Genomic DNA, 271,509 nt, shown 5'->3' on the forward strand with positions numbered 1-271,509 from the left:
TCAGTCAGAGCCTGTCACAACAGCACTTGAACTAGGGGAAAGACTTAATAATAAAAATGTCAAAAACCTTGTGTGTATTTGAGTATAAGCACAGAAGATCTTAAAGAAGTCAAAATAAATGATTTCAGAGGTAATAATGCGTACATGTTTGGCTCCTGAAGAGATTGAAGTCTTACTGAAGATTTGGCATCTTTGTTTGTGAATCTGATAACCCTTTTGAAAAGCTGGCTTAACCCATGTCTTATGAGTCAAACCAAACTACTGTTCATAAGTAAATATCAGGTCACGGCAATTCATACAAGACCTAAAAAGTGAGCACTGGAATGCTTTTATAGTGGGGATTCAATACAGTCAACAGTGCGAAAAATCTGTAGTAATCCTGAAGGATTTCTTATCTTAATACAGTGAGTTAAGTTAATACAATACTTACGATGTACAATCATGTTGAAGCATCTTTGTGATTACCAAGAGTGGAATTAATAGCTGAGGGGGCAGAAAGTTGCCACTAATATAATCAGACTTTGCGTTACCCACAATTGCCACAACATGGCACACAACAAGTGAGGTAAATTTATCCATTTAAAGTTATAATCCTAAAAATGTGTCTGTACAAGTATAGCTACAACAATTTATAACATCAAATAGTCATCATGGCCAAAAAGAATAGCTGCTCAAAGAGGGTTTCCTGCCCCCAGTGAGACTTGTATTATCAAGACATTCTTAACGTTATCACCAGTTACTGCAGGTGTCGCTATATCCACCACAACTGAAATCTTAAGGGTTATGCCTTTAAACGAACCAGTGTTCACCTTTAATATCGCTGTTGTGCAGTTTCAGACCTGTTTTAAAACTCTTGTGGTGGTGAGCAGGGAGCAAGATACAGGTCGGACAACCCACGCTGTTTAGATTGAAAGTATCCTTAAACCGTGTTTTCTTCAGTGTGGGCACGATGCTAGAGGTCAGAACAGTAGATGAAATGCTGGAGCCCTGTGCGTCACCTGCCCCGGGGTTAGGGTTAGGGTTAGGGTTAACCCTAATTAGAGAAGCACAAAATGAAACCTAAGGGTGTTTTTATTTCTGAAAACAATCAAAGAATGCAGAAATTTGTCAAAATGATTGTATATCTATGTACTGTATACTTTCAAGCAATATTCCTTATGTAAAATGCAAATGTCAGTGATTGAAAACACAAATAGAACTGAAACTGAAAATATGTCAGCATTGATAACTCCTGATAAAATGTTGGGACAACCCAGTTGAGAATGTGGCCATTTTTTAGAAAACATAATTTTCCGAGTTCCTGTGAGATCAGACCGTTTTTCCTCCTCAGCTTCTCCTCTTGACGTCAGTCTGCAGCTGATGGGACCAGCCCCTTCTTGGCACCCTGGTGGTAGTGACTCTCCAGCTTCCCTGTGAGAGAAACGGGGTGAAAGGGAAGGGTGGGAGGGGAGAAAAGAGGAAGGGATGAATCAAAACACCATCAAAGGGACAGAGTGACCTTTCTGAGAGCTCAAGGCCCGCTGATTAGAGGCGGCCTTCGATAGACAGTGGAGAGAGAGAGAGAGAGAGACAGAGAGATGATGAGGTAAAAGGCCAATGAGAGCCTTTATTCCACGGCAAAGAGCGATCAGACCACAGCCTTTGTTGGCAGCAAAGTAAGGTGTCTTTTCATTCAATTATATAGACGTACATTCAGTATAATCCAATGGTAACAAAGACCACACATATAAAGGATGATAATATATGCTCTTAGTTACAAAAATACAGAACAATACTGAGCTACATGTAAAAACACCTTTTAATGGAATGAGTTTATTATAGTAGTAAGATGCATAGTACCGGAAACGTCTTCCCTAGTTCAGAGGTGGTATGAGGAACTTTTTAAACTAATCTGGTGCTAATGTTCACATTGAACTCAGCTAAGGTTGTTAAGTAACTGAGCAATAAAAGAAAACACAGGTATGCGGATGCTTTCTGACTTTTCTCATAAAACTCAGTGGTGAGTCTTGATAGCTGTCTTGAGCAACAAATTGATTTGCACCATGGTAAATGGCATCCCTTGTTTAAAGGGTAGTGGCAACAGCATACAGGAAATCACCATAATCAAGTTGAGATAGTACAGTATAGTGTTATTTCTGTTTTGAAAAGTGACCAAAGCTTTGGTATACAAATTCTATTTGAATTTTAAGGTTTTGCGCGAGGTGTTCAACCTGAGATTTTGTGGGACAATCTGCTAACTAACCAAATTCCTAAGTATTTATAATGTTGTACTGAATGTATTAGATTTTAATTGTGTAGATTAGAGTAGGAACATTGCAGCTCTGTGCTCTGGTGAAATGCATACATTTAGTCTTTTTGTTAAGACCATAGGAGGGCTAATACTGATTCTTGTGGGAAACCTTTATCAACCCTCTTGATTAGAAGCCATCTGCAACAACAGTCTGAACTCAAGAAACATTTGTATCAGGTGTAAACAGAATCAACAAAAGCAAAGGAAAGCAGGAAAAGTGAAAGTGCTATCAGTAGTAACTAATAAACATTTCACTATACAATCATTTCTCAGTGCACTCCCCATTGATGTATCTAAGGTTAATGTCTGTGCATGTTTCTTATTCTGCCAAGAATGTAACAGTCAAGGATTCTTTCATTAATCCCTTTGTTTTGATTACATAGCAGAGCCAGCTAACAGCACCTGCATGAACTTGCTGATTAGCAGACTACCCTTTCACTCAAGTCATAAAACAGTAGCCTCCATTGTTGTGAGAATTTCCATGGTCAGAATTTGTTGCTCACTCAGATGAGAATGTTTGCACGGATGAAAACAGCTGAGAATCTCAAAGAGGGATTTTATCAAGTGGATATTTATATAAATGCTTGTAGCTATGGTGAGTAAACAAACTCCCTGCAGCCACTGACTGAACCTGACCTCCTCATCTACTGTAACCGACACCTTACGCGCTCACTGCAGCATTCCCAATATCAATCACATTTCACATTCCTTCATTACAGCTCATTCTCCCATACTATGGTCTGCTGCTTTGTCCTTTTCTGTGCAGAACAACCTCTGCTGGGTGTTGATAACCTGTGCTGACCCCATCCTTAACTGCAAGGCAAATAATAACCCAGTGTCTCTCTGCCTAACACAAGCCTCCTGCTTGTCAAACCACCACATTAGCTGGCCGTTTTCCCCATGGCTGAGGCATGGGAAAAAATGATATAAGTGTGACAGGCAGGGGTGGCGGTTGTCACTTGTGCTTTCTTTTCATGTTGTCACGTTATGGCTGAACTCTGTGGGTAGTAGCAGCATAAACAAGGTGTTTAGGAGAAGTGCTGTTTGCTCACCATTTCCAAGCCTGTCTGAATGGCTGTCAGTGTGTGTCTTTTCTGCCAGGAGCGAGAGCTGCTTTGGCGTGGAAACACCTTTGGAATTTTTGGGTGACTGCTGCCAAAAGTTTATTCAAGATTACTTTAATGATAAATCCACCATAACAGAAATGTATCATAGGTTAAAAAAGCTTTTTTGACACATTCACCACACAAGGTCCAAGAGCAGCTCCACTCTTGCATGTATTTTAGGGGGGGAAATAAATATTACATGTTTTACACCCCAATAACTATATCATAAAATACAGAGATGGCAGCTGAACTCTGGAGGGCCAAAGTCAAAGTGGCGTTGTACCAGCAAAAGCAGACTTTTTTTCTGGGAAATGTGCTAATGCTCTAACTCCTCTAACTTGTTCCGCCCTTTCTTGCTTCCTTTAAGATGTTGTGTGACAGAGTCAATATTGTGGAAAATTGGCTCTGGCAGTTTTCCTTGTCATGACACAGTGACATTGTGTATCTGCATATGAAAACAAACTAAGTACATAAGTCAAAAGAAGCACTCACTGAATGAGCATTTAGCAGTATGCATCGTAGCATAAAATAAATTCAACTTCAAGGACACCTAAGGATGCTGAAATGAAAATTCACACTACATTGCAAACAATATATTTTGCCGGGTGTATGAAACCCATTGAAGTGACAGATCAGATTTCTTGAAATAATACACAAGTCCTGTCTTTAGAGATCTCCTAGCCAGCCGGTGGTTTGCTCAACAAAATTTAACAGGAGCAGAGAAATTTTAAGCCACAAGACTACATAAAAAAGTTTTAACCATTCACAACAAAAGGCGAAATCTTTTATGTATTTGCAATGCTTGATTTGGCTCTACGACCTCACGCAATGAGTAACACTGACATATTATCACCTTATAAAGTTGTTAAACAGTTGCCTATTCACACTTCCAGCAGACATGGGGTAACATTAGTGTTTATTCAAAGTCATCGCCACCTGGCAAATGTAAGTTCAATATTCACTCTGTTTTTGTCTCCAACTCCTGAGGGAAATAACTGGCTCTTTAGACGCTAAATGTTCCACTGTGTTCACCAGCCAGTCGCTAACTGTGTCTGTTTGCCATTAAGTGCTGGGCAGGTGGCTTACAGTTGGTTTTTAGAGGCTTTTCACTGAAAACAGCTGAATGCTGTGGCCGAAACTGTGCTATGAGAGCGGTGAGAGTGAACCAGAACAGTTGGGGCCGGAAAACCAAAATAACAAGCTGAAAAATGTAACAGAGCTGAGCTGAGGGGAAGTGCAGAGTCAGATGGTAATTCTCTGCCACTGTTAATATAATGATAGTATATATAAATATTGATTTTGAGTCATTACTTAATCACTGTAGTCTGACTGTAGTCACTGTTAGTCTGCTTCCTCAGCGTTTGTGTGTGAGTATAGTAACAGTTAATTGTCATGTCAGCTCCGTTACCATAGCAACTTTAGAGTTTTTACGCTGCCTGAATGTTGAAAACCACTTAGTATTTTTTCTTATGCAGGGAAACAATTTTAGAAGTGTCCTTTAGGCAATTTCCTAAACGCATTAAAATACACCCTTGAGTGAAACATGGAGAAATAACAAGGTTTTGTGCAGCTGGCCACGAACGACCAAGGACAACAGCAATAACAGCAACAACAACAGTAGAGTCCAGTAAGTGGGCCTTGTTGTCACGACTGTCAGAGGGAATATTCTCTGGATGTGTGAACAAGTCAGACTCATTATATTCGCCAGGAAAGTCAATCTAGCAATGTTACATATTCCATGGGTGAAGGCGACTTTTGTTAATGGCTCTGGAGCTGCTGAGCTGTCGCATTTCAGAGTAGGTGCTGTGGAGCTGAGAGAGCTGGAGGGAGCGCAAGTGAAAGTGGGGGAGGGGGGGGAGTGAGTGAAGGAGTGGGTGGAAAAAACAGAGAGACAGCAAAAATGAGACAGAAGGGATGAGGAGAAGGACGGAGAGAGGGAGGGCTGCCGGGAGAAAGGGATACAGATAGGAGGACAGCGGGAGAGGTAGAGAGAGGGAGAAATAGAAAGGCTGGCCCATCGATTGGCTGAGATAATTTCCCATTGATTGCTGCACTGTTTGGAGATTGCTGGAGAAAGGTTTATTGCCCACATGCTGCAGCTGGGGAGGAGGTCATAAAATAAGCACAGGTTGTCTGCAGAGGGCTAGTTCTCCATCATCAAGACCGTAAAACACACTCCCGAACACACACACTCTCATACATACACCACACTTGGATACTCTCCTTACATATTCACAAATATGACTGCATGCCTACTATTCCCATTACACATAATGAGAGAATACAGCTCATTGCTTATGGAAAGCGCACTCTCATAATCCCTTGAAAATCCAGGGGCAGTAGTGCAAAGAGTATTTATTAGACTGAAAAAGAGGTCCATTGACACCCTCCCTGACACCAATAACATGCAGGTCCATCCACTTCCTTGCAATAATAATCACAAGAATAATTGGCTGGTTGCTGTTTCTCTTTCTGTGAGAGTGGCTGCCCACGCACTGAAGAATAAAAAGGCTGAATTTTGTATTCTATCTTTTTATTACACACCGGTCCCAATGCACCTGGATAATAAAGCTAGAACAGCTATGCATATACACTTTAACCACATGTTGATACACTGTCTGATGACACACTTTCACATGAGGAAATTACTTCATGACTACAAACGATGACACAGAAAAGGAAAGTTAAAAGTGGAGCACCACCAACTCTGTGATTGAATGTAACACCTTCAACAGTATCTGTTACATCGATTCCCACTGGGCTCCCACAATAACCAATTCAGAGTCTATCACAAGTGCACTGCCTGGAGATAAAAAGTTTGGGGTGAAAAAAGCTATAACAATCTTAAACTAAGCAGGGAGGATTTAATGGTTTGAATTCAAACATGGTGTCAAGGAATAGATGGGAAAGCACGTATTCCACCAGTGCATTTTACTCATCTGTTATAGGAAAGCTCATATAAACTGAACTAAAGTTGGTGTTACTCATATTGTTTTCTTTTGACAACGAATCTTATGAATCAACCGAAAGGAGCGATGTGTTTGTCCGTCTCTTCATACTTTCCGATTTCCCTACACAATCAATGACACTCAGCCCCAAGCCCATTCGTTCATAACGAAGACACCTTTGAAAACTGGTCACAAATGTATAGTTTCATGTTTATACAAAGAGTCTGCAGCCATGCTAGCAACACTGTGCTACATGCTAAATGTAAACTAATCTAAACATGTTGATGTTTAGATTTGTTTAGGTTTAAAGTTTACCATGCTCATCATCTTAGTTTAGCTTTTTAATACGCTAACAATTGCTAATTGGCACCAAACACAAAGTACAGCTGAGCAGATGGGAAAGTCATTAGTTTCGCTGGTGCTAGAAGAAAAGCGAGGGGATCACTAAAGTCAGTAGGATACATCAAAATGTCATGGCACTCCATCCAATAGTTGTTGAGATATTTCAGTTCGGACAAAAGGGATGGACCAACTAACCAACCCACCCACCGGCATTGCCATCCCGAGAGCAACGCAGCTGGCGTTCCCTGTAACAGCTGGGTACTGTAGTTCTTTAATTGCTCAAACAGGAGTAAATAGTGCATTTCTTGGGGACTATTTTCAGCTGTGGATTAATATACATTGGGCACACTAGTGAGTATTTACAGAGGTTTGTGTATGTGGGACTGACTCAGAATAAACTACAATGCCTATGGTCATTGTAATGAACGCAATGTGTGGCTCATTGATGTGTTTTTAATAGTTTTGGACAACAATGGAGCTCCATGGCACAGAGGAATAATCTGCATCAGGATTTGGCTACACAGGCTGTACTCGTTAGTAGGATATATTTATTGTTCCTTTTGGTCTTTTGATGGGTACATTGGTTTGCATTGACAAAAATATTGCAAGCCTTATCCTTTAACACCTAAAAAGAATTTAGTGTACCTATGTTAACAAAGCTTCCTGCTGTCAATAGAGCTAAAATGTTTCTGAGAAATCACACGTGGCAGTTGTATTTCCCATATTTCAGTGAGCACGACTGGTCCAATGGTTTTGAAGATGAAGTGAAAGGGCTCCCAGTTCATGATAAATCTAATAGGTTTTTTAAAAAGGCTTCATTCTGACTTCAGCTCAGCAACACTGCCCTTCTATCTTCTTTTCCTTATCTGGCCTCAGCTTAGTACACCTCCAGCCGAAGTCATTCTGCACATGAAACCAAGCTGACAGCCTCGAGCACTGCGGGAAAGTGGATGTGTACAAAACCCCCGGTAGCCAGGGGAGAACAGCAAGAGAGGAGGGGAAAACCTGCCTGAATTCCCATCTTGCTGTTAGTCACACCTAATTTACATTCCCTTCCTGTGCTGCCGAGCTGGTGAATTTACAAGTGGATAGAGAAGGTGCTGTTTGGGACTTGTGTTGGCATGCTGTTTGCAAGGGGTTAGGGAGAAGCATGAACCATGCTTCCCACTGCAGAGAAAACAGTCTCTCTCCATCTCTCGGTCCAAACCTCCCTGCCTGAAGCTGTTTTTACAGACACTGAGGGGCTGTAATGGCTGAGTGATTTCTCCAACCAACAGCGCGCTGTTGAACCGGTTTAGTCACGCACATGACAGTTCATCACAACTCGCTAGAGAACCAGTGTCTGACAAGTCGGGGACAGCAAAGGTAGTGCTGGTTGTTGGGCGGATGTGGAGCAGTGAGGACATGGTGACAACTGGTTTATATCGGTGCTCCCAAAATCCTGTGCAAACTAGAACATACATTGTACCTGCTGTATCAGTTCATTATGAAATACTTTGTCTTCTTTTTTGAGAGCTTTTTGTAGTTTTCCCAGCTTTGTTTGATATAACACGTTTTAAGAATAAGTATAAAAGCACAGTAATTGAATACGTATTTCGCCTTGGACGCATGAGATTTTTGATAATTAATAGTAATTTTAAATTTCCTTCAGAGCTGGCTACAATTTGTGAGATGAATTTTATCTGTGACACACAACGTGAGGAACTTCATGCCTACCAATGAACACAGAAAAGTTAAAAGTGGAGCACCACCAGCTCTGTGATTGAATGTAACACCTTCAAGAGTATCTATTACATTGATTCCCACTGGGCTCCCACAATAACCAACTCAGAGTCTATCACAAGTACACTGCCTGGAGAGTAAAAAGAAGTTCAGCGTGAAAAAGCTTTAACAATCTTGAACTAAATGGCAGGGATTTAATAGTTTGAATTCAAACCATTCCCATCTGGGAATCGATGGGAAGGCATATATTCCACCAGAGCATTTACAGATCTGTATTTTATAATAAAGTTCATACACACTGCATAATAATTTGCCCACACCTCCCCATGAGGATTAATTGATTTAATTGATTTTTTTCTACTTAAATAGGTGAGATGGATCATTGGGTTTGTTGGCAACACTTTAAGTCCCCCTATTTATCATTCATAAGCAGTATATAATCATTACAATGTAGTGTTGTAAGCGTGTAGTTGTTTATGTATTTGTCAGCAACTACACATAAGTGGAGGTTGGTGTATAAACAGACAATGAATGAGAATATACTTAAATGCAGTTGTAATAATATAAAATTGTTATAGAGTTATAAAGTTATAATTGTTGACAAATACTTAAAATTAAAATGTCCTTCTATCTGCTCACACCTACATTATAGTGTGTTATAATTGGTGTATTAAATGTTTGTATACTTATAAATGCAAAATGGGGGACTTAAAGTGTTACCAGTTCACTTTAGGTTCACTTTAGTGTCTTTTTAACAGTTTTAGTCATCTATAGTATTAATTAGCATATCCAGGATTTTGGCATGGCAAAACAAACGGTCATTGAACTGTGGTGGCAGCAGCCTCTAGCTGTATACTGAATATTGTGTACTCAATCAGAACAAGGTTGGACTCCGAGACATCCTTCATGTCAGGAAACTGAATTTGTGTATTTCTTTAGAGCTGCCAAATTCTTAGGTGGGGTGAGAAACTGTCTGTCATTGTAAGGGGAGTTGTTGGTACAAGACTTCAATAAGCAGGACACAGAAAAATAACATTTCTTGCATTTACAGGAAGCTCAAAGGTCGCTGTATTCCCCGGTGTGTGTGTTAAGTACCAGCCGTACAACTCTGATTCAAAAACATAGTGTGGGGGTGAAGGGAGAGTCTGTGTATCGCTGCATATCTCTGTCAGTCTCACTTTTCCAGCCTCTTCTCTGAAAGCACAATGACTCCATCACCAAACTGCACAGAGGAAACTGTTGCAATTCACCATGAACTTGAACAGTGGCAAAGGCAGCAATGTGAGGAATTTGGAGAAAATAAAAAAAGTGTTTGGAGCTCTGCCCACTTTCTCTCCAACTCACACCAGGTTAGCTGCTGCAGAAAGCGAGCATTAATGTCAGATTGTCAGTTTCAGAAAGTTACAAAATTGAGTGATAAATTGAAAAGCAGTTTTTCACCGCCTTCAGAGTGTCGGAACAGCACTTTGTGTTTCACATATATTTCGGCCTTGCAGGTTATGGAGTGATGCTTATATTTGGAGGGTTAGCAGTTCAAATATCCTGACAAGCAGGGAAAATCTGAGTGGGGTGATCCTTAACAACCTCAGTGTTCAAGGGCTTCTAGGTGAGGTACACACTGCTCAATAGTAGTTAACATAAGACTTTAGTTGATCTTCTAAATGTGGATCTTTGTACATGTTTTATTGTCAAGCAGAGCTTTTAATATAAATAAACTACAATCCTATGCTGGAGAAGAGAAGGGGAGCCTGGGAAAAACGTTGTGTATATGTGTTTTATATATAATGGATACTTACAGTTGGGTTATTGAACCACAGAGCTACACAATACATAGATTGTGATTATTTTGTGGGAGAGAAGGCTGTTGGCAGTAATCAATCTAATTGTGTGAGCTTGAACTGAGGGTTAGACAATGGTGTCACACAGTATACATATTGATTACATGCTGGAGGCTATTCTGTGTGTAAAAATAAACACATCAGCCTACATTAAAACGTTTGAGGACTTGGTCGATGATCATTACTTAGGCTACTGCTGACAACGTGGTTCAAATTTTAAAACCTCCTGGCCTTAATAATTTGACAAATCACGGTTAGGTTATATTTACAGGCGACAACACAAAGTCAGCGCTGAATGTAATAGACTTCAAAATGACTCTCCTCTCAGATCTGATGTCATGGCTCCCATCTGTAGTCGCTTACTACGCATTCACACTGCAAACATACATGATAAACAACTTCCCAAAAGTCACTTTATTTCCTGTCGAGCTGAAGAACCAGGAAAGCTCCGCTGATGTGTGAACAGTTTGAAGTCTGTCAGCCAAAGACTGTTGGACATGACTGAACCATTTGGAGCGGACTGTCAACAGCCAATCATGTATCCTGGCAAATTTATTCAGTCCTCTGGAAATACAAAATAAATGTTTCACAAACTGCTTGGAGCCAGTCAGTTTAAGAAATTCATATTCATCATAACTTTTGTTTTTAAGTTCATGGGCTCTTAATGATATTTCACTGGTGTTTCTGCCCTAAGCTCCCCCGAAACACAATACTGAAGCAGTAAAAATGCATTATCTAAATGTTTAAAACTCTGTGGCTGCTGAGACTACTGCACATGGACAAAATTAGGCTTCTTCCTTTAGTCATAATAAACAAAGTTGCTCGCGAACTTAATGTGGGTTGTTGGCAAGAACACATAACTTTTGAAAGCTGAAATGGCGCTTTCATTCCTTGTTCAACTCAGACGTTTGCCGCTACAGCTTTGGGTGTCTAATGTTAGCAAGCTGACATTAAATTAGATGTTGCTGTGTAACTGATATAACCAAGTCAGTTTGCTCACTTTATGAGCTCTTCTCAACTTGCTCTTGTTCCTCTGTTTTATGACTAAATTTAAGCCTTTGCCATTATCATGTTATTGCCACTTGTGGCCACAGTAGCCGCTGTTTCATCAAAGGCTACGTAGTCAAAAGTTACATAATTGGGTACATAATTTATATATTAATCTGTAAAGTGTGCAGACACTCCTTGGGTAACGTTGATTTATAAATAAACTGAAGTTAAAGTTGAAATTGACTTTAAGGGCTAGTGAGCACTTTACTTAATTCGCTGGCACAAGATTGTAACAAGTGACTGTCTTCTTGCAGAATCATTTTCAACATTTGTTCTCATAGCTTCTTATTTCTTAGTTGATTTGATGTATTTTATATTTAACGTCGAGATGAAGCCGCATTTCGAGAGCATCTAGCTTCCTTATCGTGATGTATTTCCGAGTGAAACAGGGTAGGCAGGCGGGACGTGACGTTGGGAGGAATTTGATTTGAACACCCTAAGACACACCACATGTACCATGCTGCTGCTAGCTAGCTAACTAATGAATGTTAGCTTGAGATTGATTGATGGGTGGATGTCATGATATTATTGGTTGAAATTCAGTAGTTCAAGCACACGTCATATTTTGCTTTACAGGAAACATGATTGGATTTTGATATAAGAATCCAAAGAAATTAATCTTTGTATCTTTTAAGGCATATATTATTAAATAGGTGCACAATATGACCAGGGATGTTATCTAAAAGGGTTGAAAAGGCATATTTTTTTTTTTTTTTTCGCAACTTTTAGCAGCAAATAATGGACACAGAAAACGACAATGACAACAATTGTTATGAACAAATTATGTAATGTAGCAGAGGAGGAGATTCTGAGAATACAAATGAATGAGCAGATGGATCTTCCTTCTGGAAGCCGTGTGTCACATGTCCAGCTCCGTCATGGCACCATTGATGCCTGAGCTTTTCTTTTGAAGAGTGCTGTTAGCTAAACATCGGCAGTTTAAAAGAAACACTGGCTCTGGCTTTTCCAAGCACAATTACTGGGAAATCTGTGATGACTGAACACGAAGGGCGATCAGTCACTGGGAGCTGCCTGCACTGATGTTCCCTAACAGAGAGAGCAGGTTTCCCCTGCGGCCACCGGGCCAGAGCCTCACAGCTTATCAATCACTTCTCTTAGATGCTCTTACAATAAGCTGGTGAAAGCTGCAGTTTGTTATTGAGAGGGCTGGAGCTCAACAATGCTGATAAAGCATCATGGGAAATACTTCACAAATAGTAACACATTTCTTCTAATTATCTACAGATATTTTGCAAATAAAGCCCTGGATTTGACAATAGTTTTGGAAAAAGTCAGAACTATTTAATTCAGATTTTTCATCACTTCATGTTGCCTGGAGTAGACTTTATTGAGGCTGTATGTGGTGTGAATTAAAGCACATGTTTTTGTTATTTGTTCCTTTCAAGTAGATTTTATTTTCAGGGCCACCGGGTTCTGATTTTCATTCACAACAACACAAGAAAGACAGAGAAGTCAGCTGGAGACAACATGAGTGCTGCAGCTGAAAGGAAAATTAAATCTGTGCCCTGTCACTTCTTTTTTAAATTATAAATTTATTGTAAGAACATGGGCAGGAACTCTCTGTGTTTTATGGATCTATTTAGCATTTCCCCACAGAATTGTGTCAAAGCATTAATGTTTTCCTTTGTCCTGACAAAGATCCCAGAGAGTATAAAGACTCTGGGATGTTGCTTAAACAAATAGAATTTCTAATTCACTCCATCGTCAGACATCACAGTACACTATTCTAGCTTCACGCTCTACTCGAAATAGACACAGTTAGGATTTTATCTAAACCAGTCCTGATTCTGATTTGCTTTTAGAGTTTCCAGGACTCTAATACAGATTTAGGGCACATCGGATTTGAAAGCCCTCTGATACACAGACTGCAGAAAGCAACATTTCTGAAATATTATAATAGCTATATTTTTGTTTTCAATGTACATTTCTCCATATAGCTGTTGAAAATGTGCTTATATTAGACTGCAAATATGGTTTAGAATACAGTATTAGGAGGTAATCTTTGCAAGTGGCCATGCGTAACAACTGAACTCAGAGATGTCAGCATGAAGATAACAGCACTCTGTTTTGCATTTCCATATCCCCTCTATCACTTCACTCCATCATGTATTATCCATGACGGCTCAAAGTTCATTAGACCACACAGAATAATTCAGAAGCCATATTAGACTCTCAAAAAGCCAACTTGGAAAATAACAAGTTTATAAAAGTGACTTTCAGTTTTGTCCTGAAGAAACACTGTCCAGGTGAGTTGTTCCACCGCTGAGCAGTCAGGTGTGAATGTTTATTTCTTTAGTTTAAACATTTTGTGATGTAAGAAAGAACTAAGGCGGGTATTGATTGATATTTCATATCTAACTAAAAGACTGTGTTCAGGATTGCCAAACCATACCAAACTCACATTAGTGAGATTATCTATTGCACGTCTCAATTTCATATGAATGCTGAGCATCAACATATTATGAAATATCATTTTGGCTACAACTCATTAGATAGTAGAGAAAAAAATACACTGTCCTCATCAATCAAGCAAATGCCCAAATACGACTCTTATGACACTTATGTTTTATAATATACAAATATATTAAATATATTGTTTCATTTAGAGGACTTGTTGGAAAAAAGACATGTACTTTGTGTACTTTTCTAGATCCAAAGCACAGAAGTACAAACAAGTTAAATAGTCGCTTATCGTGTTTGTTGATGGCTTCACACAATCTTCTCTCAGCTGGTTAAATCAAACTATTGTCAGTTTGCAATGAAAATGCCGGTGATGTGAAAATGCAGTATCCCAATCAGACTTCTCACCACCCTCGAGGGAACATTCACAAGAGTGAGAATGAGGGCAGTCATCCAGAAGATGTTTTATTCCTTTCACATTCGCTTCTATCACATCTTCTTGTTAGAACAACGTGTTGTCACCTAAACCCAAATACAGGCAGCTACTCCAAACACTCTGTAACTGTATGTTGTTTAAACAGCTGTCAAAGCTCTGCAAATGAGAAAAGGAGGGTTTTCATAAAACATAATCACAAAAAGAACTGCTAATTACACCTAGATAACGATGTTAATCCAACACGGTGAAAACAGGACCGACTGTGTAGAAATACGAGGTCACAGGAAACTGGATTCACTGTTTAGGATGTTTCTGAAATTGGTTTTTGAAATGTAACTCTTGGAGATTTTTCTTTTTGTAAAAAGGTGCATTACAATTGGAGCTGAAACAATAAGTTGAATAATTGATTGGTTGATCCATTTTGATCAGTGATTAATCATTTAAGTCCATTTTTTTTAAAGCAGAAATGCCAAAAAATGCACTGGTTACAGTGTTTAAAATGAGAAAATTTGCTGGTTTTCTTTGGTTTTTCTTTCTAGGATAAATAACAAAATATCATCAGATTTTGGACTGTTTGGTTTGGAAAATTGTGATAGACCTGTGATTATTTGACATTTCATGGAGCAAACAATCACTCAGTGAATCCAGAAAACAATCCGTAGAGTAAACCATAATGAAAGTAATTGTTAGATGCATCTGTAATTGCAATTAAAACACATTATTAGTAGTATCATTGTTTAAGACTACATTTATGACATAAAATAGGAGGAAAATGAAGTCCTCATTCAAACAATCCTACTAGGATTACAATGACACGTCCTTTATGCTTGATTATGGACAAATTGGGTGTGATGTGTGTATTGTTGGCGTTTTATTCCTGCTTTGACACTACATCTCCATTTCTTACAACTGCATTTACAATTCATCCTCGAGAGACAAGAAAACCTCTTGTCAGGCTACACACACTCGGGTGCCGAGGGCTTTAAAAAGCTACTTAAATCCTCAGTAGCCACAATGTCAAAGGGACAAAATATAAAGTGTAGCCCACTTTTTTACAGCCGCAATGGGACTCTGAAAAGGTGAATACAGCCGTGTTATTAAAAAGGGTCCTTATAAAGCAGCCTTGGCCACATCTAATTAGAATGTAAATGTAGTGTGGGCTGGGGATGGATCACAGAGGATAGACATTGGCATTTAGATTATGCTGAGACTAGATTACTGATGACACTGTGTGTTGGAGAGATAGCCTTTTTGAGAGCAGCTTGGCAACTGACTAATTGTGTTTCACCACTAGCAATGTAGGCCGTTGCTGTTCTATCGCCGGTAATTAACAAGAGAGAGGGGAGAGGTACATTATTGCGTGTGCAAAATACAAACAATCCTCGACTAAAACACACACACGTAAGAGTATATGTGCTAAAATTCACACACACTCAGGCAATCTTACACCTCTTGTACCTTGTACTAGATTGAAAGAATGAAGCGCTCCTTTGCACTAAGCCTTGAAGCTGCTCAGTAGAAATCCTCTCACCTCCATACAATTCCTCATCGGGGGCATATGCCATGAACAGAGCAGCTACGACCAAACAGAAAACCAAAGACAGAGAGACACAGAGAGAGAGGGGGGGGGGGGGGGGGGCAGAGAGCAGAGAAGAACAGAGAGGGAGAGTGAGTGCAGAAAGAGGGAGAGAGCAGAATGGAATAAATTGAAGCTGATCTGGTGCTCTGCATTCTGAGGAGGCTGGATTTGCATATCTGTGCAGCGGTGCAGAGGGAGAAATGTGTCTGTGCTGACAGCAAGCTGAATATCTTAAACCTCCGCTGACACCCCTGCAGGCACTCTCTCCTCACATACACTGATACACGGTAGAAGAAACACACACACACACACACACACACACACACACACACGCACACACACACACACACACACACACTAGACTAAGGTCAGAAGATGGGAAGCTTTGTGCATTGCTTTGTTCCTGCACAGTGATGTACAGTAGTGCTTGTTGTTTAGCAGTCAGCTCAAGTACAAGACTCATCTCTGGGGAAAGGACCCAGTGAGGCAGGCCATTCTCTGCTGCCACTCAGACATAACTATTCATATGTGTATATAAATGGGTGTATATGCAAGTGCATGAGATATTAAGGAAGAAAACTGCACAAATGTGCACACATCATCCAAATGTGTACCTTATTGCATGTAATAGCTTTATTCATAAATACTGTATAAACATTACTCGACAGCTACACGCACATTTGCACATCAAACACTGGGCAATGAGCTGTTTGAAAATCAGACTCTGTTCTATTGGTGGGAGGTAAACCTAATAACCAATTCAGTGCAAAGCCAACAAGCATTTCTTGTTTTCAGAGAAATACATGGAAATAAGTGGCACAACAACAAGAGTCTGACGAAAACTAAGAATCTACTGTGTGAATATGATACCTTAAATCTCATTTAGTGCAGCAATATGCATTGGGGATTTCCCCCCCAAAAAAACCCAAAAAGCATGATTATCGAAATGCTGAATAAAGCTAAATGTTTTTTTCTTTGTTTGACATTTCTCTGTTACATTTTCATGTGTGTGCGGTAAATATATCGCCAAAGAAAGCAGTCAGTTAGCTTAGCTTAGACTAAAGACTGGAATTCGGGGGGGACAGAGTTAGCCTGGCCCATGATAACAAAATCTGTCAACCAACCAGAGTCAGGCTGTGTGATTCCCCCCTGCCAGCCTTTATGCTAAGCTAAGCTAACTGGCCTCTGTGGTATTGATCTTTTCATGTATCTTTCTGCAAAAAAGCAGACAAGCATATTTCCCCAAAAAGTCAAAATAGTCCTTCAAAAAAGCATTTTTATGCTCTGCACTCTCTGGAATCAATATACTATAATTAAGTCACCAGTGGAAACTTGGCATTCGCAGAGTTTATCTGTTAACAGCGTACAATAACGGCGGACCACTGTGAATCCAACAAAGTATGGCTTCATTTATGGACCTCCAATTTCTCTCCTGACTGATTGTGATTTATCCGACCAACTGCAGCCACAGCAACAAACAGAGAGGTTATTGAACAGAGCGAGCAACACAATAGATTCTCATTATTGATTGTGCAGCACTCTCAGAGAAATAACAGATATGTAATGCACCTTGCTAAATAATTTAGTAAACATTGATACGGGAATAGTTTTTTGGAATACGCATAAATGTACAGTACTTAGGCTGTACTATACCTACATACATAATGACTGTTTCTTTCTGCAGCGTCCTTTCATAGAATTATATGACATCTACACAAAGCTAGCATGAGGGTTTTTTACAGTGTGCTTCATGTCTTTCAAATATTTAAGATTCTCAGTGGGTGAGTAGAACAAAACCTCTGCCTCACATGTCTTAGACAAGCATGCGATGGGGGTGAATTCTTCTTTTTGACAGTCAAATCCAAAGACACTTTGCCAGACTATCTTCATGCTGTTTATCATAAAAGCCCAGAGGGGGATTTAATTTGGCAAGTTGTGTTCTTGCACTGAAAACAACAAGAATCGGGGGAACACATTTTATTTGCCTGACATTGTCTAATAGCCACCATCATTTCTGATTAATCTTACACTGCTGGAGGATTTATCTATCTGGGTGCTCCATGTGGTGCTGGTACAGCTCAATAGGGAGAAAAGAGCATGAACACTGCCAGGGTTAGTGCCTCCACTCCCACTGCACATAATTCTTACTACTTTGAATAAAAGCCTGCGCCAAATGGTGTGTGTGTGTGTGTGTGGTTGAGAGTAGCAGTTCTGGCAAACATAATAACAGCTGGGGCTTTCAAAAGTGACCAACCTTGTTTTTCATATTTTTCTACAAATGCTTTAGCACCAAGTTTGTTCTAATTTTCAGGTTCTTGCTAAGGTGCATAAGCGCCCATGGCTAACATTATGACCAGCAAATATCAGAGGAACCTCTCGGGTCTGGTTAAGTAGCTCATTAAGCTCAAGGTTAAGTTAGCTGAAGGTTATGTTTGGGTCTCTAAAGGCTGGCTGTCTGCAGAGTGAGAGGAGGAAAAATGCTGATGGGCCTGTCAAATGTCAGAATGTATCCTGTCTACTGAAGGGTGGGAAATAGTGAGGGAAGAATGTGAAGTGGGGAGAAATAGTGTATGTACTTTACTGTACTAGTGCTTTTTACTGTGTATATGTGTGTGAGTAGTGTTGGGGAGGAGGTGAGTGGAAGCATAGGAAGAAGTAACACAGTGGACAAGCTCCTTGGCATGCCAGAGGCACGATGACATTGATCCAGCAGACCTCTCTCCATCAGTCTCTCTGACAGAGGTAACTGGATTGTTCATAAAAATGGAAATTGAGCCATGTTATTCTCAGGCAGACGCTCGGCACACAGATGAATTCATCCAAAAATAAATGTACCTGCACATGGGTGTGCACGAATAAGGTGTGCAGCTTGACAAAGAAGCTTGTGCATATACATATATATATGATTCATTAATATCATGGCCACAGCGATCTCCAACAATTCAGGCAAACCTATAATGTTGTTTGAACATAAATGTACATATACAAACATTTCCTCCACCAGAGCAACCCTCTGTTGTTCAAGCAAAGAAACACTTCAAACAGATGCAGAGCAAATAAACAGAGGCAGCTGGGGGAAGGGGACACAGGGTGAAGGAAGTAAAGCCCTTTCCTGATTAACAGTTTGCGGTCACGTGCATTATGATAATACTTATAGAGGCTAACATTTCAATAGAGCATGAGTGGCTGTGGAGGTGGATGGGGTTGATAATTACCGCAAATATGCCACAACATGCAATTAGCTCTCTTATATGCATCGTTTGTTAGCTTAGCAGTGTTCTGTGTCACACGCTAATTACCCACAACCACTGTAGGCATGTGACAAATATTCGCTGCACAGACACAGAATGTGCTGACGCCCTTTCATCACTATTTCAAAAGCTGTGGCAGGCATGGGTTGCATGTTCATGTTTATTCTATCGGAAAGTTATTGCAGATGATGATAGAGTTTCATCAGAACATTGTGAATGCATTCAATGCTCTGCTACTTTATTTACTGTTTCATCAATGTGGACAAACTTACAAATCATCATCTCCAAAAATAGCTTGATACGTAATCAATTTAGCTCACCCACTGTTTGTCTTCTTCAGCAATGAAGCAGGCTTGGCTGTACAGCAGCAGATGCTATTGATTTTTTTTCCTGAAGAGTGGGGGTTGGGAAGCACTGAGGAGGTTCGGCTAATGATGGAAATTTTCAGAATGACTCCATGCTTTTACTGTGTTAATGGTGGCTTCAGTCTGATGAATAGGACACGCTGTAACCTTCAGAAAAGAAGAGGCATTGAGACAGGGCTTCAGGCAGCATCAGCAGTGATGAGCTGGATGTACAAGCAGGTTATAATTGGTGCTGGATATTCCAATCTTGTCTGTGTCTAAGCTGAGCGTGACAGGGGCACTGATATTTACTTCACAGTGCTAATAGGATGCACTGTTGACTCTGTTTGCTTTAATGTGTTAATATTGATGTAGTTTCTGACAAGAGGAGGGAATACAAGACATTAGCCCAAATTCAGTAGTGCTGCATGTGTTTTACTAAAAAAAATGCATTTTGTTTCTTTTGAAATGTCATATTTTTTTTATTAAGTGAAATACTACATTTTATACGTGTGAAATAATACCAAAAAAAAGACCCTTTAACAGCTACTGATGATATTATAAAATAAACAACAGAGACAAGATGGTGTAATTTAATATTATAACACAGCTATAGCTTTCAGAAATCTGTACCATTGACAGTAAATATACAAAGGACAAAGGATTCTTTCTAGACCAACCATTTTGCCTCAAAGCTCAACAATTAAACAGGATGAAACAGTTGCCTTAACAGACGCCAAATGCAGGACAATGAAGCCACAAATGTGTTTTGGCTAAGCGGTGCGGCTGCAATCATAAAAATGTCACTTTGTGATTTCGTTAGCTGCATCTTAATGCCTATGTGAATACAATTCAAGTTCATGTCTGACACAAAAGCATTTCTGCTAGACTGCACTGAAAATAACAGTTTGATATAATGAAGCAACACTGAAGAAACAATGAAGGGAAGATTTTAACCCACATTAGCAGTCTGGCTCTAATCCAACACTTGTATTAATGAAACATTTGGACAACTATTGGAAATCTATGGGATGAATTGGCATGAAATTTGGTACAGACATTCATGCTCCTAAGAGGATGAATGCTAATGACGTTGGTGATGCCCTGACTTCATTTAGCGCCACCAACAGGTCAAAGTTTCCACTTGTGCAACACATTCATTCATTAAATGAAAACCTCTAAAACATACAATATTTTGATGTTAATGCTAACATACATGGCATAGTTGCATGACAGTGTTACTATGTTACCATGCTACCCATTAATCCATCCATCAATGCTATTATTAGCATTCCAGCTGTGACTGACAAAGCACAGCTTGAATCCCGGTTAAACCAACGACTGAAAGAGTGTAATTACTCGGTGTTTCTTTGCAAATGCAGGCAGCACTAGACCCGAGCTACAGTACCTCTAGTTAGCACTCATCAACTGGAAGTAAATTAATTCTAAGAACATACTTACAATATCCAGAGTCGTGTATTGTGACTATGACTGCAAACCTTTTGCACTCACTCGTCCTTGTGTGTTTGGCAAACAGCTGACATTTGCTGTAGTTACAGTACACAAGGACCCACCTTCTGTCAATTACAACGTAGTCAAATGAAAATGAAAACCAAAGCAAGACTGTAATATGTGACATGGCACAAATGATTGAAGATTTACAAAGCATTAAACCCTGTGTTAGTGTTCTCCTGCATTTTGTGTTGCATACATAAAAATGGATCTGCCCTCTGTTGTAAACAATATGGCAGTATCACTGTTAAACATTTTTTGAGTCATTGCTGTTTTTCTGCAGGTTAAGAGTCCCTAATTTATATAGTGGTGTGGGCCTCACTGAAAAGAGAGAAGGGAGCTATCAGCAGGGTTTTAGCCTACAGAGCTGCATGTAAAGTGGGTCAACTGTGCTCCTGGAGAGCTTAACAAGCTGCTGGAGGAATAAGGCAGCACACTTGATAATTAGCAAGAGGAGGAAGGCATGTTTGAGGGAGAGGGGGGTGCAGGAAGAGGTGGAGTACAGATGAGAAAATGTGTGGGTGGGAGGCTGGACGAGTAACATTCAGCCAGAGGTATTTTAAAAGCAAACAATTTCAGTTTTGCTTTTTTATTTTTCTCTACAACTGTGCCGATATGCACTATATGTTTCCCCCTTGCTTATGTTGTTTCATTGCTATTTGGATTGTATTTGTTTGTGTCAATATTGTATTTTACACTTCCTGTTAGACTGTACTGTCACCATCTCTGTATTTGTTCCTTGCACAAACCTAATGTCCCTTCAGGCATCAATAATATAATGTCCACCTTCTGTGACGGTTCAGGTCTTGGCCTCAGTGTCATCTATCTAAACTGTGAAGCACAGAATGTTAAAACTCACATTTTCTCTGTGGACTCTTTTCCTTCCACTGTAGTCGCACTGTGTGGTGGATGTGGTATCGTTTCACATTTGTTTTGAAATAATTAGGCCATGAAAGTTAGGTGGAAGATTTCACAGAAGAAAAAGTGTTTCTAGCTGATTTTGACCTTTTCAGGCAGCACTGCTGTTTGATGCGAGTGCAGTCAGAGCAGCAGAGAAGGAAATGGTTTGAGAGGCAATCCTTTTCATGTTTGCTATGGTAATTCTTCTTTTATTCTCTAAACTGAGGTCTATTCCTTCATTTAAATTGGCTGGTTTTCCCCTCAGTCAAAGACTACCAATAGTAGACATACTTAAAAACTAGATCCAAGACTTTAATAAAGATGAATGATTATAATTAAAGTTTATTTCAGGTTATGCAATGATGATTGGATGCTCGCAGCAAAATTAAACCACAATAAAGCAAAAACAAACACTAATATTAAGACTGTTGTCAGGGGAGTTTTAGTGATAACCTGTCAAACCCTGCAGTAAAACATTTTCGCAAATACAATGCTTTCTCTTCCTCCTTCTAAGTCACTGACCGAAAGAAAAATGACACATAAAGGTCTAGTTTACAAACATTACATGAACTGATCTTTTTTTTCTGTTGAAAATCTCATGGTGTTGAGCTATATCTGTTCCCAGCCGCCAGTAATCAGGCTATTTCCACAGCTGAGGGAGAAAGATGCAGTCCCAACACCACTGTAAGCAGGGGGGCTCAGCTGGAGTTGATGTGTGTGCGTGTGCGTGTGTGTGTGTCTTTTGTGTCCGTGTAGATCTATGTGTCCTTTCCCAAAAGCTCAGGTGCTCTCAGGCAAAGTGTGCAGAGGGTTATGTGAGACAGAGAGAGAAAGAAAGAGTGAGATACAGACTTAAGAGCTCATACGGTGAATAGCTGCAGAGCGAGCTGAAGCATGCGGAAGAGGTCAATGCTACGTCCATCCTCACTCATATAAGCTTAAAAGACCACACTGCCTCTGTGTCTTCTGAGTCAATCCTAATGTCACATAGTCCATCTTTCCTTTAATAACCAATATGCTCAACCAATATACAATTTATTGGTTTGCTACTGATACTGCACTGCAAATTCCAACCAACCATCCAGCACATGTGTGTGAAAGAGCTGCAGCGATTGGTATATAATCAATCAGTTGATCGACAGAAAATTAATTGGCAACTATTTTGATAATTGGTTAATCGTCAAATGCCAAAATAGTGATCATTCCAGGTTCTCAGATTACATTAGTATTCCTAGTAGTCGGTTGTACAAAACAAGACATCTGAGGAAGTCACCTTGGGCTCTAGGATATTATGATGGGCATTCTTCACTGTTTTCTAATGATTTACAGACCGATAAGAGAAATAACTGTTAGTTGCAGCCTTTGTATGTAAGATGAATTTGAGGCTAACAATTAAAAGTTCAAGCACATAATGGCTGGTAAAACTGAATTTGTTGTATCTTTGTTTTATTCTGTGTGCGAGTTCAAGGTCTTTCACCATATTGGACACATCGCTCTAAAGACTGGAATAGACTGTATTCTATCTTTTAATTTTCTCATTTCTGAGTCTGTTTGCTGAGGCTCCAGTACCCAACCCCATGGGGAGCAGGCAATCTCATGTGAAAAGCCTTTTCAAGTAGTGTGCTACTCAAACACGATTTCACATTCAAATCTGTGCTGGGGAAAAAAAGGACTTTACTAAGTGGCCAGTGGCTGCTATTAAGAGCTCGATGAATGCAGTAAAAATGACACAGTCCTTAATATGTTTGAATTATCACTTTTGGTGTTGTAAGTTTCTCTCTTGCTGCTTGGCATATCAGAAATAGTGACGACAAGAACATGTTTGACAGCTGGCTAACTCTGTAAGCCTGCTTAATGAGCGTGACCTGAGGGTCAGACAGATTTTTTTCAGAGTCCGATCAGCCGTGTTGGACTGGTTGTGGTTCGAATCATGCCGAGCCAAACTGCCTTTGACCTTTGCACCAATTGTCTAATGTGTTTTTGGCAGTGTTTTGGATATAACTGAGTTGTCATGCTACTGGAAAACAAAGAAGGTAGAGCAAACACGAATACAACAACAGAATTAATGGAATCGCTTTTATAAATAAAATGCTGAATACAAAATTAATCAGCAGACCACATATGTTATGTTTTTGTACATATTCTAAACCACTCTTGAAACATTTTAATTACATCCTACAACAAATGAGACTGAAAGCCACAAAAAAATTAAATAATGATGTACTGACTGATTTTTATATAGATAAATCGTTTAATGGTCTATTAATATCCTACAGCTCAAATGTCTTGTTTTGTCCAAACAACAGTTTCAAAACTCAAAATTTTCCGATTTACTATAATGTAAGACCAACAGAATTACATGTGAGAACCTGGAACCATCAAATGTTTGGCATTTCTGCTGGAGAAATGACTTTAACAATTCATCAATTATCAAAATAGGTGTCAATTAATTTCCTCTCAATCAATTAATCAACTAATTGTTGCAGCTTGACTTCCAATTGTTTAAAAGGCCATATTGCATTAGGAGTATAGCATTGTAATGTAATGTAATTACGTAAGGTAAACAATATAAGGCAACAAATACTAAATTAATGGCCAATACACTAAAACATAAACACTGAAAATAAGTAAATAAATGATGTTGCAATACAATTTTATACACTTAGATGGATGTGAAACACATTAAATTCATAGGAAAGAAAGTCAGATTATTGGACTCATTTTCTTTTGAGGCTGCTCGAGTTCTTTTACAATTTCCTGCCTTCTACAATTCTACGAGCTTTTTCATCCCTCGTAACACTCTTGAAAATCATCCAAGAAGAATTATGTCTTGGACCATGAAAAATAAATATTCTCTTTACATAGCGTTGTGCATTCTTTGTCGTTTTATCTAGCAACCACAAATAGTAAAGCACACTCTCATAATCTACATTTCACTTCTGACAGCTTTGTGTGTTGTTTACTCAGACAGTGCATATGGCACACAAGGGTAACCTGAACACATGCACCAGGGATGGTGCACAGTGGAGCAAAACTGATGTAGATCAAGCTGTGAGAGTCCAAAAGAGGCTTAAAAGGCAACTATAATCATATGCCAGTTGAACCAATATGCTTTTTATTTTGTTATTCTTCAACAAAAGGGAAAGCTTAATCCCTCTCATCACACACAATCTGCCCACAACCCACTGGCTACCGCTAAAACAAACATATACACTCGTACCCTCTCTACCCCTTCTCCCTCCGTCTCCCCACTCCCCTACATAGATGATCAGTTCATCCAAGTCAAACAACCCATTCATTCCATCCACTTCACTCCATCTTTCCCTTTAAGCCCCGGACTACAAATAAAGCAAAAAGAACGAAAAACAGTTTGGTCGGATCAACAGAAAGAAGAAGACTTTTCAGTCTGCCAAGCGGGAGCCCCTACAGGGTGTATGACTGTTTCTTCATTCATTGATGAATATCAATTGTTGAAAATCAAAATAGACATTGCTCTGAATAAATAAAAAAAATTAAAAATAAAACACCAGGGATGGTCGACCAGCTGGGTGCAATAAGATCTTCAGAGATGATCTTTTCCGGTAGTCTTCAGTCCCTTTAATTGGACACTTGAGAATGTCCCCTCCACTTTCATGAGGAGAAATGATAATTACTGCTTTAACAAAAAAGGGCAAAATTACATGTTATGATACATATATTAGAAATTATGTTCGAAACCAGGGCAAATGGTCTATTATGTCTTAAGTCTTCCTTTATTCTAGATTCCTTTAATTGAGACCTAATTCATAATGATCCAACTGATTTTGTATGAGGATGCTAAATACAATTTCACATCTCTTCATATTTAGGTATAATAAATTAAATGCTAGATGGTAGATTTTGGTATCAAAATGATTTGGATTTCCTGAAAACTCAATAGCATCAAAGATATATGCAACAACCCTTTTGGCTCTATGTAGGACCTTTGGCAAAAAGCTTGCATAGTATGCTGATGATGTAATATTATTGAGACCAAGCTACAATACAACACAATAAAATAAAAACCAAATAGTTTGAAGTGGTAAAACTAAATTTGACATAAACATATGCATAGACAAATTGTATGGATCACAGTTTTAAAGCAACTATGTACAGACCTTTTGTGTGATTATAGCACCTTTTAAATTATTTTGAGTCTGTTTGCAGAAAAAGAGATAATCCCAGTTAAAATTGGAGTAGTCCATGTGTTACTTTCTGCCTGTTCATCTCAGTAAAAGCCTCTTTTAAAATTGTATCTTATAAAGCTTCCTCTTACAAGGTATGAATGAATATTTTAAAATCAAAGAGTTAGTGTGGTGGATAGTGCTTCTGTGATTTATTAAGTGTGCTTTTACTTTTTTCTAGTGGTTTAGCCAACCAACTAACCACCTATGTGTGACCTGGTAGGGGGGGCATACAAAAAAAATCTACCATGATTCTAAGTAGGAACAATGGTTCAAAGAATATAGTTCAGCCTATATGTATGCATGTATTTAACTTTCAAACAGACAAGGCTGGCATAACACCAACTGTATACAGAAAGGTTTGAAATCCTTCCAACTAAAAAAATACATGTGTAAAACAATAAAAGAAATACCCCTTCTACTCATCTGAGAGCTGGTATGTGCAGCATATTGCTATTGTTACATCTTTCTGGCCAGCGAGCACACACAGCCAGCTCTGTAGAGCGAGCCACTTACAGTTGCTCAATAATCCATTTACTTGCCTTTGCTATTGGCGTGACTGTAATTTCAATCACATGGACTGTAGGGAGATAAGTGGGGAGCTGGCTACTGAATGCTGCCTGATGGTGACATGGGTTGAAATCAGGTAATGGTTCCTTGCTTGTTGCCTTAATCAAGAATCATCTGGTCAACTATAGTGATGGGAAAAGGACAGCTTGAAGGTAAAGCTCACTCTTTATATTTAGAAATGTCAGGATGGAAATACAAAGCTCCTAAACTCGAATGAAAGATCAAACCTTGTACTGTACCATTGTGGCTTTTCTTTCCAATAATTCTGACTATAGATGTGGTGACAGTACAGGTTTCTTCACATTAGAAATACACTTCTACCCTCCTAAATAAAATATCAGCCAATTTTGAATTTGAGTGAGAAATCAACACCAATGTATATAATTTAGATTTATGACGAATGGTGCATTTTACAATGCCGTTCATTCCTTTTTTTTCTAACTTCTGTTTTCAACTTTTAGATCAAAAGTGGAGAGGAAATTCTGTTACCTTTCTCTGACATAAAAGGAATACAACTACCAACAATGACTTCTTCTTTTTCAAAAGCAACACTTCAGTATCAGTATAATTATGAATTAACCACTTTCAACAAATTCCATAAGGTTCTAGTTTTGATGATTTAACAGTGCTCATGAGATCTAGTAAAATTTACACATACGTGTGCAATGATGTAGCCGCTCTCCAAGAGAATTGTCCGTATGCCACTGTGAGCCATATTACCATATCACCATCTTTCCAGGCAGCTTCTTTTCCCCACAAACCATTACTTGCTGCCTCGCCTCATTAGCATTGCAAATAAGACCTAAAGCAAGAACAGTGATGGCAGCAGCAGAGGAAATAGGACAGAATTAACTAATTACGTAAGAAGCGTGGACAGAATGGAAGGAACAGAGTGTAGCAATAAGGAGGTGGGTGATGAGGAGGAGGTGGCAAGAGCATATTACAAATCTGATTATACCTTAAACTTGACATTCACAGATGACATTTCTATTGGTGCTATACCTCTCTCTTCAGGAGATTACTCACAATTTCTGTACAGTGTCCTCTTTCAAGCAGAGCTCTAGTGTTTACAGTTAAATTACACAGACCACCCACACGACAGTTTAGTTTTCTATACGATTGTGTAGGTATGTTGTCAGAAATAAGCGAAAGCTCTCAGGCATCGTTGGAGAATTTAATCTCCAGCTGGACCCTGAGACTGACACACAGTTTCTAAATTATTTCAACATAATTTAACAGTTTAAACACATTCTTATAGTTGAAATTTTGACCTTACAATTGAGAGAACCAGAATCTTTGATGGTACAATGCCATATTGTAGCTGTGTCCTCTTCTGCTGTGAAGTAATGCAAATTTTCATACAAAGTTTGCATCTTAGCCTTCATGAGGCAGAAAACCTGCGTATGCAAAAAGCCTCTCCTTGGGGTATGAAAGAACAGAAAGAACTATGAACATATGAAAGAATATATGACAAACTCCTTTATGATGCATCAATTACGAAGTTAAGGCAGTCAAACTTATTTGATGAGCATGAATCATACCAATCAACAAATCATTTGGTTAATTACCAGTACTCATATCAACACACTTTTTGACAAATTTAATGTTTTTTCAAGCTTTTCACTGAAAAACTGTCGTTCAGATGTGGCATTGCTGCCTCACGTAATGGGTCTAATCTAAACCAGTCAAGTACTTGTTCAGTTTCATTACTTAAAGCAGACTTTTGTTTAATAGCTCAGGACATTTAACGACTGTAAACGGCTCTTTCCAGACCGGTCCATTTCCAGCTACTTTTAAAACTTATGTGGTTAAACACTATCCAAGTATATGACAATAACCACACAATACAATGGACATTTCGAGCGTGTTCACTTTTATTTTCAACAACAAAAAGTTGTTAAAAGAATAGTTTTGGTAAATATACTTATTCACTTTTTTGCTGAGAGTTAGATGAAAAGATGGATATCACTCTTAAGTCTGTGCATTAACTATGGATCTAGAGCTGGGAGTCGATTAGCTTAGCTTAGCATAAAAGACTGGAAGCAGAGGGAAACAGCTAGCCTGCCTGTTTTTTCAAGAAACGAGATACAACCTGTTAATTAGTGAGCGTTAGAACTGATTTTGGAGAAAGCCTGCCTATTCCACCCTGCTTTCCCAAAATGTCAGACTATTTCTTCAAATTGTTGGGTTGATTTGTTAAAAACCCGTCTTGTCATCTCATGACTTGTGTTGTGCAAAAACAACAAAAAAAACCAAAAAACAAATAACAAATGTCAGTCTTATTTTATGTTTTTAAATTGGTGGCTATTCCAATCGAAGCACTGTGAGCTGCAATCCTGAATGAGCTATACTACAGGGGAATCATGTTGGCAGCACTGGAATGAGTGCATGTATCAGTGGCTAATGGACTCTGAAGAAACGCTGTAATGAAACGGTATCGAGAAAGAGGCCAGAAAGAAGAAAAGGTCAGGCCGTGATGTAAGTGCCACAACTTATCATCTGGTAAAGTCAAGGTCAGGACCTTGTGTGGTCCCATGGTATTTATGTTTAGCTTGTAAAGAAATGGCCACAGTGTCAGACTGATGCACTGAGTTAACTAGGTAAGACTCTGATTGCCCTTTATTCCACTGACCTTCTTCAGAAAGCTTTGAGTTAACAGTTATTGTAAATGGTTGTATTTGAATATATATTATAGCTCTCTGTGGCCGTGCATGCGTGTATTAATAAAAACAATCCCTGTTCCTTTTTTGCTCAGTAACCGAAAAAAAGAGTCCTTTAAAACAGCTTCACCAGAGATCACGAGCCAAAAAAATAGTAACAATGGTTTTAAATGCCAGAAAATATTGTTCCATTTTTTTGCGGCTGAACTTCTTGTAATTGCTTGTGACATACAATGAAACAAGGGTCATCTCTGAATCTGTCTGGAGATTATCTGGTGTGAAAGCCGGTCTGGTTTGTGTGGTGTGTCTGCCTAAATGTGGACGCCCCCCTCACAGTGGGGGCAGGCTTGACTTGGATGCTCCGGCACCGTGGCTGCAACTCTGCTCAACACTCAGTGGGGGTAACACAAGGAGCCCTATAGTGCGGTAATGCAATATTCATGGTGGGGTGTGAGCAGAGCAGTTAAACACAGCAGAGTTGTGAGAAGACCTTCCAACTCTCTATCAGGGAGCAGCTGCTGCTTAGGCTTGCTCCCCACTCCAAAGACTATCCTATTGCTTGAGCTTTGTCTCTTTCTTTCCCTGCCCTCCCTTGTTCCCTCTCTGCTCCCTCTCACTCAACCATTAATTTTTAATCACAACTTAAATGGCTGCCTTGGCTGCGGCTGTGGGGGCAGCAAGTCAAGGGCTCTTGCCTCTGGTTACAAAGTAGGAAATAAATTTGAAGAGATCAAGCTAAACATAGAGGGAGGGAGAAGGCTGACTAGGGAGAAAATGTACAGGGAGGAAAAATATCAACTTGCTGCTGCCATTACAGCTTAATTAGAATTTCAACTCTTTCATCTTGGACTTTCCATTGCGCTTGCTACAGGAAATTGAGATCAAATTAAGATAAAGAATTGGATTTTTCGAGGGTTTTTTTTTTGGAGGCCATGAGAAAGTAAGAGGGGGGGGGGGGCGTGAGTGGATTTAGATTATATATTCATAGACAGACAGTAGATCTTAAAACAATTAATCTATTCAAACAATTAATTGGCAACAATTTTGATCGATTAAAATAATGCTTTTCTTTGTCATATGTGAAACTGTATATTTTGGGGTTTTATTCTGTTAGTCTGACAAAACAAGCAATCTGAGAATGTCAACTAGGCCTTTAGGAGTATTTTTCAATATTTTGTTACATATTATACACCAACTAATTAATCAATTAAATGAGAAAATTAATTGCTAATTCAAAAAATGAGCCTAACTAAAGCCTTAACTGACATCACATTGCTCAAAGTCACCAAAATACTGGGAGTATAAAAATACAGCTTACAGTAGGAGTATATAAAAGGTTGAACCACTTATTCATGAAGGACAAGGCTGCGTGGATGTTGTCAGTGAGGTGGCAGCACTCAGGTTTTCCCCTGCATTATTTATTTTCCGTATTGGGGTGGTCTGACCCACTCTTGTAATGAGAACTAGAGTCACGGTCTGTTTGGAGTCCCGGGGCAACGCCGAGCGACCGTGTCCCAGGATCACTGCTCAACCACACAGGCCTCTACACAGCCACTGTTTGCTCAGACTTCACTTGGACTGTAAAAGTCAAGCCTTGTTGACACATCTGTGCTGTCTCTCCCCGAGGCTAATGGCTATTACATCTGTCTGCTTCTTTTCAGGGGGAGAGGAAAACTACAAGAATCAAATGCTCTTTTGAAAACAGGCAGAGTGAAAACACTGACAGCTGATGGAAAGCTGACAGCTTCCTCTGAGGGGAATTACCACTGTTGATCTTTCTCACAAGTGCAGTGAGGTTATTACATCGGTTAAGATGTGCGTTTTCAAAGAAATGTTGATGGACTTATGGTAGCAGTATGTCAGCGTTTACACTAATACAACTGTGTTTTTTACAGCTACAAACGTTGCAGAGCACATTGGATATGAAACATGTTTTATGTATATACAGTTTATTGGTTAACATTATAACAAACTGGCAACTGACTGTTTATATCCATTTTTCTATTCATCTTTTTGTTTTGACTAAAAAGTACAAACAACAGTTTCCACTATTTCATTTTGAGTAGTTTACTAAGTATTGCATAACTGAAATACTGATAAAGATAATGCTGTGGTAATTACCACAATCAAAATTTGTCCACATCACCCACTAACTTATATGTACTTTGTTGTTTCCCGATATTAGCATACAAATAAATTCTAAAATGTCTTTTCTTAAGTTCAAGGTGACGTCTTCAAATGTCACCTCAAAGATATTTCAAATTTACATCACATTAGACAAGGAAAAGAAGAAGCTGCTACCAGAGAATTCTCAGTATTTTTACTGGGAAAAATTACTAAAATGATGGATTCATTATAGGAATAGTTGCTGATTAATTTTCTGTTGATCGACTAATCGTTTCAGCTCTAATTGGTATTTGTATACATGTTGGCCAATAAGTAACAAAAATTACAGTACAGGGAAGGAATCCTTATCAAAAATGTTTGTTTGTATTATGTATTTACGTAAAGAATATATATATATGTCAGATGACTTTTTAAAACTCTCAAACATCAGTGTCAGTATTGATTAAAATAAAGTATCCGTGGAGTTAAACGAGAAACGCACTTTTCTGTTACATTTCAGACTTTGGTGTAAAATTCACTTTGCAGTTGGGTGGAAAAACACCCACTGACACTTCTTAACCACCTTAAGTGATTCATTGGCTGTGTCTAGTTTAACATCCTCACCTCCACCAGCTACTTGAACTGTGCATATAATCCACCTATTGATCCTCAATTCCTAACCTAACAAATTAACAAAATCAAGGCAGCAGGCTAACTGCATTCATGCTAACTAGCAGACCTCTCCCAATCAGTCGAACACACACACACACCCACACACAGACAGGAGTAATCTCTCACTAATCAAGGACATCGATCACATTGCGAAGCACATCTGTCTGCATCCCCCTTCTCAGCGCTGACCCAGATTGATTACTCTGACATGCTTAGGACAGAAACAAAGATGAAGGGAGAGAAAAGGTGAACAAAATAGAGAAAACAAAAGGAAAAGTGCAAATGAAAACAGAAAACTGTGGGCGCACAACATAAGGGCCCAGTCAAAAAAGAAACAGGGCCAGATGTGTTGAAATCTGTTTTTATATCACATATTTCTATTTGCACAAATGTAATCTGTGTTAGAGAAAGTTATTCATGATGCACCCAAACCAAAAAGCTGAATAGAAACAGCAAACATGAACGACACTGACATTCTAGTTGCAAAAGCACTGCAATGAACTGAAGCCAGTAAGAGCATTTTATGCACCTAGTGTGTCTCCATTCATGTACACCGACCCATACAAATAAAGAATGTGAGACAACAGAAGAAACTGTGGTGCGTTTGCTGCTTTGGGAGGAGATGAGCAGCTGAACGTTGTTCAAACCCTGGATCAGGGTGGACTGAGAATGAATGATGAGCTGTGTACCCAAGCCAGCATGTGAAAAAAGGTTTTTAGTTTTTTTCTCTCTCCTACTTTAAAAAAAAAAAAGGGGGAAGATCACTTGTACCGCGGAAATAATTTGCTTCCAAAGCCGATGGTTTCAAATCCACTGTGCTGAGTGCATGAAACAGGCATACTCTCCTTGCTACACTTTCATCCGTGTTATATTCCTCAAGACTAAATCAATTTTAACCACAGGAGTATAAACCCCTCAGGCATCATCGGGAAAACTGGGTTGTGCAACAATATAGTAACATCTATATCTCAACAAAGGTAACAGTAAGCCTCTCACACATCTACAGTATATTGAAATGCCTTCAACACACAAAGACAGATACTGGCAGTTAAAACAGGGGCTTAGTGTGTACATGACGTGTACATATAAAACTCTAACACATTCCACACATACATTTTACCAAACGATTACATCATTTTTACAGATTAAAATAATAATCACATTACATTAGTCAGTAAACGTGACACTAAAGAAAAGCACTTGCACGTCAAATGCTGATTGCTATGGGTTTTGTAATGGTGACTGATAAAGGGAACAATGCTTAGCTAAGATAAGGAAAGACAAATCTATTGCTCCAACAAAGAGCAATTTCTTTACGCAGGCTTTTCACCATTTACTGAGACAGAAAACCAAGAGGTTTCATTACCAGGGGCAGCAGATAAAACCTCTAGGTTCAAGTGCAATCAAATACTACAAAGCTCTCAGGCAAAGCATGTCTCTTTCAAGGCTAAACAATCCTATGTGACATCAATTATGTTATTGATGTTGAGTGAAAATTAATAGAATTTTTCTTAAATCTGCCTCTGAACCCAGATTTCCATCAAAATACACAACAATTGTTGTGGTCGGTACCAGGCTCCAAGTTCCAAGGCCACTTAGTCTGCAAAGTATCTTAGTTTGGATTCGTGTTCCACTGAATTAAATCCAACTTTCTTGTGAAAACCCAACAATGTACTCACAAGTCCATGAGGCAGGGAAAACTTGAACGAGGGTTTATTTGAATATTGATACCACATCACGGCAGGTGATTCTTTACATCTCAGCCCGGTCCATTACCGACTTGATATTCTATTCCTACTCACATGACGCTATTATACATACTCACTCAATATCACACGGTCGAAAACTTATTTCGAGCCATAGTTTTGCAGACTTCTCTGCATCACATTGTCCTAAAATCTTTCTAAATAACAAAACTATGCCTATATTCTAGCACTTCTTAAACTGAATAATAACATAACCTCCACCTATATTATACTATTTAAAATACTGTCTTATATGACATGAGATAACAGCAAACATTTTACCAAATACAGATATATTCTTTAGTGGCTCTTACAATGATAATTATGTGATACAGTAGTTATACCACTTATATTTTATATCTTATTCAGGGTAAGTGCAGCAAGACAAACATGAGGATATTGCACAACATGTTCAAACTATTGTATCTTGCAATGCTATGACTGCACCAAAAATGAATCACTTGCTCTTTCACCAAATGATATTGTAATCTGTTACGCTTTTGAGATATACTGATAACACTATAACCTCCATAGCAAAGGTAACAATTAAGTCCCTCCTAATAGCCATTTGTTGTGTACTTTCTGTATATAACAGTAACCAAGTGTAAGTTGTTTTCGACCAAAGCTGTCGTTAAGATGAAAGTGGAGGACTGTTCACAAGAGATAACCTTGTCTTTGATTTGACAAAGGGCTGGATTTAGTCCAAAATGGACGTGGACGCTGTTCTGTTTAAGCTAAAATTTTCAAGATTCATGTAAACGTCTCTGTGAACCTACATGTAGAAGAATGTTATGGGTAACTACAGGTCGCAAAGGCTTCCAGAGAAACCGACATGCACACCCACCAAATCTCAACAATGCGTCCTGCGCGTCAACCAAAAACTAAATCGGACGTCTTCATACACATCCAGCGCACAGTTATAGATTTTGGGCTGCAGTCGGAGGGGTCACGCAGACCCTCGCGGACATGAACAGATGATGATGGCCACATGGATGTAGAAAGTATGATTTGAGCTCAAGAAAGTGCAGCATGTGAACAAAAGGTCCCAGTTCACCTGTTCCGTTACAGTTTGTTCATTGATGACAATAAAGCAAAACACTCTCTTTGTTACTGATCGTAATTTAAATGCAAGTGAATGCAATTCAGCATGCAGGAGTGTTGTCACTGAATCTGTAAGGACAAGCAGATCTAGTATGGCAAAGTTTATTGCTTGGGGCTCCCTCTTGCTCCCATGCCTGTGTGCTCTGGTCTCTGCTCAACAGCTCAGCTCTCTCCTCTCTCTTCTCCTCTCCCCATTAACCGGCTGACAGATCAGTAATAAACACAGCCTGTCACCTTCAAGGCCTGCCTCTCATTTACTAGAGAACACATGAAACCCGCTCTCTTGTTCCCTCTCTATCTATCTATCTCTCTCTCTCCCCTTCATCCGCTGGGCTCATTGGAGCTGAAACCTGATTTTTGGCCTCCGAGGCAGCAAATTCTCCTCTGCACCGAGATAGTCCTGAAAAATGCATGAATATTAAATGAAAAATCCATGAATAAATAACCAAAAAAGGACTTCCGTCGCTCTAACCTCTTTCTGTCTCCCAGCAGTGGATGACAGAGGAAGAGTGCAGGGGAGAAAATAGAGGAGAAAAAAATCATGACCACCTCAGGAGAAAAGGTGGACATTTGTTAGGTAATTGGCTTTCTCTATTTGCAATCCCATGGTGCTGTGATTTCACACATAAAACAAAGAGGTAATCACACGGTAACAGTGCAGTTGATGGTTAGTAGAGCAAAATTCAACTACGATATTTTCACTGGGAATATATTGTGTTATTTCAATATGTGGGGCAACCTGAGGGATAAAAGCCATACATATTGCAACAGCTCAATAATGTATTCGTGGAAAATGCAAATGACATTGAAAAGAAGGGCTGGAGGTGCAACGTGTACAAGGGATATGATGTTGAATGCATAACAAACAAAAAAAGGAGAATCATTTATTTGTGATATATACTCACTAGTCCCTTGGCATGTGGCTGTTACATAGGAACAAGTAAATATAGATTATTTAGCTTCAAGCAATTCCCATAAGTGTGCTTAATATGTATTGTACTGGATATTTCAGTGGCCTGTATTTTTTTAAATGGAGCATGTGGAGACAAATCACAAGACAAGCATACAGTAGCCACTATTGAATATATTAAGTTACTGTATGTGTTGCTGTTATATTATATGTGTTACATATACTGTAAAGTGCAGTGATGAGTCAATTAATCAAAGTGAATGTGAGCGGTCGAATAGTAGTTAAAAGGTATCATCTTTAATAAATCAGACACCCCTTTTTGCTACTATCTATGGCAGCCATTAGTTTAAGCAATAGCCATTCAATGTATTTACATTCACCACTCTATGTAGCATTTTTCATTGCTAGTGGCAGAGTCCCTAATTTACCGCACTGAGTTGAAATTGTCTTCACATGCACGAGGGAAGGCCTCGCTGCTTGCTGTTGACTCTGCTAACGCTGTATCAGAGCTGTATTTAGTTACTGCTAATGCAAACCAAACATCCCCTACTGCTAAAATGCAATGTATTTGTCATCAAGGTTAGCGCTAACCGCTATCGTTAATCAAAAACACGTTGACAAAACAAGGCATGGTCTTTTTTGACAGCGGATACCTTTTAAATATTACAGGGAGTAATGGAGCTACCACAGTGACGTAAATCACTTCTATTACTGAGTCCGGCTATTGTGTGGAAATCAGGTCGTAGTTGGTCATGACAGGATTAAAAAAAGGCCAATTTTTGACAGACTTCTTTATGAAAACAATGTGAGTTTGTTTGGCTGCACTGTAAACTGATACACCAGTGGCTCTTCTGTTGTATTTCTGACAAAGTAGCTGCTCAGTGTTTGCAGTAGTATTGAACTGCACTTGCTGTTACCAGTGAAAGGAGTGAAATCTTATAGCTTTAAGGATCTATGGGCATTCAAGACGGTGAGAACGTTTCACATGCACAAACATGTAATGACACATGATAAAGTCTGATCGGACTGCACACTGACTAAGCTAACAAGACATGAGAAAGAAGGCTTAATTTTGTGGTGGTTTACTTCCAAAATAAAAGAGATAAAGGAGAGAAAAGAAATAAACAATGTCCTCCAGAGTGGTGTAATTGGCCTATAATTATGCAGCTCGTTGTTTTCTCTGAGCTTTACAATATACTACCGACAGCGTGTACATTTAAGCAATTTGTTTTTGTCAGTGACAGCCAGTCTAAAGAACTTTATGAAGCACAACCTCTTTATATTGTTTTAAAACCTCTTTCACTTTATGGATAATGCAACCCAAATAACACAGAGTTGGATGTTAAGGCTGTCCATCAGTAATGGTGAGGAAAACATTGCTATTGTTAACTGTTTGAACGGCTATTAAAACAGAGCTGAACTCTGCTGTATATCAGAATAGATAATCTGAAGAAATTATGTTGGTGCCTCAGGCTTAAGACAGGGGAACTACTTTGTTGACCTTAAGGTCTTTTGAAACGACTCCAGTCTCCAGTGATGTTAAGATTATATATGTCAATGACTTACGCTACTAGAGATAAAAATTATCTCATCATGACCTGCTGCTGGAGCTGAATTTCTCATCTTGGCAATTATATCCATGACTTCCTACCCTGTAGTTGGATCAAACCTCAGCAAAAGAGAGCTCTTTCATATCTGCTGGAGAGCCATCAGTGTGCCTGATCTTTACAGAAAAAGATAAGCCAATATTCACAAAGCATTCACTGACTTCGTATGTAATATCACAAGGGTTATACATACAGCACCTAACTGAGTGCAGCTGGGAATGACCTTTTCTTTGAAAGCCGTTAAAGGACGTTCTGTTTTGTATCTATAATGGATAACAATAACTTCTTTTCCATTGGTACTTTCTGTGAGAAATACTGTATGTGATTGCAGAGATTAATTTACTCATATGTGAGTGGATTTCTTGGCATTATGTTGGATAACCCTCTGTGAATCTTTAAAGTTCACACCACAACTGAATATCTTATCGCAATAACATTTTCAGCCATATCACCCAGCATTACTTTAAAGCCTGGAACAAAAGGCAAAAGATGAGTTTATTAAGCACGTTTTGAATACTATAGGCTGATCCTCAACTGTTGCTCTTCTTTGTCTAATTCGGTGCTTTTGTCATTTAAATATAAGAGTGCTTGTACAAGAGATTTGTACATTTTTTTCTTGCCAGTCGAGCACTCTTTAAACACGGCTTAAAGCCATTTGATTCACTCATGGAACATTACTCTGGGTATGCACTCTTCATGCTTGCAATAGGATTTTAATTCTTCGGAGGCATCGTAATAGGAAGGTCAAACATAATTCTCAGGTTACCTAATGCTTTGTTCTGCAGAACAGCAAGTAGCAGCTTCAGCCTCGTTCAGCTGCAACAGTCCCAGCATGATGCCTACCAATTGAAGTCAATCTGGACAGTGATTCAAAGTTCTGCCTTCAAACAAATACTTGGAAGAAGAAGAAGAAAAGTTAAGCCTAAATTAATTCAGACGTGTATAGAAATTTTACTTTTTTTGGTGCTAGGAACAGACATCATCTCTCACGATGTGCAGTTTAAGATGAGAAAGGGGATGGAACAGGAATGGCTTATACAAGGAACAAACTATCTACCTGACAGTGAAAACTGTCGCCATTGAATAGATTACAGTAGTACCAGGACCTTTTTCAGATCTTGTCCACACATAATGATTTTTAGTCATAAAATGAACATGTTTGGTGGCTAATTGTCAGTTCAGTCATGGATCCCTGCATGCTACAAGATAATGAACTGTCCACTGTGACCTGTCCTATTTTTGTAAGAAAGACCAACCTCTCCATAATCCATAATGAAAATCAGTTATTATGGCCTGATGAGGGTAATAACTGGCTTTTATATAATTTAATGTGTTTGTATCTTTAGTCAATGTCATGTAACTGTCATTTTGGCACTTTTACTAGAAATAGATCTGAAAAGGGTTAAACTATTCGTTAAAAATAAAAAATGTTTGGTTTGGCATTTTGTATTAGAGCCAACATACATTTCATGAAAAAAATGTCTTAGTATAGTGGTATATGATTTTTGTTTCATTTTTCTGGCCGTGTGTACATGGCCACACCATACAGAGGATGTCAGGCTGTTAAAAACATGGGGGGAAGTGAAGGATATAAGGAAGGGAAAAAGGAGATGCGGATTCATGTCGGAGAGCCAAATAGCTTTCAACACCCAGACTGACCTTCAGCTTACACAGAAGCACGCACACACACACACACACACACACACACACACACACACACGCTGATACAAATGTTCACAGGATGTGACCATAAACCATAATGGACATCCCTTATTACAGGGAGTGAGCCTTGGCTGTATGCCATTTTAAATGTCACAGACTCCTCCACAGGGTAATGACTGATCAACCTGAGTTCGCATCCAGCATAGCCAAGCATATTATCTTCAAAGCCAACTGTAAAACTGGCTGGAGAGAGAGGCATCACATTATTTGATAATTGCCAAATGCATCCAATAAAGTTCATCCGTATGCCGATGTGCTTGCTTTTTCAACCTTTCAAGCTTCCAGCTGTAATATGCAATATTACTAAACTGCCAGTAAAGCAAGGCGTTTGCTAGTCCTGCCGATCTTACAAGAAACAACACGCTAGACTGCAGCATCATGCAGCTTTCAGCTCATTTGTCAGACAAATCAAAACAATCCCCATTATTATAAAAACATAAGCAGGTGCAAATTTCCTAGTACAAAATGCAGAAGAGCCAAAGTAAAATGTGGCAGGTGAAGAAAAACAAACCGCTAGCAAGGTAACTTGGCAACAACAACAACCACCTGGCAAACAGGGATGTAAATAAACAAACACTAAAAAACAGGACTGAAATCCCAGCTAACGTTTGACAGATGTGTTACAAAAGGGACTTTTTTTCTGTGGTTTCTTCAAACTTTAGTGGTTAACACTTGACAACCTGATATTTTCTCATATCAAAGCTTGTTGCTGTTAGTTAGCCACCAGCTCATATCTATCAAGGCTCCCACTCCCACAACATGATTGTAGAATTTTCTGAATGAAAGAATCAACCTCAGCAGCCACCAAAGACACTATCTACCAGATAATTGTTTAACACACTAATGAAAAAAACAGCAATTGCCCATGTTATGTAATAGAGCATGGAGGCTGCTGAAAGGAATGGAAAAGCAGGGACCTGTACCCTTTTCTTGCTCATTCTGATGAGGCACGAGATGGTTGGCAATGTCAGTGACAAGCAGATCTTGTCAATGTAAGCTGCCGGGGGAGCAAAAAATACTTGTGCTAAGCCCCCCTGAGTAAGAAGAGCGGCAATGTCTTGACCCGTGAGATGCAGTGGGAATTGAGGTGGAAGAGGGGGCGAGAGAGCAAGAGAGTGAGATGGTGAAAAGCTAGCTGGTGACACAAGAATAAGTCACGCTGGACTGTGTAGGTCCAGTGGGTCAGGATAACCAATCCAAACACCAGGCTAACGGGTACAGCAGGGAGCATGTTGTGGTCAATGCTACGCTACATTACAAAAGCATGAAATATATGCACAGAATGAAGACATAATGCAATGGGACATGTACATTTGTCCAACATACTGTAGGTATGATAACAGACTATGCTATTCAAAGATTGGTAAATAACTTTTGGTGTATAATGAATAAACTATTTTGCATATTTGTGATATTCTGATTTATGTGATGGGACCCCAATTTCAAAAACATTTCACATGTTGTTGAATTACATATTGTCCTACATCCAGTGTATGTACAGCATTATGAAGTGGTGTATGTGTCCATTTTATGGGCATATCAATGTTCTTACATGTGAGTTTGCTACATTATGTAGGGGTTTTGTGTTGTGAATCTCAGGATATTCATTGTTAGTCAAGTCACCAGGCTGCTTTACTAAACAGTCATCAGAAAATTAGCGGTGGTAGTGTGTGTGTTTGTCTAAATATATCAAATTACACATGTGAGAGCCAGAGCTGGAACAAAGCTGGAAGTCAGTTGGACAATAAGGAAGACAGAGATCTTTCAACAGGCAATGACACGCAAGAACGCAAATGGTTCAGAATCAAGACAACCTACTTATAAATACTGCTGATATTATATCTTTATGGATGATATAAATGCAAGGTCATCAAAACAAAACCATAGAGTGAAGGCTTACCTAAGTGTTTCTCTTTTGTCTGAGACAGCATTTAATCATTTCCTAGGAAAACAAATCTGCAAAGTTCAGTGAGTTATCACAGCTGAAATGGAAAAGAAGCAGGCTGCAGGTATTGTAAAAATGAATAATAAAGTCTATTAGCGGTTAGCCATATTTATTCATCCACCAATAGAAAGTAAGCTGCTGATTCATGAAACAACAAGCTACTGTAGGTTTAAATAATGTAGGTGCAGATTTCCCTACAGCAATCTGTGCCCACAACAGCGAGCCTGTGACAATGTGTCAGCATGTTTCATAATTTTTCATCAAGTTCAGCCTTTTATTCAAGACCGCGTTAATGTCGGTGAGAATGAATAAACAATTTAAGAAAGTGAAAATGAAAGTAAAAGTACAGGAGTACATGAGCAGCCTGATTTCTGTCTTCTGAAATCAGTAATCAAATTCAACACATTTTTCCGAGACCTGCTGGCATCCTATTGAACAAGCACTTCATGTCATTTGTCACCGTTCAGGTCTGTGCTAAACCTCTGGAACCTTTTTTAACTGTTTCTCGTTTTTACTAAAATGAAGACAAGGTCATCACATCCATTTTAGTTATAAAAAAAAAAAGGCAAAGCTCCTGCTGCATTTTACCTTGAGCCTCCCAAAAAGCCTTATCCATCGATCTGGAAAAATCTGAAAGAGGCACAGCTGCATAAACAATCCTCTCAAGTCTTTAGAGGGTTTTGAAATATTAACAAAAGAGCTTGCAGGTACATCATTTTGCTGCAGCATCTATGGCAGCAGAGGGAAAATGCGTTTGAGTCCTATTATAAATCACACAATACAGCAACAACATTGCACATCCAGGCCTGGCTTGTCCCCCAGGCAACCTGACAGCAAAATCCCGTCTTTACAGATGGCTCTCAGAGAGGATCTGTTCATGTGTGTGTGGGAGAGGCTTCGTGCGTGTAATTTTGTTTTATTAATGAAATAATAATCAGAACCTGCGTCTAGCATTATCACTCTTTTAGATGTCCATTTATGTACACGTGTGAACATACAAGTGCAGGCGAGAAAGCTGATCAAGAAATTTAAAAAAGAAAACCTTAGTCGACTCAAGCTAATTTCATCCACTGCACTTTCCCTTACATGAAAGAAGTAGGACTTACAGATCTTGTGCTTCCCTTTCATGGGGAATTTCACCAGCATCTCCTGGGGGTTGGTGCAGATGAAGACGAATGGGGAAGCGGACTCCTCACAAGTATCAGGGAACTGCAGGGACGGGGAGGACGAACAAAGACAAGAACAGTTTAGCATCATGTTACACAGAACTAGCATGGCCATATTGTGCACAGAATACGTTAAAAGCTCACGATGCCACGGTATCACGGTTATGAATCATTCAGTGAGTGTCTCTGTTTGTTCACCTACATCATACGAGATGTCCTCCATGTCTGATGTAATACTACATGCCTGACAGCAGCTGATAGTTATGAGTCTCTCTGGGTCTTATGTGCTATAATTACACAACTAATGATGCAATTGCTAATGAGAGCGGTTGCACCACTTGCGAGCACTAAAGATGAGACCAAATTTATCACAACCGGCACCAAAATCCAAGACATCCAAAGACTTTTTTAGATGTTGTAGGTATACACACTGTCAAACAGATAATATTGAATCACACAAATAAAACTATTAAGACCATGTGTACCATGTGTATGTTCATCTACTAATTACACAAAGAATCGTTGACTTCCAACATATATCATACATCAAAAACATACTTCTTCTTCTACAGAAATACATCACATTAAACCACATCCATGACATACTTATGCATACCATATAACATGCCACAACACATTCCTATGAAGGCGAGGGTGTTTTACAGCACATAACTGACAGCAGCCCACAGCATACAGAGGCATAGAGACAAGAGAAGCCCTCCCTCTCTCCCTGTGTTATTGATTGGTCTCTCAGGTGAGAGTTGGGAATTGACTGACACAGTGACAAAGGAGTCATCTTTCCCATCACTGGCAGCCAACGGCTCTCAGCTCATCCAATTTCCTCCGGCGCTATCAGATAGTGCCCATGATTGCATCTAGCCGGCCAGGAAGCGGCTCTTTTCATGACAGCGTGCTTTTTCCTCTCTCTCTCTCTCTCTCTCTCTCCCCCCTGCTCTCTTATTCACAGTCTCTCTATCTCCCTCAAAGCAGCACTGAAGGTTGTGACAAATTTGAGGCTTTTAAGGGAAATCAACAGAGTCTGCAACCCATCTGTATGGTCCCTGACAAACTGGGGAGAGATGTTTATTTCAGATTACAGTCCATGACGACTTGAGTGTAACACACCGGTGAGTGATAAAATATGTAAACACTCCAAGTCGTTAGACAGTGATGAGACCCTAAAAGAGCCCCTTGATTCCTCCTTTCAAATAACAGTGATTCCAGTTAAATAAGCTCTCCCTGTCTCTCCAAGCGAGAAGATTCCCCAAACAAAACTATCTGTGATTTAGTAGGGGTTAAAACAAGGTGAAGGGTGGGAGTCCAGAAATGTAGTGTTATGGGGTAAGGCTTATTGTCATCAAATCCAATGAAAACATTAAAAGGTGCCGTGTGGAGTTTTCTTGTAAGCAAACAAAGTTTCTGTTTACATTCAGTGATAAACCACTGTGTGAAGTGTGAAGCCATTGGCAGAAATTTGCATCGCATCCGCCACATGCTCGATTTGATGCTTCTCAAAATGTGAGGATTTGCGCCGTTTCTCTGTTTTATCATTGTAAATTTTAATATGTTTGCGTTTTGGACTGTTGACCGTTGAACTGGTGAAGGGCATTGTTTACTAATTTCTGACAATTTTTGACTAAGCGGTTAATTGACTCATTGCGAAAAAAAGATTACTCAATAATGAAAATGTTCATCAGTTGCAGGCATATATAGTTTATTTCTCTCTGCCGTTACCGTAGACCTCCATTGTTGCCCAAAACTATTAACACATATATGAGGCCACAACACTGAAAACTGACATATTTGTTCATTATAATGAACGTGGGCACTGTAATCTATTTTGAGTCCATCCCACCCACACACACACACTCACACACACACACACTCACACACACACATCATTCTGGTGCCAAAAATATTCAGTAGTGCACCAAATGTCCCCAACAAGAGACCCTGCTGTTACAAGAAATTATTTAGCCTTTTTTCAATAAAATTATTTATAAATGTGTGACCCGTTTTTATAGATTTCTGTCTTAAGCAGGAACCAATGGGTTTGAGGCCTCAGACAGGGTAGGGAAGTAGATAGGTATTGAAAGAATAAACTAATACATTGTTTGTTTTCATGGGTTTTATTGACAGTAAGAAAAATATAGAATAATCTCAAACAATCAGTGTCTACCCCAATTCATAGAGCCCTTTCCAGTTCATAACAACTGAGGAACTAGTGTCCCACCATAGCAATTAACACTGATCAGATTAGAAAGAAGGAATACCTTCTTTTATCAACTAGCCAGAGGGGACATTCATTTCCACCTACAATGTAAAGATCGATCTGTTAACTGTTAAGACCATGCAGTGCTTCTCAAATGGCTTACTAAGGTTCATTTAAATGTCCATGTTAGGCATTTAGAATGGCGCTTTAATCCAGAGTGATTTAGCATTGTGCACGGTGATTACTTTTAAAGAACTATTAGTCAATGTCATTCATTGTTTGTTCATACAAAACCGGATATAATTCTATGGTTTACCAGCGATTTGATTGAAACATCACTTACAGACCCGGGTCTTGTGTGAATGGCAATGACCAGGGACAAAATGTAACAGCAGTCAACAACATGTACATTATCCTATCGCCCCTTTCAAACATGCAACCCTTTCCGTTAATCTGATGGCAATTTAACATGTCGGTCTCTTGGCTGAAAAAGCACCCCGGTCACTTTTACTTAAAATCTTACTCGGTCGGACCTGATAACATTTCCATATCACTTTCAACACGGCATAAGTCTGAATGCCTTCAGATTAACATAAAGGCTGCAGCAGCACACAAGTTTAACATGCAGAGAGAGAAATCACTGTAATAAATTTAATATCTCATCCGTCACCTCTTACGCACAAAATCAGTACAATAAACAAGGTAAGAGCCAGTTTTAAGTTGTTGAGATCAATATCTTCTCATATGAGATCAGTCTATAAAAACTATTTTCCCGACAGTGTGACTGGAGCAGAGGAGGATAAAAAGAAACCCTCTGACAAGCACAGTAATAATGAGACCAGCATTGTCCATTTTAATTCATGCCAAATGTGGAATAAATATCCAGCAAAACACTTGTGAGCTTTGTGCATGTCGGACTTAAAACATGAAACAGGTAGGAGAATGCACTCTCTAATAAATGAAATGGTTAAACTGGTGTGAAAGGATCGTTAATGTAAAAGACACCTCCAGTATGCCTACATGACAAAAAGCCATGACTTTAACAGCATGATGAAGCAATGTTATGTACTCCATGTCTGAAAAGGGCTCATGTTTGTTTATAAATGGTATGCCTGCAGCCCCGGGAGAACCACAAAAAGCACATAAAAAAAATTACACAGAACTTCAAATACCAATGGAATATTTCTGTGATCTAAGAATAATCATATATGAAGTGCTGGGAAAAGTAAATGCATCGCAACAAAGAAGAGAGATAGAAATAGTGATTAAAAGTGTGAATAAGAGATGATTCAAAAGGAAGGAAGGAACACGAGGCACTTCTTGAAAAGTGGAGCTCAGCCTCATTTGAGATCATTACACAAAATCTCACGTTGCACAAGATGGCTGTATTGTCGGAGGTGCTCAAGAAAACAAAATGGTGGTGGTCTTGCTAAATTCAGATGAAACGAGTGTAGCTGCAGCCAGAGTTAGTGTGTGTTCATGTGAAACCCCGCCAGTTGCCTGCTCTTTCATCCTCCATTAGCTAATTAGCATTTAAAGCTGTTGAATGTGCTGCTTTGCCTCACTACCTCCCCCCACCTAATTGTTTCCATTCCACGTTAATCAAAAGGGCACGAAACATTGTGGTTGTGTGACAAGGAGGTTTGCTAAAGCCCTCCATATTCATCAGGAAGGATCTAATGTAGTCAGAGTGGACCTGCTTACAAATGCAATTAAAATTGAGCTTGTTGGGAAACGCAGGTATTATTAGTATTATTAAGAAATTGTTAAGTGGAACCACTACGGGTGACAATGAACGTCACACTGAATTCAGTTAAGAGTGATTTGAGTCGTTAGTGTGCTGGTTTCTTAGTATGAAAGGTCTAGGTTACAGCCCTAGGGCATTCTGGGTAGAGGGACCAACGTGTTTGACATGGGAGAGATCTGAGGGTGTATAGTTCTTGTGACAAGTGCATTAAAATGCCTCAGTGTGAATTGAGTATCACTGGTTGGTTGCTTCAGGCCAATTTACTTGGAGTTAGAAGTCAGACAATTGGCTCATGTTCAATAAAGAAATGCATCTCCTGCATGGCTGGCGTCCAAACTGTTTTCAGAAAGTAGATACAAATACACCTCATCCTCGCCAGCTCATGATAAATCTATCATCAGTCATGTTTTAACAAAAGTGCATTTCCGCTTTCATTTTAACTGCTGATCAGTTTGTGTGCGCAAAATTCAGCCACCTAGTTAGTTCACTTTAAGGAATAGTTCCACATTTTGGGAAATACGCTTATTTGCTTTCTTGCTAAGAGTTGGATGAGAAGAATGACACCAGTCCCATGTCTGCACAGTAAATTTGAAGCTACAGCCAGCAGCCAGTTAGCTTAACTTAGCAAAAAGACTGGAAACCGCCAGCTCTAACTCCTCTAAAGCTCGTTATATCTTGTTTGTTTGATCCTTACTGAAAAAAAAAGTGTAAAAACAACACATTGTTGTTTCCGCGAGTCTCGTCCTTTGAACAGAGCTAAGCTTACCGGCTGCGGACGGTAGCTTCAAATTTACTGTACAGACATCAGAGTGGTGTCGATCTTCTCATCTAACTGTCGGCAAGAAGGTGATTTTGTGTTTCCCAAATTGTGGAACTATTCTTTCAAAATGTTGTAGCTACATGAAACATTATTCAGTAGTTAATTGTCAGCTTGTAGCCTGTAAACATATGTTACGTGTTTGTGTGCCAAAGAATGGAAAACCAGTATGTGCCCAAACAATTTAAAGTGAAGCATCTTTTTCTCTGCAGGCTACAAAATACTGCAACGCTTTGATGACACGTGCTGAAACGGGATGAATGGGAGTTAAGGAGGTAACATGCTGCAAATATGGATTCAAAACATTTTAACAAGAGCCCAGCTGAATGAAAACCTACATACAAAATACTAAACAGGAGAAAGAAGGAGATGGAAAAAAAAAAATCATACAGCTTTACAGCCTCTTCAGAGACTGCCAATTCAATAAACTGCCCACTATTTAATTTGCTGGGATCAAGCCAGAGGGGATTCAACAATAACCAACTGTAATAATATGAAATTCACAAGTTCATTGGAAAAAGTAAAAAGGGACGGCAGGGCACAGGCTGCTGGAAGGAAGCCTTTGGCTTTGATAAAATAACAGTGGCTTAGAGGGCAGGGAGAGGGCACAGTGGCCCTATTGCTCTTATGAAACATCCGTATAATAAAGTAACGTGTACTGAGGTTTCATCAGCTTTCTTTCTTCAACACATCATCTGCGTTCTATATACTGTATGATTCATTCTCAGTCCAAAATACCACGAGTTCCGACCAACATTTGCTGAAAACAACATCCATCTTAATAAAACCAACTAATACAGAGCCAGCGTTTGACAGCAGGAACACAAACCTTTGAATCCAAGCTTGTCAAGTAACAGCTCAACAAGCCAACACTGTTCCCTCTCCTCTCTCTACAATGTCTCTCTCTCTGGCTCTTTTCAGCTGCTGTCGGCAATTAAGGGCAGCAGAGACAAGTAATCTCCTTCTGGGCGACAGGACCAGACCAGAACAGGCATGTGGAGTGGTCTGTGCAGTCGAGGAGGGGGTTGGGGGACTGCGAGGCTGGCCCCAGCCTCAGCCCTAGCCAGGCCCTGCTTGGCTGCACTCAATCTCAGCCCAATAAAAAGCCCTTCATTGGCAGGGTGCAACTGAGCCAGACGGGCTGGGAGCATGTGGCTTTTAAAAATGAGGAGGGTGGAATAAGGGGGAGGGAGGCACAGAATGAAGGGAAAGAGGAGAGGGGGAGAACCAGAGAGTAAAAATGAGGATTATGATTCGGTAAGAAAGACGGATAATACGAGTATAAGGTGAGGGAGAAACACAGAGGCAGAGATTTTGATAGATAGGGAACTACACAAAGCCAACTGTGTCTTCCCAGAAAGGACACTTTTGAAATACTGCTTAGCCACTTCTGTCAAGGTTGGTTTCACCCTGGGAATAGAGAAACAGATGGGTTGTCTCTGAGCTATGGGTTACATGTGGGAGGTGAAAGGGTGTTGTTGGGAACAGTATGCAACAGCAATCGTTTGCCAATCGTTCTTTAATCTATCGTGTTCACCAAACAACACAAGCCTGTTTCTGGCATTCATTAACCCTCCAACAAATGCAGCTGCCCTCAGGAAACTGAACTGTAACTGTCTTTCAGCTTTTTGCACGCACTAAGTGTATTATTTGTTTTTCCATTGCTGCACAACACAGGATGAGAGCACACACACACACACACACACACACACACAGGCAACGCAGACATGCAAACACACATACTGTTCATGTATGTATCACGTGTTACATTGAAAACATTGTCTCCAAAGTTAATTGCAGACTACAAAACCAGAAATCATGTCTATGAATGAGTGTAAATGGAGTTTGGAAGTATTGACCCAATATATATATATATATATATATATAGATATATATATATATATATATTATGTTTGATATACATGTTTGATTTTAGTAAGAATCTTCCCTGTTTTCTGTAAGAATCTTCCCTGTTTTCTGATTTACCCCCATCTGCTGTTTGCTGTTAATGCAAACTCGTTCCTCCATCTGTTTCACATTAAAAGCCTTCCAGCGGTTGAGGAGAAATAATCTTTTCACGTCACATTTACTGTGAAACATCTGCAGGAAGTGTTTCATTAAGAACAGCTTAACATCATGAAAGACGGCAAAGTAGGAAGGAAACAGTAGTTGTGTTTCCATTCAATTGTCAAGCGAATTTTAAGCAAAGTTCGCAAAAAGAAAAGGTAATTATCCGCATTTCCATCAACTGGTTTAGAGCAAATAAACTAGGCTTGTTGCAAAGTATGGTTTTGTCAGAAGTTGGCGGTATATGCTACGCTTTACGCATGGCTGTAATCCGCCAGTAAACAGAGTAGACGAAGCAGAAGTTGTGAACGAAAAACAAAACAAGTCACCATGGCCGTCTAAGCCATCTGAAAAATGGAGAGAGATCCTCTTTGTTTCTATTGGGCAAGTTTTAATTGTTCTTTCATGTCAGCTAGTGTTGGCCATGTTTCATGCTGTTGGGAGACGAAGACAAATCAGTGAGGAACGGTTCAGCAGAAGAATAAATGTTTGCTACATCAGAACTTATTCAGAAAAGACATTAACTCTTTTTCAACAAAAACAAAAACCAACTCAAGCAAGCGTAAAAACATTTTTGAGCAATTGAAGTTTTATCAAATTTTGCCATTTCCATAAAGCTTTTCTAATGTGATTCTTCAAAACACGCGTAAGAATACGTTCATGGAAACACGACTAGTGAGTGAGAACAGCATTTATATCCAGGGAAAAAGAAAAAGAGCTAAAACAGTAAGTGCATATCGCTTGACTGTGTTGCTGTATTGACGGCAGTCATGGCATAAATAAGTTAATTGGGAAGAATTTACCAGTCCTTTTGTTCCTTCTCTTCCCTTGGTCTTAATTTATCATTTCAGTTTATTCATGAATTCAATTCAACTTGGTTACAACACCTCAAGTCAGAAATGTTCAAGGTAACTGGTGGCTGCATTAATAGATATTTAAAGAACAGCTCAGGTTGACAGGAATATTTTGTTAACTGGTTTATTCATGGTAACAAAGAGACTGAACTGCAAGGTATCAACGGATCATGTAAACAGCTTAACGCAAACAAGATCTCTACTGGAGAATGGCAATCAGCCAAATTACACCATGCACGTTAATGTAGGCAGTGGCCTCTTCTGAAGCATAATTGATTTCTGTTGCTTTCTTCAGTTGAACATTGTATTTTGTTCCTCAGCCACAAATACCCTTTCTTGTAAAACAAGGCCAAATCATCATGTATGCGTTTATCTTTATCTTTGTATTCATCTCTATTTTATTTTTTTTTTTATTAACTGGCATCTTTTTTTGCATTCATAGAAATCTGATAACCTTTGTATAATGAATGAACCTGATGAATCAATTACTTGATCTTGACTAGAGCTGAAACAATGACTCAATTAATCGATCGTCAGAAGAAAAAAAATTAATTTACTTTTGCTGAACATTCCCGTTTCGGCTTCTCAATTGTGAAGCTGAACTAGTGCTTTTCTTTGTCTTACGTGATAGTAAATCAAATATCTGTGGGTTTCAGATTGGACAATATATGAACCTTCAAAATGCACCATTTTCTGACATAACACACATTAAATGCTTAGTTAATTAATCAAAAAAACAATTGCAACAACGAACTGCAATTACCATCTGTATACACAGCTACAGGGACCATCACAAGCCCAACAAATTCTCAGACACCTTTTACTACCCTTTTAGAACTGGAAGCAAAAGGTGCAAACATATGCACCCTCAGCTTGTATGGACTTTTCCATCTAAAGCAGGCAGCTGTTGCAACTCACTTTGTCCCTTTCATTGGAGCTCAGGCACACTGAGCCGCACGGTGATGATTAAAAATTTAACATACTCCTTCACCTACAGAATCAACTGGTGTCAAGTTGGAGAGTGAACATTAATTATCTAGGAGTGTCCAACGCTGGCTCCTGAATTTTTACATTATTAATATCCTCTACACAACGAGAGACATGTCTCATTATTAGAAGCTCAGCACCGGGGCCATGATTTTCCAATTACTGCCGCCGTGTCAGTCTGCTTAACTGCAAAACATATTTTTGTCACCTTAGAAATGCTCGTTTCAGTACAGCTAAAAAGGTCAATTGACACATTCTGCACTGATGAAAAGTAAAAACACCAAGTTACTGCATATGTAAGTTTGTACTTTGACTAAAAACCTTTGTCTTTCTTAATCAAAGCATCACCTCAACGTGACAATGACATTAAACAACCGAGTGGGGAATCTTGGCAGGATTTACTGACATCAACTGTGATGCCTTGGTATACTTGTACTGTGGTGATTAGTTCAAGAACCAACTCTGCGTGTCAGCAATTGAGGCTTCATTAATGTCTTGATGTAAATGACTTCAAGCTGTCACCAGCCCACCATCCCACTATTAAAATACCCTGGAAGAATGAGGAGCGAGATGTACTCTCCTGCCTCATAAACACAACAATTCAGCTCTGCAAAGAAAAAGTATTGGTAAAGAGCAAGCCACACTTAAGCCTTTTAGCTAGCACTAGTGCTGACAGGTGTAGTGAAGTCATGTGTTTTTGCAGGGATATTCACACAGATTTCCTCACTTAGCCCAGTTCCACTTTCCCAGCCATGTTTATGACTTCACCTCCTGCAGTGGCCCTCGGGCAAGACGAAAACAAGACTGCCTCACAACAGTCAAAGCTTTTTAGACTCAACAAGCTAACTGGTGGAACTTTCCAAGGAAAAGGGTTCTCTACTCACAGTTAAGCTTCTGTTTGACGAGTGCAGGACTTACAAAATTGAAAAAATAAACAGATTTCTAATATGCAGTGGAAAATTGCATGTTGAAAACATAGCTATTTCTATAACACTGCGAAAGTGAGATTATATACTGCCATACCTTCAATAAAAAGTGGTTCAGAAGTTACAAATCCCAAATGTGAAAGAATAAGTAGATGTTACTATATTTGAGTAGAAGTATCAGACAACTGCACTGCATTTACATCAGGCAAACCCTTCTACTCAGTAGTTTCCTTTAAAACACACACACACACACACACACACACACACTCAAACACACTCAAACACAGAGCAAGAACCCCTGGAGACAATTACCATGTCTGCTTTCAAACCTTGACTTCAAAGAAAAATTCCAGGGAATCGAAGGCATTAAAACTTCTTATTTTCCACCACAATCTCCTTTTATCGGTGCCACAAATCCAGCTCTCCTTAACACAGGTGCTGTCAGCAAAAAGGCTCGTATTTTAAGTAAGGTAACAAACCACTTCACAGTGGGCATTTGATTTCATAATGTGGAAATTGAGAAGGACCGGGGAGTTTATGAACATGTCTGTCTCTTAAGGTGAATATTTGCTTTGATATTCCGACACTGGGGTACAGCCCTCCCATCTGTGTTCACTCAGCCTCTGTGGGAAATAACTGTCTCTTCCCTCCTTCTCTCGAGTCTCAAGGCTGGCAATGAGCACGGTCTGAGAAAGACGCACAGAAGGAAGGCTGTCCCTTGATTCTTATCAAAGGCAAGTTTTAGGTTTCTCTAAGCCCATGGGTTAGTACTTCAGCTTACAATAGATAAGGTGATCCTACTGATATGCTTCAAGGGAGAACACAGTGAACTGTTAAACAGAAGGTGTTGAATAAGAGCTCTTTACAAGTCCTTTTCAATTTATACTTTTACAGTTTGTGCAAGTGAGCGAAAATATTTTTTGGGTAAGACAACTTGGAGATTACATGGATACTCGGATTTTCCTTGCACTAATGCAACCCTGATTTATCTTAGGCTGAACAATGAAGGTGTTCATTGAAACAAAATAAGACAATCGACTGTTTGATTAGGCCCACCGCTCCTTAGTTACTGCTGTTATACCCGTCGAGCTTTCCGTTCTTGCATGGTACATATGCCGTTTACAATGATATGGTGGCAGATTCACCAGCTGAAATTCTTTGTCATTTTATGTCCTTACTTTCAGACAGAAAAAAAGCAGTTTCTCATTTCTAGCTCGCAGGTGTAGCTAACTAGCTAATTAGGCTAATGTTAGCTTTGTGAGTCGGTTGAAAATGCTGTCGCCGGCTGACTTTAATTTTTCCAGCTGACTCAAGAATCCTGTAAAAGGATCTTAAATATTCACTTGATGGCTACTTACATGATCAAATATTCAAAGACTGAGACTAAACCTGCATGTCTCAGGCAAAAAGTCATCCTAACCAGCTGATGATCCATGCAGAAGACTTGAAGAACATTGTTCTTGTATTGCATTATAGTCTTAGTATTATAAGTATGATGAGAGATATTGAAAGATCAGACTGTTTGCTGTCTTATATACTTGGCTTACATACTTGTTAGTATTTTCAAACAGTATGTTTTCACTTAACGTTACAAGAGTAAAGGCTTTTAGGATGAGGATTAACGATATGACGCTCGGATATGGCTGAGGTTGCTGTGTAAACTTCCACATATCTAATAAAGAGCATGACAGAGCTGCCAACATCACCCCAAACTCGGCAACTCTAGGATCCAGAGCTGGCTTCCTTTACACCTCACGCAACCATTAACCCCACAAACTAATGTAGTCTGTTAATGACTTGGCCTTGGAAGTAACTCTCAGTTATTACTGGTAGTAAGCTTTAGTAAACTTTAGTGTTTTTGGTTTTTCAAAGTCAAAAAAGGACACAACCCTCTGAACTATTCAAATGCCAAGTATCTCTCCGACTACAGCCCTCCGAAGCTTGACAGGCATGCTGTGCCTAGTTACGATTGCTAACATAAGAATGGACAATTGATTTTTTTTTTTTATTTAGGGAACGGTCCAGACATGGTCACCAATGCTGGTTATACTTTATACATAAAATATCAACAAGCATTCTTTCTCTAGTAAGACCAGTAAAAATCATTGAATAAATACTTTCTGCCCACACTTGGATTGTGGTTGTGCTGCAACTACATTCTCTCTAAATACCAACTTCTTATATTATATAAAAATTTTCTACATGAACCTTTGAGTAAAAATCTTCAAGAGATGATAGAGAGATGAATATGTGTTTAAATATTATTCTTATGTATTATCCAACTCTTTGTTGCTGAATAGCTTCTTACACTGTCGACTTGACCTTGAGGTCAGAGGAGCGGATGACTCAGTTGCTTTTGGGAAATTCCAATATTATTACAGTGACATCTGGACTCAAAGTGACTGACGACATAGCTCACAGAAAAAGCTTTTAATTCTAAATGGAAAAAAAGATGTGATCTTCCACGGCATGACCATGGATACAGCTCATCAGCGATAACATGCCTATGTTTTTTTAAACACCCAGTACAGTTTAAAAATATGCGGACTGCCAGCAATATTCAAGTAATTATGCTGAATCTTATTCTTGCTACACTGACCACCAGATATTTGAGAGGAAATAAAATGATGTTGCATGTAAATCAATACTCAACTTCACACACTGAGCCTGCAAAAGCATTTAATGGCATATTTGCCCAGTGGACCATGGCAAAAGAGCTTGTGCACTATGTGCTTCAAGCAATTTCACAAGGGCACAAGAAAGAAATAGTTGACAGTGATGGGAGTAAGACTGCAAATTCCTTAATGATGCCAATTTTTTTAATAGCTCAATAGCATAATATGTTAACTTTACATATTGCATTTAGATACATGTTTATAATTTAGGATCAATAATTTTACCACATTCAGCATGCTTTTGTAAATAAGGTCTAATTTCTCCATAGATGAGTCTTACATATATATACACACACACATATACATATACACATATATACATATATATATACACATATACATGTATATATACATATATATATATATATATATACATATATATATACATATACACACACACACACAAACACATATATATGTATATACGCACACACATATATATATATATATACATACACACATATATATGTTTCTAGTTGTTTCTTTAACTCTAAACATTAGAAAACATGTCACTTAGCATTCAAGATTTTATATATACAGAAGATACCAACAATTCTCTCACATGCTGAAACGTTTTTGCCTCTCTCACAGGAAATCACACATGAATGTCAGTCAGTTTTTTTTAATCAGCCATAATTGTGTCTACGAATTAAATGGAGCCAAGGGGAACAATAATTTTTTCTTGTTATGTAATGTGACTGATAGTGTGATTTAAAGTGCAGCAAACCAATCCTTGACTAGGCTTGAGAGTTTCATTGTGACATTCAAGGGAACTGCATATATATTTATTTTGGATTATACTCTTTATTATAGAGTGAGCTGCTTTTTAAATAATCCATTCAAAGGTAAGATAGTGTCTCCGTGGACACACCTTGCTTCAATCTAAAGTTACTACTACTACTACTCTACACAAAGAAAAAGCATATCATACCTGATGTTAATTCTGCTTGATTACAAACAGGTACCTGGTGTATATGGGGCAGACTGTAAATTCCCTGCTTCCCTCAGCAAATATCACTGGAGCCTCATTGAAAATAATGATCACACTCCTCCTGTCATTTAAATTGACAGTAGCTCATACTGAGGCACAATCCCCTGAGTTAGGGAATTAAGACATTTACAGAGTCAAAGACAACAACATTCAGCTGAACACCACATACGGCTGATGGACAAGCAATAACTCCATTTCATAGTTTTCATGGACAAAGATTCTGGACCCAAGATACAATACATGAACACAGACCTTCTTATGAATAAAACAAATTGTGGTTTATAATACACACAATAGCTGGTACTTTGAATTACAGAAGTGAAACATTACAGGAAAACCTTCTTTTGGTTGAAAATAATTGATTCCATTTGGTACTCTCTGCCTGTGTGTCATTGAATTCCAAGTCAGACCATTTTTAAAAGGCACTGGCAATCTTCAAAAAACAAACACTTGATGCCCATGACAACAGCTGGCAGCACCTAGCTGGTATCTTGGCAAAGCAGCTTGTGGACACAACATCTTAAGTTTCTCCATTCATCTGTTTTGTGAATACATTAAAGGGATCTGTTGTTGCCAGTCTCATGAATTCCTACTTTCTTCTATCCTACTGCTGCTTACATTTACAGAAAAGCATCTCAATGTAAATATTTGGCATTCTCCTATCAATTGGCACTTTATCATTTGACCATTCAAGCTGCTCTATGATCATCCAAAAGCTATCCAAAGTTTTGAGGGTTAGACAAATGTGGTTGCTGAACTTAACAGCACATACCAAGATGTAATCAATTTCCCGAGTCCAATCTTGAAAATAACCTACGTAACAGACATGTGGCGAAGCATTTACAGAATCTGTTATATGCGGGCTTTCTGTAGAAATGTTTCAAACAAGGAACCAGATAGTGAAGGGCCAACAACTGGAATGGCATGCCAGGGATCAGTATCGACCCTAATGAGCCTGATTGGCCTACCCGTTAAATATAATAAATATCAGCAGCGAACGTGCACTCAAATTACAGACTAAAGATTAAAGACACTCATTTCAAATCCATTCACAGGTTGTATTCTGTTACTCATTTCAAATTTTCTTTTCTTTTTCCGGTGATTAAATTGTGGGATTAAGTCAGACTCACTGGCTTGATGGACGATGAAGCTAATTTTTTTTTTTTAGTTTGCTGCACACAAACGGAGAAAGATTAATGGCACTGGAAGCATGGATGGCCTCCCTCACCTCCCCCTCTCTCTCCATACTTTCTTCCCCTCTGATGTCGCTAGCAGGAAGTTGCTGAGCAGACATGTCACCCAGCAGAGTACAATTGAGTTTGTAATCTCTGACCCTGCAGTGGCAGAGAGTCTCTTGCTCTCCGTCTCTCTGGTTCTCCCTGTCTAGGAGAGATACTTGTGGTTATACTGCTGCTGGGTCGGGGCTTGGCTGGATAAAGATCTCTTCTCAAATAAACACACATAAGTATGTGTGACATAAAGCAATTGCATAGGCATGCCTGGGGAACGTTGGCAAAAACACTAAAAATCAGCTCGACGTAATGAGTGAAGTAATGCCTGTCCTCACATTTGGATGGTAACAGGCATAAAGAATAATGATTAAATTGAGGGCTCTTCCAATTCCTGATAACAACATAGCAGGGAAACACGGTCGCCCACTGACTTTTGCAAAGTACTTACAGACTACGCCACACAACCTTCATTCATTTCCTCATTCCAAAACAGAAAACTGGCACAGACGCTGGCCTCATGAGGAGCCATTTTGGGGCATCAAAAACAAACACCAGATGTTGAGATGGGAGATAAATGTCAAACATATTGATTCTATGCTTCATTAAAGCTTATTGTGGGGGGTTAGAGTTTGCCTGTGGCAATGCACTAAATAGATCACAACATTAAAATCTACAGAGGTCTCATTTTTCCTGTTTTATGCAAACACCGTTTAACACAGTCGGGGCCATTATTTCAAAGAGAGCACGAGCGAGAGCCAGAAGATTGTTCCATAAACTAAAACCTAAAAGCGTCTTCCAGTTACATGTGCTGGGACCAAAAAGCTGTCTGCAGAGCCATACTGACAGAACTGCAGCAACAGCTAAACATACTTTAACCACAAAATCACAGGCTTTTAGTTTGGGTTGTAAAGATTCCAGTCCATTGACTTGATTTAATTCCTTTGATTCTCTTTACTACACTGCCTCAGTATATTTTGTATTATTTGGAGGGAATCATTTGTTTCTTCCATATAAGCTATATCCACCATTCAAATTAGCAAAAAACCACAAGAAACAACTATTATGGCTTGTGAAAAATGCATTAGCAGGGAAGCTCACTGTACTAGCTAGCTAGGAATGTATGAATGAGGTCTAAGAAATAAAAACTAATGGTTCAAAATCTAAATTCTATAATAAACAAATCAACAGAGACGAAACATCTCTAAAAACAGGTTGACGAAATGTCAAAGGAATAATTGTGGCGGAGGTACATTTCTTTCTCTTGTGAATCAGTTCTAGTCTTTGTATATGTGGTACATATTATGGTAGCATAAAGAAAGTACTTTATATTGTTCTCAGGCCTTGGGAATTTCATCCATCTAAATACTAATATGAGTATTGCAAAATACTTTAGCTAAATAACAGGAAATATATGGTGATAGCTACCCTAACTCTTGAATACATTATAGTTAAACCTGCTAAAAAAAGAAAAAAGAAATCAAGAACTGTCTCAATGACAAATTACAAAACAAGAACTGGTTAAGTGGCTGGTTAAGGTTTCTGTCATTACTATTGTTACAGTCAATAATGTAATATTATGAGTACCTTTTCTGTTTATGTTCTAGGACAAGGACTGTACTGGAGTAATGACTACATAATAACCTAATAATTTTCAGTTTTAAAAAAATCCTAATTTGAAGAGATCTGATTTATAAAACGCATTACATCATTTTCTAAAGAGAAAAAGAAGAATTTGATCCTGTTTAGCATTCAGTCTAACACTTCACACAGCTTGGTATTCAGTTACCTCGCTTTGATTCTGACTCATTTTCATCAACACTGCTGTCTTTCAGACCATCAAAGGAAGCTGTCTGCGTTGCCTTTATCATTTGTCCAAGTTCCTGTGATCAGCACACAGTGAGAGGAACAAGTCCTATTAAATGAGCAGAACAAAATGGAGAAGTAGAGATAATAAAGGGGGCTTAACTGTCAGCTCGCCCAACAGCAGAAACTGTGACATTCAATGAAGTGGTCTGAGGACAGCAGTGTAGCAGGCCATTTCAAGTCTGGCAGATGGTTCTATGTATTTTTCATGCTGTTGAAAACCTGTGACTGAGGTTTGGTTGGTTGTCATCCAGTGCCTGGGGACCCTGGGCTGAATGCATTCTACACACCACTGCAGATCACATGATGTCTGACCTCTCTGCCATGGCAAACTGCCCAGCAAGGAAAAGGGAGGAAGGGGAGGAATGTGAGTGTGTTAGTGTGTGGCTCAAGTTGTGCAGACAGAGATAGAGAGCAAGAGAGAAAGATGCATAGTTGCACGTAAGTGAGCACGTCTGTTCACTGAGCATAATCTGAATTCTCCACAAACTCATTTAACAGCCCTGACCTGTAAAACATACTGTTGGAGAGAAAGTGGGTAAAAATATGAGGAAGGAACGATGGAGGGGGGAGGAGAACAGCAGCCACTGCAAAGGATTCACGCAATGTTACAGAGAAAGAGGGGAAGAAAAAATAGCATTGCCTGACTTACCGTCCTTTGGAATGCATCCAATATATCCTGCGAGAGTGTGTGTGTGTGCGTGTGTGGCATGCTGGCAGGAAGGCTTTCAGCATATAAATATCACATTACCACACAAGGAAACGCAGGCATCTAGTCCGAGCTTCCAGCCGGCCTAACAAGCACGGGAGCTCCACTCTGGAGGTCAGAGGGAGAGCTTGCACAAATGGAATTCCACAGAAAGCAGCACTTCTTTTAACAGATAAGTGTCTAGGCTTGCAGCTATGTGATGTGGTATAAACCAATGGTTTCAGTTATCTGACATGTGCTGGTGTGCATACATCTACCGAGCTGCAGTCCATATATTATATATTCTGCTGTAACAGCGTTAAATATACACTCATAAAGCTGACAGCTACAATGAAGAACAAAATAAATGATTGTTTAATTAACTGGACATTAAGGACATAAAAGTTATTATTAGTTGATTATGTTACATACATATACTGTATGCGGGTGATTATGTTACATACATATACTGTATGCAGGTGATTGTGTTATATATATAAGCTGTATGCAGATGATACTGTTAAATACATGCAAAAAACTGTTACATACAGTATGAATGCCCAAAAAAGGCAGGAGAAGGCTCCCAACCTAACCTAAGTATTCAGAAATAATTAGAGGGACATTCTACAAAAGAAATCTTATCTTGTCTTGTCTTATTTTTTAGATTTTGAGTTTGAAATTTCAATTCTTTCTTCTTTTCAACAAATCACCTGTTTTATTGCACTGTTGTCCTTAACTTATGTCATATGAATTAGTTCTAACTGTTATTGCAGTGTTATTAAAGTCATTAGTTTTTAAGCCATAGTACCAATTTTTCACAGCAGATGTTTTGACCTGTTATAGTACGAAAAGCACAGGAGTTACTAATAACATCAACTGCTTTACTCAAGTGTCCCTGTAAGCCATGACAGGGTGACAGTGAGCCAGCATACACAATACCAGGACACTAAAACCAAATGAGCTAATTGGAACTCAGCCATCATTCATTTCATTATTTATACCTGTGCTTCTTGTCTTGTGAAAGGGCCTTATGCACATTTCTTACTTTTGTTTTCATTTTGTGAAGTAAACCTGAAATGGTGTTAATATAGCCTATGAGTAGATGATGGTGACTTAAAGATCAAAGAAAAATTAAGTTGAGAATACTGCTATAAACCATCTCATGTGTGTATCTGATAGACATAAATGCCAGGAGACCAACTATATGTCAGGCTTCAACAGACCTGAGGTTAATAAAATGTGCTCATCTGTGAAACATTAGGTACCACAGACTGCATTACTGTTCAGAAACCTATGTGAATGTTAAAACTTACTGACTGAATTACTGTTAACATTTCATCATCAGGAAATTCATAGGGTCCTTTGATTAGATAATATATGTACAGATCACACACACACACACACACACACACACACACTTTGCCATGTCATCTCATATGAATCAATACAGCACTGAACAGTCACTGGTTTTGCTCTCGGCGTGCCTGTTCAAAAGATTAGACCTCTCTGACTTGTATTCACTAAGACATGCAGCTCTGCAGCTGGTGATATGGTTTTGGAACAGAGTAATAAACTAGACCCTTATTAAGAGTGTGGATTGATCCAATCAATTTTTGCACCACAGGAGTAAGTTGATGGTGCGATTCGAGCTCTGTATGGGGTGAGATGTGCCTTTGCCTGTGCTGTGAACCAGACTCAGAATGAGTCTGTGCATGTGTAGATAAATGTTGTGCTCAAAATATAGTAATACTGTTTGACTTCATTTTATGCACAATTCTAAGATATTGCACAGCTGAGTGTCATTTGTATGTGTTAAGTAAACCATCTGCAGCATATCCACCACCCATAAACCTGCTTAGTTTGGCTGGCGTTCTCTGCTCATCCTTTTTAATTATCTCACTGTGCTTCTTCCAGCAAAAACATTCCAATTTTCAGTCTGCAACACATCTACCTTTTTCCCAACCCTCCCCCCCTGCTCTCTGCAGTAGGAAGGTCAGGCGTACATCTCCACCCATTGCTGAGTGAGCACTGGGGGGTAGGGGTGGAGAGACAGAGCACAGATCATAATGGCTGGCCAATTATCAGTAGTAAGGGGGGCTGGGGATTTGGGAGGAGTGAGAGATTATGGGGGGAATGGATCAATACACCAGTCAATTTCTAATGAGGGGAAGAATTGGTCCAAGTCAAGCAGATGGAAATCCTGCTCTGCCTGGGGTGGTCTTTCTGCACTGTCTGTTAGCAGGGTATCAGGTTATTGGTGCTGCTTTGAACAACAGTGCCCCAACAGGGGAATGACTGCTACCACACTGGATCAGTGATATTCAAATATTTACTGCATTTTTTTGTGTTCATAGTGTTTCTCTCATGCTCTTGTGATCTACCCACATTCCACTTTCCCTAAATATTTCATACATCACGAGGGGCAGATTTAGAAGAGCCTGAAGAATAATGGCTGTCTGTCCTTCACCACCCCCCTCTTTTAACCACCCACAACTGCCAGCACAGGACAGTAAATCCTACACCTCACCCACTCGCCCAGCTCAGCAGCTCAGCTGTGTGCTACTATGCACTAGCTCAACATGCACTCTTCTGCTTACATAAAAAGAAGCGAGCTTAAACTGCTATATACTAAAAAGCTAATAGTCTCGGCCTTTTCCAAAGTGGTGACTGGAATAAGCACTAACCAACTGTTCAGCACCATTATTAGGCTTTGGTGCTGTTGTTCTTCTCTGGTTGCTTCACTATTTTCTACATCTGCCTTTCTTTCTTTTTTCTGAGGGGCCTTGTGTGGGGTGGGGGTGTTATTTATGGCTGCTCTGTGCAAGTGGACACACACACACACACACACACCCTTTCACAGGATGAAAGGGCAGTCACACTGCCTGCAAACATGATTTTACAGCCCTGGGTGGAATGAGTGGTGGAGGAGAATGAGGACAGAGTACAAAAGGGGAAAGCCCTTAGATTTACGGGTCCCAGCAGTCAGAATGCAAATCATGTAGCGGCACACATTTTTCAAGTTGATTTCTTTTTACCCAAACACAGAACTCCTCACCAATAAGACAACTGTCTTTATGCAGGAAGACACATAATATGTTAAACACAAGTACATCCTAAAAAGGGGATAATTGCTTTTCCATGGCTGTTTCTTTTGTTTGTTTTGTTTTTTGGAACAGAACACGTACACTTTCCAAATGTGATCTGCTTCAGTATCTCATCAAAGATTGCATACAAGCTTGTGTGTACATGTGTATGAGGGCTTGTAGCTTTGCAGGGTTAGGGCATGTTTGTGCAAAGTTTCGCGTTTTACACATTTCCCTGCTTATACAGTTTTGCTGTAGACTATCCCATGTAAGCCATGTTGATGTTTATACACAACTGAAAAATAATGAGAAGTAACTAACGCCCAATCAAATGAGGGTGTGTATTTGTTTGTTTGAGATTTTAGTCTGATTGACATGGGAAATACTCCTCATAATTACTAAAGGCATTTGTAGTGCATCTTAACCCTATCATTAAAAAAATGTAATGCCAACAAATGAACAACAAAATGACTTAAACGATTAATTGATTATTATAATAGTTGGCAATAACTTTTCTGGCAACTGACTTATCGTTTCATCTCTAATAATAACAAGCATGTAATATTCTGTAAAAGGATGAGACCAGTAGACCTCAGACAGAGCAGTCTCTTCCAAAGCCAGAGGCAAAACAGTCAAGGCGAGTATGGCAATGTAATTAAGTTTAAATGTTTTCCATTGACAGAGAATGGGGAGTGACTCTGTATACACAATGACTTAATAGGGAGTGGGGTGTATTTTTAGTTTATACTTGGTAAAACTGCAATTAATTTAAGTAATTTGGGTGTAAAAGCTCAAGTAAACAGTTTATGAGTCCAGAAAGGCAGCACTGACCATAGTGCCAATGGAGAAGCTCCATGCTTTGCCACATCACATATTCAGAGTCAAACCAGAGTCCTCATAACGCTCCTGTTAAGGGTGGATGTCACTTTAAGTGTTCATGGAAGACACCAAATGAAAAGCATAGAAAGCAGCAGTGCACTCTATTGTTATATTAGTAATCAGAGGGTGCTCTTTGCTATTCATGTCTTCTGTAGCTATAAGACAAAATAAGCCCTTTTTGCTATGAATGTAACCTGCATAAACACGATAGGTGGATACCAGTATAGTGTGTATATCTCACCATTTTGGTGGGAGATGGCTGGTATAATGAGGGCATGGATTTTGTGTTTCAGTCGTTCATCCTGTGGTGCATACTGTCTCTAGTGGGAAATACTTTAAACTGGCAACGAGTTGCTGGTGAAAAGGTGCAGTCTGACCTCTGCTGGTAAGAGATGATATTGCAGCAATTTAACACGTCACAATATGCATCAACAACTCATTCAAATACAACACCTCTCAGTAAACGTTTCAAGAAATACAAGAGAAAGGGTACAGGAACACATACAACTGTCTAGATTTCACTTTCTCTAAGCAACCATAAATCGGTAATTTACAACGACTTAAACTCACAAGAGGGAACAATTAAATTATTATATATAAAAATATAAAAATCTTTTGTGTGTTTTTTGTCCTGTACTGAGTGGTTGTGGATGAAATAAGCCTCTGGGTGTCTATAAACTCACAATGCACTATCCAAGAGGTCTGTGTGTTTAGCTGTGTGTTAAAATGATGTTTTACTGCCTGTGGTTGCAAATACCTGAAACTGAATTGCAACTCAAACACCATTAGCCTACATGATTTGGTTTTAAGTTTCACAGCTTTTTTTGTTGGGTACTGCAAGCTGAAATTATACTTCATCATAGGGGCCAAGGGCAGAAGAACTGGAAAAGCCAAAACAAGGACGAGGGTGGGAATTATAAGGGTTCCAGCTGTCAACACACAACAACAAAAACCGCAACAGCATCAAACAGTCCACCAAATCAAGCCTTTTCTGTTGCAACTACCTGGATCACAAAGCAACCAAACACTGACACTCAACTTAAGAAAAGAAAATCCTCCAATCACTTTGCAAAGCATCACAGTGATTTATCATTTTACACTTCTTTCCATCCATCACTTTCCCTTATGCATATTTTTTATGATGACACACTTTGGTAGAAATAAAACACTGTAGTTGTCTTTCCTTGATGGTTTTTGTCATTTGCTATGGCGCCATGGCCTGAATTTCCACCCACATCTCTGATTTGCTCTACAATTCAGTTAAGTTATGGTACTATGAAATTTAGTACGCTGGTATTGAAGTCATAATTTTGGTATGGCGTAAAGTTTCACCGACCTGTTCACGGAACTGCTCCTGAGACAGGCAGTCAGTCATGTTGACGCAGCCCAACAGGCAGCCAGTGGGGTAGTCTTTGGGAAACCTGGGCTCTGCACAGAAAACGAGACCAATCAAAGATCCACCAACATGCGAAACTGCAGGCATCATATATCAGACTCTTTGGCACTTGTTTCCAAGATGTGTGCGTTTCATTTAAAGTGCTGTACTTAAAACAACTAGAAGAAAATCACTTCCAGTATTCAGTCATATATACAGTCTTATTTCCTGATTTGCTGTGTACAGTATGTGTACCTTTCTTGTAGATGTGGCGGTACATGGCTTCCACCTCAGCAATCTCCTGAGCGGTGGGCGTCTTGGCTGCGGCAGCAATCCAAAGACGACCCCGGTGGGATGTGTACCACGTTCGCCCCTCTACCCTACACACACACACACACACACACACACACACACACACACACACACACACACACACACACACACACACACACACACACACACACACACACACACACACACACAAAATGCGATGTTACTTCTGCTTTCACTGGCCTGACAGAAATCAAGTCTTTCAGAGAGATTTTGTTCACTCTTTACCTCTTGATGCCTTTGACCAGTAGTGAGGCCCAAGGTTGGTGCATGCTGAGGCACCAGCCCCCGTCAGACATCTCCTGCAGGTTTTTGTCTTGGAGCCTCAACCTGTACCGTTCCTCTCCTCCCTTGTCCTCCGCCGAACTCTGTCCATGCTCCATTTTTTTATTGTAGTTTACACGGCCTCCGACATCCACAAACTAAAAAAGTGCATTAATTGTCATTATATTAGTAGAATCTGTATGAATACCATCTGCACAAAAGAAAAAGTAATATGCAAACTCAGGCTACATGTGGGAGAAACAGCTGTAATTTACGTTAAGTATATATGTCAGAAATAACCTACCTCTGGTGCAGACTGCATTATGTTGGGGTTGACCAGTGCTCCGAGGCTCTGCCTTCCGCCTTGTCTTTCAGGATACATTGGTGATTTTGTCATAGAGTCATTGTTCATAGCCTTGAGGGTCTCATCCAACCTGCAAAGTATTGCAAACATTTCAAAAGGAGAAAGTGTTTAGCATGACTACATAACTCATATCTGACCTTTCTGCCTTGATTCAAGTGGTGTCAGACTATCTTACTTGTTGTAGTACTCGTTGAGGTTGTTTCCTTCATCAATCACTTGTCTACCAGCAAAGTCCAAAGTGATCTTCCTGTCCTTACGAGAGGCATGGCGAAGTTCTCTAAGCTCCTCTTCCTTTTTCCTCACTTTTTCTCGCTCACCGGGTGACAACCACTGATTGGAATCAGTGGCAAAGTAATCTGACTCATCATCCAGAACCTGTGTTCTCCTGACACTGGGGTTGAAGGGGACAGGGTCAGATTAAGGTTAGGTTAGGTTAGGTTAGGTTAAATAATTAAATACTATCAAATAAATAGTTATTAGTGTTATCACCAAGTTTCGTGAATACCTTCTACAGTAAGTGTGTTTTATAATACCTATTCCTGTCATATTCCAGCAGTTTGTCTTTGTGCTGGACCGCCTTCTCCAAGCCAGCCTTCATCATGGCCTCTTGGTGTGGGAGATAATCTCTTTCTCCACCGTCTGTCACCAAAATAAAAACAAATTCAAGGCATCAACACACGTCATTATTTCATAGATTTTAGTATTAAATAATTCTGACAAGTTTTGACTCTCACCTCCCATAAGTTTCTTTCTTAGTTTCTGGCTTTTGTTGGAGTCTCGTTGCAGGATCTCCTGCTCCTCTTTTGTGCAGACCTGAATCAGAAAAACAAAAACCAGTGAGTAAAGAATACTAAACTAGAAAATAAGGATTATCAATACGACAAGTAGATTGAAATTCTAAAAAAAGGAATCTAAGGACTCAAAAAACGTATGTACCAGGCTTCCACAGAACAGGCAGGGTCCCGAGCCCTCTTGCTCACACACAATGCGTCCACAGCTGATGCAGTTGTTGATGAGTTTGTGCTTTTGGGCAAGGCACTCACAGGCATGTCGACCTGGGAGTAAGACCGCCAGCTTGTCCTGTCCCTCTTTATTATAGAGATTGACAAACTTACTTTTCTTCTTTGTCGAAGGAGTACTGTTTTCTTGGGCCTGAGAATAAATTAAGAGAGGAAAGAAATAGATGAGGTAACCAAGTTAGCACAACAATAAAAATGAAATGGATCAAATTAACTTAATGTGTTGTGTCACTGCTGTACTCAAACCATGAGAATTACCTTCATGAAGTAGGTGATTAGAGAACAAATGTTTAGGCCGATGTGTACTCACCCTCATCAGATCAATGGGGGTTTTGACTGCCTCTGGTTCAGGCTCTGTTTGGCTCACAGTCATCACCTCCTGTTTGTTGCGGCCCTTGCGCTTTGACTTCTTCTGGGTATCTTTGGTCATATCTGGTGAATCTAGGAAGGGAAATTAGCAAATGACCTTAAACAAATATTGTGGATAGTGCATTTGAGAGAAATTCAGATATTTTAGTTAATTACATTTGCATTCATAAGATATTTAATCATTAGACTTTATATCTATTTAAAATGCCCAAGTACCTTGCATAGTCATTTCATAGCATGTTGTTAATGGCTGGGAGGAATTTTATGTACACTCTAAATCTAAATACATTCAACGGCAGACATCATGCATTTACCTGCCGATGAAACGGATTCCTTGAAAAGGAAAAGACTTGTGTTATCTGTGGCCTGTCTTTGAGTCTTCTTCCATCTGCAGAGAAGGTCATCTATAAACTGGCCTTTTCTCCCATCCGTGCCCTGCAGGAGGTCTCCCACGTACTCCTCAATCTCTTCAGCTTTTTCGATGGATAGAATGTATCTACACAGCAGGATGACACGATTACCATTCATCAAAATGGATGTTGCTTTTCAATTCCAAATTCTCCTTTATATCTGTGTGGCTTCTAACAGTGTTCAGTGGTCTGCTTAATTATTTCTTCATCAATAATCAGTCAATTATTTGCTAAGGGGACTGGGTTTATTGTCCTCAATACGTGTCTATGTCTTATCTAATTAAAAATGTAATTATTGTGTGACTTCTTATCACAAACTATCCATACAAGTGTGATCACAATCACCAATATTTGAAAATCATCTGTGGCCGAAATGGTGTCAATAATGTCTACATAGAATACAAAATAAGGAAACTGGGAATTATCTTAATAGTTTTTAAGTCTGCAGATCATTTAATGGAGATTACATGATGCTGACATATTGTTTCCAGGCTGTTTACTTCAAAAAATGTTTGCTACTTAGTTAAAAGTTTTTAAGTCTCCGAGCCTTATAAATAATTACAAAACGTAATCTGATCATTCATGTGACATAAACGCAAAAGACACACAAGTTACATCACTCAGGATGTGTCACCTGGAAAAGTGGGATTTAATAGAGTCTGACATATTACGGAATGAAAGCATTGGTTCACCGTTAGCTAATAAATAGCTAATACACCTGTCAAACTATCTATCTGCTGTGACAGCTGTAATACCAAACTTATTTATAGCTAGCTATATCAAAGGACAAGTAAATCTAACACACACACACACACACACACACACACACACACATATATATATATATATATATAATTGTGATTGACAACATTTTGATACGCATTGGAAAACTCAAACTGTTAAGCACGACCAAGCTAAGTTAGCATTTTTATCTCGTAGACTTGCAGGCGTTAACGTTAGCCTGTTGCTAGCGAGTCTGTCAGATTTAACAAGCATTAACATTTCTTACTGGACGATGTCTTCACAAGCCTCCAACCCAAACTTGTGGTGTAACTGGTCCACACACCACTGCAGCAACGCGTCCGACATTTTGAAAGACTTACCGCTCAAAGCTCAACCTAAAGATATTGGTGGCGTGTCAAACTAAAACTGAATAGATGTGTTTCCAGCCGGCGAAATAATAAAGGCGCACACATTTGCGTGGTAGCACAGAATCCCTTCCTGAAACAACCCGTGCTGTGGATTAAGGTTCCTACCGTTCGTCCCAACTCGTAACAACTTCAATCAATCAAACAAACAAACAAACAAACAAAAAGAGCCGTTATTTTGTCATTTCTGTCTTTAGTTAAACTCAACTGTTCATGAAACTATAGACCCTTTGATCAGTGTAGGTGTAATTGTGTGTGCCTGTTCAGTCACCAGGTGGCAGTTTTGCAATGCAGCGAAATACAGATGCCTTCAGATAGAACCTGAGATTTGAAACTGAGTATTCAGAACCTTTACGTAAGTAAAAGTACTAATACCACTCTGTAAAAAACACTGTTACAAATAAAAGTCCTGCATTGATGATGTTACTTAAGTAAAGGTATGTAATCAGGAAAATTTACTCAAAGTATCAAAAGTAAAAGTACCCAATGCAGTAAAATGGCCCTGTGACTGTTATGTTCTAGTATTATAGTATACATTACATGATTAGTTTATTATTACTCATGCATTCATATAAAAGCAGGATTTTATTGTTGTAGCTGATTGAGGTGGAGCTAATTTGTAACTATTTTGTATAGGACTGCAACTAATGATTATTTTCATTATGCTTAATCTGCTTATTATTTTCTTGATTAATCAATTGATTGTTTGTAAAATATTACAGTATAAAACATCGTGAGGAACGTTTTTATTATATTATATATTATATTATATGCACTTTTGTCACTTTAAGTACATGTTGGAAATAATACTTACATACCTTTACTTCAGCAACATTTTCAATGCATGACTTTTACTTGTAATTGAGTATTTTATTTCTGCTTTTACTTAAGCTGAAGAGTACTTCCTCCACCACTGATCTGTGTATGCAGTTTGTACTCAGCTCCATTCAGGGTACCACCAAGTCAGTTTTATTCATATTACCCAAAACCGCAAATGGCTTTACAATAAGAGAATGCTATATTACTCAGAGTACCTTGCTGTGATGATGCATCTGATTCTGCCGATGAAAAAGTATTTTACGACTTGAATAAATTCTTGATCAAGATACAAACTGTTACCAGTACAGTATGATAATGAATTTGCTATAAAAGACAAATTCTATTAAAATGTTTTGTAATGCATGTAATAAATGTTTTGTTTGTGGAATACGGGCGGGGATCTGTAAATGCATTTGTAAATCTTACATTCTTGTCTCAACACTTTCTGTAACTGGTTGCAGTGGAGTTAAAGTAGTCCAATAATCAGTAAACTAATGATAAAATCAAGCCATCAAATCAAGTATTTGTCAACTTGTTGTAATTTTTCATTCACTCTTGCAGAATTGGATGTAGGCTAACTGATGACTCATCATGCCCCACAGAGTTCTCCGGGAGCTGTATCGGAGTACTTTTGTGTTTTATCTACCCAGAGTAGTTTTTGGCTTTTGCTGGCTGGTTGTCAAAAAGCCTTCTGTATTGTGTGTGTTCTGTTTCTGTTGTCTGTTTCAATATGATGGTGCCCTGAAATGAATGAAAGGGTCGGAGTTACTGTTTGTAGTACAAATAGGAAAATGTGGATGGAGCAGCAGAATACTTATACTGGTATAAAAAACACAGCTCTGCACAGCAAGAAAACATTTTTGGTATGCTGTCCCATTTTCAAGTTGAAAAAATACGTTTATTTGTGAGACATCACAGTACAACTAATAACTAATCACCATGAAAAGCATATTTTGACCTCAGTAATTATTTGATTATCACAAGTGTTCTAACAAAAATAAGTAAGAAACAATAACTAAGAAGGTGTTTGGTTATGTTTATAGAAAGGCAATTTACAACATCACATTACAGTTTTGGATATATGAGTATTCATGTGATACAACAAATACATTTCAATACAAGATACTGGAGCTGTTATGTTTTGTATGAGGAATCAGATTTTAGTGAGGATCTTCTAATAGATGCAATGTAGTGAACGATGATGCACAGGCAGTATCACATAACAAGCCACAGTTGCATTCTTTGTAGGTTAGCAAATTACACCACTTAAACAATGCTTTGTAGTATTAGTCATTTTTAAAACAGTACAGGGGGGGGGGGGGTCACATTTATATGTTTTCCTTTAATATGCCATTAGGTTGCATAATATAAAAAGCAAAAACTGGTTATTTTCATCACCATCATGTAAAGCATACATTCAGCTATTAAGTCCTCCATTTGAATTTGCTTTAAGTATTGTTAGATACTAGATGATACATAAGTCCCATACTAGCAGACTTCACTGTATCCAAATGACCTCCCCTTGAGTTTACAAATGATGATAAGAGTGATTGATATAGGATTTTATTTTGGTTGAAGCTCTCAAGTGAAAAAGTCTTTGGAAATGGCCTCTACAAAGTTGGGAGCTGACATGAGGATCCCGATGGTGCAGAGGGTAGTGAAGAGTGAGAAAGCCATGAGACAAAGCCTGTCGATAACAGACGCAGCAAACTTCCACTCGCTGCACACTGACTCTTCCTCGTCTTGGTCACGGAAGCGTTTGGCAATGAAGCGCACCTCGTCCAGGATCTTGGCCAGCTCTGGTTCGATGCTGCCCAATGAGGAGCCGTGACCTGCGGGGAGGAGCATCTCATCCTCACCTGCTCGTCCGACCAGCCGTCCACAGAGGACCCCGGAGTCAGGCGAGGTGGCGGCTGTGGAGTACTGAATGCTCTCCAGGCCGCGGACACCAACGTAAAGCATGTTGCCGTTGGCGGATTGGGAGGCTGAGGTGCTAGCATTGAGCTCCATGCTGGTCAGGCTGGTCCGGGGAGCCTTGTTGTGACATGCTGAACGGACCCGCTCCTCACCTGGGCGCTTCATGCGCAGGAACCAGGCACACCAGTTCAGCAGGATCACACGGGTCTTTGGGATCAAACAATAATGAATAAGGCTCGTATATAGGACACATACACCAAAGGACAACAAGCCAGCCTTCATCCTTTATGTCTGATTTGTTTGGGTTACCACAAAAATTTTAACTTTACTTTTTTTACAAATCAGCTCCACACAAACTGACCAATCACAATAAAAAGCCGATTATACCATGGCCCCAGAAAAAGCCTTTTTTGACTAAACCTTTTCAGTATGTTATTATATCAGGAGACCTCACCGTGCAAGAAAGAAAGACATTATAAAATCACTCGAATCCTCATGGTCATTTTTTGTGTGTAGATTTTTACATTTTCATCACTGGCACGCTAACTTTAGCACATTTGAACAGCATGCAGTTTTCTGGTGCTGTCCTGTGAACTACTCAGCACATTTCTGCCTGTTAAAGATACCTGGTAAACAAACAGCCTTACATAGGCAAAAATATTAATCTTGATTAACTACTGCAAGTGAAGCTAAACGGACTAATTCAAGAAAAAAAAACAAAAGCAGCAAAGTTTATCTTTATAAACGCTGCAATTTTATGGTGCGGCTAGAGGCAAGCAACTACAGTGGTGTTACTGGGATCATAGTATAAGTTACAGATACTGATGCACTATGAAACGGCACTCACCCACTTCGGCATCTTGCTTCCATCTGGGTCATGGTGGTGATATTGTAAGACCAGAACTGTAGCAATTACTGAGAGACCAACAATGACCATGGTCGTGGCAAAGTACTGAGCTGGGAAAAGAAGAAATAGAGGAGACAGTAAGAATGGATTCAGAGAGTTGTGTCACGCAGTAAAACAGACGCAGGCAACATTACAAGGAGAAAAGAAGAGGATGAAATAAAAGGTTTCAGTATGAGGAAAAAGGGCAAACTCACAGTCCAAGAGAGCAAAACTCCCTTATTGCCTGAAGCACACTACTCACTTTAAGAGTCTCAGAGAAATGCAAAAAAGCTACTTCTTCATTTTACTCCATTGTCTCCATTGGTTGGTGAAGAAAAAAACAAATATTGGATGGCTGCTTAAACGTAGTTACACTGTGATGTAAGAGAACCCCTGATGAAAAATTACAAAATTTCACCCGTGTCTTCCCCACTGATAGTACTTGACACCCATAGCGGCCGCGTTTAACTTTAGCCTGGCTTACCTATTAAAGGCACCGAGTCTGAAGTGGCGGGCATAATCTCTGCAACTAGCAGCATGAAGACAGTCAGGGAGAGCAGGACTGTGATGCCTGGGAAGGAGACCAAATCTCAGTTAGCACTTCACAACAAAACTATTAAGTGCAATAATAAGCATTCAAGTCACACAGTTATGACAGGACCCCATGCTTCTTTGATGTTTGATGTTGAAAGTCTGCATAAATCGGATGTTACATGACAAAAAGATGCAGTCACACGCACACTTTTCCATCCGCCCAGAAACTATCTTGTAATAATATGCAAAAGATTAAGTGGGCTTTTCCCTTTTAGTATTATGAATATACATTCAATACATTCCATTCAAGTGTTTCCAGTTGCATTGTACTCAGTTCTATTCTGTTGTTCACAGATATTCTGGTGTGGCACTGTGGCCACATTGCAGAGCTGTCGAAGCTTATAATGTGCCACAGTCAATCACTACATCACCTGAGAAGGTGCAAGCAGTGAACAGAGGAAGACAGACAGTTCCTGTGAGCAGAAATTACAGCCGTATCAACCAAGGAGTTTTCACTAATGAGCCGACATCGCTAAGCCACTGGCTCTTGCTGTCTCACTAAAAGACTGAACTTCTGTGCAGGATTAAGAGCTACAGGCATGCTGATATACATTCGACGCCTCTGAAAAACACTTGACAGCTGCCTTCACGTTGTCATGACTGCTGCTGCTTTTGTTTCTAATATCTATGGAACGAGGAGGAGCATGCGAATACTTTCAAATGACTATGCGTGGTATATATATATATGTATATATATATACATATATATATATATGATCTCAAATATCATATCTAATACTGTTAAAACTAATTAATATTAATACTTTTAAAGAGAATGATATCAAACGTTTTTGTGAATGCAACCATAACTACATGCATAGCTAGATGCCACATGAGAAAATATGTTTTTGCTTTGTGATTTGGATGAAGCAACCCTTTAAACAAATCAATAAAGTTCTATGAAACATGAACACAGTATTTCTGATGTAAACAACCCTTTGCAGCACTGATATAAGAATAAAGATTGAGATTTTGTGCATTTTACAAATCATAATTCTCACGACAGCCTTATCTTACTGAAATTAAATCTGGGAGTAAATGCTAAGAAAACGCATTTCTCAATGGGTGTTCACCATTCTTAAGGAATGATGTCAACAAGTGGCTGGGTTGATATACTGACTTCATATACAGTCGATCTACACACACACACGCACACACACACTCACACACACGCACACACACACACGCACACACTTATTGTAGGTTGCTTGTCTGGCCCTGCTTCATTGCAGAAGAGAAAATGAAGTAGTGCCCTCACTATTGTTTCCAATCAACGCAACGCAGTGCTCTTTCATTTTGGGCAACATTGTTGAAATCCTAAACATGTCATTAATTGCAGTACAGAGTTTCCGGCTGAATTATTCTGTGATTCTTTTAAAATTGAAATGACATAGCCTTTTCATTAATTATTGTTTTTATACACATTGAGTGACCAGAAAACCAACTTGGTGGCAAATTTGACTGCAGTTTGTGATGTTGTTGTATTGCATTGCATTATATTCTAAGGTTTTTCTCATATTCTTTAATATATATATATGTATTTATATATATATACAGTATATAAAGGAGGTAGAAAAATTGCTCCATCAACCCTTGGATAAATGAATTCAGAGGACCCATGGCACAAACTTCCACCAAGGCTCCAATAAATTATTCGATTTGATGGATGTGGATCTGCATCGCTACCTGCATAACCCCGAAACTTTACATAGAGTTGAGTCAACTAAAGTAACTAAAATACAACTCTCAACAAAAACTTAACATTTGAAAAAGGTAGTATTTATTGCAGGGCTTTTGTATCGCTCTACATTACATTGTTTTACATTTACATTTATTTTGGTAACTTATATTATAAATTAATTATTCAAGAAAGAATAGTTTTACTTCTGGAACCAAACATTGGCCACTCGATGTCAATATTACATTCAGGCACAAGTTGTTCCCTTGCAATAGCTGTGGTTAGCAGGAAAAGACAGGCAAGTGATTGGACAGTAGACAATAAAACAACAAGTTTTAAAAAAGTATAACTGGAAGTATGGCAGAGACTGCCTTTGGTCTAATTTTCTACAGAAAAATAAAAATATCACTGTAAGATGTTGTTCAGTACAGGAAAACCTCCTTCAGCATACATAGGATCAATCTCCATGATCAACAAAACACTGAGAGGACTATTTTGTGTCCATCGATCCATATACGTTCAGATTTATATGTACAGTATTTTTTAAGGTTGTCAAGTCATCTCACATTTTTAATCATTGCGAGCCAAAGTAGAGATGAATTTTTTCTGTTGGCCCACCTCTGTGCCCCTTGGCGGCTGTTAGGGAGCTTTCAAATTTGTAGTCCATATGCATCAGAAAATCCATCTATACATGTTTTACTTGCTCTATAAGAAGAGTTTGGCTGACTGTCTTTCTGCATCCCAGTGACCTACAGCTCCCTCTCAACATTAATCAATACTAACTTACACATAACTCACACGCACACACCATACTCCCTGTCGCTACCATTGCACTGGTAGATAACGTGTTTAGGTAATATGATTTCTACGTGTTAAGCTTATTTGATATATTCGCTCTACACACCGGAGTTGCTCAGACTTTATATGCTGCCCCGTATCAAGTCTTCAAATCTGACCCATTAAATAGTGTCTGGATGTTGACACCTCTTGTTGATGAGTGAGGTGAGGTAGCGAGGTAGCAGATTTTCAGACTTCTTACAGTTCTTTCTCACATCTTTCCAATTAATGTGTTTACCGGCTCACTTTGATGTGCCCCCTACCATGCTGACTTGACTGTGATCAATAATAACAAGTGAGTGCTGATCAAAAACATATCACAGTTTAAAGAATACAGATGGAAACTAATGAGATCATAATCAAATGAAATCTTTCACAGCACCCAAGTGGTTGAAGCACAGAGCCAAACTCACATTTTTCATCATCTACAATAAATTTATATCCTAGCCCATTTGTCTCCTGGGTAATGAGTCATTCTGTGAAAAACAATGGTTTCATCATTAATCCACTTCCTCTGCGGACAAAGCAATCTGATAATCAGCGCTGAGTGACTGATTTAACTGTCAGTGGGCCGAGAAAACTGTTTAATCTTATCTCAGTTGTCACAGTTGACTTGAATGTTTGAGCCCATTTCATGCATAAATTATACAGTCTGGGTGGGGGGTGGCAGTATAGGTGTGTGTGTGTGTGTATGTGTAGTGTATATGGAAGTGAGGGAAGTGGGGGCGTTAATTTATGCAGTTTGTACCTTCCTCAAATCATTAGAGTCCTGCGTTGCAGCTGGATTCCTTCATTAACCAAACAGTGCTTTAGATCCAGATGTGTGAGTTTATGTGTGTGTGTGTGTGTGTGTGTGTGTGTGTGTGTGTTTGTACATGTGTGCATTCCTTCTGATGTTTCGAGGGCTCTGGAGTGTGAAAACGATGGTGATGATGAATAATTCTACATCTTTCATTGAGAAGGCAAAAAAACCCTTCCCTGAATTGTTGTCCACCTGGCCTCTCCGGGTCATGAACTGTCTTCAGAGGACATCTGATCATTAAACTGACCTCAGACTGGACCAGGGCCGTTTCTTGCTATATGCAGACGATACAGTTGCATAGGGCCCCGAAGCCAACACCTTATGCAAGGGCATTGTCCGGATGTAGCAAGAAACGGCCCTGTGATAGTGGAGTAGGATCTCCCTTCAGTCATGATGTGGAATCGTGAAATATTCCCCTCTGCTTCCCAGTAACCTCTCAGCTGCTAAAGTTTTATCCACTTAGTGGTTTTCTGTGTTTGCCCCAAATTAATACATTTTGCCAAAATCCTCATTCACCACGTGGTCCATTCATTTCATGCATTAATTGTCTGTCATTGTATTTAATTATTAATTGTTCATCATTGTATTCATTCCATTGATTCATGGCTGTATGTATTCATTCATTTGTATGTTAAGTTTTTTTTTGTAGTTGTGTGTTTGTACTTTAATAAATATATCATGTACAAAGAACCTGATCACGTGTTGTGTCAGAATCAGAATCAGAATCAGAATCACAAATACTTTATTGATCCCCGGGGGGAAATTATACAGTACCGGTGCTCTCATTTTAGAAATAAGAGTATGTACAAAAATAAGAAATAAAAAATAAGAAATAAAAAATATACTCATTTACAATATTTAAGTGGAGAAAAAAATACAATAACAATGTACACGTATGTACATATATATATAGATATATATAGATAGATATACATTGCACTGTTTAAATGAATAAATAATGAGGTAGTATATGGCAGGTGAAGTAGGTTCAGATTTTCAGTCTTCAGTGTCTGACACTCTGTGTATGAAGTATTACAGTCACTGTACACAAGTCAAGAACTCCGTAGCAACCTTTGAGACTGAGACTGAATACATTAATTGGCTATTTTCCCCCTTTTTTAGGGTGGTGCCCCGTATCAGAATATAGATATTGAGTATTTCTGATAGCCGAAGTTGAGGGTCATCGCTCCACTTCAGTTTGTTACCAATTTGTATTTATGTCATAGACAGATGGAGGGACAAATAACTCATGTGGAGTATAAAATGCTGTTATGTAGATCTTTCTTTTCCTTATCACAAAATGTTTTTAAAAGGCTTTTATATACTGTAGTTCACAGCACACATCAGGCATACGTCATGAGTTATATTCACTTCTTAAACTGTGTGTGTGAGAGTGTGTGTGTGTGTGTGTGTGTGTGTGTGTGTGTGTGTGTGTGTGTTCCTTACCCAGTGAGATCTTCTCACCCGAGTCAGCAGGCAGAAGGAAGACGAGCAGGGCCAGAGTGGAGATCAGGACACACGGGATAAGCAGGTTGAGGCCGTAGTAGAGGGTCCGTCTCCGCATCACCACGGTGAAGGTGACGTCGGGGTACGGCTCCTCACAGCATTCGTAGATACGCTTGTTCTCCCGTCCTGGAACCTCTGCGAGACAAAACACAACACAATCTACTCTGGCAGAAAGGACGTAGAGCAATAATAAAATTTGTCATGAATTTATGAATATCAATCTTCTGCACTTCATCGGCCGCCGGCCCCTCCTACCGACAAGATCCCACTCTCCGTTGGCGATGTAGCCGGTGATATCTGCCTCCATCATCTTTAAGTCCAGAGACCAGCCCCCGTATGTCCAGGAGCCAAACTTCAGGTCACATCTCTGGACATCAAAGGGGAACCAGCGCACATCGATGTAGCAGGTGCTCTTGAAGATCCCTGTTGTGATGAGAAACATGAAAAGACCAAGACGGATCACAGAAAGACTTGCTTTGATATGTACTGTACTTGGAGTGATATTTCGAGCTCTGATAGAGACCGTAATCAATTACTCTGGAGTAAAGGAAGCAGGGGGAGATTGAAAAGAGAAATGACAGCGCCCAACAGCTAGAGAGGCAGACAAGATATGGAGTCCGAGTGCTATCCATCCTGACAAGAGTAAAAAATCCAATATGACAATGAGATGGAAGTGGCCAGTAATCCTTCAGGAGAGGCAGGCACCGAAGTAATTTCCATCCATATTTAAGAAAGATATGAGACGTCGGCAGTAAACAAGGTCTCTCCTCTCTCTCACCGCCATGAAGATAATAAACCTCAGCAGGGACTGAATAGAGAAGGGGGGCAGACATATAGAATGACTCCCATTTATTGCAACGAACCTCAGTGGCAAAGACAAGTTATCAGGAAACTCAAGCGATTTGGAACGGCCCTCTTTGTCATATCTGCATATAGTTTTACTCATTTAATGCAGCTGTGCTGAGCTCAAGCGGCGAATGACTATTTTGCGCCAATATGGCATTCAATGAGGGTCCATTTGGAACAAAGTTGCGAGGCAATTTGCTTGTGACAGAGGCAATCAATCCAGAAGAAATTCAATGATGGAGCTATTTACGCCGGTATTGATTAACATGCTGAGGCGAAGCAGCCTTTTCGTTGTATGGGGGGGAAAAAAGGGGTGAAGAAGAGCCTGCCAGGGAGAGCAGTGATCACCAGCTGTGACAGGAAGGCCTCCTGTTTCCATGTGTACCCATGCATTATTGTGTGTGTGTGTGTGTGTGTAAACGGTTTTACAGAAAGTGTCATAGATCTTTTAAGACTGCAGAGTCAGGCAGTAGTGGGTCAGCAGGGGTTTGATCACAACTCAAAGAGTGTGATAGTGATGGATCCACGTGTTTGAAGCGTTTTACATTAGATTACAAACAGAATATAGCAACAGCTCGACATTTTGGGGAAATACATTTATTGGCTTCCTTCCTAAGAGTCAGATGAGAAGATGAATAATACCAATGAATAATACTCTTACTTATATATGTCCATTAAATATGAAGCCACAGCCAGCCGGTTAGCTTAGCTTAGGAAAAAGGGGGGAAGCAGCTAGCCTAGCTCTGTCCAAAGGTAACAAAATTTGGCTATCAGCACCTCTAAAGCTCACTAATTAACATTTAATAACTTGTTTGTCTGATCTGTACAAAAAGTGTGAAAACTCCCGGACACGTAACCCCCAGTAAAACTTGTTGTTTTTACATTCACATATTTACTTCCTATGTGCATTCTCTTTCAGACTCTGGAGGTAGAATATAAGGTTCAGTTATCTGGTTTAAAAATGATCATGTCTTCCATTTCACTTCATTTACAACAAGTCTTTACATTGCTGCTTATGTACGTATATCTGAACGTGTATAACAGGTGTTTCCCCAAAACAAGTAGCATCTTTGACTATTTAGAAATATTTGTATGTGTAAAAAATAGCAGAGAAAGGGGGCAACGATCCAACGTCTAACATTTCCAATGAATAAACACTTGTTTGGTCTGATACTGAGGTGTGAGGGCTAACTGAGATTATGACTCTTACCTGGAGGTAAGTAGGAACAGGAGCCTGAGGAGTTGACCAAAATATTGGTGCGGAAAGTAGCATCAAATCTTTCATCGGCACTGTGGACAACATGGAGCTACATCAGTGTTTACTGCTGAGTTATCTGTAACCAAAGTACAGCTTCAGTGGAAAACACTTTAATAAATTCATACACTGATGCAACCTTTGCAAGAACCGCTATTAATTATAAGGATGCAACAAAAATTTGGATGAGCCACAAACGGCGAGAGGAACAGATGCAGTGTGAAAATACAAATATTTCTCTAACTCATTATTGCAGCAGGTACACAGCGCACAAGGAGCCACAACTGACGCAACATTTCCCTGGAGATGGTTATTCAGTGGTTAGCCTCATTCTCCCCTACTACCCACAATTCACTGCCTCTAAATGAACTCCCCAGAGGTTGAGGCATGGTTGAGCTGAAGTTGAAAGAGTTGCTTGAAAAAGAAAAAGAAAAAAAAAGGTAACTTGCAGCAGTGTCTAATTCAAAGAGTCTCAAATCAAGGCTTTACTCAGTGGACAATGATAAATGAAGTACAATGCTTTCCCCCTCATTAGTTTGTGGGAGAGGAGAGTGGCTCTAATGTGATTTGTTCAGAAAATCTTTTAAAGATTGATTAATGGTGATCTTTACAGCATTTTCCATTAGGGACATAACATAAAATGCATTTTCTCCCATCTTTTTTTATACAAGTTTATTCATTTGTCTAAATGATTTATTGCACTTAAGAGCTCTTCTAGACTGCACTGCACATGTTTAAACTACAGAGCATCACTGGCCTCGAATTGTAATGTTCCAGAGCAACATCTCTGATATCCAAGTTTTGTTTTGTTGTTCCAAAAGGAAGGGGGTAGTAACAGTTTACTGTGATTGTACTTTATATTGATTGATTGTTTGTTTTGTGGAACATTTGGGTTAATATACCTCTCTCTCTTCAGGATATACAGGAAGGACAATTTTATGCTGTCATATGCCTTGTCTATTTTAAAACTAGCACACAGTGCCTATATACTGTCGAATTTGGCCCATTCGTAGGTGGGCTTTAAATTTTAATTAGGCTAATAAGTATAATCTCACAGAAGAACTAGATGTTTGTTGGGCATAATTTTCTTATCCTGAGCCTCTCTTACTGTGTACCTTGAGGTTTGATCGTACAAGTGTTCCGAGTCAGATTCAGTAAACCCTCTTTACAGCAAACACTTGTCATAAATCGCTCTTTTCAACTTGATGAATGCCACCTGCAAAATACACCCCCAAATTGTTATCTAAGGCTACCTGTTCCGCCACATCTGTGGGCAAATTTCATTCACAAAAATGTCACCCAAGAACAAAAAGAAGAACTTCACACCACAGATCTTCAAGCCCTAATGTCAGAAATCAGCAGAAAAAGAAAACATAACAAATTTGACAGTGTCAGAAGTGGAATTAGGGACCAAAGACCACAGACCAAAAAAATATATTTCAAGCAAAGCTGTCCTTAAAAATGGGAGGTGCTCAAGGGTAAAGTTTTATATAATTATTCTAATTTTCATTTTTTCCCCAATTCATTCACAAGGCATTAACTTGTTCGACAGGTCTGGACCACTCGTACATTTTGTTTATACCAAAGATAAAATTCTAAATCCAAAAAATGGTGTGAAGTGTGTTTGTAGTGGTGTGGTTCTTTCATGAGGCACAATGTCCTTCTTACTTACATATTTGTAACACAAGAGATCACACAGCCAAAACAAATGATTCCTTTATGTTTCAGAAAAGTCAGATATGTGGTGTCTAATATATCACAGTCAGTGTCATTGCAGCTATCTTGTTTTTAATTCAGGAAGACACAAACCCAAAAATCCATCATCCCTCTGAGAACCCCCCCCCCGCTTATATTGTGCAGAGGACAATGCATGCATGCTGAGTCTGACACCATGCATATCCAATTACAGTGCAGCACCCAGCAGGACTGTCCTTACAATACCTACCTGTTATACAGCAGAATGTCTGGCTTCCAAATGAGATGGTCAGGAAATCTCACATTGGTCACACCCGGATAGCTTGATGTATTCCACTGGAGGTAAGAATCAGTCCAGTGCTGTGAGACACAGAAACAAAATGTACTTTGCATATTTCACATACATACTGTATCTTTAACATACAGCCTTAAACCTGTATGAGGCTGCATCTCCAGTTTAGTAAACCTTGTTTAGGAACTCAAGCTGGAATTTAACACTAGTGTAGTGACAGTTTCTATAACAGGTAAAATAAATGTATGTGACAGCACCTGCGGGTAACATTATGCAGAGACATGCTACGAGAATTGAGTTCAATCTCTGTACCAGGTTTCAGTGGCATCTGGGAAGGAATAACATTTTCCCAAGATACACCCTTTTTTTGCTATTCAAACAGCACGAAGCGTGTAGCACTGGATAAGCTTGTGTTATGATTCTAAGGTGTCAAACTAAATGTATAAATCAGATACAGGTCGTTGGTTTCAACAACTGTTGATCAGCTGACTTTCAAACACATTACTGTAATTCTAGGTTGGACACAGAAGATAATAACCAGTCACGTCTTTCCAGATGTCAGTGCAGTGAAGAGGCATTCATAGCACCTGGATCTCAAACCAAATGGTAACGTCACCGTCATGATGTGTTCATCAAAAGGCTTTATGTTAATACAGTCTGTCAAACAAGACTAAGTGTCTACAGCCACACTAGCATCTCTGTGATGACATTAAGCAGGTATGTTTACCATGTTCACTATCTTAGTTTAGTGTGTTAGCATGCTAACATTTACAAATTAGCACTACACAGAAAGTAGCCATTAATATTGTCGGTATGTGGCCATAAAATGAAGTACTGGATAATTGATAAATTTGACCTGATGATTCTGACCACTTGAGGAAGAGTCAAGCGATCACCAAAGTTATGAAATGTCACGGCAGTCAATGCAGTAGTTGTTGAGACACTTCACTTTGAATCAGAAATGTCAACATGTTGGTGACACTAAAGGAAAAAGTCAAGAGATCACCGAAGTCAGGAGGATACACCTTCTCAGTGTCTGAATTTTGTGCCAATCCATTGTCGCAGATACCACGCTATTTTACCGAATATGTGAAGATGGTGGCGATAGAGGAAAGTCAGAGGATCACCAAAGTCATTAGAATCCCCCTCTCCTTAAGGGACCATGAATGAAATTTCATGGGAATCCATCCAGTAGAAGTGACTCGCAGTGAGCATAGCTTTAAAGCCCTGATGCCTAATACCATGGTACCTATTGTAAATAATGGGCTGAGCTCAGAAAAACCAAGGTGGCAACAAAATGGAAAGGGACAAAACACGACAAAAAATAACAAAACTCCAACATCACAGAGAACCATGAAGCTGTTTGTTATAACACACCTTGTTTCCTAGTATACTGATTATAGTTATTATTTAAAGTGAAACTGCACAATTTGTGTTGATCAAAACCAGAGTAGAAAGCTGAATCTTTCCCCATATCAGACCTCTTTGAAAAACAAGCACAAAACCCATCCAGGCCCACAGCAGATGAGTGCATATTGTGGCTTTTTTTGTGAGGATTTTTCTAATCAGATCATTTTTAATTCATTTGGTATTCAAAAAATGGCTGTGGCCAGCATTAAGAACTAAAAAGGTCAGGCGCTAATAAAGGCTGAGTAAAACACATTGAGTGAGGGTGGAATCACCTTTATAGCTCACATGGTAAATTCAGAATAAGGTGCATTTCCACAGAGTCATCCTCACCAAGAAATACTGATCTCATCCATTAATTCCAATATTTCTATCAGCTTCTACTTTGCCATTCTTTTGATCGGTGTTAAGGAAATAATTGTCATTGCTTTCTTGCTTAGAGTTAGAGAAGATTGATACCACTCTCATATCTGTCAGAAGCTGGTTAGCTTTACGTAGCATTAAGACTGGAAACAAGGGGAAACAACAAATCTGCCTACCAACACCTCTAAAGCTCACTAATTGTCACTAATTGGTTTAATTTGTACTGAAAAAGGTGGCCAAATATGAGACGGGTGTCAATCTTCTTGTCTAACATTCTGCAAGAAATTGTATTTCCCAAAATGTTGAACTATTCCATGAGGACACTTTTACTGAAACTCACTGACGGCCTCAGGAGAGGGCACCATGGAAAAAAAAAAGAAGAGCAATGGGTAAACTAAAATACTACACAGTAGTTTGTTATTGCAGTCAACCACTCAGCTGTCCTTAACAAAGCACAAACATGATGCCTAAAACCAAAGCCACTAAATTATTCATGTCATTATGCTCTAAATGCTACAATTGTCAGTGCATTTTTAATGTGTTCATTCCAAAACTATCCTGAGGCAGTTAAACATCTTATAATTACTACTCTCTGGCAAAAATGATTGAGTGTGTAATCTTACAGGACCATCTGCAATGTCTCAAAGTGACTTTCAGAGATGATCGCATCTTCAGGACATTTAAACTTTCTTCCCTGGAGTCCACACAAGTAGACAAAGCCAACATATGCTAGATCAACGCTAACAGACGGTAGATACCGAGGATGCTCTGTGCGCTATCTTGAGTTTGAGAGCTGAAGTCGATTTTTCAGGGCGCGGAGTGGGAGAGGGAGTCTGCTGCTGTGATTCCACAGGGTGATTTAAAACAGACCAAGCAGCCTTGATACAGCTTGCTGATGGTGCAGCAGCAGGGAACTCGTGTCACACAATGGACAGGCTGCGATAAAACATCTGTGTTCACACACTTCATCTCACTGCATGGACGAGAAACAGACATATTGCTCCTGTGGAAGATGAAAAGGAAATGGCCCGGTACCAGTAGGTGTGATAAGACAATAACTAATCATTTCAACACAGATGTACTACATTAGTAATTAGTTACACTTGTTATGACGTTAAAAAAATGTTAAAAGTACAGTTTAAAGCGGAAAATGAGAAAAACTCTCTTATCTGTACAGCAAATGTGAAGCTAGTTAGCTTAGCATAAAGACTGGAAACAGGGGGAAACAGCTAGCCTTGCTCTGTCCAAACGTTACAAAACCCACCTGCCAGCACTTCTAAAGCTCAAGAATTAACACGTTGTATCTTGTTTGTTTAATCATGCGTAAAATATAATTTGTGTTTTTTTGGGGGGGATTCTGTGTCTCACATCCTGGAGTCTTGTGGACGCTGTGAGGACTCCAGGAAGTCATGGCCAAGAAATAGTCCGACACATAACCCCAGAAAAACCACCGGGGTGTAACCTGTCTCATGCTCAGATAGACTCCAGCATCTTGTGACCACAAACAGGATAACTGGATATAGAAAATGGATGTGTTTATTATTAAAATAGTAGTGTATGTGTGAGCGTAACCATAATATTGTGCAGCTCTCTCGCTTTTCTATCTTTACATACATTGTAGAGGGAAAAGTCTTACCAGTTGTAGCCAAATGTTGGTTGTTAAAACCTGGTTCTTCTCATCCTGTTAGAAAAACGTGATATTTATTCATATTATTATTCAGGTATTTTGGTGTAAGTTTCATAAAGGACGAATCATGTAAATCCAAATGTGTAAATGTCCACAGCACTTTAAAAGTAATTGACTGTTAAACAGTGACAACTGTTTGCCAAGACAGTTCCTTCATCAGTTGTGCTAAAGCTTTCTGCATCAATAGCAATTTGAATTTATGACTTAAAGACATCCATACCCTGATGAAAATCATCCAAAATGTACGAATGTGCATGAAAGATAACTGGAACACTTGATCATTTAAAAAGAAATAACTGCTAGTATTGACTTTACCCATATTGGAAAAGTAAATATTCTTACACATGAGAATTGATTTTCACCTAAACAAGACTGAGTTATCGTAACACATCTTGTGCAGTGCATGTGCATGTTAGGTATGTGTGGAGAGCCGTTATGTTATTTACGTACCACATCCATGATCTGCATGAGGGTGAAGCCGAAATGAACAGTGAGAGAATCAGAGTCATTGGCGACTGGTCTCACCAGCGGGTTGTAGCCGTCCATCAGGTCCCTGTATAGTCTGCGCTGGTTTGGCCCTTGAAGAGAAACTACAGAAGAAACTTGGACAGTAAATATACTTTCATGATCACTTCAGAAAGAAATGGGCAAGACAGGCGCTGTTAGTCACATCTATTGCCAATGAATGTTCAATTTCATTGCCAAACTCCAGCACAGCCACCATCCTGCAGCATAAACTGAACTGAACTGACTGTCTGAGACTGCAAGTCAGTTCAATGTCTTATATAACTGATATAACTGAGAAAGAGCTCAGGAAATGCTTAAGCAGTGATGACCACCATTGAACAGACAACGACAGGAATGATGCTAAAACTTCACCAATAGAAAATCCAGAGAGGAGGACGTCACAGTACCAAACTTTTTATGATCAAGTGTTTATTGACTCCTTAGTGTTTATCTATGCAGTATTCATATCACAGTACTGAACTTGTTTGATCAATTAAAGAGACCTCTGGGAAAGTGCAATGTGGTGCAGAAACACCACAGTAATGAGCAGCTAGTGATCCCCAAAGATATTGCCAGAATAACAAAACTAAGAGTCTACAGCCATGCTAGCTGCTCTGTGAGGCTGTACTTACTGAAGGCACAGCGGCACTTTGAGCTGAATGCTAACGTCAGCATGCTCACATGCAGAGTGACAATGCTAACATGTTGAAATGTCATTTGTTTTGCAGGTGTTTGGTCATAAACTAAAGCACTGGGCAAATTGAAATAATGACCTGATGATGGCGCTAGAGGAAAAGCCAGATGATCAAAGTCATTCGAATTGATCCTCTATGGATCTTGAATATCTTTTCACGGCAATCCATCCAATAATTGTAAAGTTACATTTGGCTCATGAACCACAACGTTAAGCTCATGGTGGCAACAGAGGAAAAGTCAGGGGATCACCAAAGTCAGCAGACTTTATCCTCTGGGGAACATGAATGGGCAATCTATCCAATAGTTGTTGAGATACTCCAGTCTGGACCGTCAGACCAACATTTCCTAGACCCTTCCTAGAACCACGATACTAGCGTGGCTTAAAATTATTGGGCAAATCATCATTTTGATGAGGCTGCACCAGCTCTCAAAGTCAACCTTTCCTCTCTCCTTCTACCTCCCATGTCATCTAATCCCTGCAGTTTCAGACTCATAATCACACGTCTTACTATACATTATCTTGCTTTTTCCTCATTCTCTGCACTGCTCACTTTACAGGTACCCACCACCAACCAGGCTCCACATTACGCTGGGTGACTTTGAGGTAAAGTTTGTGTCTGCACTGAAACATTTCACTTTGAAAATTTTTTCCATCTCATTTAATGTTTGAATAGTATAAAAACTCTTTACTCAGAGTGGAATATTCTAACAAGTCCAGGGTGGTGAAACACATGCAGCCTGCCCAAGGCAATCATCCAAATACAATACCTGGACTTGATTCATCTCACGTTGCAATCTCAAATCAGACCTGCCCCTCATTTTAACACACTCTCGTCTCCCTTCTTGAGTTATGGAGCGTTTTTTTGGCAGCATCTATTCACTTCACTAATGGTCACAGCCCAATTATCCTAAACCACCTATGAGAAGCACATTATCTCGATGATTTTGCAGAGAGCTTGTTGTCTAGAGGCATCTTCCCATTCCTCTGCTCTCTGTCGCATCTGGTTCTTTCATAAAAAATAAATAAATAAATAAAAAAAAGACTGAAAGATTAGCTGAAAGCTGGTCTTTGTTCATGGCTGAATCCCCTGTAGATCTGCCCCTCCCCCAATCCCACCATAATCAAATTTCACTCTGAGGGTCAGCAAGATGACATCAATGTGTTATTGTCCGAAGATGTTTCTGCAGTTCATCCCTGTACATTTCTGGCCATCAGACCACACAAGGAACATTTCTGATATGTTGCCAATATGTTGCTGAAAGTGAGCCGTGAGACATAAAAAGGGAGAAGCAAAGTCTTTCTACCTCTTAATCAAATTGAACAGCCTTAATAATGCCGGAGAGACGGACAAGGGCCTTAAGTACCCCAGACATGTGCTCAGACATTCAGATGTGCATGTATGTGCACGGCCCCTAACACAACTTCTCTCCATCTGCCTCTCTATACTTCACTCTCAGGGGAAGCCTCAATTAACTAGTGCCTGTAAAGTGCAGACTGAAGAGCCTGACTCAGTGATTACCAGTAAGTGAATTGCCTCAATCAAAATATTCAAAATTCAGAGCAGATTTGAGTAAAACTGAGGAGACACAGCATGTCATGAAGGTTTCATGAACTAATTACCACTAAAAAAAAAAATCAGGGTTCATCAGGGTTCCTCACATTGTTTTATGCATTTTTTAACAAGTGTATGGATGGCTTGTGATGTGCGTCCTTCTATACAGGCAGCAGCTGCAGGGTGTGTAGTTAATACATAGGCAATGGAAATACTGTATATGTTGCAACCATAGTGTGGAAGGTACAACGAGAACTGTGTTACTCTGATTTAAATATAGAGACCTTTGTCCAGTCTTCCGTTACAATGAAGGGCTTTGAGTGATGAACTTAGGGTGACACTTCTGGTGCTTTCAAACTGTCTCTCAGCCTGTCTATCACACACACACACACACACACACACACACACGAACACATGCCCACACAAGAATTTACTTCCCCTGCTAATAATTGCTGTGCTGTGATCTTAGAGTCACTTTTACTCATTTGTCCCAGTGTAGGAAAACGATACAAATACAGATTAATGCCATGTTGCTTTCTTAAAAAACTTAATCGCGACAAAACTCACATAGCATCAGTAAAAGCTGCAGGGAGTTCACTGCTGACAGACAAATCAGTCACACACTTTGACAAAACAGGAAATGTAATGTGTAGGCCATTGTAGGCTACACGACCTTGTTTTTCAGTCATTACATCACTACTTACTGTACATGTAAAAGCATGTTAATTTCATATTAAACAGCTTTAAAGTTAGAGAAAACATACTTCCACTCATTACAATCACTCACAAGAACAAAACCTGTTTGATTTTTATGGCTGCACCGTTACATCAAATGGAAATGCAAATCTTGTCATTCACGCACATTGAGCCTTTTTCTTTGGTGGATTATACTTTAATATAGAGCTCGGTGGATTTTGACTAGACACTTGTGTGTTAACAAAGATGAGCCCACAGGGGAGTGCTGAAATGCTTGGACACTGTAAAATAACTCCCCCCAATATTACACTTTTTTATTAGTTCATATTTACAGATACTGGTGAGGTCACGGGTGATTATAACTGATATTAAAGAACGATGTTAACAAAAACTCGGTGTTTGGCACAACAGGTATGTCATTCCAGTGAGGAGGCATGCAAAGCAATCCAGAGAAGCTAAACCACACACGTGAAACGCAAAAACCGCAAGAAAGACGCTCAGATTCTGCTGTGGAGTTATTAAAGCGCATGCAGACAGCCTACCTTTCACTGTGCAGGCGGCCGCTGCCAGAAAAAACAGAAAATTCAGCAAGTCCATGTTGAACCGAGCGAGAAGTGAGAGCAGAGAGAGTCCTCAGTCTACGGCTGAATCCTGGCGGGGTGCGGGAATGATGGTGTTGTGGGTCTGTGTGTCTGTGTGTGTGTGTGTGTGGGGGGGGGGGGTAATAAATAACTCCTCCTCTTAATGAATAGCAGCTGTTTGGCAGGACAGCGATGAGATTTGTTGCAGCATCAAGACTCTGCCCATAGTAGTTTGTCTCACTGATGGACCATGAATCCACTGACAGAGGATAATAATAAATAAATAAAGTAGTAGATTCCATCTCCATATACTGTAGCTACAAATACATGTTTTGTCTTTTCCTTTTTTTGTACAATGTGAAACATATAAATGAATAACATCTCTAAATCCCTCGTATTGTCGTACATATAGTGAGTGTATATTAGTGTTTCTGATTAAATGGTCCTAAAGGATCCAACCCCAGGAAGTCACGAAGTAATTCAGTACATCAGCCTCCATATGTGCATATCTCTCCACTGCATCATCTTCCTGACTTCTCAATGTCGACTTGCCTTGTTTTTTCTAAATTACTTTAAAGAGTTTGAAAGCACAGGGAGGCTGAAAAGGTTGCACAGCATCATACTGAGCTTTTGTAAAACAAGGTGACATCTGCTGGTCACTGAACAGGATTACAACTCCAGTTTGAAAGGTAGTTCATGCAAGTTTAGAGTTTTCTTTCTCTACTGTTTATCAGTCTATTTTTCTTTTTTCAAGCACTGCACATATTTTTAATGTGTGCAGATAATCAGATTTCCTATCCCCAAAATGTGTTTGGCACAGTCAAAGTCAGGGAGACAGCTCATACTGTTTTGTGGTTAAACCTCTTGGATCTCATTTTTGACGTTGGTTCTTTTTAATTTCTATTTATATCAACAATAAACAACATGACGGAGGGAACAATTTACCCTGGGGGTGGCTGAGTGGTGCATGGGTGGGAAATCCATGCACCATCCAACCACCCCTCCAACACCTGTATAGCCAGATTAGAGACAAATCCACAACCAATCCCAGAATATGATATGATATATATGATATGGGGTAGTGCTCTGGGGTACTAATCTTAATAATCAAAATAATTTAAGAATATTCCAAGAAAAAAAAGCAGATGAATCAGATTGTCAGCGCAGTAACATCTGCTCTGCTTGGTGCTTTCTTTGATAGTGAACCTGATTAATACTTGCAAACCCAAAAGGAGATCCTATGTGCAGTACACTTAGGCAAATATATGTTTTAGACAACTAGGCTCTTATCTTATAATTTGATGCATCTTATGAAAACTCAGAGTTGATCTCATATAGGTGTCCTGAACGTGTGGCAAACTGTGTTTAGAAAGCTTTACCCTCCACAAGCATGAGCTGATATCTGGATAAACACGCTGTACCTGAAGGTAAACACCAACATAAATGTTATTTGCTCTTTAATGTGTTTGCTTTGGAAAGTGGTTGCCATTGATGGCACTTTAATTTAACGGAGCTATATATTTTGGGTCAGACAGACTGAAGAGAGTTGATTAAAAGGTTTGTAGCAGAGTTGTATGCGCTCTGCATGTCAAATGATGCGTTTCATCAGCCCATGACAAAGATGTAGGATAATTACACTGCCGATCACATTTCATGCTTTTATCAGTCTGACAGAGAGCTTAAATGTACAAACGAGTCAAAATGCTATTAGACTTTGAGCATTAGTCCATTGTGAGCTTCAGAGATGATAAGTATTAGCAGGGTGTGAGCATGTATGCCTCGCCTCGTGTGTGACATTAATATTCAACAATCTAAACTTGATTAGAGATTCTAGTCTCATCAGGAATATAAAACTTTACTTCAATATAGTTTTACTGATTCATCCATTTTTTCTAATTTTAATGGCATTTTATGGATATAAAAAATATATTTTTTTTAAACAATAATGGCTTTTGGGTACTTTAATCTCTAACATCTACAAGAATGGTTTCTACAAACACAACATGACCCATGTGTTTAGGTTTCCACTGTAGTGTCTGACGACTTTAAAAAGGTCAGAAAGGTCAAATTGTCAAGTCGTAATCCATTAGACACTGAGCTTCAGTTGGACCTCCACTCTGTCTGACTCTCTGTCATGGCGTCAATTTAAATCAAATAAAGTTGTTCATGGCAACTGGAGAAACTGTCAGGAACTGTAGTTTAATTATTTGATACAAATTTGGGTCCTCTACTCAACATACTTCTGCAAGTAGGGTTCCTAAGGAAGCACAGGAGGGTAAATCTTACAAGCCAGAATGTGTTGTTACCTGAGAACTTAAAGCAGGTAGACATTTAGCGTCCACTCTCTATGCTGAATAATTAATTGATGCATACATGTTGAAAAGCTGTTTATGCAAATGTGAGCTGAAATGGAGAGTTTAAAACAAAGACCAGCTTTTGGTCTTCTGGTAGCCCCCCAGAGACCACAGACCCTTTCATACGGTTGCTTTCAACTGAAATGCATACAACAGATGGTTGAATCATTATGGATAGCGTTCCCCATAACAGGAGGCACAGTCTCACATGGACTAATTGCAGCCTCTAATTGAGTGAAAAGTATTATGTTTCACCAAAGACAAACAAGATTCTATTCACCTCTATTGTATTAGGGTGGCAGCAAAAAAACATGACTTTTTAAAATGTACCAATTAATTCATTTATGATAATATTATTTCACCTCTGTCAGCAACCACTACCTCATTATTTATTCCTTAAATGTCACGAGTGCAATACATATATATACATACGCAACAGAGCAATACATACATATATATATATACATATACATTGTTATTGTATATATTTTTTACTTTTATTTTCACTTAAACATTGTAAATGTGTTTATTTTTATTTTCTATTTCTTCTTTTTTTTTATATCGTATTTTTGTACATACTCTTACGAAATGTATGCTACTTTTTACTCCTGAATGGGAGCACCTGTACTGTATAACCCCGCCCCCCCCCCCCCCGGGGATCAATAAAGTATTTCTGATTCTGATCTGATTAAGCCCTGAAAATGTATATAATTATCCCAGCACACTGCAAGCTCCATAACACATAACTTTGGCCAAGTAGAAAATATTTTTAATTTATGTCCTTATGTAATTTGGGTTGAAGTTGGTGAATTTGCCTTCAAATCACAGCTCAGGGTTAACTGTACCCGCCTCCGCGTCTTGCTCGTCTGCTGCAATGTAATTGGTGGATTAGACGCACGGGGCGGGAAAAAGGCGGCAACCAGGAAGTGAAGCTGAGTTTTGACAGAAAGATGTTTACTGTAGTTTAATTCCGTTAACTTTCCATCGTTTGGACCACGGAGCGGTCAGACAGCACCGTTAACTAACACGGAACCGAAAATGCAGACTGCACGAAAACGTCGAAGTAACGATTTACACACGACCACACAAACTAGGTTTGTACACTTACAAATTAGGCTAAAGTTGGTACTTTTATAGCCGCTGCTTTGTTGTCAGTGAAGGAAAGCTCGGCTCAGAAACTACAGAAATAGTGGGATATTAAGAAATGTACTTATTTGTAAGTCCTTGTTACCAGTTGCTGTTCAGTATCCGCTCTGCTGCTCATTCGCCTGCATGAGTCCAGAAACGAATATTGGAGGCGACGCGACTGCATTCAAAGTCAACGGTTGGACGCGCAAATGAAAGCGAACAGGTGCGACTTCTCTGTTCGTGGCTCAAATTGAAAATGCCTCAACTTCTAGGCGAATGGTAACCTATTCGGTGGGAGTTGTGGGTCCCTTCCTGGTTTGGAAACTAATGCCCCTCTCTGACCTCACTACGCTTGCAGGTGCACAGCTCTGCAGCAAGCTAAACACACCTCCGATAACAGGTTAAGGGCAGCAGCTGGCCTTTGAGATCATAAATGGAAGTCATTGTGAAACTGTGAAAATGGTATTGGACAACAATACTGTAGACAAGAATTAGACCAAATAAGGTGCTTCTACTAAATCATATCAAAACAGTTGTAATTAAAAGAATACCGCCAGAAAAAGCCTGAAAATGGCACCTGCAGGATGGATAAAACAAGGATGCTCTATAAAGGAAGACTACACATTGCAAGCTGCACCAGTGGTATGAAATGGTAAACACTTTGTCACTTCAAAAGTGAAAAAAACATGGAACAACAATCACTGGCTCTGGACAATGCCTTCCCTTTAATGTGGTGTGAAGTCCAAAGAGTAAGGCTGGAGAAATGCGGACCACCTAACAAGCCTCTGATTTGTACATAAGGTTTGCAATTTCATGACCCGTGTTTCCGTCCTTAAATGCTGTCTGGATATTTGAATGATAAAAGAGAGACTTTCAGGCAGACCTGGAGGTTGACAGCTCCATTAGGAGTTCATATTTGTTTTGCTGTGTTGACAAGCAGCCTATGTTCCTTTTGCATGACCTGACAGACGGAGTTGAAGGACCCACAGTGCATTCAGCCACACTCAGCCTTTTGTTGTCCCGGTACATAGGCTGAACCATAGTGACTGTGTTCAGTGTGCAACAGGAAATTGCACAGCTGCACACAATGCACACTAAATTGAATTGGTCAGCAAAACCACATCTGCTGGTGCAAACATCATCTGACTGTGATTTCACAGAGTGCAGGAAGAAAAAAAAGAATGCACAATTGTTGTTAAGGCAAACATGATTTAACCATTAACTTAAAAGTGTATGGGGGTATTTTCCCCTTCCCCCTTTACATATTTACCATAGTCTGCTAAAATATGGGCAAATACTTGACATTTTTCTTTTATTTTCATTAGATATGTACATTCCACCTGTGTATACACATTACTGTTGCTAAGCAAAGTGCTTATAAGATGTATGTGACCTAACATTTAAAGTAGTAATAAAGTGGGTAAGTAAAGAGCAGCAACCTGTGTTTTAATCTGAATTTACTGCCGCAGTAAACACCAGAGTAAACATGTCTATTAAACGCTCAACCTCTGTGCTGCCCTTTGCTTTTGTAATGTTGCTTTATTACAATGACTTAACATCCACTGTAAATGTTGTGTTGACAGCCCTCCTGGTGGTTTGAAGGAGAATGTGCAACAGCAGAAAAGGCAGCACTTCCACTTTGACCTGTGGTTCTGTCTGACTCTGCAGAACTGGGTGCTGGACTTTGGACGACCTATTGTAATGGTAAAGATGCTCAATGCACGTTTCACTTAATCTGTACCTCATGCCGTTTTAAATGATAAAATGGATAGTTACACCTAATTTCTTGGAGCAACGAACGCCAATAGTTTCTTGGTATCGCATGTATCAGATCATCCTTCCCCTGGAGTGGTTTCCCCTGAACAAGCCCAGTGCTGGAGACTATTTCCACATGGCCTACAATGTCATAACACCATTCCTAATGCTCAAGGTAAGTCCTAACCCAACAGTGTTTCACAACCAAAGTGCTTCAGTGATTGTCAAAGAGAATATTCACTATGAGACAATAAAGCCACTCTCGCCTGTTATTAAAACAAATATTTGATGAAAGTCCATACAATATATCCTCAAAAATGGCATTATGTAATCATGCAATTTCAATTTGTTTTTCTATATCAGACTGATAAAGCCCTAAAGTGATTGAACACATGCTTTCCTAAAAGCAGGCCCACCATGGTAACCACCAGAACACAACATGTAAACAGCTCACCTACTAAACAATCAACAAACAGGTATAATTGAGCCCAACAAGGACAGAAATGCTGCTAGTGGCAAAGCAAAAACATGTTTTCATATCAGTAGGATCCAAATGCTCTCCATGATATTTATATGAGAAAGATTTATATATTATATATTTGCAGCACAACCAGTTGCTCTAAGACAGGGCTTCACGCATACAGCAGGAAGCTAGATAACCGTAGATGCCAATTATGAATGACATTTACTGTTGCATAATAATTATGCTGAAAGCATTAAGTTCCTGATAGGATTCCTGAGAAATCTCATTAATCCATTCGCCTCCCCAGTCCCAGACCACCTCACATGTTGTGAATTCTGATCATGATCATGATCGTGATTATAATTTAGATTGAACATTGCACCAATCCTCGCACTTTTGGGATTTGATCATTGTTTTATCTACTATTCATATAAATTTAAATTCTGTAGTAGTAGTCGTAGTTTTGTGTTTGTATTGTATTGTATTGTTTTGTTGAGTATGACTTCTTGATTCTGCAATTAACTAATTTCCCCTTGAGGCTCAACAGTTCTGTCTCTTGTTCTGTCGGTGTTGCATATGATTGACTTGTAATTACAAACTCGTGGATGTAATCATAATGTAGCTGGATGTGCAAAGCCAGGACTAAGTGATCCCTTTGATTACCAGTCCAATTGTCCTATGTGTTAATGTATCTCTGAGCTGCCTGACTAGGTGATACAGGCCCCTTTTTGGTTTAATTCTGCCTCAGTTCACATTAGATATCAAAATTGCTTCAGTAAAAAATGTTGTGCATTGTTTTCCTGTTGTGACATACCAGCTTTTCAAGGCACATTGGTTATTGGTTCTTGCACACAACCACAAAGACTTGAGGATTGATTCCTGAATGAGCACAGAGAAATGGACAGAAAACAGGGTGAAATATCTGGAATAAAGCAAGTTACCTGCTTTTCTTAGAGGATGTGCGTTATTAAACCCAAAACAAGCTACTTGCTATGTAATTGCAGTTGAAACATATTCCTGAAAATGTAACCAAAATAATAATAATAATAATAATAAAGTAGTAATGGACTCCATTTGAGATATTTCTTAGATACAGTTGTTATCATATATACAGAATTTGTGTGTTGCTGCTCCATTCAGCTGATTGAGCGCAGTCCCCGGGCACTGCCCCGCTCGGCGGTCTACCTCTGCATCATCACTTTTGTCATGGGAGCCAGCATCCACCTGGTGGGAGACTCCATCAACCACCGGCTCATCCTGAGTGGCTACCAGCTACACTTGTCGGTCCGAGAGAACCCCATCATCAAAGACCTCAAACCTGCCTCATTGGTAAGTATCTGTTTTGTTTAAGTAGGATACAGTTTTATTTCATGATGGGCATTCTGGCAATACTGGATGAGAACATTTAGTCAGATTTCCTTTTTAATATTTTTTCTGCCGCCCATGTTTGGCTTGTGGGTGATAAAACTACTGGCACCTCCACAAATGTTACAGAATCCATCTATATATTTAGCTTATTATCACCTGTCATAACATCATTCAAGAAAAATCTGTTTGTGTTGCTCGCCATGATGCTCCAGAGACGGTTCAGTTACTTTAAAAAAAAAAAAAAAGCTTTTCAGCTTTTCTGGTCTGTCTATGACACAAACTGACAACACACGCCGCACAAACATATCGTGTTTGTTTGAACCAGCAGGATCTATCCCGCTGTGTTGGAGTGTAGCTTATTTTTCTCTCTCTATCGCATCTTTTTTTGACACCCTGATTTCTAAATGCGGCGCATCATACTTTTGACAAAGATGTGGTTGTCAACAAGATACTACAGCCGTATCTGGGGCAGGACATTTAAAGTATACATTAACTAATGTATGTTTGTGTCATGTTAAGATTTAAGCGCTGGATTAATTTGGCCCCAAGATCTGAAGGCCTTGTTGTAGCTCTACTGCTTCCTGGCCAGTGGAGCAACCATTAGTGACTCTGTTTACGTGCACAAAAGCAGAAAGCAGGTTAAGGCCAATGTTAAGTTAAGGTTAATGTTGAGATGTACTGCAATAACCCGATTACACTAAAACCAACATTTACATGTAGTTTCTTCCCTACTCCTTACCATATCTGTGGACCAGGATTGTCACATTAAAAGTGAATGTTATATAAGAAACCTGTTTAAGGACGTGATGCTGAAGCTGGAAGAGATTTTTTTTTTTTTTTTTTTTTTTTTGTTGTTTAGAGCATTTTGACTGACAGCTCAGTGAGAGTACAGGTGCTGCAGTGACAGTTTTTGTTTTTTAGAGTGCGCAGTAAGACCTGCTGTGAAAACTGACTTATTTTAGTTCAGGTCAGTTTTAGTGAGCTACAAGAAATACTCTTTTCATCCCACCACACTGCTGATGCTTTCAGAGTTGTGATTATATTGTACCAGATCAAGAAGTCAGGTTTCTCTAGCTTGGAAGATAGATTGAAAACTTCTGATTTTCATGACTTTTCAGAAATTAGGTCACTGCAGAAAGCAATTATCTATTATGTGTCTCTGAATCATTGTCAGTGTCTTTTAGTTCGAGTCTGTCAGGTCAAGTAATAATAAGCATCCGACTGTGACCCTTGTGTAGGTGTGTGTAATACGTGATGTGTTACCTAGATCACTCAAATATGATCCAAACTCTCGGTTTTCAATACATCAAAACAAACTGAACGATAAGTTAAGGGAAAGACACTATAAACTGTGTTTTACTGTCAAACACCAGAGCTGCCAACTGAGAGCATTTTGAGATCAGTTCAAGTTGTGTGAATTCAAACCACCTGTTCAATTGGTGAAATATTTGCTTGTTTTTAAGAGCAAATGTCCCTCTAAAAGGTTAGCAGGTCCACAGTGTGTGCCCTCATAATACTTTCAGATTTCATACACACACGTGGAAGAGTAATAATTACTTGCAATGTATAAGTCAAATGTCATCCATCGCACACAGAAGTTCTTTAAGGAGATTAAACGCGACACTATAAAACTGCATTAAGAGGTCCTGAGGAGTATTGATTCAAATGTAAAATGTTGAAATTAATTGATGAGCAGATTCACTTTTAATGAGGATTTATTTCAATTACAACAAGTGTTTCATTACAAACGGTACTAGAACAGTAGGTGGCAGTGTTGCATAAGGCAGAGTGGAGGACCACAGTGCCAAATAAACATAGCTGTTAATGTTGTCATGAGTGTCTAGAAATATTTCATTTATTATATATGTTTGTCCTTCCTTCACAGATTGACTCCTTTGAGCTGCTGTATTACTATGATGAACAGCTGGGACACTTAATGTGGTATGTGTTTGTGATAATCATTAGCGTTGTGTATACACAGTGCTGGGAAATGGCTGGAATGTAGCAGCTTTGCTATGAGCCAAAGTTTGTTTCACCTCTTTCTGTTTAAATTTGAATGATACATCTGAATGTAATGAGTGTTGTGTCTTTGGATGCAAGAAACCAATTAACGAGCAAAATTGTAGATTCAGAGAATTTTTTTAACACAGTGGAGCCAGTTATCAGTGTGAATCTGTGACGATTTTTCATCTCTAAATACGTCAGATTTGAGGATGTGCAGACTGAGCTGGTCTGCGGCGACACCAGCTGTGTGACGCTGAGAGTGCTGACTGGAAAGTGAATCCTACAACATGTAGGAGTTAGAGAAATTTGTCAGATTGGTGGAATGGGGTTATTCAGTATAAGCAGTATGAGGAAGAGGTATATCTCTCCCCGCCTTTCTATTTACTTGCACAGACTTTTAGTTTTATGGCACTTTAGTGGCTCAATCTCACAGAATTTCCGTTTGCATCAGATGGTACTGCTGTGTTGTGTGTGGCGACCTTGATGTGGGTGTGGTTTGAATATTGCACCTCTGGACATAACACACTGACTGAACTGCCATATATATATATATATATATATATATATATATATATATATATGCTGATACTGATTTATCTGTGATAAGCTAATATCGGCCAAAGATCAGACTCCTTTTAAAGGATGCCGATGTAAAAGCAGCAGCACTGTATGCATCAAGCCTCAGGTTTGAGTCACCTTTCATTTGCTGAGTTGATTGGTTTAAGTAACACAGTTAATGGAGCACGTAAGAGCTGGATTGCAGTGTTTTCAGCACCAGAGCGTGAGAAGAGCGAGGGGTTCTGCAGTTTCTGCAGCTGTGGATATGTGGATGTTGTTACCTCTTGACTAGTGCAATTTTTTCATCATCAGTATTATTGTTGTTATACCACATTCACTTACCAAAGATAGAATAGACAGGCTGTGTTCAGGTCATTTAGAGTTGTTTTTTAGTCTGTTTCATCCATGGTCAGCCCTGAGGGTTGGTTAAATATTTTGCCTTAGCTGTTGCTCTGCCACTTTAGTCTAGAGGTTTAGAGATCGTGCTTGTGTCGACCTCGAGCTGAGTGGAGTCGAGGATTCTCAAAGATTTTTGTTGAATGAGAGTTTTAACTGAACTACTTGTGTGGAATTATGCAGATAAAACACATGCTGTAACTCTTTACAAAGAAATACTTGAATCTGACTGGGATCAGTCCATTATACGGTTTCTGCCTCTCATTTTATTCTAGGTATATTCCTTTCTTCATTATTCTGTTCATCTACTTCACCGGCTGCTTCACCAAGGCCAAAGAACAGAAGAAGATTCCCGTCTCTGGTTGGCTGTTGCTGGGACCCAGCGCCCTCTATTTTTGGTCAGTCGCCTTGTCACACCTCTGAAAACCTTCTGTGCGTGTTCTCCATGAATACGTGACTTTATTAAAGGAAAAAAAACAACTTTATAGTCAATGCCTCAACTTTTGCAGTAACCTGAATGAGGCTGCTATGAAGGAACTGAATCTGATGATGGTCTTTAGTTACCGTCCCTGCTCATTATATATTGCCATGATTTTAACTTACTTTTGTAATCCAAAGATAGCAAATATGAAGGATATCTTTGGCATGAAAAAAATCTGACACATGTAAGCAGTGTAAACAGATAACAATGTGAATTTGAACACTGGATTAATTCATTTACATTGGCATTGACTCTGACAATCCAAGCCACATTTTAAATTCACTAGTTTTAGGGAATTTTTACATGTAAACTTCAGGTTGTCCAAACTATATTTATAAAATGAATTGTACAGCTGCATTTTTTAGACAAAACATTTCCTTCTTTTGACAGATGATTGACAGTAAACAGAGTGTAAAGTAATAAGTAACTAAGACAGTTTGACAAAACCAATTTAAATTGACGTGTTTACTGTCTGGAACAGTTTTAATGTTTTTGTAAATTGTATTTTTGTGTAACAAAACAAATAGCGCCATATGGTTTCTTTTGTAGGGATGTTATTTCCATCTTAACTTTGTGCAGAAATTCAAATTGAGGAGAGCAGCATCGATGGCTGGCACAAACCTAAACAATGTGCCTTTTGGAAAAGCAATTACTTTTTATAATTCCGATTTAACTGCAGGTGGAATAAGTGAAGTGAATATTTTCACGTCTAAAGTTTCCTGTAACATTATACAGCAGAATTGTGTGGTTATTGTAAAAGTTTCAGTTGTGTCACTGATTAAAAGTTATGGCATCTCTTGCCTTTTCTTTCATTTCTTCAAGGTACTTGGTCACTGAGGGACAAATCACTGAACTTTTCCTCCTCACGTTCCTTGCCATGGTTGCCACGGTGATACAGCAACAGCGTAAAGGCCTCAGCCCAGACAGCAATGGCCTGTTCCTGTTCTGTAGCTTCAGTGTCACTGTGCTCCTGGTGGCACTGTGGGTGGTCTATCTGTGGAACGACCCGGTGCTACGCAACAAGTACCCCGGACTCGTGTATGTGCCAGAACCCTGGTCCTACTACACCTTACACATCAAGGAGAACCACTGAATTACATCTGTCCAGGTCTGTTTGCCTCTGTGTTTGAAGAAAAAATGTTTCTGAACGCCTTGACATCAGAACTGACTGATATATATCTTTTTTTTTTTCTTCAGCAGATTTCCTCTGACAGAGATGGCAGCTGCACTCGGACCATAATGAAGTTTGTTGATGTGCAGCAACCTCAGTGTTAAACACAAGGTCCTGTTGGCCATGTATTCATAAGGGGATTTGCCTCCTCTGTCTATTTCTATATTGATAAACAGACTTTAACAGACTGTTTGGTGAAACGTTGCCTGTTTTTCCAACTTTGTACATGCAGCAGGGAATTAAGCAGGAATTAACCCGCTAAAGGCAAAAATGTGCTGTGGTCTCCTATTAAGCCCCCTCAACCCATGTTACTCAGAAACCAACCAGTAAAACTACCCTGCCCCCAGGTTTCTGTATGTCAGTTAGTTTGTGATAATGTGATTAAACATAAATCTGTTTTACGATGTGCACCATGTGAGCGTAATGTCAACAGACATTTTAAAAGGTAATAAAGTTAGATTCTGACCACTCAGACAACCTTTGGGGGCCTTTTGGGCTCCTGAGGGTTTGGGACCCTGGGACATTTGACCGCTTTGCAACTTTGGTTATCCTGCCTTGTAAAAACACACAGAGCAGCATCAACTGTTAATACAGTAGACTGTTAGACATCTGCCTCCTAACCAGCCAAGTGAATGACAAAGTTTTATAAACAAACTCAAGAAGAGAAAACAGTTCTTACCTTGCTTAAACTCACCAAAGAGTCCAATCAATCGACGCCCGAATGAGTGAGGTGAGTGTGGTCGATCTTTAAACAACTCAGAAAAAATAAAGTTTCAGGTTGTTCAATAAATTGACTGCCAGTTACATAGCACTTTTCAAGCGAGATGCAGAAACTTCAATAACAAGATACAGATAAAGGGCATCATTAGAAGAAGAACTGCTTGACAAATTAGATACAAAATAATAAAAACAAGTTTCAATTCGAGTTCTGCAAATAAAATAATACAAAGCCAAAAAATTATAAAAACAAGATAAAAGAGAATGTTAAAATAGTAACAAAGTCTGATGGTAACATGACCGAGCAGTATTATGTAAACAACAGGGTCTGTTGGTAAGTCAGAAAGGTCTTTGAGTTTATTTAAATTTAAAAACAGAACACTAAATGGAGGACTGTTTCAAAGCCATAATTTAAAAAAAAATCTCTCAGGTATTTACGGTTTCACGCTTTGACAGATTTTGCTGAAATTTAATTGTCATTCATTTAGACATGAGAGCCGTGAACACTTAGGTTTCCTGATCGCAGTACAATTAGATGGAGAGTTTACATTTACTACTGAATAATACCCAACATACTGTTCTTTATCGCATTATATCTGACAGGGTGTGTGTAAGTAATGCACAACATTACAGTGTTCACAATGAAAGGAAGTCTATTGTACCGCTTTTACATTATTCAAAAGGTCAAGGAAACGAGCAGATGAAAATGAAAATGTATTTTTTATAAAAGCAGAATGTAACTGATGGATTGTTACTTTGCTGATTTGTTGTTTTACATGTTGAGATGACGTGTTTGCCTTTAGAGTTATTGTTCTTAATGTAAAATTGTGATTGTTACTGTTTTGTATGGTATTGTTCTTTTGATTTAAAATACCGTTCAGTTCCTGGTTCCTCGCTGGTTTGGTTGTACGTATGTTCATCTTAATTAAAATGTTGAAATTCATCTTCTACGTGCTGGTTATTACTCGCATTTGTCTCTTAATTTACACTGTTATTTGACCCTGAATGTGCTTTAAAGGCACTCTCTTTACAAAGAGCCTTTAACGGTTTTATTCGTGACGACACGTATTAGTTCAAATGATTCAAAATCATTCTAATCATTTCATTGAATGACGCTGTAGTATCATATGGTGGTTGAATGGTAATAATTGGAGGGGCGGAAAGGGAAAGGACAATGCAGCACTGTGGATCTGGTATCTGTGTTTCCATAGCAACACATATTAAATTACGTAGAGGCTTACAGGTGGTGGACTTTAAACAGAGGTGGAGGGACAGGTGACGTGGGCCACAGAGAACTCCTTCCTGGAAAGACACAAAGCAACTGCAAAAATGGTAAGAGCAAGAAATTCTTTGCAGTAAGACATTATCTATACTTTTTCATGTATTTTCTTATGTAACAGCAATTTCTGTGTACTTACCTGCCAAGTGATGCCATACTGTTGTCCCATTGCAGGCCAAATTCTTCACACCAGTTCAAATCAATGGTAAGAGTACTTCACACCACCGCATGTTGTCTTCCATTTATTACTATTATTTATTGATGTTTGAAACGCACTTTATTTTCATATGTACTGTGCATTTATCTTCTAATAACCAAAACATTGTGAAGCAGAACTACAGACGTTTTAAAGTCGTTCTGGAAGCACGTAAGGATCAAAGTCTGACCTTGTTCAGTGTCATTGGTTCCTGTGAAATAATGCCAATGTATTACAAGTTAACCTGCTAATGTATGACGGATAGACGCCACTGAAAAGGTCCCTTACTAAATAATACAATAAAATGAACTGTGCTGATGTAATCCAACACTTTTCCCATTTCCCTTGCAGAGTTCAAGGAGTGCTTCTCCTTGTATGACAAGAAGCAAAAGGGCAAGATTGATGTCAAAGACCTGATCACAGTTATGCGCTGCCTGGGGACAAGCCCCACGTTCAGTGAAATAGAAAGACATCTGCAAGTTCACAAAATAGGTGAAGTATTTATATAGCATTATCACAAATAATGGGCTATGGTCTGTCCTTAGACCCCACAGTAGATCTCCTTTGTTTGTGGGTCAAGGTTGAGAGCTTGTTCAACTACACTAAAACACCCTTTTATGGTTTTATACACATGACTGTGCCATCAGGCTATTTTGGGTGGTGCTTATAGAGAACTCCAATTGTTTTGTTAAATGTACAGTTGTTTTTTCATTACATTACATGATTATTATTAGCTTATTGTAAAATCTGGAGTTCAATTATAAATAAAAGTGGCAAAAGTTCATATAATATTTTGCTAATTGATTAATTGTTTCAGTCATTTTTCAAGAATAAATGTTTAACATTTGCAGGTTCTTAAATGTGAGGATTTGCTGTTTTCGTTTGTCATTCATGATAGTTAATAAAGAGCCTTTGGGTTTTCGACCGTTGGTTTGGACAAAAGAAGCTGTCAGAAGATGTCAGTTAGGGCTCTTGGAAATTGCGCTCAGCATTTTTCACAATTTTCTCACATTTTATAGACTAAACGATTAATTGTGAAAATATTCGGCAGATTAATCTGTAATGAAAGTTGCAGCCCTATATAACAATATGACATCCTCTATCCTTTAACTCGCAATAAATGCACAAAACTACTTTAAAAAAAAATACTTTAAATGGAAAAAAGGGAGGGATACCTCTTCCAAAACACGATTCCAATATTTCTATCCACATGGCACATATTAAATATGTCATTCCTGTCAAAACTTGTCAACTCATTCATGTTTAGAAAAAACAGGTGAGCTGGACTTCTCCACGTTTCTGACAATGATGCACAGACAGATGCAACAGGAAGACCCCAAGACAGAAATCCTGGAGGCCTTGAGGATGACAGACAAGCAGAAGAAAGGATTCATCCAGGCATCTGAGCTCCGGGCAAAGCTCACCATGTTAGGAGAGAAACTCACAAACAAAGAAGGTAAAAAACATATGCTGAAAATCTGATTTTAACCTGTGATAGATATCTAGCAGCAAAAAGACTAGAGGAAGCTGCTATGGTGCTGTTTATACTGGGCTACTGCACCTTTTAAATCAATACAATCAATATAAGATTATTATACCATGTTCTAAAATCGACAGTGAGCACATGGATGTATGGTTCAGATTTACACTGCAGTCTGTAAATGTTTGGACAGTGTATTTGGCTCTGTAATATAGCCCACTGGATTTAAAATAAAGGTATTACTATTAAGCGTTTGACCTTAAACTTAAATTTGAAGGTTTTAACATCAATCAATGAGCCATGTTATATTTGCAGAACTTTTAATGCATTCCCCCTAAGTAAAAAGTGCTACGCTGTTCCGTCAATATGAACGTGAACACCCCATAATACCCTCAAACTTAAATGTCAGAGTCATTGTTTCATTCAAAATCCAGGAGAGCCAAAACAATGAATAATACATCTCTGTCCTCATATTTGATGACTGCAGTGAATCTCAAACCACCAGGGGTAAACAGGGGGGGGTAAAGAGGGGTTGGGGATTTGCAGAGGTTTGGAATTAACCTGTTTATATTAGATAAGACTGTGACTGATGTTTGTGCCCATGAAATGACAAAAATCAATACAGATATTACAGTCAAAAGAATGGCTTCTAGCCGAGCCTGCCTCTTCTGCACTGACCTGAGCTCACCTGGCTCTCTCACATTTACTACATCTTCCCATGGTGCTGTGAGCTTCACAAATACAACAATCCACTGTAACCCTGACTACACTGAGTACGGCTTTAGAGTTCAGCTCACTATCTCCTTGGGAATTACAAGCTGCTTCCTTAAATCCACCACAGTCTACCAGCTCCATTCATAGCTGTCCTATGACCCAACTGTGTATTGCAGCTTTTCTCCTGATATTTAGTGAATTTCCTGGTTGTATCTTCCTGAATACGAACTCAAAATGCTGCCAGCCAGGTGGCAAACTGTGGTGGAAAGCTGTAGATCTCGAACAGATCTCGAAACTATTCTCTAAATCTGTAATATTACAACTTATTATGTAAAGAGAATTGATATAGGATAATTCAAGAACAGCAGTCAATGTTTGTTTAGCATTTTAGTTCACTATTAGAGATTTTCTTTAATGCAGCAGTGGATTCTGTACTTCTCTGACTTGTCAACATTGATGTTTCCTTTCATACGTGATGTGATGATAGAACCAAAGCATCAAATATTTTGGAGCAGAGAGTTTGATGCAGAGACGCTGATATCCAGTTTTCACATTTCTGTGGTTGATTTTGATGCCATTTGTTTTTCAAAGCTGCAGCTCATTTATTCATACAGTACTCAAAGCAACATAAAAGATTTAATTCAAAGTACTGTCAGTGCTGAGCACATAAAGCAGTTTATATATAAATTAAGCTTCCCAGTGGGAGACTTCCATCAGGTTATTGGATTCCCGAACTACTGAAGCAGATAGTGATGCCGCTGTATGAAAAGAGCAGACAATATCGCTTTGAAGCTGTTCAGCTCTTAGCGGAGATTTTTGTTTGTTGGCTTGACTTTAAAAAGAACCACAAATTGAGATGCCAAAGCTTTAGTACAGCAGTGACGAGTGGCAATCATTCTTGTGTCAATGTAAAGGAAGCTTAAAAGATTAATATACTGATGTTTATGTAAAACCAACCTGTGGTGGAAGAGGTATTCAGACCTTTTACTTGAGTAGCAATATAACAGCGTAAAAATACTACATTACAAGTAAAAGTCCTGCAGTCAAAGTTTAAAATCAAAAGTAAAAGTACAGAATTATCAACAACAAAATGTACTTAAAGTTTCAAAAAGTAAAAGTACTTGGTAAAATGGCCCCTATGAGTATATTATTATGTATGATATTGTTTAGTTATGATGAATTAATTCACATTTTACTGTTGTAGCTGGTTGAGGTGGAACTAATTTTACCTTCTTTATAAACTTGTAGTTTAATCACACTATATAAAGTAAACTGATCATGTAAAAACTAAAAACAGCTCTCAAATACATGCAGTGAAGTAAAAAGTGCAATATTTCCATTTGAAACGTAGTGGAGTAGAAGTAGAAAGTAGCCTAAAATGCAAGCACTCAAGTAAAGTATAAGTACCTCAAAATTGTACTCAAGTACAGTATGTGAGTAAATATGCTTAGTTACATTCCACCACTGTGTTGAATATCTCGAAATAACAGCGACAATATTAATACTCGGACTCACAGTAGGTCTGTAGTGAGATTTTGCTCTCTGGTGGGTTTTTTTGAAAGAAAGTTGTTCATGTTAACAAATGACTGAATTCACCACTTAAGAAACATTCATGAGCTTTTAAACTGAGTGGAAATCCCCAATAATGAGGTGAATCATTTCAGTTGATGATAAATCCAGGAATAACAAACACACACTCACAGTCTGGCTCAGCACGGAGCTCGTCTTTGTTGCCAGCTCTACACTTTGAAGGAGTTGCTGTCAGACAGTCAAAAACTCCCACAGGCAAAGACCAGCAAGGACTCTACAACCCCAAACTGAGTTTAACTGCAGTTTACCTCGGAGTTCTGAATAATCGCGGGAGACAAATTCGTTTTCAGGCAGCGCTCTGTCGTACAAGTTCACTTATAAAGCGGTTTTCTCTGTCTTCTTTGTCTAGTGGACGAGCTCTTCAAAGAGGCAAACGTCAAGTCAAACGGGACTGTCAACTACGAGCAGTTCACCCACATGGTGACGCTGCCACCTGTCGATTACTGATGTTTGACTTTACCTACACTGAATGTGATGTTGGAGTTTGCAGAGATCACACACTGTATTTAATCTACATGATGTTGAGCCGGGCAATTCTGTATTATTGAGACTGAAAATATTCTTCATCCCCCCCCCCCCCCCGCCAACATCATCATTATTCCCTGAAGAACCTTTGTCCTCTAGCTCGTTCCATAGCTTTCCTCTATGACTGAGCACATTGTGAAGCACCGCTGTGTTACCAGTATAGGATATGGTTTGTCATGTTTTTCTCTGTACAACTTTTGTCAAGCCTGAATGTCCAGTTTCTGCATGCTTGTGAGCGCTACATATTAAACCTTTCCTTTCATGAAATAGTTTCTCGTCAACTTTCCACACATCAGTATAAATACACTTGTGTGATGAAAGCTGTGGAGTTTAAATGCACATACAATCTCTCTCTGCTGGACATTTTTATTTCAAACAACTGTTTTTAATTTGCTTTTTTTTTCACAAGTTTTATTTTATTGTATAAAGTACAGTATATAAATATCCATATGTAATAACACATCACTGATTAATAAATGAATAACACTTTCTCCAAAACAGTTTACAGTGGGATTATGTTAGGAGATTAGCCAACTGATTGCTTTGAAAAATGTGTTTAAATAGCTACTGCGACATTATGCCATTTCTGTTTGAGGAATACTGTACAATACTGTACTTAGCAACTGTAGGCAGGTAAGCATCATACTGTATGAGCCACTTGGCTTGATTTTGTGCTTGGAAACCAACATAATCATGAAATGTACAAATATGAATCTTTAAAAACAGAACAGAAACAATCAGTTCAACAAACTAAATTGGGGAAAAAAAGAAAAATGATTGTAGTTCTTATTGCAGGTAAAGGTTTGCATAATCCCTGCAGTCAAACATCAACTGTATTTCAGTGTGGGAATATGTTTATAAATGGAATGATACACATGTGATTGACCCTCCGTCACAGCCCTCCCATGATTGTTCAATCAGTCTAGCAGTTGTAATTAAACATGGCAGGTGTGTCAAGTCTTTGAAATTCGAAAGTCACTGAATGTAAGACATGTGCATGCGGAACTAATAGTTCATTATTTAGCCTCCAAAAACAAAAAGTGGAACAAAACCCATCTGTTCGTCAGCCATGAAACCTGTTGTTATGTTAAAGCGACAAATATTGTGCAGACTTTTTCCCCGGCACCTTTAAGCTTTAGCATATTCACATATGCAGAGTTAGCATGCTATTATGTTGCTTATCTCCATCTGTGACCTCAGCACTCTATACATTACTCTGTTATTCAGTCAGGTGAACAATCGTTATGTTATTTTGTACCTATTGTATTTTGTAGCAGCAGGCTTCAAAGGTATTGCCGTGTCTATTGTTTAAATCCAATATTTCCGCAGACTCTCTTCCCTTCCTCTCCTCTGTATCGTACTTTTAGTCTGTTGCACAGCCACGCCATTAGTAGGCTTAGTCTGTCAAAATACTGAATTTAAATGGCGGCTTCTTTCTGGGCGGACAGAAGACATCTGTGGGACCACAAAAATATCTTTAAAGACACCCCGCTGCTGGATAACAGATGAAAAGATAACGCTTTGACTCCTTTTGACTTTGACTGCTCTAAGGTTTGTGACTCACAAAGGAGCCGAGTGCTGAGGTCTCAGTTAGGGCTAGTATGTAGCCATCAAATGCATACCTAAGACCCTTTTTGCAGGGTCAGCTGGAAACATTTAAAAGTTAAGTGTATGCAGAGTTTGACTAAGTTACTATGAATCTGCCCGTAAAATCAATGGTCATTGACTGAAAATGAGAAGCCTGTTTTTGTCTACTGTCTACATCAAGGACCTATAGTTGGGGGAAAAATGATAAATGATTTTGACCATTATCCCAGTGAACTTTATATGTGCTGCAGAAAGGAATAAAAACTTGACGGGCATAGCAACAGTAACCAAGGAGGGAGAAGCCTATGGTATGATCAAATGGATGTAATTTTGAGTTATCAAACTGAACACATGGCAGCACATGAGCATCACTTAAATAGCTTGTTCCCAGCACCCACCTGTAACTTAAAAGAAAACAATCACTTTAAAACACATTAATGTAAAAAAAAACCAAACAAAAACAACTCGTTTTTCTTCCCAAAAATAGCCCTTTACACGTATACCTAATATTGGAAGGTATAATTTACTTTTAATACACGTAAAAAGTAAATTCCAACTCTGCATTATCAAATAATAATCACTAATGACTTCTAACTGTGTGAGATACACACACACTATGTTGCTTGTTGCCTGAGGAAAGGATTTACATTAGTCAACAAAAAGGTACGAGATTAGATTTCCTTCAACAAATTTCTTATATGTACAGAACCACATCTCCAGAGGCACGTTTACGTTCCACTTTTCCAGTAAATAAAGCTGCAGCGCTGCTTCAACAGCTGTATTCGTGGGATGTATTCTATAGGCTTTACTGTAGGCACTTTATCTCAACTGACAGAATTGATAAGCTGGAGCTGCTTTTCAATTCCTGCTGAAAACCTACCTGTCATACCTGTCAGTGCTAACAACAATTCTGAATGCAGGAAAGAGCAGAAAAGACAAAAGAGTTCAGTTCCTCCAAAACAAGATAACAGCAACTAAAAACCACAGTTGTAGAAGTATAAAATAATATATATACCTAATTCCTTAATACACTGTACTAAACCTAATGTGATATGACACTGACGTCGAGTGACTCCCTCCATTTTGAACAATCACTTCAAAAAACATGTATTCTGAAATGCTGAATTTGACTCATATTTCAATCAAGTGGTCAATAAAAATAATGACATCAAACGATCCAATATTCAAGTAGATAAGGCACTGGGCCTGCCAATACCTGACCCGAAATGTTTGGAGCCTCTAGCACCGAGTATTTCCTGCAGCTCCACTTTTCACATTTACATTTTACTTTGTGACTTTTAAAAAGTGTGTGTGTGGAAAAGCCAAAGTGTGACATTACACAACTGTTAATGATACACAAAAAAAGAGTTTTTACAAGCTGCTGTGGACATTAAACATTACAACTGACCGTTTGCTAAACCCCCGCCCCCAAACAGCGCAAATTGTGTCAACAAATTCCCATTCATGACAAGCACATTTTTTAAATAGTTTTAAGTTTAAAACTGTTTTTCTAACGTTAGCTTAGTTAGCTTGCTAAAATCTGCCATTTCAGCTGGCTAAACCAACAGTCACTGACTAGAAGTGAGAAGCCTGTTTTTGTTTACTTCTGTCTGAAATCAAAGATCCATTGTTTCAAAAATTACTAAGAATTTAAACGTAACTCTGCCACCATTATTGTAAACTGCATATGTGCCATGCGAGACAAAAAGCTTTACAGGTGTAGCAACAGTAACTAAGGGGGGCGGGGCTTAGCTAACGGTCAATTATTTATACATGAAGCATTCACGCACCAGTTATTTGTTGTACCACATCATACGTAAAACCACACTGTGAATTGTATACCTGTTTTAATCTGTTCAGTTTCTGCTGCTGTCAATAAAATGAAAGCATTGTACCAACCATAAAGGTTAATGAGTGGTTTATCTACAGGTGTAATAATAATGTGCATTATTAAGCTGTCCACACTGATAGGAGACCTTATGTAGCACCGTGTCTGTTACAAAGACATCTTGATTCATACAATGTATAATATAAAAAGGGAAACAAATATTTACATTCTCATTGTTTTGCTAAGAGAGAGGCTATTTCCAATTAATTTCAGCCCTCTATAATAATTTCACCAGCACAAACATGCAGTTTTTGAATGAGACAAATTCGTAATTAGCCTGTAGTGGTGAAGGAAACAGGAAAGGGCTCAGATCGCTGAAATATAAATCATCATTTAAAGTCAGCACTCAATGGTTCAATCAATGTTCCTGTTGATGAGGCATGTGAGTGTTTACTTGTTGCGCCTCAGCGGCGAGACGTGCTGGCTGCAGGTTTTGCAGCACTGTGCTCGTACGTTGGGCAAGAGGCAGCGGCCGAGCCAGCGGAGGGTCTGACAGAAACGAAACGTCAGCCGATCGCGAAGACAAGCTGCTCCTGTGTGGATGACAGAGAGAGAGAGAGAGAGAGAGAGAGAGAGAGAGAGAGAGAGGTTACACACAGAGGTTAGGTGTAGACTTCATTCAGTTACATCATTACAGAATTAATCACAGTCACTATGTGAGGGCTGTAAGCCTCTCAACATCATGAGACATGCCCTTTAAGTTGAACAGTGAAAGACGTGAGTAATCCCACACATGCTGCTCATGATCTTTTGTCCTTGGTTCAACACAGACAATGTTTAAGAGACCTGCTGAGGATTTATTTTCTGATCAGAGCTTGTAGATGCTGTAAAATTAACAAATATGCCTGGTGGAACAAGTGTTTCCGTTTTTTATTCTGTGTTGTTTTGTGCATTCTTTGAAAATGACAACACAACAAAGGTTTGATCAGGAGTGCTTCAAGTAGACGAATATACAACCAAAAACAACAGGATATACTTTATTAAACACAACCTTCAACACTAATGAGGTCATTCAAGTGAAAGCACAACTTTGTTTACAAACATCACTGATGTAAATTAACCTTTAGATTTAATTATTGTCTAATATTAGTCCATAAAAACAACAGCTATCAATAAATTCTGGGGTGACAGCAAGTTCCAATGCTACAGTTCTGAGTTCGCTGTGGTGGTCCTTTAGTTTACTTCGAGATCACAGATTAAACATATTTAAAGTGGATTGTAGTGGTGCAAATATACTTGAAGGAACGGCATATATTTTTAAAGTATGTTTTAAAACAATGCTCACATGTGCACATGTACATCGAAACTATTGTAAGTGTTCCCTGTGTCCAAACTGGCCCTGAAGAGAACCTCTTCCTAATGTAAGAGAAGGCAGACAAAGTCTACTGTCCTCGTTCTGTGCAATATGAGGCTTCAGCAGTTTGAGTTAGACAAATCAAGTGAGTAGTAATGTAGGTATGTGAGTGTTATTATCAGACCTGTCCTGTTCTTCACTTTCAGGAGCATCTGCACGAGGTGAAAGCGGATCTCCCTATTTTTATGTTCCACACTTTAGTTCACACCGCATTGCATGTGAACCAATTACCCAGAAATGACTTACAGGGTGATCTAATATATTTTGATAAAGTAGGTGCTGGGCTTCCCACAACTTTCCCACAAATGTACATTGAATGGACAAGAAGACAAGACAACTCATCGAAACATTTGCTATGTTAGAGGACAACCCACTATGATAAGAAAAATGTATTAGTTTGTGTCCGTCAACCAGAGCAAACATTAGACTATCTGCTGCCTGGTCTTTTAGCTTTCAGCAGTTACAAGAGAAGCATGAAATTGAAAAAACAGGCCAAACAGCGATTTTAGCGTGGGCTGTGATTGAATCATTACACTTCATCAGACACTCAAGGTTTCAGAGCCTGATATCGTCTTCTCATTTAAGAGCAGCTAAGTGGGCAGGAATCAGAGGTCCTTCAGGAATTAAGTTAGTTTTCCCACAAGCACGGCTCTGGAGTAACAGTCAAGGTAAAAAAAAAAAAACAACCCACAATTTCCTGCTGGAATCTCAGTTCAGGTGAGTAATTTCAACATTTCTACGAAGCGGAAGCAACGGCTAATGGCTTTAACAGACAACTCAAGTCTTATAGGTCAGCTATAAACCTGCAAATGTTATGTGCTTTTCAATGCCAGTGACTATTCATTTTAGGAGAGAAAGTCTCTGAGACCTGCAAACCCTCAAGTTGAATCTTTACTCATCAGGGTCTTCACAGTCTGCATATGAGGTGTGACATTATGATTATCAGATTAGATGATTTAAATGCTTTTGTATGTAAATCAGGAGTCACAGAGCTGTGGCTGACTGCAGACAGCAGATGGCTGATGTTGAAGGCAATCTGTTGTCTATTTTAGAAGAGATACTGAAAGGAAAAGTCATAAAAACAGTTATACTAATGAAATTTAAATAAGACAAATCAGTGTAATCTAGTGGGGATCCGATGGTAAATATGCTTTCCTTAGCTTTAATGTTCATATGAACTATCCTGTTTTAAGTTCTATTATCATCCTGATATGAATATAAATAAACTTGAAAACAAAATATTTTATCTTGTTCACGCATCTGAAAGAAAGAAATGTACCTTTTAAGATCTGGGAAAATCAATGTCACCAATTAATTGAGAAGTCCTGGCAGTTCTTGGCCTCTCTCACTTTTACAATTGTTTTTACAATACAGCAGAAATGCAGGAAAAACAATGTTGAAAAAAAAAGAAAGACTGGGATTAGTTGTGACCTAAAGATTTTTTTGTGTCTTGTTGTAGTACAGTGGAAAAGTACTGTCATCTAAATCAAAACCCATCCCATATATTTTGAGATATCTAGGTGTTGTGTACAAATTGACAATGTGACCTGAGGGAGAAGCCAGAGGGTCATGAAAATGGGGGACCACGATTATTCACAGCATATTTCATGAAAACCCAACAATTACTTTGAACAATATCTTTTTAAGTTTTGGACAAATGGAAAAGTGTGGTTTTGTGGTGGCACTAGAAGCAAAGTCAGGGTCACCTCAAAACAATTAGAAACCATTTTAATGGGGACGATGAATGTCCATACCAAACTGAATGACAATGCAGATAATAATTTCAATCCAAAGATATTCAACTTTGGACCAAAGTGTGACTTGTAAGGGGGTGTGAGGTCTGTGCTCCAACCAAGGCTGCACCATTTAACATGGCCTATACATACTGCACTACTGAACCCGCAGCTATTGTATATAACAACTCTCAAAACTCCAGAGCGCAGACTTTCCAACATCACCCGGATCAGAGAGACTCCATGACATCAACGGGGTACAAAGGTCACAGCTGCAGCTCGAATACACAGCATTTCCTGTGTGCTTCCCATCTTCTATACACTATGACCCACTCACCAACACGTAAAGAACAGTAAACTACAAAAGGAAGCAACGGCGACGTGGGACTTCAGCAGGAATATGCCTCTTTCTTTCACTATTTGAGAATACAGAAGCTTAGGTTGGGTGAAAATAAAAACACGTTCATGGGCAGCCCCTCTTCAGCCCCGTCAGTGAACGCGGCTTTGCATTTGTTTTCATCTTAAAAAGGTCCAAGGGTCACAGACGGTTAAATCCAGCATCATAAAGGGGAACAAGGGAACAAAAGAACAGAGTGAAGAGTTGAATCACCTATATATGAAATGGAAATGACCAATTACACCAAAATTAAACACTGCATAAGCACAAAAGACATTAAGTACACTTCAATACAGGTAGAGGAACATGTTTATTGAACTGTCACTGCACAACAACAGTATTGCTGCTAATCACAAACGTATTGTGCGCTGCCACTTACTGATTAATATAAATGTGTTTTAGTTACTTAAACACGCAACAACTTATTTGTTTTTGTTGAGAACACATCATCGGCTTATCATCATCTTTTAATTTGATATAGTGAACTTGTTAGCAGAGCAACATTATCATTCATTTGGTGCTGTGTTTCTGGCCACCTGATGAATGTAGGTCCAATATTTGCCCTCTTTTAGCTCTGTAGGTCTCTACGAACTCCTGAGGTAGATATCTGACTCTTTAACTGCTAAATGCTCCACTTTGTTCACCAGTTAGTCTCTAACTGTGTCTGTGTGCTGTTTGGTGCTGGGCAGGTAGCGTCCACTGGGTTTTTAGAGCTTTTTCGCTGAAAACAGCTGCCTGCTGCTATGAGAGCGGTGAGAATGAACCACAACACTAAAGTTACGGCCGGACAGCTAAACAATGACCTGAAGCTCATTATGAAATCTCTAATGTCCTGTGAAGGAGGTGGGAATGTTGCTGCTCTATCACTATCTGTGAAGTCTAATATTCGGTTCCGTTCACTGGACAGCTGCTGGAAAAGAGCTTAGCCTTTTGCTTTCACCTCCAGAATCCTCCATGGGTGAATAATGTACCATTACATAAAATATCTAGCCCCTCCGAGGGACGTGTGGGCTGGTAATCTGCAGACAAAAAGGAGGGCGAGCCCACCTTAACTCACTTTCCTGACTTTAGAACCTTTCTTTAAATCATTATTACATACATCATTTCCATGTTCTTGTTAGATTTCTGATTTCTGAATTCTGATACCAATAACATGGACTCAATATCTTCAATAATTTGCTGCGTGTGGGGAAACTCTGGAACATACCACTGCCTTTTAAATGAATAATAACAATTACAGTTTAAGTTCTTTGTTCGAAATGCAATGTAAGAAGTTATGTTAATGGGTGGGCACTTCTACATATTCTATGCATGTGCATGTAAACACACAATAAACAATATAACTAAATAACTGAAAAAAAAAGAAACTTTTCATCACCTACAACCACACACTGTAGCTCATTAGCTCCTGACAGTGCTGTGAGAATCTGTGGATGCAAAGAGACCTTCAGACTGAATGCAGGTCATTCATGCATTTGACCTTCCTCCATTCTCCCCTCTGCTTTTCCCAGACAACATGCACAATGAATGCAGACCACAGACTGTTAGACATTACTTTTAGCTTGCAGACAAATATTCAAAGATGCCATAAATCATAGATCACTTATGTAAAAGTGGTGCCATACAAGAAATGGCCTGTAAAACCTCTATAAAATACATCAAAGCATCCCTGAGGGTAACAGAAACAGCCTCTTACAAAATGTCATTTCCATTAGAGCTACAGTACTTTAAATTCTGCATTGCTTTGATGTAAGGACACCGCAAGTGAGTGTCTTATATGTAGGCATAATTCAACACACAGAGATAAGACTGAGAAGACAACCTCAGTGATGCACACCAGGCAGAGCTGTAGGCGAGACCATTTCTCTCGTCCAACATGAGTCTAATTCAGAACTTCAGAACTCAGTGGGGTGTCGGGGTCAAGTATGAGTCCAAAATCAGCTCAAGACCAAGATTAACAGAGACCTCTCCTCTCCCTAGACCAAGCCTAAACCAGGAACCAACCAGCACCCAGTCACCTCTTATTCACCTATCAATATTATGTATTCTACACTGATCTATTACCATTCAGCATTGTCTGCAAGCAATAATGTGTTCTCCTTCTCTGCATTTGAACGTGCATTCGGTTCAGCTGCCTCTCTCTCTTCAGCACCAAAGCAGTGGCTTGCCAACCCTTCCTGACCACATCTGTACCTCTGGAGGCTACAGGCCAAGGCAATTTATGTTCCAGTGTATGTAGCAAACCTAAAATATTCAGTTCAAAGTACCAGAAATCACCACCGCCATCACCCCCCATCTCCATCCGAACCACAGACCGAACACTGCTTGAGTTGTTCCATTTCCTGCACATATAGTTTTACATATTCAACTACTAACCCATCTTAAAGTTGCCTGTAGATAGACTGGTGACCTGTCCAGGGTATACCCACCCTGCTGCCCTGAGACAGGCTCCGGCCCCCCGGTAACCCTGCACAGGAAAAGCACTACCGATACAGTATATATATGGTACTTTGGCCATGTCTTATCATTAATCAAACAAAACTTAATCAAACCATATTCAAACCTGTCAGGTTACTATGAGAAAAAAATCTTTTAATGATTTACGTTGGTTTTGTGAAATAACTAAAAAATGTAATTATAACAAGAAAAGTTTTTGGTATCAAGTAATAACAATAAAAAATATCTTGTTATAACGTGGAAAGGATCTCGTAAAATAATATTTTCTAATTATAACGAGAAATTGAGCAGAATGTTGTCATGGTGACAGTAATACGCTGATGTAGTTGGATGGGTGTGTTTTTTACGGTGTCTTCTCAAGCTAAAATCAGGATTTAAGCTATAAAAAGTAATGTATGATAAAAAATGTATGATTAAAATATGAGTTCCACATTTTGGGTGCGCTATGAAAAGGAGGATTAATTACCAAAGATCGTTTCCTGTGAAAAGCTTTTTCCTGAACAACCGTATTTGGATTGGCAAATTCTCCTGGTTTATTCAAGCTACTTCAGGCAGCAGGTGGTGGGTTCAAAGGAACTGGCTGAGCCCTCCAAAAAATGAAACCTTAAAAAACGTAACCTTAGACTTAAGAAACATACAGGCGAGACCAGTGACAAAGAAATAGGCAAATAAACACTGAGACAATAGCAACTGAAACAAACTCATTAGAACACATGTACATTTCTTCAGGTATCAGAGCTCAGGGTCAGTTCAGTGACCCGCTGCAGTTGAGGTTGTAGGTTGATGTTTGGCAGACTACGCACTGAAAAGAGCTTAATTACCAATTATGAATGTAGGAAATATCACTAATGGTGTCAAAGTTATTATTCCGGGATATGTATCCAATGCCTCAAAAGCTTGTGTACAGTCCATGTGAAAGATGAACTCAGATCATCTTCGTGTTATCCTCCTACTGCTGCCAAGGAAACCAACCTTGACTTCATTGTGGGATATTAATGACATGCAGCCCAGACATATTGTCAGGCACACAAAAAAGGGAAATCTGTCTTGGGCTCACACAGCTGCACGTGTGGTCTTCCACATGTCTCGTGTCACAGCATCAGTTTCACGCTCACAATAAAAGCAGCTTCCAGTCAACAGTTGATGGCAGGCCACTTGGAGCAGCTCTCACCTTACAGGCTCTGACAAAAGCATGAATATACGACAAAGAAGAGTTTTATTCTTGGCCATCGATTAGACTTGTACATTGTGTTGGTCAATATATCACAGTGGGGCACGGCATATTGACACGCGACTCAGTGTCAGATGAAATGTTGGCAAGTCACAAGTCAGATCTGATAAACCTTCCTCATAAAAATACCTTTAAATTTGTAGTATTACTAATTTAGAGTTTGATAACTGACATTTATGATTAGCAAAAAGAGAAGTTGAAAAAGTTTAGATTATGTATATTCTATACGCGATGGATAGATTGACCTTCAGCTCTATCACCTTACATTTCCATCACGTCTAGTCTCCAGTAACTCTTAAGAGATGTTTCTGATCTGCCTCCAATTACAGTTGTGATTGCTCTCGGTTCAATGCAGCATCAGAAAGGCTCTGAATTAATAACTGCCCATAAGCTGTGATGTGGAGTCATACTGAAAGAGATTCGACAGGAATGCTGCTGTATAAGAAATTAATTTGAACACATGCCAAACACATTCATTCATTTGTTTTTTTTAGAGAGAGATAGAGCACATTAGGTGAGGATCTAGCTGAGGAGCAAGGTCAGATCTAACTGTGGTATAATGCTTCACTTAAGGCAGTAATGTATCCCAGAGTTTCCTGAATAACGGTGGGTCACATTGCAGCAAAATTAACAATTTCATCAGTTTGTGTTTCAGTGCAGGGTTTTACAACACAGTGTATTTGCTGTAGTTTAGAGATGTAGCTTGCAGGTTTCTGTGTTATTATTCACCATAAACTCACATAATGCCTTCATTTTATGTTTAGGAAATATTAAATGGGCCAAATCTGACTTAAATTAGTTACTACCAGCACATACTGAAGTAAAGTTTTCAATAGTTTGGTCTCCTTTCTAACCACCACTCAATAACAACATACAGGAACAAAAAAAAATTCCTGCAACCAGTGTGACAAGGAATCACATTAATTACATTAAGCAAAGTCAATTATTGTTACCAACTAGGAATGCATGACATGTTAAAGCTATCTGATAATTAATCACAAGGCATTAGTCAGCCTTACATTTTTCTGAAATTCATTTAATTTTCATTTTAATTTCAGGGAGATTTGATTTTATGATTCTGATGCACGTCATTGTTGAACTAAATTTAGCGTTTTGGATTCAGTCTTTGTCTTCTTAACAAATGAGATCTGTGTAAAGCTCTTACCAAAAAAAGCACATGTGAATTTATCACACGTACACGTGGCAAGTTAATTTATCACACGTACACGCGTGTCATTTCAGACGATTCACATGTGGAATATAATATTTCACATAAACAAATTATTAATTGAGATGGAGGGTCACACACAGCACTAACATGGCGAGCTCTTTGCTACCACGTTATCATACGCCTCAGATATTTACTATGACACTTTTATACCTCAATGCCTTCAAAATGTGGATTTAACAGGTTGCCCTCTGAGAAACACTGTGACTTCATATCCGATATAAAACAGAAATGCCACTTAACTGCTGTGGCCTACGTCAGGAAATTTGATGAAAAAGTGCAAATGATGTTTGTTTAATACAGACGGCACAAATATAACAGGAGCCGCAAAAACAATGAATATTTTTGGAGATTATTATCTTTTATCTTTTTCTTATCTCATGAGGGTGATGAAGTTAAATAAGCTCCATGTTGCAAACTGCAAAAACAGTTCTACTTTGAACAGTAAGCTCTGAGGACTGTTAATGCTGAAAACTGTTCAAAGTAGAACTGTTTTTGCAGATTGCAAAAGACCATCTTGCGATGGGATCACACCGGCTGCGATGCCTGCCAGTCATTACTAGATTTTTACATCAGTCTTCATGGGTCGGACCACACCCACATACTAACATACTAAGATACAGTGATACGCGACATAAAACGAATGTGAGCAGTTTGCCATGACGACACACACAGACTCACAAGGTTAAACAGATACCAGCCACAAGCCACCGTCGCGGGTAAAAATACACCTAACAGTGTAAAAACGGGAGCCTTATGTAGACACATGCACATCAAGGCCAGATATACATTTCAATCCACTTTAGGTAAAACATTTTGGTATACAGTGTGACTCAAAAGCAAAAGATGGAAATGTCAAGCCATGAATGATGTGTTTCAAGCAAAAGAAGACTCGCAGCCTATAATTGTCCTGCTGTGAATAGTTGCTTTGATTGCAAATGTCTTCTTCTACTCTATCAGTTTGAAAAAAAAAAAAACTAAAACTCGTCTTCTGCGTGCCTGTTAACAAAGAAGAGCTTTGAGGATACTGAGGTCAGCCTTTCCACTGGTCTTGTGATGTGGCATCATTAGAGGAAGAGCTGGTGGATTCCCAGTGATATAAATGCTGCTGTTGAAGTGCGGCAAAGTGCGCTGCTTCATATGGTCGAAACAGCTGGTACCGTCAGACGGTTTCATATTGAATACCACTGAAATAAATATGCTATACATAAAACATTAGGGGCATCTTCTTGATAGTGATATTGTCTCAAAGCTTAAAAGCTTTCATTCAAGACATTTTCTCTTTGTTTTACCACTTCTCCTTTGTGACTATATTGGTTCAATAAAGGAAAATTGTCAGTTTGGGGCCCCTTTTGTTGGAGTTCTCAATAATCACAATTGGTAATTGCTCCAGTTTGACATTTAACTCAATATCCTCACTGACATGCACAAACAGTCACCATCCAATCAATACCACCACTGACCGCAGCCAGTTTCAGCTGAAATTTTAATTTTAGCCTTAGCTTATTGCTTTAAGGTCAGATCTATTCTCTTGTGTAAATTGCATTTTCAGATACTCCATAATCAAAGTCCTGCAGCAATCACTGGATGATGTGGCCATCCTCTTTTCCTGTTTCGCAGTCAAACATATAACTCACATGAGTGGATTTGATGGAAGTAGGAAAATCCAAACACTGATCACAGACTATTTCCTAGGGTTTAGTAATAATAAACAACAACTAAGGTACAATAAAGTCTATCCAATTCAAAACACAGACATTGGGGCAGAGCCCTTTCTTAGCAAAAAAAACCTTAAAAACAAACTATAGATGAACCACCCACAGGTGATCCCCATTTAAACACATCAACATGCAGAAGGTTTGACACAAAGGGGTCATCCTCATCATCATCATCATCATCATCATCATCATCATCATGTTGATGACGCAACCTGCCCAGTATACAATGGATGCCTCCAGGGGGAAGTCAAAATATACCACAACAATCCACAAACAAGACGAAGCCCCCAGGAACAGAGCTGCAGTGACCAACGTTACTTTTTGCTTTACACTAGGCTCATTATGTGTTCACATGTTCGTTTTATACAGAAAAGTTCTTTCCAAGAAACATGTTGGCGATATTGGTGATATCCTTGTGCTGTGTGTCAGCAGGTAATACGTGACATCGGTCATAGTTTATGTCACATCAATTTATCAAGTCAAAAATGCTTGCAAAATGCCACGCACTGCTTGTACTCATGGCAGTGATCCATCCAAAGAGATCTATGTAAAATTGAGTCTGATTCATAAATCTTACAAAGAGATATTGTTTAAATTATACATTTAAATGTAAAAGCTCTTTACTAACATGAACAAAAATGTGACTTTGAGGTATATTTCTAATGCCTTTGGTTTAAAGAATTCATTTACAGTAGAGAAAAAAAAAGGTTCACAACCTGGACTACAAGCCTGAAGCCTGCGGCATCAACGGCATAAAATACAGTTTAAAACATTAAAGGTAACTGGTGAATCTAATGTAAATATGCACAATCATCTAACATGACCTTTGTGTAAATCATGGAATTAATAGATTAAAGTTAATTAATTCTCCAGATCATCTCACAATTGTAATAATTCTCTAAGATGTTTACCAGAATACTAAATTGCAAAGACAGGACTATTTATTATTATACTTGAGTTACTTTGTAAGCCAGTGACTGAATGATGAAACCAAGTTGAAGTGAAAGGGGAGAGGACCGACTGAAACAGGATCCAGGCATCCAGTCCCTAAAACAGGACTATATGCGGTTAGGAAAACCTTATTATCATTTACATTATACATTATTACTTTATTTCCAGTATCATCAAATTGCTTTTTTGATACAATTTCTTCCTTTGAAGACAAGCAGGAAGCTCAAAGGTCCCTGTCCCTTCTGTTTATTTATCTGTGACAGATAATAACAAACAAAGAGGCTATAACTGGCTTCTTTGTTTTCTTGCCTTAAAAGTAAAACAAGAAAAACGTGTACATTTTTCATTGATGTTTAATTTCAATTTGTTTTCTTATTTACAATAGAAAATGCTCTTTTTGAAGTTGTTTTTGATTTTTCATTATTCATTAAATCAAGGACTGATATGAAAAGAGGGAACACAAACCTTTAAATGGTTCCTGCGTTAAAGATGGTGATGTTACATAAAAGAAGAGGTTATTCAGAGCTCTACATGAGGCAAAGGATGTTAAAAAAGATGTGTACGTTTCTATCTTATACTGTAAGTTACTATGTATGTAGGTGTGTATACAGTATGTCTTTTATTCTCAGAATTTGTTATTTTTAATGCAAAAGATTTTTTAATCAGCCATATACTTTATAAGACACTGATAAAACCAGACAACATTTCATGAGCCAACACTGATTCTTAACCTAAGTGGGTTTTCTCTGATTCATCTGTCATTATATTTCTATTAAGTAAACAAATCCATCGTTCCATTCATCCATTTCCTATACCTGTTTATCCTGTACAAGGTTGAAGAGGACTGGAGTCAATCACACCAACAAACAATTTAGAGGCTGCCGTTCTCCTAATCGGCATGGTTTAGGATTTGGGGAGAAAACCAGAACAAACATTGGGAGAACATCCAAACGCTGTCTTGCTGTGAGGCAACAGTGTTAACAAAAGAGTGTGTTGCCCTTTATGTGAACCAAAAGTTGGTTCTGCGCTGCACTCTAGGATCAAACACACATTTACCATAACAGTAGGGCTTTTAGTTCATTCTTATAGTTTCGACTAAAATTGACATGACACTCACACGTAATGTTCAGACAAAACAAAGGTTTATGTCGGCTGATTTTTTTTAAAATGTCCCCTAGTTTTTTGTGGATGCAGATACATTTAAAATATATTAAAGGAATGTTTACTAACATGTGCTTCATATTCTCATCCTCTAAAAATCCAACAAACAAAAAATCACAATATAGAGATTATCTATACATTGAATGCACTGTATTAAATCTGTGAATTGAGCTGTAGCTGCAGTGTGTAGAACCACAGTCAATAGTTGCAGCAGTGACATGAGTCACCCACAATAGATTCACTGGCACTTCAGAATATGAGACCACAAGGTGATGTTGGTTTGTGGCTTGAGTAAAGCAAAAAAAGGTCTGTTGTTCTTTTGGCAGTCTGAATGGTGTGTGTTGGCAAGCAGGTATTTGCAATTCTAAAGTTTAGTGAGAGCGACTTCTGACGCTGCCAGCAGCAAAGTACGAATCCCTCCAGCTTCACAACAGGAATTTGGAGAACATTTAATCTTTTTAACTGAAGCGTAAGCTAGAGGCACACTGTCCTTAAGTGCTCTCTGCAATTCAAAATGCTCAGTTATTAATTGCTAGCTCTATAGCTCGGTAGCTCTATACTTTATGGACAAAAGGAGGTTTAGCTCAGTAATCCTATATAACCGTAACATTACTATTTAACCAAATAACCACGTTACATAAACCACTGAAAAAAATGTATTCAAACTGTAGCGATGGTTTGTTTACATCTTGAGTTACTCACCAGAGGGGGCGCTCTCGCAATCCTGAAAGTTACACTTCTGGGTGCTCTCAGGCTGCAGCTCATGGACGCACTGAGCTTGAACCACTTCTTCTTCTGCCTCAGCCTTTGTGTTAACACATTTGATGAGTCGTCGCTGAACTCCGCCACCGCAAGAAGCTGAACACTGCAGAGAGTTTTGAAAATCATTTTTAAAAATGTTTCGCAGACATCACACGTTTTAGTGGATTGGTACTTTTTACTGGGAGAATATCTTTATATACCGCACCCTTCTCCTCTCTTCTCCAGTCATTATGATTGAGACTGACAGGGGAACAGGGCAGTTTGATGGGCTCAACTAAAACCAAATGTCATTTCAGTTCATTACAACTCGGCTGAATCTGTTGTTCTGGGTTATATAGCCTAATACATCCAATTTATCAGAGGCCAGAGGTGCATTTTAGGGCAGAACACTTTATTTTTCAACTTGCACTTGTATTCAGTCACCCAACATAACAGGGAGGATCTCAGGGGCCAAATGCCTTCATGGAAATTAAAAATAGGGATTTGAGGATTGGCCGGGTTCAAGACGCGGGCTAAATGGTGAATGGACTGCATTTATGCTTTTCTACCTTAACGGACAAAGCTCTTAACAATTTTGCCTCTCATTCACCCGTTCACACACACACACACTCACACACTGTGGCGGCGACGAAGCTGCCATGCATGGCGCTGGCCTGCCCATCAGGAGCAACTTGAGATTCATTCTCTTGCTCAAGGACAGGAGAAGCCCGTCTGGCAACACTGGATATTATTCTCAATATTTGGACATATTTTGACAGATTGCAAGCAGTAAGAAAACTGTTTGATAGCAACTTATTTAGTGAGCATTACACTGTGCTTGTGTGTGCATGTCTTCAATGATAATCAGAATATAAATGATGCTGTGGACATCATTTGATTCACTGTGTGCAGATTAAAGACTTTCAGACTCTAGAGGAGGCGTTTTGCCACTGCTGATATGGTTCAGGGATTAAAAGACTATCAAAAGACTCGTCTTTTAACTGACATTCAGATAACAGTCCCAGTGTGAGTCAGGTTATTATGAGACGATTGACTGCACGGTTAAGTAACATGCCATCCTCTGTGCTTTTTAAAAAAAAAATACTGCTGCCACTAACTCAATGTGACAAATGTAAAAATACTATAGGGTGTGCAGATTTTCTTCTACAGCCAATAAATTGGACAAGTCAATACTAATTGTAGACACAAAAAAGTGAATAATGACGCCGTTGCAGTTACTCAACTTGAGAGGCTACATTGCCTTGGCACTCCCGACACACATGCCTGTTTCCCCAGAGTCTATCCATTTTCAGTTGCTTATCTGGGTCTACGTCAAAGTTTTCTTCATTGTTTGTCATCCAATCCATCAAATAAATTTCCCTTCATTTCTCGGGTGACTCCCAAATCTCAGTACATCTCCCTTCTCCCTGTCAAATATAAAATCTATAACTCGCAGTATTATGCTCATCATGCTTTTCATTGCTTTTCAGTGTTCAGCAACCCCCCCCCACCCCCCCACCCCCCTTACACCAAATTGCCCTGTGTTTAAGACGTTTAGAAAATGAGTAGTGGGGAGGAAATTGTGAATTGTTCATCGATTTTGTATTCATGTTCCCTTACATCTTCCCTTCGTTTTGTCCCTCTGGTAATAATAGCACATCGAGTTTAAATCAATGACAGGAAATTACATTCTTCATTAAATTGATCTAAGAATCACACATCATGCTGGATTATTCTTTCTTGTTTGATCTGTTTAGTGTGAGTGTATGTGTAGTATACCTGTCCCCAGGATCCAGTGAGCCACTGAGCACAAGGCTGGCTATTACATGATTGGATGTTGCTGGGCTGAAGGTCCCGGTCGCATCGATCCTCCTCTGGACAGGCCACTATACGCTGCTGCTCACCTCCTCCACACACCTCAGAGCACTGACCAACACACACACATACACACACAATGACAGACATATGGACTCCATTAACCTATGTGATTGAGTTGACTGGTAAGGTTGCACAGTGGAGGAAACAGTCCATACTAAGGGATTGCAATTATGACCATTAAGTCTTTTCTGGTAAATAATTGTTGCATGGTAATTCAGTTGAAAGCACAGATTGTTCTGAAATGTCCCACTTGTTGATGAGTTCAAATATCTGTTGTGAGCTCCGAAATCTAAGACTGCTTAACAGCAACCTTTCCCAGCAATATGCCACCAAATTCATCTTATACCTTTCATGGAACTACAGCATGTTTAATAGTTTACGGTCTTCTGGGTTTGCTTTTCCAACAATATAGCTTGTGAATGCAATGCTGCTCAGTTGCTCCCACTTAAATCTCAGAACCCCCCACCTACTCGGAGGCATCAAACCAACACACCATTAACAAAACAACAATAAAATCATTTTAAAAAGGCAGAAAGAACTTTCAAGTGTCTGCAAGTTGATTTCCATTCTACACTGAAGTGAATAGAAGCAAATAGCTACCAGGAAAATAGGAAGAAATGCATTAAAATCTATCAAAAATACACTGTACAGTATGGTATCCTTTTAAAACTATGCAGTAATATAAAGGGCTGGAACAAGGGCAGACTGCAGCGTATCATTCGCTCTACTGCAATCTGCCATCCCTTCCAGGACATGTACGCCTCCAGGACCCTGAGGTGTGCAGGAAGAAATGTGGCTGACCCCTCCCACCCTGGATACAAACTGTTTGAGACACTCCCCTATGGCAAAAGGCTGCCGTCCATCAGGACCAAAACCTCACGCCACAAGAACACTGACTGTTATCCCACCTCACAGACACCACATGTTACATTAACATACAGTCTACACATCTGTCTCAATGCGTTACATTAATGCATATCTTTTGGACTATTATCTCTGTATATTGCACATATTCCTTCCTTATTGCTTATAATTCATACTGTGATTTTTGCACATTCCTGCACAAACTGTACAACTCTTGTCATTCTAAAAACAGATATATGTTTTCATATTTTTATTGTCAATTTTTCTATTTTCTATCTATATTTCATGACTATCATAGTACTTCTACATATTTTCTATTTTCTCTTACTATATTTATTGTTATGTACCAAAACACCAAAGCAAATTCCTTGTATGTGAAAACCTACCTGGCAATAAACCCTTTGAAAAGTTCTGACGATTATCATCTTGCGACTATTTCATTTGAAAATCCATGGGGCAAGCTTTGAGTAGAATTTCTCCTGTCCAGCATTTTGATACGAACATCGGCTCATAAAGAATCACAAATGGACAAACACAATGAAAATGTACCTAAAAATTGAGTTTTTTACATGCAGCATGTTGTCAGATACACATTCAATGCTACATTTCCTTCCTATTTAGGAACCAGACAATACGCCGCTGCATTTTTCACAATGTCTCTCACCATGCGCTTTGTATTACTCACCTGACCCCAGGGGGAGGTGTACCAGTCCAGACATGGCTGGGGGTTACAGGGCACTTGGGTTTGTGGCCTGGAGGACATGGCCCGGCAGTGGAAAGGTCTTAGGGGCCTTTGATCCCGCATGTCAAAACAATGGACCTCTCGTGATTTAATGCCGCCTTCACAATTCTTGGAGCACTGGGAAAAGACATGGCAATCCATCTGATAGTTCATATTTCAGACTGGACCCAAGAGGCGGACTGACTGACATTGCTATCCCTATAGCCAAGCTGCTAACATGTTTAAAAATGTGTCAAAACTGATTAAAACACTAATGAATACAAAAATCCATGTTATCCATATAATACATTGATTTCGGTGACATAATATAACCAGTAGTCTCACCATACTCCATTCCTCAACTTTCCATGTTGAGCAGGGGCGCAGGTAACATCGCTGGGCTGGCGCGGGCCTCTTGGCCAGATCACAGTCAGAGTCTGAGCCAGTACTGCAAGCCAAAGTCCTCCAGATGGCACCCAGACCACAGGTGGTGGAGCACTGCCCACAAATGAAGTAACACGTGAGAGCACGACTTACACTTCATGATTTGAGGGTTGGATGCACAAACAGCTCCAGTCTGTACAAGGAATCTCACTGATAACATTGCAAATCATGTGACAGTCTGAGATTGTTTTTTGTGTGTGTGCATTGTGGTCAGGCTTTAAGCATTTTCATGATGTGCAAATCAATGCAAATTCTTTAAATGTCACGTACACAACACAGCAGGGGTGCCACAAAAATTCATTACATAAATTGACATTAGCTGCCTTAGCTTCAGGTCAAATGGTGTCTCCAAAGGATTCAGTTAAATGTGTGCAGGAGCCAAAACTAAACGCTGTGTCTGCATAATAAAAGCAGACAGTTACAAAAACGATAACACAGCTGTGCTTCGTCCCACAGTATAAGTACAACACCAGAATGTGTGGATTAATGCAGACTCACAGCGCTCCAGTTGCCGGTGACCCAGTAGGCAGCGGTAGTGACTTTTGTGGAGGCTGAAGTTTGGACTGATGTTGCCACTGGAAACGGCCACAGAACAGGTGGACGGGTTGGCAAAATGGACACAGCAGGTGTTGATGATGATTCCTCATGCTGTGCTGGTGTTGTGCTATGTTGAAGAGTGGTTGCTGTGTTTGTTGGAAGCTGGTATGAAGGGACAGGATCACTGTTACTGCTCACCATCGGGGGAACGACTATTTCATTGTAGTCAAAATTAGCTAAATCAATGTACGGAGCTTGGGAGGTGGAATCTCTTGTAGTTCTTTCAGCGAAGGCAGGTTTTGTAGGTATCTGTTTCATTGTAGCTGGCAGGATATCAGCTGGAGCAGGCTGAGAGGCTCCTTCCAGGTTTGTAGGAGGTATGATTTCTGTTCCAGTTAATGTTGTGGAGTCATCAGAGGCCTCTTGGTTACCTGAGATTAGCAGAAAGGGAGTGGGAAGAGGAGTGGATTTCTCAGAGGCAGGAAGTGAGGTTGTACTGAGGTCAAGGCCAGTATCCCATGAATACTGACTAGTGGCATATACTGTATTAAAATTAGTTTGATCCAAGTCCAAATCCTCCAATGTGAAGGCAGTTGGAAATATTGTTGATTGACTGGTTGTTTGAGGTATTTCTGAAGAACTCTTATCCAGTTGGACTTCAGTGGGAGAGCCTAAAGGTCCTGGACTCTCTACATCTTCTTCTGTCTCCCGATCACTCACTGTTGTAGCAACAACAGTATGAATAGTGGTTTGATGTTCTGGAGTGGGAGCAGCATGTTTTGGAGTCACAGTGACATCCTCAGTATGATTTTCCTCCTCAGTGACATTGTTTTCCTCCCCATATTGCCCCCATTTCACATCCTGTGTAGGCTCCCTTGTAGTGAAAACCAGACTAGCCATTGTGCTAATGTTTTCAGGCCACCACAGATTGTCACGTCTCTCTTTCAGTGTTTGTGAATGCTGAGTTGTAGACAGCAATGGTGAGCGAGTGGTAGACACAGGCAGGAGATAATCCTCGGAGAGAAAATCATCCAGATTTTCAGAATTTGTTTGCAAAGACTCCTTTGTTGCTGCATTTCCACTGTCCTTCATATTGTCCAGATTTTTGCTCACCGGCTCATCGGTTTTCAATGTGTAAGAAGTGCCCTTGATTCTAGAGATGGCTGAAGTAGCTGTGGTAGCTCTTGTGGTTTCCAAGTAGGCATTTTCTTTCACACTGCGAGTCGGCTTGGCCTCCTGTGGAGCATTGAATCCGTGACTGTCCCCTGAATCTTTCCCATCACTCTCAAAGTCATCCGACAAGTCCTCATGGAAGTTGATAAAGTTATAGTCATAGTAAAAATCATCAACTTGAACACTGTTTTCCGGAGCGTGATCAATATTTTCAATGTTATTGTGGTAGTGAAAGTCTCCCTCAACAACGTTATTAAGGTTGTTGTGACTTCTTGGCTGGGCTCTGGTGGTGCTGTATTTGGGAGGAGGTTTGACTTCAGGTATGGAGTTAATTTCATTGAGCACTTCTTTGCTCGACCAGCCACTTCCAGACCAGTCGATACCTCCGAAATTATCCACTACTTGTGGACAGTCCTGGATGTTGCAGGTCGTGACAGCATGGGGCTTCTTTTGGGGGTCACAGTCAACACCTGTGTTTCTAGAGCAGCTTACATTACGGCGACGTACTCCACTTCCACAAGTCAGTGAACACTGCACGGAAGAAAAGACACATCATCAGATCATGATCAGACCAAACTTGTACTGTAATCGAGATTCTGGTAGCCCAAGCTCCATCAGTCTAAATCCTAACAATTGTTAAGGAAAAAGTCTGATCAGTTTTTAGTTAACCTGGACTATGGGACTCATCATGGTCTCAACCAAAGGCATATAACCTGGACTGAAACAAGTTCAACATCTTAGCTTAGCATATTAGCATACTAACATTTGCTAGTTAGCACTGAACACAAAGAGCAACATGATGATATTAGTTTTGTCATTAGTATTTGGTCATAAAGGTATATTTGACATATTTCACCTGAATATGTCATTAAAAAATAATGGTTATATCCTGAGGGGGATGTGTGTACCAAATTTCATGGCAATCCATCCAATATTTGTCAGACATTTCACTCAAATTTCAACTTGCTGGTGGCACTAGAGGAAAAGTCAGGGGATCATCAAAATCAAATGACTTCATCCTTTTCGGACCATGAATGTCTGAAAAATCTCAAGGCAATCCATCCGACAGTTGTTGAGATATTTCAGCCTGTACCAAAGTGGTGGACTGATCGATGCCATCCCTAGAGCCATGCTGGGAGCATGGCTTATAAAAATGAGGTGCAGAGACACAGCGAGAGACCGGAGAGGTAGAGTTCAGACCAGGGTGAACTTCTGTTCTTTAAACTCAGGCGGTAAATGTTGTAAATACCCCTTTAAATCATGCTTCGATTTGAGAAAGCATCTTAAAAGGTCATTCATTTATCTATTTATTTATTTTTTGGGGGCATTTTTGCTTTATTTGACAGTGACATTAGAGAGAGACAGGAAAGGTAGGAGAGAGAGAGCCTTGATAAGGTGTGCACTCTACCGGGTGAGCAACCCCCATTCATTTATTTCCAAACAAGTTGTGTCTATGTGTGAAACAAACAGATGGATATGACAAACAATACAAAGGACATGACCTCTCTGTAGTTACGGGCCTGGTGACAAACCTGAAGATCTGACGCAACATGCTGGCTATGAGCAATCAACAATGTGGGTGTGTCAGTGTGTACCACTTAAGTCTCTAGCATTTGTACTTTTTAAAAGCTTGAGGTGTGAAAATGTCTTGGGCCAAAATGAACAAATGCACTACACAAGAAGTAGAAGATAAGAACATGAGTTACTTTCTCCATGATTACTACATAATTTACCATCATCTTTCACAGAGAGACCTTATCAGAAAATGTGAAAGTAGTCGCAGTAAGAATTTGCATTTTCATTTCCTTTTGAAACAGCACAATTGCAGACAAACAAGAACCTCATTTTCCAACCCAGACTCACCTTTGACCAGCTGCCAGTGGTCCAGTCTGCTGGGCAGGGGATGTGTGTGTTGCAGGAGGATAGTGACTCAGGTTTGGGTATGTGTTCACATTCACTGGGCTGCAGGGCTTCCTGCTCCTCAACACTTACTGCCTGGATGCAGAGCACTGTCCTTTTAGTCAGGCCCAAGCTTCCACAGCTCGCTGAGCATTTCTGCCACTCCCCGACCCACCATCTGCACACAGAGAAACAGAAGATGCCAACATTTCCAATTTAATGGTACACTTGTGATGGAAAATGACAATAATTTACAACTGTGCAAATGCCAATGACTCTCACACACAGATTTAGACAGCTGTGTTATAAAGGTTCAGTGAGTACGATTTTATTGTCGCCCAGCTTACAATGTCCATATTGTGTCTTCAGGGTGTTAATAGAGTTGCTTGTCAATAGCAATGTCTCAAGTTTTGCTTCAGAGATTTCTGCCTGTCAAAACTTTCAGTCCTTCACTCACATTTTCACCCACCCAGAGATGGACTACATCGTTACAAGCAAAAAGCCAAAACACAAAAGAACAACCATTACTACGATGTTTACTTCGAAAGAGGACGATAGAGACACAGAGTGGAAAAGATTGAGACCTTTTGCGAAAAGTTTGCTCTTTCATGGAGGTTGTGTATGTTGGTGATGTGTTTGTTTCAAAGCTCAGCATCACTGAAAGTTTTTTAAGTCATTATCAAAATTATATTTGGAGGGAGCAAGTGTGAATGTTCATGTGGTGTACCACAAAATGGTGTTTTTGAGGAAAACTCTGCCGGCTGGTTTGAAAGTGTAGTTGTGCAGAGCTATGGCTTATTAGCCACACAGTTCTTGGTTTAATGCAGAATAAACTGTAGCTATTCATTACCCATGACACAGAAAGTTAGGCAAACACAAAATAGTTAAAACAATTACACACAAATGATTACCCATGAAATTACTGATTTCTATCAGCAGGAATGTATCTGAGCTTCCAATGAAAAGGCAATATTGCTGTTGTTGCTGCATGTATTGTTTCCAGTGAGTTTCTGTGTGTGCCTACGCACACTTGAATTCTGTATGGGAATGGCAGATCACCAAATAAGTAATGATATATATTATATTATCTTGAATGGAGTTTTTATATGAAAACCTTGAGTGTTAAGTGTCACAGAAGAACAGTCTCTGTAGTGGAATAAGATCACCTTTCCACCTCATTTAGAAGTTGTGGACATAAAGATCGATAGTTCTTAAAAACTGTTTTTTTTTGTCATTGTTCAATGTTGATGCCCCACATGACGCTTTAATGCATTTTGGTGCACCTACAGCATCTGTAGCAATGGAACTGCTGTTGTCTTATTCTGAGAGTTTCATGACTGATACTACCACAAGTTAATAAGCTGCACTTTGGTGCAATAAAATGTGTAGGAGGAAAAATGTCTGAAGAGTGGCGATTCTTTGATCTCAGTGTAGCAACCTGCCAGCTGTGTGCAGCCGGCTATTTCACCTCTTCCATCTTCCCTCAGTAAAAACCCCCAAATGTCTGATGTGATGCTTTCAAAATAACTATAATTCAACTCTGGGATCAATCTAGGGTTGGAGGTGTAAATATGAGGATTTTTGGGGGAGAAAACAAGTTTTATTCTCCTTGAGAGCTCCTCCTTGAAGTTCCACACAAAATGCTCCTAGAAATGCTCAATTAACAGCAAGTTAAATAAATAGCCTCAAGACATGATTCAGGGAGGCAGTTGTGATAAACTGGAAACAGAACAACAGCTATTTCATGTTTTTGGTTTTAAAAGGCTATAATAATCGAATCAAATTGAATTATTATTATATTTTATTTTGATGTAATATTATTTTGAGTTGTGATTACCTCTTCACTACATGTTTTTGTTGGATCTGTGCACATATTAGCGTTTTGCTCACCGTCATAAACCTTCTAATATTGATGCAATTGGCTTGGCTGACAGAGGCAAATAAACATACATATAACTTACTCAATGCCTCTTTTAAGTTGTTTAAGGTGCTAAAGATTTACATTTTGATAGCTGTAGATAGTCTTAAGATATGATAAAATGTACAGGTATAAAAATATATCTGAATCATTTTTAGCAATCACAGTGGTGCCTGCCCTACCAGACAGGTGAGTTGCTAAACTGTTCATGTGAAGCACAAGTTGAAAGAAACAGCAGAGTATGTCATCTTTCTTATTAAAACGGCTATAACATGGACACTTATTCCATTTTTAAGAACCATTATTCCTTAACGGTTATTGAAAATATAGTTTACTTTTACATTATTCTGTTAAAATGATCAAATCATGATTTCTATGGCTTTCTTTCTGCTGTACAAACATACTAAACCTGTGCCTGCAATAGTTATGCATGCAACTTTGGGTTTGGTAGCTTGGATTATTTGCTTCAATGCTCACTACAAGGATAAGTGTTTGCTCTTTCAAGGGTTGAAAAACAAGTGTCTGTGAATATCGCTGGTGTCAATCTGTAAATAACGTCTGGGAGGTGAACTCACATGGCTGGACATGGATCCTTGTTACAGCTTGTTTGGTTATCGTCAGGTCGGGTTAAGGGGTCGCAGAAGTGCTCCTCCACTATCCCAGTTGTCTTTTCCACACAGTGAACAATCTGTCTCTGAACACCTGGAAAACCAGCGAGAGGAGAGACAAGCTTTTGTGACTGAGCACCCACGCTAAGACATACATGGCTCCCAGCTGCATTGTAGTTATAATAATATTAATAATAGCCTAGTACCTAGAGGACACCTGGTAGGCCATTACTAGGTGATTGGATTGAGAAGCTAAGAGACAACCAGAAATAACATTACTGAATTCAGAACACATTTTTATGTTATAAAACCAGGACTCAACACCACACACTATTGAAACACATACATATGAAACCAGCTGGATGGTTTTAATGTCCACATGTTTGTAAGGTTTTAGATCTAATCTAAAAACAATACTGCCACTGGTAAAACAAAGTTGTCCATTTAAAGCACATTTATGCTGTTTTTTTGTATAATTTTAACATGCATATGTAACACAAGCACAACATCGCAAATCAATGTCCTTCCTTCCAAAGCCTAAAAATTTAGTGACAGCATCACACAAAGCAGTACATAAAAGGACTCGTCTCCTAAGGCTGTAACAGATTTATCTCCTCCCGTGATACCTCTCTCCATCAGTACTCTGGCTCTCCAGAGGGGATTGCCACCCCATCAGAGCAGGAGACACCTCTAACCTCTCCGTGCCCTCTGCTCAGGACCTGCTGAGGGCCACAGTGAGTGTCTGATAGCTAATTTACACCTTCAAAGACATCTCTTAAAGGACAAGACAGCTGCGTTAGATTGAAAGCCAGATGGAGACAGGAAGAAAAAATGCAGTACAACACAAGTAATGTTCTGTGGTAGATATTTTGGTCTAATGCATTTTGAATGCGGGAAAAACCCTGCTGTTGCTCTTATGGCATTTACAGTAATAAACTTCACCTTCAAACCTGCATCCAACTCTCTGAGCTCCAAAGCTCAAAACAGACTGCTGAATCTTTAAAAGACATAAAAAAAATAAAGAAATAAACAATTTCCACCAACATTCACAAATGTGGTCAGAAAGAAGCACATATCGAACAACTGAGTAAACAGAGGACAACAAATCAAAACTGTTTGTCTTGCTAATTTATGTTGCTTTCCGCATGGAAAGGCAAAGAAATGGAGGAAAAAATGTGTTATAAATGGGGGATGGAGAGGCGAGGGGCAACTCTGAAACCTGATGAATTGGGATTAAAATAACACTCACACATGCACTACTTTTGCATTTCCTTGCTGTTTTTGGCCAGTTTTTTTTTATATATTAATATTAACTTGCACACATAATATCAGATGTCCTGACTCTAGCTGTACAAATGAAACATGTTTAAGATCATCCTGATGAGAATGACACACAGCGACTGTAACAGAAAACAAATAGGCACCAATAAAAGAAAAGATGCAATTGTGTAGAACTAAATAGTAAGATTAATGAAATAATCACTCTCAATTACAATTATTTCAGGGAGTGCCAATCTTGCCTATTGACCAGTAAACTGGAGGATGTGTCCTTTCATCCCTGTACAATGACCACATGCCTGTTTAAAATAAACTGTATTCATAAAATCAAATTTTCAAACAAATACCCCACCAACGAGAGACATGTCACAGACAACATGCCAGTAGTTTACACGTATGTATGTATTCAGTATGTCACTTTTTCCAGTAATTTAAATCAAATCAGTCATGACATTTTTTATTTTGAAGGTACATAATTGATGTATGCATTTGTTTCTGTGCAGGAAGGGGGTTAAACAGTTTCGCGATCGTTGACGTGATCAAATTAAACCGTTTCTTCAGCTGTCTAGCTCGGCTATTGTCTTTGAAAGCACGTATTGAAGTCTGTCTTATGCAATGTTCATTTCAAATGGCTTTCAAATCCTATATTCGTCCAACAGGACAAGCCAACAGTTCCACAGTTTTCCTTTCATTCACACTGTAAATTAAAATTGATCTTCAAACTCCCAGCTCTTCTGCTAGATCAGAGAGAATAAAACACGACACTCCTGAAGGACTCCTGAAGGAGTGGTAAGGTGATAAATAGCTCAATACAGATTTGTTGACAGTGCAAACGCAGTATGTCTAGTGTTGACTTGTAGGGCTACTTTAATCCTTAATTACTGACACGTACTTTTTTCTGCTCAGTAGTGTTTGTACTTTTACCCATTGCATGAGCAACTGCGTTAGAACATTTCTGGTTCTTTGATAAAAAGGCACATGTATGCGTAAATAAAAATATAAAAAGAAAAGTAGTAAGAACAAAATAGAAGAGGTAAAAAAAGATCGCTAACTTTTGTTTAGTGACAGCTGTAATGTATTTCTTCTCTTTGTAACCTCTAACAGCAAGCTTGTTGTTTTTTTTCTATAGAAATGAAACGGAAAAAAGTTGAAGGCCTCTTAATAATACTTGTTTTGAATAGTTGTCTGTCTGTGTTATCCTGCTGAGTTAAGAGTTTGAAAGGCCAAAGGTTTGATCTTCCTAGTTGGAGAATGTATAATAGCATTATTTTGCATAACTATGAAATGTCTGTGAATGTCCGTCACACATTTCAGTTGCACTTCCTGTTATGATGGAGCACTGAGATCACAACTAGTTTTCAATGCAACATTAAAGTTTTTACCAAAAAGAGCAAAACACTGCGTCTTCATTGATCTCATTTTGATGAAACTCATATCTTGTTGCACCTCATACCTGTTCCACAGGTAACACTGCATTCAGTCCAAGAGCCATATTTCCAGAAGAAAAGTGACGCAGGGAGGTCGTTGTCCTCTGAGACATTTCGACTGATTGTGTACTCGTACCGCACTCCTGGATTGGTCTCTTGAAAGAGAAGCTGAAACACACGAGACGATATCTAAGAAATTCTGGAGTACATACAGAAAACTACCAGCCCTTCTTAGCTAAATATTTCCAAGAACTAAAGACCTACATCAATAAATAGAAATCTCTTCTGCATATTTCCTGGTTGAGTTTCGACCACATCTGAAGAACCATGAAGGAAGCATTAAAAAGGGATGGCTTCACTTGAGACAGCATTTTTGGATCCAACAGGACAACAAGAGTCACGTGATTCTTTTTAAAACTAGGCAGTAAGTTGTCTAAATAGCTGTTCTTTTCAACGTCAATAAAATAAAAGTGACATCCATCCAAAGTCTACTATTGTAACTATAATTGTAACTACTTATGTTCAGCACTGCAAACCCCACCCTGATAACTCCTGGGATATCAGAAAATACTACCTCGGGAAAAGGGACAGAAATTGATTTCTTTCTACAAGCAGTTGCCGTATTGATTGGTACAACAAAGGGATGAGATACACTCATAACATAAAGTTAAGCTGTTAATCCTACCTGAATCCACAGTGGTTCCATGGTGGGCCCAGGAGACGTCAGGTTCTCCAGATGTCCTGTCCTCTCATAGGTGAACACTGTCCCAGCTGCCTTGTACTCTCCATTCCACTGGATCGTCCAGCCGCCATTCAGAAAATACTTGTTGGGCTGGTCACTTCGTAGCGCCAAGAAATTCCCAGCTTCAGCCACCTCCTCAATGCGGATGTCCCAGGCTCCCTCTGGGATCAGTCCAATGTCTACATAACCTAAAGGACATTAAGTGTAATTGTAAGTGAAACTGAAACACAAGGTGTCCTGATATACAGATAACAAATAGTGGAGGAGACAGAGGAGGAAAATACCACCTTGGAGTGCTTTAGTTTAATGGCCATTTACCAAAGGGAAAAGGGAGTGAGAGTTTGTTTAAATTGTCATCCATGAATCCAAATTTGCTTGTGAGGTAACTGCACGAAAGAAAAGAAATAGCACAAAAGATAAATATTTGTGTTTTGGGTAGCTGCAGTTTAACATGATTTAGCAACTGTTTTTGAGGTGAATAATACAACTACTCCCTATTGACAAACAAGCATTTCTTTGTGGCCTTAGTTTGAAGCACAATACACAATCTACACATGAAAATCTTCCACTGTTTTTTCAAAATGTGACTAAACAACATAATGACACACTCTACATCCTTGGCCAAAACAATGACATTCAAAACACTTTCCTGTCAGCGTATAGTCTTTTTCCCACAGCAGAAATAACATATTAATAATAGCTTTCAAATGGCTCTGCTCTGTTAAAGTGTCCCAGTAAGCCATGACAGTGTGACAGTGAGCTAGCATGCACAATAATAGGAGTGCTTTCCATTGTGCCAATTATGCTTCTTCCCTTCCATCGGTCCTCCGTCCTCCGGCCTCCGGCCCATGATTTGGAAATCAATCGCAGTCCACCACCATCAAGGTTGTTCCAATAAATGTGTCTCAGAGGAGGTGAGGAGCGAGGAGAGAAGAAGTGCTTCGAGCGAGTAACCACAGGTGTATCCTATGCAGACATATTTTCCCGGAGGCAAAAGCCCTTCAGTCTGAATCTGTTTATGATTGGTCAGCTGATCTGCTGGTAATGTAAGCAGAGCGGCCGGGCGGTTGGAGAAACAGCTCTGCTGTAATATTCATCATAATACTGATTATGCAAACTACCTGTGGAATGACAGCACCAACAGTGGCTCCAACATTATTCATGTTTATTCATAAAATAAAAAAAATTGCATCATAATTCAGTCACCATTATTATTATACTCCTATAATATCACACGTACTCTACCTCTAGACTTTCACAAACTAATTAGGCTATAGATTTTCCCCTCATATCTGTTCTGTTCTTTCAGTAACAAACACATTTTAGTAACAGTATAAACAGATAATAGATCATAATATAATAAAACACAGTTGTAATAAGTTAGTTAGTAAATAAACACTTTAAAATGTCCTTATAGCTGCTAAGAAATACATTAGTATGTTTTTAACCATTTATTAAATGTTTGTATACTTCTTATGAGTGCTAAATAGGAGGACTTAAAGTGTTACCCAAATTTTAAGTGTCTATTTGTGTTATTTCTAGGTTCATTCTGTGAAGCTGTTACTGAATTATTTCTACACATTTGACAGTTGAGATGAGTAATTGCTCCTCAAAATGGCGGTGGAGTGTGCGAGGATGTCTTGTTTGGTAAATACAGTTCCTCCCAGCTTGTGTCTCTTCCCTGTTCCCCCAAAGGAAGAACTAAGACGCGAGGAAGCGACGCGAGGAAGCGACGCGAGGAAGCGACGCGAGTGAGGACAGCGAGAAGCCACGTTAGACAAAGCGCCCCCAGGATCCCATGAAAAGGCATAGCGCTCACCCAAAAGTAGTAAGAAACATACCGAGTCCTTCACTCTCCTCAAATGTTCTCCTCACAGTTTTACAGGTGGAGCCGTTACCATGACACACCCCACAGCGATCCTCCACAGCGCTGGACTCAATCACAAAGTCACAGCCTACATTCTGTAACACACATGCAGAATAATTAATTCCACAATACATTATCTCGAATAAACCTGACAGTGATTACACAACAAAAGCAAAATTAGATAAACAGACATTATGCTGTGATTTGGGGACTAAATATCTCTTATCATTTCCTTCTTGAGGGATTTAGATCAGAGCCAAATTGTCCCATCTATCATCCACATGAAGACTTGATAAGCCTTTGAACAGACAAAAACAGAACACAACCTTGCCCCATGTGCCTTTGACTTGGGCAGATATGGAAGACTGACGCAAGTGAAAAACCAAAACTCTTAATATTGTTCTGTGCTGATTTATCATTATTGTCACATCCCATACTGTGCTGCTGCTCCCACCTGGTGGAGTTAAAGGCACAATATGTAATCCAAATGAACAAAAGGCAGTGGTGGAAGAGGACTAAAGTATGTACAAAACATAAAATTAAGAAATAGAAAATAAAAAACATACACATTTATAATATTTAAGTGAAAAATGTACAACAATGTATATGTATGTGTGTATATATATATATATATGTATGTATGTATTGTACTGTTTGTGTATGACTATATATGTTTTGCACTGAAACATTTAAAGAATAAATAATAAATCTAGTAAAGTAACATAATAGTCCTGCATTCAAAATCTCAAAATGATTGACATGTCATTTTTCTTAGGCATATATTTTCAAAGATGATCAATTGAGAAACACATAGATTGTTTATTTGAGTAAAACTCATTGATTGCATATGTGTGCTGTTCATTTTATGTGAAAGAAAAGAAAATACTGATTTGGCCTTTAATATTACAGCGAATCTTCAAAACACAAAATGGGGCAGGTAAGGCAGAAAACGTGTGGGTGCCTGACAAAAATGTCACAAAATGTCATGAAATCAGAGTCCGAAGTCTGTGATTGCTGTCCACTCAGTATCCAAACAGTGTTGGTATCAGTGAGTGACATTTTGGCCCAGGGTGATAGGCAAGAGCAGTGAGATAACAGCCGCAATGTTTTTCTATCAACAAGCTCATTTTCATACAGAATGTCAAATGTACAACACCTCGCCTGCAGAGGAAACCAGGTGGTGGTCAACTAAATTTTGACTAATAAAGCCACAATGCTATGAAATGAAGCAGAAACACAAGAATGGAATAATCCATTAATCTTGTTTTGAAAATGAGAGAGGAAACGAAGCAAAAACTGAAGAGGAGACAACGAAACATATTTACAATATTTATCAGAGAATATGTGGAATAGTAGGTAGAGTGTTGATACCTTACAGATGCCATTGATGCACATATCTCTGCTCTTGTTGCCTTCGTAGCATGGTGTCCCATCAGTGACAGCATCCCGCATCTTATCCGAAAAATGTTCATTCAGTGGACGGCAGTGCAGTTCACAAGGGTTGACTGAGATCCAACAGAAAAAAAGACAAAAACTATGTGATAACAATGAATACTGTGCAATAGGAACCCAGATGCTCTTTTTCTGTCACAGCCTGAATCAAGGGTAACCCGCTCACCTCTGTTGATGACTGCTTCCCACTTGTAGAACTTGCCCTTGTATGGCATGCTGTTGAAGTGACTACACTGGATGTCCCTGAAGGTGGGCAGGTCATGAGGACACGGTGCAGCGTTGCAGATCTTGTACTTCCGTCGCTCCCCCAGACAATACTTCCCTCTGTACTTCGGACTGTAGGATTGTCAAATCTCATTCACTTTTATGCTCAAAACGGTGGGAAAATGGAGTAAGGAGGTATTTGAACCAACGGACAGAACAAAATGGAGTAATGATAAGATGCCATTCTTGCTTTGAGCAACTATTCACATTTTGCAGTGAAGCTTATGAATAGTTGCATTACGTGACTGACACCGTTAAGGTTGACCTAATCGTTCCCAAACTACTGTAACATTATTGCTTTCTTAAGTTGCAAAAATTGCCTTTCACACTTTACTTCAATTAACTTCTCAAAAGATTTGAAAGATTTACTGATATATTTCAGTCGAGGGGTGGTGCAGAGTGCCTGCATGGGTTTTCTCTGGGTACTCCAGTTTCCTCCCACGGCTCAAAGACATGAAGATGCAAGTCAGATTAATTGGCGACTCTGCATTGCCTGTAGGTGTGAATGTGAGCGTTAATGGTTGTCTGTCTCTATATGTAAGCCCTGTGATTGACTGGCACCCAATGTCAGTTGGCATTGGCTCCACCCACCACCCCACAGCACTCTAAAGGATGAGCGTGTACAAATAATGGAAGGATGGATATCTTAGTTGATCCAAAAAAAGAAAGAGTAAATTCTTTGTCCAGAGAGAACTAATTTACGGTCGAGCCCAACTGATATGGACTTTCTTTCTTTTTATATAAACACATTCGTAGCACAAACTGACATGTTTGGCTCAACTGATAAAAATGAATGTCAAATACACAAACAAATGCAGCCTATAAAACATTTGTTTGCAAACATACACTGATTATGTGATATCTATCTGTGTTTCTTTTTTTGCCTTTAACAGCAGCCTTTTTGTTTGGGCTCCACTCTGTAGATTACATAATAGCTTCTACTGTCTGTCACTGGCAAGCTAGAGGCAGATGAAATGTGTGAATTAAGTTACTGCCTGATGCTCCTTTCATTATCCATATATCAATCATTATCTGTTCATGTATTTCCCAAAATAACTGAATCTCTCCATGTTCATACAAAGAGACTACATCACACATTACAGACAAAATGATCTTCTAAGTGCAGTTAAACAGCCCATGACTCCACAAATTATGTCATCTTATATTCGGATATTAAAGGATATATTGGTAAGGGTGAATTTTTAATTCATAACTGTAAATAAGATGTTTTTCTTCTTGTCCAGAGACGGTAAAATTCAGGGTTGGCCATTCTTTGTGCATTTTGCTCAGTTTATTAGCTCATAAATAATCCTTATTCTTCCCAGATAAAGATTGCAGTATTCATTTAAATGTAAAACAAGAGTTAAAAACATGAAAACTTGTCAGCATTTTGAAGTATTTTTGGCTGAAAAGTTAAACTTACACCGGGTTACTGCAGTCTCTGTGGGCGCTCAGGACTCCACCCCCACATGTCCTGGAACAGGCCGACCACTCGCTCCACGACGCCCAGCCACCATTTATGCCCTCTGGGTGATATCCAGCCGCCACACACTCTCCACTGAAACACCACTGATAAAAAAAAACAGCAAAGTTTATATAGTAAATAAATGAACACATACCGTCAGCTTCATCTTATTGTTCTTACTTGACAGGAAATTGATGTAGCATTGTCTTATATATCTGTGGCACATCCACTTTAAGGTTTGCATGCACCACGTTTGAGAGAGTTTTACTCTATAAGCCTGTAAATCACTGCATATTTTTTATTTCCCCTTTCTGTGGGAGCTGAGGAGATATTGTTTCAAACGTGCTATGTCTGGTTCCAGGTCCATTTCATTGTTTTACTTTCTGTTATTTTATTTGTAGTTGAGTTTTCTTCTGCAGATTGGCAGTAACGTAAATAAAAAACAGGGTTTCCTGCAGTGGTGTATGGTGGAGGTTGAAACAAAGTCCTCCCCTGCTTACATAATAAAAAATGAATACACCTTCATGAAATAAAATGTTAACTTTCAGGGGAGGTGCTATTACACACAATGAATGTATGTAACGTTTTTGGTTATTTATTAAATTAATAATGAAAAGACATGCGTCAGGTCAAATTTCAAGGGGCTTTAAAATCTGTGCAACATACAACACCCTCTATCCTTAGACCCTCGATTCGGATGAGGAAAAACTGCTCCAAAAAACAAGGAAAAAAATGGAAGAAACCTCAGAAAGAGCAACAAAGGAGGGATCTCATGCAATAGATGTCGTGTTTACAGAATAGACCAACATTCATAGTACATCTACCTCTGCTAAACAATTTGCTAGCTGAAAACCAGAAATCTGTTAACTAATTGCTTTGCCAGAAATAATGTTTCATGGTGGTTTGTGGTGTTACAGTAGACACTCATAGTGTGCGCGTGTTGGTGTAGTTTTCTGTAAACCATCATTATCTTTCAGTATAATTTGAATTATTTACAGTCCTATCTTCACACAGCTGACTTTTAAATTGAGCAGCATGGCCACACAAGAAAGTCTGAAACAAACATTCGGTATTTGTGTGACTTGAAGTGATATTCTGCTTACTTCCAAAAGTCTTGGGTCAGCCCTGTTTCCACATGTTGATTCCTATGATCTTAGTCACATGCAAAATAAATACTGCGAGCAGGAAACACTCCCATGAACTAAAGCCCTTCCCTTTAATAATCAAACGCCAACAATATCAATAACAATATCGGCAATCTCGTCATGTTTCGTTCCCTTCATGCTCATGAAATGGAAGACTCACCTTGTCCTCCCCACAACTGGTCCCATCCACGGCCCCGTCCAGCTTTGAGTGGCAGGTCGTTCCCACAGTACACCACAGAGTGCTGCATACATTCTAGGAAAGCAGAGAGAGTAATGTCTTACTCCCACAACTTGTTTGGCCTTTCAAACATGCTGTTGTTTACTACTCACAAGGTTTTCTAAGTCCACGACCAGAGATTCTGTAGGAATACAATCTAAGCCTTTTTCTCGGTTGAATAAAATGGATTATAGAATAGGCTTTTGTACTGCATTTGTCTAATTTTCTCATCCGTCAATACAGGTTTTTCATCGCAGGTTTACTTACAGTATTTGTCTGACTAAATTGCCTAAATTCCGCAGTTCAAGTACAAAAAGATGCCATTAACGTTGATGGATGAAGCATACCGCCACTGTTTGTCCCTGCTCTGTGTGATAAGACGTGTCATCTCTCCAGATACAGCAGATCAGATAAGGATTACATGCAGGAGCTATCCAGCAAGCATTGTTGACATTCCCATCTCCCAGAAAACCATCGCTGTGTGAATGTTCCGTATGAAATGATAGCTTTGGGCAGTATGTACTGAATTATAATCTTTCATCCTGGAATCCTGTAGCCATTAGCTGTATGCATCACATTCTACAGCACAACAGCGATGATTTTTAAAGACATTTATATGTGTAAAATGTGCGATTAAAATCCGTCAAATATAAAATCTGCCCTTTGAAGCAGCAGTTACACATTACACACGTTAGTTAGATGAGAAAATCAATACCACTCTCTCTCACTCTCATTGCTAATTGTCCGCCATATAACCCCCATAAACTGTATCATGAAGTTTGTACACTTGTGGGGATTAAACAAATCAGATATAAAGTATTAATCAGTGAACTTTAGAGGTTCCTGGCTCATGTTGTTACCTTTCAAAAAGTCAGCTAACTAACCGTCACCTGGCTCCAGCTTCATATTTATCGTACAGATTTGAGTGGTATCAATCTTCTCATCCAATTCTTGGCAAGAAAGTGACGAAGCAACTGTTCATTTAAATGTATTTATTCAACAACTAAACTGTCACTTTCCTAATAATTTCTTATTGAATTGTACATCTGATGCAATCTCTGTACATTTATTCAGGTTACAACTCACGCATATTGCAACCTTTTGAACAACTTTTTAAAACCTGTCTGCAAATTCAAACAGCACAACACATATTAAGTGCATTGTTTATCCACTACTCAAAAGCTACCGTTGCCATGACAGCTCAATGTACTGCAACTCCAGGAAACGCGTTCAGAAACACATTCACCAATTTGACAACACATACAGAGCGTAAAGAATTGCCCTGCAAATTTAGACAACACAATTTTGAACTGTGTTTTCTGCATTTGAAGCGTGTTGTCAAATTGGTGAAGATGTTTTTTTGGTTTTTTTGTATTGTGTCTATTTGCATATGTGTTTTATTCAGATGCAGTGCTTTGGGCTCTGAAAAGCAATATCAGCCCATTGAGAACGTAAAAGGAACTTTTACAGACAACAGTCTGGCCTGTATTTGCAACAATAGTGAATCAAAAGACCAATAAGCAGATGCTTCTTTCCTACAGTGGTAAAAGCTATGTGTGTGAAGACTGATAACATTAAAAGGTCAAATGTACTGTTTGTAAAGAGGTTTCCTGGCTGATTGGCGCAGTTGTCTAGGCCTATTCTTGTTGCTGTTGCTTGACATTTTGTGATGAATATGTGGAGCACATTTTGCCTTTCGGCCAAAATCGTCATACTGTAGATTAGGATGATTTTTGAGATGTAAACGTAAAATTTCAGCATGTGAACTTTCAGAGGGCAATAATTAACACTGATCTTTGAGCAATATTTAGCTTCTTTTCCAAGTAATAATCTGCAACTTCAGTTACTGTTAATAAACAGTGACTGAGCATCACACTCCACAGGAATTCTCAAAGACTGGTGCTTCTAAAAAAAAAAAAAAGATCTGCAGAGCTCACAACCTGATTCTCTCTGGCTTTCCACATGGCTAGCTGAGCTACCCCTGTCTGGGGATTTATCAGGACTTACCCCGACATCCTCTGGCTGCCTCTCACGTAAAAACAAACAAATCAATAGTGAAGCCCTCCCAAATCCCCAAACCACCCGCGTATTGAGCAAATTATGTAAACCCTTTAGCCAAGGGCACAAAACAATCAGACAGGCCACTGAGTCTCTACAGTTTCGACAAACTACAGCCCTCCCCACTGCGTACATCCAGAGGGCTATACTACAAAGCTATTGGCAATGTAACTATGTATGTATGTAAATAACCTATGTTTGAAGCTCCATGTGAAACTCGTAAACATAATGTAAACGTGTGTGTGCTGCCTTGAGAGAGAAACACATGTTGTCATGTGTTCCAAAAAAAATAATGAAATGCGTTATTTCTCGGGTGGCAATACACTCTTAAAATATCAGAGTAGGCTTGAATGGTCTTAAACACTGTAAATGTTGCAACAATGATGAATATAAATAAAAATAAAAGTTAATGGTTTACGATGAAAAAGTACAGCTTTAGAGTTTTGAATGATACAGGTGACTCACACAGCACACGGTAAAAAAAACCTCTACAGCTACATTAAGTGTTTGGTTGCTCACCATCACCAGAGACCTTTAGGTGAACAGGTCTAATCAACTAAAACATTAACTGATTAAAAGACATGAAGGGACAACACCAATTAGGTGTCAAAATGTTTTTAGCAAGGATTTCTACATTACAGCTTAGTTGAAAATGGTAATAAATGATAAACTCTCGATGAAATGAATAAGGCAGAGCTTTTGCAACAAAGGATAATCCAATTGAACACAAAAGTAAACACTTTTATTTGTTCAGAAAACGATCAAATAAAACATTCTTTAAAGGTCTTTCTTTTGCATTCTAGTGGCTTTCCACTTTTCCTTTGTTAATACACAGTACTTTGTGCCTTTAGAGTGTCTGCCTTTTCTGCACACCTTTAAGGTGAAGCACTTATATTAAACTGCACTGAGCCAGACATGTCCATTTCCTCAAGCTGCGGCAGAAACAGCAGAGTTGGGGCAGCCATGTCTGAAGGGCAGCACTGTGCCAGTGGCCCGTAAGCTATTATTATTATGGTCATAATTATCATCATCATAGTGTGCATTTTCAATCCCTGAATTCTGGTTTGTGCTTTGTGTGATTATTGTAATAGGTGCAAAAGTCAAGCTGTATATCCATTTATTCAGCAACTTTAAACATGTTCGTTGTTTTTTTTATTAACAATCTACTGCATTTCATTAGATCATGATGTCTGCATCGTCTACACAATTCTTACTGTTTCAGGTAACCTGACTTGAAACCATCCAAGTTTCTATATTTGGTAATTATTAACATGGTTAATAATTAAAAAAGATTTCTTAAGGCACTTTGTATGAGACACACAAGGACATGAGGGAGACAGAGCTCTTACAACTCATAACAACATTTTTTGCACATAAATTAAGGTAATAACAAACATAATACACACACTATAAAAACAAATAAGACTAACATTCAGAAACGACACGTCTTTGGTTTCTATCAGCGTGCCACTATATACCTGCTGGATACCCAGATGAAAACCCATGACGGTCCTATACTGTAATACAATCCGGTTCATTAACAGAAAGATCAAACTAAACCTGCTTTATATTCTACTCCTATATGCACATTTTAAACTATTCAAAAAAAAAAAGTGTGTTCAAAGTGTTTAATGAGGATGGAAATGCATTCAGCACGTGGGTTATGTCTCAAGTCTACACGCCATACAAACATAACATGTTTGTTTACATGAAAACTCCACAGGGCACCTTTAAACTTCAAGTAGTTTGTAACCATGCTACGAAAAAGAAACAGAGTGACTGGGAATTCATGACTGGGTAGGAGTCACTCTAATTTGATTTTCAAAACAACAAGCAGTCTGATGGTGTTGTAAATCTGTAACCACAGTTGTTTTTCTATCCTGGTGGGTGCTTGTAAAACCTGCAAACGTTATAACAAATTGTATTTATAGAGACACTATGTCGCTACTGAGGAAGCACAACGCTGGTGGGAAAATACATGTGTGTGGTCTCCGTCTATGCTCCAGCCACAATACACAGCAGTCTTACAAACTATTTACTCAAACATGAAACCGGAAAGACTTCCTGAAAGGAGTCAATCTATGAAAACCCTGTGTCAAAAAATGTGTCTGCATCGAGCTTCTTCAGCAGTGAGCTCGAATACTGAGACTGATTCAAGCCTTGTTAATCATCTGCTGGTTAATCTTCACAAAACCTCAAACCAGTCGCTGTAATTGCCTCACGCCATGCGTGACCCGTGTTACCACCAACAGCTACACAGTAAGATGTGGGTTTTGCTTATGCAGTGAGTTTAAGTCACGCTCATGTAGGATTAATGAATGCAGAGGGGGGGGGGGGTTTCCTGTGCTACAAAGGGAGGGTAGTTTGTCTGGCCATGCTGAGATACAGTATGTCAAGAAAATAATACCATTGGGCTGTTAGAAAAACACATCAGATCTGCTTGTTGGATGGTCGAATAGCTTCAGAAACCCCCTCCCCCTTCTCCTTTCCGACGTCGGCTTAGTAACTTTCCGAAACCGACAATCCGACATTCACACTGGTCAGCTGTGAGGAGTTGAGAAGCGAGCCAGGGTTTGAACTTTTCTCTAAAGCTCTCTTTTTTTATTCTTGACACAACAACTTCTGCCACTTTTCATGTGAACAACACTATGAATGAATTTAAACCAAAAAAAGCCTCTCACCCCTCTGTATGACGCCTGACTCTTCACTCATCCTTCGAGTGTGGAGTTCAGACAACATGTCGTAGGAACTAGTTCTCTTTTTGAGCATAACCCGGCCTCAAGAGTTTTTCACAACACTGGCAAAAGTAGAGTTTCATAGTTCTTCATAATGACAGCTTTAAGAGTAGAAGGTTTAGTCAGGTGAAATCAAATGCAAAAAGAAGTTGCTGTAAGGACAAAAGGACAACAAAAGACAGGACAATATAAAAAAGAGCAAATGAGGACAAAAGTGAGCAGTGCATACGAGTGGCTTTGTATGGATTTATTTTGCTGCTAAAAACATTCAGTTTCACTCTCTGAAGTAATGTAATCTGTAATCTTCATTCAGTAATGTTATCGTCTAGCTGTCGAAAGGGAGAGACAGTATAACAACAAAGCAAAAACTATACTAGCTATGTATTAGTATGAGCATTATCCCTTTATGGTACTGTACACAATATGTTATAATATGCCACATACATTGCTATTTTTGATTTGTCATGCAAAGCCAAAAGAAAAAGAGCATATATTTTAGCATTATCCTGTAATTGTGACTTTTGGCCACAGTGGCTGGTGTTCAGCCAAAGTTACATAGTCTCACTTTTAGATGTCTAAGTTTGAAATGTTCTTGGATTTCAAATGTCTGATAAGCCTTAAACTCATTGATGTACTACTCAAACTGGACTTCTTGAATAGTATATTATTTGTTTACTGGTATGTGAAGGAATACATCAACAGCAACTCTTGTGGTCTTTTAAGTCAATGCCACTTTCAGTCTGAGTGCAAGCAAGTGCAATCAGTGTCATCTCTCCTCGATGTCCAGTCTGTCTGGGTTAATAAAAATAGGATAAGTCGCATGGGGGGAGTCTGAATGGTGAGATTGAGAGATGAGTTCATTACTGATAGACTTGTCTCTCAGAGATATAACATTTGAAAGGACACACTCAGCTGTTAAGATGTCATCTGAATTAATAATCTTATGAATTGCTAATAGCAGAATAGCACAGAAAACACTAATGTCAACCTTACAACTGGTAAAAACCATTGTAAGACGAGGATCTATTGAATCTATATTATTATATATACTACACTATACTATATCTGGTGACACTGGTAAAGAGGGATCTGTTCTGATCCCCCGTCTGGATTTAAAACCTTTAGTACAATCACTGGGATCGCTCGAACCTTGGTGCCATAATTCACTGTCAAGCTGGTCAGCAGGTGTGTGCGAGTATACAGATAATGACCACACATGTACAACCTCCTGTTGTCCATCCACAAAAGAAAAAGAAAAGATGCCCTCAGTCTCAAAACACTTGAAATAGTCCATATAGTGCATGTTGTGGACCAGCAGATTAAAGAAGCCATGTGTACTGCAGTTAACAATGCGGCGACAAATGACGACAAAAGTGAACAGTGGGGAAGAGAAGAGAACAGTAGAATAGGGGAGTATTTGTTGTTATAGAGTCTTACGTCCATATCGTCGCAGAGCAGGGACGCGGATCCATACTGCAGCCGGCACTGGTGGGCAGCGCTGTACAGAGCTCCAGGAAGCACCGAGTTCAGAGACAGCTTATCCTTCACTGGGGCATCATCAAGGCACCAGCCCCAGCCGCGACTGTGAGGGGTGGGAGGAGGGGGTGGATGATTAAAGAAAAAAAAACACACACTACCATTCTGCAACATTTCTATCCAAATAAGAATACTTTTCTACAATCTTTCTACAGCTGACTGCTACCATGAAAGCTTTTACAAAGACTGCATTAGTCATTAAAACCTAGAGATGGGCAGGTCTTCCCCAGGAAATACCCTGTATCCCAAATGTAATGCACTTGAAGTTTCTGGCCGAGGCAAAAGGATTTGCTTGCAATGAATAACAGAAATGAATGCAACAAGAATCTTCATCAACAGACAATCTGAAAAACACTGACCATGTTGCCTTACTGTCTGACAACAAACTGATCTCTGATCCCCTGAAGGTCTTTACCAAATTTCATAGCAATCTATCCGATACTTGTCAAGAAATTTCACAACATTTCAAAACAACCAATGTGAACCTCATGGTGGTGCTAGCCGGAAAGTCAGGGAGTCAAAGATCCATGAATTTCATGGAAATCTATCACCATAGTTGTTGAGATATTTTAGTCTGCAACAAAGTGTTGGACAGACTGACATTGCCATCCCTTGGGCTACACCGCTAGCTTGGCTAAAAACATTTTTTTACTTACCATCTTGCAAAAGTATGTTGACTGCTACATGCATTGAACATCACGAACAGGTGAGATTCATATCTTCAAGACTAAAGCTTGTTATTTTGATTGAATCTACATGTTGGTATGTCTGCACAAAACCCCAAAAATGTGTGACAAACTATAATTATCCTTTGCATAAATGGCAGAGATTGCTTCGGTGTTCGTCAACGTCTTCAGCGGAAGCAATCATGTTCAATCAAAAGTACATTAAAAGTATCCGTCTAATTAAAACCTGCGGGTTAACTGAAGTCACCTGTGAAAAAGGGATTTGATTGAAATTAATTTTATTATCCTTTCCAAGAAAAACCAGCGCATGCATGTGTGGCAGTAAGTGGGCGTTTGAGCCACGATGTGTTGATGACGTTAAAATAATACGTTTAATTTGTATAAATTATTTTCTACATGCAAGAAAAGAACCCTAATGGCACACTGTTTTGATAGTGTTGAAGAAATACATTTTGACTGACCTGGTTAATGTTAGCAAACACTGAGGTGATTTTTGTACTCTATTAATTGCCTGTAGTGTTTCAAAATGCAACAGCCCATTCTTCCAGACACTGAAACTGACCGCTTAATTGTGACCCACTCGATAACAATGCAGCCATTAGCGCTGTTGAACTGAAAATAGTTTTACTGACAGTGAAAACATGGATGGTTGGACTGACACAGTCTGAAACTGCTTATGAGATTAACTTTGGGAAAACATATAACATTATCACCTTTGAACGACCTCCAGAGGATGGAACACAGCAAAGGGCATCGCTAAATTCTTAGTTAAGTGTCTCATTACAGTTCTCCATTACCATAGCCAATTACACTGTGAATTCTGTCAGTCACAGTAATTGTGAAAGCAGCACAAAATTAGGCTCTACAGTATTAATACCAAACTGTATTACCTCAAGTGTACTGGAGAACTCGAATACAAAGAACTCTATCTATCTATAACTTGCAGAATGCATGTTTTACAAAAATGGTAAGGAAATAACAAAAATTAGAAAGTTATTCAATCATTTCCTGCTTAGCAGCTGTGTGGACAATCAGTTTATACAGAAAAGCTGACAAGATGTCGTGTTTTTACAACATTGTTTTTCTGAGATGTGGAAAACCACTAAGGCTCTCACGAGCTTGATGTAGGTGTTTTTTAACAAAAGCCTATGCTACATCCCAAAGCTACGGTGACAAATGAGGAACTGGACCAGGAAGACATAGCTACTACAGTCAAAAGAAGAAAGTGGAAATGGATAGATCACACCCTTAGGAAGGACACAAATAACATCACAAGACAAGCCCTGGACTACAATCAACAGGGAAAGAGGAAACCGGGTAGGCTGAGAAACACCTGGAGACGTTCGATGCTTCAAGGAGAAAATAATAGTAAGTGGGCAGGAAGCAAAAGCCCAGACCCAGAAGAGAGTGAGATGGCAAGCTCTGGTGGACACCCTATGCCCCCAAATGGGGTTAAGAGGTTTAAGTCAAAGTAAGTCAAGTTACAACATACAAACTCCAAACATACATTTACAATCTACTAATCTGGGAATGAATTGGAGTCCTAATCTACTGGAATCAAAGGCCTCACAATGTGAAATAATTGTATTGTCAAGTTCTTTGATGATTCTTTGGGGCTGTCACTAGAAAATTATCTGACACCCACATCACCATAATGAGAGCTCTGATCTGTCCCTCATTATGCGTGTACGGTGGTAATAAAAAGATTATATTGGATAGGAACTATGTGCAAACCATACCTTCTCATTGGTTTTCTGTGATTCTGTGCATTGCACTGCTCCACCTGGAATAAATCAAGGACGCAGCGCAACAAGTTGTACACTCATATTATCATCTTTGATATGGCAAACATGCCTATTTACACATCCAGCAGACATGAAGCAACAATAGCGTTTAATTGGGGTTGTTTCTGGACACCTGATGAAGTCCAATATTCACTCTTCTTTAAGCCCAATTTTGGTTACAGGACAGTGGGTTTATCTGAGCTTTTTTTTTTTTTTTTTACTGTAAACAGCTGCCTGCTGCATCCAAAAACAACACTGTTGAGAGCAGTGAGAGTTTCAGGTTCAAAAACAATAAAGTTGTGATCCATAAAACCAAAACAATGAGCTGAAAGATGTTAAAACGCTCTACTGAACTGCAGTCGGGTGGTAATCACAATAGTCCATGCCACTAAAGATATAAATGCCATTAAATTTTTCCCATATTGTAATTATACACACATTTTGTCAATTTCTGTCACACGTCTATAGAGAATGTTTTCCCCCTACGAGATAAAAAAGATTAATATATCAGATTTAAACATATGGAGGCTGGTTGTTTAGCACTTAACAAAATCATTAATTTGAGATGACCTCACACTGACTATTGAACAGCAGCAATTAAAATGTTCTGCATGAGTGAGTCTGGACTGAAAGGCAGCTCAGAGGGCAAATTAGGTTCTACTGCAGCCTTTGTCAAAGCCAGCTTTCCTGGAATTGTTTATGCCAATTAATTAACTGTTTCCTGAATCTTTAATTTACAATCAATACATGATTGTATAATATATGTTATGTGTCAGATACATCCAGGCTGTAGCTGTTTGTTTCCGTGGATCCTCTATGCAGCAATTAAATTAATTTTAAATTCGTTTTTTTCAGGTTGGCCCTTATGGTCTTTCAGGAATTCTTCTCTGGACATTAAAGGGTGGCTCTATTTATGAGTAGCCCATCTATGTGATAATATCTAAACCACTCAGCTCAGTGTGACCCTCTACATTCCACATAAAATAACACCTACGAACCTCTGAAGCAGCACGGGCAGTAGAGGCCTGTGGGACAACTAAAGCCATATACAATAGAAGCCTTGTCCTGCAGTCAGTGAATGAGATAAAACAGAAAAAATCAGGGGGGGGGGGTGGTCTGGCATTTAGAAGAATGAGATGGAGGATAAATATCGGTAGTCAAGCCTCATGTGAAGAAAATGATCAATTTAGCATTTTGGAGTGGCTAGCTGGATGTGGAGGTCAAAAGAGAGACAGATACTGAAAGAGAAAAAAAGAAGACTAAAGACAAAAACAGGGACACACCAACTGGGAAGGGGGTGGGTGGGGAGAAGGCATCATGTTGATCTCTTTTCCTTTCAATGGTCATCTTGACTGAGTCACTGAGGGCTTTATAATGGTATTTTTTTTTCTTTCATTTAGACCATTATAAATGTTTTTTATCATAATGTAGAATAAGTTATTCTGGATCACAACCAGATTAACTCTAGCTGTTCTTTTTGGTGTCTCAGTCTGCCGTGTTCTGTCAGCAATAAACAGATTTTAAGTGTCATTTATATTCAGGAGGAGGAGAAGTTATTGGGATTCATCGTCTGGCAATCATGAATGTTTGTACGAAATGTTGTGCCAATCCATCCAGTAGATGTTGAGATACTACACTCTAGATGGAGATCAAAGGATGATTCATTCACCCTTTAAGTGCTGGGACAGCTCTCTCTGTTTCTCTTTTAATTACCATCGCTCAGACACACACACACACACACACACACACACACACACACACACAAACCAGTGGCCTTTGTGTAGCAAACTCCCACGAGTGTAAATATCGCCCTGCGGGCCCTTTTTTTCCACAGTGGAGTCAAGAAGCTACAATGCTGTCAAGTAGCTGAACACCCACTGAATGAATTCCAGATGCTCGGAGCCGAGAAACTGGGGCAACTATAGTGAACTATTTCAGACATTCAACACATGTCCTGTTCAAGCCAAAATCACTGTGCAAGTCTTTGACAGTAGCAGCTGACTGTCTAGTTGACAGACACAGACACGCCATACTGTAAATAGATGTAGACAAGCATACAGATACACAGTATAAGCATATATTTTGATCTAACTGTAGAAAGGTTTAGAAGCTCCTGTAAAATGAATAAACCTTCCAATTATCAAAATTAACTATTTTAATTATTTGCTCTTTGTTACCATGCTACTATAACACCAAAAAAAATAAGAGATAAAACATATGAAACTGTTGCTCTTTGAATTCTGGACGATCACCAAATGCAGTACTTTGACTCGTCGTTTCATACATTGCATGGACAAAATAGATTTTAGAACATGTTTAACAAAGCTCAATAAAGGTGAATGGTAGAACAGGAAAAGGGATCAAACGAAGAGCTGTAGACACGTGTCATTAAACCGAAGACAACAAGGGCAGCTGCTGCAGCTCTAAACACTGTTGTTCACAGCAGCTCAATGTTGTTTACAAGGTCTGTATGTGTACACAACACCAGTAATACTACAGCAGAAACTGTGTGTTACATGTATGACACAAGTTGAACACGATGGTGTGTCTGTCCTCAGGTATACATTTTACTGAGGTTGTTGAATTTTAACGATGCAGTCTTACAAGCTGTCTACAATATAATTAAACTAGGCTATGCAAACGCCTAAAAAGAATGATTGTTGTATAAACATCACTACTTATAATTAAGAAGTAATGTACATTTACAGCTTCATGTTACCTTATATAAGAATGTATTTTATTTTTTTCGTTTATTTGACTGGGAAAATGCTCGTAGATCAACAGAAACAAAGAACTGGCTAATTTTCATCTATAATCTAATAAAAGACCAGATGTTAAAATAAAAGTAAAACAACATGCACAACATAATAATATGCACAAAATAGTACAGTGTGCATCCACCATGAAAAGGATTGATCCAAATTAGTTCTACTTAGTGAGGTAGTGTTACACAGATTTTCAATTTGGGAAAAAGAGAGCACTGGTATTGGATCACTGCTTGGTATCAGGAGAAAAAAAGTCATCAACTACAATCGTGGACCGTACACTTTGTCAGGTATTATCCCTGGCCTATCTCCATACTGTATATACAATATATGGTATATGGACCTTTAAGTGGATGCATTAAAAGGTTGTGGGCTAAGGCAACCTTGAACTTAAACACACAAATTGAGTCAGACAGCAGTGTCGTCGAACAGCATGTGTGGCACTCACTCTAGGAAGCGGGTGATATACTGGCGACTGCAGCGTGACCACCTGGGCAGGGAGGTGCCGTACAGGAGCTGTGGAGACATGACGAAAGGTCGTTTCCCAATGGGTTCACAGTCATTACCGTTGCCATCATGCTGAATCCCAAAGCTGCGACATAAAAGCACATCCCACACAGAGGGAAATTAAAGTGAGTTTGCACAACACGTAACACGTACTTCAAGGTAAAGCTACTGCGTGCAACAACAAACAAACAAACATATATGTTTCAACAGATAAATTCAGCCCTTATATGTGCTTTGAGCATTAACTAATCTGACACTGTAAACATGGAGGGATGATAATTGACGCTTGTAATATTAAGCTTATGTCCATATGAATTTTGTAGTAACTTATAATGTTTTTGAGGGTCAACATTTCATTAAATAGAAAGTGAACATTGCGCTTGTTTTCACCGCATTTGACATTTTAACAAGGAAGAGGGTTACATCATCCGGTCTCTCAATTTTAGCTAGCAACCGTTAGCTAAAACGACAAAGATTGCTAGCATATTCTGTCAGCTGTGAGTTAGGCATAAATGTGAATTCAGAATATACAAAAACTACAAAATGAAACTCAGCTTTTGTCTGGTAATATTAATTAATTAATGTATTAGTTGCCGTTGTATTGCTATGCTTGGTCAAAGGCTTTTTCGAAGAGTAATAAAACACCACTTTGCAGTCTGAAGCTCGGTTAGCAGCTAGTTAGCTAGCCTCTGTGTCTGTATGGTTCTGGATCGTATTTTGCTTTTTACATCACCAGTTTTACGACATCAATAAAGAAATGAGTCCCTTTACAGCCGCTACTAGTTGCAAGCAGTAGCTTTAAGTTTGTCATGGAAAAACAAAATCACTTTCACCGTTTGTCCTCTTTGGTAAAATTCTAGCTAGCAACTGTTAGCTAACTAGACACAGATTGCTGGCATATTTTATCAGCAGTAGGCATGAATGTGAATTCAGAATACACCAAAACTACAAAATGAAACTTAGCTTTTGTCCGGTAATAGTGATTAACTAATATATTACTTGCCGCTGTAATGTTAAGCTCAGTCAAAGGCTTTTTCCCAGCGTAATAAAACACCACTTTGCTCTCTGAAGCTCGGTTAGCAGCTAGTTAGCTAGCCTCTGTGTCTGTATGGTTCTGGATCGTATTTAGCTTTTTACATCACCAGTTTTACGACGTCAATAAAGAAACAAGCCCCTTTACAGTGTTACCAGTTGCAGTAGCTTTAAGTTTCTCATAGAAAAACAAAATCTCTTCCGCTGGTTATCCTTTTAGTACCTTTAGTAAATCGAATAGACCTACAAGCCAAGCAGCAAAGATGAAACAAGAATCTAAGCTGTTTCTGTACTTTCGAATGCTGAAAACAACCGCAGTCTATCCTTTGACTGTTTGAGCCTCAGTGAATTCATTTTTCTCCCTATATTGTCGGAAGGCCAGCTTGGTATTCACAAGGGGCTCCTGTCAATCCAGGACTTGTTCATGCATTCAAAGTTCATGCATTCAAACAGCCTGAACATATATTCAGGACTAGCTGCCAACCAGGAGAGGATAAGATTTTAAAAAGGTGCTTCCGGCTCAGCTAGACCACAAAAATCAAGGTGAACAAATGTAATGAAGCTATCAACCACACACTGATTTTTATTGATTGAAGTCAAGTTGAATCAGTCTGAAGAGAATATGATTATAATCAAGGGATCAAGAGAGTAGAAGGTAAACGGTGTGTGCAGCACATTTTCTCGGTCGAAGGTTTGTCCGTTTGACTTCTGTATTACAGTTTGATTTATTCCTCACCATTACAATACGGGCTGAGTGTTGAGAATAATGTGGCACGTGTGGCGAACAAATTCAACATTCAAACAAGCAGTGACAGTCATATATAAATTGACAACCATATCTCTTCAAAATTCTACATTTTTCCTCAAAGTCCTCCCACATAAACCATCATAAACAGCTGTACAAGGAGGGCTGCGAGCTTATCTGAGCAGCAAACACTGGTGAATTCAGCTAACTAGTTGCTATGGATTATTAATTATGAGCTTCATTTAACCCATGCAGAACTGGCATCTTACTAGGGAAAATCAAATGGAGCCAACACAAATAATTAATTAAACAATTAATTAAACACACTAATAGGTTATTTAAAATATAATTAGATTCTTGCTGTCTTGAGATTACCTTTGGAATAAGGCTTTTGTTTTTTGTGTTGTTTTTTTGTTCCTTTTTGATAAAGCTTATGAGTTTGTTTGAACGCAATTTATTTCCTTTAATTGCTATGTCTGTTAAGTCATTTAAGCAAAAACAAAACATCGAGCCTCAAGCACAAATTTCAAAAACGGTAATTAAGAGGCTGAAAGAATTGTGATAAAACAGCAGTAATGAGCAACAGAGTGCCAGATTAATTAGCTAGCTTTACTACAGTTGATATAATCCGCTAGCAACAGTCAGTTCAGACAGAAAAAATCAACCGTTGCCGGGCTAGAGAGGAAGGGCCTGCAACTTTATCTGAATATTATAATGTGTGTGGTGTGTGTGTGTGTGTGTGTGTGTGTGCAGTGAAACCTTACTTGTGTCCCAGCTCGTGAGCTACAGTGAAAGCCAATGGGAGGCCCGTGTCCTCACTAATGCTGCAACTGCGATGCGACTGACACATCCCCGCCACATGGGACAGACCGAGAGTCTCACAAGGCATGTTGATGGCTGCACAGATGTCCTTCCTGTGAAAAGAGACGGTGGAGTGTTGGTCAGATATCGGATGAAACAATAAAAGATAGAAACGATGGTAGACGGCAATGGTAGGCTCTGCTCAGACACCTCACCTCACCAATATCACTGACCCTCGGTAGATGGATACCAGTGATGTTCTGGGTGGTTTTAATCACCCACTGCAGAACCCTCCAGTCCTGGGCTGTGCACATCCAACGTCAGTTTATAATGTTTCCAATCAGGGCGGTTTCTATTGCTCCTCTGTGAAAGTTAACAAGAACTCGGCACAGAAACTTCTTAAGTTTCCTTAATACAGTCCTTTCGGAGTTCAAAGATATACTTCAGCTTTAGCAATAACAGGAGTGAAGGGCTGGGAGCCCTGTGAAGTTCAGTGAAAGGTTTGTATTGACAGACTATGGAACAGGTTAATCAATGGAGATTCACTCTGCAATGTCTCTCGTTGGACTTATTTATATATTTCATATATATTTACTATGTCTTATATGCCATACTATATTATACTATATTATATTAATATGTTATACTGATTTACTATATCATATTTCTATATTAATACAGACATACGCCAAATATTATTACTTAGTCATACTACATATAATTAATGTGTACGCTTTTTACATATACCAGACTTGCTGACCTTGCTATTAATGACATGATACCACCCTCACCTTTTCTGTCTTTAATTTGCTCTTGTATAGTTTCAGTCTTTACTTCTATTCTTGCTTTAGTTTTATAAACCTCTTATCTTACAATTTTTACCTTGTCTATTTATCTGTACTTCTTTCTGTCCTCGTGCTGCTGCTACAACCGAATTTGTCCTCTTGGGATGAATAAAGAATCAGAATCAGAATCATGAAATACTTTATTGATCCCCAGGGGAAATTACAGGGGATCTCCGATGTTCTGGTCTCCAAGCCGGCTGGCTTCAGAGCGATCAGCTGATCTCTGGAGTAAACAATGCGGCCATGAAGATGTTGCGCGACTGTACCATGTCTGACCGAAAGTAATTCTAGGGTGAAAAAAAGTACCAGAACTCTCTCTGCCAGTATGTTAGGAGAGGGCGCAACTTCAAAAAGTTAGTAGTTAAAATACAAAGTTATGATAAAGGAATAAAGGAGAAAAGAAAAATAAGAAAACAAACAGGAGCCAATGTAACAGGCTGCATGCACGGTCGGCGCATGCGCACATTTGGGTGGTTTAATAAATGTGCCCTGGCTAAGGAGTGAAAGTGATTCACAAGCTGAAACAAGTGAAATTATAAAACATCTTGAAAATTATGTTATTTTATGTATAGCTGGTACACTGCCTCTTCATATTGAAAAGGGTCGGTACAATGGCAACTTATTTAGTGAATGCAGTGGAGATCATTAATTAATTCAGTACAGTTCACTACAGCTGGTGACATAACTGTCAGAAATCAAAGTGTAAAGTAAGATTGTTCAGAGATGCATACTCTCTTGGAAGACGTGGTTAGGAAATAAAGACAGCTTGGTGAGTTGAGTTTTTATTTACCTGGTGAGCAGAACTGACACATCATGGTGCAGCGGGTGTTCGTCTCCTTTCATGTTGAGCTTCTTCTGCCACTTACAGAAGCTGTTCAGGCTGTTGTCGGCATGGTGTGTGATCTTTAAGTCATCCTGTTATCCACATGTCACATTAAGAGAAAGGGAAGAGAACACAAACAAATATAAAAATTAGCAGCTAATGTACTATAAGTGTGCAAAAAGGGCCGCCACTGGTGCACAGCAAAGAAAAAAATACTGGTTCTATTTGATGGAAAACGCTACGAAATAATTGCTTTAGGTTGCATTTCTGGTGCGAATCAGCTACAAGGCTACGTCCATCACTCGATGGAGTGGGCCCAAATAACAGTCATAATAGTCATTCGGGAGGTAAAAGGTTGTTAAATTTTTGGCAGCAGTGATTTGCGCCAACCTTTACAGTTGGTATGTTTCCTTGTGTATGCTTCTCAATTTGTACACATGATGATCAGAATAAGTAGTGAAGCACATAATCATATCTCTCTTTTTTAACCTGACAGTGTTTACTCATTTGTAGCACCTGTATTAGCTTTAGTTCTGTTTATTTGTATTTATTTTACTCACATCTGTATCTTATTGTCTGCTGCTGTAAAGGAAAATACAGTAAACATTTAAGTTCTATATGATAAGTGTTGACTGTTGGCGACAATGTAAAGGCAGAAATTATTTTGAACTAGAGTAACTTTAGTATGAGTCATTATGAATATGAATGCAAACAGGAAGCTGTATGTATACAGGTTTCATTCATAAAATACCTGCTGGACAGAACGGACAGTCACGGCTAATCTGGTTCAACATTCAGGTTGCTTTGACTTTCAGAGGTAGTTTCATATAGAAACTATATACATGTTTCTATTCATATGTTTATCTACAAAGAAAATGTTTATCTACAATGTTTTAATTGGCACCATAAACCCTAATATGGCACAGACTTTAATCAACATGTCTGAGCAAAATAATTCACTGGCCTTTGATTATCCTATTTTGAAATTTAGCTGTTTCCCCGTATTTCCGATCTTAATGCTAAGCTAAGCTAACTGGCTGCTTGTGATCATATTTAGCATCATATTTACCATACAGACATGAGGGTGGTATCAAACTTCTCATTTTACTCCCAGCAGCAAAGCAAATAAGTGCATTTCACAAAATGTTTGAACTGATCCTTGATTTAAATATTTGGTCTGCAAAGATATATTTCAGTTTAAATGTCACAGTTTGTAAGTGCCACAGATTTCCTGCCCTCATGACCTCAGTAAACTAGCTAGCCGCACTAAAACAGACCATGACACCAAAGCATCTGAGAGGTAATGTAAGGGAGTATTTTGGATTCAACACCACAGATAAAATCATGGATGAAAGTAAAGCTGTTTGCTAACTTACTGTCGTAAAATACAACTGCCTTAAAGGAACATTAGCTTGTCATGTTAGCTTTTCACTCAAGTGTGGCAGAGGATGATTAAGATTAGGCCATTACGACTTATTCTGTCTTTTTTTTTTTAAGATGGTGTAATCTAAATTTAACCACATTTCATCAGCATCAACAAACATGTTTTTACCTCATCCTGCTCCAGTAGGATGAGTCGAACAACCACAATGTTGATTGCGTTTCCAATACTGGCATCCCGGAACAGACCGGCCACCTGGAAAGAAAAAACTCATTAAAGATTTGGACGCTATATGACACTGCGTATATCAAATTAATCCTAATTAGACAATTTATACAATGTATAGGCTGTTTATATGGTGTGACCATGACTGAGAGAAACCAAGGCTAGCAGGTAGCTTCCATGAGGTATGTGATAGAAACGTGTGATATATCAGAAAATCAATCTGCGAAAAAGTCTGTGAATTTAAAAAAAGACATTGAAGTTATGATTTATATTTTATGTTGTATTAGAGATTAGATGTCAGCTTATTTACTGGATTTCTATTTCGAGGCCAATGCAAACACTTAAACATTTATAAATGTGCTGTAAAAGAAATAATGAGTGAAACATTTTTCAGAAAAATCTTGTCCTGATCTGTTTGGATATTTTGATTCCTTCCATTAATTCCTTTTCTGCATCCAGCAATTTACAAGATGACCCGAGTGATTCAGAGAAATCCTTTGATTTGGGGATGTAAACAGCAAACTGCATCCGCATCAAGCAACAACAATCCAACCTCGAGCTTGATTATTTTCTGACCTGAAAATACGACTCATGTGTATGAGCTGCCCGAGTGACATGAAGAAGATTTGAGGACATTATGGGCTGAAGTGCGTGAAGGGCTGCTTTTCTGTCCTTTGCCAGTCACAGGTCTTAAAGTGCCTTGACCTTTAAAGAGCAAACAACATCTGATTGTAACTTGCAATAACATCAATTTAAACCCTTATATTTCTGTTGTAGTATACTACATAAATGTCAACACGTTATGTAATTAACCTTTCAATCGGTTTACTTTGAGTCCCTGCAGCTTTGATTTTGGGAAGTTACAAACATCTATGATCTAGTTTGTGCTCAACTGAAAGTGTGTAAAAAAAAAACTGGCACCTTAAACTCTAAAATAATTAATTACTTTAAAATAAGATGGTTTGATTGGATGGTTTTGTCAACGGTTATTTTATATTCAAAGCCCCAAAAGACACTGAAAAACTGTGGAACAAAGGTCGGAGGTTAAAGGAACTCGCACTGTTGAGATGCAAGACTGTGAACATCATTATCAACTGGCTCAACAGAGGCTTCCTCGCAGAGCAAAACCTTTACTGCTGATCTGTTATGATAGAGGTCTCATTAAACTCTCTAGGAAATGCCTTGTAAGACGGGTGGCATGCGTCACTTGCTGTTGCAGGTAATATGCGTATCACAGACTGTATTTCTGTCACAGGCAGATATCAGTTTACTCTAAGAAAACACCATTTTGTAGTATGTTGGATCATATTCTATTCAACTAAAACAGCATTTGTTCACGTTTGTTAACATAGTGAAGACACACACAGTAACTCAACATGAGGGTGAAATCAGGAAGACAAGAGTGGAGCAAAAAACTGCACAGATAAGTTGCAGAAAAATGACTGTAACGGCAGAATAATACATTACTACAAACATAAAGATACTTGAAAACTGTAAAGGTGTCCGTTTGCTTCAAACAAAACAAAGAATTAGGGGGTGACTGTGCCAAAAAAAATGTTGTAACTTCCCAAAACCGACAACGTGACAAGCATGCCCACTTCACGAAGTGCTTGTCCATGAATGCCTTTGAGAAGAGACTGTCAAAAGTCTGCGCTCTTATCCTCTTTTGTACAATAATCATGTCTCGTCCCTCTCTGTGACCGGTTTTACCGCGTTTCTGAGAGTGGCCGTTCTAAACAGCTATAAACGGCTTTTTGCCCTCAGGCGTGTTCAGACAACATGTCGTGCGAGCTATTCCATTCCAATGTCACGGTTCAGTGTTGCTGTCTGGCAAGGTTGTGAAAGGAATAGTATAGAATTTTTTTAAGAAGATGTATCCTGGTTGGAGTTTTAGACACTGATTATATACTATAATCACAATGTCTCCTGCTTGACCTTTGTAGCATATCATCCCTTCTCTCTCTCCCTTCATTTACTGTCACCTATACCAAATAAAGGCAAACATGCCCAAAAAATACTATATTTGTTTTTAAAATAGCCCCATTCTACACTGTAATTCATGCAGTTCATAGGCTTTCATTGTCATTGTCATTGTCATTCATTATGCATGAAGCTCCAGCTTTCCATCTCCATTTCAACACGACAAATGTCTCTTTCAGAGCAAAAGAAGTATTTCACTGTTCGGCGGAAGCTAACATGATGTTGTAATGCTTTATCAGTGAAAGTAAGTGGTTATAAAGTTTAATGAAGTCAAATATACAGTCGAGAAACTGCAACAGATTCATGCCAAGGAGCAAGAGAGAGAGAGAGCACTTTATTTACCGCATTTATAAATAACCACTTGAGTCTGATGGCAGTTCAGTTACTACACAGAGTTGGAGAAGCAACACTCATATAATACTGGTCACGTTTCCTTTGATTTTTCTTGTTGTCAGGCAAACGTCTACACACTAAACCTTCTGTACAAGTTGTGTAACTGAGGAACTTAAGACAAAACAGCTTTGACACACTTTTCTCTATTGTTTATCTTTTGAATAAAAATAGAGCTGTAGCTATTTAAAGCTCATGGATTTTTTTCCCGCAACAATGTGCTGTTGATTTTACATGTTTCCTCTCAAGCCACATGCTGCATATTTATACCTAGTCTTGAAGGGTAAATAGCGCTTTTTGGATTTCTACTGCATCTTTCTTTTTGTCCATATGATCTGCTTGTTTGTTAACATATGGTTATAATAAATATCTCAAAGAAAATAAATGACTAAACATGTGAAAGGAAGTTGGGAGCTATTTTTGTGAAAGGGCTTCCAATTTTTTCCGACTGAGATTGACTGTCCTACAGTGCATACGGTACAGCAAAATACAAAAATATGAGCCTCTTGTGAAGTTGACAACTTCAAGACAGCGTCTGTGATGAGACAATGGAGCAGCTGCTGGCTGAGGAAGATGATGCCATTACTTATTGTTTGGACACGGGTAAGAGGTTGTTTCCCTTGATGCTGTACAAGATTGTTTTCACAAAACTGAATCGTTTGGAGCTTTAAAGTTCAAAGCTGGGATGTAGAGGACTCAAAAAAAGCACCATGAGAGGATGTGGGGAATAATGGCTGCTTCCTCTGTGTATTATTGTCTGTTAAGTCAGTTAATCCGTGGGCTTCTCTGTCAGTGAATTCCCTCTCCTGATATTCTGTCCTCTGATAGCACTTTCAGTAGCTGCGGTCAGAGCAGACATGACTGTTTTCTTGGAAAAAAACACTTCAATCACATCAATAACCGTTTACTTAATAGTCCGTTTACTTAAACCCTAACCAGGATGTAGTTATGACATTATTGATTGTGAAAGGCTAGGGAGCCATGGTTGAAAAAAACATGGATGTGTCATCTGACACAAGGATGGAAAAACTGAAACAGAATCTGGTGTCAAACAGCAGTATCATCCAAAACATCTGGGAAGATGTTCAAACATCCTGTAACTCTGATTTCAAAATATCTGGAAGGAATTTTTAATTTTTCTTTTTTTTTTAATAGATTATAATGTTTTTGAACAGGGAGATTCCTTATTTAATCCTGCTCTAAGAAAAACTATGTTTTGTCTACACCTTCACCGTCATTATTATTGTTAAATGGGCTAAGCCAACGCTTTAAGCCACTGAGGTGCAGCGTCGGGGGTGACCGGCAATAAGCAAACAAATAAACAGTTACCTTTAGACAACCAGGATCTACCGCAGCAACGCGCTTTTTTTCCGGGCGGATCTGCCCAAAACAAAGATTGGTTCCTACTTGTAGAACACAGCGCTAATTACACAGTGAAACCTGCTGCACCACTCAGTTGACAAATCAGTTAAATTGTGGCTCCTACAATTATTTAGTTTGATATGGCCTCATTATTTGATATTACAAGTATTATTTGATCATAGCATTTATAAGCTGGAAAACGGTGCCAGAAGATGTACACAACAACAGAAACAACAGACGTTTCCGGAGGACACTAAAAGGCTAACACTTCAGCGTATAGCCTTCACCAGAACTAAAATGAACATATGTAATGAAATATTCTCAGCTCAAAGGCCCACTTACTGAGCTTTCTGAGCTTTACTTGTGTTTTGCAGTGTGTTTCTGTGAGCCGTGTATGTGTTGTCAAACATGTGTCCCTGTTGGCTTCAGTTTATTATCATGCAACATACATGTTGTCAAAGTGATGGAGCTTCTGTCCTCATTTGCTGTTGTTTTGCATTGAGCTCTCTCGGCCACCGTAGAAATAGGTTTTTGTATGTGTGCCAAAACTTTAATGGAATACTTTGACAATTTGACAAGAAAGCAAATAAGCATATTTCCCGATATTCCTTCAGATTCTGTGTCTTGATAAATGCTTGGAGAAGATCAAACTGGTTAAAATTGTTAATGAAACTACAATTCAAAGAACATGGATTTTGATGCTAATGTTAATGTCACATACTTACAATGTTCATGACAGCGAGGACGTAGCTTTCCACAGCTTTGCTCCCATGATACTCCACCATTTTAGGGTCGGCCACCACCAGCGTTTCCACCCACTTCTCTCTGCTGACTGAGCGTTGACGAATTCTCCTCCTTCTTCTCTGCTGGCGGTGCTCCCACCGCTCCCGCTGCCTCTCAATGTCTTCAAAACTTTGATGGGAATCTGGAGATGGGAGATAGAAATAGAAATAGACATTTAAAACCAGGAATTACTTTTAAGTTACCACACACACAACTGTACATACCTGTTTTTCTTGGATCGAGGCATAAACCTGCTCATGGCCTCTCTGACTTTATTATTTCTAAGTTGATTTAACTAAAAAATGTAAGTAACCTCGATGTTAGACTTAAGAGACTTAACGAACATATTCACCATCTATCCATCTATCTATCCATCCGTCCATCTCTATTTATATATCCAAGTATCCATCCATCCATCCAGCCAAGTAACCATCTATCCATCTATCCATCTATCCAGCCCACCATGAATCATGTCAAGATAATTGCGCTAACACTTTGTACTTGCTCTAATACTGTGAGCAGTTTCATTCACATCAGCAGTTGCCCACAAAACAAAAAACAAATACCTGAGCCTGATTGGTCCTTTAGAAAGCGTTAAAGCTACCCCTTAGTCACATTGATGTCAGGAAGAGAGATAGTGTTTGGGGTTTTTTTTTCTGAGTGATTGACGTGGCAAAAGCAGTGCAAACTCCTAATAATATATTCACAGGCTCAAAGCACAGCTTCTTGATCTCCCTAGGATGCTCAATTTTCTTTCAGGGTCAATTAAGCCCACTCAGAATTTTAAGTAGCTGATTCATGAGCCTCTAAATTTTGATGTTTTTATTCTTATGACCTCTGCAGATTATTAGTTGGAGACAGACTCAGAAAATGTGATCGTCATCATTGTCATTCAGTGCTCAGTGTCTCATGTGTAAACAGAGGATGAGACTTGGCATAATGTAGGCTGCTTATACGGACTCATTCTCGCGTGCTTTCTGGCTGTATGTTATTACTCAGTTAGGAACCAATAACAAGAGGTGTTTTAAGTAGTTTTAAGTTTTAAGTATTGTAAAACTAAAGTGCCACTTTATATGTGTGTGTGGTTCAAGCTTTACTTTCGGTTCCACAGGTGCCGTTGAGAGCTTGTTTCCCTGAGACGGGCTGTACGACTGGACTCCAGGAGGGAGGGGGCGCATGGCGTTTGTAGATGGCGTGGGCTTGTGGTGTTGAGGCCTCGTCGCTCGACTTCTCCAGAGGCTGAATGAAAAACTCTTCATCAGACAACTTGAACAGTCCTGTCTGAAGAAAAGAAGGTGCAGGTCAGTATTTAAAACATTTAATTTCATTGACTCTTTTAATTAGGATCGACACAGACGAGTTGTTGAATTAAGCACTTTCAAGCAAAGCAATGTACTTTGTGTACTTTATTTGATTGTCTGCCACTATAGATATGTAATAATAAGTAGGTATAAGGTGACACATCACGTCAGTGTAGAGCTGCAAAAATTGATGGATCAAACTGTTGATGAAAGGAAAATTAACTATTTTGATAATTGATTAATTGTTAAAAATCCTTTTTCAAGCAAAAATACCACAATAGTTGGTGGTTCCAGGTGTGAGAAATGTGAGAATTTATTGCTTTTCTTGGTCTTACAATATAGTAAATAGAATATTTTGGGGTTTTGGACTGTTGGTCAGACAAAACAAGACGTGAAGACGTCACATTGTGCTGTGATTAATCAATTAACCACAAAAATAACCAGCAGATTAACTGAGAATGATAATTATTGCCAGCTGCAGCCCTACATCACCTATGTACTGGAACAGTGTGACCATTAATGCACCATTTATTTATTTTCTGCTGACTGGTTTCATATTGAGAAGGTTTTAATGTAACCGTGCTGCAAACTCATCACATCCTGCAGGTGCTTCACACTTAAAGCCTCGAGTGTCTTTTACCGTGAAGCATTTGCAGGTCGACTTCCTGTTACTACTGTTGACTAAGCTTTGGTTAGTATGACGGTAAGAAGTTATATTTTTGGTAGTTTTTTTAAGTGGATTTGCAGGTGAAGAGTTGTATAATAATGGCAGTACAGGCTAATCTAAAACCTCCAACACACATTATCAAGATAAACAGTGCTCTTTACTATTCTGTAGCTGCCTCACTGACACTGACTGTGCAAAAACAATGTGTTAGAAATCTGCTGTCTCAAGAGAGGTGGTTATTAATATAAAATATACCAATTCAAAACTCAACATTATACAATATATTCAATATTATGTCTGTAAATGACAAATCTGCTTTAGCTCCTGTGTTTCACTGGAAGCTTTCTGGGTTTTGTAAGCTTCCAGCAAAAACGCATTAACAGCCTGATGTCTTAAGTTGGCTGTAGACATCCAGGGTGTAACGGAACGAGGGAAAGATCAGATGTCACATAAATTACTGCACCCTAAAGCATGCTGGCATGGTGCCAAAACCAAATTCCAGCAGCCCCCTTCTTTTTCTGGTGACCATCCTTGCCCTATATTTAATTCCTATCCACCTTCTGCTCCCATCAACTCTCCCTCAGCTGTCACCGAGTCACAGGGTCCCACTGAAGCTCAGGCAGGGGGGCTGGTGCTACAATATGTGTTCAGTAGAAATCAGGAAATTTGAGCAGAGAAAGAGGATTTTTACTCCCACCCCTCACACATACAGGAACAAAGCTAGAGCAGCTTCAAAGAGAGCTTGTCTGTGTTTTTACTCATTTACTTCAAATGGCTTTTAGCGTTAATACGTCGGGGAAATACAAACAAAACGTTCACTGTTGTTATAATCCCACTGCTACACATTGTTGTAATGTATACAGAGCATTTAGACGGAGTTGCTAATACTGCTTTCCATTATTTTCCCCTCTACTCTGTAAAAGTCATTCTTTGACTCTGTTTCTTCGTGTGTACTGTGAATCTCTTCAAAAGTCAACTTGTCTCTGCATCACTGTCACCAACAAAACCTCTGCAACATTTATTTTACCTGTGACTCTGCATTGGGTTATTACATTATTGTTTTTTGTATTGTGTCACCTCTTTAAGGAATTCTGATGGAAATGCTTATTTATAAGCAGGAATAGATAAAATAAATCTGTTTATTTTTAAGGAACAGCCTCAACTAAAAACTTGAGTTTCTTTCTGTGGTTCAGGAATGTAACACCACAATAAAAACCTTTAGTCTGACACTCATTGTTTCTTTGATCTGATGCATCACATGAAACGCATTAACATGTGTTATTGTTGGACCAAAACTTCATTTGGGAGAAAACCCTATATTTGGAAGACAAAAACATTTTTTTTCTATATACACAATATTTCAAGTAAAAAAGGGAGGCATATTCACTTGACATTTATGGCTCAGCAACAGAGTGTCATGTAACTCAGATCCACATGTTTTGGACGTTACATTACAAACGTACGTGCATGTCTGGACCGAAAAGAGCCGCTGTGTGTCCCAGCAGGATGTCAGATATTAGCTGTCTGACGAATGACCGTAGATTTGCATGATGCTTTTCTTTTATGTGAGAATACACTTGAAATGTAATAATACTAATTGCAGAGGCTTGAATACCAATTTGTGCACATGAACAACAAGCAGTTTTAACAAGCAGTCAAGTTTGTAATGACAGTGCGTACCTTAAACTGAAAGAAAGCACAATAATACGAACGTATAATATACTGATTAGTGATTCTGAGCATATTGTGTTTTTAAGTGGCTGATTGGACACACCTCAGTTAATCCTCAGCTCCTTTCTGATGAGGCTCTGTGTCTGCAAACATACTCTCCATTTTGTATAATAACTGTAACTCTTTCTTGACTTGGATTCTGATAGGAAGTAGAATAATAACATCTGAAACTGGACGTAAGTAGACCTTGGCAGTGCAATGTGTCATCACTTATTTACTTTGTTGTCTGTGCTGGGAATGCTCTTCACAATGAGGCTGATTGCCCACTCACTGCGTTTGACACAACATCTCCAACTAGAACATTGTGTTTCTCCACAGTCCATTTCCTGCAATACTGTAGTGTAGCTGAATACTGTTGCCTTTAGCGTTTCCAAAATGTTTCAGCATGATACTGGACATGTTTCACTCTCCGCTGTTTTGTATAAAGATCTAGGAACCTAGCATCCTCAATTCCCTGCATGCTCCAATAAAAGTCATCCCACAATCAGATCTGAATAACTTGGAGGAACCTCCTCCTCAGAGTGTAAATAAAGATGGAGGTTGACATGGACTCTTTTACCTCTATGTGAGCAGCTCTAGTCGACAAACAGGTAGAACGGACTGCCCAGGTCTTGTTTTCCACAATGTCTCCTCTGGTACAATGAGAGGTAATGTTCTAGGGTCCAAAGACATCCACTCCAACGCGGGTGAAGGGAGGCTCGATGGATATTCAAGCAGCATTTTTTGTTCCTTTAATTTTCCCCGTAATTTACGTCAGGTGACATTCATGAATAACAGTTGAGATGAATCTCCTTCCACCAAGGACCCACACCTCGGCTGACCGAAGGGGTCCTTCGGTGAAGTGACGGCTTTGACGCGCACCTGCCGCATGATAATGACGCTCCAAAAGGACAGATACATGATGCTTCTTGGGAAGGAAGTAGGGATGATTTTCATCATTTGAATAGTTTACAGCTATTTCAAAAGGATAGCCTACTGTTTTATTAAATAGACGCTGCTTAATAAGAATCATATTACTTGTTTGGCCATGAAAACATTTGAGAGGTTGATGAAACTTTCAATAATCACTGCCACAAAACATTGATTGTAACCACCTGAATACACGCTGTTCAGTATGATGTGCACACATTCTGACAGAGATGTGTCCCTCCCATGTAATAATCCTACATGTGGGACATTTCATTGTCATACTGTACAGCTACAGATCCAGGCTTCTGGATAATTTTTCTTTAAACAACAGTTTAGATCTATTGATGTCTAACCTCCTCAGTAATGAGTCACAGAAGGTTATGATGGGGAGGTGCTGCTACACTGAGTGCATACCAAATACTAAATATTCACAGGGGTGTGTATTATCTCCAGCGCTTCTTTATTTGTACATATGTCAGTAATCACTAGTTATTTAAGTATTAAGCATTTTTAGACTGTTAATGGCTGTGAGGAAGAAAATGGTTCAGACCTAAAGTAGTTCTGACTCATGCTTCTGCCAGACATTTTTATATTTAAACCATAGAGTTTGAATACTTCTGAATATTTAAGTAACAAAACATGTCTAAAGTCTTATATGCATACCTTTTGTCATATTATAATAAGTGCCCCCACTTAAGATTACTGATAACAAGTGAAAGGGACATTTCTTAAAAACTCATTATGACTTCAAGATAAAGCACATGGAGATCAACACTCATGCTTTATTACAAGAGTACACACACACACACACACGCTACTTTATCAGGTACTAAACAGTCAGCTCCTCCAATCAGCAGACTGTATTTCTTCAGCTCCATACATAAAGTGTGCAGACAGAAATGACAGTGAAAGAAATATTTTTCAAATGCAGAATCTGGAACATGTCATTCTTTTAAAAAATCCCTCCAACAGCAGGACATAAAATCCTCCACAAAGACATAAAGAAAACTCCAACAACATAAAAAAAGAATCTGCAGGAGACTCTCTCCTCATGTGTCATCAGTATTCATTACTCCTCCATCAGTGTAAAATGGGATTAATCACAGACCAGAAAAACTTTTAATGCTCATCTCAAGTTTGCCAAAAAGCTTTGGATAATCTTCAGGAATACTGGCAAATGTCCTACAGCTCAGTCTCTGAGTAGGTTAAGTTTTAACAGTAACATGGCTCTGTTCTCCAGCACATTGGATTTGAAATTAAAGAACAGCGACGAGCATAAGGTGTTGACTTTAGAGTGTTGTGCTTTTTATTTAAATTTACCCTCAATAGTTTTTATTATTAAAAAGGAGTTTTAAAAAAAGGTATTTGGGGGAAATATTAGAAATACTCCTTTTCGTCTCAGCAGCTGGAGGGGCGTGTCGGTGTTTGATTGACAGCAGCTGGCAGGCTGAGCACTGGCAGGGGAACGAGAGACGAAGCAAACAAACTCGCACTGTAGCTTACAAGTCTTGGGCAGACAGTGTTTTATCAGCAGTGGTATTGAAGAGTAAGGACCACACCAGCATCTAAACGGACCGAAGTGACATTTGCAGGTAGGTTTACAGGCCGTTCAGCTGCTCCAGCTAATTAGCTATAAACTACATTATCAGTGCACTTTTCCCCGCTGAATGTTTTCGTGGCTCGTTCAACAAGCTAAGGTGCAGGACAAGACATGATCATGTCTTTAAACAAAATAAGAAGGAGACTTTAGCAGGAAAACTAATCTGGTTTAAGTGATTTGACTGGCTGTATGGAAACAAGTTCTCCATCTACGTGACCAGACAGTATTGGTGAATGAATGCAAAGATAGGGGCACCATCATGAAAAGAAAAATATATATGTATAAAATATACATTTCTCCCTTTTGGTTTCAACTTTTGACAACCCCCCTTTTGATAATTTGAACATCCCATAATTTTAGGATGAAGAAACCAGGGGCAAAATGGTTGTAATGGGCCACGTCAGTCACCTGACCTCAACCCAGCTGATCATGTGTTTCACTTGCTGTAGAAAGGACTAAAAGAAAAAAAAACCCCAAAAAAGCAAGGAGTGAAGCTGGATGCTGGACAGGCCTGGCAGAGCACCACCAATGTGGATACCATGTGTCTGCTGATGTGTGTGGGTTGTACACTTCACACTACTCCACGGATCCACAGGTGGCCGTAATGTGCAGAGAAATGCAGCAATGTGCCAACAAAGGCAGGGAACAAGACTGCAAGCAAGAAAACATGGATATAAACAATGCAGGGTTTAAAATACCTAAAACAAAATCGGCTTTGCAAATGTTTCATGCCGATGGAAATGTATTGTTAGACCTCAAGCATACACACAATGAGTTTTGGTGAGTAACAATGAATGTAAAAGTCACTTTTATAAGTTTACAAGAAAACTCCACAGGGCACCTTTAAGTAGATGTGCTCGGTACAACTGCCAGCTATTCCAGTGAATCATGCAGCTGCAGCTTAATACATGCAGACAGCATGCAGACAGGGTCAAGATATTTGCTTACTACTCAGATAAACATTAGAGTTGGTAAGACGTGTGATCAATAAGACTCTAATTGCGAATCAACTTTGTATAAATTGGTGCAAGATGTGTCGATTCCAGCCTCTCAGAAGCAGCTTTTGTTCAGCCCACAACCACAGCCAGACACATGTAAGCTAACAGGAAGAACATAAGTCTGTTACAACAGCGGTGAGCAGAAGAGAACCTCTGAACACATATAACCTTGAAGCGGAGGGGATATAGCAGCAGGAGACTGTTCCTGGTTCCACCCCTGACAGCTAAGATGAAAAACATGACTCCAGAAATGAAATGGATTAAGAGCGACAAAACAAATGCCATCAAACTTCTTATGACGTGGAGAGAGTAGAGAAAGAATAGGCCTTAAACAACATGAATCCATGGCTCGTGTCAATGTAGTGATGTACAGAAACTTTGCTGCTGAATGGGTGCACCCCTGTACATGAAAGTGACTCTACTGCAATAGACTCCACATTCTTTAGACCTCTACCCAATGAAGCAGTAGAATTTGCAGGATGGATTTGCAGCTAAAAATCTGCAGAAAGTGCTCAGAGGTTATATTTAAAGAAAGATGGTGGGTGTGTACGTGTGTGTTTGTGCTACATGGAAATATTTTTGACCTAATCTGACCTTTAAGATCTAATATGGAGCAATCTTACTGCAGCATGGCAATAATGCTGCTGTCAATTTAAAATCTCTGATTGCGCCAATGATCTCTAACATATCCTTTAAAAATGATTTCCTTTATAAGCACACATCTGCGATCGCAGAGGCAGAACAGAACACGAATGGCAGTCTTTGAATATGAGTGAGAAGATTGTGGCCTATAGTTGCTGCTGTGATCTTGCAAATGCACTGAAGGGAGTGTCAGTTTGTTCCTCAGCCTCAACAGTTACATGGTGAATAATTCTATAGACAAATGTTTAAGGGGGAAAATTTGTGGTTTCAACAAATCGTCAGACTGTGTACATCTTCTGGCTGGAGAAAAGCACTTGAGTTCCAAGTCTGGACAGCGGATAACTTCAGACACACTTATGTTTAGTGGAAAATCCATCCAGGGTGTGTGGCTGTCTGAATGACCCTTGAGTTGTCAGATAAGTCTGAGGTCTGAACATGCACAGTTTGATATTAAACACACTTAACTCTGAATACAGCCCTCTGCTGCAGCCGACACCTCTGCGTTTAATTTGAAATGCATTTGAATACAACGTCCAATGGACTTCAGGCTTACTCACCAGTCCATCACAGGTGCTTATGGCTGCGCTTCCTTTAACAGTGGCCTCATCCCACACTTCACCAAAGAAATGGCACTGGGAGGATCCAGGAGGATGGATCCGGGCCCCATCCAGGCCACCGTACCTCCTCTCCGTCAGGAAGCCCGGAGCCAGCAGGTGCGGGTTGAGGGTGAGGTTGAAGTGCAAACTTTGGCCGCCGTGCCACAACTGGTAGAAGACCCGATCCAAGTCTGCTGGTCCCTCTGAAGCTTCCCGGCGCTGTACACGGCGGGCATGGTGAGACAGGAAGTTGGACAGGAAGTGACCTCTGGCATCCACTCTAGTGGGGTGAACCACTTCATACTGAGGCAGATCCTGCAGAAATCTCTCTGTCAAAGCCATGGTGGGAGGAGATGTAAGAGAAGATGGGTTACTAAATCATGGGAAAGGCGCAATTAAATAATTAAGTGGCTGTAAAGCTGTAAACCCAACTGGGGAAGCGTTAAACAAACCCATATGGGTGTCTAATCTGTCATTTTTATGTTTGAATACAGCTGCAGTGCTTCAAACTGGATTCTTGTCTACTATCCTCCTTTCACTTTTTACTCTCATGTGCAGCATGTTGGATATAGTTGGTGAAATTCATTCCTCTGATAAAAATAAGACTCCTTCATTTCCTGAGATGTCGAGTAGCAGCCAAGCAATGGTAAAGAAAATGTGCCTTAAGAATCAGAATCAGAACAATTACATTCATATAAGTCTGTTTTTTCATTGAAATGCTGTTTATGTTGTGTAGCCAAACACCTTGAAAGAACAAACTGTTGCTGTCGCAGCAGAAGACTTTTATCTCAAATGAAGATGTATTCATACACACATGATCAATTTATTGCACATTAAATGTATATTTTATGGTTCACTTTCCATGTGAATTTCTAGATAATCTCACAAGTCATATAATATCATATTGTTCCTGATAACATGACTTGTTGATGTATTGACTTCATGACTATAAAACAGCAGCAGAGAGCAAAACAGTAACATTGCTGCCAGTTGCACTGTGGAGGAGTTTGTTCCAAATAAAGGGAGCAACTTAGAAAGTGTGGAAGTAGTTTGGACACAAAAAGTTCAAATCTACAACAAACCACTGAAACATGATAGCTTTGTAAGAAGAAAATAGCAGCAAAAGCGGGCAACACAACAAACTTATTTCACCAAGTTGGAGTCCAAAGAGAGCTAGAAATGGCAAGAGGAGAGGAAGTCAAAACAACTAAAAAGACTCTGTCTATTGCTGCACTTAATAATAAAGTAATTTTCAAAACTGTCCTGCAATATCATATTATTTTAAGGCAACATCATGATCCCTAATTCTCACATACAAAAAAGAAAGCATTTTATCAACAAATGTGGCCAATGTGCACAGGAAAAACAATGTCACTGTCACAACAACAGCTGTTTCACAATAATAATCATTTATTCTGTACAGCTCTCAGCACAAATAAGACCAGTAATAATTTGCAAACACGTTGCTCTTGCTTGTAGATAATCTGTGAAGGTACAAAGACCTGCTACTAAACCCTCATAACACCATTATTAGCTCGATCTCGTCCAAGAGACGGAGCAGAATGCAAACAATGATTTCACACAGCTCTGTGAAAAGGCAAGACAAGGTGTCTCCCATTCAGCATAGCATATGATTATGTGCACACATATTTTCAAGAATACATCAGTGCAGCAGGACCTGAGGAAGAAGTGTCTGGCAACAAGCTGCTTGGAGTGTCTCCTTCAATGAAGAGAAAGGGAAATAGCTACGGCCCTGGAGCTACAGCAAAAACGTCATAGATGGCAACACGTCACAATTCACGTGTGCACAATTCAAGCTGCAACTAAGTGTAATTATTCCTGGAAACTATTTGATTTATGGCAAAAATGATAGCTGCCATCAGTCAATCAGCATAACTGTCTTTCATTGTGTGTATTTTCATGAAGATCTGGATCCAGATGGAGATTAAAATATTTACTAAATAAAAATGTGCAGAGCTATGCGGGCTTAACGGATGCATGCGCTCTCTGAGTGCTTTCGAGTTCCACATGTGATTTCATCAGGAGGTCATTTCACAACACTTGAAGGTAATGAATTCCATGTAGCATCTTCATTTACAGAATGCAAACTAGACATTCATTTTAAATTCAAGAGCTTAAAGCTCCAGGACAGGAATGTGGAATTCAATTAGAAATGATTTGCATGAGTATTTGCATGAGTGGCTGGGCTCAGGTGGTAGTTCTCAATGGGTCTGGGACCACCAAGGGTCTTTTCAGTGGCTGCCAGGAGGTCCTCAGAAAAAGCAACACTGATCAGGTTCCTATTAACGTACTCCAAATCAAAATTAGCGAATTAAATTGGCATTATGAGGGTTGTTTCCTCTCCACGCTTTTACTTGTGTAACTATGATGAATACAAATATAGAGAAAGAATAAAAAGTTATCGAGAAGACGCCTCCTGTGTCCAACTGCTTCTATATTTCTGGTTCTTGGTCGTTTAAAGATAAACTTCCTGTGCCAACACTTATCACCTGAAATCGTTACTGTTTGTGGAGGTGCCTCCCCTCAGCGACACATCCTTGTCTAAAAGGCTCGACAGCACTTAGTTTTTCTCTGAAGGGCACACAGCTGATTTATACAAGACGAGACAGAGTCCATCCAGACTCCTAGCTCTGCTGGTATCTGTAATCTCAGGAGAGCCTGGACTTTTAACATCCATACCACAAACTAAAGGGAAGACCGAGAGGATGAAAGTGCAGGGGTTGCAGCCTGGGGAGTGCATCCAACAAGACAAGAGAGGATTAATTCTCTGATGTGATATCCACTGGCCCCGAAAACTAACACACTTACACACTGCAGAGTAGAACGGCAACCAGCTCTATTATGCGAATAAAAAGAATGCATCCTGTAGACTCCCTAAGGAGAAATTCTGTTTCCTGGCCTTCACTGGCGGGGTCAGAGGTCAGTGTCGGCTGCACTGGGATTCTGCATTTTGGCTCAAGGGCAGGGCAGATGCATGCCTACATGGGGCTTGAACCCTCTGATGATTCAGTGGAAAGAAGGTCTCTCCAGCGACCAGACTAAGCTGCAAAACCTTGGGCTTAATTGCTGTGGTCAGCCCAAAACTTTGTAAACACGAGTCACAGCTGGCCTCCCCTCCACAGTGAGGACGGCTGGCCTGATTCTGCGTTTTACTGGGCTGAATTAGATGCGCTCTGAAACAAATGTGCACAACAAAAGCAGCCGGGGGACGTGGCAACATCATGAATTCAAACTTTTGAGTGTCTTTGGTTTCAGTCTCGACTAACCTGGTTCATGTGATGATCCCAACGCTGTGCAGTTTCCCAGGACCGTCAGAAGTGCGATGAAGAAGTGAATGGGGGAGACTCCTTGTCCAAAGGCGGGCAGCCCGCAGTCCAAACGGGTCATTTTGTCAGGACGGTATCCTGTATTTTAGAAGCATTTAACGCCTTCCTAACGCCGCGTCGATTGTCAATTCAAATGATTTCCATCTGGGCTGGATGCACTTTTCGCTTTGTTGCGACCCTGCACTCAAACTGTGACAGCCCCAGCAAACTCCTCCACTTCAGGCCTGAACATCGTCTGCCTCCACGGGGCGTTCTGGTTGCATTCTTAGCCTTTTCAGCGTGTTTGTATGTCGGTGTTAACGTTTGCTTACCAGTAGCTGCCCCCTCTGTCCTCCATCAGCCTCCTACCGACAGCCAGTGACAGCTTCAACATTTCTTCTGCAAACTTTCGCAGGGCCACCCCCACAGATGGGTGGACTTAAGACAATGGGATATCTTTCAGTGGGGCTGGAGGCTTAAAGGGGAAATGCTACTCCAAGAAACTGCATATTGTGCTTCGATCCAATTGGTGCTCCCGAAACTGAGGTCCTTCGGGTTTTCAGTGGGTCAGATGAGGACCAGTTGTTGCATTCACTTGGAGTCAGAGAAATGAACGCAGATCAGGGGCTCCAGTCTGTGCTTTGTTAGCTCCCCTTGTGTTTAAATAATAAACAGACACGTCTTTTCCAGTGGAAACTCTGGGACAAAACCTCCACAAAGTGACGAAGATGATGATGACTGTGTGCTGATGGAAGCATGAAGTTCAGAGAGGTTCCTAATCTGAAAAACCTTTGGAAACCTTGGACCTACATGCAGTTTTGTAAACACAATGTCTTAAACTTAAGCTGGCTTTTTAAGTCCTTTTAGAAAATATATCGTAAAGTTGTTTTCATGCTATATATCAAAGTGAAACAAGTTGAATAAAATCTAAATTGAGAAAGCCCACACGGCCACTCAACTCTACATCATGGTTTAACTTTGTTTGTCTTCATCTGCCTGAGCTCAGCGCCCCCTCTAGCGGAGGAATGAGGGCACTGTCAGCCACTCCTGCAGGGACAGTGAATCTGCATGTATGTTTTCGAGGCTGAACATCAATTCTGATGTGTTACAATGCTCCTACATTTATTATAAAAGTGGCAGCATTTTAATGGAGCCCTGGCACGCTTAAACGCACACTGATCTTTGTGATGATGCCTACAAAGATGGAGGGGGGTTCAACTATATTTTAGTGCAAAACAGAAGTCAGGTGCACCAACAGAAGCCAGATGAAAAGGTACTTTACAAGATCTTGACCTTTAAATATCCTTTGGGTGCTTTTTTCTTTTTAACTTTGAATTTTCTTGATGAAAGGCTTGATACATTACTCCATCCATTTACGCACTCCGTCACAGGCCCGTTGAGCTGACATGACAAGATAAATATCAAACAGTAAATCCGTCCTCGTGTGTTTGCTGCTGGATTCAGGATGCTTCATTGAAATTACTTTCTATGACTTATGACAAACAGGCTGCTTCTCCGTCACGTCTCATTCGACCAATCGTGGCTCAGCAGAGGAGCGACACACCTGTATAAAAGCAGACTCCAACTCATTGAACGTGGATGAAGTCCGGAGACACTTTTGTGTTGCGTTCACGTGTCTAACCGGTGCGCGCAGTAGAACAGCCTGGCGTGAGTCCGGGCTCCTAACTTTAAAGATGGATGAACTGTTTAACCACAGCGGAGAGCTGAACCGAAGTTCACCTGGCGATGAGAAATTCGGGTTCGAGGACATCGATGTCAGCGCGGACGGCACCCTCATCCTGCGGATCCTCATCTCCGTGGTGTACTCTGTGGTTTGCGCAGTGGGTTTGGTGGGCAACCTGCTCGTCTTTTTCCTCATGAGGTTACGACAAGGCCGAAAGAAGTCCACTATCAACTTCTTCATTATCAACTTGGCGGTGACGGACTTCCAGTTCGTGCTCACGCTGCCCTTCTGGGCCGTGGACACCGCGCTGGACTTCAGCTGGCCGTTTGGAGACGCCATGTGCAAAATCATCCTCTCGGTCACCGTGATGAACATGTACGCCAGCGTGTTTTTCCTCACCGCCATGAGTGTGACCCGCTACCTGTCTGTCGCCTCGGCCCTGAAGAAAAGGTCTTACAGGAGGTCACGGTGTGTGAAGTGGGTGTGCGCGGTGCTGTGGGTGGCGGCCACAGCGGCCACAGCTCCCACGACCTTCTTCTCCACCGTGACAGTGGTCGCTGGAGAAAAACTCTGCCTCCTCAAGTTTCCTGAAGGGCACGACTGGCTCGCTCTCTATCACATCCAGAAAATATTGATAGCCTTCATCATCCCGATGCTCATAGTCTCTGTTAACTACCTGATGCTCCTGCGCTTCGTAAAGCGGACGAGCATGGACAGCAGCAACCCTAAACGGAGATCCAGAGTCACCAAATCTGTCGCTATAGTGGTTTTGTCTTTCTTCTGCTGCTGGATGCCGAATCACGCCATCACCTTCTGGGGTGTCTTGGTGAAATTTAACGCTGTCAACTGGGATAAATCTTATTACATGGTGCACACGTACGTGTTCCCGGTCACTGTGTGCTTGGCGCACGCAAACAGCTGCTTGAACCCGGTGCTTTACTGCCTGATGAGGCCAGAGATCAGGAAGATGCTCAGCGGTTTGGTCTGGAGAGTCTCCACTCCGTCCTCCAAAACGGGCTGCGCGACGCGCTCTTTCAGGCACGGAGAGACGCAGGGAGTCGTGCCTCTCCAGATCATGGACAACGTGGAGTACACGCTGTCTATCATTGACCGTAAAGGCTTATCGAGCTCCAACGTGATCCCATACACCCGATAACACGGGTCTGGTGAGCAATAGACTCCATGCAGCTGCTTTTGTTTTGTTTTGCTGTGGTTGTCCACCTGTAGCTGTCATTCCTGTCATGCGTAATGTTTTCTCCAGTATCCCAAATATGAACCTTTTTCTAACGACACACAGTGAAGATGCACGTTATCATGTGTTTGCCATCATGACGTGGACTATGTGTGATGAATGTAATTTATTCCTTTTATTTCATTCCTAAAACTGTCACCAGATTGCTTGTGGATGAACAAGGCGTCCTGCATTGGAGTTCTCTTTCCTTTCTCCCCTTAGCGTTTCTTTTTGCCCTTGTTAAGGTGACTTTTTATGGTGTTTTTGCCTTAAGTTGACATTGAGGAGCGACAAGAAACATGGGTGCAGAGAGGAGGGTCCACAGGGGACAAACGTCTCCAGCCGGAATCGAACCGGGGACATGGCTCGATCTTAGACTCCCAGCAAAACACTGGATTATATGTACAAACACCAATGATGGATATGGAGATTAAAATAGAATCACAAGGCTGTAATTATGTCCATTCATGTACACCTGTAGAGCCTGTCTGTGAATATGTAAATGAGGTAAAAAAGTGGCAGATTTCTTCACCAGTCAAGTGCGTTTATTTTTGATTCCCTGCTTTCAGTCACAAACATGTGCTAGATATCAGGTGGGTTAACTTCACAGAGCTGAGGGAGGCATCCTCAAGTCTCCAAGTAGAGGATTGGCATGTATAGTCTGTCTATATTCTGTATTGTGTACAAAAAAAATGTCATCCCCAAACAGTCTAAGCTGTGCTCTACAGCTTCAGTACAAAAAAAAGAGTATTGCATATTTTCTCACATGAACTGTTTTTAAAAAACACTGTAACACTGATGTTGACCGTTTGTCATAGTGTCAGATGGAGTAGGTGCATTTCTAAAGGCAGATTCTTTCTTTTGGCTTTCAACAATAATAAAAGAAAATACTTTTCTCTCTGAGAAATGTCGTGCGTCCATCGTTGAGTTTGACACTTGTGCACAAATAAAAGGGGAGAATATAGTACGCGTACTGATGCAGGCAAATAATGATTCAGATGATGAATTCTTTCTGCAGTCATGCCGTGTTGGATGGAAAACTGTTTCTCCAAACTCCGAACTAATGCTGAATTCGTATTCAGTCGAACACACGGGCCGTCTCAGGTGAAGAGGTTAATAATGGCTGCAGATGTTCCGGCTGTCACTTGGCATTCGGCAGGTCATTCTCAGATGATTGACCAAACAAAGCGCAGGAGAGCCTGGAGCTTAGAGAGTCTCCTGCCTCCAGATTTGTGTGGTAATGAGTTTCTGTCCTTCTCTCCTTCTTGTGCCCTGAGGCCTCTTTGTTTAGTGTGGCCTGATGATCACAAAGTGTCTAAAATGCAGGTTCTTCTCTATAGCAACAAGTGTGGGGAACCTGTATGATCAGTCTTATACTTATACTCCCCTACATTTCAGAGGGAAATATGTATGTATGTATTTTTTTTTTTTTTTACATAAAAAACAACATCAGATGATCAACTTATAAAATACAATTTAATGGATTAAACCAGTGACTGCTCTAGTTTGGTCTCAGTGTCATGTCTCAGATGTCAGTTGTTGCCTAACTGCTTATAATACTTGTGTACTTTTACTTAAGCAAGTGGAATGAATGACTTTTACTTACTAGATCACGTTTACATTGTGGTACTGGTACTTTTACTACAGTAAAATATCTGAGTTCTTCTTCAAGGGTTAGGTTTTTATGACCACAATGATTACAAGTAAGCTATTAACACATATAATTGTTGACTTATAGATGGAATTACTGAAAATAAAATCCTGTTTTACAAAGATTACAGAGTAAATAAAGGTCCAACCAAATCAGAGAACATTAATATCAAATATTTAGTTGTGTTAAAACATTGCACCTTTAAGTTGCTCTGATAATGTAAATATGAACTGGACTGTACACAGCTTTAATGATCGACTGTGTTAATAACTTCACTGGATTCTTTTCTGTTTTCTCCTGTGAGGTGTAATGACTTCAATTAAATATGTGTCATTTCAACATTTGAAGCGTTGCACACACACATGTAACCTCCCACATTGCTTGGGCAGTGGTTACTGAGCAGACAAACTCTCCACAGGATGTTTTCAGTTACAGTGTTTGGGTTTGATTTTGATTCAACAATTTGCATTTATCTTGATTTTTCATATTTAAGTTTCACATGTTTTTAATGACACTTAGCATATATATATATTTACATATATATGTTTATTAATCCACATTTATTGTAGCTAGGAATCATGCAGATGTTACAAATGACATTTTAGTAAACAGGGCACAGAAATGAATCCATACTCATTACTGTAGCATGTTCTGCAACATGTTTACATCACATGGTTTCAGTTAGTCGATTGTGTTTTCTATGTTTGGATTTATTGCTCATCTTTAATTCTGATTGTGCGGCTGCGTTCCCTTTTTTCCCTGGCTAAATCTTATTATTTGCAGCTGCAACAATCCTTTTTCGCCCTCAGGGATCAATATGTTTTCACCGTAGTGCTGCTTCAGTGGCAGATGGTTCGCAAGTGTCAGCTGAGCGAATCAAACCTGCATCGCTCCACACAAATGACAGCCCCACAGAACCTCCTGGGAGCTGTGTTCATTTATTTAGAACAACACTGACAACCTCTTACAATCATTCTCATTTGCCTTTAAATTAGATTTTTAAGACATAATTGGCAACAAACAAAACCTGCAGGGTTCAAAGAGCTTTGTCCGGCAGGTGTCGACACCTTCTTTGTGATGCCGCAAACAATGCATTTAAATTAGGACAGGGATCCAATTTAATTCATTTAAGCCACACATTATTGAGTAACATAACATACACTGAAGCTTTAAAATGGAAATCCATATGTTTTGTTCTGATGCTATTGACATGTTAGCTTGAGGAACAGTCAGTCTACAATCATAAATCCCTTTTTTGTTTAAATCCTTTTCTTTTTTAAATTGTTTTACTTCTCTGTTTACTGATATTCACATTTGACAGGAGAGATGGCTCCAATCACAAATATTATTACCATCCACTTTGATTATTTGCTAATTAAACAGTGGATAAAGTCTAATCAAACCGTCTACTGATCTCTCTGCAGCTGTGTTGTAGTTTGAGAGACATTACAAGATGAACACTGCCCCTTACTGGCAGATGAAGAGCACTACAGAAATCATTCGCAAACGTTTTTTTCCTTATTAAAGGGGCACTCCACATATTTTACACATGAAGGTCAGTTTACTCAGCCTGTGAAAACGTAATGTCTCCTGTGAAAATAGCCCTGTGCAGTCGGTTATCTTAGCTTAGCACAATGACTGGAAAAAGGGGCTAACAGCTAGCCTGGTTCTGTCCAACGGCAACAAAATCCTATTACTTACGACTAATTCAAGGCCTGCTGGTTGCCTGGCCACCGTTCAGCGGCGCCGAGACATAGTCCAGAACCGTTTTTACTTTAGGATAAAACAAAGAAGATATAACATGTTAATTAGTGAGCTTTAGAGGTGCAGATTTTGTTACCTTTGGACAGAGGCAGGCTAGTTGTTTCCCTGTTTTCAGTCTTTGTGCTAAGCTAACCAGCGATGCTAGCGTTAGCTGACAAACACGAGAGTGGTCTCTCTGCAAGACAGCTTCACGATTTTGTTTAAAAGAGACATTATATTTTTGGCACTAGGTAAGAACTGGCTAAACAGATAAACAGTATTTATTTTACAGTTTTCCCTCATGTCAAAGTTCCTACCTAGCGTTAGTAGCTAGCCCCAGTTTGTGGCTGTCATGTTTTAGCATAGCTGCATTCGGGTCACAGAGGTTGGTTTCTCTAAAAGACAATTAACCAGCGATGTTTGAAAAACACCGGAGGCTACGGAGTTGTGCCTCTGTTTCATACGGCAAGGTCATTCAGCAGACAGAATATTTTCAACAGTGTTTATAAACAACCTTCTGGGTCATCGCTAGTTAATTATCTTTTAGAGAAACTGTAATGATACTCCGTATTAGATGAATTGACAGGACTCAGACGGTTGAAACTCCCCGGGTGGTCATTAAAAAGACACCAATAGACATATACAATGTTTTATTTGTAGGCGTATAACAGCTCTTCACACCTCATCAAACAGGACAAAATGACATTCGTTGGTAACACCAGGAGGGTGCTGACGTACTGTAAGCAATGTGCATTTACTGGACTCATCTTTATAGCATCTGATTATCATTGAGTTACAGTTCTTCATAAGAATTACTTTGTTGAAATTCATGTTGCCTGCAGTATTTTATGCACATCCTTTTGCTCTGATGCAGTGCATGTTAAAAGGCATGCAACGTCTCGTAACAGGTTCAGTGACACAAAGCTGACTTGTTTCATTTGCCTTAAATTGCTTAAGTTACAAAGTAATGCCACAAACCATGTGGAAAATACTGAAAACCATTATAATATTTGAAAGGGTACAAAAAGGTACTTGACTATTTACAAAATTCAAGTTAATTTTGTACAAAGTAAAAGTGCATCAAATGTTTAAAGCTCATCCTGCATGTTGTCCAGGATGAAAATATTAAAAGAAAAGGAGTGAACTCTTAAGAGAGGATGCAGGTTGAGAAGATTCTTCTCTGTAGAAAAGGATTAAGAAAAGTCTCTGTAAGTTAAACATCGTGAATCTTCTTTGTACTTCTTTGGCGACTTTAGTTCAGTTTTGTTTCTTCATAAATTATTATGCAAGTGAGCTGAAAATGTTGCAGATAAAATCTTTTAAACAATCGAATTCAATATACAGTATAGTAACTTTACATTTGCGATAGCATTTGGGTGGCAAGTCACCCTTGAGGTTTTTCATGTATTTCAAAAATTTTACCATAAGAGTTAAATAAATATACATCAGGAAGAGACAAAAGAGAGATTGGCTAACGCTTGCCTCGAGGGCAAATTGTGGCCTGAAATTCTTGGAACAGATCGATCAAAGCTATTCTTCTTTTCAAACAGCCGGAAAAAGCACCAGAGCTCCAGCCTGGAGCCAAGAAAATGAGAGCTCAAAGATCTGTGAAGGGACGACATGGAGGGCCGTGGAATACATAGACTAAGAAGGCCCTAATGTCGCAACAGTGCAGGAATGCTAAGTGAGTGTGACAGTGCTGACTCTTGGGGGTCAGGGGTCGTGGCGTGGGACAGATCCAGTGCACTGAACAAGCCTTGCTTCAGCGGTCATGCGGAGCTGTCTATGCGGTGCCACTGTGGTGTCGGGGGAGCAGGGGGCAGTTGGGTTGGTCCCTGAGTGTCGGGTCCCCTGTGGAAAAGGTGTCTGCTGGGGGCCCTCAGCCTGCGTTACCGTTCTTCAGCCACTTTCCCGTTGGCCTCCTGCTCGTCCTCGTCTCTTCGCTTCTGCCTCCGGAAGAAGCCGAGCTGAGAGGAGAGCAGTGAAATTAGACAAGAGGTGCAGCCTGACAATATAAGTTCATTCTTGATTCTTGGGATCAGTATGTGTGATAAAACAAACTGAATTTAAGGTCCACTTAGTAGCTTTCAACTGAACCTTACGGTCTTCAGTCAGTGAGTGGAACAGGCTCAGGTGTAATCACATGACCGCTTCGTTCATGAGATGACACCTAAGCCACTTCCATGTGATGAAGATCGTGAGATGCGGTTGAAAGCTAAAAAAAAAGAAATGCAATGCAAGGAGACCTTGAGTGGAGATTTCTTTGTCACAGATATAAAGTTGTGTTTTTAGAACATTTACAGCTTTAGAAGCAAACACAGCAAAGATGCATTTAGCTGCTATGCACCCGAACTATAAAATAGAAATTCTCCTCGACACTGAGATTTTCTCAGCTGCTCTTTTATCTACTTTATTGAAGGTACAGTGCAGTACCCTGCACGGCCACATGGGTGTTTTCAGTTACTCTAACTCAGTGGTTTCCAACCTGGGGGTCGCCAAGGCTCTACGGGGGACATGAAGCCCTCTTGATTTTAAGGGTGTAAGAATCTTTTTATATATATATATATATATATATATATATATAAAATATAATATACATGCATTTAATTAATTTCTGTGAAGAAGACAACAAAATGTAAGGGTTATTTTAGAAGTTCACGTATTTATTTATTATAAATATTGGACTATTAAATTGTATGTATGAAAACAGATGAAAATCATAATACGGACATAGAATTGCGTTCCTAAAATATAAGGAAAAATCGTCTGGTAAATTTCAATACCCACAGGAAATAATCCATTCAGAATTTTATACAAATTGCCAGTTTTACACAAACACCCTGCAGGTATTACGTTCACTATTTAGGTTCTACGCTGTTATTGTTTTTTTATGCAACAAATATAATGAAATATACATAAAGTTATAAGAAGTAGGCTACTTGTCTCCCCTTTTATGTGGGTGGGGGGCATCAGTGTATATACAATGGTAAAATAGACACTTAAGAAAAACGTTGGGAGCCACTGCTGAAAAGATCTTGTAAACGATTCTATCACAAAGCTTTGCTGCAGAGAAAATCATGATATTCATGATCTTTGGTTGCCTGGAGTTAGATTGTGTGTTTCAATCAGTGGTTCCTGTGTTGACCCGTATTGATTGTTTCAACTTTTACTTCCAAATGAGAACCATTATTTGTTGCACATGTAGGGAACTCACGTGTTTAAACTGTTCAGTTTCTTGTATTTTTCTCTCTCCAGGGGTATACACTGGACTATGGTGCAACCAAACTCTTTTAACCAAACTACATCTGTCCTCAGCTATTAAAACACTGTTATTATACTGAAATCATGTGATAGTCTGTAAGTAAATAATATCACTGTTAGATATGACTTTTCTGTCTGATTATAGGCGTTATTTTGTCCTCTACCAGAGGGTGGCAGCATATTCCTACACTGAGGTCCCGCTGTGACTATAGTTAGTTGAATGAAGACTTCAGATAACCTCAGGAGAGCAAAATTAGTTTGGTAATAGAACAAAATACTATCATCTACTGTAGATAAAAACAATAGCATTGAGCCACACCTGATCTTTGGCAGTCTCAACAAAGATATACAGTAGGTCTTAGTGGAATTACCGCTAATAATTCAATATCTTTAGTGCACGATATGACGACTTACCTTCCATAGAGCGAGACTGAGCAGGGCTAACAATAAGAGTCCTCCCAGCGTGCTGCCAATGATAATCCAGGTAGGGATTCTGTAATCTCCCTCCTTCCTGATCTCCAATATTATCTGCAGACACGATAAAATGATATTTGAATCATCAAATTAGAAAATCTCATTTGTTTGTGAGATACACACTGAATTTAGTAAGCTATTGTACAGTGTTGTAGTCCAGAGCTTATCTGTCCATCTTGTACAAAAATAAAAATATAATGAACATACAGTACAGTAATATGTATAATTATAAATTCAGTGGGCTAATATAAATGTATGATAGTCTGTAATGATTACAAACACTACAGATGAAGCAGCTGTGACCTTTACTGGCAGTAATAACACACTCTGCCCAGAGATGATGATGATTATTATACTGGATTACAAAGACAGACATACATTCAGCACGTGGACCCTCACAGGCTCAACGTGACATATTTACAAAGATTATAAATTTTACTGTGACTCTAAGAGACAGAATAGAGAATAAAACAATGATATTTTTCAGAAATTGATCTGAAACAGGACTGAAAAACTTTTTTCTTGTCTTTCGTAATATATATATTTACAGGAACACTCATTAACTGCAGCTCAAATCCCTTCCTCTTTTTACACTAATAATACACTTAGAGCTTACATCAGCTGGGGGAAATCAGTATGGACTTGCTCATAATAAAGAAGGCATTATAAAGAGATACTGAATGACTGTTAAAACTGGCCAATAGATGGCAGCAAAGATTAGTGTATGAGTCCAGACTCTTACATGTTGTGCTGCTGGTCCTTTCGGTCCCTAAGCACCACACAACACGTGTGCTTCAATACCAACATTTACTGTCTGACTCTGCACTGCTTCAGTTACGCAGTGCCATGCTCAACTGCAGCAGAGCCCACTGATATTTTTGGGTCACTGCAGCAAAATATGTTCTCGTTTAGGGTTACATAAATTGTAACATTACGTGTATTATACTATTTTAATGCTTTAAGTCCATTCAAATAAATTAAGATAATCTGATCACCTTAAGCACAAGACACTGTATTCACACTTGGGGAGGATAAAAACCAGAGAGAGGCTAAATCTGATCATATCATGATGCTGTTATGAGCTCAGATTTGAGTCAGGTCAAACCCGGGACAGAGGCCGTGTACAGCATTAGATGTTGTTGACTCACATGTCTGACAGGCCTCTCTTCATGTAAAAACATGGGGCTGGAAGAAGGGAGCTCCACTGATGCACTGGTTACCAGTTCCAAGATTTTAAACTTCAGCTGGAGAGGAAATCAAAACATGCTGCCAGTTTTCACAAACACATCACACAACTGAGAGACTACAAAGCTGTCGTCGCCACAGAATCAAAGCAGAATAACAGCGAGATGAATAGAACACTTGCATGCTTGTGTGTTGTTATAAAGCTGGGGATCTCCAACTCTATGCATGCATGTTTTGGGGTTTCATACTCACTGCGTGTAAGGTATCTATTCGCAGTGCTCCTGTGATTCTAACTGCAATTTCTCTGTAGGAGGCCACATTGACAGTGCATTGGATTGGCAGAGTTAGGGTGTTGGATTGGTTCTGTGTGAAGAAAACCAGACATCAGCCTTGAGGAAATGAATTATCAAAGACAAAGTTGGGACATAAAAATTTATTGAGAATGGCTTTGGGTGGTTTGTACTTTACCAAGCGGGAGAAGCGTGAAAGGTCCTCAGGTGATGACCTGCTCTGTGCCACATGCTGAGGTGGTAAACAGCGCGTACCATCTCTCTGAGGTGTGACATGAGGGTGGAAATACCTGTTAGTATGTTACAATCTTAGGTCTGCAGAGAAAGAGATATTACAACCTAGAATTAATACGGCTCTGTAATAAAAGGAATAGTTTGACGTCTTGGGAAAGATCAATACCAATCTCATGGATGTACAGAGCTGAAGTCAGGATGTGGTTAGCCTAGCTCAGCATAAAGACTTCAGGCAGGGGGAAACAGCCTGACTTCAAGTGTCCAAAAAGTCCACTACCTACCAGTATTTAGGTAGGTCCTAAATCATGAACTTTGAGGATAAAGTAGTATTTGTGCTGAGTTCAGACTAATTTAAACCCCTCCACTGAATGGCAATCGTCCAATCATAGCTTAGCAACCTTAACTAGGCGCTGAAAGTCTGTCAAGCGACTCTGTAGTTTGGAAGCAGTTTTTTTTTACCATCTCAAAAACCAAAAATAGTAGAGCAAAGTAAGGAATGGATTAAACAGTGTGTTGCAGCTCCAACACAGTTTCCTATTTCTCCCCTGCAAGAAATGGGAATCCTTCTTCTGTCTACGTTTGTCTGAAATCCCTACCCATTATTTAAAAAATTACTCTTTATCATTGTAAACTGCATTATGTGCTGCGTGAGGACGGAAAGCTTGTTCATTCTTGGTTGGCAAAACAATCTCAGTTAAAGGTGAAGTTACACATTCTCACTTGAAGCCACTGAGAACAACCTTGAGGCTCCACACTCACCTGGTCAATATGGAAGTCAGATATCTGCAGGAGTTGGTTTCCATTTTTCGTCATTTCTGGGATTTCAATATTCAGCTGCAGATCCTTTACTGGAAAGTAGCCAAGGTTCTGGATCTGAGAGACAACAGAGAGTGAATTGCGTGAATTATTTCCAAAAAGTGTTTTCCTGTACAGTAAATTAAAGTAACGATGATGATGCTCTTGGCTCTCACCTGGAAAGTGAAGTTGAAAGGAGGGCCGATAACTCCGGGCTCCTCCAGAGACAGCTCTGATTTGATATCATACCGAGTCGGATTTGAATCCCTTTTTGAAGTAAAGAATAAAAATGAACATAGAAGCTATTATCTTCCATTTATCTAGGCTTTAAAGTATATATTGTGAAGTCGAATACATGATAACAAAGTACCCGTTCTGATTTTCCCACACTGATATTATTCAGCATTTTCCATTGAATCACTTTTCTCCAGTTATTTGAACTCAAAGTTCATTGCTTACAAAATCACTTCATCTTGCATTGTTTGGTAAGACACTGAGAAATGTACAAACCTAGTGAAGAGAAGGTCTGCCTCGTGTTTCAGCGAGTAATAGATATCATTGAAATTATCAGCTGTGCTCATTTCCTCGCCATCACTGTTGAGAGAACGAGACAAAAATATTTAAAGAACTTGAGCAACGATGTCACAGCTGAGGCACACCAGTTGAAATATTTATCCTTGTAGCTCAATTGCAGTTGCAGCTCTCTATCTTATCTTGAGCTGGCATGTATGGTGAAAATAATGCTTGAGGCTTTGTTATTTTGTGTGTCTTTGGTTGACCTTTCTCCATGCAAAGAGGAAATGTATTTAGACGTCAGTCATTTTAAAACAGATTTTAAATTTATGTTCACACCTGCCGGCCTCCAGGATAACCCTGATGTGCTCTAGGAAGACAGTGCGACTGAACTCAAACTCCAGGCGAAATGATACCTACACAGAGGGGAAAATAAAGTTTAGCAGAAGAAAGAAATCACTCATTTATGGCATGGTCTAAAAATAATCCTATCTTTGATCTTTTTTTTTTATCAGTGTTTCTCTGATGTTTGTCAGTTTATCATCATTACATTTTTATAACAAGAACACTAAAAGCACAAGTCAGAAGCTTCTTTTGATTCCATATGCTTCTGTATGTAATAAACCCTCCCCGACAGTAAAGGCCCTGCATTATGGATTAAGGACTAAACCCTGCAATAACCTGCTGTGGCTTTGACCCCAGGCAGCCAGCTGCACAGTTGGTGCTGCTTAAAGAGAGCCAGGGAATTTCCCCTTGGTTTAGGAAAAGGCAATAAATACAAACACACACACATATACAAACAATGACCAGTGAGAGTCAGATTCAGGGCAAAATATAAGCACAGAGGCAGAAAAGAGAAGGAGACAGAAACAGAAGAGACGACGGGCAGGAAGAAAATGGAAAACTGAAGAGGAAGTCTAAACAAAAAAAGCAGGAGAGGAGAGCAGGAGCCGAGGCAGAAGAGGAGGAGAGGAGATGAGACTAGACGAGGAGAGGAGAGGGGAGGAGAGGAGAGGAGAGGTGAGGAGAGGTGAGGAGAGGAGAGGAGAGGTGAGGAGAGGAGAGCAGGAGCCGAGGCAGAAGAGGAGGAGAGGAGATGAGACTAGACGAGGAGAGGAGAGGAGAGGAGAGGAGAGCAGGAGCCGAGGCAGAAGAGGAGGAGAGGAGATGAGACTAGACGAGGAGAGGACAGGAGAGGAGAGGTGAGGAGAGGAGAGGAGTGGAGAGGTGAGGTGAGGTGAGGTGAGGTGAGGTGAGGAGAGGAGAGGAGAGGAGTGGACAGGGGAGAGGGGAGGTGAGGAGAGGAGTGGACGGGAGAGGAGAGGAGAGGTGAGGTGAGGTGAGGAGAGGAGAGGAGAGGAGAGGAGAGGTGAGGTGAGGAGAGGAGAGGAGAGGAGTGGACGGGAGAGGAGAGGAGAGGTGAGGTGAGGAGAGGAGAGGAGAGGAGAGGTGAGGTGAGGTGAGAGGAGAGGAGAGGAGTGGACAGGGGAGAGGGGAGGTGAGGAGAGGAGTGGACAGGGGAGAGGAGAGGTGAGGTGAGGTGAGGAGAGGAGAGGAGAGGAGAGGAGAGGAGAGGAGAGGAGAGGAGAGGAGAGGTGAGGTGAGGTGAGGTGAGGTGAGAGGAGAGGAGAGGTGAGGAGAGGAGAGGAGAGGAGAGGAGAGGAGAGGAGAGGAGAGGAGAGGTGAGGTGAGAGGAGAGGAGAGGAGAGGAGAGGAGAGGAGAGGAGAGGTGAGGTGAGGTGAGAGGAGAGGAGAGGAGGGAGAGGAGGATTGATTGGCAGCAGAGCAAACTGAGCTGAGTGTTGTTTACAGTCCTCCATGCTGTAATGAAATCCTGACGGATTCCGTCTGACCAGAGAGGAATGCATAACAAGGTTTACTGTAGCTTCCCTCCTCCATATAGACTGACTCATCCCTGACAGACCACAGATATACATACATACACAAATGATGACCTATTTTCATATAATCTTAGCCCATTTGTGGAAAATGACCCCTGTCCATTCTTTGTTATAGATGTCCTGGAAAAGAAAGTCCAGTCTGGTTTTCAAAACAATTGGATGAATCTATGTGACGGTCGTTTAGAAGACAGTTTAATGAAAACACACACACACACACATAAGAATGCACAGAGACACACACATGCATGCAAGTGGTATGGGTTTGGAAGGCGTGATCGTCCGTGGCTAGAGGACGTTCGTGCGACAGCATAGTTGAACATGGAAATTCAGACAGAGCATGAAGCTCCCCTTCCTCCTCTGAGTTGATGTAGTCTGCCCACATCCCTTCACTGTCAATCATAATACATTTCATTGCGATAATGTTCCCTGTATCGGCGTACACACACGAGAAACAAAAACACATTTGTCACCACACAGGGTGTGATTTTCAGAACCTCACTTTGCTGCAGCAGTAAAGTTTACAGTACATGCTGGTTTTACACAGGTCAAAAGCAACCGGAAAAGTCAAAACAAGAGTGATAACTGGCTATTTTAAAAAAGCTTGCCCTGAGGTTCCTACTTTCCTTCAGCTAAACAGCAGTTTGGGCAGGCTTGGCAGCCACACCGGGGTACAATCAGCCTTGTTTAACTGTGCCACATTTTTAAAAGGCTCTCGACCAGAGCAGATCAGCGTTGTGGCTCTGGATGCTGTTCAGGCCGAATGAGTGGGTATGAATCACTCAGTAAGTTTAAAAGGGTGACCGGAGTCCTCTTGGTTCAGTTGTTGCGGAGCGTTACAGAGAAAAGCAGTGATATTTTCGTAACCCAGGAGATGACTATTGTTTGTGATAATGACGTGGTTAGGACATTTCATGAACTCTTTTAATCACCTTCATTACTTCATTCCTTCAGTATTTGTCAGCAGAGTTTATATCAGTATAGAAAGTAAGAAAGACTATTGTTCAGACATTAATGGAAAAGATGGCTTACGTATAATCTGCTTGCTGTTTAATAGCACTGTACGATGTACCATCAATGTCATCCCTATCAAAGTTAATTCAGACATCACCCTCTAAATATAAAACTTGATGCCGTGCTGTAAAATACACCAGACAGTGCAGAGTCTCATAAACATCGTTGACATTACAAGCCTTTGGAAAGGCTTGGAAACGGCAGAATTAAATGTGAGAATCAGTAACAGATGAGAGAAAAGAAACTCTCAGTATCTTTCACTCAGTCTCACCTGGTGCACTGGGCTAAAACGGAGAGAAAATGCTCTTTTTGGCTGAGGTTCTTCTGTTCTATTTACCCTGTTGCTAAGATGTATGATAATGTAATGACAACCAAATGGGATGCTAATATAATTTTTTATAGTGTATAGAGGAAGAAGGTCTTGCTTGACTGATTTTTATGTCAGAACAAGGGGCAGGTACTTTAACCTGGAGGGAAATGCTTTCAAAACATGCAATGTTGTGTACAAAAGTACAAAAATGTGTAAGAGACGGCAACAGGACTCACATATGTTATGGCTTGTGTCACAGAAATCCTTCAAACTCTATACATATACATATGTAGGTTTTCAGTTACACCAATATGTTGTTGTGCCAGTGACCGTGTGTCAATTTGTGGAGGTTCATTCTTAAACACATAAAATATGAACATCGTGTGAGCTAAGTAACTTAGGAACGTTGATCATATTATAACAACTGATCAGCTGCTACTTCCACGACTGGTTAGGCGCCTTATTATTCTGATATGGGAGCATGTTTCAACCCCTAAATTTGGAAATTGGATCAAGGAGGCATTGAACTGTATCACACTGGAGAAAATAAGATACTCTACCAAGGGCTCTCTAAAAACTTTTTACACAATCTGGAAGCCCTTTCTGGATCATATAAAATCCTCAACACTGGTGCCTGATGCTGTGGATGGCTGATTGCTACTTCTATGAACATAGTCCCCTTTTCACTTCCTGCTTGGACTATATAGTATCTTGAACTTGTCTTCAGGTTTAAGAGCATGTGACTGTTCTAGGAAACTACACAGAGTATTAATCATCCTCTATGCATATAATGTTGAGTCACTTCAAGCCTTGGAGGATATAAATCAAGATGAGGATGTTGATCTCTCTTATATGTTTTTTTTGTCAAGCCATTGAAAGCTTTTTAAACTGATGTAATAATATGAAAATGTGAGAGTCAAATTTATATTACAGCTGCGTCCTACTCACATTTGTTATCATTACAAAGTTAAATACAGAAGGACATGTTTTAGTGTCAACACTGTAGACTCTGATGTCAGACTAGAGAAAGAAAGGATCTCACATCCAGAACTAACCTGGGCTCCTCTGGTTGGCTTGTGGGTTTTACATTAACCAGTGTGGTCTGTCATGGTCATCTAAGGCCTGCAGCATGTGTTTTGGGCCCCTGTGGTCTACTAGGACCCACGTCAATGTTTTTTCAGCCCCGGAGAAGCGGCACAATGCGGGCTGTGAGACTGCTCTGACAGGGCTGCGGACATGTATCCAGATTTTTATTTCAGTCAGAAGTGCTAACATCTAAACTGATTTTGATCATATTTGAATCAGTTTGAAAATATGAATGATTTTTTTATGGTTGGAAAGATCAACTTTTACATCTGCTTTCTGTTCAGTCAGATAAATACAAAAATTATGATTCTCACTTAAAAACCTTCTCGGACTTAAAACACCCAGGAACACAATGTCAGATAGAATTTAAGAAAATGGTCTCGAATCAGTGTAAAACCTGCAAATCTGCCAATCCATCATTTTGATTTTATTTTTTCACATGAATACAACAGCAAAACATATACGCAATTAAGTCTAAATGTTTTGTTAGTAGATTATCTAATGGCAAATAATAAACAAAGTCACAACTCCACAGTCACTTTTTTGGCATTTTAAAAAATGCTTGGGGATTTTTCAATGTGAGTGTGACATCTCACCTGTGTTTTGGCCCTCATGAACGGAGCACTGACATTGCAGATCTTCTCATTCCTCAGTTTGTCCTCAACGTAACACTCTATTTTGATGTCAGAGTTATCCTGGATCAAAAATAACAACAGATTAGATTTTTAACACAGTACTGGTAGCTTAAATGCGGCATTTATCTAATCTCATCTGCTGATGAAACCCAAGACTCTTTTCACACAATTCAATAAAATATGTTGTCATCACAAACCGTATGAAATGAGTTTGGGTGATGACAATGTACCTTGACTATGAGGCTAGAGAAGCGTAGATTGGGTGTATAGGTGATATTTAGGCGAGCTTTGTAGGCGTTCTCTCCTTTGTTCTCCAATCGGACATCCACCACCATCCTCCTCCTGTTTCCCTCTAGAACCCGCAGAGATCCCTCGCTCCCTCCTTCACTTAGATGACGGCAGAAAGCACCACGAGACTGTACAGGCTGCGCACAGAACTGACTGGGAGGCAGGGAGGCAGGGAAGTGACAGAGCAGCCGAGGATCAGTTTTATTCTAAACGGACGTGTGTAAAATGTAGTATGTCTGTCTATTCTACAGTATGTGTCTGTGATGAATCTGTGTGTAGTGCCTACCTTCGAGTCATCAGGTCAGTCATACTCTGCAGGGCCAGGTCAGGTATGCAGCGGTCATCCTCGTCACAGCCGTTCCAGAAGGGCAGCTAGCCAAAGAGACACGCTTTTGTAAGTCAAAGAAACTACTAATCCTTTCCTTTCTATATGCACTTCGATAGAATCAGACGATAATTTATGGGAGTGCATTTTAATAACTTGAGAGCAAAGACAGGATAAGATGTCAGATTGTCTCTCACCTCAGTTTTCACAACAGTAGGCCAGCTGTCATCTAGAACTGGTCCGTGGTCTGGATCTTGTAGCCCCACTTGCACAGCAAACACTATGGGCCTTGCATAGTCTGTGGTCTCCTAATATAAAACATTAAATTCAAAGATTAGCCTGTGGAGGTGGAATTACTCTATCACGGCACTTTATCTAAGGCATTCAAATATTTTTTGCTTTCAAAAGGTTTACACAATGTACAAGATTCAGAAATTCTCAAAAGATATTATTATAATCGCATTTTAATGTGCAGTGTGTGTTGGTTTTGACCAATGTGGGAGAGCAATATCGACAAGGATACTTTAAGACTGAGGAAGCTGACTGAAGTATGTTCTGCTGAAATTCAACATGTTAAAACTGGACTCTTTTTATTTAATAAAAATAACTGAAATGAATTATTGTCAGTACAAAAAGTTCAAACGAAATCAAAAGAACAAATAGAATTAAAGCCAATTATCTCATTGTCACCAATGTCTTGAATGTGACTTTTGCAACTCTCATCACGGGCCTCACCATGACGTGGAAGTAGATGTGTTCGCAGGCCTCTTCTCCAGGAAGGAGGGTCAGGTTTTGAGGCTGCAGCTTGTTTGCGTTGTCCAGTACGGCCCGGGGATTGAAACGTCTCTCCGCAATGGAGACATTATATTTGATCCCTAGTGGGTGATAGGAAGAGTTAAGAAACTACACGTCTATGTGAAATCGTAGAAAAGATACTATTCTACTTGTGTTCAAATGTTTCTAAGATCAATGGGCTTCTGTTCTTACTTACGCTGATGCAGGCTACTTGACAAATGGCAGCAACAGGCTTTGGTAAATGACATCACTGTAGCTATGCAATGCAATATTAGCTTGACTCTGAACATATGATGAATGTGTGACCAACATATACAAGAATCCAAACCCTCTGGTTTCAGTACTGAGTCACTTCCAAGCCACATTGTGTAAGAGGCTTTCCATTTATTGCCTCGTGTTTTCATGCCACGAGGAAAAAGGCTGAACTTGTTGAACGTGTTTGGGGTCAACTAGAGAATTTCCGAGCAGGAGAAATCCCAATGCCTTATGCTAAAGATCTGGGCAGATAACGGATACTAAATTTGAAGCTTTTCTCCACTTTCTACCACATTATAATTATCAGTATCCACTATTCTAAAAAGGTGTTTCCCTTTTTTGATGAGAGAAACTGTGATTTAAAAAACAAACAAACTTCTAACTTGGACTTTCGCAGTTTTGAGAGCTATTGGGCTACACAGCAACATTTAACATCAGTACATTTCCTCTAATTATCCCTACAAAGGACGTCTAAAAAGTAGTTGAGTTGAGTCCTCCAGGTGACACCACTCTCAAATACTGTCAATACATATTTCCATAAATAAGGTTAACTTGAGAGGTATAGAAAAAGAACAGTTCCATTTCATACAGCAGACCACAGCGAACTCACAAACACCAGCACATCTGCCATGCATTACTAGCCAGACACGACAATGAGAGGAAAATTAAATGAACGTGTTCCACTGTATGCAGCCATGGAAGACAAGATAACTCCCTCTGTTCCTCCTCCACTCTGTTTTGGCACATCTGATAGATTTGATAAAGATGTCCGAGGGTCAAAAGGTTAACTCAAAACACGCTCCCCCGCACCTCTGCGTCCTCCAACGTGATATACAATGAAACTGGACCCCGCCATCACATCTCTTAAAACAAATTGTGAGCAGAGAAACCCTGCGGTTATATGCAGGTGGGCTACTATCAGTGCCACAACACCCATCTGCAGGATTGAGTTGTCTATGAGCTGTCACCACCACCAAACCATTAGAAACAACTCTCTTTTTTAAGTCGAATAAAACAGATGACTTGTAGATGCATTCCAACCAACTTTCGCACAACGAAAGGAACATTTGATAGCACCAGTGTGGTTCATATTTACCAGTTTTCATGCAGCAGCATTAGCTTTGGCAGAGAAACAGCAGTGAGATCAGAATCTCTTACTGCTAGTAAAGAAACATTTTGCTTTGGCGCCACTCTGAATGGAAGGAGCCATCACAGTTTTTACAGGAAGCCGCATGTTGAAAAGTCTATTGGAGCCATGACATGAAGGATATATATATATGTATGAATATATATGAATGCCTTTTCTCACTTGAAACCAACCATGTTTCATCCTGTCATGTACCACAGTCCAAACAACAGCCGAACTATATTGCAAATACGGATCCAAAATATGAATTACTCTGCTCAAGTGTATTGGTAAAAATGGTCTGTTAAATGTTTGAGAATATCCAGAGGTTTGACAATAAAGCCAGCAGTGTAAGCATCATTTTGTCTCAGAAGCTAAATATGATTACGTGTTCCACATTTAAGAAAAACATATGTTTTATTTTCTTAAAACTTGTTCTGTAGATTTGACAGGATGTAAAAAGAAGTAAAATTAACTTCTTTACCAATAGCTGAAATAGGGTTTTATGAACTTTGGGAAGATGCCAAACATCAGGAAAAGACAAGCGGAGGAACTCGGAAACTTTACTGAGATGCTTCCACAGCAGCGGATTATTTTTGCTGGCTTACCAATTTCCTGTGTGGGAGGAATGGCTGTCCTGGCAGTGACGTTGAAACATACAATGGCTGACATACAGGTCACGTCTTTGCCACCTCTCTGACAGTCCTTCACAAAGATGTTGACCTTACTGGGCTCAAACCTGACAGTGGTATATATCCGGACAACACTCTGTGACCTGTGAGGGCATAAAGGTGTTACAGATGAAGCCAACCAATGATCTTTGAGACTTGAATATTTCTTTAAAATGTAAGAGGGATCTCTTTAAAGAGTTGAGCCCATCTCGTACTTTTGCATAAAATACTGCAATAACTGTCTTTTATGTCTTTGACTACAGTATTATTTACTGGGTGAAATACTAACCAAAGGAGAACAGCAGCACCAAGAGAACCTACTGCCAGGTCCACTGAGCCATCATTGTTCATGTCCATTGTGCCATGGATACTGCGACCAAAGTACTGAAGGCCAGGAGCCAAATCTGCTGCTGCTATCCTCTGAACAACAGACAGAGGAAGAAATCTGAATAAGGATCATTATTACAACAACCACAGCTCACAATAAAGTCACTATCAGAGCAGTCATATGTGCAATTAAACTGTGACGTTAAAGTTTTTGGAAATATAGTAAGCAAATTTAAAGCCATGATAGTAAATAGAAAATCATTTACTCAAGAATAAAACAAGTTTCTTTCATCACTCCAAAATAGCATTTCTTAAAATATATTACTATTCTTGCCAAAGGGCCAAAAAGAGTTTTGTGTTACATATGACATTACTTCAAGAACAAAACTTTTTGTGCCTTTCTAGGGTTTGTGTGTTTTTGTATGTTTTAGCCAATTTACTGCAAATACTATATTTTACATTACTACCAACCATTTTCTGAAGCATACCATTAGCTTATGTTCACTGGAACTAGCCGCTTGCATTTAAATCAGTATTGTCATGTTGGCTGCCTCAGATGAACTTATTTTGCACATTCTGTCAATTTCTCATGCCTGTCTGTCACAAATCTCTACTGTCATTGCAAAGCCTTTTACTGTCCAGTAGCTGCTCCCGATCTCCACACCCACCTGCACACCTGCCCTCTATTCCCTCATCAGTCACTCAGTATACGCAAGCCCCTTTTCCCCTAATCTTTCGCTAGTGTGTGCTCTGTGGCCTTAGTGTTCCAGTCTTTTGGTCTAGTCACCTGCCTGTCTCTTCATGACTTCTGCCTGTTCCCTGTTTTCGCCTGACCTGTTGCTCCTTGTCAAGTTAACGCTTCACACATCTGGCTACAGATAAGTATAGGATGACACTTACTTGTAGCAAGTTGTGTCTGCAAGTTGGTTTCTTTTACCATACTCAAATGAACATCAATCAATGGCTACCTGGAAGGTGGTGAATCAAATGAAAACATATGGTATGCTTTGGAAAATGATCAGCAGTAATCTATAGTTGGTAGGCAAAAACAGACAAATACATTGCCTGTCTTCTAACTGTACTTTTTGCACATCTCCTACCTGTTTATATTTGCGTAGTATTCTGTTGTGCTGGCTAAAGAAAACATAAATGGCCCCTTTGTGGTCATCTTCCAGTGGGGCTCCCACCACCAGGTCGTTGAAGCCATCACCGTTCAGATCGGGGACAGGAGCAAGCGATGAGCCAAAGCGAGCGTTCTGGCCACCATTATGGATTTCCAACGCCCCTTCAAGGATGAAACGATTCTGAGGGACGAAGGGAGACATAATGGTGCTAAAGCGTGTGTTGTCACACAAAGCATTACACAACACAACATTAGCTTTCGGGGGGAGTCCCAGACCAGGAGATCTGGCTGCTCATCCCCATAAAATGAACTGCAACAAACAGGGTCAGTGAACAAAAACATTTTTAAGCCACAACACAAGATGAAAAGAACCTTTCATGTATTTCAAAAGCTTGACTCTCCTCACTGACATCACTATGTCCATTAATGTCAGTAACTGAAATAAACGCTGCATCATGAGAACTATTAACTTGGGTCTTATTGTTTTGGCTAATATACTAATACTGTAGGTTATCATGACATTGTACTCACACTAGAAACACCTTGGAACCAATGAAATGTGATCTTTAAAACTGAAAAAAAAGTCCTGTGTTTCATTTAGACTTTTTACATAACTTCTCATTTTGTTCGGCTTATCACTTGCTCCAGCCAGGTCCCACATTCCACTGTAAAGACAACCGCAGTGTGCATGTTGGACTGGTGCATCTGGGTAATCACCTTTAAAGTTAACCTTTGTTTGGGCTTCACAAATAGGGTTCAGATTTGGCTGAGGTGTGTATTTCTTTGGTTTCATTAGTCTCTGTTGTAGTATTTGTGTCTGCTATCTCTAAAGCGTTAATGTTTATATACTCTATAATATATATTATATTTTATGTATTAGCTTTTTGGAAAATTGGTCTTTTGGCCAAAACTAAACTACACTGTAAGGGAAAAAAATCTCTCCAAAATCAACCCCGCCAGGAAATTGCAGCAAGAACAGAACATTCACTTTCGTTGATGTAGCTACCAGTTTCTGTTAAGACCCCCATTTTCCAGAGCTCATATTTACCTCTGCCAGATCAACAACGGAACTCACTGCCTGAGCCTGATCGATGCATCAGTATTACTACAACCAAGTAAGTCAGAGCGTCTTATGTCAAAAATACTGAATTTGAAAGGGTTAATGTTGGAAATAGCTCCTAGAAAATCACTCTCAGCATGCAAACACTCTGATACTTCAACCAAAATGTGACACGCACATGCATAGACAACATACAGAAAGCCTTTACAGTATGAATACATACACAAATAAAAGCTGTGCAGGACAAATGCTTTATTGAAAACAGAAGCACATGCCAAAAGGCCATTTTTCAAAATAGCACATATACTGTATGTAAGTCAGACAAAGTCTCACTGTATGTCCTATCTAGTAGGCAAGTCTATGCCTTCTGGCAGAGCTCAGTTTTCTAGTCAAAGGTCTGATCTGTTCTTCAAATGATCTGTCATCCATTTATTTTGATGTCTCATTACAAGACCAAGGAAGAGATTGTTACTCTCCATCCAGCAGGGTTTGTTGTTTCAGTTATCTCTAAACCATCTTTAGTCAACTAATCATGTTTCAGTAAAAAATAACAAACAAGATTTGTCATCTTTCCTCCAATCAAACGAAGCGAAAGATAAAGTTTGGATCAGCTTCTGTGTTTTCCACATAATCTTTTGATTTTGCCCTTTTGAACATCTGGCAACGAAAAACGTGAGGAATTTTACCTCTGGGTCATAAAAGAACTAAAGAACGGCGTATAGCTTTAGTGTATTTATTTGAAGTTCTATTCTTAGTGAGTGTAAAGTCTGATGGAAAATATCCAAGTCTTTGAAAGCCACTACCCGACTGGAAAATCCTTCAAAGACAGCATTCTGACAAAATGGAGCCAAATACTCCAGTCCATCAGTAGTCATGCATATCATTGCTCCACTTGGCATCCCAGTTCATAATATAATTTAGGGTCGGCAGACGAAACATGAGATCACTTGTTTTTTCAGTTGAATAAATGGGAAGGGAGTTGATTTAGGAAGGTAACTTTTACTTCTCGGCTACCTGATGTGTGCGTGTGTGTGACAAAGTGGGAGATTGATAGAGAAATGGGGAGAAATATATTCTGTGCTGTTTAAATTTGAAACATATGGTTTGTGAGGAGGCCATGAAGGGTCACAACCAGTCTGCGGTGGCCCAGGAGTAAGTTAAAAGTGCAACTTCTTTTTGTGTTAGAAGTGAATGGAATTTTATTTTGGACCAGCTGCCAGACTTTAGGCAACTTTATTTAGCTTTGGACTTGGTCAGAGCCCTCGGTGCAAAGGCAGCTCAGAATCAGCTTGTCATTGATTATCTGCACTTATCCTGTACTTAGAATAATTTCATTTTCATTCATTTGATCTGACTGCATCCCAACTATACCACCCATACATTTCTGATAAGACAAGACATCCCTCTCATACAGTATTAAAATGAATGAGACACAGGAAAACATTCGATGGTAGATAAACAAGACAAGAGTCCACAGCCACGCTAGCTGCTCTGTGAGGCTGTAGGCTCAACTGTGCTTTGAGCTAAATGCTAACGTCAGCATACAAACATACTCACAATGACAATATTAAACCAACAATAATTTCTTGGCCACTGGGGGGCAGATGTGAAAATGACATTGACATATTGTCATTATTTAAGATACGGCGAACTTGTTAGTAACATTTGCCTATAAACATCTAGCTGATGCAGAACAACAGTCCAATATTCACTCTCCTTTTAGCTCTGTTTTGGTCTCCACCAACTTCAGAGGGAAATTTCGTTTCGCTGCTAAATGCTCCACTAAGTTCACCAGCTAGATGCTAACTGTGTCTGTCTGTTGGTGCTGGGCAGGCAGTGTCCAGAGGGTTTTTAGAGCCTTTTTGATGAAAAACGACGCAATGAGAGTAATGAGAGTGAAACAAAACAATAAAGCTTTGGGCCGGAAAACCAAAACAATGAGCTAAAAGACACTATAAAGCTCCACAGAGCTGAGAGGAACTGCAGACTTGGGTGATAATTCTCTGTGGGTTCATTACTACAAGCGACACCTTTCACATACAATAAGTTATATGACCCATTGCTGATATACAAAAAATCGATTATAGCCACTTTAACATGCAAAACGTACAAACATTTCTTTTGATGTGCGGGCTTGCAGGCAGAAACATCTCTTTTTTGTCTATTTTTATATTTTGTATTTTCTGGACCAACTGACCAGCATTGCTTATGCCACACTGCTGGCATGGATAACAATTGATAGTACCATATATGCACAGTGCACCTTTTCTTAAGTCAAGTCTGCAGAATCACATTGTGGATGTGTAAGATTCACAGTGACACATTTTTGAACCAGGGTGTCCAACCTTAAATAGTTTTCCAGAACAATATTACTGTGCAGCATCTACAGCAACACCTGAATCAACCACATCATGATTATTAATTGCCCTGAACATGTGGCGGTGCTGTCCTGATGATGACAGACGTTTTTTAAAGGGTGATTTCTTTCTGTTTGTGTTTTCTTTTTGACTGTTAAACTTGGCCTGCCACCTGTGATGTGGTTTGGGCCACAAGAGATATTTAAATACCTCCTCTATGCCTGTTCAATGGCTTCAAAACAGAATTTATTATTCCAATGAGCAAGACAGACCTGGAACAACGGGAAATTTCCTTCTGTTAGAAAGAAAGTTCTCGCCTCCAAATGGTGGCTGGAAATGGGTTTAGAAGGGGCAGAATACTTTCCTGTTGAGTTCATTCTACACATCTAATAAAGTCTGCACACTGGCATGGCAAACTTCTCTCATTTGATCGCCACATTTAATCTGGACAAGGTCATGTGTCAAATGTCTGCCTGCACCATGTCAGGGTGTTAACTGTGGACCTGGAATGCAGCATGGAGTCTGGTTTGGTGTGTGTGTTACCGGACACTTATGGTGAAGTGTGTTAGAAATTACTGGGAATGTCTGGAGTTTGAACAGGTGTTGACCCAATTCTCTGTAGCGGGTTGCTTAATCCGAAACTGATTAATGTGTCATCCCTTTCTGTATTTCTTTTAAGGTTTTAGAGTTTATACTCACCAGCTCTGTCACTCTATAGATATAGACCTTTCCCTTCTCCAAGCCTCCACTGAAGAACATGGGTGCTGCCACCAAAAGGTTGTCAGTTATACCGTCTCCGTCAATATCCACAGGTGCAATCTCACTGCCATAGTAGGAGCCAATCTGAAAGAGACATATATGCATGTCAATCTAAGATCTTCATTATTTATCAATTTGAATCCATTAAAAACAATCATTAATTTAGCTTGCTATATACGCTGAAATTCTTGGCTTCTTCTCCACTGTTTGTTGAACCACATGTTGTTTGAGTTTGCTGATTTACTGATGCCCTGGAGTGGTTTAAGAACTTGAATATTGTAAGTAAATGGGGGCCTGTGTTGTGTCTGAGCAAGTGGTCAGAGTCCTGAAGGTTTTTTTAAATGCTCAGACTGTGAGAGCTTTACAGAGAAAGAGACTGATTCAGTCACTGGAGTGGATGGAACATCATCTATTGGTTTTCAGATTAGAAACATCTGCCAATAAAAAGCTCTTTTCTCAAGACTTGTGAGATCAAGAAAGTTTTCTGCAAAAAAACATCTGCTTTTCTGGATGAGCTGTTGCTGACAAGGTACAATGTAAGCTGCTGCAGGATCACTTCAGGCTTGCAGCCTGTGAAGAGTTGCCAGTTATGAGTGTAGCGGTCATTAACAAACAGAGCCACATCCCCTTGAAATGATGATAATTTTAAACTTAATGTGACTCAGACAGTGGGATTATATCCCAACAAATGATCTGATGTACACAAGTCATAGAGTTAAAATTAAAACATAAACAGTAATAGAGATTACAAACCTTCACATGCAGTGAATATCTCAACTTGCACCATCAGTGCAGTATTTTGTATTTTGCTCCGTTTTTCAGTTTATGTAATTTGGACTGTAGTAGGGGAGCAAAGTTGTTGTATTGATCTCAAATTTAAAAATGAAAAGCAATCCTTCTGGCTATAGACCTTTCCCACTGAAAAATACTGCATGTCATGATAATTTTTCTGGCTATTTTGTTTTATTTTATATATTCATGAATTGGAATAATTCTAATGCTTTCCAAAGTTAAATATACAGACTGGGTACCAAAATGTCAAAAACAGAGAGAAAGAGGAGATCAATTCCCAAATCTGGCTTAAGTAGTGTGCTAAACTGCCAGGTTTGATTCTGGTTTTTAGATCATGAAGAGATGTCCCCTGAGGATGTTTTTCTTTCTTTTATTAAGAGCTTACTGTAACTGACTACCATGTAACTTAAGTAACTAGCCAGCAAATTCTCAGCATAAAGATCACACCAAAAAGTAACACAAATTGATCTGTGTGTGATGGTGAAATATGCAGCTCTAGATCCTAGTAAACTACAGTAACTGGCAAGCTAACCGCTAACATGCTAGCCAGTTGAGAACATAGTAGTGATAGTCAGTCACAAAAGCTCTCTGAGCTTTCTATTTTCTCTGAACTGGGTCGTTTACTTCGCTCTGGCATTTCGTTCTCAGGATTGTAAATCATTTCATTCAATAAAGGGGAATGAAACAGGACACTAAGTTCACACAATGTATTCAAAAGATATGGTTATACCACTGACTCCTGTCTCATAACTGTAACAAACCATTCCTCTTTTATTAAGCAGTTTTACACTCCGACAGAGGAGGTTAAATAATAGCTTAGACTCTCCAGGTCTCCGTTCCCTCAAAGGTCTGCACTGACAAGACAGCTTGCTATTGATCAAGGACGCAAATTCATGTGTCAAAATTCACCAAAGTATGTATGTATTTTCTTTGCTCCCCTTGAGCAAATCCACTTATTGCAGCAAGTCTCTTTAAAGGAATGATTTGTTGTTTTAAATGCTGTGTGACTGGGCCTAGGTTTAGCTTTAGCTACATATTATATTTATTTATTATATATGAGTTGCTTTTACCTTTTATAAAAAATTTAATAGCCCCCCCAGTGGTAGTATCAAAAATGACGCTGTGGCAGATAACAGTGTGTGTTGCTAATGTGCTGAAAGCAACACGAAGACTCCACTGGCATTGTTTAATTTTTCTATAAAAAGCCTATGACATGAGAATAATCTATAAAATGTTACTTCATAATCACAACAAGGTCAACACTAAGGAGCTTTATAACTAACTTAGCTGCACTTCATCAGCGGTTTTATAACAATGTTTTATGACATTCCTTGTTGCACTGCGGCATTCTTCCAAAGCAGACATGAGGACTGCATCAGTGTGAAACTGGCCTACAGCTGATAAACTGTTTCTCAAGTAGTTTACAGGCTGGATGTCACAGTACCTGCTGGCCTTTGAGGGAGTGCAGGATGGTGAGGTTACCCGAGTTCTTCAGAGTGAAGATGATGACTTTGCCAGTGTGGTTAAATCGTGGAGCTCCCGCTACGAGTAGACGACCGTTCCGGGCTGACACCACAGACGTCACAGTATAACCTGGTTATATAAAACACACAAACTTCAATCTCAAGCAACAACCCTTTGAAGAGAGCAGATTGCCTCACCTGGTCACCCTCACCAATTAACCCATGTAGGATATTACTTGTGATGTTAGTAATTATCTATTTTGTACTATGGATCTGTAAATTAAGTAAATTGATTGCTTGATAGTCAAGTTGTAATAAAAACCCCAGGCACTACGCTTTCTTCCACTGTCTGAGTGTGCTAAGAGTAATTGGGCCTGACCTTTAGGTTGGATTTCAGTGATCTGCATGACTCAAGGAAAAATTGTAAAAGTTTGAGGAGTTGAAACTCAGTGAGCGGCATTCGGTTACGTAGAACTGGATGTTCTGGTTTCTCAAGTTTCTCGGATTTCTTCTTCTATTTCTTCTATTTCCTCTAAAAATTCCATTTACTCCCCGTATACTTTTCCACCTTCATCTCTCATCTTCATATCCTCTTTTTTCCCAGCTTTAACTTTTTCCCTGCCTGTCCAAAATTATGCTCCCACCTCATATTACTATTGAGTCTAGAATGGCTTCCATTGGCAGCCTGGTGGATAAGCTCAGAGACAAACCACTGATGGTATAAGCAGAGGTCTGTGGTGGTGGAGTGCGATGGGGCTGGATATGATGGGAAGCACTGGAGCAATGGGTACACTTTATAGAGATGGGTTGCAGCTAGGATAGTTGGTGTTAAACCACAGGTCTCCTACCAGGACAAGAGGATGCAAATTAAAGGCTGGTGGCCATGGGAGCAAATGCTATAAACTGTGTTCAAGCGTATCCTTCATTATTAAAATAACAACATTGTACTTTCACTGCATTTCTTCTCCCATTATAAACATGTCCATCACAATCCAGTCCAGTTAAAATAATTCATTTTTGTACTTTACAGTTCTTTAGTGTTACTCACCCAAGTAGGCACCGTGGTTTTTGAGCTCTTCGGGGAACTCCTCTGTGTAGGAAGACTTTGGAGGGACCACCTTCCCCTGTCGCGTTTCCTTCAGCACTGCTCCGTTCCAATCGTAAGCCCCGACAGCACCCACCAGAATCCCGTCCTGTACAGGAGGTGCAGTATATTTAATTTTTATACTTCGAACAGCAGAGTAATACAGAATGATCTGGTTGCACTGCCTGTGCTGCACATGCACACAACATGGTAATTACTGTATACAATGTGGATACACTCATGGAACGTAACACAGTGTGACCACCGTTTGGGAGCACAGTCTGTGTTTTTGGAGTTTCAGTCAGATTAATGATGATGTGACTCCACTTGCGGTGAAATGTAATCTTGGTAAGAGTGATGAACATAAACTGCAACTCACTACATTTTTGGATTACTTTAAAAGGATATGAAGAAAATCGAATTAAATGTATCCTTCCTTTCTCTCCCCCACAGTACATCAGATCTCTTTCATGCAGATGTCGCTACAACAGGAACATGTTGAGGTACAATAGATACAATGGTCCACCTTAAGGTGAATGGATGAATGAATTAACTGAATTTTAATAAAGTGTCCTGTCATTTCATGGCCTGTCCCTCATGGGATTATAAAACAGAAACTTTAAAAACCACTGGTAGAACTGAATTCATGGCAAATTAATAGCTACTTCATCCACAGTCACAAAAGCTACAGTAGAACATTTTCACACCATCACAAACCACAGTGTGCAAAGAAAGCAATAAAATCTGCTTTAGTGTCCATTAAATCACTGCTAAATCTTGATCAGTGTGTATTTTTAACTTGTCATTCAACGAAGGAAACAAACAAGCAAGTGCAATTAGCTGCAGACACGAGGAGGGACAGAGGAGAGATTTTCTATCCTCTATGCCTCACCATACTTTGTATCCCTGACACTGTAATTATAGGGTTGCTGTACTTAATGAGCTCGTTTTTTTTTTTTGCCGTACACAATATGCCGACAACACATTTTCCACTGTTTGCGCATATGCTGGAGGGCTTGCGATTCCTTCCTGAAAGATGGAATTGTGTGCTCACCACGCTTGCACTACGTCACTCTCTGACAGCAGCGTTATACCAATGTGGTCAAATGTTTTGGTCGAAATGGTCTCCATGGCAAATGAATGAAACCCCAAAACAGTGCAACCTTATAAACCAGTGACCTATTTCTACTGCAGTTGCATGTACCGACATGTGCTTTGCTTTGGTTAGGATGTCCACACTTTATTGTACTGGAGGAGTTGTGGTTCTACATAAACATACAAGAATGTATAGAGGATATATACACTTTATACCAACTCAACACACAAGTAATGTACATTCTACATTACGGTAGGAACAAGGTTCAATTTTGCAAATAAATTATAAGCTGCACAATTTTACAAAACACAAACAAGATTATTTTTCAGCATTGTTTAGTCAAAACAAACATCAGACTGAGAAACTACTATGTATGCAGATGTATGAAACGTCTGGATAGCATATAACATAAGCAGCCTTCAGAGTTGGAACATATCATATTCAGTGGAGCCATCTGGGCTTTCACCACTGTTTTTTTTGCTTTAAAGCTCTGACATTCTTTCCAATGAGTTAGCCTACTCTCAACACTCAGGTTGGTGTTGTTGAGCATCTCTGGAATCTAGCCTTGTGGACAGAATTTCCAGCCATTCCTGCCACCCAGCTGCAAATTCTGCTATATATATTATTTCCATCATAAATGGGATATATTTATTTCTCCCTTGACAAATCACACTGTGAAGTGGAACTGGAAAATCAAAGCAGTTGCATCAGTAAATGTCTGGACAGGGCCAGAAAGAGAGAAGTGACAATCAATGAATTGGTATGAACAGCAGGTACAGTAGAGGAGTTCTGTCTTATCTCCCTCTTCCAGCTGTGTCATCCTTAAAGCCAGCACACCTGCAACTATCTGCTCTCAGATACAATCAAAAACCTACTGGTAAAGTAAAAGGAAAAACAACCCATTCTGCAGCAGAACTGTCTCGATCTTGCCTCAGCTTCTCACTGATATGTTTCCCTGGGGAACACATGGTGTCTTATTACCCATCACTGCATGGCTGAAGTGGAAAAAGGCCTGTCTCTTCTGTCAGGGGCTCCTATATCAGGCTAACCTAAACCTCTGGGGCCACACAGCAGTCACCTCAGGGGTGACTGGAAAGTGATGAATGGCAGGTTGTGGGGAGGAGTTATGAAGCGCCAGAAATTGAGACAGTGTGCTACATGTTGACGGATGATCTCAGGCAACGTAGTAGCAGAAGTCAGACTCACCTCGACGTTGTGTGCGGAAAATCCAGCCTGAGACATCTGGAGGCCAAACGCTGTCCCATTCTTACTGGTTCCTGTGTAAACAAGTCAGTCCTCATCTTCAAATCGCTTATTTTATCCAACCAGCTGTCCAAATTCCAAATGATTCAATTTACAATGATAGAAAACAGAGGCGAGTACCAAATCCTCACATTTAAGACGCTGGAACCGGCCAATGTTTGGCATTTTCACTTACTTAACTTAATAATCTAATATATTATTAGAATTGTTGTGTAGTATTTTTCTGTCAAATTGACTAATCCATTAATTGGCTCGTGGCCACCATGGATTTTTGACTTGATTAGTACGAGTACCATCCTTTGGTTAAAGTTAAAAGGAGTTTCATGAGATTTTCATGCAAATGTAGCACTACATTATGTACCATAAGTACAAGTGGTTTCTGTGCTGCTTAGTCCTAAGAACTTCTACTGTAGCACTGAACAAGCTAATAGTTGTTTAAGAGGGATGCACTTCCAACTTTTGAATGCATTTATTATCAGTTGCTTTGGACAAAAGCGTCTGCCAAATGCATGCAATGTAATGTAGTTCAAATGGATTCCTTGCAAAACCTTCCAAACTGAAGATGCGTTCTCCAAGTGCGTCCACAATATCCTTCAGCGCTGACTCATCTGTCACATTAAAGAAGTGTTTGTCATCTGGGTCGCTGGCGATGTACTTGATTTCATTGAGGAAGGCCTCAGGGTTGATTCCTCTGCGGTTGTAGTAGCCGAGGACCTGTGAAGATAAGATTAAATAATCTGTCAGCGAATGCATGAAGTGAGTCTCAACCATAATTAATCTGTCACATTTTAATAGCCCTAAAACTGGTTAACATTAGCACTCTTTGTGAAGGTTTCAGAGGATTTAGGTTTTCTACACCAATGCCAGTGGGTTTTCAACCAAATGACTTCAGAGTTTTTGCACAGAAGCCCATGCCCAGCTAAGCCACTGGACGGAGTCAAGTGTGCCATTAGCTGCACCAGCAGTGGCACAAACCAAAGAACCATGTGGTCTGGAGGAGATCATTTACACCTTTAACTGCACTTCCACTGAGCTGAACTGTTTGGAGCGCTTGGTGCAGAAGTGTTTTGGCTCCATTCTTAACTCAGCTCTTGAAGATCTGCCTTGACTGCAGTCCATGAAGTCACCTCATTAATGTTTGTGGTGTTTTAATGCTGCACTGGAAATGTATTAGCCGTCAGAAAATTAGGTTAAAACTCATAAAGTGTGAGCCATCTAACATAGGTGAATAATAGGACTAGCAGACTCACAGCAATGGCATAGCGTGTGATGCCATCCTTCTCACTGTCCTCGATGGCTTGCTGGAGATCAGCACTGTCATGTGACTCTCCATCAGTTATCACTATCATCACCTTCTTGGCACCGCGCCGACCTCCTTGTTTGAAAGCTTGTGAGCTGTGAGAACATGTTTCATATATTCAATAAAATTAATTACAAAAATGGAGGAGTAGTGAAGTAGTGCTGCTCATTTGTACAAACGGAGATATTGTACCGTGCTACGTTGATGCCAAGAGCTGTGTTGGTCTCCTCTCCACCCCGTTGGTTGATACTGCGCGCTCTTTTCACCACTTCCTCAACAGATTTGTAGTCGCTGAGTTTGAATTCATGGACCACCTTCTCACCATACTGAACAACCCCAACCTGTCCGAAGAAACACAATGGCAATGATCCATCACAAAGATGAAATGAGAGCTCTGTCATATTGCAGTTAACTACAGAAATAATTAAATATTAAATTCTCCCAGCATAGTAGCCTATAAGAAACAAACCTTCATGAACATATCACAGGCACAATAAACCTGAAACTGAATTTGCTGAAGTAAAAAAAAGGCATTTGTATAAATTAAGTCTGGTATTTAAATTTATCCAAGAGCAAAGAACATTACCAATACATCTTAACTTCTTGTATTCCTTCCTTTCTTACACACCTGTATTTGACCTGGTCCAATATAGAACTTCTGAAGAATGTTGATGAGAAAAGCCTGCACTTCATACCAAGGGTAGATGGAGTTTGAGCCGTCCAGAACGATCACTATGTCCATATAGGTTTCACATCCTGAAAACCATTTAAAGATGAGAGCACATATGGAGAAAACAGATGTTCATAAATTAGGAAATAATCCCCTGCTGTGACTAAGAACAGTCCATGAATGTTTGTTAAAACAGGAGAGATACTTTAAGGCTTACTCTGAAAGGCCGGCGCAATCGTTCTGGAGAACTTGAAGCTCGCGTTGACTCTGGAGCATATGCCAGTGCTGTAGTAAGAGCTGCCACACTCATAGGACCATAACGGCCCACAGGCCTGAAACATAAAAGAAAGCATTTATACAAGCACCATTATCGACTTCAGCATATTACAAAAAGTTAGGTTCATGCTCTCAGAGAACTTCCGCAGGGAGAGCTGCAGTATGACAACCGTGTAATCAAAAGACAATCTTGTGGGATTGCCCCTTTTTTCCATTTTGACCATTGCTATTTTATTAAATGTGTTCTTACTTACTCAAAACGTTCTGCAGCAACAGGCCATTACTGTATTTTATATCTCAAGAAAATAAATCCAATGAGTTTTAAACTCAGTCTCACCACGAAGCTGTTGTCTTTAGGGTTTGATGTCAGCGTCATTCCCAGCCTCATCTTGTCCTTTCGCTCTGATACGTTGGTCAGAGATATCCTTCCTTGAGGGAAAATGAATCTCACTGAAAGGATCTTGGATACACAGACTCATTTATACATAAATACATGCACTATCCTTCAGAGACCAAACAGAGGTTCCACCATCTGGGACTTTGGTTTGTTATTGCTGTCTGGGCAGCCAAAGGAGCGTCTACATCCTCAGATCTAAACGTTCACTTGACAAAACTTCATGTGCCCTACCCAACCAGCACGACACATGTGGAACCCGTGTGAAGAAGCATGCGGTGAGAAGTGTGGTATAACACACATGTGGAAATGTACATAAACCATTTAAAAAAAATAGTTAAATGTGGAATGATTGGTATGGTACCCACACTTCTGTCTCACACATGCCACCATGATGTCTACTGAGACACATGCAGAAAAGCGCGCAGACATACACTATAAACACCTATACAACACATGCATACACATTTTTCCAGATGTTGTACATTCATGATTGTCAGTGCTACTGTATGTTGTGTATTTTGCGATTCTCTGGGAAAAATTGAGTGGTGTTTTGTGATACTTTACCTAAGTTGAGCTTGGAGCAACCATTGCCATTGATTCGTCTGCTCAGTGAACATTTATAAACATCCCCTGTCTGGTAAGGGCCATTCATTTCATATGGGGCACCCACTAATAACCTGCGAAAACCCAAAATACAAAAGTTAGAATCACTTAGAACATATATCAATATTAAAGTGAGCTTTACACAAGGTCTCAGTTGTTATTTATTGTCTGTAAACGGTTTACTAGTGAAGATAGTGCAAGATCGACAACCGCTTTTGTTCTATATAAGAGTAAGTCTTTGTCTGGTATCTAATTCTCTGAGGGAATATGACTGTGACTGTTAACCTCAGTGACCCACTCAAAACACATGGGCAAACCTAGAAGATTTTAAACCTTTATTTATTCAAGGAGTTTAACTAAGCATGTTTAATCATGTCCAGCAGCCCCAGACTTCATAAACAGTTCCACACAGTCACACCCAGTAGCTGGCTGTAGTACATCCAGTCATCTCCTGCGAGTCACATCCTAAAGACACAACCGTATCTCCATTGAACATTCATGTGAAAATAAGAAAAAAAAAACGAAAAAGACTCTCCACAGCTGAGTATGTGACAGGTGCAGAGTTACATTTTTGACCTGATGGTGGCACTAGATGAATAGTCAGTCAATCACCAAAGTTATTACAAATTATTCTGAGATGACATGAATATATATACCAAATATCATGGCGATTCATCCAATAGTCATCGAAGACCATATCAGTAGCCTCGCAAAAAAGTTAAATACTTGATAACTAGTATGAGCCCGAATGTGGCACGGGCTGGCACTGTTGAAAGCAAATGTTTATACGCCCATTCACTACCACAACTTCCAAACCCTCACTGATAATGTAGATAGTTGCATATGACTGTTACCTGTAGATGCTAGATGTTTACGCTGAAGCAGCTGGATTTAGTGCCTTGCTCAAATATTTTTACAGTAGCCGTGAAGGAAGGGTATTAGTTCTCTAAACTCTAAGGTCCCACCAATCACTGCTGCAATGATGCTCACATCTGGAACTCTGAGGGAAATAGGTATTTCATTTCATGAGGGCTGTCCGATTAATAAAATCATATCAGAGGAATTTTGTCGTCATAGACCACCGTAGGATTTAGATTTCCTCAAAGAGCAATGTTGAGTGGTTTTTCATTGACATTGACACAGTGACATTCTGTTCACATGACGTAGTGTTTGTGAGGAGTCGGTCCTGCACTTGACTTCACAGTGGGTTTCCTGCGCTGGGTCAGTGTGGTCTCATAAATGTCACTAAAAGGTTTTAGATGACTTGATGTGATGGAGAATATAAAGTTGTTGGCGTGTTTACTTCATGAGTGATGGAGGGCATAAAGGCCTTACAGGGAGCTATAATTTAAATGTGTGTGTCAGAGATAAGAACTCTTTGTGTTCTTAAAGGGAATATTGACGATCTCCATGAAAGTCCTTTAGAGTTTCATGCTATATCTTGTGATGTGTTTATTTATCTACAACTCAGCACTGTACTGGAGTCACAAGGTTCAATGTCTAATTGCTTCAGGTTTTGACATAACTTAACAGATAACATGACACGCCAGACTGCCCTCAACTCCATCTCTCCATGCTGAATTTTTCATACGGTACTTCAGTACAACCCATATATGCAGTATTAAACCTGCATTGTCCTAAACCCCAAATAGATACAACAATATCAGCATTTTAAAAAATATAGAGAACTCCGTAATAATGACACAGTAGATTATCTGCAGCTACATTGTTTAATTTTTACAAACACAGATAAGACCTAAAATGGTGAATTCAAGAAATATCAGCAACAATGGAGTAAACAGTCCTCATAATGCTTTTTGATAATCACAGAAAAAGCAGCCATAAACCCTGTACTTTAGTGTTACATTTAGATTGTTTTGTAAAAGGCAGAGAATGGGTCAATGAGAGGCAAATTGCAAAGCACTTTGGATAAAAGCTGTACATAAATGCAGCCATTTACCATTTAAAGCATACTGTTGACTTCCCTCTCTCAGTTTCCAATCAAAATGAATGCTGACATGATGAGGAGCCAGCAGTGAGTGTGCATTCAGTGACTGAAGAAATACTCTGTAAAGAACTCAGTGTTGAAGGACTGTGGGGCCTAAAAGTGTGTTTAAATGGCATCAACCGAAGAACTGTGATCATTGTTTATTGCATTATTCATCCACTTTTTTTTTTTCTGTGATACAATGGTATTTTAGCATTTTGGATACTTGAATGTTCACTAAGAATATTAAATACATAATTAAAGTATGACATTCCGACTTAAAACAGTCAAGCTTGTCTCACTCAAACATTCATTGGCAAGTTGTATCCTAAACTAATCACATTCCTGGAAATGCTTCAATAAATATAGTAGGGCAACTAGGAATTTAAACAACTGTGCAGTCCAAGTGAAAATCATAGGGAAAGCAGCGGGCAAAGGAGCAACTCCCAGTTCAGTGGTGCCCCAAAGGAAAGACACTTGACACCACTTTATAACGAAAGCAGACCACAGCCGACCTCCTGCATGGACTTCTAGGTCAAAGTCTAACAATTAAAGGAAGACAGGAGTCTTCAATTTAAGGATTTCTAGGTCAAGCTCATGATCCCTGGAGTTTCAAAACTGCTCCGAATTCCCACGAAAACCCTTTGGTAATGTTTAGTAGGCATGGCCTCTACAATGCCATGACAACTGGGTAAACTCCCGCTGAGGAAGACTGTGTGATACAATTAATCCCCAGAACAGAAGTGGACCCTGTGGAGAAATTATTTGTTTCTAAGCTCAAGAATGAAATTTTAGTCTTGAGTTTATTCCTTGGTGTCATATGGGATGCCATGTTTAATTTGTGAATTTCTTTGAAGGCAGCTGTACATGTGATATGGTATGGTATGGTATATTCAGGACCATATACACCTACATAGAAACTCAGCACCAGTTATAATTTGACATTTCACAGAAGCAACTAAGGACAAGGGGTAATGTTGTTCAAACAGTCCATCACTGCACATCAAAAAGCGACTCATATGGAAGTAAGCTTCAATGTTATTGCTCCTGAAGCCAACTTTTAAAGTCTCACAGACTCTGGAAGTCATTTTCACCACAGTGGCTCCAACAGTGCTCATATTTTCATAGCTATTAATATCATGATTATTACTTCAGTTATTGCTATCCCTTGGCAAGAGGAGACACTGCAGCACAAGTTCAGGTCAGGATACAGCCACCTTGATGAAAAGGGACCATTGTTGCCTTTGACTTGGACGCCTGCCTCGGGACCTCCTGAATTTCACCAGAAGCTGTTCAAACAATCATGTTCCAGAGCTCATTAAGGTCGAATGCTAGCCTCGGTGCATCATCACTGCAGGAATGGTAATGACACTGAAAGAAATAACTTGACCCAAAATGAATGTGTGGACATTTTCTACCATGGTTACCGGGGAACACAGGATTTTGGGGTTTGAGGAAGCGCCATCCTCAAGCCCAGGCTGTCATTAATGTGGTAATGTTTTTTCATATTTGGAAGGAAGAGATGTATACGCTGTGAAACCACATCCCTGCCCCAAACATGAGTGTGCTACTCTAATGTCACGCTTGCTCATCACATTCCATTTGTCTGCATTAACGGGATATGTGTTCTTTTGTTATTGCTGCCTCATAAATCGGAGGAATTGTAATGGTCACATAATCATTTTCCAAAGACTTTCAGTTAGCGTGTCTACTTCACTTGAGAGCATTACTACAACTAGCACAAAGCATGTTGCTCTTTTCCAGCTCACTGAGCTGTCTTTATTTAATTTTTAAGATATATTTTTAGCCATGCTAGCGGCGTGGCTCTTGGAAAGGCAATGTCTTCGGTTGGTCGGTTCACCACTTTCCCCCACACTAAGATATCTCAACAACTATTGGATGGATTGGATTGAATGGAATTTGTACAAACATTCATGGTCCTCACAGGATGAATCCTGCTGACTTTGGTGATCTTCTGACTTTTCCTCTAGCACCACCATTAGGTCAAAGATTTCACTCATCCAGAAAACTATCTCTCAACATCTACAGGATGCCTTTGTGGCTTAGGGATTCAGATGCAGACAATGAACTGCAATGTCAATTCAATATGCCCAATACTTTAATGTATGACCAAATACCTGCAAAACTATTGGCATTCCCATTAAGCTCAGGTGAACTTTGTGTTTAAAGTTAATTAGCCACATGGCAAACCATACCAACTAAAAATGAGCATGTGAACATTGTCATTGAGAGCATGTTAGCATGCTGACATTAGCATTCACCTCACAGACCCACACAGACTAGCTTGGCTGATTTTTGTTTTCATTGTAATTTTGTTACCCGTGTTTCATAACCCTGTAACTATATCTATCTTCCAACTTAAATGGTGGAAAATACTTTAAGCCGATAACATAGACATTACAATCACATGACTGTGAGTGTTGTGTCTAAATTAATAGATCAAATTCTGTTTTCCTACCAAGCTCAGGAGGTGTAAAAACACTTCTCTTTGCAGCTTTGCAAACGAGCTAAATAAGTGGAACACTATTTAAGGCCAGTGGTGAAAGACTTCACAGACACCCTGTAGTTCTTTGTGGTGTGCAACTCGTAACTGAGCTAAGGAGTAAAGGTCAGGTCTCCATTGAGGAGACCTGGTACAACTGAAGAAAAATAAACAGTGGAAATAGAAAGCGGGAGGCTTCTGTGGTGTATGGGCGAAGAAGTATGCAGGTCCGTGTATCCCATCAGGTTTAAAGACCCAAGCTCTTTGCCAATTGGAGGTGAGGTGGCCTCTTCTCAGCTCCCCAAAGTATATCTGCTCTGGCAGAGTGTTTAGAGCACCATAATGCTCAGTAGACACGTGAGGAAATGACACATTCTTGACATGGTGACCTTTCCTCAACTTGGTAGCTCCATCAGCAGTCATGGACAGAAACTGTCAACAGACTTGACAGAGACGTTTCAACGTCTGGATGTGTCTGAACTCAAAAGTGGTGCAAATTGTAATTTTTTCCTGTTCACTTACATTTGTTTTGCAAAATACTATAGTTTATACCACATGCTTGGGTAAGGGGGAAACATCTTAAAAAAATAATTGCTGAAATAAGTCTTCTATTTCACATATTGTTTTAATATCTCAGATACATGAAAGCTCTTGTAAATAACTTACCAAGCACACTAGAATCAACAAACACTATGTTAATTTGGTCCTCAAAGAAAGCTTTCTGAATTTAGCTGCATGCCTGTCTTACTTCAGGTTCAGGTCATAAAAAGCTTTTCTTTACAGAGTCACTTTCCAGCTGTGATCCTGTTCCCATCCAAACACAGAGGGTTTTAAGAAATCAGGCAACTCTGGAAAAGTTGACAGCGCTGCAGTCTAGCACAGATGCTCACAGGCAACATCAGTAATTGTAACAATTTAAATCCTCTTGAAAGCTCAGTTGAGGGGAAACCACTTGAGGGGAAAGTGGAGGTTAGAAAGTTAAAAGGCATAAATGGCCAGGGACAGCGGAGACTGCCCATTGCAATTTATAGTAGAAGTGTATCACACTCAAATACTGTTTTCTAATTGTCTAAGTGTGAGATCATATTTGTAAATAAAGTGAATACAAGCAGTCTCACAGGCTCAGGTAAACACAAATCCACAAAATCAGCAGAAATTGCCCCCTGAAGTGCTGACACTTGGTGAGCACATGTCCTGCTGCAGAGTCGCTGACTCTTCAAAGATGCATCTTCATTCGCTCGAAACAAAGAAAAGCAGATTCTGTCTTAATCTGCAGAGATCATTGCCTCATCAACACAGTCCTCTTGGGGGCGAAAAACACAAATCAAACCTCTGAGTTGACACTCTTGAAAATGAGAGACATGTGTCGTCATTCTTTGTATCCCAGACAAGACTCTAAATAAAAAGCATCACTCATCTGGAAAACAACTAAAGAACACTGTAGTTAAGTACAATTTTGAGTATTTCCATTGTATGCTACTTTATACTTCTACTTCAGTACTTTGCTGAGTGAATTCCTATTTATTTGTCAGCTACAGTGACTACTTTCTCTGCATATTAGCATTTTACTTAAAAACATATAAATGAATCATATAATTGAATATACCAAACATTATATAAAGCAGTTAAAATAATATCCAATGTTTCATTATGATATGTAAAACACTTACAGTAAAGAGGGCATTCTGCAAGTACTTTTTACTGATAATAGTTATATACATTTACTTATGTCAAATTTTGAATGCAGGTTTTCTTTTGTACCATAATTGAGTGTTTTTATGTGATGGTATGTTTTTACTTCTACTTAAGTAAAGAATCTGAATACTTCCTCTTCAGCTGTCTGATAAAGGGTCGATGCTCACATCCTTCAGCCAAGTTGCCACTGGTGATACAGATAAAACTATCCTGAGCAGCAATATCTTCTTTAGATGTGTGGATGTGGATGAAACAAATCAAGTCTTGGTGAAACTGAAAACATTATTTTTAATCATTTTAATTATCCTTTCACACACACAATAGTAGTGTTTTAAAATCTCCCTTAGATCCTGCGACATTCCTTAATCCAGCTGAGAACTGTCAGACTATGCATTGTGCATACACACTCCCACAGACACACACACAAATATACAGACAGCCTTGCTTGAGTTTGTGCATGCAGCTGTGAGTTCACATACCCACACCCACGCACTCTGCTGCACTGACTAAACAGTCTTTTTAAAACTAAACTCCACTGGATGACTAAGTTGTCTGCCAGGGAAACAGACGAGTTATAACCAAGGTGTAAAACAAGTGGGAGACTCAGCACTGTGGGTCACAGCCAGACAGTATACTGAATAGCCACAATACTCAAACAATTATTTTTAACTTTGTTAACATGTACAGAAACAGGAGACATGTACAGAAATGTTTTCTTTTCTTGCATCAATTAGAAGCCTTTCCACAACATTAGTGCTCTTCCACACAACGACTATTTTATTGCTTATGAATAAAGGCACTTTCATAAAAGATCTATGAACTCCTAATAAAGATGCCAAAATCCCAATAGCTCCATTTGGCTGGACACTGTTTGCACAGCCTGTGCAGCACTATTCTTCCACTGCAAACATTTTCACCTCCTTCTCAGACATTTTACTCGGTCCAGGCAGAGTCTCTGGTGACCTTTATTCCACACAAATCAGCCTCATCAGGCCTTTTCCGTTCTGGTGAACATGGTTGGCTGACAGTTGCTCAGAACTGTAAAGAGGTTGGATTTTACAGCGGTTGAATCGACATTGTCGCTGACATGTGGCAAAGGAAGACTTTGACTTTCTCGAGCTGGCAGCTCTCGCTAGTTTGTCACTTCCCTTTTCAAATGTGTCACTGTCCCTTCCTGTACACTAAGAAAGAACACACACATTTGTACTCCCTAGCCCCTAACCTAAACCTTAAAGGATAAGGCTAGGGTCTTATCCTTTAAGGAAACCAACAATGTGCTGTCTGTATCTGCACACTTTGTGACTTCCCAACCTTGTGTGCGGTTCCTACTGAAGATGTAAATCTTTAAAGACAGCAAATATGTGCTTTAAGGCACTGTAGTTTTTGTCAATCTCAAGTAAATTGTGCATTTGTGGGGGACTATTTTAGCTGTGGATTAAAAAACATTTGGTGTGTAAGTATTTATGATAGCAGGACTGTGTTCATTGGATTGACTCACTTACTAACTGCATGTTCATTATAATGAAGGAACATGTCATGCAGTGAAACAGTTTGGCTCACTGATGTATTTTTAATAATTTTAGACAACTGTGGAGGTCTTTGGCTGAGAGAAATAAACTGTGTCAGGCTTTGGCTACCCAGACTTTGTTTGTAGGATCAATTCATTGTTGGTTTTGGTCTTTTCATGGGATTTGTTAACAATAAAAAAAAGATCACTGGACATTTTTAACCACGACAAGCCTAATTCACAGCCTGACCTGAACTTTCACCTGATTCCCACCTTAACCCTAAAACCAAGTCTAGAACAACCCTTTAAAACACCATCCCTTTCCAAAAATGTCTCACTCTCATGGTCTAAAACTCAAATTCGGCCTCACAAAGAATGGAAGCCTCTCAATCAGTTTCTAGCTTTTTTGACTTTGAGGTTAACAGATATTGTGATGTGTAATTTCAACAGCCAGCAGAATATAGTGATTAATAATATTCTCAAGCTTCTTCATATGGATACAATACTCTCTCTCTTTTCACACACACACACAAATACAAAACTATAGGCAACATATTCCAGGCTGCCTGAGGGTGACAGAGGATGGATAACTTGCCAAGAGGATCAGTAAAAACAATCAGCATGGGACAGTAAGCCCAGTATGGTATTTACTGCATATACACTAGTCCCATTATGTTAGCAGAGCAGCCCATAGTGTAAAAATGAGAATTATATCATTGGGCTGTTCTTTGACGGACGTAATTACTGATGATCTATAACCCATTTCTACCACAATGTTGTTGCAACAATAATTAGATAAGATACACCTATTAACGCTTATCCAAAAATGACTCATGCAAGTCTTTTCTGAACTATCACCCCAAAGGTTAAGATCCAGGGTTTCCTGCAAGATGGTTTGATAATCACAAGTTTTAACCAGCAGAGTCTTTATCAAGAAGAAGTTAATTTAAGGTTAAAACCAACAACGATACAATCCTGCTTAATATCTGTACGACCCAAAAGGTCCAGTTTGAGTCTAGATCCATGCATTTGCCTTTGATTTCCATGTTAAAATGCTAGACAGGGGTTAATATTATCATTAGGAAGGATTTTAATGCTCTGGAAAGTATGACGGCAACCGTTTCATGTTTCGTGTCACAAGGGGAACAGTAGAAATACAGTGTTCACGTTACGAAGTACCAGCAATGTTCGCTTGTATGTACTGTATTTGATTGTATTTGATTGGCCAATGCATTCCTTTTCCGGATGACGCATTGTGCATTGTGTTGCTGCGATAGTTGAGCTAGTCAGGAAACAAAGGTTGTTTTAAGTCTGTAAGCCATTGAAGTCAGAGAGAAAGAATAGACATATAATTAAAACATATATAACAGAAGTAATGATTTACACACACACACACACACACACACAAGCACAACTGGAACTCAGCATGATGCTAGCACATTGCTTGCAACCAGACATTTTGGAGATGCCAGAAACTAATTTTGGCCACCACACGGTGCCAGTTGGCCTAATAACAGTGTGCATCGGGAGTCAGTCTGTGCTATTAGGTAATATGATGAATGTGAGGTATCCAGCTCAGAATTGCAGTTTGTTTTGCAAGCACAAATTAATGGGAGGAAACTTTTCCCGCCACAGGAGAGGTACAGTAGATCACTGTCTTTCCGGGGAAAAAAATGTCTCATTACCAAGTCAGGACAGTCTGTCAGCACTGCAGCTTGTCAGCATGAGTTTTACAGTCGTAACGTACTTGACCTCTTATTCTCAGCCATAGGTCACTAAGGTAAATTCTTACAGAAGCTAAAATATACATCACAATAAGAGATACTGATATTTAATGTCATAAAATATAGATGATAATAGTTTGACACTGTAATTCAATTAGTCAATGTGGTGTCGGAAGCCATAATAATGTCAATATATCAGTTTTTTTCAGTTGCTGAAAAACTAAAAAGTATATTTGGTACAAATAAAACTTTGCTGTCACATATTGGCAGGGCTCCTGCACAATGCACTAAACTTGAAGTTCTGGGGAAAGTATGTGAAATAAGACATAATGAATAAATAAACTTATTTGATCGATAATGAGTGGTGGGATTGCTGACCGTGAGTGACTTTCAAAATTATTCAACAACAAAAAAACATTGTTTAGCAGCTGTAGTTTCAAAACATCAGCACGCTGTAATATTTTGCATAGCAGCAGTGTGTAAAATACATAAGTGCCTTACCACTTTTCTCCTCCGGCAGCCACGTGTTGCTGAACAGTGTATCCAAACTGGGCTTGTTTAGGGCCTTTGATGATCCTGTGTTTCTTTGTGTCGATATTGAAGCAGTCAAGGAATCCTTGAAAAAGAAAAGACAATTTTCATCAGGACTGGCTAAAGCAGAGCTTCGTACTCCTCCTATTAATGACCTTAATGAATTAATGAAGTTCAGCACCTAGTTCGATAGCATTAGGTTTCAGTGCCACATGGTAGCATCTTAGCAGTTTTATGGATGTCTGTACTGAAAGAAATATTTACATTAACATTGATTAGAGCTCAGCATCTGGAGCAACAAACAGCTGCAATCTCATCCTTACTCATCCTTAAAACCTGCACCAGTCTAAACACAGACTTCCCTCATAAGGAAACAAATATTAATTGCACAAGCGTTGCAGAGCAGCTGAGCTGTCTGTCACATTTGACTGACATTCTTTCCTCAGACATTTGCAAACCCAGAGGAGTTTTGGTTAAGCAGCATAGCATCAACGTGACCACATACATGATGTTGTACTTCCATAAGAACTCTTTGACAGGCACCAATCTGGCATACCTTATCACAACATATAATAGGCCTGAGTCAAAGATGTAAAATCTCTCATTTACATTTCAGTGGTGAGGGAGCTGAAAAATTACTAAAAAACGTACCTCATCTCGCAACTGCAATTATAAGAGCCTCAGCAAGGAGTTTTGTTTTCATATTGCAGTTGATAGATGGTGAAGTGTGAACCTGACAAGTCGTAAGAGGGTAAGAAGTAAAGGCTGCTATGGGACGTGATCAAAGCAAATCTGTTTTCCCGATTGTGTACTTAAATTTCTCTCACATCTTTAGAAAGCTTACCAGGTGGTAGAAAAGAGCAGCGAATGTCTGTTTTCAATTAAAATTCCAGTCAGAGAAGGCATTTTTCAGGTTTTGCACACATTATGGCTAATTAATGGTGACAGCGTCATTTGGCTTTTAAATTTCCATCAAAAGAGGAGGACTCTGTGTGAGGACATGGAGGTGATGAGGTTTTCCTTTTGGCAGAGGAGAAGGGGAAAAAACGTAATCGTCTCAGCTCTGACATCTTCTCGATCCATCTCTCTCCGTCTATCTGTCTTCTACTAAATCTCCTGCTGATCTCTGTTTCAGCAGCTGTCAGATTTATCGTAAGTGTGTCTGATGATCGGTGTTGCTCCATTGATGTTTCAGCTACTGTAAGGTCAAAGAACTTGATGACCTTTACACTTGAGCTCATTGATACTCTAACTCCCAAAATATACCAACTCAGATTTCAGAGCCAAAACAATTCATGAAGAAAGGAAAGTAAGAGGGAAAGTTAAGCAGACTTTAAGCTTAATGAGACACAGAGGTTTGTTTTGTGGGAGCTGAAAAGTTGTTGCTTAAAATTAAAGTGCTTTCTCACAGTTTGAGCTGCACAGCTGAGCTCAGAGCACAAAGGCCTCTGCTTTTAACCACCACAAACTCCCCCACGTCTTAAATCTCTGTGGCTCTTGTCCACACACTGTTGGGCTTATTCAATCCATCGCCCTCACGCTAAATGACCCCACTCACAGCTCACTCCCCATCTGTGAGGCGCTGGGGTCACGTCAAGTTAAGTGAACCTTTTTTCCCTGCAAGGGGAAATTGAGTTAAATGTAAACAACAAGGTTAAGGAATGCTCAACAAAGTTGGAAAACATATAAAATTCAAATTAACCCACAACAAATGACAGCTGAGGTCAAGTTCAAGACTGTTACCCTGGGTTCTGTTGTAATGATGTGAATCAGAAGTGAAACTTTCTGATTTTTCATTGGTTTCCATTGGCATATCTAATGAACAAAAGTATGTGATTGTGTTATAATATTACATAAATAATAAAAAAAGAATATCAATAAAGAGAATTTGGTGATTTACACTTGTGCGATTCCATAAACATTTTGAGTCTCTTTATATTATTGCCGTTGACCTGATATTGTTGCCACGTTATCCAATAACCCTAATAATTGTGAGTATGGCATCTGTTTTCACTTTTATCCCTGTGATACTCATCTGCATTGCCAAGATAAATCAAAAAGCCCAAGTTGCCCACATTACATAACTGTCTCGTGGATTTCAGGGACTGTATGTCCCAAAATTCCCCAGATGTAACAATATGCACCAGTCTGCCATTAGGAAAACTACAGCTGAGTCTTTTAAACACACCTCACAGGAGCTGCTTGCTTTTCTTGGCTATCCATGGAAAACAATAACTATCAAAGTTTGCCACTGTCAGCTAGATGGAGACAAAAACGAGACCAACATTTTGTGGGATGAAAAATTAACAAAATACAATTTTTCTCAATATTTTCTTGAGGTTAGAGACTGTGTGAAGTCAGGGTCCCCTTTTGATTCAAAGTTTTGTTTTCAGAAATGATATATGGATTTGTCAGTTTATTGTCAATTTAGTATCAATGTGTTGGTTTGGAGCTGCGTCAAATACAAAAGTTTGTTGTTTCGCGGTTTGTGGTTTGATTCCATAGCCAGGCCCAAGCAAGATGTTGCTTTGGAGGCCCCTTAAGATGCCAGCATACTTCATCAGAGCTGCTTGTCAGATGGTCCAATTGTGTGTGTGTGTGTGTGTGTGTGTGTGTGAATCTGTCAATTTAATTTCCAAAGCCGACAATCCAACAAATATTAATCACTTTATGCAGTGATTGGCCAGCTGTGCACAAGTGAGAAAGTAAGCAGGGTTTTAATTTCTCTCTCAAGCTCTCTTTTCTAATTCGTTACGCAACTATTTTCTGTCACTTTTTATGTATACAACTGAGTAAGAGACAGTGAATGCCCCCTAGGAGAGACTGTCTGACAACGTAATCCAGTTTGACACTATCAAGGCTGAAAGGACTCTTCGCTCTCTGTGGGTGAGTAATATAGAAGTATTACTGTATGATGTTACTATAGTGTCATCATGTGTATTGTGTATCATGTTTTACTGCATCTGTAGGTCAAATTAAATCAGTATTTCTATGTTTTAAAACAATGACGTTACCTTTTAATCAAGTTTAAAAGAGTCCACGTTCTAAAATACAGCACTGCAGAAGTACGGGGTACAGTTGCAACTCAACTCAGCTTTTTGTTTGTTACACAGAAGACAAGATTTATCTCTTTGGGTGTGTTTGTGCTTTGAAATGCTGAGAAGTTTAATATTGAGCAGCTGTATTACTTGAAGAAAAATGGTCCCTTGACAGAAATGTGAAGTTGTCTGCATTCCTTAGATACTGAACATTTAGGAGTTAATAATTTGTCTAAACAAATAGCTAACCATTTATCTACTCGCACTGTTCCTCAGAAAGTATCTGTAAACCTCTGAGTGAAATTGAAGGTTTGGGGACTGCAGGCAGTGTCATCACCACCACAAATTCACCACAGGACATTATGGAAGTGGAGTGACAGCCACAGAGTGAACAACTCATTTATTTTTCACATCTGTCAAGTGACCAGGAGTATATCACACCTTAATTGGCACAACCATAGGCCATTTGTTCTGTTTCATGAAAACCTCCATTAAAATAAATGGCCATCGCTGCCATGCAGACTCTTCATGTAAATATTGACACATTCTCCACATTGCTCATTTCCTGTCGTATGAATGGTTCACATGTTCAGCTGGGGTTTGATCCTAACCCCAAACATCCTCCCAAAGTTTCTGTTTATCTAGAAACATAAAAGAGGTGACTGAAAATAGACTGTTGGGAACAGACAGGTGTATGAAAAATAAATAAAAATCAGTAGGTAACTCTTGGCAGTGTAGCACAGCATGAATCATTTTACAAATGAAGGGCAGTGGGCCGTATCATCAAGTCTCTCCATCATTGTTCAACTGGAGCACATAAACGTTTACAGTTCTGGTAGCTGATTTAATGCTAGGATGCCTTTTAAGCAGTGAAAATATATTTCCCAAGACGCAATCACAGATAGGCTGAAGTCTGACCAAGAAATGAGCGAAAGCTAAGACAGGGACAGGGGAAAGTGTCAGGGTGAAAGCATGAGAATGGAGGTGATCCAGTTTCCATTTCAAGCCCCTGATGTGGCAGGGCAATTTAATATTCGCAGTAATATCAGCAGCTTCTAACACAAGGTCGGAGTCTTGCTGGGTTTCCTGTGTACCGGCTTTCATGCCCAGATAAATAAACCTCAGGCCGGTGGCTGCCGGTGTGACCCACATCAGTGCTGCTGCTGCCTTTGGCCCAACACCAAGCTGCAGGAGCTCCACCACAGACCCACTGACATAGAGCAGCCGTGCGGGTGCGTTGTGCAAACTGTTGGCTTGGAGACATCCTCATATCAGACAGACATCATGAAGTTATTTTATTAACATTTATTTAAGTTGATACAGTGTAATATCGTTTAGGATTAAGCATTAGGACAGGATTATGTTTGTGTTTATGACTCTATGTTTACAATCAACAGTTCTGTGTATGTGAGTGTGTATAGACACTGCGTTATGACTGCATCTAACTGGTCAGTAGCCCTTTAACAAATATCAGAACAGAGACTCCACATAAAATAAATGTCAAAAGCAACAGAATGTACTGAGTTTCCATTGATCCATTCTGGGTTTCCATTACAATGGTTTTCTCTGGAAAGATACTTCACAGTTGACAATATACTTTCAAACATTTTGGCACCTTATATCATTATTACCCCACGCCAACGTAAATACTCTGGGAGGCATGAAGTATCTAAAACCAGATGTTCCCACGACACAACAGCCAACTGGGCACAGCTCAACAAGCTGTTAACCCTCTGAGCCAAGAGAAGGCCCTTCAGGGATTCAAACCAGGCCTCTTGGGCAACATGACGTGTACCACCAGCGATCACACACAACTACATGACACTGTCTAGACATTTGCATGGAGTTAGTAAACAGTAAGTTTGTTATTACAGAAATAACATGATGTGGACTTATTCTTAGGCAGAGCATTAATTACTTTTGGCCAGTGTAACATTAACTAACTGTAAGACTAAAACTTCAACAGCCTATAAATATAAATGTTGTGAAACAAAACTACTCTTGATTAATGCGCAGGTGTTTTCGAAACAATCTGACAGTAATTCAAACAATACATCGTCTATAATAATAATTCATTTTGATGAGACACATTATTAACTACCCCAGGGATACCTGTTGCTACCAACATATTCAGTCTCGGTAAACGCCAACAGACAGGCCTCAATTTTGAAAAAGGGATCCAGACCCAGAAAGATCCAAAAGGCAGTCAACACAGCATGTAGGAAAAAAATAATCCCTCATTAGGATCCTCACCAAACTATAATCATCTGATTCTTGGACCAACTGTAATGAATCAAGATGTCTTACAAAGAAATCAACAGAGATGTGTGAAACATAATCTCCTTCCAAATTTGTTGGCAGAGGTACATTAAATACCTGGGATTGCTGGAGGTCCCAGGAGGGTTTTCAAACTTGGAAAAATTGGTTCTTGTAAATGGAATAATTACATGTAATTGGTTTTATAAAATGGCCATGGAATTTACTAATTTACTAAAAAGAATTCATCCATTAAAATCATGCAACAGGTAACTTCCCACAAAACTGTCTTACACACTAATCACATTTTTTTGAAGGGGTCACAGAAACCAATCAAAACGTATTAACGCCAATGATTTATGAGATGTTTTGCCTTTTTAGCCATTGGTTTTGTTTTATGCAGATCTGCAGTCTCACTGCTCTCATGAACCACATTCTTAGCAGCAGCAAACAGTCTTCCTCAGTAAAGAGACTGTCCACAAAGACAAACAACAACATCAGTTGTTTCAGCAAATGCCCTAAAACGACCAACACAAGAGATTTACGTTCGAGTGACAAAGCCCTCTAGCGGCTGTAGAAACTGAGTCTCGTCTATTGATGGCAAAGGAGGAAGTTGGGTGAAGTTATTATAGAGCCATAAAGTCTGCATAGGGAAGAGGTTGGGGTGGTTGGAGGGGTCAACAAAACGTTGGACTCTAACACACTGTTAATTTCCTGGATCCCGTACCCCACTGACAGTCAACTGACCACCCATGCTTACCTAAACCCAACCAAACCTTAACCAATAGCATTGTCACATCAGTTGTTTAATAGTAATTTTAGAAGCAAGCTCTGATAAACCCACTGTTCACTACCTGCACCAGACGGCAGGAAGACAAATGTAGCAGCTACCTGGTGAGGACAGTGGAGCATCAAGCAGCTAAAGAGCCAGATAAATTTCACAAGGAGAGTGACACATTTATCAGGGGGCAGAATACTTAATTCAAATTGAATACTAATGATGCTCCATATTAGCCATAGCAACTGTATAAGCTGATATCATGTAAGGACTGTGTGTCTTTCAGCTTGTTCTGGAGTTTTCTGGCCTCTAGCGGAAAAAAGCTGTAAATGCAGCTTTAACTACCAAAAAAAATGTTATGAGTCGATGATGATGCAAACACAACCTCCCAAATATCCTTTGGGAACTTGCCATGGTATTGCTACCATGCACTTTGAGGTTCCCCCATTAAGAAAACACTGGATTTGGACTTCATTTCATCAGGACACATCAGGGCCAGTATTACTGTTTATTTAATCCAGTCAGAATCTGGCACACTGTCATTATTGCCTCAATGGAACATACATTTTATGTTTTGGAGGTCATCCAGTAATAGCTATTTTCTGTATGTCAGTGATTGATAAGCATGTGTCACTTTCAGTGCACTCATCACCTTCTACATCTCATGGAAGTCAGTTTCTTGTAGCAAATGGCACCCACTGTTTCCATCTTACATAAACTTGTCATCTATGTCTATATGAGACAGCCTTACTCAAAGTTATCTGGCATCATTGGTCCAAAAGTCCCACGACTCCGCAAACAGTAGACTAAAATGAAGCCTCCTTCTTATGCGCCTGCCAAAACATCCCACACCACAGCCAGCATTGAGTCTTTCTCCGCAGACTCCAGCTACAAGGTCAGAGTCTCCCACACCGTGGCATCAGTCCAAAACTTGTTTCCAACAAATTCCAAAATCAAACCAAATATTTACAAAAGAGACTTCCTCTCCTCCACTCCATAGTTTTGTATTATTTACCAAACATCTAAGTCGAAGATTAATGAATTTCTTCTCATGAAAAATTCCAGTCTTGGGCACCTGAAAGTTTCTTCTTCAGTGTGATGCAGAATAACAGAAAAGGAGTGAATAAGGCTTCATTGTTGGAAAACATAATCTTCATGTGCAGCCTTGGTGACAACATGCACAGTATTTTATGGAAACTTTGGCCAACACCAGTGTGTTTAAACAATGTGGTTACAGTTCACAGTATACTGATCTCAAAAAAACCTAACCATATAGCACTCAAGTGCTGCATCATCTTCTTCAGGTTCAACAGTATATTTAAAGGGTGCAGTAGGTTTGATTAGCTTTACTTGTACTTGTGGCAATTATATATTAATTCATGTGACTCAAGTTAAATGGTATGCTTTTGGTGCCTTTTATTCACCCTCTGTCTCTGTCTTCTTCTCCTGTTCAGATGTGTTACTGCTATAGTGATTTCACTGGTAATTGACCACAGTTCTGGCTGAGCACCAACAACTCTCCAGTCACTGGAAACTAGACTGTGAAAAGATAGCATCAACTTTCATTTGAGAGAACATGCCTGCTTCCAATGAGACACAGAGCACCTCTGTAGACCTGAGGGGGACAACATATCCTTCAGTAAAGCCACTGAGCTCTGCCTTCCTGCCTCTTACCATGATACTGGGTCAAGATGTCAGGTTGTGATGTCATTCACACAGGCAGCCATTCATTCACTTAGATATTCATTCAGATATTCAGATATTATTGTTCCTTCAAGTACAGAACATGTGTGCACATTCAGAATTTTTTTAAGTGTTAAGTAAATTAAATCTTAAAATACTATAAGTTATCTAATGTAGCTTTTTAAAAACAACAGTCTCAAAGTTTCCAGTTGCTGTTGGCAAAGTATAACTAACAATTAGAGTGCTCTTATTATACTGCAAAGCTACATGGAGAAAGAAAGAAGGTCAGATTCACACATCAGCATAACACCAGCACGTGAGGATGCATAAAGTACACACACACACACACATACGCACACACATACTTAAAGAACAACCCACATACATAAACATCTTCCACTCACCTAACTGCTGGCTGCAGATCCAGAGCAGGAGGAAGCAGTAGTACTCCATATGTTTGCCGGTGCAAGCGTGCACGTGTTTTTGTGCGTGTGTGTGTGTATGTGTGTGTGAGTGATGACTGCTGTGAGAGTGTATGTGGTGGGCTGAGGCAGCGAGACCCAGTGGCAGGCACAGTTAAAGATCCCACTCTGATTGACTCTAAGTCTAAGTTAAAGCGCTGCCTATATCTCGGGGAAGTAGGAGGGGACTGTGGAAGAAGAAGAAGGAGGTCCACTCTGACACAGCAGGCAGGAATAGTCTGTCTCTCACACACTCATTCAACTCAGTTTGGCTGGGTGAATACTCTCAAATGGCTCATCTTTAGCCAAAGTTCTTTGTAGTGGAAGATTCTGAGGTGGATATTTATGATGACGCACATTTTAAGGGAATTAGGTTTTGAGCTGTTCAGGTGTAAAGGAATTAAAAGTACCAATCTTTTCACTAAAAGATTAAACAAACTTGTTAAATGAAATAATAATTGGTGAATCTGAGCCAAGCTGTAAACTAAAGTTGTGCACTGATTTAACTTAACGGAAAAGTCTGATATTTACTTGAAGTGAATCTAAAGAAGTATAAAGTCGATCAGTAATGCCGGCAAACTTTTTCTCATTACACGCCCAAAACGTCTTCCCTCAGACTCAAGCTATGCGCCACAAATGGTATCATCATGGCACAACCACAAACTAACCAGTGTATTAACAGTGGAGCGCAAATGTGGGGTTTGTATGTTACCTCATACCCTTGCAGTTGAACCATCCAGTCCTAACTACTAAACGTTTAATGATCCCACTTACGTAATAAGACATTGCTTATGTACATTAGCACTGCTGAAATCCATTTGTGGTCACCTGGTAGATCTCCAATTCACTACTTAACCACTGCATGGCACATAAATGCACATCTTCTCTTTACGTAGGCCTAATTTTCACTTTGGTTTGTAAAATTACTTTTACACTGGCAATGACTGAGACTATGTTTGAAGAAAGTACATCAACACCTACATAATAAATATATTAAATATAATATTTATACACTCACTACACACAGAAATGTTTCAACATGTGAAGCAGTTTTCTAATATAAATCAGATTTGTGGCCACTGATACAAAGCCGTGATTTTTTTATGTACATGTATTTTAATTAAATTATTTTGTGTATTGTCCCAATAGTAATACTCCAAGAATGCTAAAATGAATGAATTTAATATTAACAATGGATGTGTATTGTAAAAGATGTCAAACCGACTCTGCAGTTCCCTTTCACTGCACACAACTTAACTGGTTTTTTTTCTTCACTTTCACCTCTCGTCATTTTCTGCCGCACCAGACCTGTGTTTTCAGAGAAAAAGGTCTCAAAACCTGCTGCTCACTATGGCAGACAGACAAAGTTAGCGACTAGCTGGTGAACATAGTGGAGCCTTTAACAGCTAAAGAGGTGCTTCCTTCAAAAGTTGGTGAAGACCAAAACAGAGCTAAAAGGAGAGTGAAGTGAAATTCGACTCCAAATTAATGCTAATGTTGTTCTGTAACGGCTGGATGTGTAAATAAGCAACGTTTTGCCATTATGTTTGTCATATAAGCTTAAAAGGTGATATTTTGTTAGTGTTGTGTTCACAGCTTGTTTCTCTGCCTCCAAGTGGCCAAAAAATCAGTTATTGCAGGTTTAATGTAAAAGGTAAAGCACTGTTTGTACAATGTAGATTAAATTTTGACGTTGTCTCCAGTGGGACATGAGCTCCATAATCAATTGGCAACATAACGGTCCACTTTAGGCCTCAGCATCAGGAACTTGAAGCAGTGTGCTAATTCTGTTGATACCAGGTATATCTATCAGTGGTTGGCCACTGTGTGGACACATGATCACTTTATTGGATAAAGTGAACTAGGAAGGTGTTGCGTCTTGGACTTTAAAACGATTTTTAGGGAGTGAAGTATACATCAAGTAAGAATGAGTAGCCATCAAATAGGTGTCCTGTACATCCACGAGTACTACACATACAGTATCCTGAGCAGGCAGGCGGTCAAACAGTCCACGTGAAACTGTGAAGTGCCTGTGAAACTCATCTTGGACACATGATGAGTTTGTCACATATCCAGATCTGATATTCATCCCATGAGCCGCTGTCTGTCTGAGAATCTGATAAACTGACGAAAATGTACAGTACGTCTGCAGCTCTAATGGACACTTCCTCTTGGTTTGCAATCACAGTGCCCTTTTCTTTTAAACACAGAGAAACCACACATCACGCAAATCAAGCCAGCGTTTGTGCTTAAACAACTTAGGATAACTGAGCCTTCACAAACATAAAACAAATCAAGACTTTCTTTGAACGTGCTTAAAAGCTCATTGGATTTTTTTCCTCCATCACCCCTCAGTAGACTGCTGGCCCCCTTGTTTCTTGCAGGGCAGGAAATTAAGCCCTGTACCGACTGCTGGTACCTGAAATGTTCACATAGCACTGCATAAGTAGATACCAATGGGCAGGGTTCTTGAAGTGAGTTAGGTGAGTGAGAGTAAGTGATACTCCATGGTTGGATACAGTACAAACGTCTGCATTTGACATTAGGACTTTTCCTCTGTCTTAAAGTATAAAAACATCAACATGACACTGACATTATCTCGTGCTTCCTGCTGACATTATATTGTTTTAAAGCAAAAGTAAGTCTACAGGGTACACCACTTTACATCATGAGCATACAGTAATTTCCTCAGGCGGACTAACAAGACAATATAACAAGGAAATGTTTTAAAAGGCAGCATTCCTTTTTGCCCATCAAACTCTATCGGAATAAAACATTCTTAAATTGGAGGGGAAATCAAGAAGTTATAGGGGTTTGGCATTTGTCATTATAACATTAAAAAGTTCTCCATAAACATGAAAAGTTTCATAACAAGAATTGTTTCATCCAGTATTGTGGGTACAAACTCATAGCTCAAGAATCTCTCACTGTCAGCTTGTAAGACAAATGATGGATCGGAGAGGAACCTACAATTACGAAGGTCTGGTGCTCTGAATGAAGGCAGTGTGCCAGTGCAGTCAAGGAGTTGGGATCTTTTTGTCAGCGTTTCAAGACCAGAGGGGGGTGGTGGGTAATTCTCCCCAATGCTTTGCTGCTAACCTAAATTGCCATGTAGATATTTGGATCACTGTCAGTAAGGGGGGGGCAGGGGTTAGAGGGACCAGATCTAAACAGAGTGTGAAAATTGGGTTTTGAAATCTTTTTCCCCCCTCCTGACACATACAGTGTCCCACTGTGAAGTGCAGCCTGAAATCAATACTGAACAGGAGCTGCACTTACCTCACCTTTTCAGGGCCCTCTCCAACACCATACCACAACTGCAAGCAATTACCTCAATCACCCCAGGATTATCTGTTTGTGTGCGATATATGGCTGTCTCCTCAGGCTAGAACAGGAGCTTTGGCCAGGCACAGGACAAGTCCCCTGGGATCAGACGTAAAGAAGCAAATAGCCAGAGTTCAGACTGGGTGTATGCCTTATGCTGAGAAGCAGCATCTATCACCCATCATAATGTCGTCAAGTTTGAGACCTCCAAGCCTGGTCTCTGGGGCTTTTATTCAACTGCTTCTGAATTGTTTCTTTCTGAGGCATCATTACTTATAAGCATTAGCTCAACAGCCTGAATGATTCAAGTTTTTGAAGTGCAATGCCAATTCTGAAAGCTGTATTTAAATCTGACTGTTTTCACAAACTTTTTCCAATATGATTCGGTGTGTCTGCCATTTTATTCATCACCAAGTGAAAGTCTGAAGATGTATTTAGGGACACGTTCTTCACTGAAACACTTTTTCAAGGCAATTTAGCTGCTCTTTAAAGATGCATTCATTGATTTATGGACACTAAGTGGCTGGAACAACATCAAACCAAGCTGACAAATACACAGAAAATACACAATTCTCCCCAATGCCTTACTGTTAATTAGAATTGCCATGCAGACATTTACCCCACTGTCAGTAAGGGGAGACAGGGTTTTTGGTGCATGTAGGTTTGCATTAATATCCCAACCATTCCAACAATACAACCGTAATTACATTGCAAAACAAAACAAAACAACACCTCCAGTTTTATACATAGAAAAATATAGATAAATATGTTCTTGAACAGATACAAATACAAATACTATTAATAAAAATTAATATAAACACCCCTTAAATCTAAAGACAGTACTTTCTTAGAATCAGAATCAGAAATACTTTATTGATCCCCGGGGGGAAATTGTACATAACCCTAAACCTGCCAATAATAAATGGTATACAGCAGAACTGATTTTATAGCTAAGCATGCACAAAGGTTTGCTGTGAACTGAGAAAACCCGAGAAAATCTCTCTCTTCTCTGTTTCTCTTTGATATCTCTCACTGCCTCAGAGGACGGACTTCCCCAAAAGTACATGGGATCTAAAGCAACAAAACAATGCGAGGGAGTGTTCACCCTTTGACTCAAAAAGATGAACCAATTGGGAGGACAAATTCAGAGTCTCAGAACTGGGTGTGAAGCCTCCGTCATCTACTGACACTGGAAGTTCCATATGCAGCCTTTATGTACACAGTCCCATATCCTGTTGTCAGAAGTCATCTTGAGTTCTCTGTTACTACCCTAGGTATTTCTTGGAAATTCAACTCAACATTCAACTGTACATGCTGAAGCTTATTGCCCGTGGAGATGTTACTTTCCACAAATCACAGCCAAGTAAGGCAGAAGCAGGATGAAACAATGAATGGTTTTTGGAGCCAACAGAGCACACACGCTAAGTCCTCCAAGGAGCTTTTTGAAACATGTTGCTGTTCCAGCAGCCCGTTTTTTGGCTGTGTATCATGTACTGTGAAGACAGCAGGGAGAGTTTACTGCACAGATCCAGCAAGTAGCCCTGCATAAAGCATTAACCTGGAGAAAGTGTTGGGAGGTCATCTGCAGGAAGCTCTCTGTCAAGCATTATGTGCTGTAGAACACATGAACCAAACAAGACTCCATCCATTACCCACAAAGCAAATATCCCCAAAAATGGAATTAAGTTTTCTGTATTCTGGTGTAACTGCATATCCAACAGACATTTATATCATATATATTTTATTTTCACTAATTTCAATATGAAAATAGGTTAACTGGACAAATGCTGAAGACATAGACATGCGGTAGACATCTGTTATTTAAGCAAACATTCCAAAATATTAAAAGTCCTGCTTTCAGAATGTTCTTAAATTAAAGGTACATTAGCATTAGTTATTAGCACTAAAATGTAATTACAGTATCAAAATCAAGAATGATCATTATGCCGAATGAGACCTTTCTGAGTGATACTGTAAATTATTAATCCATTAATAAGTAAGTAGCACTTTAATGTTGTAGATGGCACAAGTGGACCAACTTTTAACAACTTTACACATGGTCAAATATCAAATCTGTAACTATACAATCTTTTCTTCATGGTACTTCTATATGCTGACCAGTTTTCAGATAAATGTGGTGTTAAGAAAAAAGAATGATTTTCCCCCTTTGAAATGTTGTGAAGTAAAAATATAAAGTTGCACAAAATAGAAATACTGTCAAATTGTGTCCTTGATTATATTAATTATGGTTAAAGATTTAAACCCACATCTTTTGTTTCACCAAATGTACTAAATCCTCATTCAGGAATGAGAGGAGATGGTCAACCAATGTTGAAGCAATAACAATCAAAGCAATGCGAGCGGATTTGGATGAGGAGAACTTGAGTGACAGAATGCAGGCCGGGAGGAATTCAGTGGTTTTTAGGCTGCCATGCAGAAATCCTGTTACTCTACAGAACGCAGACTGTGTTTTTTAATCATTTTTTGGGGTTGCAGTGTATCTAGAAGCCTTTTTTGCTATTACTGTATGAGTATGATTGTGGCTTACAAAGAGATTCCTCTGTTGTAGGAAAGTGATCTGTATACTCCACCTATAAGCAAAATTATACTGTGATGAATAAATAAACATAGCAAGGATCTCTTTCTGTGAGTGTGTGTGCTAAACTGAAACAGTCTTTGCTTCAGTTGTTCTTTATTTTTTCTGTAGATGTTTTCTAAAGATGGCATTTAGAATAAACAGTGCATCACAGATGTACCATCAACCTGAGATCTATGGTTTTAGGCTTCAAAGACTGTCTACCCACAGCTAAGCTGAAGTGGAAATACGTAATACATCCCACATATCATTATGTGCAAGTCACTGTGGTATCTTTGGGAACTGCAAATCAAGTTAGATGCTGAACTTCTGTTAATTTGGGGGTAAATAAGTAGAGTTGGCTGAAAAATAGGCACCTGACCAACTGTTCTGTACTCCCATCATTCATTTTCTTTGCCTAATTATTCCTTTCAGGGTCATGGTGAGCTGCAGCCTTTCCCAAGATGCATCCAATAGAAGGCAGGAAGTTACCATAAACAAGAACAGGCCTGGCACAGACAGGGAGGCACAATTCATGGCTTTGGGCAATGTCTCCAAGCAATCAGAACTACGTCTTTGATAAATATTATCTCATAAAATGTACTGACTTTGTACTTTGTAGAGAATTTGAGGGTTTCCACGGTCACTTCCCTTCAGTTAGAGAACTTCTTGAGCCTGCATTTAGTGGATCTGCATCTTAAGGCACTTTTAAAGGTATTTACACATATCGGTCAGCCACTAACTAAATAAACAAACAACTACATGTACTGTATCTTTAATTATTGAGCACTGCCTGCTGTAAAATCCTCAATCAACCTTATTCAGTATTTTAATCTAAAATATGTTGTATTTCAAGGAGATATTCACACATCCAACCATCTCAGATGCATCCCAATTTATTGATCATACTAACGTTTCAGTCCCTCTGGACCTTCGCCAAGACTGAAACGTTAGTATGAATAATAGATTGTGATGCTGAACAAGAGCAGTGTGTGGGGTCTTCTTTTCTCAAAAATATGTTTTATTAAAAACTTTTATTCAAAGCGCTTCACAATTATTCTCTCATTCACACACAAACTCACACACTGATGACAGCAAGCTACCATTCAAGGCACTGGCCTGACCATCGGAACAATTTGGGGACAAGGACACCTGAGTAGGTAACTGTTCTGAGACTTAAGCCATTACAACATTAGGTGATAATGCCAGAGATCAATTAAAGTAACATTAAGCTCCACTAATCAATATTTTGTATAACAACATATTAGCCATAACAGCTTCACATGGTGATGACATGTCAGGACTGTGGTTTTGTCGGCTTGCTGTGGAGTTTGTCTGCCCAGTTGTAAAAACAAATCAATTACTGCACCTTTAAGTTTCCTGTCATCAATATTCACCCAACTACACAGTCCAACTTTTATTTATTTTATTTTTCTTGTCAATCTGAGAAGACCATTCGTATCCAAAACACAAAGATCACCACAGTACTTATCCTGTTGACACTACAGCTGAAGAACAAAAACGTTGGTTGAAGTATCTACAGCACTGTGTTATTAGCCACTTAATAGGTTGTCTGCGGATGTAAACTCATCAGTCTCAGAGGACCTTGCTCAGCGTTTCAGTTTTGGCGTGTTACTGTACTTCAGTCATCTACTGCTGCTGGATCCACCATGAAAGTCCAAATCAATTTGGGAGTTGGAATGGGAAACAATCATCACAGGACTCATGAATCTACCAGTAGTTCAAAGAAATGGTTTTTCGCCATTAGTCAACTTAACTTACCTCCTTGTTTGTGTTTTTTACCACGTGTCCACTTTCCCAAAGAATAAAACAGTTACTCAGTAACTGATACAATCTCAATCTCATAATGCCAATGGAAAATCTCAATATACTGTATATTAAAACGTATTAAAGAGCCACATACAGAGAATGAGAGAAGTAAATGTTTCTGTCTGAGCTCGAGTGAGTCATTCTAACTTTTCCAGATCTCTGGCAGAGCATTGTGCAGGTTCAGTTGTGCCAGTAGCAATAGTGGGAAATAGACTAATGTGGAAACTAAAGCCACACGCCACAAGATGGACGACAATGGAACGCCGCAAAGCTCACACATCCAGAGTCAGGGTAAAGCCGTGTCTCTCGACACCCAGCTTAAACACAAAGCCTTGCTCCCCATATGAAATTACTTCCATGGACGTAGTAATGTGCTATTTGTCAGTAAGGATTTTTCCCCATCTGCTTCCTAATAATGGATACAATATAGTGCTGAGTGTGAGACAGTCATAGATGTATAATATATAATCAGCTCCTATGCAAGCCACATTCTTGTACTTGTGTTACTTTCCAGGACATACACACAAAAGAATATCTAAAATGAATTACAGTCACTCACCACATTCCTATATCCAATCAAGCAACTCACAACTCAAAAGTCCTCACAGAGATTCAGGTCATACTGTCTGTGGTCTCACATAAACCTTTGCCTCCGTCATGTCTTCATCATGGGAGAACACACGCTCCTGTTTCATTGCGTTTGCATTTACATTCATTGTGAGACAGATGGAAAAATTGTACTAGGCTTTTCTCTCCTCTTGGATCTCAATGGAAAACCAAACTGTCTACAATTTTCTGCTTGTAATTATTAGGTTTCACGAAGCTTATACGCAATTGTCTGTTGCAGGTTGACCACTCAAACACCAAGTTAAGTCCCTCTCACAGACTTTTTAAATGCAATCCTTATGACAACACATCAACAGTTAATGCAACACATCTTGTGGTGTGGTGTTTCCAAAGGGAAAGTCTATGTGTGATGGTATTTTATGTTGTTCTACACCCTGGCAGCTACTGTTCCAACGAGAGTTTAAATCTTCTGTTTATTTTCATATCAGGCTTGGCAGTTCGTTTGGTGAGGAGAAGACAGATTCAGTTTCCCTAACTATGTTTGTATTTTTCAAAGAACTATTTAATTTGGCAAGCAGAAGGTGTCTGCCCTAAATGGGTTCTAATCCAGTTGTAGCTTGTGCTGTACATTGTGTTTAAAAGCATCTGCCAAGATTAGAGTGGGGGCCTCTCAGGGAGCACAACCTGCATTTATTGCTTAGGTTGAGATTTTAAAAACAAAATTTAACTGTACCTCTGCATGAACGAAACTGTTCTCCATGCATAGGTAGAAACAGAAGTAAAATATATTTGTGAGACTGGATTATGATATAAAAATGGGACAATGATCATATTAAAATACCACATTACAGTTTATAGCAGTATGTCTTCTGGGCAACCCAAGACAGCAGTTAATATGGTTAGCTTAATTATGGTTCAACAGCAATTTGGAAGGGACAGGAGTTAATGTTGGGTGTAATATTTTGGACACAAAAACCAAGTCATGTGCAATTAATTTGGGAAATATAATGTGAGTTTAGCATTTGTGGCATATGCCATTGGGGATAGATAACTGACCAAGCATATAGGTCTGGTGCCAAAGGGCTTCTCACCACCAGGGGCCTTGCCCTTAGGTCAGCCAAGGCCCCAACAGCCAGAGGCCCCTGGACACTGGGGGAACATTTGAAATGTAAATGTGAATGTGTGAATGGGGGAAGTAATGGCCTAAAGGTCAGGGGTAGAGGAGTGGGCTTGTGACCAGAAAATTGCCGGGTCCCTGGACTGGCAGAATAAATCTGGGAGGGGAAAGTAAAAGAGCAGTGTTTGCCACTACCTTATTACCACCGAGTGCAGCTTCCCAGTTGCTAACACATCCGACTGTGGTTGTACTGGGAAGCTTGTTTGAGGTTAGAAAAAGTGTTTAATTGAAATAAATGATAGCACAATGTGAGATAAGTTATAAATAAAGTAATTGGTGTCTCTGGTCACCACATGTTCTAGAGATCAAACTAATTTTACAAAGAATCAACTATTAAAACATCACATCTGCGCAAAGCCCTTACTGAATCAAAAGCAGACTGAATACCACTTAGGCTTCAACTTAGATGGGCTGAGTTTTTTGTAGAAAGAAAGATAAAAGAAATTAACTATTCTGCTAAATTTGGATTTTAGTTTCTCAGTGAATACAGACTGTGAACCCTCATGTGTACACAAACATGATGGGGTTATTGATTACAGACTTTAATGTAGTATTGGTACTGACGTGTAAGAAGTTGCACAGTCTTGGCTGTGCCTTATTATGGTCAACGGATTATGTGTTGAGTTGAAATGACATTTGGATTTGGATGGGTCCAAGCTGCTAATGGTCGAGCATCGTGGAGGTGTGTGCATGTCTTACAAATCTCACATTAAATCAATTCTTGCACCTTAATACGTATGGAAGGATGATGGACAAGTTTAGGCTTACTTGAAATCATTGAAGCAATAAAAGGCATTTTTCACTAATAGTAAATGCATACCCACATTTATTAATCTCGTATTTCTAAGTCATATAAATTAAACATTTCTTTAACTGAGCCTCCTTTAGGGACATTTGAACAGGCTTAGATTACATTATATGATTAGACATACTGTCCCGGGCAGTAACTGGACTATATAACATTTAGTGGGCTCTATACACACAGTACATACAGACACACACACACACACACACCACAGCCTTGCAGTTATACCAGATATAATGAACATCACATACCGTCCACAACAAAGTCTGAAAAACGAGCCGAGAAAAAAAATGCACAGCTACTTTTACCAAAAACCACCAAGAAATATAGCTGGCCGGTGCCCCATTTTTACTCTGCCAAACAGCTGGTGTCCAGGAATGAAATGTTTAGCTGGAAATACCAACTCAGACTTTTAAACTTTTTCAACAACCCCTACTGTTCTGTGATTTACAGTAAGAAGATGGCATGATTCCAGGAGCGGGGTCCAGAGCAAGACAGGGTCCCTGCATGCTGAGCGTCTTTCCTCTGCCAGGCACAGGTAAATATGCCTCCTGTGGATGTTGACGGCCGGAACCCCCTGTTCAATTACACAGTTTATGAGCACTGAGTCCATTCTGTACCTGAAGACCTCTGGTTACAAACATGTCCTCAGTTTCATAAAGTGCTCCTTCTGCTTTTATATCACGGGCCACATGCTTTTAGATGTCTTGAGAACGTCATTTGTCTCATCAATTACAGTTTATCAGCCTCTATGCCTGCCTGTCTGATTAGGGAAAGAGAACTTGGATGCAAAATGAATAACCCTGCTTCAAACCTTTCATAGACCAGGAACACGCAGATTTAGACAATTAAATTATTGTTTTTTGTCTTCAACCCAGAAAGAAATCCAGGCCTTTCACCTAATTAGTGTGGTTGTATTCTCTCTCACAGCTTCAAATACTTGTTCCTAACACCAGCTGTTTCTACACAGATGTGACTGTCCATATGAGCTATTAGCTGCTACAGTGCATGATGAAGCATTATTGTGGGACATCTACAAACTCATAAGGCAAAGCAGACTTCAGATGGATTGTTTTAGTCACAATGACAAAACACCTGTTTTTTATAATAAAAAACCCCCAAAACGCCTCATTGTTATTTGAAAACAACAGACTGTCCGAACCATAGTGCATTACTTTCTCATTTGTCAATCTAGAGCAAGCAAGAAATGTTTATTTTAGGCATCACATTTAGGCATCAAATTTTGAAAAAGCCTGCCCATATTCTCCTGAAAATACAAAAGCAGAATGAATACATAGCAAAAATGCACATTATAATGTATTAAAGGAATGCACTGCCTGGAGCAAGGGTTTGATTGTGTAATATAATATATGATATCCTTGAGTCTTCCCTTGACTTTTTAATATGATCCAATACTTCTGTCGTGGGAAATTGCATGTAAATTGCTTTATGTCACAATAAATCAAGCCAAATGGCCGGATTGAACAACACTGTGTCACTTGTTCCATGTGTTAGAAATATGCCACTGGTTTCAGGCGGCTGGCACTAATCAGACCTCACATGCGTTCCAAGTTTGATTACCAGCTCAATCAAACACAATCACGAGGAAACTTGGAATGCAATCAATCCCTAGCAGTTAGGATTCAAGCCGTTTGTCAGATATAAACAGACCAGAAAACAGAGGAAGAATCTCTCTGTTTTTAAAGATCACAGAGAGATTTTGATTCCTGAACCACCCAGAAATAGTTCTTATTCTGTCAGAAATTAGAGGACAATGCATTTTCTTTGGACATTTTTGAGCTCAGTAACTGACCCGGCTTTTTGACCCTCACGTGTATGCAAACACGATTCAAGAGTCTTTGTTTTCACTTTTGGCAGTACACTGAAAGGGATGCAGACTTCTCCCGAAGGTTCAATAGCATTCCACTGCTTTTATGATAAGCCGAGGCCTGTTAGTGCTGAGCCTGGGAGTGAAAACCTTAGGCTGGCCAGAAAGCTGTGTAAGCAACGACGGGAGCTGCACTAATTGAAGAAAGAGCGTTGGACTTAGTGCTGGACTAGGAGCTAGCCTGTCTGTTCTTGCTGCTTTTGAGATAGAAAGACCACACAACCACATACAAACCAACTTTGTTATTGTTACACATCATCTCAACAGAGGATCGATGCAACTTACTCAGATGACCTTTAGTTAGAAGAAACAAAGAAAAAGACAAAAAAAAGTTCCATATTTTTGGTGTGTTTGTACTGATGGAGGACAGAATGGGTGGATTTCAATGTGACATTTTTTCTAACAAAAATTATGGTTATAATTATGGCCACAATTCAAAGGGATGATTTACATTGTCATAGATTATTTAAAAATACATATTTGTGATTTGTTTAATATCTGAATTATCTGTGGGATATATATACCTGCCTCGGCATCTTTATGGCACAGCAGAGCCATAAAATAAAAAAGGACAAGTCAGAAATGTGTCAAGTGCCAGTGTAGTACAACTTCAATTTGGCCCCAAATGGAAACCAAATGAACATAAAAGGCGGGGAAAGAGCTGACCAAAGGAATATTTAAAAGTATAGTGTCTGCCAAACTGACTCACTCAATCAGTTCAGTGAATGATCCTTTGGGATTTATAAGTTTTGAATGTGTTTTCCCCCTTGCTTACTGACTTTTATGAGAGGCAAATATATAGTCTTTGGCTTTTGTAAAGAGAAAATGAGTGAACTAGAGTAGGGTAGCTGTTTTTACTTCTCTGTCTCTACTAATGACACATAATGGAAGAACATTTGTATCAGACCTTGACGAAGCATATGAGGCCAAAGTTATCTCTTTCTCCTGTCGTATATACATTTGACGAGACGTTGTTTGCTTTGTTTCCAGTCATTTTTGTCTTTATTTTAGGTCTATTGGTTTGCAAAGGTCTGCTTAACTGCTACCACATGTTAAGCCTTTGTACTGCTGTCATTGACTTAATGTGAGCGTGTTGTTTTCCAGACTCTGTGTGTGGTGAATGTGTACGAGAGAGAGAGGAAAAGAGACAGAAACACAGTGACAAAGAGAGAGAAATAAAGAAAGAATGTATACGTGTGCCTGGTTACTCTGTTTGGGTCTTTCTCCAAATGGGAGCAACACTAAACCCTAAATCACTGATACAGTATAACTCCCTCCTTAACACATCTTAACTGCATTATCTATTACCTTTATAAATCTAACTATTTATAACTCAACAACAGGGTTACCAAGACCATTCAATTTTATAAAAGCAGGAAGAGAGGTTATGTAATGTTCTAAAAAATTATGTCAACATTATAACAGCATTAAGTTCAGAAGCATCTCTCCTTGATACTGACATGAATCACGGTCTGGTGAGGGCTGGGAGGGATGGGGGGGGCGTTTTTCCGTCAGAGGACTCCGTAAATCTGCCCCAATGACCGGCAGGTGAAAAAATAGAGCAAATGAGAGGCTCTGGGAAGGGAAACGTAGCTGGAGAGGAGACTTGGATGAATTAAAAACTGGTGGAAAATGACTTAAAGAGAAGGCGAGACTGGAGCGATACGTTTGTGCGCTGAGTGAATAAACTATGGAATTGTCTACTCATGGTTGAGCTATGCATCACCTACACAAAGGGGCACACACTCATGAGGACTCTGCAGTGCGTGCTTCAAGGAAATACACAAGACTGATTGATTACAACATCAATCGCTCTCACTCCCACTTGCTCATTCACTTCCTATTTCTGTCGACCTCTATCAGCTGCTTTGCTCGCCTCTATCCATTTCTTCATGGTCCTACTCGCCCCCCTCCGCTCTCTCTAATTCTTCTTCTTCTTCACTTTGCTTCATATAGAGGAAGTGGTTTGTGTGCAGACTGTGGCTGGCTGGAACACTGTGCTGTGCACTGGGGAAGCCGAAATTTGAGCCCCTGTGCATTAAATGTTCCACTAGAGCAACAATTTCTGTGAGGGGAAATCATGTGGTGGGCCTGTGTTAAAGGATCCGAAGGGGGGGCTCAGTCAGGGTAGGAAGGAAAGAGAGCTGGGGGTTATAATGGGGGGAAACTGCTCATGACTCTTAATAAGAACTTGGCCATTCTGGTGGTTGAGTTGGTTTTGGTGCACGCCATATACTGTAGATCTGGATTAAAATATGACCACATACCTTTGTTGCATATCATCAGCTTCTTTCTCCTCCAGCAGACTTATCTCTCTCCCTCTGCTGTCAGCGGGCCACCAGAGCAGAAAGATGAAAATAAAATACAGAAATTAGTTACAGAGCCAAAGAGCAATGTATGCGCAGTGCGTGTGTGAGTGTTTCAGGACACAGAAACACAGCACCACCTGTGGAGAGGCTTCAGTCCAGGACATATTTTGTTGTGTTTCATTTTAATTCGTTGCAAGGCTCAACGTTTTAAAATAGCAGTTGAGGGCTTGTTGTTGAAGTTGTGTGCTGTGGATTTGTTGCGATGCCCATTAATAGTTTAACAACGGATTTACAGATTTGTAGTCAGGTTTTACCTCAGCCCATAAAGGCAGCTCTAAGAACAGCTGACTCTGGATTAAAAGAACATACAGCAGCCCATGTAAGCATACATATCACATATGACTGATAGATTAAGAACCAACAAATAGTTAATACTTTTGTGTTGGTGTATGGTATTTAAGATGGGACATTTGTAGCCATTAAGGTCAACCGAAACATTAGCCACTGAACGATAACACAGTAATGTTTCTGAGATGCTGTATGTCAGCTTCACCTCAAGCATAAAATTGTTTTTACATTGCAGTTTTTAAGTTGCCTATGCAAGCAGCCTTTTGTCTGCAAGCTTAGTCATCCTTAGTCATTGACTGTTAATATAATGTGGTTTCTGAATAATGAATCAGCTGAAGGGCCAAAGCACAGGGGTCCCTAGGTGAGCTTTCTCATTTTTCTAGTTCTAGTGGTTTGCACGTCCTTGGCAGTTTTCTATGAGAGGCTGTTAGCTTGAGTCAGTGGAACAGTGGTTGGTTACATCAGATTAATCTGTTTTGTCTTTTGTAACAGTCATCTGCTGAGCGGATTGATTGAATAATGGCTTAAAGAAAACTCTGCCTCACACTTACAGTGAGGGATTCCACTGAGCAGTGATGTGCATCGACACAAATAATAAAACAAGGGAATCCATCTGCAAATATATTATGAAATGTGAGAATCAGGTTTCTAGGATTCTAACTACACATCTTATTACTGCCAATTGTTATCTGTCAAGTGCTGCAATTATAGGGTTTATCAGCTGTGGAGAAGCTCACAAGTTGGTCTATTACAAGCTGCATACTAGTGAAAGAAGAACTAAAATAATAATTTCTCAGGCATTTAAAGAGCATGATAGATCAGGTTTACAAGCTTGCAAAGACACATGAGATACAGCCTATATTAATCTATAGTAGTACTACTTTATTGTATACATTTTCCTCAATGAGTAGAAGCTACACATTGTTAGGGGGTGGATATGAAGTGGCTTCCATCTGCTGCAAAGACCATAAAATACAGTAAATGATGAAGTTTGGTTTGTGTTATATACACATATACCTATGTGTTAAACCAAATTTTTTTTTACATTCTACTGTTCTGTCTTTACATTTACTGCGCAAAGCTCCATATTACACAACATCAATGTTTAGCACTTGTTAAAGTCCTTGTTTATGATGTCTTGAAACCAATAAATCATCACATAAACAAAGCCAGAAATGTTTTGACAGCCATTATACACAGGCAATTACAGACTTTCAGTTGTAGCCTTTAGACCCTTGATTATCAGGGAACGGTTGCCAAACCAGCTTCAGAGGGTTATAAATACACATAATCTCCATAGATCTGTAAATATGGATTGGACAGAGCCAAATTTAATTAATACCCAATGTCTTGAGGGTTGATATTCCTGTTCATCTTTGAATGAGAACTAATTTGAAAGCAAATTCAGCAAGTTTGATAGCCCAACTTTCGGACATTTAATTTCAGAAGCTAGATGTGGTGCAATAATATACAGTGTAATTCTTGTGTTTTTCTATAACCTAATTTATGAAATCCTGTCCTCTGATATTTTGATTACAAGTAGCTAATGCCTGATTGATGTGCTGTGATGGAAGATGTAGTCAGATCCTTTACTTAAGTGAAAGCACCAATACAACAATGTAAGGATACTTCATTACAGGTAAAAGTCCTCCATTCAAAATCCTACTTGGGTAAAAGTACAGAAGTATTATAAGCAAAATGTACTTGACGTATTAAAGTAAAAATACTCATGCTGCAAAAACAATGTTCCCTGTGAGTGATACATTTTAAATATATGAAATTTGTTGATTGTTAATACTGATGCATCAATGTGTAAGCAGCATTTTAGTGTTGTAGCTGGTTGAGGTGGAGCTAGATTTTAACTATTTGATATACAGTTTGGTAGTGTAGTCCAGTGGCTCCCAACGTAGGGGCCGAACCCCTCCAAAAGGGTCACAAGATAAATCTGAGGGCTCATGAGGTGATTATTAGAGAATAAAGAAGAAAAACAGTTCTGATACCTAATCTGTATTGATTTACTTTTTACTTTTCTCTACTGTGTGATTATTTTGTGAATAACTGGATAATTTCACCTCTGGGCTTGAACAGTTATTTAAATGAAACCATATGAGAAGTTCAGAGGGGAAATCTTTCTTGAATTGGTAAAGACAAGGTTATTTTTCTTTAAAGCTTCCCAGGCCACAATGGTTGGGAGCTACTGGTTTAATCTTTAAACATGTGGTGTATTTTATAAGCTTATCACATGTGTTTTATTTCACATCTTAATTTAAAAAGTAACTGTTAATTATAGCTATAGTCAGATAAATGCAGTGCAGTAAACGTACAATATCACCCTCTGAAATGTCGTGGAGTAGAATTAAATCTTAGCTTGTACGGCTTAGCTTGTTAGCTAGCTAGCTTAAAAAGTGGAAAGCCAGTTAAATAACTGTTAGACAGAACAGGCTGTTTGACAACACTTAACATACCTCTGCTTCAAAGATATCTCCAGATTGTTTGAAAACTCTTCTATCCCACTGGAATGGGGGAAAAAATCACAGTTGTGTCGGCCAGTATAATAATTTTCAACCTTAGTTTCTCAAGTTCTTTCACGTTTGTCATCACCATGACATACACCACTTCCGGTCGCCATCTTAGTTTGACGACAGCGTTAGTAGACGCGCCCTTTACTGTCTGTGGTTACAGCCATTCAGCTTTATAAAATAAACACTGCCACATTACTGCGGCTAATTATAGCTAACGGCGAGGCTTTACGTAGAGTTAAGATAAAATTAATTTTTCATTAGGTGACATAATGTGAAAGTGTCACAAAACGTATATTACCATGCTATTTTTGCCCCAACTGCCTAGAAGAGTTTTTGAGGAATCTGGAAATGTCTTTAAAACAGCAGTAAGTATTGTGTTTTCTAGTGGTACATTTAGCTTGTGCTGACCTTTCACAAATTCCTGCACTCAGCTGCATAAATAAAACGGAGTTTCCACAGAGAGGGTTGTATTTTTGCAGCAGGTAAGCTATTCTAGACTTTCATAATATGCATATTGTAAATGAGTTGAATAGCAAGCTTCTCTAAAGCATTTTTCAAAGTTGTGTGTCCAAAAGAATGTTAATGGTGCAGCTTACTGCTCATTAATATTGTATTCATCAGTACCCACCCCTTAATATACATAAATTGTTACAAAGCTTATTTTTCTCTCAGCTAATGTAGTAAAATTAAAGCTGTCATGTTACAAACGGATATAAATTCTCAGTAGCCATCATCTCAGACAATGTCTGATTGCTGAATAACTTAACATTGGACTTTCATTGATTGTTGTACTCATAATATTGGTTTTCATGAAACCGTTATTTCCTTTCTTTGATTTGAAAAAAGTAAATTAACAATGACAGATTTTTATTGTTTCTTTATCAGAATCCCCATTATACGTAGGTTCCATAGAGTTCTGGTTTCAAATACACTGGCAACATGGAGGTAATAATATGATTTCACCACAAGATGGCAGCAAACTGTTAAATATGGTGGATTCCCCCAGGTTACGCAGCTGTCAGAGAGTCAGAATGGTAAACAACAAGGAAATGACATTCCTAATGCAAAACAGACTCGCCATAATTCACTGGAACAGAAAAGGAATCGTGGATTTAAAGCCTACAGCTAAGCCAGACAGTGTCCACTGTTGTTTATTATTCAATTTATCAAAATGAATGTTGTTGACATCCATGCGTATTGACTTTCACTGTGACAAATGTAAGTTCTCTCCTCCCACCTCTATTTTCTATGAATAGGAGCATGTAGACGTCTGGTGGAATATGTGAGACATGGTTGCTCCTGCTGGTCTGCAGGTCCCTGTATTTGCCACCTCCACCCAGCGGATGATGCCAGTTCCTCCCACACCTTTTTCATGATGTAAATTGGAAAGATGACATAGTTCAAACATCCTGAAGAATTAAGCTTCAGCAGGTCAGTACTATGGCACAACATGCACATTTCACACTAGATTATTACTAACTTATGTTCTCTTCATTTGGGTTGAAATGCCAAACCTCCTATTGTAATGAATATGCTTTTAAGAAATAAGGATTAGCAATACATTGAATGTAACACACAAACACATTAATCCATCATAGCATGTGTTTCTTATGAAGTATAACTATTAACCATATTACTATTTAAGCTGTGGCAAGCAATATAACATGCTCAATGTGCACAACTAAATACTATCGCAGCCCAATTTAGTGACAGTGTTGTATTCCAGATATTTTCTCATATAGATTTTGGAGTCACTCTCCCATGCACACAGACACAGGAAATACTATTGTTCTAGACAGGAAATGCTGAGAGTGGGGGCCTCAGATGACACTTTTAAAGATTGAGATTGAGGAGCGAAGCGACCACTGAATGACAATATGGGTGAGTGTGATAAAAGCACCGAAAGACAGAAAACCATAATGACCTGCTTGCAATGGACAATTTCTATTATGTCACTCAGTGTGGACTCTTTGTCTGTCTGAGTGACCTTTACTCCAGCATGTGCAGACACTTACAGTACACACACACACACACACACACAAGTGCGTACATGTGGATGCACAAAACAAAGCCAGTATTGTGGGTCTCAGCCACCAGAGAAGAGTCTCACACAGCTATGGGAAGTTAAGCCATGGTAACTGACTAGGAATCTTGGCTTGTCTCTAGCATCCCTCTATTTACACAATTAGTATGACAAAGATGTGTTACTCTGTGAGTGTGGGTGGGTACCTTTGTGATACTATACTCTTGTCCTTACATAAGAAAAGTACTCCAAAATTAAGATATACCGATTCTGATTTCTTAATTATTAAAATAATAAATTAATCTGGATTTAAGATTTAGAACAGCATTTAAATAAGATTAAAAGGTCAAAAGAGCACAATTGCAATTTGCATTAGCATCAAGTTTTAGGGTAAATCTAGGGCTGAAATCAGTATCATGACAATAATAAGAATATTTTGTGATAGTGGTATATATCACAAGATGGCAAATGCATGCAAAATCAAATCAAACTGATGTTCATTGCAATTAATTGTGTTCCACTCAGACAAAACTCATCATGTGTAAAACAACAAAAGCTTTAATAACTGATTCAATCCCATTGGAAACACTGATTTAAACAGCATCATTTGTTAAAGTAATAACACAACATAATCATATCATCACAATTTGGTTGTGCAGAACAGAAATATTGAATTTATATTATTTGAAGTTTTGGGTTACCTTAAAAGATACATGTAAGGGTGAAGGGTAAGGAGATAAACATAGTCAAAGAGTGTCCTCATAAGTACATCTTTAAAACTTTTACTTTGTGTACATGTGTATTCTTGTGTGTGTCTATGTGCATGGCTCTACACTGTTCTCACATATAGAAATAACTACATTCAGTGTGTGTTTGCAACAACCTAAAATGTTCTTGTTTCCTCCCATCAGTGCCTGTGTCACTCACACACACGCAGACAGACACACACTCATTTATACACACCGGATGACGTGCAGCTAGCTCCATGCCTGAGTAGCAGACTGCGACACAGCGTCCAACTCCCTCCCTCCCTTCCTCTCTCTGCTTCTGCAGTCCTCTCCTCTCCTGTCCCAGGCAGCTCTGCTCCCGCCTCCTCCTGCAGCGCTGCCTGACCGCTCATCAATAAGCTGTATTAGACCATCACTAATCATATTGCGAGAGACAGAGAGTGAGAGAGTAGGGCAGCAGGACTTTGTGTGCATCATCAGTGTGTGTGTGTTGGTTAGCGTGTGTGCAGTTGTTGAGGGAGGAGGGAGGGGTGTATCCTAGCGAGGAGCTTTTCCCTGTTGTAGTAACCAACCGCACGCCAACTGCCAGCCATTACTTCACTGCAGCAGCAATCAGCCCCTCCGTACTTAGTGAGCCAGACACACTAACCTGTCTGTCCCCTCCTCCTTTCTCTCTCTCTGCATATTCAGCAGAGCTGCCCTCCTCTCCTCCTCATCACTCTGCCACTCCTGCGGCGTTGCTCTCTGCTTGAAGGGGACACTGGCCTGCTCCTCACCTCCTGATTCTGCATGACTGTCACAAAGGTAAGACCGCTTTGGATGGGGGACAGCTTTCAGCATGTCACCGGTGATTTGGGCTGGGGTTGGATTGGACTGTGAAGGTTATTTAAGGTGTTATTCTCGCGTGTGTGTGTGTGTATTTGTCTGTGGAGGAGTGAAGATGAGTTTTTGAGGAGTGTTGGAGTTGCCGGTTAGTGCAAGGTTATCAGGACTGAGGATGTGTGTTAATGTGTGTTTGTACTGTGTATGATTGTGTTCCCATCACAAATGCAGAATTACATTCTCTAATCTGCAGCATATTACAGGTTGGCAAAAATTCATTCAGGGTATGAGGAAGTTATTCTTTTCACCTGTGTAGCTATATAAACTTGATTTAGATGAGACATAAAATTAAATATCAGGCCTGGCTTTGAGGACTAAACCGTTTCTTTTAGGTGCTTTAATTTTGTTTAAGATTCCCTTTCAAACTCACTTATACTGTGTGCAGGATTGTTGAGAGATGTAGTGTTGATGTGATAATGTTTGGCAGGTTTGGTTGTTTCATGTGTTTTGTTAATTTCTATCAATATTAATATGAGAACTAGAAGAACTTAGCAGCATCAGGGAGTAGTGAGTGTATCTCCTAAAGCTCCTCTGTTGCTTTGACAAATAGTGATTTATAACCCTAATTAACTGAAAGATTACCATTACAATATGCAAATTCTGGCTTACACTGGATTTCTAAGTACTTCACATGAAAACATAACTTGAGTATTTTGGATTTCGGCAGTGTCAGAGGACTTCAGTCATATTGTGGCTTCTCCTTGATCTACTATGGCTTGGATTGTACCTCATTTGCACATTGCTTTGAACAAAAGAGTCTCCCAAATGAATACATGTAAATGTAACTGAAGAAAAACGGTTCAAACTGTCACATTATGGGGACTCAGCTCCTATTAGGGGATGAAAAGCAAGTTCCCACAAGGTAAACCACGAAATGTTAGGGTTAAGACTTGTTAAGACTAATGTTTGGGTAAGTGTTGGGATTAGGCATATCGCGATGTAGTTAAGAATATGGTCATTCTTCTGGGGATTTATAAATCAATGCAGTGTCCCCTCAAATGTGTGTGTGTGTGTTTGTATTATCAGTCTCAAACTGATCTTAAAGTAGGTGTGTCAGCCCGCTTGGGTGACTGTTTATGTGCACCCAAGTGTGTATTGGTGGCCGCAGTGTGTGCTAAACGCTGCAGCAGCCGGTTGAATCCTCTTAATCAATTAACAGAGGGAGAAAGAGGGAGAGGGAGAGACAGACAAAGAAAGGGAGAGACAGAGAAACAGGAGGGGACACACAGAGAGAGGAAATTAGCACACCTACTCCCATGTAGAGAATTAACCTGGACCAAAATAGATGACCTATACTGTAGACACAGGACAATGGCCTATTTACTCACAGTTATGGTAACACACAAAAGTTGTGTTAATACAGAATGGCATCGTTTGTATTTCCAGCCTGCAGTCTCTTACACAAACCTGCATAAATTCACAGACGTTTGCTCTCAAAGTACAATTTTTCTGGCTGTGTGTGAGAGAGATTGTGTGGGAGGCGTATGTGCTGCTGCGTAGGTGGATGTTCTCCACTATGAGAACTGAAAGAGGAAAAGGTCAGGTGCTCATGTGTTGGCAATGAGCCAAAGCCTAAATCTGACTGTAGACAAGGCCAAAGGCATTGAAGAGAATTTTAATGAATACACGCATGATTTATTTTTGCCTTTGCTTGTGATTTCCACCTGCAATTAATGGAAATGGGTTTAGAAGGAAGGAGTGAAGCAAAGACAAAAACGTGCTTTGACATCTCTGTAAAAAAGGTATGAAAGCACATTACCCAGTGGTATCTAAAAGATGATGGGTGTGTGGGAGAAGCAGAGAGAGAGAGAGTCTAGGGAGCTGTTCATGGGCATGCCTGCCAACAGCAGGGAAGTCACCTTGGGAGAGAAACAGGACAAGAGCTTGTATGCTGACGGGGCTAAACAGCCTTCTACCCCTCAGCACACAGACACACACTGACAATATTGTAGAGAGACAGTCGCTGCAATGCTTCTTAGTACCAGACCAAGATCTGGCCTGACCTTTTAACATTACAGTTAAGAAGTACAATGCTTTGCAATGGGGATATTTACACACGTAGCATAAGCATGTCAGGTCTTTAAATTAGCCACAATGTACAAGTTGTGTTAATGTTGTCTTGGCTTATTAGCACCAGTACGTCAGCTGAACAACACAGAATTACGCACATTAGTGCATTGACAGGAGGAGTATTGCCACTCGGATTATCTCCTCAGACTCATTAGCACCTGATTAATTAAAAACTCAATTAAAAGCTCAATAGTTGTCATAATAAGGCTCTAAGAGAAAGTTCTGTGCTTTAATTTAGTGAGTTATAAACTGCTTTTTTGCTGTAAAACATTTCACATCAACAACCCATTAAGTGGGACAAAATGAGATTTGTTTGTTAAGTCTCTTGAGTTCCTGACTTTGCATGATGCTCTTGTAAAATGTTTTTCTGTTTATGGGGGATAAGTATTCTTTCTTTATTTTCCACCATGATAAATCTGTATTTACACATTTATCAAGCTGCAGCTGGTTGACATGGAAATGTTATTGTTCATCCTAAAACAAGTACATCCAGGATTGTTGTCGCTGCTAGCCGGGGGGAGAAAGTGTAATGCACACCGGTCTGAAGTCATCACCCAGTTGGTGTGCTGAATGATGAGACAGATACGCTACCGATCAGTGTGGTAGATGGCGATTAGGATTTTTTTATTTTGAAGAAATTAAACATTTATTTAACATTTGAACGTATCTAAGTTAGTTATATATCTGTAAATCTGCAGAGCACCTGTTGGCTTTTATTCTGAGTGATTGACAATCAACAAACAGAAAGAGAGACTACCATTCACTCCTCTGACAAAATGCTGACAGTGAAAATGGGTCATTGCATGTTTAAATCCATGGCCTTTGCTTTCAAACATGGCCATACTGGGCTGAGTCCTCTGTGAGACGGGACCATAAGCTCTTTAGCTTTTTAAGACATACACTTTAGTCTACTGGTAATAATTTCTTTGGGCCTGGAGATTTATCCCATGTATTGTTACCAAATATCATAATACCTCAAATTGAACATCATAACATGATTTGTAAAATACCTGAGGGTAATGCATTCCCTAAATTGCTGGATGATGTTTTTATATTGTAGGTTTTATCAACCCCTCTGTGTGTAACTATGCCAAATGCTGTCACAGTGCCGGGACAAGGACCTTTAACACTGCTGAAGAGTTGCTACGGAGTTGGAAGATGCACTACTTACTAGAGTTTCATGAAGCAAAAGTACTGCAAAGAACAAATAATGTTTTTAATAATCATTTTTTTTTAGAAATATCTATTATTTATTCCAGCATGTTTGTCTTAGTTTGTTTAAAAGTACATCACAGAGAGGCAGAAAGGAAACATTACGAGAGAAAGGGGTTTTGATAAATTATACAAGAATGTTTCTTTAGGAAATTAACATTTACTTACATTAATTTTCATTGAAAATTACTTCAATGGAAATACTACACCGACTTTAGTAGTTAATCTATTAAAGGGAGTTTGTCTTGTTTTATTTTTGTCAGTTATCATTGAGTGGAAATGCTGTTAAAAAGGCTGTTGAACTTTACTGTGGCTCATCTGCAGAATATCCAAACTCCAAATCCGTTGCCTGTGACGTGAAAATTAGTAGAATATAGATTTTTTTTTTTTCCTGAGTGAGATGCTTTGTGCGGCATCCAGCATGCTGCGCTCAGTGGTGTAACAGAAAACTGCCAACACAGCTAGCAGATCAGGGCACGGCATGGGATTATTATCACAGATATATCTGGACACTCTGCTCTCATTTGCTTTGTGATTGCTTGTGTGTCTGTGTGTGCATCAGTGTGTGGACGTGGGAGGGAGGGCACAAATGTGAGTTGGCAGACACATTATGTGAAGGTGGGTGGATTACTTCCATCACTACTACTAAATCGGTACAGAGTATTACAGATCTTGTGATATCAGCAAAAGAACAATTCTGTTTATCTGCTGTCTTTTGACCTAAAACTCACTCAACTCATGTGGATGTGTGTGCGTCTTCATCCTCAAGGCTGTTCGACTTCCTCTCACAGTAGCAAAATGAAGCCTCACCGCTGCTCCCTTACATAAGATACAAGTAGGAAGAATAAACCCATAAAGTAAAACTACACAGCCTTCAGTTTGTTCAATAAAAGACCACTTCAGTGTCCTCCAACAACACAGGGGGCAACAGAAGCTAGCTCTAGCATTGATCGTTGCCCTGAGTTACCTTCCTGTCAGTATTAGTTTTGCTCTCAGTCCACAGGGCTCAAGGGAGAGGCATAATGGCCACAGTGGGATTTCTCTGTGCAAGAAACTGACCTCTGACCTTCTCCGTCTGCCAAACGACCTCCAGCCAGAGACGTTGGGGAATAAAAGCACAGAAGGACTGTTTCATATTCAAAGTAACTTCTGAGCATTTAGCAAACTTATCAACTGTGCCATAAAGCATAACGGCAAGCTGCTGGCATAGAAGAAGTTGCTCAGACCACTTGGACTGTTCTTTTGAATACAGCTTCGATTAGAAAGCTGTGATTTACACGGCAACCCCTGAAATGGTCCAGTTGTTTTTGGTTGGATACCACAGAAAGAGCAGTGTGCCAGGGCTGGGGAGCGGGGGAATAGGGGAGAAGGACAGAGGGATGCTAAGGGAGGAGAAGAGTGACCAAGATGAGGAGGGGGAGGACCCGACCTTTGGAGTACCCCTTTTTGGTCCTTTAGACACCAGCAAAAATGCTCCCCAGCTAACACTTAAGGGAGTCCGTGTGGTGATAAATGACTGTCTGTTCCCAGAGGGCAGACATACACACACACAGTATCTATGTGTGTGTTACTATACTTGAGAGGACCCTTTACGACTTCATTTTCTGGCTCATAACTCTAACCTTATCCATCTGCACTGCACCCCCTAACCTCGCCCTAATCCTATTTTAACTTTAGCCCCAAATAAGATTTTGCAAATGCTTTCACCCAATTAGGACACACCCCTGAATGAATGCATAAAAATGTCAGGGTCAAGTATTGTCTCTAAATTTTAACCCAGATGAAGACCTGCTACGGTTTATTTCATGAACAAGTCACACAACTCAGCACTGAGAGATAAAAGTACAAGAACACACACACACGTACACGCTTGTTTCTCTCTAGCAAACGCTTTATATTTAACCATACTGACGTGAATTCTATATAATTCAAAGAAGCATTCCAGCTGTGTTCAATGTGTTTGCAATTACATATCTGCAAACACCCCAATTATGAAGGAGGCCCATGTTGCTCTGATGTCAGGCACACATATGTGGTTGGAAAGACGTCTGAAAGCCATTTTCAGAGTGTTTATGGTACAGCTTCTGCTGTTAACTGTAAGGCTGTTAAGACTCATAGCATAAAACGATTCAAGATATGTCTCAAGATACGAAAACTCCTGTTTCATTTGTACATGCTTTTATTGTGACTTTATTTGTCCAATCAAAATATAAAATAAATATTAGCTGTAGAACACATTTACACACACAAATCCAAGCGCATCCACACTCAAACTGTCTAAATTCTTTACTCGGGGCACCTCGTACACCGTAAATCTTAATTGAGGCTGATTTAGACCTCTGGCCGTTTGTCAAGCTTAGTGTTTACCCGCACGCTCTCTCACAAACACTGACACACAGACAGACACATTAAACTGAGAGCTAAATCGCCAACCTAGCAACCCAAAACCTGCTCTTCTTTGACTTCTTTGAAAAATACTCATTTTAGCAGATTAAGAATACTAAATCCAGAATTAAGCTTTTTTTGTTTCTTGTATTCACTTTAAATGGAGCAGATAAAAGAATTAACATGGGGAGAGAAGGTTGTGTGTGTGTGTGTGAAAAGGGGGGCAGACAGAAAGTGTGAGAAAAAAAGAGGAAAAAAGGGAGATAGTTGTGAGAAAGCAACAGAAAAGCATTCACCACAGGAAGACATTCAGATCTCATGAGCTCATTGCCTGTCAGAAAGCTTCCTTACCCTGCTCAATGTGTGTGTCTGTGCGACTGTCTGTAAAAACTGCACTTTTCAAATCTGTGTGAAAAGCCTGTACTGCATTTCCAAAGGAGTTGGGAAACTCTTCTTTCCTCGTGTCACTGTATTAATCATTCCCCCACTGCAAATGCTTTCACACAATCCAGGCTCTCATAGAGTAGGTGACTTTCTCTCCAAAGTATGACTTGAATTCGAAAAGTGCACAGGGGAAAGCTTTCATGTGGCTTGTGTTGGATAAAAGTGTTCATTTTTGGATTCCCCTTTGGGAGGTCGCTGAAATAAAGGAGGACGGATTCATGTGAAATTATTTGTGAACATCCAGACAGAGGAGAGAGTGACCATTACCAGCAACCCCTTTCCCCTCCAGCTGAGATTAGGTGCACATCCCATGGAATCTGTGTGTGTGTGTGTGTGTGTGTGTGTGTGTGTGTGTGTGTGTGTGTGTGTGTGTGTGCGCGTGTGTGTGTGTGCGCGTGTGTGTGTGTGTGTGCACGCAGTCTGTACAATCAGGACATAGGATGTGCTTCCTGTTTGTGGGCCTGGGGACAAGGCAATAAGAGCATTGAGAAAGATGTCTGTGCGTGACTGTGGGTTGACAGTGGTGTGTTTTTATATATATAATATATATAATATATATATATATATATATATATATATATATATATATATTATATAGATTTTTTGCAGATTTAATCACTTTCCTACATTCAAACTGTGTCTATCCTCTCCTTTCCCTCTGAGCAATGCTCCTTTCTCATATTCATCCTTTTTTTTTTCTCTCCACCCCACTAATGCGTCACATGTCCATATGAAATCTCCAATTTGTTCCTGTCTCTTGTCTCCTCTTGTAAATGTCCCTTTGGCCTTTATTATGTATTAAACCTCAAAGCTGCAGCTGTCTGTCTGTCTTTGTCTTTGTCTTTGTCTGTGTCTTTCTTTCGGTTTTCTTTCTTTAATTCTCTCTCTCGTTTAGTGGGTCCTAAAACTCCTGTGGCCATTACAGTTATACAGTTATAGTGACACAAGAGGCTCTCCTGTCACATAGTATCTGGCTTCAGCACATTGAAACAGATTGAATGCCTTGCAGCAGTTGTAAGAATATTATTTATATCAGAAAAATCAATAGACAGAAGTAATAGTGATTGAATATACCCCTTTCATGACTTTTAGCCCCATAGATGATAGTGTATATATACACTCAGTAGCCTACAGCTGCTGAATTGTATGGTATTATACTTTATATTATTATGAAACTGAACATTATAACCTTCGTGAAGGTAAGATTTATTGCAGGACTGTTGTTTTAGACTGCATCTCACCTACATTTCTATAAAGAAGTCAAACAAAGCAAAAGACATGTTGAGTGAGTCGATCAGACAAGTTTTAAACAAACCCACAGGTTAGCCAAACTTATTTTGAAGAGAAAACAAAGGCAAATGGCAAAATTATTCAACTTTTCTACAATACTTGCTGTAATTGTGTACACACATACGATTGTTTTTTTGTTCAATTAAGGATTACTGGCATCTCTCGTGTGTTCACTTTGGGTTTACCACCAGATAAAGTGGTAGCTAATCTGGCAAAAATACCTGTTTGATTGTCTGACTGCTCATGTTTCGTTTTTTTATCGGACTGGTGTGGTGGCGTCACCGTGTTCCCTAATCTTAAGAAATTTCTATATATCATAGCTGATAGGAATAATGGCCACAAGATCCAAGTTGTGTTAAAATGGAATCATCCCCAGTAACCAATCTTTCCCTTTAATAGTCACAGAGCAAGTGAAATGACTCCATATACAGAGCTGTTTAGTGAACAGAGGCATTGAGAAAGGAATGATTGATTTCTTTTCAGTATCACTGGTGGAGCTGCAGTGGTCGATACATGTCAACGGCGCAGGCCATTGCAGTGCCACTGCAGTGAGAATCAGGCTGGTCCATTTCCTCACTGAAACTGTGGCTGCCTGGTTGGGAGGCTTGATGAAGTGTCATGGAATCTACTTACGTAATTTTATCCCACATCACACTCCCTGGCATGAGGCTGACAATAGCAGTGCTGTATACTGTGCTGTGTTTTCATTTCTTGCATGCTTTTTCGATGTCAACTCACATTTGAGGTACGTACTATCATCAGTGCTGACGCCTAATGTTTTGTGATTTGTTTATTTCTCACACGTGGTATGGTGGTCAGGTATGACGTACTGTGATGTCTTCCGCTGGTGATAAACACGATATATACCACATTTGAACATGCAGATTATGAATTTATCTTTGTGTGTTATACTGCAGGTTGAACTGTATTATACACTGAATGAGACAATGCAGAAGAGTTGAACACGAGAGAGCAATGAGTGGGGCAACGAGTGAGAGCACATCCATGGTGGATGATACTACCACCCACTCTCTCTCTCTCACACATACACACAAACACACAGACATCTGCACTGGAGTTCATCAGGGTCAAATTCAGCTCTGTATTTTGCCTATGGGCACTGATAGCAGTGTAAATATAGATATTAGTCTCTCTGCAGCAGGAAACACTTCATGTTTTTCATTTCTTTTCCTCATGTGCCTTCTTTCTGACTTCATGTCTCTACTATTCTCTCTCCTTTATATTGAACATATTTCTAATAACCACACTACAATCTGTGCTAGGATCTGTTCAATACTGCTAAAAATTTGATATACAAAAAGTATAAAGATGTATTTTACAGGTAGTTAGTCATGGTGGTTCACTGTTCTGAACAAATCGATGAGCCCATGAGGAGATCACATGAACCATAAATACATAAGCCTCTTATAAAAGGCTACAGTATATGGTGAAAGTGTCAGCTCCGTGCCACAGATAAAGCCTGGAGTGTCAGCAGTTTGTTAAATGAGTTTGGCCAAAGCAATCCATCTTATAAAGCGAGGCTTGTTTGAGTTAAATTGACGTTTGGAGAGATAAGACGCCAGGTGACGCAGGATGAGAGGTATTGTTGCTGCAGAACCCTGGGTTACGTTACATTACCTTTATTTAACTCACACTTTTACCCAAAGCGACTTAAAATAAGTGCATTCAAACATGTGGATCCAACCCAAAAGTTGCAAGGGGGGGGGGGGGGGGGGCGTTCAGTTTGTGAGGGATGATGCGTAGAGTTTTATGATGTCTTGTGCATGTCAATGGGGAGCTCGTTCCACCACTATGGAGCCAAGACAGCAAACGTCTTTCTTACTGGCTCAGTTCGGAGGTCTTTCAGACTTGGGTCTTTGCAGTGTTGGCAGTACTCACAGGTGGGAAGTTGGTAAAAGACAATGTTCTTCTTGCTGCATTAGTAACTCCTAGAGTTTGGTCAGGGTGTCTTGTGGAAGGAATGGGATCTGGGGTTGATAGTAGGAATCAGACCCTCAGACCAACAGAGAAGTTAGTAGCTGTTACAAAATAGGAGAAAGGAGGGGAAAAAAGACACGATAAAAAGTGAATTTATTGTATAGTATAAGTAAGTATAATGTTTGAAAAGCACTTTATGTTTGTGTGTGTAGGCAGCGATATGACACTGCATCACTGGATTTGATTTATACTGGAAATCATTCTTAGAACTATTAGCTGATTCTTCCTTCAAAGTTTAGCCAGATATTTTTCATCCCAACTGAGAGACGTCAGTATAAATGTCAATTGGTCCTTATTTTTTGTACAATTGGTTCTTAATTCCAGCTGTCTGGATCTCCATTGCTGTCACTATGGTAACACAGTGGGCATGCCTGTCTGTCTAAAAAGCAACAGTCCAACAACAGAGGCGACAAACAAAGAGCCTTTTGAAATTATTGGACATTAGAATTCATACGACTCCAGTCATGTCAAGCATGAAGTGTATTCTCTGCTACTTGTGGGATTATTACCATCTGTGATTACTATTCACCACAACACTTTTAATACATTGTTTTTATGACATTAATAAAACATGTTGATAAATGGCCCATTCATGCAGATCTCTATAAAAGATGTTAGAGGCAACTTTCCAAACAAGTTGTCCTGCACCTGCACAATTGTTTCTCCAGTTTGATTGGAAACCTACCTTCTTTCTGATTTAGTTTATTATGTTATTGTTTACTGGATGGATTCACCAGCTGAGAGCCATCTGTGTCTGCATTCCAGCCCCTTGCTCCTTCACCATGGGTGTTGACTGCAGCTGAGAGGGTTTGCTGGGTCTATGCTGATGAGCCAGGTCATTTATTTATGTAGATGCTTCGTGGAAAGAGATGAAGTAGAAAAGAGGAGAGCAACACATGTCAAAAACACAAGGGAAAAAGGAGGGTGTGGAAAACATGCAGAGACCTGATTAAGATTTAGCTCAAATCAAAGCATTGCTAATAAGACAAGGCTAATTAAAGTGCAAGTGTGCAGCGTCTTCTCCTGTCTGTTTCATTGCATTCATCCTCAAAAAAAAAGAACAACAGCAAGATTTGGAAGCTCTGTTTTAATTAATGTTGGGCTTAGATTTTGATAATATTTGGGTAACTAAAGGCTGTAAATGGTTAAATAATAAAAACTTCAAAATAGAAAAGGAAAAAAATAAAGCATGATTAATCAATACATTCGTCATTAAAGCTAAAATGTAAAAGGGTTGTTAGTACTGCAGATACCACTGAAAATCAACACCCCATCCTGAGGTCTTTGCAGCTGACCAAATCAAGGATGAAACACACCACTGGACTCACATTTGACTGGTGATGAGAAAATATATTCCAAAGGGATGCCCATGTTGTTCTGGTTCTGCTGGATGTATAAGAACGCAGTCGTTTGCTAACACATCATCTGTAAGAATAAGCTGACATAGCTGACACGTAACGCTTGTTGTGTTTTGGAGTAGAAATTAGTTTACTCGGATTTAGAGACTGAACCCAGATTGCAGGTAAACACAAACACCTGTCCACCACCCTATATCCATACTTTCCACAATACTATTCACTCTCTCATAGTCATGCCGCTTTTTTGTGTACCTTTTAAGAAATAATGCTTTACTTACACAATTTCAAGAGATTAGCCTCCCTAACATCTCTTAACACAGAAGTAGACATAATTGTAAACATACTGTTAGGAGGCCGAATTATGTTGACAGGCAAGATATCCCAAAACAAACTTGGAATCAGGCAGAAGCTTTGAACAAACTGCTAGCCAGTATTCCTCGTGTCGGTCACACAAGGTAAGGACCGCAGTCTCCTGACAGTGAAGAATGGGAGCTGTGAATTCCTGAGCGTAGGGTAATAAAGGCTAAAAGACATTATTCCACACCATCAGAGGAAAAAAGCTGTTGTGGTTTGGAGAGGGAAGGTGCTGAGGGTAGCAGCAAAGAAAGGCATGCGAAAATGAAGCAGGTCCTTGTGTCATGGAAAGATAGAACGAGAAGCTTTAAAGTTAATCTTTATTTTAAGTCAGCAAATATATCTGATCCAACCCCACCCTACCACACCACCCCTGTTCTTTTGCTGCTTCAAAGAAATGCAATGAATTTACTACGTGACCTTATGCCACTGTAAAACTGTAAAAAGTGAAACTGTGTCTTTACCAATGCAACCACAGACAGATAGCAAGCTCAACTGAAAATGACTTACTGAGAAAAGACACTGATGGGAGGCCTATAGACTGCATGGACAGGGCCTGTCTGGGATTTTAATTAATCTACCCAACTTCACATTTATTAGCTGTCAAGCCTCCTATTTGACAGTTAGATTTGCGATTTTCTTATTTATTTTTGGTATTTTCATAGTTGCTTATTGGGATTTTTATCTTGGATTCGGTTTTCGGTTGGGCTGCATTGTGAATAATTAACTTCACTAAGTAACTTAGATCCTGCATGGATAAGATAGCAGAGGTGTGTCAGTCATCTATTTGAAAATGGAAATTCAATAATTGTGAATGACTGTTGCATGTCCAAGTCGATAAGAAGCTTTGAAATACAGCCTATACAAGTTTTTATGTTAAGGAGATAGAAAAGAGACGTGTGTGTGTGTGTGTGTGTGTGTGTGTGTGTCGTGTGTTTGTATTTGTACATTGTTTAATGTAAATATCGTCGTTGTAAACATTAGAATATGTGGTTAGCGTGTATGTCTGACAAGATTACTGCCCAGTCCATCCAAAACATTGTAATACACAAAACAACTGGGATACACAGAAACTAGGTTGATGCAGATAATACAGTAAGCTGTAGCAGTATGACTCGGGAAGTGAGCAGATCCCAGCAGGGAGTAGAGAGATGGTGCCAATAAAGAATCCCTTATGGAATAACTGCCAAAATTAAATATTTGTCCCCACAGAGGATAGTGAAATGAGGTCTGTATTTTACAGCTGGCTTTTAAACTGGGACACATAGGCTGTACTGTACTGTAGAAGTCCACTTGACAGGATGGCAATAAACAGATCAATGCAACAGACTGGAAAGATGTGCATGAGTGACCATATAATAGATATCCAACATATTGCTAGCCAGCACTGTCCTGTCATGTGCGTGGCATGCTCTTATATAAACTTTATAATAAACCTCTTCAACAATGAAGAAATGATGATAAACATATGGAAGCACATGGATGTGGAATGGCAGCAGCATTAGTACTGTAGCCCTGTGGTTCGCTTTCCCTGGGTGATCTCATCAACACAGTGGCTCCTCTGAAATAGGTCAAATTCACAACACATTAACCTTCACCCACATATGGGAATACTGTCATTTCAAATGTGGCTTAACAAGCTCAAGCTCACACATGGATGCAAAGGCGATTACTATTGCATGTTTCTCTCTCTCTTTCCGTGTGTGTGTGTGTGTGTGTGTGTGTGTGTGTGTGTGTGTGTGTGCGCGCAAGTGCTGTTTTTTTCTAGAACAGAAAGCTGCAAAAGACAATATTAAAGAGACATTGGAGAAATTATCCCAGATGTGCGGGAGTGCATATGGTAGTTTTAATCACTGTACATGTCTAGGAGTGTGTGTGTGTGTGTGTGTGTGTGTGTGAGAGAGAGAGAGATAGTTTGTGAGACAGGGTTAAAAGCCTGGGACAGACAGGTGAAGAGCACTATCTCTTTCTTCATCTCACCTGTCAGATTTTGAACAGTCATCTCCATTCATGATCTACACCGACTATTTCTAACTTGGTCTTTTTTGCCTGTAGAAACAGCCACAGGACATTACTATAGTTGTGGTTTAACCTGCTTACTTTGGTAGAAAAACCCATTAGAAGTTTCCACACAGCCGCTGCTCTGAATAAACAGGAACATCTGGAGTTTCCCTGCCCCCACTTTAAAGCTGGCAAAGGTGCCAGAATCCCTGCAATCTGTTTCTTTGTATCCTGCCTATGATAATAGACTGTGAAATGCCTGTCTTTCATTTGTGTTGAAGAACCAAGAAAATGAGAAAAAAAAAAGAAATTGGCAGAATTAGCCCTCTTAATAAAGCATGACGCAGCTCTATCTTGATATGCTCTCTTCATTCTGTCCTCCTCTCTGGCTGCTCAGAGATACAATTTCTCCTCCAGCATCAGCAAACCACAACTCACCTTGTCCAAATGATAAATTGATTTATAATATTGAGTGCAAGTACACGTACTACTTTTTCATAGAACCTGTAGTTATTGAATGGACCCTACTTCAATGTGAATCGACTAGTCCATTAAATTCCGAGTAACCATAAAGAGATTACCAAGAACTGACCTGGTGCACTAATATGATATTGACGTGTTTGAGGTTCCTGTACAAGGACATTAGTTATCTCATTGCCCTGAATAACTGTATCAGACAAATGGCTCTATAATAGCTTTTCACTACTGATATCCGCCATCTGCACCTTCTGTCAGTCAGCTAGTCTCTCCAACACTTTGGTCCAGAGCAAGATATCTCAACAACTACTGGACAGATTGGCAAATTTGCTGTGAAAATTCAAGGTCACCCAATGATGATTCCTCAAGTTTCTGGTGACTCACCGACTTTTTGTGTAGCACATAAACATGTCCACCTCTGCACAAGAAAATAAAAATCTAGAGAGCAGATAGACCAAGAAATTTACTCATTATCAACCCCCATAGGATGCACATTCATGGTCCTAAAGAGATAAACCCATTTGTCGCCTATCTGTTCATGTAAACCCGTTGGTAAGGCCCAAACAATAGAATATAGACAGTGTATTATTTGTTTCTCCAACACTTTAATATTGTGCGATATAAGGAACTTTACAGCCTCTACGGACCACCAGCCAGGCTTTAGACTGTTACTCTCGCGTATACTCCTTTGTTTTTGTGTGATTTCTACAGTTGCTTCTTAAAAATTATTCTGTTTGTTGACCTGTGTCGTATACAAAATATACAAATATTTTAATTTAATTATTAACAATCAAAATACAGTGTCAAAAATGAAAACAAAGTATTGTTTGCTTTATGTAAATGTGTTTTTTGGCACCAAGATGACTATTGGGAATTGGGTTGATGAATGTTACATCTTTCTGCTTCTTTTCCTTCTTGGATTAATTATTTTATTCTTCTATGTCTTTCCAAGCAGTATCACGTACATGATAGAAAATCAGTAATCTAGCAGCACAAATCCTTGTTGCCAAGGTTCGGATGGGCACTGTCTGGAATAGAGAAGTCCTTGGCCAGGCAGATGGTCTGGCACTTTGGCTTGGCCACGTTCTCCGTCTAGGTTTGCTGTTTCACGCTCTCCATCCATCCAATCCTGCGAAGAGAGACAGAGTGAGAGAAAGAGATAGTGAGAGGACATGGGAGGAAGAGAAAAGAGAGAGCAAGACAGACAGAATAGATGGAATGAGGAGGTAGAGATACCGAAAGGGTGTTGATCTGGTCGCTGACACAGTCGAGGAGGATTTCCTGGCATATTGAGTCTCTGCGGTTCTGAACTTCAAAGCTTTGTGTCTCATCCAATTTGGATGAACAAGTAGCTTTTCCCGGACTTGTGAAAAACTGAGCAATAAATGTACTGTACGCTTTGTGTGAGAAAAGATCAGACGATTTTAAAATATTAGAGATGACTCAGCTCAGTGTTTGAACCAGTAAATGGTTTGATTGATGGTTTTAATGGTGAAGGAAAACTTGCATGGTTACTGGCCAACTTTTCCATGAGTTTGCTGTAACACTGTCAGGAATAATGTGTAATTATCACTCAGGTTAGGCCTTCTTCACAGCAGACATTTTGACTTGTCATAGTAATAAAGTACATGTGTTGCTAATAACATTAACGATGGCTATTCAAGCGTCCCAGTAAGCATGACAGTGAGCCAACATGCACAATACCAGGATCCTGAAACTGAAACGGTTTTTCAGAAAAAACACAAAATTACGTCAAATACAAGAATCGTGTTCATTTTAGTCTGGCTTTCAGTGCCATGGTGGCGGGGGGGGCGCTGTAGTGCTTCACCAGCCTCAACGATCACTAGACACACATAAACGTTGATGGCCGAGTGTGTGCGCATTACATGACACAGAGCCCCAGGGGATGCGAGCGGGGGATTTAGCTGCCACAATGTTTTTGGCGTTATGGTGGACGCAGGCCAACAACAAAGTTAATTGTCACGTAGCGTTCGTTTGTGAGAGCTGTCAAGCAGCTGCTGGTTCAGAGCTCACTTAGCTTGTCTGCCCCGGCTTGCTTGACTTTTAGCTCATCCTTCGTCTCCTCAAAGTGTTTTTCAGTGCGTTTAGTCACAGTAGCTCTTGATGGTATAACATGCTCGGGCTCGAGGTACCAGACTAACTCTTTGAATCCCTCGCCACCTACCACACTGATCGGTAGCGTATAATATCTGATAAGAGGCATCAAGATCGTGTCTTTGTATCTTCAGACAATACTGTAGATCTGTGTGCATGCAGGGGTACTAGAATTATTCCCTTTTAACTCCACAATGGGAAACTGCATTCTTGGTTTCTTCACTCAATTATACCACCAACAGCACAGAGACACAAGCACTCCTCAACACACTTGAACACATATCTTATTTATAAACAGCTCAGCTACCTACAGTTTCTTAACTTTAAGCTAAAGTGTTGGCATGCACATCAGACAGAGCTACTGTTTGTATTTGACTCACAAGAGGTGATTTTGATGCCGGTCTCCAGGTTCTAGTTTAAATGATCAATGATCCAACCTCCTGCAAGTCGACGTACTCCATCAGCAATAACCTTGAGGATTTTAAATGCAATATCTTAACTCACCGACTGATTGATCATTCCACAGGGCTGTTTCTGTGGTCTTACTTCAGTGATGGATTTTAATAATCTGATGAAAGTGCTCCTTCATCTCGTGCTCCTGCGTCTCTTGGGCTCAGTGCCATTCGGCTTTCTCAATTTGAACCGCCGCCAGAGAGATTTCATTTCAGAGCTGGTGAGATTTGTGTACTATGACATAAATCAACAGTCTTTTGTGTTGCCTCTGTAAAAGTCTGTGGGCCTTTTCCTAAAACACAATTTCAATTATCTTCACTTATTATCTTTGCTCAAACACATGTCTAACACGTAAAGAATGGAAATTAGAAAATCAAACTGCAACAGCATCAAATTATCGAAGCAGCTTTTGTTACTGTATTGAAAGTATAAAAAATAAAACAGTTTTCCTTTCTCCACTTGTATCGATAAATATTTATCTACAGGTGCGAGGATGCAGTAATGACAGCTCACTGGCATTATCATCATCATCTGAGGATATTGTTCATAAATGGATAAAGCTTAAATGTTTCTTGGATATTGGCGTTTTAATCATTTTGATGCTACAGTTGTGAGTTTTTAAATATTGACAATATGAGTATTTATCTCCAGACAGTGTGTTTGTGTGTGTGTGTGTGTGTGTGTGTGTGTGCGTGCGTGCCGAGCAGGCAGGTGGTCTGACAGAGGGGAGTTAATCTCTGTCTGGTAAGAGCCTCCTCTGCTCCTCCTCTCTGTCTGCTTTTTTTTCTTTGTTTCTTTAAATATTTCATCATTCTTTGTTGGTCTGCCCCGGGCCTTTCTTCCTCTCTTCTCTCTTCTTATCTTGTATTCTCTTTCACCTTGAGTCCTTTATTCTCTCTTTTAGGCAGTGTCCGCCTGCCTTTATCCCTGGCCCTCCTTTCTCACTGTGCCTCACATGTCCTCTTTTGTTTCTCTGTCTTTCCTCTGGACTTTTCCTTACCTTCAGTCTACAACCCCCCATTCTGTCATTCGGGGTGTGAGGCCCAGCTTGCATCAATATGCTCCAAAAAGCATGTGGCAGAAAACCCCTTGGGGAAAAGGAAAGGCAAGCACAGGGGAGATTATTAATTTAGACCTTTCTTCTGGCTTTCAATGACTGACCATATAAGTGGAATAGGAAAAAATGTGTCTCTGATGTGTGTTTGAATGTAAAATATTGTATGCGTTAGAGAGAAGATTGAGGAATATAGTATTTATAGTATTTATATTACCTAGATGATAACACTGCAGTCAACAAACTCCTTTTAACCTACGAGGCGATGGATGGATTCCTGGACGCCCACTCCTCCATGTACTTGTGCTTCAATAAGTGCCCTTCAGCTGGGTTTCTGGGTTTCCTGTCCTTGGGTAGTGTGCTCTTTGCACAATTACCGCTGCTTAATGGGGCTGGCTTAAGGCCTAAGAGCTGCCATTAGCTGAGCGTCTGCATCTCCTGTCATTATCGCAGAGTAATACCCTATCATCATGAACACACACTCCAAAACTCCACTTCACCAGGCTCCCATTTATGGCACAAAGACTGTATAACTTTGTCTGCTTTGTTCATTGTTGTTGCTAAGATATTAACAAAGACCGATTCAATGACTTTCATGGTTTTGTTACAGAAAACATTAATCACTAGTAGTGCTATTGAGCAATGTTTTGATGAGCAGGTGCCTGTTTTGTTGAATCACGTTACACGAGCTAAAACAGTATTTCCACAGACCGTCCTGCTCCCCATCGTCTCTTCCCCTCCGCTGCACTAGCTATGGCGCACCGAGGCAGTGGCTGGCTCAGTCTGTATAACTAGTCTTCAGCCATGCTAGCGGCTCAGTGAGGCTGTACGTAGGCACAGCTGTGCTTTGAGCTAAGTGCTCACATTAGCATCACAATGGCATTGCTACCATGCGGATGTTTAGCAGGTAGGTTTATCATGTTCAGCATTTTAGGTTAAACACAAAGTACACTTGAGGCTGATGGGGATATCATTAGTTTTGCAAGTAGTTGGTCATGTAGCAAAGTTTTGGACAAAGTAAAAGGTTGACCTGATGATGGCGCTAGATGAAAAGTCAGAATCACTAAAGTTAATTCATCTTGAGGGGACCACACATGTCAAAATCTTGTAGAGATATCTCAATAAAAAACAAAAGTAAAGTCATCAAAGTCAGTGTGGTTTGTTCTCTTGGGACCATGAATATCTGACAGACAGACCGACATGACATACACAGTGCTGGGGTCATAAATGGGGCTAAGCAATACAACAAATACATTGCCTATTCGCGACAGGCTGAATCTACAGCTGATGGACTATTTTTGGAATATTTGAATCTCCAAATGAAGCACC

General features: G+C 39.5%; 7 protein-coding genes across 8 annotated transcripts; 3 read left to right on the forward strand and 4 right to left on the reverse strand.

The window, feature by feature from the left end:
• Positions 1 to 947: 947 nt before the first annotated feature.
• On the reverse strand, positions 948 to 68,439 carry trip4 (thyroid hormone receptor interactor 4). The gene is made up of 13 exons (XM_070907573.1): positions 68,307 to 68,439; positions 67,202 to 67,383; positions 66,829 to 66,959; positions 66,436 to 66,651; positions 66,234 to 66,312; positions 66,033 to 66,138; positions 65,675 to 65,890; positions 65,440 to 65,569; positions 65,100 to 65,293; positions 64,797 to 64,921; positions 64,503 to 64,594; positions 42,086 to 42,188; positions 948 to 1,410 (listed from the first exon to the last, which is right to left on the reverse strand). The coding sequence occupies exons 1-13, from the start codon at positions 68,384 to 68,386 to the stop codon at positions 1,346 to 1,348; spliced, it is 1,719 nt and encodes a 572-aa protein (XP_070763674.1). The 5' UTR covers positions 68,387 to 68,439; the 3' UTR covers positions 948 to 1,345.
• Positions 68,440 to 70,845: 2,406 nt separating this feature from the next.
• Positions 70,846 to 89,117, reverse strand: chrna7a (cholinergic receptor, nicotinic, alpha 7a (neuronal)). The gene is made up of 10 exons (XM_070924177.1): positions 89,024 to 89,117; positions 85,480 to 85,619; positions 84,979 to 85,023; positions 81,531 to 81,640; positions 79,541 to 79,620; positions 77,740 to 77,907; positions 77,425 to 77,619; positions 72,552 to 72,638; positions 72,029 to 72,138; positions 70,846 to 71,388 (listed from the first exon to the last, which is right to left on the reverse strand). Exons 1-10 carry the CDS (start codon positions 89,076 to 89,078, stop codon positions 70,846 to 70,848), a joined length of 1,533 nt encoding a protein of 510 aa, XP_070780278.1. The 5' UTR covers positions 89,079 to 89,117.
• Positions 89,118 to 92,454: 3,337 nt separating this feature from the next.
• On the forward strand, positions 92,455 to 100,776 carry LOC139300835 (ceroid-lipofuscinosis neuronal protein 6-like). The gene is made up of 8 exons (XM_070924051.1): positions 92,455 to 92,510; positions 94,128 to 94,248; positions 94,376 to 94,474; positions 95,903 to 96,091; positions 98,016 to 98,071; positions 99,364 to 99,486; positions 100,392 to 100,677; positions 100,767 to 100,776. Exons 1-7 carry the CDS (start codon positions 92,455 to 92,457, stop codon positions 100,660 to 100,662), a joined length of 915 nt encoding a protein of 304 aa, XP_070780152.1. The 3' UTR covers positions 100,663 to 100,677; positions 100,767 to 100,776.
• A 3,464-nt stretch (positions 100,777 to 104,240) lies between these two features.
• LOC139291310 (calmodulin-like protein 4) lies at positions 104,241 to 107,163 on the forward strand. The gene is made up of 2 exons (XM_070913348.1): positions 104,241 to 104,388; positions 107,066 to 107,163. The coding sequence occupies exons 1-2, from the start codon at positions 104,241 to 104,243 to the stop codon at positions 107,161 to 107,163; spliced, it is 246 nt and encodes an 81-aa protein (XP_070769449.1).
• A 3,874-nt stretch (positions 107,164 to 111,037) lies between these two features.
• On the reverse strand, positions 111,038 to 177,876 carry LOC139291220 (A disintegrin and metalloproteinase with thrombospondin motifs 7). Its single transcript, XM_070913225.1, has 24 exons — positions 177,756 to 177,876; positions 174,430 to 174,797; positions 167,122 to 167,305; positions 165,967 to 166,166; positions 161,456 to 161,539; positions 159,871 to 159,995; positions 158,199 to 158,348; positions 155,599 to 155,742; positions 149,817 to 149,961; positions 143,530 to 143,622; positions 142,183 to 142,328; positions 140,662 to 140,831; positions 140,415 to 140,548; positions 139,018 to 139,138; positions 137,120 to 137,364; positions 136,461 to 136,602; positions 133,697 to 133,823; positions 131,168 to 131,381; positions 128,093 to 129,835; positions 127,496 to 127,648; positions 127,115 to 127,288; positions 125,467 to 125,613; positions 123,649 to 123,811; positions 111,038 to 111,249 (listed from the first exon to the last, which is right to left on the reverse strand). Exons 1-24 carry the CDS (start codon positions 177,874 to 177,876, stop codon positions 111,107 to 111,109), a joined length of 5,436 nt encoding a protein of 1,811 aa, XP_070769326.1. The 3' UTR covers positions 111,038 to 111,106.
• Positions 177,877 to 179,488: 1,612 nt separating this feature from the next.
• Positions 179,489 to 180,634, forward strand: rxfp3.3a2 (relaxin family peptide receptor 3.3a2). The gene has a single exon (XM_070906194.1). It carries the CDS (start codon positions 179,489 to 179,491, stop codon positions 180,632 to 180,634), a length of 1,146 nt encoding a protein of 381 aa, XP_070762295.1.
• A 5,358-nt stretch (positions 180,635 to 185,992) lies between these two features.
• On the reverse strand, positions 185,993 to 231,983 carry itga11a (integrin, alpha 11a). Of its 2 annotated transcripts, none has more exons than XM_070901807.1 (30): positions 231,935 to 231,983; positions 223,746 to 223,860; positions 213,790 to 213,902; positions 213,166 to 213,257; positions 212,770 to 212,884; positions 212,511 to 212,638; positions 212,075 to 212,223; positions 211,833 to 211,977; positions 211,131 to 211,296; positions 210,526 to 210,596; positions 208,188 to 208,332; positions 207,121 to 207,269; positions 204,825 to 204,968; positions 200,686 to 200,889; positions 199,548 to 199,678; positions 199,196 to 199,362; positions 197,147 to 197,286; positions 196,609 to 196,719; positions 196,373 to 196,458; positions 196,029 to 196,239; positions 195,760 to 195,858; positions 191,195 to 191,271; positions 190,853 to 190,936; positions 190,519 to 190,609; positions 190,307 to 190,420; positions 189,492 to 189,575; positions 189,276 to 189,386; positions 188,987 to 189,082; positions 187,779 to 187,892; positions 185,993 to 186,070 (listed from the first exon to the last, which is right to left on the reverse strand). In XM_070901807.1, the coding sequence occupies exons 1-30, from the start codon at positions 231,981 to 231,983 to the stop codon at positions 185,993 to 185,995; spliced, it is 3,579 nt and encodes a 1,192-aa protein (XP_070757908.1). The 2 variants fall into 2 exon arrangements, with proteins under 2 accessions (XP_070757908.1, XP_070757909.1); XM_070901808.1 differs by lacking the exon at positions 185,993 to 186,070 and adding an exon at positions 186,091 to 186,108.
• Between the last annotated feature and the right edge of the window lie 39,526 nt (positions 231,984 to 271,509).

The sequence above is a fragment of the Enoplosus armatus genome, chromosome 1 (assembly GCF_043641665.1).
Source record: "Enoplosus armatus isolate fEnoArm2 chromosome 1, fEnoArm2.hap1, whole genome shotgun sequence".
NCBI lineage: Eukaryota > Metazoa > Chordata > Actinopteri > Centrarchiformes > Enoplosidae > Enoplosus > Enoplosus armatus.

Excerpts from the sequence above, each read along its gene's own strand:
- LOC139291220 (XM_070913225.1), bottom strand. The coding sequence starts at position 177,876 with ATGACCCGTTTGGACTGCGGGCTGCCCGCCTTTGGACAAGGAGTCTCC. Across the intron at positions 159,996-161,455 it reads TCCTACTGGAGCAGGATGAG|GATGACTTAAAGATCACACA; the intron begins GTAAAAACATGT and ends TGTGGATAACAG. Across the intron at positions 139,139-140,414 it reads GCATCAATGGCATCTGTAAG|AATGTAGGCTGTGACTTTGT; the intron begins GTATCAACACTC and ends TGTGTGTTACAG.
- trip4 (XM_070907573.1), bottom strand. The coding sequence starts at position 68,386 with ATGTCGGACGCGTTGCTGCAGTGGTGTGTGGACCAGTTACACCACAAG. Across the intron at positions 66,139-66,233 it reads AAGAAAGAAACTTATGGGAG|ACGGTGGAGAAAGAGATTAT; the intron begins GTGAGAGTCAAA and ends TTTTGGTGACAG. Across the intron at positions 1,411-42,085 it reads GAAAGGGAAGCACAAGATCT|GGAAGCTGGAGAGTCACTAC; the intron begins GTAAGTCCTACT and ends TTTCTCTCACAG.
- itga11a (XM_070901807.1), bottom strand. The coding sequence starts at position 231,983 with ATGGAGTACTACTGCTTCCTCCTGCTCTGGATCTGCAGCCAGCAGTTA. Across the intron at positions 208,333-210,525 it reads TTTCCGCACACAACGTCGAG|GACGGGATTCTGGTGGGTGC; the intron begins GTGAGTCTGACT and ends CCTCCTGTACAG. Across the intron at positions 199,363-199,547 it reads GGTGCTGCTGTTCTCCTTTG|GTCACAGAGTGTTGTCCGGA; the intron begins GTTAGTATTTCA and ends ATGCCCTCACAG.
- rxfp3.3a2 (XM_070906194.1), top strand. The coding sequence starts at position 179,489 with ATGGATGAACTGTTTAACCACAGCGGAGAGCTGAACCGAAGTTCACCT.
- chrna7a (XM_070924177.1), bottom strand. The coding sequence starts at position 89,078 with ATGGACTTGCTGAATTTTCTGTTTTTTCTGGCAGCGGCCGCCTGCACA. Across the intron at positions 85,024-85,479 it reads TCATGCAGATCATGGATGTG|GATGAGAAGAACCAGGTTTT; the intron begins GTACGTAAATAA and ends TTTTTCTAACAG. Across the intron at positions 77,908-79,540 it reads CTGTTCCTACTTACCTCCAG|GGATCTTCAAGAGCACCTGC; the intron begins GTAAGAGTCATA and ends TCATCACAACAG.
- LOC139291310 (XM_070913348.1), top strand. The coding sequence starts at position 104,241 with ATGCACAGACAGATGCAACAGGAAGACCCCAAGACAGAAATCCTGGAG. Across the intron at positions 104,389-107,065 it reads GAAACTCACAAACAAAGAAG|TGGACGAGCTCTTCAAAGAG; the intron begins GTAAAAAACATA and ends TTCTTTGTCTAG.
- LOC139300835 (XM_070924051.1), top strand. The coding sequence starts at position 92,455 with ATGCAGACTGCACGAAAACGTCGAAGTAACGATTTACACACGACCACA. Across the intron at positions 94,475-95,902 it reads CACCATTCCTAATGCTCAAG|CTGATTGAGCGCAGTCCCCG; the intron begins GTAAGTCCTAAC and ends TGCTCCATTCAG. Across the intron at positions 99,487-100,391 it reads CCCAGCGCCCTCTATTTTTG|GTACTTGGTCACTGAGGGAC; the intron begins GTCAGTCGCCTT and ends CATTTCTTCAAG.